Source organism: Sminthopsis crassicaudata, chromosome 2 (assembly GCF_048593235.1).
Source record: "Sminthopsis crassicaudata isolate SCR6 chromosome 2, ASM4859323v1, whole genome shotgun sequence".
NCBI classification, from domain to species: domain Eukaryota; kingdom Metazoa; phylum Chordata; class Mammalia; order Dasyuromorphia; family Dasyuridae; genus Sminthopsis; species Sminthopsis crassicaudata.
The window spans coordinates 193191584-193479941 of NC_133618.1; the positions used below are offsets into that span (position 1 = coordinate 193191584).

General features: G+C 33.6%; 1 protein-coding gene across 1 annotated transcript; it reads left to right on the forward strand.

The window, feature by feature from the left end:
- The first annotated feature begins 1928 nt into the window (after nt 1-1928).
- Nucleotides 1929-236795, forward strand: TPO (thyroid peroxidase). Its single transcript, XM_074284732.1, has 16 exons — nt 1929-2025; nt 42464-42548; nt 79919-80088; nt 84078-84210; nt 115848-115977; nt 118593-118799; nt 128942-129457; nt 147898-148156; nt 150037-150207; nt 156461-156698; nt 161919-162127; nt 163711-163881; nt 168468-168599; nt 194782-194881; nt 235126-235258; nt 235820-236795. Exons 1-16 carry the CDS (start codon nt 1929-1931, stop codon nt 235856-235858), a joined length of 2790 nt encoding a protein of 929 aa, XP_074140833.1. The 3' UTR covers nt 235859-236795.
- Nucleotides 236796-288358: the final 51563 nt, after the last annotated feature.

Genomic DNA, 288358 nt, shown 5'->3' on the forward strand with positions numbered 1-288358 from the left:
ACTCTACTTACCTCATAGGGCAATGATTAAAGGGAAATTGCTATGGAGAAAATATTAAGACTAATATGTACTTTGAATTTTTAGGTTCAAATCAGTTACAAAGATGTATTTAATATAACATTCATCTAATATCAAAACATTGGACTTAAATAGAAATATCAAAAAAGAGAGCCTTCCAGACCTTTTGACAAGTCTCTGCCCCAAGATGATTTAAATAACATTTATAGGAAAAGATACCTTAAAATATAGTTTGGGTTAAGATGCAAGAATAATTGAGTAACCAAAGTTACATGAACTATCAGTTTTCTGGAACAAACCAAGACACTATTGCTTCCACGGATATTTTATTCCTTTTTCAAGTTGGATAAAGTTAGGTCCTAGCACTAATAATTCAGGTAGATAAGGAAGCAATGAAGTAAAGAAAAGTCACTCTTTTTAAAAGATTACGTGACTCTCTTAATATATTTAATACATTATACTCCCACCCCACTCCCCCAAAAAAAGCCTTTTTGTCTTCCCTTAAAAACATAGGATTATAAATTAAGAACCTAAAGAAACATTAGAGGTCATTAGATCCAATCCTATTATTTTACAACTAAGAAAATTGAGGCTGAGAAAAGTTGAAGTGAGTTCCTGATCATTCAATTAATAAGTAACTCTGCTAGAATTATTTCCATCGTGTTACTACATTGCTTACTATGAGATATTATTATTCTAGATCTTCTTTGGGGGGTTAAATCTGTGATTTTATTTGTGAGGAAATTTCTCTTTCTAATTCAGCTGAGGAACTGTGAATAAGTGAATGGGTAAACTCAAGGAATGAGCTATTTATTTATCATCACATGTATTTACATATTATCTATATTAATGTAAACAGCAAAGCACTTTTCTGACTATGAGAATTTTAGTGAGGAAACTTTTTATTCTTTTTTATTGAAAATTTCATTAAATTTGAGATTTTGCATCACTGTATGTTTTTAGTTTGTCACAAATAAGAAAACAGTTTTTGAACGTGAACAGGTGAGTCAACTTGCTTCCAAGCTATATTTTGTGTCTTTAAATTTGATACATTCAGAACAATCCCTTCATCTCACAAAAGTCTGCTTTGGTGCACAACAGTACAATAATTCTTCACTGCAATGACTTTTATAAGTTCTTATTCTGCTGGCTTGGCTTTTCATTCCACCAATGCACTCACAGAAAGTCCTCTAGGGGACACAAGACTGTCATGAACTCTAATAACCCTTCTGGTTTAAATCCGGTGTCCCTGTGTAGACAGAATACTTGTTAAGAAGTTTTGAGGGACGGTCTTTTTTGTTTCTATGACCATGAGGGAACTTCTGAACCTCAGTGGCCTTATCTATAAAACAGGGATAATAATACTTATTAGGCTTTTACTCATAGGATTTTTGGGAAGCAAGAACCATATATATGTATTTTATTATTTATTATAAAAAATCTGGATAAATTATACTTTAAAATCATATTTTGACATAGTTAATTGCTAAAATGCAACTTTAACAAGAAGCCCAAGATCCCAACTCAACTAAAAACAAGAATCATCAACTTACATCTATTAATATATATATAAAAATAATTGAAAAAAAATTGAACAGACATTTATAATTATTTAATAATGAGAACTCCTTGAGGGACAAGACCATGATTTTTGCCTTTGCATAAGTACCAATTAACACAGTATGTGGTACACAGTAGGTATTTAATAAATGCTTGTTGATTAATTGGTAACAGCTGGTAAGCTCACAGACTTTTTAGAATTGGGCTGGCTATATATGCATTTTTTGCCCTTTAAATGTCCCGGATTAAAATGTGAGCTCCCTGAGGATAGTCTCTGCTGCTCTGGATCCCTGTGGGTCCGGGGCTGAAGCAGAGGACATCCCGAGAAGACCCTCACCCTCTGACAGGCGATGAAGGCTCTGCCCTTCCCAGTGCGCTGTGGCCCGTGGGTACCCTACATTTTTGCCGTGCCGTGGAAGTTCCCAGGACGGGTGCGCCGATGGCATGGTATTTGTGGGGAGCAGTGTTACAGGTTTGTGGGATGGCATGTTTTCTTGCTATTTTTCTGAGTGTTTCATTAAATGCCTTTGATTTGAATTGGAGCTGATGCAGACCCTCAGAGTACCTGACTGGAGATTGTCTGCTTTGAGGAGTTGGGTGTATGAACTTCCCTATCCCATAACTCCCTGTGACTTACAGACTTAGAGTTAGAAATGTATTATTACATGTGGTCAATTTGTATGTTGTGAAAGAAGGAAGTTCTTTTTTCTAATTAAAAATTTAAGGAATACTTTAAACCAGGGAAAATTTGGGCATTTAATAAGATTAATTCCCAATCAGATAAAGATTCACTAGGGATATGTCTCTACAAGACTTTGATTTTTTTTTTTTTTTTTTTTTTTGCTGAGGCAATTGGGGTTAAGTGACTTGCCCAGAGTCACATAGCTGGGAAGTATTAAAGGCTTTGATTTTTAAATGGTATTGTATAGTTTTTTAAGTGCCTGCTGTCATAACTAAATATGAAATCTTGGGCAAGTCATTCATTCTCTTTTAACAATTCTTACATTTAAGTAAAGAGCCTAAACTAAATGATCCCTGAGCTCCATTTCTGTTCTAAATCTAGGGATCATAGGATCATAATAGAGCTGAAAGTGATTTTAGAGATCACTTGCAGCCTCTTCATTTCATTAATAAGAAAACTGAGACAACTGGGTTGAAGCAACTTGTCCAAATTCAAACATAATAATCCTTTGAGGTAGAACTTGAACCCAGGTTCCTTGACTTTAAAGCCAGTGTTTTTGCCACTATACCAATTTGCCAAGAAAAACCACTGTGCTTCCTCCCAGCTCTAAAGTTCTGTAATTTATATTATGATCTTCTACCAAGTTTCTCCTCTAATGGATAATGGTAGCATGGAGATGACCCTGGGCCCCTGAGAGTGCATAAAATCTAATGGGTTTTACATAGCTAGAACCCTTCAAGGACACTCTCAGTAATAGAACTTTGTGCGCCAAATATCTAAGTGCTGGCCTAGCTACATCCAGCTCCAGCAAAGCTCATAAGCTAAAAAAAAACTGGCCGTTGAGTGATGAATTGTTTTGGCTACAGTAATTCATGAAACCATCTGTTTGCTGAGGATAGGCTGTGATTAGTGTTGGTGGAGGGAGCCACAACTCTCCTGAAGTAATGAAGCACCAATTTTGATGTTCCTTTGTATCTTCCCACAAATTACTTCTCTTTTTCTTCCCATTAGTGATTATTCCCAACAATTTGCATTATGGAAGCACTTTAAGGTTATACTCTTTGCTCTTGAACAAAAAAGAATGTATTCTCATTATGATGATTTGTATGTTTTAGAGAGTTCTCTTGGTTTATACACAAAACATTTTAACCTCCAAACACAGTCAGGCGGTACTATTTAAAATTAAGATGAATGCTTCCAAATTATTTTCTTATTTATACATGTACACAAAAAGTCATGTAGAAGTTTCTGAAAAGTTATTCAAATCTCCAAAATAAAAGAAAAATGCCACGGCTAGGAAGTATATGGTGTAGTCTAAGGAAAGGCTTTTCCAGAGCCAGAACTATGTTCTTGCTACCTCTCTATGCCCAACACCTTAACTGAATCCCTTGCAGAGAATATTTTAAGAATATATTAATGATATCTATTACTTGATCAATGAACATTTATTAAATGCCTATACAATGTTCTAAATATGATGAAAAGGTATTAGGAATGCAAGAATAATGATGAAAGAGCCCCTTTCCCAAAGAAGCTTATAAAGTCAAGAAATATATTATAGTGAGCAAAGGTATATACACACACAATACCTACACACACACATCTTCTTTTATCTTTTTCTATATATTTATATAAAGAGATTATATAATATATATAAAAATAAAATTTAAGTATAATTAACTTTCTTTGTAATTCTATTTTATTTTATGTACTTGAAAACACTATCTGGAGACAGCTAGGTAATGCAGTAAATAGAGTAATAGAGCACTGGCCCTAGAATCAGGAGGACCTGAGTTCAAATCTATCTTCAGATACTTGACACTTACTGGCTGTGTGACCCTGGGTAAGTCATTTAACCCCAATTGTCTTAGCAAAACAAAGAAAGGTTGTTTAATCTACAAAAATATGTTTTACAAGATAACATATGGATAAACTAGATCAAACTGCCTATCATCTTCTTTGGAAGAGAAAAAACTTTGGAATTCAAAATCTTATAAAAATGAATGCTTAAAGTTTTTTTTTGTTATGTATCTAAGAGAAAAATAAAATACTGTTATATACATGTATGTATGTGAATGTGTGTACATATAATGTATGTATAGGTGTGTATATACGTATATAAATATAAAGAAAGAAAAATGTATAGATCTATATATGTCTACATAGATTCAGATATAGATAAAATAAACAATAAAAAGGTACTGGGATAACACTACTCTGAGAAAAAGCACATGATTTTTACCAGACTACCAGAATACTTAATCTATTGGACTAAAGTGGTTTCAGAATCAGGAAGCCCAAATTCATCTCCAAGCTCTGATACATCTTAGCTCTGTGATCCCTAGCTATTCACTTAATCCCTCTTTACCCCAGTAGCAAAGCAGTTTCTCTGGTGAGTTTTCTGAACACCAAAAAACAAACAAATAACCAAACCTCCTTATGGAGAGAAGAGTCACTGGGTAGAAATTGAAGAACCAAATAGAAATGTGGAAATATAGAATCTAAAAGTTAAAAAGGTTGATAGAAGATATAGAGGATTGAATGAATGAAAAGCTTGATGTCAGATAGTGAAGAAATATTTGTTAAATGCTCACAATATATTGGATGCTGTCCCAAGTTCTGGGGATATAAACAAGCCAAAGTCCCTATTCTTAAGGAACTCATAATCTCATAGGGGAGATAGCTTACAAACAACCATGTAAAACATGTTATATACCAAAGAAATGGGAAATAATCAATAAAGTGAAGGGACTAGATTTAAGACAGATTAAGAAAGCTTTTATATGGAAAGTGAAATTTTATCTGGAACTTGAAGGAAGTCAGGGAAATCAGGAGGAGAGAGGAGAAGAGGGAGCATGCCAGGTGTGGGGACAACCAGAGTTGACCCAAACTGAAAGATGGAGTTTCTTCTTTGAGCAATAGAAGAAGAACAACATCTTTATTAAAGATGGCAGTAAGTGTAAGATGACTGGAAAGGAAGCTAGAGCAGGTTATGAAGGACTTTCAACTCCAACCTTAGGATGTTATATTTACTCCTTGATAGGGAGCCACTGGATTTTATTGAGTAAGGCTAGATTGCTAGAGAGAGCTCCTGTTAGGAAGCTCACTTCCACATCTGAGTGGAGAATAGAAAAGAATAGAAAGAGACTTGTGGCAGGGAGATCAACCCACCAATTATTACAATAGTCCAGGTGTGAGGTGACAAGAGCCTTCAGCAGGGTGGCAATTCAATGTCTAAGATTCTATGAACACCTCTTAGCTACTACTTTTATAAAAGCCCACAATCTGTGCCAAGGTGGAGAGAGTGACTGTGAAATAAGATTCCAGATGTCTTTGAATTGCTGCAGAAAATTAGGCCAATTACTGAATCATCCTATGCCTTCCTTTCACCAAGTAGAATAAATTCTGGTTGCTTCTCATAAATTCTAATTTGTCTAAAATCTAAGCAACCAGAAAGCACAAACAGCTGATATTTGTTTTGTACTGTTCAGCTACTGCTTTTTATGATAAGTAAACAAGATAATGAAATAGTATTAGCAGTTCAAATTTGTCATCTACAAAATGTTTTCTTCATAATTCTGGCAGGCAAGCAATACAGATTCATTACCCAAATTTTGGGAAATTTGATGTGACATTATTGATGTTAGGAGTCCCTCTTAAAAAAACTCTACCAATGCAGCTAAATATCTGCTCTGTAAGTTAAAGTCTTAGAGAGGTATAATGAGTCCTGGAAGAATAAGTAATATTCTTATGATGATTTAGCCAGTATGTATCAGAGGTGGGACCCTATAACAACTCATAACTGCAAAAATCAGCTTTCTATTCACTACATTGCACTACTTATGCCCATTTAATAGCTAAACAAACAGAGAAAGAGATATAACTTATTCTCCAGTCAAGATCTCAAATCCAACTTGAATGCTCTTTCTAATGTAATCACAAATTTATGTAACTGTTAGGAAAGGAAACTCTGGTGTTCTTTTTTTACTCTCATTCTGTTTTTGTTTTAATTGATTAATTTTATTTTATTTGTAATTCAAAATAAAGTGTTTTAATTCTATATTTTATTTTTACTATATTTTTGCTTTTACATTTTTATTATTTTTATTCTGTACATAGCATCCAAAAGAAATAGTTCTATATATAAAACAGTAAGGAACAAATTGTTTATCAAATTACAGATCTTTTCTTTTCATGAGAAAAACTTTCATGAAACTTTCAAAGTTAGTTTTCTTCTAATTTTCCTTATATTCTAGATGTTTAAGAATGCTTTGTTGATCCTTTTTTCTTTATATCTTATGTTTTTTGAAAAGGCAACCCTATTTCTAACCCTGCTCTTCCTCTTATCTCCAACCACTAAAACTAAAACAAATAAAGCCTTTGTAATAAATACCCTTAATGAAATTCCCCTATTGAAAATAACAAAAAATATTGTTTTATCTACTCTGAGTGAGATGGGTAACATGATATCACTGATCCTCTAGAATTGCTAATTCTTAAAGCATTTAAAAGCTTTAGGCTTTCCAAGTTGTTTCTTGACTATATATTGATATCATTGCATAATTTTTAAAAAAATTCTGCCTATTTCATTTGGTATCAGTTCATTCAAGTCTTTCTAAGATTCTCTGAAACTGTCCCTTTGATCTTTTCTTACTAAATACTGTTATTTTTTTCTTCTACATAAAAAGAATTAGTATAAAAAAGGTTGTGGTTAATTGTTCTTTTCCTTTTTAAATTGTTCTGACATAGAGTGATCACAACAGAGGCATAGGAGCATATTTCCAAATTGTCTCTCAGAAGGTTTGGAATAATTCAAAGCTACATGGTGACAATAAAGCAACACCAAAAGAATTTTTTTAAAAAATAAGGAAAATGTGAAATGTCTCATTATAAAACAACTGACCTGGAAAATAGATCCAGGAGAGATCATTTAAAAAATAATTAGTCTACCTGAAAGTATGATCAATAAAAGAGCCTAGGCATCATCTTTCAAGAAATTATCAAGGAAAACTATTTTGATATTCTAGAACCAAAAGGTAAATTAGAAATTGAAAGAATCTATCTATCACCTCTTTCAGGAGATCCCAAAATGAAAATTCCCAGGAATATTATAGCCAAATTCTGGAACTCCAGCTCAAGGAGAAAATATTATAAACATCCAGGAAGAAGCAATTCAAATACAGTGGTGCCACAGTCAGGATAACACAAGATTTAGCAGTTTCTATATTAAAGGACCAGAGAGTTTGGAATATGATATTCCAGAGAGCAATAGAGCTGGAATTACTACCAAGAATAACCCAGGAAAACTGAATATAATCCTTCAGGGGAAAAAGGTTCACATTCAATGAAATAGAGGATTTTCAAGCATTTGCTATGAAAAGATCAGAGCAGAAAAGAAATTTTGATTTTCAAATACAAGACTCAGGAGAAGTATAAGGACTTAATCAGGAAAATGATATTATAAAGGGTTTAGTATATATTTATATACCTACGTAGGAGAATGATACTACCTCATTAGAATTTTACGTTATTATGGCAGTTTGAAGGAGTATATATAGACAGAGGGTATAAGTGTGAGTTGAATATGAAGGGATAATATCTTAAAACATGATGAAATTAAGGGTCAGAGAAGAATTTACTGGAAGAAAGGGAAAGGGAGAAGTGGAATGGTATAAATTATCTGCCATAAAAAAGAGGCAAGAAAAAGCTTTTACAATTAATGAGAAGAGGGGAAGGAGAGAAAGAATGAATGAACTCTACTCTCATAAGAATTGGCTTAAAGAAGAAATAACTTGTACACTCAATATGGGTATAGAAATCTATCTTCCCTGCAGGAAAATAGGAGGGAAATGACATATGGGAAGAGGGGAGATTATAAAAAAAAAAAAAAGTCATATTAAGGGAGGCAGTGATCAGTAGCAAAACACTTTTTTTTTTAATTCATTTTTCCAAATTATCCCCTCCCTCCCTTCACTCCCTCCCCCCGATGGCAGGTAATCCCATACATTTTACATGTGTTACAATATAACCTAGATACAATATATGTGTGTAAATACCATTTTCTTGTTGCACATTAATTATTAGCTTCCGAAGGTATCAGTAACCTGGGTAGATAGACAGTAGTGCTAACAATTTACATTAGCTTCCCAGTGTTCCTTCTCTGGGTATAGTTATTTCTGTCCATCATTGATCAACTGGAAGTGAGTTGGATCTTCTTTATGTTGAAGATTTCCACTTCCATCAGAATACATCCTCATACAGTATTGTTGTTGAAGTGTATAGTGATCTTCTGGTTCAGTAGCAAAACACTTTTGAGGATGAACAGGGTAAAAGAAGAGAGAGAATAAATGGGTGAAAATACAATTAGAAATAGTAATTGTAAAAAAGAATTTTGAAGCATGTTTCTCTGATAAGGCCTTATTAGTCAAATTTATAAAAAAAAAATAAAAGCTATGTTCTAATTGATAATTGATAATCAAAACATATGACCTAAAGGGCTATAAATTCATGCATATCTTTTGACCTGACAATACCATTAGTGGACATGAATGTCCAGAGATTTAAAAAAAATAAAGAAAAAGATTTATATGTACAAAACTATTTGTAGCAGGTCTTTTCTCAGGACAAAAAATTGGAAATTGAGGGAATGCCCATCAATTGGGGAATGGATGAATAAATTGTGGTATGTAATTATAATGGAATGTTATTATTCTATGGGAAATGATGAATAGGATGCTCTCAGGAAAAAAAAGAACTTGGAAAGTCCTCTATGAATTCAAGCAAAGTGAAATGTACTGTGTACAAAGTAATAGTAACATTCTGGGATGACCAGCTGTAAAATGGCTTTGCTATTCTCAGAAATACAATGATCCATGACTATGAGAAACTTAGGATGAAAAATCCTATCCATACCCAGAGAGAAACTGATTGTGTCTGAATACAGATTTAACCGTTCTCCCTCTCTCTCTCTCTCTCTCTCTCTCTCTCTCTCTCTCTCTCTCTCTCTCTCTCTCTCTCTCTCTCTCTCTTTCTCTCTCTCTCTCTCTCTTTCTCTCTCTCTCCTCCTCTCCCTCTCTCTGTCTCTCCCTCTCTTTCTGTCTGTCTGTCTCTCTGTCTATCTGTCTCTCTCTGTCTCTGTCTCTATCTCTGTCTTCTCTCTGTCTCTGTCTCTGTCTCTTTCTCTCTCTCTCTCCCCTTCCCTTCCCCCCCTCTTTATGTCTTTCTCTTTCTTTAGAGTTTTTAAAAATAAGGATGGGAAATCTATGTTTTCTTTCACAACATGACTTTTATGGTCATGCATAACCTTACATGTGGTTTCTTAATCAGAAGTTTTTAAAACAATTGTAAAAAAAATGTTTTAAATGTACCTGAGGGGAAATATTAAATAAACAAAGATTCTGAAACAAACAAAAAAGAATGTCTTCTTGTTGGGGTTTGCTTCCCCTTCCCCTTTAAACCCATCCCCCTAATTATAATGTACCTATATAGGTATAGAAAATTTTTATATCTTTTAGTTCTGTTGAATAAAATTTCTCCAACTCTATTTACTAAGTTTTGTTGGTAATATGTAGAATTCCTCAATTTTGAGTGTTTATTTTACATCTTACTTATTTGTATATTATTAATTATTTCAATTAAATTTTAGTTAATTCTCAAGGTTTCTCTAAACAGGCTGTCAAATCATCTGCAAATATGGTAATTTTGTTTCCTTTATGCCTTTGCTTATTCTTTCAATTTTTTTGCTTGAGGTAGCATTTTAAGAACTATATTAAATATTAATAGTGATAAGAGGTATCTTTGTTTTAGAAGCAATCTTACTGTAATGACTTCCACGTCCATTATATATAGTATTGACTCTCTTATTTAGATTCTATTAATATATTAGGTAAATGTCTAGTTATTCTTATGCATTTAGTGGTTTTAACACCCCTAGATATTATATTTTGTCCTTAAAGAGCATTTGCTACATCCTTTGATATAATCTTGTTTTTTATTGTTTCTGGCTTTGTAGCATGACATATTATACTTATAGTTTTTTTTAAATATCAAAAAAGCTTTGAAATATTGATATAGAGGAAACCTGATCATAGTTTATGATGTTTTTTTTATAATATATTCTAGTTTCTTTTATATTTTATTTTAAAATTCTTGGTCAATATTCAGTAGAGATATTGATTTATAAGTTTTTTCTCTTATCTCTCACTAATTTATATATGTATGTATGTATAAACTATTTGAATTATAGAAGAATTTTTAAGATCCCTTCTCTTTCAATTGTTGGACACTTTATACAATACTAAAATGATTTATTATTTGAATGTTAGATAATATTTAATAGTGAACTCATCTGATTTTTTTCTTTGCAATCTTATTTGTGGCTTGTTCAATTTTTCTGCTATTGGTTTATTTAAATTCTACATTTCTAGTTCTCTTAATCTTGGTACTTTCTTGTAAAATATCTTCTATTTTATTTAAATTGTTTAATAGGGCAAAATAATTATTTTTTATCATTTCCTTTATATTTTATTTGTTGTAATTTTATAGATATTTTTATATATGTTTTATTTACTTTTATTTTCACATCAAATAAGCTAAAGGATTTTTTATTTCATTTCTTCTTCTTCTTCTTTTTTTTTTTTTTCTGAGGCTGGGGTTAAGTGATTCGCCCAGGGTCACACAGCTAGGAAGTGTTAAGTGTCTGAGACCAGATTTGAACTCAGGTCCTCTTGAATTCAAGGCTGGTGCTCTATCCACTGCACCATCTATTTCATTTCTTCTAAAAACTTGCTTATAGTTTTACTATTTATTAATTATTTACTACTAATAATTAATTTATTAATGTTAATTATTTACTGATTAGCTTTTGGTTTCATTTTATTAATCTCTTCTTTGAATTTTAAAAATAATTTCTGTGTGACATTTAGTTGAATGTTTTTTTAATTGTTGGTTTCCTAGATTTTTTTGTTTCAAGTTCAATTCAATTGATTTGTTCTTTTTATCTCTTGTTAAAAGAAATGCTCGTAGATTTAAATTTTGTACTCCAGAATGATTTATTTACATCCCAAAGTTTTGGTATGTTGCTTCATTGTTTTCATTTTCTTTAATGATTTTTTTTTGTGTGTGTGAGTGCCTGCTCTTCAATCCATCAATTATTTAGGATTATTATTATTTTTTTAGGATTACTATTTTGTAATAGTTTTATTGCTTTGGGGGATCAGTAAGGGGCACATTTGATATTTCTGTACTTTTTCATTTGTTTCTTAGGATTTTATGCTATAATCCATGTGTAATTTTTGATAATTCTATGTGTATATATATATACATATATATATATATATATATACACACATACATCTGTAGGCATGCCAAGAATAAAAGTAAAAAACAAAACAAAACAAAACAAACTGTGTGAACACACATACACACTTAAGACTAACACAAATTCAGTTAAATTGTTGATATTGTTTGCATTGCAGCACTTACCTATTAATAATGTTTGAAATGATAATATGAAGGGAAACTTGAGAGTATCAGTTAAATATATCACTATATTCCCCGTATCCTTTCCTATATCATACATATATCATCTTTATATGCATATATATTCATATCAAGGCATCACGCTATCACTGCTCTCCAACTCTGTTCCATTCTCTTTATTGCCTCTGACTCCTTTTTGCTTCTAAAGCCAAACATAACTTAATTTGTCAATGTTTCAAAGTTCGACCGTCTTGTCAATATTACTATATATTGTTCTTTCTGCTCTCTGTGATCCATCCACAGTGGTCTTCTCTCTATTCATTCCTCTCCATCTCTGCATGGGATATTTTCCATACTTGTGATACACTCTCTCCTCACTTCTACTTCAGAAATCCTAATTTCTTTCATGATACAGCTCAAATACTATCTTGTACATCATTTCCTTTCTTGACTACCTTACATTTAAATACCTTAAATTTGTTTTTTATGTATTCTAAGCATGAAGGAGAGCTTCTGTCAAGAAATAGAGACAAAAGAAGGTATACAATGTGTGAAGAAAGGCAAATAGTTCTAGTTGGCAGAAATTTAAAGTTATTAAAGAGAGTATTGTGTTGTAAATACAGCACCTCTTTGTTGTAGTGTCTGGGAGTAATCATGTAATTCATCAAAGATTTAAGCAAGCATGTATTCATTAAGGGCCTAGTATGTACCATGTACCCTTGGACTAAGTCATTGTCTGATATGTTATTTTTTTTTAATTAAATCTTTTCATTTTCAGAACATATGCTTGGTTAATTTTCAACATTTATCCTTGCAAAACCTTGTATTCCAAATTCTATCCATATTCTCTCCCTCCCTTCCATTAACCCTCCCCTCAATAACAAGTAATCCAATGTTAAACATGTGCAGTTCTTCTATACATATTTCTACAAATATGCTGCACAAGATAAAAAAGAAAAATATGAAAAGGAAAACAAAATGCAATCAAAAACAACAAAAAGTGATCTACATCATGTTCCACATTTTTGATCTATGTTGTTGTGAAACACATTTAGTTCCCACAGTCCTCTTTCTGGTTGCAGATGGATTTCTTCATCACTGAACAATTGGAACTGACCTGAATCATCTCATTGTTGAAGTGAGCCATGTCCATCAGAACTGATCATTGTATAGTCTTCTTGTTAACATGTATAATGATATCCTGGTTCTGCTCATTTCACTCAGCACTAATTCATGTAAGTCTCTCCAGGCCTCTCTGAAATCATCCTCTGATCATTTCTTATAGAAAAATAATATTCCATAACATTCAGATACCATAACTTATTCAGCATTTCTCCAACTAATGGGCATCCATTCAATTTCCAGTTTTTTGTCACTACAAAAAGGGCTACCACAAACATTTTTGGACATGTAGGTTCCTTTCTTTTTTTATGATTTCTGTGGAATACAGGCCCCAGTAGAAAAACTGCTGGATCAAAGGATATGCACAATTTGATACCCTTTTGGAAATAGTTCCAAAATTGCTCTCCAGAATGTGAATCAGTTCACAACTCCATCAGCAATGTAGTAGGGTCCCAAGTTTCCCAACATCCATCATTATCTTTTCCTGTCATCTTAGCCAATCTTAGAAGTGTATAGTGGTATCTCAGAGTTGTCTTAATTTGCATTTCTCTAATGATTTAGAGAACTTTTTCATATGGTAGAAATGGTTTTAATTTCTTGATCTGAAAATTGTTCATATTCTTTGATATGTATGAGTCAGTTCTCTAAATATTTTAGTAATGAGGCCTTTATCAGAACCCTTGAATATAAATTTCCCCCTGAGTTTATTGCTTTCCTTATAATCTTGTCTGCATTGGTTTTGTTTATACAAAAAATTTTGAACTTAATATAGTCAAAATTATCTATTTTGTATTCAATAATGTACTCCAGTTCTTCTTTGGCCACAAATTCCTTCCTTCTCCATAGATCTGAGAGGTAAACTATACTTTGATGATACATTATTTTATTGCTAGATAATCCTAAGGACAAAGAAATCCAAAAATATTCAATAAATAATAAAACAATAAATAACAAAGATTATCTTTTGTGTCCATATGAACTATCAGTGCTAGTCTTCTATTTTGATGAGTTTTTGAGTATTGCCATGTCTTAAATGCATTAGTTTATTCTGTCTGGCATATATTTATTATTTAATAAATGCTTGTTAACTGTTCAGCTATTTGATTGACTGGCATGGCCTTAGAAGACAAAAAAGTTCCCTGTTATTATTAGTCGTTTGGCAAATAAATGTTTTACCCTTAGGCATGTTGAAAAACTGAAGTTTTTGTTTTTTAAGCCATCTCCAAGTAGTTAGTTGAGTGAATGGAAACTGAACTGAGGAGACATAAAAGTTAATAAAAGAACAAGAGAAGCATAATGATTTTGGTCAGACAAGGGAGAAGTTAAGAGAAATATGAGTAAATTGAAATGAAAAATTACAGAAATTCATTCTGAAGTGTATTTAGGAGATATTGAAAGTTTTTGAATGAAATCATAAATAGATTAGATTAGAGGAACATGGGATAGTCTACCTCTCAGACTTGTGGAGGAGGAAGGAATTTGTGACCAAAAGAGAACTAGAGATCATTATTGATCACAAAATTGAAAATTTTGATTACACAAATCAAACAAATTGTACAAACAAAACAAATGCAAACAAGATTAGAAGGGAAGTAACAAATTGGGAAAATATTTTTACAGTTAAATGTTCTGATAAAGGCCTCATTTCCAAAATATATAGAGAACTGACTCTAATTTATAAGAAATCAAACCATTCTCCAATTGATAAATGGTCAAAGGATATGAACAGACAATTTTCAGATAATGAAATTGAAACTATTTACACTCATATGAAAGAGTGTTCCAAATCACTATTGATCAGAGAAATGCAAATTAAGACAACTCTGAGATATACCAGTCAGATTAGCTAAGATGACAGGAAAAAATAATGATGACTGTTGGAGGGGATTGTTGGTGGAGTTGTGAAAGAATACAACCATTCTGGAGAGCAATCTGGAATTATGCCCAAAAAGTTATCCAACTGTGCATACCCTTTGATCCAGCAGTGCTACTAATGGGCTTATATCCCAAAGAAATACTAAAGAAGGAAAGGGACCTGTATGTGCCAAAATGTTTGTGGCAGCCCTTTTTTGTAGTGGCTAGAAATTGGAAAAATGAATGGATGCCCATCAATTGGAGAATGGTTGGGTAAATTATGGTATATTAATGTTATGGAATACTATTGCTCCATAAGAAATGACCAGCAGGAAGAATACAGAGAGGCTTGGAGAGACTTACATGAACTGATGCTGAGTGAAATGAGCAGAACCAGGAGATCATTATACACTTCAACAACGATACTGTATGAAGATGTATTCTGATTGAAGTGAATATCTTCAGCATAGAGAAGATCTAATTCAGCTCCAGTTGATCAATGATGGACAGAATCAGCTACACTCAGAAAAGGAAAACTGGGAATTGAGTGTAAATTGTTTGCACTATTGTCTTTCTACTCAGGTTACTTTTACCTTCTGAATCCAATTCTTACTGTGCAACAAGAAATTCAGTTTTACACACATATATTGTATCTAGGATATACTGTAATACATTTAACATGTATGGGATTGCCTGTCATCTAGGGGAGGGGGTAGAGAGAGGGAAAGGAAAATTTGGAAAAGTGAGTACAAGGGATAATGTTGTAAAAAAAAAAAAAAAACTACCCATGCCTATGTACTGTCAAAAATTATTATAATTACAAAATTGAAAAAATAAATTTTTAAAAAAAAATTTTTGAATATGGGTCTGGTGGTTATAGAGAAGATTTGTCTTTTTCTGATTTTTTTTTGCCTTTCTTTAAAAAAATTATGTAAAACTATGTAAAATAAGAAAAATGAAATAGAAAAGGCAGAAAAGAAAAAAATTGTCATGTGTACAGCAGAACATAAGGGAGGATTCAAAATATGTTATAATAAATTTGCATTTCAAGAAAGCATATATAATAAGAGAAAATATTGCATTTTTAATTTTTGATCTTTACTTCCTTGAAAATTTTCTTTTGTTCTCTACTGTGCACTTTTTTCTCCTTTCTTCCCCTGCACCTCCCCCAAGCAGGCTAAATTAAGCATGAACACATTTATATACACATCTATACCTATATATAAACTTATACACATATACATATATATCTATGTACATATACATATATTCATCTCTGCCCCAATCTATCTTTTGGGCTGCCCAAATACTATTGACAATCTTAAGTATATGGTTTACATTTCCATATATAAAGCATAAACAATTTTGCCTTTATTGAGTTTCTTGAAATTACTCTTTGATATTAACTTTACATGTTAAATTTTCTGTTGAGTTCAGGTTTGTTTGAGATAAAATCCTGAAAGTCTGAGAGCCTCAATCTCTTCATTTTTTTTTTCATTTAATATTATACTTAATTCTTCTGGATATAATATTTTTACCACAACATTAGTTCTTTTCATTGTCAGTATTTTGTGTTCCAGGATTTAAGGTCTGTTGTTGTAGCCATTGATAAATATGGTGTAATTCTACATGTAGCTTCACTATATTTAAACCATTTTGTTGTTTGTTGTTGTTGTTGCTTGTAAAATTTTATCTTGGATATGGAGGTTTTGAAATTTAGCAATGATATTACTGCATGTTTTCCTTGTGGGATCTCTTTGAGATAGTGATGGGTGTTTATATATATATTTTTTCTATTTCTACATTCTTTTCTTATTCTATAACTAAAACAATTTTCTTAAATTATTTCTTGCATTATTCTGTCAAAGTTCTTTTTTTTAAATCATATCTTTAGGTATAATAATTATTACCATATCTTCTTTTTTTGGTCTCTTCTTCAGATCTTTGTGTTTCATATGTAATTGGTTTTGGGGGGGTTTTTTTGTTTGTTTTTTTTTTTTTTGGCTTATTTTTTGGTCTTAAAACATTATTTGTTTTCCCTTGCCCAATTCTAATTTTCAAAGACCCATTTTCTTTTTTTTAAGATTCAGTATACCCTTTTCTAGTTGGTCAATTTTCTTCTCATAATTTTGTTTTCCTTGTTTGTTTTTTATTTTCAGTGTTTGGTGGTTTTTTCCCCTTCAATATCTCTTATTTGATTTTTAATCTTTTCTGAATTCTTCTATAAATTCTTTTTGGATAAGATAATCATTTAATATCATTTCTTTAATATCATTTCTTGGGGTAGGAGAAGGTTTTTGTTTTTTGTTTTTAATTTTTATTTCACTATCTTCTTTTGAAGATGAATCCCCAGTCTTCCCTATTTCCATAATAACTTGCTACAGTTGGATTATTTCTTTTCTTTGCTTGCTCATTTTTTAAAAATAAGGACTTGTTAAAGTAATCACCTCTATTCCTGGGATGAGGGTGGTGCTTCTGGCTTCACTTCAGTTTTCCCCTCTAGCCTGGAACCCACAACTAAGAACTTCATCCTCCTATTGGTGTGCAGTCAGCAGCCTCCCTGCCTCAGTGCTTCCAAATTCATCCAATTTATGCTGGTTCCTTCTCTCCCAGGTCTGTATCTCAGAGGCACTAGGCTTTAAACTTCCCAGACTAAAACAGAATACTTTCCAAGGGAGATGAGAGTACCTGTGGTTGGGACTCCATTTGAATCCAGCTAGTCTTAAGGTTTTCATGCTGACAGTTTCAGCAGTTCTAGGCCTGGAGATGTTTATATATTATACCAGCCATATCTTTCTTTAGGCCTTCTCTGATTGTCCCAGGATGACTTTTGTCCTGCCCCTAATTAATTGTATTTGTTTTTCACCAGACTACATTTGTCCTGAGGCACAATTTTGTTTTATTTGTGGGATAAATCTTGAGAACTTGGAGTTTTCTGACCTATTGCTCCATCTTTCCAGAATCTTCCTCAGAAAATTTATCTTCTAAAGATTCAAATGAAAGATTAGAAAGAAGATAAAGTCATTCAAAGATTAACTGGTTCCCCTTCCTCTGAAGCTAGCTTTTTGAACTTTTGTATTATAGAAGAAAAAACATTAGGTATGGAGTCAGGGAATATAAATTCAAATCATGCTTTTGGTACCTACCATGGGCAAGACTGTTCAAGTCACACAAACTATGTAGGCCTTAGTTTTCTCTTCTATAAATGAAGTTATTTTATTAGATGGTTTGAGGGCCATTCCACTTATATATTTGATCTTATAATCCAGTGACTCTGAGCTTCCTTTCAGTTCCAAAATTTGTAATCTAGATCAGAGCTTCTTAAAAATGTTCTATCCGTGAACCCTTTTTGCCAGAGAAATTTTTCTACAGTCCCTTCTCAAATCTGAGTTAAGCTGTTTTTGGAGGCATTTGTGTAAGAACAAATAAAGTTCTCATGCTGTGTGTTTGGAACCAAGATTACAATGAAGTCAGGTGATGCAAAATGGGTAAGCCATACCAAAAACACTTCTGATTCATTACACATTTAATTTTGAATTAATTTTTGGTCATTTCCTTCAGAAACCTTTTACTATTGTCCCATTTTTCATGATGCCCCCCCCACACACATTCAATTACATAACCTACAGTTTAAGAAGGTTTAATCTAGATAGTCATTTTCAAGTACTATTTTAATTATTGTACATCTTAAATCTTTACAGCTATAATAAAACAGGTTTTGTACAACCATGATATTCCTGAATATCCATTGAATACAAAACAAAACAAAACACTTTTCCAAAGATTCTACATTTCTACTACTTAGTGGAAAGAAAAGGAGTTGGATATTGCATAATTGTGTCACTATCTTTGGAAATAATGATGTTCATTAAGTACAGGAGTTTTCCTTGCTTAAAAAAAGGGAGAGTGAGGGTGGCATTAAGTTGAAACAGAAAACCTTTGGATAACGATGAATGGAAGGAGGAGAAGGCCATTTGTTTATATTTCTTCATTTTGGAATCCCTGTTGTTTGGGTAGCCAGAGCAGTTGGGGGCCAAACACAGGGAGCAACTTACCCTCTTATATGCTGTGTAGCCTCTATGAGGAGCTCAGTCATCCATCAGAGGAACGGCAAGGGGCAACTGCTACTCAGGTCACAGCCCTTCATGCCTACTTTGTTTTTAATTTTAAAAATCTCATTTGGTCTGTGCCTCAGTAAGTTTGGAGGGTTATCTCCTTGCTTAAGAAGGAAAAAAAAGATGGAAATTCAGCTGAGTAAACCAGTTGGAGACCATAATAATGAAATACTTTTTTAAAAAGTTTATACAACAAGTAAACAGCAGAGTCATCTGTGAGCTGTCTTCAGTATATTTTAGGGGAAAATAGAGTCTCCTAGTGCTAAGTAAATGCATTTGCTTTGGTTCAACAAACACTTATTAAGCACCTACTGTGTTCAGGATGGGTTTCAAGATTGAGCTAAAATATCACATATAAAACTTTAAAAATACAAACATAGACAATTAGAATAATAATATATGAGCATTCAAGAGGTAGCCTTCCTGAGGAAGGTAGTATTTGAGTTAGCATTGAAAGGATGAATGTGAATTCATAAAATGAAAAGAAGGAAGGGTAACTTTCTAACTAGGTATAAAGTACAGTGAAAAAAAAGTATCTAAACTAAAATTTATTAGCTACAATTTGCCATAAACACCTATTGATATACAATTAACCAAATACATATATATATGCATAACATACATATGTAACATATTTAATAGTTATATATGCAATATTTGTGTAGTTCATTTGAATATATATTCAAATAAATTATAAATTATTCTTATTTTTTCACCAAAACAGACCAAAGTCTACTGGTAGTATTTTTTAGACTTAGGATTTTCTTTTTTACCTAGTGAAAGTATATTTTAAAAATATTTATAATTGACATTTTTTCTTTATAAATATATACTTGGTTCCTCAACTGTGTTAATTATATTGTTTCCTTCTATCATTTTCTTCCTTCCTTTAAAAAAGTGTTATTTTTTTTAAAGTAGTCTAAAATATTGTTGTCATTTGGCTTTAATGAACTACAAATAGATTGGGTAGGAGTAAATATTTTGTGGCTTTCTGAAGTCCTTCACACACACTCTGCTCTTATATCTCTTCTGAAATGGAAATGACCTTGGATTCTTGAAGACTAAATTAAAAGATCTCAAGCTAGTAAGGATTCAACTATAGTCCTCAAGAAAATGCATCTTCTGACTAAGGACCAATCTATATAAGTATAGAGAAACTCATTCCCAGGACCCACTAGTTCAAGAATAATTTGACCATGGAAGTCCATAAAATGAAAAAAAAAAAGCAAAATAGTTTTTATGTTGATGCTTTTCACTTCTTCAGTGGTGGGGGCACTGGTAGAAAAGGAGGCATAGTTGGCTGAGAATTTAAATACTTTTAGACTACAAACATTAACTTCATACTCTAAATATAAATTATTATTCAATGAGTCAATATGTTGCCAGAGGAACTGAATCATATAAATATTGATATTCTGGACATAAATGAAATCAGAAACAAGAGAAAATTAATATTAAATGGAATGAGCACTCACAGGTTCTCCTTGAAAAGACAAATAAAGAAGTTGGTTGAATTGATTTTATGACATATACAACAGCAATAGGAAGTGTAATTTCATAGAATATTTGGCGATCTTGCTTGCATGAGCTTCTGATGAGTATCGGCAAATGTTTAGTATGAAGATAACTCTCTCTACATGCCAACAGCTATTCCAGAAGACAAGATCATGAAATCCAAACAAAAATACACATTCATGTTAGTGTTTTCAGTATAGTGTTAGATATGGGGGGAAAGATAAAAAATATACATTAGACAAACTAGTTCAAGTCTAAAATGTAAAAAGTGACAGAGGTGTGTAGGCTGTTATATATAATGAAAACTTCCTCAACAAGAGAATTAGGAGAATTAGAAGACCTTGGACTTGGGTAACACCCAACAAAATTATATAAAATGATAATAAGTATATCTTAACATGCAGTAAATTACTAGTTACTGATGTTGGAGCAATTTCCAAATAGTCCATTGACTTGTGAGAATAAAAATAAAAATCAATACTAAATTAGATGAAAGATTGAAATTAATAATAAGTATTCTAATAGCTAATATTTACATAATGCTTATTATATGTCAAGCACTGTGCTAAGCAAAATAGCTTACTACTACTATTATTTTATTTCATCTTCACAACAACCCTGAAAAGTAGGTTCTATTGTTGTTGCTAGATTATAAATGGGGAAATGGAAGCAAACAGAGATTATGTGAGTTGTCTAGAGTCACAAAATTTTACATTGAGTGCAAGTTACAATATCATTTAGTCAAATACATTGTTGATGCTAAAAAAGAGAAATAGAACCAATAAAAGATGTTGATAGGATTTCTCAATATTTCCTAAGGAGATTTAGTTTCTATAAATCAATTTTCTTAATGATATGCTGAAAACCCCAGAAACTGTTGCAATTCACAAAAACTTAATATCCTTAACAAGTAAAAACTCATAGTGTCTAAAAGACAACTATATTTTAGAATATAAATACATTTGGAAAATGTACATTGTGAAATAAAAATGGAAATTACAGATTATATTTTGTAACAAAACAGAAAAAAGTCAGGAAGAAAAACAAATCATCAAAAATTTTAGTGTGAGGCTTAACCAAGACAGATGATTAAACAGTAGCTATAGATGAATCTGGAAAGGAAAAAAAAAGCCATCATTTTCTCAATATTACTATAGAAATGTCTTTTCTTCATTGTTGACAAAAGATCTACCACATTCAGATGCTAATATTTTGGGCATGAATATTTTTAATCTGAATACTTCCTATACTTATTTTTCAATGTTGTTATTGAAGATGCCATGTTAGTAGAAAATCATTTGCAAAAGTCAGATTATCGATAATTATATCTTTGACACTTGTGAAGGTCATTCTTATAAAGATTTTCTAGGTGTAAAAGTAAACATATCAATTGAGAGTTAATTATTTCCTCTTAACAGTATTGTTTTATAATGCAACCTGTGCTTTTAAATTTTTTTTTTTTGATCTTGAAAGCCTATATGCCAATTCTTTCAAAATTCTGTGACTCCCAGCAGATTCCCTTGATGTGTATGTATTTGGTCTAAGCAAGCTGCTTTTTCTGCTTTCATCTACTTTAATGAAATTTCAACTTCTTCATATACATCATATACATCATACTGATCTCATAGAATTATTAATTTGTCTAGAAAAAAACCATTTTAAACCACGTAATTTAAACCTCTCATTTTTAAAAATGAGGAAACAGAAGCTCTGAGAGTTTAAGGACTTGCCCATGGTCACACAGTTACTATTGTCAGAGGCAGGATTTATATCCAGGTTAACACAACTACCAACTAATAGATAGCAAGCTGTCTACTGGACTTTCTCTCACATGATAAACTGAAATAATTTAAACAAGATACTATCCCACTATCATTGTTTCATGCCATAACATGAATTTATGAATCAATACTAGTTTATCATCAATAAACAAATATTGACTCCATAAAGTAGGCAAGACATAGCATAGGAAAGTAAACAAGCAAAAGAGTTTTTAAAATGAATTCTATCTTCAAATAATTTGCAATATGGTTACAGAAGTAAAACTAACAGATATAAAATATTTGAAGATAATAAAGACAAACGACTGGTTCCAAGGTCAGTGCTTACTCCAAGAACTCAGTGAACAGTAGACTGAGAAAACTTGACAAAGGTGAAACTTAAAGTGAGCCTTTCAGGAGTGTAAAACTTATATAGATGAAAAGAAAGCTAACAAGGATCCAAGAATGGGAACTATCACCAAGACATAGTGATAGAAATAAGCTTGGCATTCACATGGGCCTTTAAGTTAGACACTATGTGGAAATTAGATATTGGGAAATTTTTGGAAATATGAGAATTATATATATATATGCATATATATAATATATACATATGTGTATACATATATTATATATAATATTATAACGATAGAATCAAGGAACTACTGAGCTGGAAAAGGTTTTGGAGACTATCTGGTTCAATATCAAACTATAATATGAATCCCATCAGTATTGCTAATTCATCCCAAATAAGAGCAAAGCACTCCAATTAAAGGGAACTTCAGTTAACTACTTATATTTTGGACAACTCCTGATAAAGGTATTTTTTATTATTGAGTATAAATCTGCTTCTATATGACTTTGACCCATTATGTTTAGTTCTGTGCTTTGTAGTCAATGAAAATGAATCAAATTCTTTTTGGTAACTCTTTAAATATTTTAAGACACTGATAATATTTCCCAGTATCACTCTAGTAAGTCTTCTCTTTTCTGGAATATACATCAGAAATTTTCTTCTTTGAAATGGTGAAATTTCTCATAATCTTGTTCATTCTTCTCTGAAACTACTTCAATTTGTCAATGTCATTTCTAAAATGGATCATCTTAAATTAAGAAAGATGCTCATGGGACTATGTCCTTTCTTGTTCTGGTTTCTATTAATTTAGATTTATTTCTATTTCTATTAATTTCTATTAGATTTCTATTAATGTGTGATCATGGTAAAGTCATTTAAATTCCCAGTGCACCAAATACTGTCTATGACTATAAATTATAAACAAGTGGAAGGAGTTTCTTTCTACTGCTGGAGTTTCTACTTAGGCAAAAAAAAAAGTTTGAAAAAAACAAAGCAAACAGAAATGTACAATTTTACCCACTATTCTAGTCTTTTGGGATTCACGAGTTTTCAACAAAATTGATTATGAATTTTGAGTAAAAATAGCCTCCGAGATAATTTCATCCAAATTTCTCATATGGCAGATGAGAGAAACTGAGGCCTGTAAGATTAAAATTACTTGTTCAAGGGTATACCAATAGCAAGCAAAAGAACTAAAACTGAAGTTATATCTTCTGACTGTAAATCCAACAATTTTCTATTATTCTACTTTCTCTATCAGATTGAGGCATTTTGAATCCAAATCAGATTATGAGAACAAAGGAGGTGAATTTAGCCTTCATCCTATAGGCAAATGGGAGACATTTTAGGTTCTTGATATAAGATATGTCTAGAGAATTGTTACATAAATCAGGATCAGCTAATTTAAAATATAAAAAATTATATAGTGCTTTGTGTAGATTTTCTTTTCTCTTAAAATGTGATAGAATTATAAGGAGAAAAAAATTTTAAACTTTTAGCCTTGAATTTTGATTGACTAAACTTGTTTATAATATTAAGTTAAAGAATGGATTAGAAAGTAAAGTATAATTTATTTTTTCTGCACAAAACTAATACTTCAAACAATAGAAATATCTAAAAAATTAAAATGAGGGGTTGGGAGAAAACTATTTTTCAAAATAATTGTCAAAAATCAGGATTTAACCATAGCTTCATAAACAGTAAAAATAGATACTGTCAAGAGAGACAGTAAAAGAAATTGTGGTACATCATGTTTATCACTCCTCTTACTCATTGTGATCCAACCAAACTGGACTTCTCTCTGTTCCTCATTAATTGACCGTTCAATTTATTGCCCATTTGCCTTTAAAGATCTCATAAAGTTAAAAATATAAAACATGGCCTTTCTATATTTTATGCAAAAATAATCATCAATGAAGAAAATATAAACAACATACAGAGTTAAGTGGAAACTAAATCAATGCTATAAAAATTGAGTCAAAATATAAATCACAAAACAATACAAACTTATTAAAGAGATTAAAAATAAAACAATAGAAGAAAATATGCTATAGTCCACAGGATCAAGACTCTCTCTTCCTTCTCTCCTCCTCCATATTTCATCAGTGATAATTCTGTCCTTTTTATCTTAACATCTCTCAAATATGTATTCTTTCCTCCTCTGATACTACCACCATTCTGTTGTGGATTCTTACCACTTCACACCTGGAATATTGCAACATCTTGGTCTCCCTGCCTCAAGACCCTCTTCACTCCAGTCATTCCTCAACTCAACTTAAAATCAGTAGATTTAGCATTTAATTTATCATTCAGTCATATTAGTAAGTACTCACTGTGTGTCAAATAATGTGTTAAGTACTGGGTATACATAAAGATGCTCTTTGCTCTCAAAAATCTCATCCTGCAATGTCAAAATGATATCTCTATGAATTATTTAAAGCTTTATGGAAAATGTATATGAATGGAATAAAAGTGAGGTATATTGTTTTATCCTTTGACCCAATAACATTGCTACTTTTTTTGAAGGACCCAAACGATAGTCAAAAGAAGGATATATGCATGTATTTGTATATATGTATGTATGTAGATGTATGTGTGTTATATGTATGTATACCTCTATATACATCTACATGTATATATATATATACATACATACATCTACATACATACACACTATATCTAGCTACCAATCTAAAGATATATATGTATATATATATAGGTAGATAGATATTTATATCTATCTATCTATCTATCTATCTATCTATCTATCTATATCAAAACCTAGAGACCAATGGTATTCACTGGAAATGGCTAGACAAATTGTGATAATTGACTATAAGAGAATGTTATTGCACTATGAAAAGTGATAAACGTAAAGAATTTTAAGGAACATGGAGTTATGTATGAGTGGCAAAAAGTAAAGAAAGCAGAACAAAAAGAAAACTATAATTAAAAGACAATAAAACTCAGGTCAAATATAATGGACAGTTTTGGTTCAAGTGAAGCACATATCTTTATTTTTTCTGTTAGCAACAATAAATTACCCAAGTGGAAAATGATTTATAATATTCATCATAATTCTTCTAGATATTCTGATAGCCAGAAATGCTTGACAGTTTTCAAGGAATATATATACTTTGTAGATGGATGTTTGGCTAATTGAGGAGGATAAGACTGACCCATCATATTAGTGAAATGGATATTTAGCTGATCACTAGTGTCAAACTGGGCTAAGAAGTAAAAAAAAATAGGAGCATGAAAATAGCTTACCTTGTTTATTAAGGAAGGCTATCATGGGTAACTTTAGAAGTTTAGAACTGTTAAAAGATTGCAGAAGATTAAGAAAGGGAGTTATAACAGCCATAGATGTAACTGGGTTTTGTTTTTTGTTGTTGTTGTTGTTCAATTATTCTGTCATGTCCAACTTTTCATGACCCCATGAATAATGAATAATGAATGCTTTTCTAAGTAAATTGTTATATTATTATTATTTTTGCCTATATATTTTCTCTTCATTTCTTATTCTTGTCTTTATTGCTGTTCAATTGTTCAGTCATTTCTGATTCTTCTTGACCCTGTAGTCATGTTTGCTTCTATTATTTCAAGATTAATCTCTTTAACATGTCTTGGCTTGATTACTGAAATAGTTATTGATTTCCTTCTCAATGTAATTCATTATCTGACTGAAAAATAAACAGGTATATATATATATATATATATATAATGGCCAGAAGTATTATTAGGAGCAAGCAAAAGACTTGTTATTATTTGCTTCTTTGCTTTTTTAAAGATCAAGACACTTGAGTATATCTGAAAGAAGAAATTTAAACAAAATAAAATAAAGCAAAAGATATTAACTTTGATAGACTCAGCTATTCTTTAATAGGGAAAAATAGATACAATAATGAGTAATTTTTGAGGTTTTTTTTCAGTTAGTATATTTCTATAATTATATATATCTATGACTAAGACAAAGAAAATTTAGGGAATTTCCTGTGACACACAGAAGTTAAATGAACTGCCTAGGTCCTCATAGCTAACTGTCATCAGAGGTGGAATTTGAGCTTAGGTCTTTGCAACACTAAGGCCATCACTTTTTACACTATGCCATATAGACTCCAATGGAAAAGAAAAATAGAAAACACACTTGATGATGACATTTTAACTTCAACATAATATTAATGGTCTTAGAGGGACAAGAAATAAGGGGAATTCACTGAGACTCTAGTAGGTGCTAAGCATTTTATACATATTATCTCAATTGATCCTCATAACAACTCTGAAGTTATTAACCCCATTTTATAGTTGAGGAAACTGTGAGGGAAAAAAAAAAGTTAAGTGACTTGTCCAGAATCACACAGGAAGTAAGTGCCTGAAGTCACACTTGAACTCACTTGTTACTAACTCCAGTCCAGTGATTTATTCATTATGCCACCAAGCTGCCTCTACCTACATGTACTTGGATATAATTTTTTCAAATTGTTTACTAAATATTAATATCCAAAATGGCACATAAAGTACACAAATGGAACCAAAAATGCACTTCAAAGCTATAGTCTGTACAGGATAACTAGTGTTTACTATTAAAACATGATTCAGCTTCTTTCTGTTGCCTAGGAGACCTATTTATTTGTTTATTTCTTATTCATCATTTTTATGAATCTGTTCTGTGTCTGTTCTAAATAGGATTCAATTGCCTAGGATAGTCTAAAGGCTATCTAAGTGCTTTTCACATTCTGAACAATAAGCATTCTTCATCCACTTGGTTGTTCCCATCTTGATGGTTAATATGAATTTTATTATTTGTAGATTTGATTTTCTAAGTTGCAGATTGAGTGCTCCACTGCATTGGTTGAAAAGGATTCCTTATTGGGAATTACCTATAGCAAAGAAATTGTTTGATTGTGTCCCATTCTCATGTTCTGCAATGTTTCAGGATTAATATAAACAACATATCCATTAACAAACAGGAGCATATGAAGGACTTCATCATTTAAAAGGTATCTGTCTTCAATTTGAACTTGGAACTGGAAATCCATGATTTGGCACAATTTTTGACAAGTTCCTATCTCCTTGTTTTATGTCTTGCTTTATATAAATTATCATAGAGTAATTAAACAAAGTTATATATTTTTTTACATCTTTCATAGGAATCTGTAGAATTTTGGCATAAATGCTAAAGTACCTTATTGGAAATCATAAAGGTGGTATTTTTCTTTACACAATGAAATATTTTTTATAGTCAACAAATAACAAGAACCTGTAAGATTTTAAATTATTTATACTAGTGGTCAAACTCAAATATAACAGGGATCACTAAATTGTTTATAAGGACCTTTGCAGGCTACATATTACCTTAGAAAACCACACATGTTTATATATATCTTAAACATCAGCACATTAAAATCAGATTGGAACTACATTTTAATCTTGTCTAAGTCACACTCAGGACTATTGTGGGCAGCATGTTTGATGCTTCTGCTCTGCAATTTTTTAGTCAATGGAGTTTAAAATGCAGAACTTCTTTTTCTTACCTTCATCAAGAATGTATTAAAGGTATGAAGTTTATTTCATATAAATTTTATAACAGTAGAAAAATAAGCATATAGATTAATAGTTATTAATATTTGCTTAGTAATCTTTGGGTGCATAAAAAGTATGTGATCATATCTAATCTTTCACTATCCTTCATAGGCTCTTTCTAACTGTTTAAGAATTTATCCTGCAATATCTTTAAAATTGTATCTTTTTAGCTTTAACTGGACATGATTTCATTGGCCAATCAGGAAGACTTTATCTCCTAAAGAGAACCATTACCTTCTTAATAACTTATAAAAGAATTGGCAAGGTCACATAGCCAGTATGGTCTATCTTCATGACTGGCCAATTGAATGTGAAGTCAATGGGAACAAATAGGTGAGGTTTGCCCAGTCTGCAGGATCCTAAGTTGTTTATAGTGAGGCAGCTTTTTCAAATTTAGTGCTTTGAGATAATATTATAAACTCTTGTTGGTCCCTTGAGGCTCTCTGTGGTAGTGAAAGGAGGGCACTATGGCACTGCCCCCAGCTTAAAAAGAGATGTAGATTCTTCTTTCTATCTCTATCTCTTCCTTTATCTTTTTCTTCAACTATTCTCAATACATGTTTTAGAGCTCCTTCCCTCCAGGACTCCCATAAGGAGTCAAAGGAGTCTTTAAGTGAGAGTTAATTTAGTCCTGTTATCTATAAGATACAATGCAAACTTCTTTACCTAAAAGTTAATGGCTTCCACAGATTGGCTCAAAATTTCTTTTTTACAGTATATTCGTTCACATACTTCAGAGTCCTGATAAATTGGACTTCATACTTCCTCAACTTGCTATGCCAACCTTAGCTTCTATGCTTTCATGGAGGTAATCCTGCCTATCTACAGATATATTTCTTCCCCATCTCTAAATTTCAAAGTCTCTTGCTTCAAGTCTCAATTCAACTGTTGCTTCCTCTATATATTGCTCCTATTGCTCCTAAATGGAAGTGTCCTCTTAGCCCTCAAATTTTCCTAGAGCAATATCTTGGTCTCTGCTTTTCCTCTAGCATACCCTAGCTTTTATTATATCATTTAACTGTATTCACTTTTCTATTTCTCTGCAGCAGAATATAGGTCCTTGAGGAATTGAGACTATTATTTTTTTAAATCTTTATTTTTCCAATATCTGGGGAGGAGATGATTCTATAAAGAACTCAGAAAGAAAGAGCATTTAGAATAGATACCAAGGGGATTAGAAAAGAGAATCCCTCAAGAAGAGTAAAAGGTTCAGTGCTTGGACAACAAGATGTGTATTTGTGTCTGTTACTAAGTTTACACTTAAAGTTTTTTCTATCTTGGCAAACTCAGGAGTTCACAATCTATTGGACCAATTTTTTAAAGATCTAGAGTCATTATTTTGCCATGTTGTAAGCCATGTAACTATGAGCAAGTCTCTCCTTTTCTGGATTGACTTTTTTCATCTATAAATAGGGGCAATGCTTCAGGTAGCTATAAAACCTAAATTTATATGTATACACACATACACACACATATTAGAAGAAAAAAGGCTTTATGGAGCAACCTTAATGAATAAGTGCTAAAAAAAATTCACATACATATTTAATGATGAACACAATCTTATCAAAATCTTACTAATAGGATTTATAGAACACTTTCCAAAGTTTCTCATTCAGTCCTCATGACAATTAATAATAGTTAGCATGTATCCTAGTATTTATATATAAAGCATTTACATATGGATTTAAAGTTTACAAAGAACTTTATACATATCATCTCGTTCTATCCTTATATAACCCTGGGAAGTAGATCCTAATATTATACCCATTTCACAGATAGGGAAACTGAGGCAAACAGTAGTTGGATGATTTGTTCAGGATCACATAACTAGTAAATTTCTGTACTTGAGGTCAAATCTTCCTGACTCCAGACCCAAAGCTTGGTCTACTACAACACCTGGTTTCCTTTAATTAATGAAAATGGAAATTATTAGCCCAATTTGCAGAATAGAAAGATAAGCCAATAAGTTTACATACTGCCCAAAGTTACACAACTCTTCATTTTTAGTTTTGTAACTTCAATCCCTAATGCCTGACACATCATAGGCAACGAATAGGTTCTTAACTGGTGGTTCAATTGATTGGTAGCTTTTCCCAAAGTGGGAAAAGTCTGACAGAATCAGTATTTGCACCCAAATCTTCTGACTCTGGGGGAAAAAAAGCCTATTCATTCTAGCTATATAGTTAGTAAGAATTTTACTAAAATATGCTCAAGATTTTGCACTGGGGCTACATATTTATCATGAACCTCTTTATTTAAAAAAAAGAGTGAGAAAGATTCAATATAATGAAGTTAACTCAAGAATTAATTTATTTTCATGGACTCTTATGGTCAAAGAAAATGAATGTGTTAGCCTTCTCTACCAAAAAAAACAAAGATAAGCAAATAAAATCCTGTTGGGGAAGTACTCATTGAGCTAAATGTGAAAGCTTTGATTTTCCCCTGAGAGTAAAAATAGTAGTCCTCTTTTAAACTAATAAATAAATAAAGCCCACTAATTCAGAGGTTTAAAGTTTCCCATGCTAATAAATATCTGACCTCAAAACAGCTTGTCAGTATGATTTCACTGTTTATCTTGAAAGAAAGGCTAGAAAGTATTTGATATTTGTCCTATTTACATTCTGGGAGCTTCATCTTTGGCCTCAATAACCAATTCCTGTTTGTTAAGCTCTTCCAAAATCACAGAAGCTAATGGTCTTTTTCTGCTGTGCATTCTATCTTCTTAACTATGTTGGTGATGGGAAAATAAATGAATATGTGATCATGAAATAAAAATTTTAGAATGTGCTCCTGTTCTCTGCATGTATCTGGTGCCAGGAGCAAAGTTTCTGTTGACTTGCTTTTTTAATTTGTGAAAGTAACAGGTGTAAGGAACTTTCATCATCACCTAGACTGGGCCCTCAGCTCCAAAGTTGGAACCAAGAAGCTTTAAGAAGTGACCTGCCCAGTGTAATTACTGGCAGAGGCAGGATTCAAAATGACCTCTGAGTCTGGTCCAAGTATCTTTCCAATAGACCACATTATTTCGGCTTATTGCACACATTTGTAAAATAAAAGCATCAAAAATAGGAAATTAACCCATCAGTGAGAAACACTATTCTGAAACTCCCTCCTAAAAACAGTAATTGGGAGAAACTGAGTTCTTCAGAGAAAACATATAATAATGGCAAGTTTTAACTCAAATGAATTCTCTATTGGTCTCCAAAGTGGGGGTGTTCTAAACCTAAAGATGTATCATTAACCAGTCACAGGATGAGAAGATGATCCATGGTATACAAATTATGTGTCTTGCCTCTAACACAATTATACCTAGTTTCATTTCTTATTGTTCAGTCATATCAGAATGTTCATGACTTCATTTATGGTCTTCGTGGCAAAAATAATAAATGCAATTTGCCATTTCTTTTTCTAGTTTATTTTGCAAATGATGAAACTAAAGCAAACTGGGTTAAATTACAAGATTTGAACTCAGAAAGACTTATCTTCAAAAGTCCAAGCCTAGAACTCTATTAAAATTCCTAGCTGCTCCTCCAGTTGGTCTCCTTACCTCAAATCTCTCTTCTTTCTAATCCTTTCTCTCAATAATTACTAAAGTGATTTTCCTGTCAATCCTCTATTTAATAAACTCTAGTGGCTCCCTGTTGACTCTAGAATCAAATATCACTTCACCTTTAGCTTATCTTTTAAAGTCCTATTTTTGGGTAAGTTTTATAATATGAATATAATTTTAGTATAGTTGAGATAGGTATAAGCTTGAATTGATGATATATAAGGAATTATAAAACTCCCTCTCTCAATGCAAGTGGGTTCCTTTTCTGCAACTTCTGATCTTAGAAGAGTTCCCAGAATACTGAGAGGTTAAGGAATTTGGCTTGCATATACAATATGGGTCAATCTTCATCTCAGGGTTTCCCTCCTTCAAAAGCAGCTTTCCATCTACTATACCACATTGCCTCTTAACTATTCTACATGGTTTATTTATTGAGTAGATAAAGACATATTGACATAATTGACACTCAAAAATTTTTACTGATAGGCTTCACAATCAAAAGCAAGTTAGAAAATTACTGTTCTAATCCAAATCCCCTCATTTTACAGAAGACAATGCAGCCTTAAAGAAGGAAAACATCTGATCCAAGGTCCCACATATAACAAAAGCTAAAGGTAAGTGCATCCATTAGTCTGTGGTCCAAAAGAAGTTCATGTCTGAATGTCAGATAAATAGAAAATCAGGGAGAAATCTCAGGGATTTTAGTGAAGGTGTTTCAAGGAAAGTCAAGACAGAAACAGAAAAAAAAATGGAATAGTCTCTAAATTGGGATAGGCAGATGCTGGAATAGGAACTGGGCTATAAGGTAGTTTTGATAGGGGCAATGAATATAAGCATAGTAGCTTAGCATAAAATGTGTTAGACTTGAAGGCAGATCACCAAGATTAGGTTCCAATCCTGGCTCTAACATTCACTACTTATGTGATCCTTAGCAAATCAGTTCCCTTCCCTATCTATATCTTAAGTTGTTTTTGTTTTTGACCATAAATTGTCATGAAAATATGAGTTTTACCCTCCCTATTTTTCAGAGCTGGCTGAGAAAATATAAAATTATTTGCTTAAGGACACTCAGCTAATGAACAGTTGGAACTGAATCTTACACCAGGACTTCTGATCCTCCAGCCCAGGGATCTTTTAACCACCTTCAACTCCTTTTTGCTTGTGAGTACCTTGGTTGTAACTAATAAGAAAATTGACACAAATACTAAAATATCACCCAAGTAGCTTTTGTCAAGGATCCCCAAACCATCCAATTTCCCAACAGCTTGAGTGGGCATTAGAGCAGAGCACTGGTTTATATGGTCAGTAGTTCAGTCCCAGGGAAGCACTTGAAGTTTACATTCAGGAGAGTTACAGCCAAGAATAAAGTATAGAACGTGTGAGGTCGTTGCCTCTGCTGGGAAGAGGAAAAAAGGTCAGACTGTAAGATTTTTTTTGCTTTTCATTTTGTAAGAGAAATTTTTCATTGAAACTCATGAAGTTGGTCTTAGAAGAGCCATAATTTGGGATGGCTAATGAATGTTAATCTTTTGTCTCAGTAAAGCTGGTTTGATCATTTTCCTGTTTAAAAAGGTAAAAGACCAAAATATGAATAGTTTTATTAACTCAATTTTTTTGTAGATCCATGGTGGGTGGGGGATATTGAAATGAATTCTCATCAGAATGGATTAATTAAGCCTAATGCATTTTAAGATTGGTGAGAAAAGGAAATCAGTCAGGTAATGAATTATTGATTAAATTAATTGTGCCTCATTCTTATAGGTACAACTCCTAGGAAATTATATATGATACAAAAAAAAAAAAAAAAAAAAAAAAAAAAAACTTGGCTAGGAAACAAGTGACTTGGGTTCTAATGCTAACTCTGACATTATATAATAATAGTGAAGTAATTTATGCCCTCTATATATAAAATAAGAGGGTTGGAATAGATAATCTCTAAAGTTTCTTCCAGTTTCATAGTATATATCCTATCTATGCTAATTTAACTTACTTATAATGATGTTTGTTTGTTTTTTTTTAATAATGTGATTTTCCAAAGAATCGAAATTGTGATCTAAAGTTCAATGGAAAATTGAAAGATAGGTGTCAATTAGTAGTAGGATATTTTCAATAGTGATGTATATGGAAAAAGGGAAATATTCCATCACAGCAAATAATGAATAAAATAGGAAGTTGTCTGGTCATGTATTGAGATCAATGAATAACAGAAGGATAGGCCAAGTGCTATATTCATGTCAATGATATGCTAAAAGACATAAACAAAGACCTTATATCTTGGGTGGAGCCCTCTACAAAATAACTTTGGGAGAATATAAGCAAGAAATATTATATGTGAGAAGGCATGATATTTGAATCCATGTAGATGAGATCAACTGCAGCATTGTCAGAAGATAAGGTGAGTCAGAGCTTAAAAGGACTTTAGAGTCCATTTAATCCACTCCCTTCATTTTACAGATGAGGAAACTGAGGCCCAGAGAGGTCAAGGAAATGGTATAAGATCTTATAGGTAGTAAGTTATGGGGTAAGGATTTGTATCCAACAACTTTTACCCTAAAGTCAAGTATTTTACTAGAATGCTTAGAAAAGCTATTCCATAGAAGTGAAAGAGCTCTAAATTGGAATTACCACAAGCTAAGAATGGTTGCCAAAAGCTACAACAAGGTAAAACAGAATGAATATTGTAGGAAAAAAGGGGGCAGGCAGCTCCTGGATTTAGTAATCAGGAGATAGCAGAATCAGTAAAGCAGTGGGAACATTAGTCTGATTTCCATGGGTTGAGGATAATGGAAAGTGAGGAAGTAGAGGTATCTGAGGTATTTAAGTCTTTCAATAAGTTTAATAATAAAGTGAAAAAAAAAAGAGGAAATAATTCTTGATTAGAATAAAATAATCAACAGATTTTTTAAAATTTTTTTAAAGGATTGGGGAAACCTGAATCTATTTTGAGATAGATAGGAAGGAGCCATGTGAAAAATGAGAATTTAAAGATATATGAATGAGAAGGAATGTTTATTATCTAGAAAAAGATCCTGGGATAGAAAGTAGGGAATGAGAACAAGAGCAAAAAGCAAGGGATGTACCTTCATGATAGACAGTATGGCTATCTCTTTTTCTATGATCTCAGAAAGGGAGTGTGGGTGATGATGAAACAGAAAAAGTGGGTCTGAATTCCAGCACTTTCACCAATTAGCATGCAATTTACTTTATGCCTTAATTTTTTCATCTGTAAAATGAAAAAAAATTGGATTAGAGGATAGTTAAGATTCCATTGAGCTCCATTAATCTATGAAATTATACCTCTCAACCCTATCACTTACTAGCTATGTGACTTTTGTAATTCTATAAATGTGCTAGAACAAATTATGATACAATACTCACTTTAAAATAGAAAAAGTTAATCACTTCAATAACTGTTATTTCTGAATTTCATTTGTCATATATATATATAACCAATAGTATGTTGTATGGCATAGGCACAGAATGGGATATTATCAAGATCCAAAACAATTACTCTTTGTGAAATATTTTGAAAGAAGTATAATATGGCTCATGACAGTGAAAGAGTGAGCAACTTGAAGACCCAGTTTTCAAATCCTACCTCTGACTCTCAGCCAGTATATGACTTGGGTGAATAAAATGACCTATAAGCTTTAGGCTGCCACTTTTTACTTGTATGCTAAGTTCCAGATAGATTGCATTCTTTATGAACGAAAAGATTTCCCATAACTACACTATTGACAAACACTTCCCACTAAACATTACCAAGCTTCATTTGATTGTGCATTTTAGAACCAGTAGGGATGCAGCACAGGACAGGAGGAAAAGAGCTTGCTTTGAAATCAAATAATCTAGGATAAAATTCAATTTCTACCACTTCTTATTTATGAAATCATATTTATGTTTTCATTTACATCTCTAGGTCTCATTTTCCTCATTGGTAAAATGAGAGTGAACTGGATAACTTCTGAAGATCCTTCTTACTATTGTTTGGGACAGTATTGATCACAAAAAAGAGACTCATAGTAAGAAAAAACAAAAAGGGAATTATTATAATCTCTAGAGAAAGGAAGATTCCCATTTGACAAGGTGTTTGTCAGTAAAAGGAGTTCAAAGTAAAAACTGACCAAGTGAAAACACAATATTAAATAGCCTGACTGTAGAATCCCCTAGTCTCCAGCCTGGCCTTTAGTTCTCTCATTGTCTGGAGGAGTTCAGGTTTATATTCTATTCAAGGAAATCTAACACAGAAACAAAAGGATAAATTGCCTTTAAAAGAGGTACTTAAATGCTAATTAAGAGGTGGTGGGAAACAGAAGGGGACAAACACAGGAAACTTTTTTATCTAAAACTCTACTTGTTATTATAAAGTCTCAAGTCACAATTTAAGGTATAATTTAAGGTTATATTCCTATGAGAGTGTTTTCATTCAATTAATTCCACACACTACAGATTTACAATTCTATTCATGATCTATTTTCAAACTCTTATTTTACAGAGAAGGAAACTTGAAGCCTAGAAGTTAGTAGCAACATGGGGGGAAGAAGGGTTGAAATACATACCTTCTAAATCTAGTTTCACATATTTTTTTATGTCAACCTGATCTTTCTTTTATTCTTGGAGACATCTTTGTTCTGTAGATTCATGGGAATGACAGCTAAATCACATAGATTTCTGGTGATTCAGTGAGTGCTGATTGATGCCTCTAATAGAGGAATTGTTTTGGTTTATCTTGCTTTTTTTTCCTCTTTCTTTCTTGGATGTTTTCATCTCTTTAGAATGAAAATATATGCTGTGTTGGGGATATCATTGGTAGTAGCCTGCACTGAAGTTCTCTTCTCTTTCATCCAAAAAAGTACCAGCTTCTTTTGGGGTAAGTAGTAAATAAAGAATGATCTTCCTTTTTTTTTTTTTTTTATTTTCAGCATTTTCATTGGTATAAAAATGGAAAACTATACTATTGGTGCTTGACAGAAAAATTGAGAAGTCTTTAACATATATATAGCATATAAATGAAAATCATTTATTGCCATTGGAGGCAGCCAAGTGACATGGTGAACAGAGAATGCTGAGCCCAGAGTCAGGAAAACCTAACTTTTAATTCCAATCACTGACACCTAATTAGTTGTAGGATCTGGACAAATCACTTAACCTGTTTGTCTCAATTTCCTAAATTGTAAAAAAAAAAAAAAAAAAAAAAAAAAAAAAAAAAAAAAAAAAAAAAAGAAAAAGAAAAGAATAATAGCACCTACATCAAAAGGTGTTATGAGAATCAATAAGATAGTATTTGTAAAGTGTTTAACATAGTGTCTGGCATACAGTAGGTGCTAAATAAATGTTTATTCTTTTCTTTCTTTCTCCCTCCCCCTTCTTAAGTACTGATCATTTCCTAAGAAAGCATTGAAAACTGCCATTAAAAAAACAACAAAAACAAAAATAAAAACCTCCCTCTAGCTAATATCTACTTCTTAATTTTGATGGTATGTAGAGAGAATCACAGATTGCTAAAACTAGAAAAAAAATCTCAGAGATTATTATATATAATCTCTCTGGGCTTAAAATGAAGGTATTAAGCTAGATGGCCTCTGGGTCCCTTGTGGCTCTAAATTAGATTTTATTCTAATCATTTTATAATAGAGGAGAGAAAACTGAGGCCAGTTGAGGGGAAGTGACTTAAATTCCCAAAGTTTATTAATTACAAGTTAGTTTTTCCATCTGTAACATGGAAATAATAACTGAACCAACCTTTTAGGGTTGTTGTGAAGATCAAATGAGATAATATTTGTGTAAATTCAATACAGTGCCTGGCAATATATAAAAGTTAGCCAGTACTGATGAGATTAGATTCAGGGTAGTCTCCCCTCAATTCCCTATCAGGGAACCAAATGAGGAAATTAGATTCAGGGAACCAAAATGATGAGATTAAGGTTCCTGGTGGTCAGGGAATTAAATGATGAAGTTTGGCTCTCCTAAATCCCCTTTAGGATTCACACAAGGTAGAGAGTTGTGGGAACCCCCTTTCTAGAGGCACAGAGGTCCTTTGTAAAAGAATTTATGAACACAAAAAGCTAGATTGATAAAAATAAATTTATTATTGGCATTGGGAAGTTAGCCTTTGCTATGCATGAATAGAAAGACTGAATTCCTTAGTGGCAAGGTCTGACAGAGAAGTAAAGTTTAACAGAGAAATCCTGTCAGAGAGATAGAGAATTTCTAGCAGAGAAATCCTGACAGGTATAAAAAGACAGAGAGGCAAAAAAAAAATAAAATAAAATAAAATAATTAAGGAAATAAGTGAGGGAGATAAAGAGAGGGTAACGCTGAAAGTGAATATCATATTAGCGGGCAGAGTTTTGCTGCTATGCCAAAGATGGCCTATTAGGTCCTCTGCAAGGAGTGAGTTTAAAAATCACCATTTTTATAAGGAAATTTAAGACAGAAGTTTCAATTGAATGAGATCCCCTCAATGCTGCCATTGGTCCCAGGACTAGATGAGACTACTTGCTAAGAGTGTTTTTGAGCCAACAACAGGGGTAGAAAATCTTGGAATTGAATATTTCAACTAGTCCCATCAAGATAAACCACTTTATCTTGGTTCCTTGGGGTGGGTCTCAGAGGCAGGATTCAAGGAGACTTTCTCCTTGAAAGAGTTTTAGAGAGTCTCCAGGCTCCCTTGTCAATACTATAATGAGTAATTGAGTTAGAACTGAACCCAGATCTTATGACTCAGAGTACAAGATTTGATAAAATCCATGGCTTTACAATGAACATGTTTTTGTTTCTCTCTCTTTTCCTATGAGATTTACGCTAGGAAATCAGGCTGCCTGAAATTTTGTCACTGCTCCATTTTTTTTTTAAATGAAATGAAATTTTAAAGAGATGTTAAGGGAAAAAAATAAATAAGAGGACCCCTGATTAAATGTTTTGTCTTTTTTTTTCAAAACATGAGATTGTTGTGCAGATATTACCCTAAGTACTCTTACAAGCATGATACCCTGGAATTAAGGAGTATCCTTGGTTCAGAGGTCCATTGTTAGATGTGACCAAAAAAAATTTAGGTCTCTGTTATGTTTCAGGCTTCCATGAATTGGCAGATTTGGCCAAAATGTCTGGAATGAATTTGCCATAACCTCACCCAACTCATGCCACAGGGGAAAAAAAAAATCTCTCTGACATGTATCATAAAATTGCTAAATTATTTTGAGAGCCTGCCTGCCTCAAAAAGAGTTCTGGATGAAAAGTTAAACAATTCAATCTAATGAAGTAATTTGTTATGAAATAACTAAAGAAAAGTGATAGATGTCTACAATTTATGGGCCACAGTCAGTTTTGAAACTCTTTTGCTTTAACAAAAGTTAATAGGCACAAAAATATGTTAAATTCTAACTTCTTATTGGATCATACACAGATGCCAATAAGACAGCAGGATTTCATTCTTTAATTTCATTTGGCAAAGACATTAGAGTGATTTGCTCTATTCTTTTTCAATGAACTAAGGCAGATGTTAAGTGAGTTGTCCAGTGTCATACAGCTGGTGAGTGTCTGAGGACAAATTTGAACTCTGTTCTTTCTGGCTCCAAAGTCAGCATTCTATTTACTGAACCATCTAGCTGCCTAGACAAAAGCAGCCATATATCATCTTGTCTATTTTTACTTGAAATTTACTTTAAATGTCCTTGTTTCTGTATTTGCATGAGTTTGTTAGAAATGGAATTCATTTAATTTTGTCAAATATGAGTCATTTATGTTGACAAAAGAGAATTTAGTAGCCAGGAAAAAAGCACATTTGTTTCAATTTTCTTTTCTATAAAAAGAAAGTTTAGCCCATACATTGTCCATTAGTCATTATCCTTCATTCTCTTTGTTTGACTGAGCATTTTTTCCCTGTCACATTTCTCCATTAGCCTTCTTTAGAGATTTCTGTACAATCCCCTCTTATAATTTGTAGAGGCTTATAATATGCAGTGGCCTTTTTTTGCTCAGCATGGGTCTCTCCATTACTCTATGGGTAATCTTTTATTTCAGTTTCTCACAGATTATAGTATTCTGTCACAGCTGAATGGAATCAATCAATCAATCAATCAATAAACATTTAATAAGCATCTGCTATATGTAAATCACTTGACTAAGCCTATAGATAAAAGGACACAAATGAAATGGACCTTACTCTTGAGGATCTTACCTTCTATTGGGTGAAACAATATATATATATGTCAGCATATAAAATATAAACAAATGGGATAATAATCAAAAGTTAGATGATGCATAGATAGAAAGATAAACACAGATAGATAGATTGCTAGATATGTAGATTAAATGTATAGATAGATAGATAGATAAAATGTAAAGATAGATAATGGATAGCTAGATAAATGTAAAGAAAGAAAGAAAGATTGATGGATAATAGACACATAAATAGGTAGATTTTTCCCTGTCACATTTCTCCATAAACTTTCTTTAGAGATTTCTGTATAATCTCCTCTTATAATTTGTAGTGGCTTATAATGTGCAGTGGCCTTCTTTTGCTCAGCATGTGTCTCTCCATTTCTCTATGAGTAATCTTTTATTTCAGTTCCTCACAGATTATAGTATTCTATCACAACTGAGTGGAATCAATCAATTAACAAACATTTAATAAGTAACTACTATGTGCAAGCCTGCTATGTAGGCTTGTAAATAAGATAACACAAATGAAATGGACCTTACCCTTGAGGATCTTATCTTCCATTGGGTGAGACAATATGCATACATATCAGCATGTAAAATATAAACAAATGGGGTAATGATCAAAAGGTAGATAATGCATAGATAGAAAGATAGGTAGACACAGATAGATGGATTAATAGGTAGATAGATTAGATTAGGTAGATAGATAAAATGTAAAGATAGAAAGATAGATGAGTGGACAATAGATGTAAAGAAAGGAAGAAAGAAAGTAAAAAGAAAGAAAAAGAGAAAAGAAAGAAAGAAAAAGAAATTAAGAAAGAAAGATGGATTGGATAATAGATAAATGTAAAGAAAGATATAAAGATGGATGGATGGATAATAGATAGATAGATAGATAGATAGATAGATAGATAGATAGATAGATAGATGGATAGAGCTAAAGGATTTAACTATATACCAGATACTATGTTAAGTGCTTGGGATGCACATAGAGGGAAAAAGCTAGTAGCTTGTATTCAAATGAGGAAAAAGGGGTGAGAGTTGGAAAGACACCCAAACTGGGGAAAAGACAACAGATTATGAGATGAAGAAGTAGCCAAAATAAGTTGAGCCTAGAGTGAAATGAGCATGATTAGGGCCCCTCATGAAGTTTTCATTCAGACTAGGGAAACAACAATTAGAAGAGTAAGCCTCCTAATAAATAAATCATTGTAGGGGAGAAGGGAGGAACAGGTAACTGAAAAGATTAGGAAAGGCTTCATGTAGAATCTGGTTTGATTTGAAGTTTGGATGAATAGGAAAAAAATGAGTGCAAAAGTACATATGAAGTACTTATTATATGCTACATATTGTATTAGTTTGTACAAACAAGAAAGATAGTGCTTGTTTCTAAGGAATTTATATATATATATACACATTCCAGGCACATGTACTATACAAAGGATGAGATGATAAATATTGAGTGTGAGAAATTTTAAGAAGGCCAGTTGTGACTGGACTAAAGTATTTGTGAATGAAAATAATGTGTCTTCAGAGTAGAAAGGTATATTAGCGTTAGTTTTGAAGAATTTTATGAATCAAATAAGGTGTGTTTGTTCCTAGAGAGTATGAGGAACCCAGTGGTCTTTATTGAATATCCTTAGAGATTATTTCCAATTTAACCTATTTAGAATTTGTTTCTATATATCTTGTTTTCATGTTGTCTCACCCATATAGATTAGAAGCTCCTTGAATACAAGGACTGTTTTTTTGTCTCTCTTTGTAACTCCAGTCTTTAGAACAGTATCTGAAACATAGTGCTTCTTAACTTGAACAAGGAAGTTTGCATTTTAGAGATATTACTTTGGTAGTTTTGTGGGTAAAATATTGGAGAAGGAAAATAACTTGATACCTACTTTCCAATTAGGAGGAAAATGAAAAAAGTTCAAGTGAAAGGTGATGAGGGTTTGAGCTATAATTATAATCAGGTGACTGGAGAGAAGAGAAAAGATGTGGGAAATTTAGTTGTCAACAAGAAGGGCCTTTGTTCAGAGGACAAGTTTTGTATTCTTAAAAGAGTTCTGTGATTTCATAAAGACCATGTAGCCTTTTTTTCTGTTTGATTTTGTTTCTCTGACAATATATCAAAACTGACAATATATCAAAATGTAAATAGAAAGTCAACTCTGATAAACTATGAAAAGGTAGTTTTAATGAAGTAGCTAGCTTGAAATGGCCATCTTATCAGGATATATATATATATATATATATATATATATATATATATATATATTTAATTTCCTAAGAAATCTTATATAAATTCTGAGGTGATTTTAAAAATATATGTATGTATGTGGGGGGGGGGCATAAGCTGAAATAGGCATATTGGATTCCTAAGACATTCAGTGACAATGAAACATAGGTACTAGGTACCTTGACTAAAACTAAAAATGATTATTTATTGCATTATCATATGCAGAAAATGGCAGAGGGTTTGAATTCAGATAACTAAATTCAAATTCTGATTTGCCAATTAATATTAGTATGATTATTGGTGGAGTTATTTCTTCATTTTGCCCTCACTTTCCTTTCTATAAATTAAATGGTAAGGAGGAAAAGGTTACAAGAGTTATAAGACCTCTTTTAGTTCTATACTCTATATATCTATTATTATTATTAAACTAAGAATTTCATCCATTTTGTTTGTTTTAATTTTTTCCCTTGTAGGAGGAACTGAAAAATCTCAGATTACCAGCATTGTGGAAGAAAGTATGCAGATGATAGATAATGCACTATATAATACAATGAAGAGGTAAGTTAGCTAACATGTTATAGTAAATTTGAGGGATTAGATAGACCATGATTCTTGTTCAGAAATATGTTGTTATTTTCAAATGTCTCCATGAACTTTTTGTAGTAAAGAAGAAAAGAACAAGGTCATTAAAATTATTATAGATTTTTATTTACAAGATATATGCATAGGTAATTTTTCAGCATTGACAATTGCAAAACCTTTTGTTGCAATTTTTCCCCTTCTTCCCCCCATCCCCTCCCCCAGATGGCAAGTTGACCAATACATGTTAAATATGTTAAAGTATATGTTAAATACAATATATGTATACATGTCTATATAGAATTGGACTTTGAAATAGTGCACAATTAACCTGTGAAGGAAATAAAAAATGCAAGCAGACAAAAATAGAGGGATTGGGAATTCTATGTAGTAGTTCATATTCATTTCCCAGAGTTCTTTCGCTGGGCATAGCTGGTTCAATTCACTACTGCTCTATTGGAACTGATTTGGTTCATCTCATTGTTGAAGAGGGCCATGTCCATCAGAATTGATCATTATATAGTATTGTTGTTGAAGTATCTAATGATCTCCTGGTCCTGCTCATTTCACTCAGCATCAGTTCATGTAAGTCTCTCCAGGACTCTTCAAAATCATCTTGCTGACCATTATTCAGCCATTCTCCAATTGATGGTCATCCACTCAGTTTCCAGTTTCTGGCCACTACAAAGAGAGCTGCCACAAACATTTTTGCACATGTGGATCCCTTTCCTTTCTTTAAGATCTCTTTGGGATATAAGCCCAGTAGTAACACTACTGGATCAAAGGGTATGCACAATTTGATAACTTTTTGAGCATAGTTCCAAATAAGAACAAGGTCATTTTAAGATATTTTGAATTTGAAGTACCAATGGAACATCTAGATGAAAACTGCCAATAGACAGTTGCATTTTGGTAAAGTAGTAATTGTTGGAGATAGAAATAAGAATATCCATTTTTAAGATATGATAGTTGAAATAAGGGGAATGGATCAGATGCTCAAATTTAGTGATTTAGCAAATAGAGAAATAATAGTGATAGAGTAGATAGAGAAATGAAGACCAGATTTGGAACTTTAAGAACATCCAAACCCAAAAAATCAAAATGAGGAGAAAGTATATCAAAAGTAGCAGAAAGGGAGCAGCTAGGTGGTGCAGCGGATAGAGCACCAGCCTTGAATTCAGGAGGACCCGAGTTCAAATCTGGTCTCAGACACTTAACACTTCCTAGCTGTGTGACTCTGGGCAAGTCATTTAACCCCAGCCTCAGGGGAAAAAAAGTAGCAGAAAATAAGTGGCAAAAAGGAGAAGAGCCAAAAGAATGTAATATATATCATTTAATGTCCAGAAGATAAATGTAGTCAATGAAAATATAGTAGTGATAATAATTTATGCATATAATAATACTTTAAGGCTTACACAGTATTTTCCTCATAAACTTATGGAGTAAGTATTGCAAGCATGCTTATAACCATTTTAGAGATGAAAACACTTAGGTCCAGAGAAGTTCAGAGAATCAGAAATTACAACTTTAGAGCTTTAGGAGACCTTAAAAATAATATAATTCAATTCCCACATTTTACAAGTATGAAAACAGAGTTCCAAAAAGATTAATTCAATAACAAATAGGTTATACAAGTAATAAATAGCAGAGCTGGAATCTAAACCCAAATTCTCTGACATAAAGTCAGTGCAGTAGTGCTTGTCAGATTTGGAATTCAAACTCAATTTACTTCTAATATCAAGTCTAGTGTTCTATTCACTTGAGATGAAAAGTAGCATGTTAAGGTTGATAATAAAGTCAATGGAAAGTAATAAAAAACCTAGATGACAGCTTCTTCAAAAAGCTGATAGAGAAAGACAGAGATAAAAACTTTATGAGTTAAAAGGCTTAAGGGAATCTTATTTATTTTATTTTATTGCAGAGACCTGAATATATTTATAGGAACACACACACACACACACACACACACACACACACACACACACACACACAAAAATCAGGGGAAGAGAATTGAAAGTTTGATAATACGTTAGTGGTTGGCTCTTAGGTTCTGGATATAAGTGTGGTTTATGGCAAATGACTACAATATATTGTCCCCAAAATTCCACATGGAATTATGAAGGATATGATATGACTAAAAGTATCTAACAACAAAGGGTTTAATCCATATTTTTAGTAGATGTTTTGACAGAAACTTTCACGCAGTAATTCTGGACAAGGTGCAGAGCAGTGAACTAAAGACAATAGTCAAGTTATGTGGATTTGAAAGTAATTGATTATTTAGACCCAAATTGTAGTTATTAATAGTTTATAGAGTTGAAAAGTGATCTGTGTTTTACTTCAAGCTGTGTAAAATTTTTATCAATGATATGGTCAAAGGTATACCTACATATACAAAAATATTATAAAATTTGTAGATGATAGAAAACTAGAAAGAACAGTTTACATATTGGATGACAGAGAAAGAATCCAAAGAGACTGAAAGTCTGGAACATTATGTAAAATTGAAAAAAAAAAAGAAAAAAATTAATAAGGATAACTACAGAGTGTTCTGAAACTAGCTTTTACCACCCCAAGAGAGGCAATTGTTAAATTTTCAGTGTGAATATTTACACTTTGGAAATCAGCATATAAGGAAATGATGGAGAAAATGTTAATAACACAGATTAAATTGGGTGGCCTGCCTCTTCAGAGAGGTTGTGAAATATTTGCCATTATATATATGTATAACAGTATGTTGTTTTTTTTAAATACAAGATAGGAAAGACATGACTGGACTGAAATATGTCTAATGGATTGTATGTTCAATATCACTCAACAGTATATTTTGGATATTTGGAAAGAGGAGAAAATCTAGGTTTGCTATGTTGTTAGTATAGGTATTCTGCCCAGTGATACTGATAACCAACTCATCAATAATTTATAGATTTAGATAATTGTCTAGCAGCACTTAGAGATGATTAAGTGACTTACTGGTGAAAAATGATTCAATCTTAGCATCTATTATGAGAAGTTTGCTATCCATGATTAGAGAAGAGGTAATTCCTCTGGATTCAAACAGCATATAAAGTATACTAGATAATCATGATTGTTAAGAAGTGTCCACATTGACAAAAATGGAAACAGAAAATTATGAGAGGGGAAATATTTTGATGGTAAAGGGTCTTAAGATCATGTCATATGATTATTGGGGAAGGAACAGAATATGTTTTGCATGGAAGGGAACGTGCAAGAAGGCAAATGTATTTTTCAAGTATTTGATGGGCTATCACCTCAAAGAAGGATCAGCCTTTTTATCTTCAACCAAAATAAATTTTAAAAAGTAAACAATGGAAGTTTCTGAGAGGTGAATAGGCTTGATACAAGGAAAGATTTTTTTTTAATTATAGCAATATTCTATTGGATATACCTCATAAATCCCTCATTGGATGTTTTAAAATTAGCTAGATGACCATTTGACTTGTCAAGTATTTTTGTAAAGGGAATTCCTAAACAGGCATGAGTTCATCTAATCTAACTCTAAAAATCCCCACAACTCTGAATCCCTAATTTTGTGAGGCAAGAAGAGATGGAATGAAAAGCCCATGTAAAGAGCTAAGTCTCAAGAAAAATGAAAGACACTCTCATATCAATTTATGATTCAAAAAGTACTTGATTCACAATAGCACTATGAAGTGGGTAATACAAATATTAATATTCTGATTTCATGGATGAAATAAAATAATGCTCAATTAAATAGACTTTTTCTAGAAAGACACAACTATTAGCTGGTCAACATAGGACTTTCTCCAAATTTAGGGCCTTTTCTGCTATACCATGGAAACCCACTTTTTACATAGAAAGGGATTGAAAACATAATGGATGCTCAATAAATATCTGTTAGTTGGGAGGGAGAGGCACAAACAGTTTTGTAATATTTATATGCCAGGCACTGTGCTAAGCACTTTCTGAATATTTTTTCATTTGATTCTCACAATCTATGGAAGATGGGTGCTATTATCATCCACATTTTATAATTAAGGAAACTGAAGTAATCAGAGGAAAACCTGAAATCAAAACTAGCCTCAGACACTTATTAATTATGTATCCCTGGACAAGTCACTTAATTTCTTATTATCTTAATGTACTCAATTGTAAAATGGAGATGATAACAGCACCTTTCCCCCAGAATTACTGATAGATCAAAGGAGCTAAGATTTGTTTAAAAAAAAAAAAAATTTGCATAATGCCTAACTCAAGGTAGGTTCTATATAAATTAGTTGTTGTTATTTTGGTGATAATAAAATTGCAAAAAAATTAAATTTATTTTATTAACATGGCGACTTCCTAGCCATATCCTATGAATCTTAGAGTAATGTACATTTTTTTAAGAGTAGCAAGAAACTGAATTTAAGAAAAAGATAAAACTATTAAGATAATTAGTCTTAAATGACTGGAAGTCAAAACAAATCTATAAAAGTAGAACTTAAAAGTTCAGATTAGTTCATTATATGCTGATGAATTCATGAGGTAATCCATATGGGTGTATCCTCCATAGGTGTGCTCCTGACTCATTTATGTGACTTTTGTTTATATCTTTCCTAAATCAGCCTCAGAGGAACTTTCTAATATGCTTGAGACTTTCTTTTATGGCTTTTAAATATTACATGGATACCAATGCAATATTCAAGCTATTCATCTGCTACTTTACTTTCATTCCATGAAAACAAGTCTGTCAACTTTTTATTTACTTCTCTGAGGATATTCTAGGAACCATCCTTCCATTTAGCTTAAATTGTTTTTGATCTTTTGATGTCATTTTTTGATAAGAATATCTATATGGAAGTAATTCAGGTCATTCAATGGTGTATTGACCAAAGATCTCACATTTAGAGTAGCAAGAATTAAATTAATGTTTGTGAATGTTTCTGTATGATTCATAATACACTTCGTCTCCTTTTTAGCTCCTCTACCATCACTGCAGAAATGGAAGAGGCCCTTCCCTTCCCTGAGAATCATTTCTCTTTTTTTCTGTTATACATATTATTATGGCCAAACAATCCCCTGTCTAGTAGTGATAAGTCTCTTGTACTTAAGTAAACTGACATACAGTCTATTTATGGGATTATATTTGAAGACTACAATTTGAAATACATTTTAAGGACTAACTATTCACAAACAAAATCTTTAAGAGGTTCAGATTTTACTTTTTGCTAATTTATTATGCTTGTGTATTTAATTGTATTAGGGTTTCATTAATTATTTTGGGAATTTTTTGATATATCTTAAATTTCTATGTAAATGTGAGCTTTCAATATTATGGAGTGCATACAGTGACATGTCTGAATCTTCCTCAGTGGTGAACAATCCACTGACTAAGTAGTAAAGATTAGTTCTGTGAAAATGATAAATGATAACATCATACTAAAAAGATGCCAAAAGAACAGGTAAACTTGATCATTGTCATCAAACTGGTGATTACAATTCAGAATCACAACATATTCCCGTGGAAAGAGTTCAGAACTTGTCAGGAGAATTGGGTTTAAATACTAAATGGAATGTTCAATGTGTATGTGATTTTGGGTAACTTAGATTCTATGAGAATCTGTTTTATCATCTGTAAAATTAGAGTGATTAATGATCTCTATCCCTACCTTCTATGATTTTCTCTTAGCCCCTTCTATGATTCTCTTCCACATTAAAAACTGCTTATTTCAATTGGTCTCAAGACTTGGGTTACATAGTTGTTCATGTTGACTCAAAGTAAATTCAATTCTGAATTTCTCAATTCTACTATTGAAAAAGTTAAGGATACACAGTATGGTTAAGAACAGATTTAGATTCAGAGGACCTGAGATTGAAGTCTAGTTCTACGGCTTTGTACCTATGTAGTTATGGGTAAATAGTTCATCTTTGTTGGTTCTCCATTTCCTAATCTGTAAAATGAGAAGATTGAAATAAATAATCTCCAAGTTCTCTTCTGGTCTATGATCTATGACCACTAGACTTAAATTACATTGAGAGCTTATCAGTAAAATGATGTTCTACTTAACTAACTAATCTTACAAAGAGGCAATAAAATTACATTACTGATACTCGTATCTTATAAAATTCTTGCTAATTTGAACAGTATCATGAAATGATACTTAGTTGATTGATTATTTAAGTGGTTGGTAGGAAATGAGACATATATTGCCTAATCCTTTTTTGTTAAATAGTAAAATGAGGTGGGAAGAAGAGACTTGAATTATACAGGGTTATTGGTCAAGATGACAATGAAGATGGTGATCTTTTCAGGAGCTTCTTAAGAATTCAATGCCTGAGATGATAAACAAAATAGATTTAGTAATAGAAATTCAGGAATCTTTCTGTCCTCCTGCTAATTTATACCAATGTTTTGCAATTAATGCTAATTGGATATTAAGTCATTCATTTTCTATTTGCTTTGGAAAGCATGCAATTAGCCACTGAGCTTCTTAGTAAAGGAATTATTTAGTAATTGACAGACTCTTCAAGTAATTACCAACTCATTAAACAATTTAGGAAGTAAAGGAAATACAAAGTAAGACTTTTTAAGATGATGGTTTTACTAAGGAAATGGCTTAAAGTAGCTTGTACCCAACTCCCGATCCTGCTTCCCATAAATCTCATGAATTTAGTCATTTTCATAAATAGTAGTTTTTTCTGATGAATCCATACTTGTTGTTAACAGTTAAATTAACCAGTTTGGCCGTATTGTGTAATGGTTCAATTAAACTTCTACTATACTAGAGGTTAGAATCAGGAGTATTATATGGAGCTGATAAGAAGTAAATTTAGACTCTATGTTTGGGGGGGGGGGATTTCTTGACAATTAGAAATGTTAAAAAAAATACAATCAATTCCTTTTAGTGAAACTCTTCAAGCAATAGTTTTATTATCCTTTCTCATGTATTTTGCAGGATAATATTTTGAATATAATTTCAATAAAATGGCTTAAGTCTCTTCCAACTCTGAAATTGTAGAATTCAGCATGACCTTAGGAAAGTTACTTTGTTTTTCTATGCCTCAGTTCACTCATTTATAAAATGAAGGGTTGTACTAGATCTTTAAATTTCATCCTAGTTTTAAATCTATAATCCCACTTCTAATAGACAGTGTGTTTCAGTATCTCTTGGTGTCTGGAGACATGGATGCCCAGTGCGAAATGATGAGATTAATGAGTACTTGGGGTGACTTGGGATGAATGACAAAATATTGTTATCAATTATAAAAATAGGCAGAAACAATCAGGTTAGTGATACCACAGCTGCAGAACTATCTGCACATTATTGTCCAGTTATTTTAGGCATATCTGACTCTTTGTGACCCAATTTGGGGTTTTCTTGGTAAAGATGCTGGAGTAGTTTACCATTTCTTCCTCATTTTATAGATGAGGAAATTGAGGCAAACAGGGCCTAATGTCTGAGGCCAGATTTGAATTCATGTCTCCCTGAATCCAGGCTCAGCACTCTATCTAATGAATCATCTAATTGCTCTCTTACTCAGAGAGTTAGCCCATAAATATCCTGGAAAGCAGTTTGACCTAATAGAAAGAAGATTGGATATAGAGTAAAAAACCTGATCCTGAGTCCCAGTTCTTGCTGTCTAGGTGACCTTGTACAAAACACTTCCTATTTTTCTCCTCAATAGAGAAAAATCATATTTGTACTACTGTTGTGCCACAGTTTCCTTTGATTTTTTAATTATTCCCCAATTGTTCTACCTCAATTTCCCTGAATTGTTCTGCCTGGTTGCAACATTCCCCCTCCTAATCATCATAATCCAGATAAGGAGAAAGACCTTCTATTTTAGCCATCATGACCCCAGACCTTCCCTACTTATCAGAATATCTGGTGCCTCCCCCAACCCTGTCAGAACCAGATTGATAGTCCCTTCCTGATCTCAGTGCTCTGACTTCTCCCCTGCCTTAGTCTTCGCCCTGGTAGCTTGGAGCCACGTGCATATATATGTCACTGAGAACTCACATTGGCTACTGGATGCTTTGGACATCAGCCCTGGGGGCAATGTGCACTCAGCACAATCTCTCCCTTTCAAATAAATTATTAAAAACTCTCTAATCTCTATCTTGCCTCAGTTTCTCTGGCATTAAGCTACCACAGGGGACTGATTTTAAGGAAAACAAATTGTGTATCTTAAATAGTTTTAAGAATATGAGAAATAATCATTACTTAAGGTTTTTTTTTAAATTAAATTTTTCTATAAAGTAATAGTATCCATATGGTCTTTATCATGGTACCCTGTTAATGTGGAACAATGTTGTATAAACACTTTCATTCCTTTAGAGAAGTTTAAAGGCAGACACACCTGATTTCAAATTCTTTGCTCTTTAGGAAATAATAGGATCAAAGATGTAATGGAGGGACTCTTAATCTAGGGTCTGTTAACTTTAAAACAATATTTGATAACTCTATTTCATTTATGCATTTCAAAATAGTATTCTAAGGAAAATTCTAAAGACTTTTCCAGATTGACAAAAGTATCTATGGGGTAAATATTTAAGAATCCCTGAATTCTAGAGTTTAACAAGACCTCATAAAATAACTAGCTCAATCCCTCATTTTTTAATAGAATTTTAAAAATTCTGAATTTAATTAGCAACAGAAAAGACTTCCTTATCCAAAAAAGAACAAAGAATATGATTTATGTGAAATCAAATTTTTAAGTATTTTTAGTATTATATTTAGTATTTTCTAGAGTATTTTAATTCAATTTATATTTAATTTCCAAATTGCTCCTTCCCATGTTCTCTTCCTATTGAAAGAGCACAAAAACAAAACCCATTAAAAATGTGTAGTTAGCAAAAGAAATTTCTACCTTACTGGGGAGTGCATGTCTGTGTCTTTGTGCACGTGTGTGTGTGTGTGTGTGTGTGTGTGTGTGTGTGTGTGTGATGCTTTCATTAGTACTGTGAATCCATCATCTTTCTATTAAGAAATGGGTAGTGTGATTCATCGTGAGTCTCCTAGAATCATGATTGGTCATCATATTGATTAGAGTTTCTAAATCTTTCAAAATTATTTGTATTTACTATACTGCTGTCATTGTATAAATTGTTCTTCTGGTTTTGCTCATTTCACCTTACATTAAATCATGCAAGTGTTCCCAGCATTATCCAAAACCATCCTTCCAATTTTTGTAGAAAAATAATATTCTATCACATTCATATTCCACAACTTTTTAAACTATTTCAAATGATGAAAACCTGTTCAGTTTCCAATCTTTTCCATTGCAGTAATAAAAGCTGCTATAAATATTTTTATACATAAGGATACTTTTCCAAACTCTTTGGGTTATAGATATAGTCACTATGATGCTGGGTGAAAGAGTATGCCTAGATTAATAGCTTTTGGGGCCTGGTTTCAATTTGCTTTTCAAAATGGCTGAACCAATTCATTATTCTAACAAGATTTTATTAAAGAATTTCTTCTTCCTTACAATTCTTCCAACATTTGTAAATTTTGTTTATTTTTTTTGGGGGGGGAGAGAAGAGCAACTTTGTCATTCTAATGGAACAGGATTATAATTTGGAGTGTTTCAATTTGCCTTTCTCTAATAATGATTTGGAGCATTTTTGAATAGCTATAAAAAGCTTTTGGGCAACTAGGTAGAGAAGTAGATAGAATGTTGGGCCTAGAGTCAGAAAGACCTGAGTTCAAATTTGACTTCAAATACTACTAGTTGTGTGGTCCAGGGCAACCATTTAAGCCTGTTTCCCTCAGTTTCCTTAACAATAAAATCAGCTAGAGGAAAAAAAAAAAACTATTTTAGTATCTTTGCCAAGAAAAACCCAAATCTTGTCACAAAGAGTAGGATTCAACTGAAAGGACTGAGCAACAATAATAGCTCAGATTTCTTCCTTTGAAAAATGCCTATTTGTATCACTTGACTATTACTCAACTAGGCAATATTTGTTATTCTTTATACTTTGAATCAAATTTATATATTTTTCAGAAATGAGACCTTTATCAGAAAAATGTTTTCTGGGAAGATTTCTCTCCTTCCATTTCCTGTTTCTTTTCTGATTTTAGCTATATTGGTTTTATTTGTATAATAACACCTTAATTTATTATAATCAAAATTGTTTATTTTACCTTCCGTGAACTTCTTTATTTTTTATTTTGATCATAAACTCTTTCCTTTTCCATAAGTCTGACAGGTATTTTACTTTAATTTTTAAAAATATTTCTAAATCATGTATACATTTTTGGTTAATTTAGTTTTTGTATATAAGATGAGATGGTGTTCTATACCTAGTTTTTGCCAGATTGCTTTCCAGTTTTCCCAATCATTTTTGTCTAATAGTAAGTTTTTGCCTCCGTAGCTGATGTCTTTGGGTTTATCAAACACTAGACGTTTTTTTGCATTTTGGTTTTGAAAAATATATGACAAATTCATTGCTACTTTCAAAACTCTTATACTTTCTTATGAATTTATTTTAGTTCTGTCCTGTGAATTTAAAAAAAGTTTCAATAAATCTCTTACTTTTCTTTTGTTCGTTGGTGACCTTGTAACCCAAAGGTGTCAAACTCATTGAACATTTGGGGGTCCTGCAAAATCTAGAGTGCAGTTGAAGTAGATTTCAATGTAATTGAGAAATGTTTAACCAAAAAAATTGAAATACAACAGATAATATTAATTTCTGGTTTTCTAAATGAATATGGGGCCAGATTTTCTGTTAGAATTTGACACCACTCCTATAGCTAATAGCCCTCTCCCTCTCAATCTTTCACACCTCCATAAAGAAAAAGACAATCTTTGAGACAAAGATATAAACAATCAAGCAAAACAATATATAGAATTAACTATATATCATTTTGTACAAAGAAAATAGATAGATTTGAGTCCAGTGCTCCTTTGTCAAAAAATAGGTAAAATGCTTTCTCGTTGGATCTCTTGAGTCATGATTGGTCATTGCATTGATCATAGTTCTTAATTGACCCCACCATTTTGCAAAAAATTGATAACCAAGGAGGGTAAGGGATTTGCCCACATAAGCACTGTAGCTTGCCAGTGTAATCAGGTCTTCTGATTTCAGAGTTAGGGCTTTTTTTTTTTTTTTTCATTATGCCTCATACTGGCGACTTGCTTTCATAGAAGAGTTCATTTTAATGGTATTTGTGTGACTGTGGCCACTAGGGACTTGAGGCAAAAAAATCACAAAGTAATTCTAGCTCATATTTGACTCCCCGTGCCCCACTCATGCCCTTTCTAGCCTCTTTTTCTTTTTTTTTCCAACTCTGCAGAAACTAGAGGTCTTTGAGATGGCTTATAACTCTTCAAACTTCCAATGCAGTATTCAGAGTAGGTCAGCCTTGCTCTAAGTGCATGATATATCAAAATTATGGTTCTTTTCCTCTTCACTCCTAACTCCAGAATAAAAACAAAACACACAAACAAAACTCCTTTTCCCTCCCTGGAGTGATCTCAGCTAGGAGAAAAATCTAATTAAAGGCATTCATTTACTAATTATTTTAAAGAAAGGAACCATCATGAAAGTTAAGTGTTATGATAGGCTTCATGAAGCAGACTTGAACTAGACCTTGAAGGGTGGGTAGGAATAAACTAAATTAGGAAGAGGACAATTCAGAAGAAGGTAATGATAAAAGAAAGAGTACTTTCTTTTTTGCATTATGATGATTATGATGGCATATAATAATCTTAGTATTATGAGACTCCAGATTCACTCTATCAGAGTGAAAAAGATTATGTTACTCTCTCAGAATTACTCCTGAAGGGTCAAGTTGATCTTAATCTAATAGTTATTGCTTAATCATTACACATACACACACATATGCACATATGTTTATATAATGAATGTATATATGTATTTGTAAATTCACACAAATATATGTGTATATGCATGTATCTTCAGCATTCTTAATAATGTATTTCCCTCAATTTTAAATTTCCAGTGATTAGCATTCAGCTTGATTTACCAATTAACTTCAATTAGCTTTTATAGAAAAAGATATTTACTGCAATCATATAGTAAGAACATAAGCATTAACACATACTTCCAAGAAAAATATAGGGGCACATTCTTCCTCAGGATCTGGGGAGAATGAGCTCAAACTTAACACAGTGGCTACATTCTCCGCGCCCCCCCCCCCCAAGCTCCTTTCCAAACAGTGCCTTGATTAAATACATCCTTAATAGTTACCTAGGTCAATTATGTTTTTTTGAGACTTCACTTCTTACAAGATGGCTTCTAGTAAATTCTACTAGGAAACACTAGCTCCTAGATTACCTTTAGCTTAATCAGAAAAGAACAAATGTAAAAGGGCAAAGAACAGAGACCTATATTCATGATTTGTACTTTACCCTTGAGACCTAAGGCTCTCCCCTTACACTACTATCTCTTTTATCAGAATGATGCTATCAAGCAGGGAAAAAAAATCATCTTCAGCAAGTCAGGATCCGGTTGACCAATTCAAGTTAAAATATATCCCAGTTCTATCTACACAGACAATTAACAATCTATAACCTCACCACATGATTATTATGCCAGATTGAGGAACATTTATCATTACATGGTGTCATGGTGTCTTGAGAAGCAAACTCTCAATCTCTTCCATGGAGGGGATTGAAAAAGTTTTCCTGAAGCTTCCACCCTCATTATAATGACCTCTTCTCTTTCCAGGTATCTATTCTACCATAGAATTCTATTTTCTATAATTTTACTTCCTGCCTTGCCTTTTAGTTATGGTATTGCTCTTTCCATCCAAAGTTATTATTCTTTAAGCATATGAATCATATCTGAAGTCATTGAATACAGATTTTATTATAATGCCAGAGAAACTGAGACAAGATAGAGATTAAAGAGTTTTTAATATTTTCTTTAGAGGTAGAGATTGGGCTGGGGGCAAAATAGAATCCATGTTACCCCCAAGCTGAATGGGACTAATGTCTCAAAGCATCCAGACACAAGCGAGTAATTCCAGAGACTTTTATAGAGCTGCAGAGATTAGGGGAACAAAAGCAAGGATAGGAGTGAACGCGGGTAAGAGGGAACTTCCAGGAATGGACCATAAATTCAATTCTGATAGGTTGGGAGTAAGGAAGGATCATAAATTCTGATAAATTGGGAGGACTGGGAGCCACTGAGTCTGAGATAGGAGATATGCCCCCATCTGCATTTTATGACTCTTTGGAATGCTAGAATATCCAGGACTCTCAGCCCTAATTATCTCAGTTCTAATAGTCAAGGAAGGTTGTCATCAAGAAGATTGAGGCAAAACAATTCAGGGAAACTGAAGGAGAACTGAAGGGAAACTGAGGCAGAACAATTTAGGGAAACCGAGGCAGAACAATTAAAGGAAATTATGACATAATATTATCAGCCTTTAGTATTGCCTATAGGGAAGCCATACCAGGATAGTTTTGTATTTGACATTTAAAAACAACATGTTATTAAATTATAAATATCCTTTCCAAACTTTCCCATAGTCATGCCATCATTTGGCACTCATAATAATCTTATAAAGTAAGCAAGGGAGTGAGTATTATTACTCTCATTTTATAAATATGGCTCAGAGAAAGTAGATGACTTATTTAATATCACTCAGCCAGTATATAATATTGTAGAAGCAAGACTAAAATCTTGATCCTCTGATTCTTAATTTACTATTTTCTATACCACACTATAGCTGCTATATGACTGAGAAACTGTTAAAAAGCTGTTCCAGTGGAACTCTTTAGTTTACCGTGAGGAGTTTCACCTATCTCAACAGAAAAAAATTTAGAGCTGAGCCCTTCTAGACCATGATGATATCTTCTCAAAGAGCTGGATTAAAGTGTGCTTTTTCTTCTGCCCTGATATTCCCCTCCTTTCCCTTCTTCCTTCACTAAAGCCTAAAACTTGCTTAAGGCTCTTTTATTTGGTCAGCCACATCTTACCAAGATAAGCTTGCTTTTAGCCTATGGGCAAAATTGTGATTCTCAGGGCTGCATGAATTCCTTTCTTTGCTCTTAAGAATGTAGGTTATTAATAAATCATCAAAATACAACTTTTGAATCTCCTAAGCCAAAATGAAAATTCTGGCTTTTGGACAGAATACAGCTTCTTCAGTGCTAATAATAATTTTGTGCATTCAGCCACTGCCATATCTCCATTATTACCCTCTTTAAGCAATTAAAGACCAAATACACACATATACATATGTTTAACATTACCTTTATTTAAAACAAGAAAGCTTTAAAATATTATCAGTCTAATTGTGGAAATACAAATAGAAGAATGGCACGTGTTTAACATATAGTGGATTATTTGTAGTTTAGGGGAGAGGTTGAGGGGGAAGGAGGGAGAAAATAATTTAGAACACCAGGTTGTGCAAGAGTGAATGTTGAAAATCATCTATACATATGTTTTGAAAATAAAAAGCTTTAATTAAAAGAAAATGCTATTGATCAATAATCATTTAAATGTCTAGTACTTACCAGGCCCTGTGCCAAGTGCTGAGGATCTCAACAAAATGAATGAATGAAACAATCACAACTCACAAAAAGTTTATATTCTAATTTGGGATAAAACAAGAATATATGTATATTGCACATGCTTGTATAGATACTGAATAAATATAGGAAGAATAAATATAAAGTACTTTGCAAGATAACTTGGAAATCAGGCAGTAGAATTTGGGGCTATTGAGAAAAGGTTTATTATAGAAGATGGTTCCTGAGCTATGCCTTAAAGAGAGAGTGTATTACAGGCAAAGGCATGGAAATGGCAGCTGGAATGAAGCAGAAAGGATAGTTTGGCTGACAAGTTGGAAAACATTGAAATTAACAAATATATACTTCAAAGTGTTAGGAACAATAATAAAATGCCTGTTACCACATATTGCTACAATGAAAAAAAAATGTGGAGGAATATAAGGTCTTTCTTCATTTCTCTATATATCTTAAAGGGGCCAGCACTTTGGAGGTCCCATCTGACCATAAAGCAGATATTGCCCTAAGTTTAGCCTTCCATGTTTGTCATAGACACTGCAAGAGGCTCCCAGAGACCTGAACACCATACATATTCCACAGTTTCCTTTGGTTTTGTTTTTTTGTTTTTTTTTGTTTTTTCTGACATAGCCTAAATCTTATCAGGCTCAGACTTCTTTCTCCTCACTCTCTCTTTCAAGGTAATTCAAAAAACCCCACTGTTTGAGAAACTGTCCTCAAACTCAGTGTAGTAGGTCATTGTCTTCCTGCTGAGAATATTAATACCTTTTTCCTAAGGGAGGATCCCGATCTTTATTCTGATAGCCCATCACCTAGTAGGAGGCCTGTCTAAATGGACTGATATACTGGGAAGGGACAAAAGAAGGTGTGTATACATAGTGTATCCTTGATAAGTACATGTAGACTGGTTCCATCTGTAACTCAAGCAGGAGTGATCCTTAGTCATCCTTATTGTTTCAAGAAATTAATAGCAAAACTTATAATGAAACAGTAAAAGCACCATAGTATCACTACTTTTTTTTTTTTTAATAAAAGAAGTGTTATAAATTATCTGTGACTGAAGCAAATTACTAGGGAGTGAGGGAGGAGTAAAAATTTAAAAAGGGAAGTTAAAACTTAAGAAAAGAAAACTAAGATTGGTAGTCAATGCTTTGAGATACATAGTTTTTGGGAGGTTATAGTTTCACTATTACTTGGCTCTCATCAGACCTCATATGAAATATTGTGTTCATTTGTGGGCACCATGATTTTAAGAAAAACAATAATAAGGTTGAGGAAGGCAATCAGAAGTAAATAATCTCTATTCCCTATCATATGACATCAATTGAAGGAGCTAGGTATGTTTGATTTGGAGAAAGATGACACAGAGAGGACTAGAAGACTATCTTCAAGGATTTGAAAGTTTGTCATCCAGAAAAATTAGTCATTATGTTTGGCACCAGACAGCAGGACCAGGCACATTGGGTGAATTAAAGTTAATTGGAAAAATGGTCTCAATAACAATGACTTCCTAACAATGAGAGCTGTCAGGAAGCAGGATGAGCTGCCTCAAAAGGTAATGAATTTTCCCTCTTTGGAGGTGTTTAAATATAGGTTATATGACCAGTAGTCAGATATGTTGTTGTAGAGGAATTCCTTTAGGTATTGGTTTAATAAGATGCTATTTAGGTCCTTTCCAAAACTCAAATATTTTAATATTGTCTTCTGTTGCTGTTGCTGGGAAGTGAACTTTTTTGTCCTTGGAATTTGGAATTCAATGGTAACAAGTCTGAAATCCAGGCAGCAAAAAATAGGAAAAAGTAAAGGAAAAGATGACAATTCAAGACTGAAAACAGAAAAGAGAAGCATTAATTTCCTCATCCACCTCAAAAAAACTAATGTGGTGCAGTCATTGTCAGGAATAATGTGAATTCTAACCAACTCCATGCTGTTCCTATTGACAACTTTATCACATACACAAAGGGAAGCCACATTCCAGGGACTATTATCTTGTCTGCATGAACAAGGCTTACTCAACCCAAAGGATCTTGTAGATAAAGGACTCTTCCTTCTACTGAGTGGGTGCTAGAGATATTCTTGCACTATATATAACCTTCATAACAAAAGCACACTCATTATCCAGTATTAACATATTCCAGTTCCTGATGTCCCATCATGCAGTTGCTGATGTAGGCATATGCAAATTTATTCTCAATTAGTACCTTTTTTTTTTTTTTTTTTTTTTTTAGGCTATGGTTAAGTGACTTGCCCAGGGTCACACAGCTAGGAAGTGTTAAGTGTCTGAGACCACATTTGAACTCAGGTCCTCCTGAATTCAAGGCTGGTGCTCTATCCACTTCACCACCTAGCTGCCCCCAAGTAGTACCCTTCTTAACATCTCCCTAATTTTCTAGTCCTTAGCCTTAATTCCCTTCTTCCACTCTCTTCAGATGTGTAAATGGCATCCCTTCACTCACAGTACACTGCTAGATTATCTTGATTATCCCCTTTTTCTCTTTTTTATGACAATAAAGGAATTCCTTCTGGCTATGAGAAGCCTTTGTGAGTTTTTCACTTTCTCAACTGTTCTCCCAGAATCTACTTCATTATAAATGAAAACATTATGGGAAAACCACTGGATATCAGTGCTTAAATTTTATATCAGAATCAATTTTACATAGGAAAATGAGAAACTTAAAAAGGAATTAATTTGCTAAATTATATGACTCTTCAGTGGCAAAAATAGATTAGTGATAGGATTAAGAACTTCTTGCTATATTGAATTTCCCCAATTGGTATTCAGCACTGTGGCTTTGTTTAAATTTTTGTCTACATTCATAATCTGATTGCATTACTATTCCTTTCCCTCTCTCTTCATTCCATTTCATTGCCTTCCATCCTTTTCCTTTCTCTTTCCTTTTCTTCCTTTTCCTTCCATTCTGAAATCAAAAGTCAAATCAGTTGAACCATTACCCTTTGTTTTGTTTTGTTTTGTTTTAGTTGACAAACTTGGAGTCTTCTTTATTAGTTGTTTAATTGTTGCTGGGTTTTTTTCCACTATAAAGCAAAATAATCAAATTTATTTGATTAGGCATGTATGTGACAAACATTTATTAAATATTTAGAGACCATTGCTTTGGGCACTAGGGAAAGTATAGAATTTAGTGAAGAGATGTTCTCTGTTCTCATTGGTGATAAAACATTTAGAGAAATTGCTATGACAGTATAAAAGATGATTTTGGCTTGTGATTATTAGTATAGAGACTTCTTGGTATAGGAATTCTCTCCAATGATGAAGATGTACAATATCTCTGTAGTTTATACTTTTTGCCTTTGGCAAAATTAGCTTTTATCAATGATGTTTAATATATATGTATTACTTACACATTTAGCATATATCAGAGGCCACATTTGAAGCCAGGTCTTACACAATGCTGGGAGATATAAAAAATTTAGCTAAAATACAGTAACTTTCTTTTGGGAGCATAAAATCCAATAAAAGGATAAGATACAATCTAGATAACATTAATATGTGATATTGACACAACCTAAGTATATGACCTAAGTATTGCCACTCTCTCTTTTTTTTCCCTCCCTTCAATAAATCTCTTTTTAAAATTAATTTTATAATTATAACATTTTTTGACAGTACATATGCATAGGTAATTTTTTTTTACAACATTATTCCTTGTACTCTTTTCTTTTCTGAATTTTTCCTTTCCTTCCCTCCTACCTCCTCCCCTAGATGGCAGGCATTCCCATACATATTAAATATCTTATAGTATATCCTAGGTACAATATATATGTGCAGAACTGAATTTTGTTGTTGTTGTTGTTATTGTTGCAAAGGAAGAATTAGATTTGGAAGGTAAAAATAACCTGGGAAGAAAAACAAAAAATGCTAACAGTTTACACTCATTCCCCAGTGTTCCTTTTCTGGGTGTAGCTGATTCTGTCCATCATTGATCAATTGGAATTGGATTAGCTCTTCTCTATGTTGAAGATATCCACTTCCATTAGAATACATCCTCATATAATATTGTTGTTGAAGTGTACAGTGATCTCCTAGTTCTGTTCATTTACTCAGCATCAGTTGATATAAGTCTCTCCAAGCCTCTCTGTATTCATTCTGTTGATCATTTCTTACAGAACAATAATATTCCATAACATTCATATACCATAATTTACCCAACCATTCTTCAATTGATGAGCATCCATTCATTTTCCAGTTTCCGGCCACTATGAAAAGAGCTGCCACAAACATTTTGGCACATAAAGGTCCCTTTCCTTTCTTTAGTATTTCCTTGGGATATAAGCCCAGTAGTAGCACTGCTGGATCAAAGGGTATGCACAGTTTGATAACTTTTTGGGCATAATTCCAGATTGCTCTCCAGAATGGTTGGGATTCTTTCACAACTCCACCAACAATGCATCAATGTCCCAGTTTCCCCACAGCCCCTCCAACATTCATCATTATTAGTTCCTGTCATCTTAGCCAATCTGACAGGTGTGTAATGGTATCTCAGAGTTGTCTTAATTTACATTTCTCTGATCAATAGTGATTTGGAACACTCTTTAATATGAGTGGAAATAGTTTCAATTTCATCATCTGAAAATTGTCTGTTCATATCCTTTGACCATTTATCAATTGGAGAATGGCTTAATTTCTTGTAAATTAGAGTCAATTCTCTGTATATTTTGGAGATGAGGCCTTTATCAGAACCTTTAACTGTAAAAATGTTTTCCCAATTTGTTACTTCCCTTCTAATCTTGTTTGCATTAGTTTTGTTAGTACAAAAGCTTTTTAATTTGATGTAATCAAAATTTTCTATTTTGTGATCAATAATGATCTCTAGTTCTCCTTTGGTCACAAATTCCTTCCTCCTTCACAAGTCTGAGAGGTAAACTATCCTATGTTCCTCTAATTTATTTATGATCTCTTTCTTTTTGCCTAAATCATGGACCCATTTTGATCTTATCTTAGTATGTGGTGTTAAGTGTGGGTCCATGTCTAGTTTCTGCCATACTAATTTCCAGTTTTCCCAGCAGTTTTTGTCAAATAATGAATTCTTATCCCAGAAGTTGGGATCTTTGGGTTTGTCAAATACTAGATTGCTATTTTTATTCACTATCTTGCCCTATGAACCTAACCTATTCCACTGATCAACTAGTCTATTTCTTAGCCAATACCAAATGGTTTTGGTGACTGCTGCTTTATAATATAGTTCTAGATCAGGTACAGCTAGGCCACCTTCATTTGATGTTTTTTTCATTACTTCCCTTGGAATTCTCGACCTTTTGTTCTTCCATATGAATTTTGTTGTTATTTTTTCTAGGTCATTAAAATAGTTTCTTAGGAGTCTGATTGGTATAGCACTAAATAAATAGATTAGTTTAGGGAGTATTGTCATCTTAATTATATTTGCTCTGCCTATCCAAGAGCACTGAATGTCTTTCCAATTATTTAAATCTGACTTAATTTTTGTGGTAAGTGTTTTGTAATTTTGCTCATATAATTCCTGACTTTCCTTTGGTAGATATATTCCCAAATATTTTATACTATTGACACTTATTTTGAATGGAATTTCTCTTTGTATCTCTTGCTGTTGGATTGTGTTGGTAATGTATAAAAAGCTGAGGATTTATGTGGATTTATTTTGTATCCTGCAACTTTGCTAAAGTTCTGAATTATTTCTAATAGCTTTTTAGCAGAGTCTTTGGGGTTCTCTAAGTATACCATCAAATCATCAATAAATCTTAATATGAAAAGAAAAAGCTCGAATTAAGAAGGTCACAAGTATGGAGAAAGTACCAAATGTTCTTATTCTCCTAAGTGTTTAAAATCTCCTGGGGCTCCCATCTTTTCAATCGTAAATCTACTCCTTCCTAAGTGTTCAGTAAGAATTTCCAGGGCACTGTGATTTACTGTGTGTCCCATAATTTATTCAGACTTGAATATTTGTGCTTAGATTTGTGACATCATTTGTGGATGTTTACTCTTAGTTTTAAAGTGCTCTAGTGATCTGTACAAGTGGTACATAGCAATTCAAAAATAGCATTATTATTTAATGAAAATGATGCTGTGGAACAGTTTGCCATTACTGAAAGATCCAAGGAATTAATATGGGCATGAATTTCATGTGTGTCCCTCTCCACAAGGTCTTCCCATTCAGATCTCTGTGCCAATTGTGATTAAAGGTCCATAATTTGATTTTCAGAATCAGGATAGTTTTCCTCTCCATCAGAGCCCATGTTAGTTTTATTTGAATACCATGCCTGTGCTTCTTCTTAGAAAGATCTTCAAATGGTTGTAAAGTGCAGTCCTGGGGGGCCAGAAAAGAATCAAAGTTCAGAATATGGACATGATGTTTCTAGATATTTAAAGTTTAGATTCTCAAGTCCTTCTCAGGATTGTTATTATAGCAACTCAGGATTGTCATGCTGTGAACAAAATGATTCATTTTAGATTTGTTTAGAAAATAACACTACCACTGACAAAACATTTTTGGGAAAAATAATGTTCAATGTACTTTTCAGAAGCCCATTTTCCCATATATAATTAATATAATAGCTACTTACTAATGAGGCACCATAACTTGATGATCAGAAACTACTCCTAAAGTCAGGAAGACCATAGTTCAATCTTGCCTCTGACATGGGCTGGGTATGACTCTGAACAAGTCACTTAAATTGGGAGTCACAGGTAATTTTCTAAGTTGCTGAGCAGATACTGATTGTGCACCTTTTCCCAGAGTTCAGTTATAAAAAGGCAATTAAGTTGTATCCATGAGTTAATTTTTCCTAAGAAAGCAGAAATGCATAAGAGCATAGTTAGAAGTGATCTCAGGGCATAGGTAGCAGGTGTTATAAGACAACCCCCCACACACACACACAATTTAGGAGGTAGGCATGGTGGGGGGAGGAGAAGAGGAGGGAGGTAATCATCAGATTCAGCCATTATTGCCTGGGCTGGACTGTTTCTTAGGAAACATATTGTGGCTTTACCAAGTCTGTTCTCTGGTTTGCCATGACATAACCTTTTAAAGAAATAATGAGTTTGCTTCTTGCTTGACCGATTCTGACTTCCAGATAAGTATGACTTCTTTGGTATAGTAGGGGAGACAGAAGAAATGGGTAGAAGAGATGTCCTTACCAGATGTTCTATATATAAATTAAACCACAGGTGTAATCCAAAATATTAATAATAATAATAATAATAGCAAGTACTCAAGTAATAGAATAACACAGCTCCAAAAGAGAGAGAAAGAGAAAGAGAAAGAGAGAGAGAGAGAGAGGGAGATAAAAAAGAAAACATTCCCACTACACTATTTTGCAGGTGTATATTGCATATATTTTCAGGCTTTTTATGTATTGATTAGTTACCTAGATTTTTTCCTCTTGTTCTTTTTATTTTTTAAAATAACATTTGTTAAATAAATAGGATGTCTATTCTTTATAAGTTTGCCACATTCTTTTTGGGGTTTTTTGTGGTTATTTTTATTGTAATAATACGTGTTTTTTTGGCTCTGCTTACTTTACTTTGCATCAGTTTGTGTAAATCTTTCCAAGCTTCTCTTTATTCATTTTTATGGCACATTAATATTTCTTTATAATATTATGCCATTATTTGTTTATCTATGTCTTAATAAACATCAATTTTGTTTCTAGTTCTTTGCTATCACAAGAAAAAATGCTGCTGTAAATATTTTGGAATGTTAATCATAACTTGCAAGCCTGAGTGAGTTGGAGAATGATGTTATCTTCTACAGTAATAGGAAACTTCATATGGAAACATTCTTCTTATCAATGGCTTCCATGGCATATAAACCTAGTAGTGGAATCTCTGGTTCAAAAGGCATGGATATTTTAGTCACTTTATTATTTAATAGTGCATATATTTTTACCATTTTAATGGAGAATGGCTTTTTATCATTTGGATATATGTGTGTTTATATGCTCGTACATATACACAAACACATACACACATAGGTATACGTGTGTGTATACATACATATATATATATATATGTGTGTATATGTATAGTTATGGTTGTTGATGTCATTTTGGTCCTCTTTGAGTAGAAGGACAACAACCATAAATCTCTGATAAAAGTTTGGTATCCAAGATAGATAAACTCTAACTAGATATAGACAGAGAAATTTGCTTGTATGCCATATATATGTGTGTGTGTGTGTGTGTGTGTGTATGTATGTATATGTATATATATGTATATGTATATGTATGTATATATTTTATCTTCAGCATAAGTTTCTTCTACATATTGAGTCAAAGGATAAATAAATGGAAAACTTTCAGAAGTAACTTTACAAATCTACTCCAAGACAATATATTTCTTGATACTCATTGATCTTATTGCAACAAGTAAGGTAGAGGATGACCAAAAAATGATGTTTTTTTTAATGGGTATCTATTAGATACTGATGGCATTCAAGTTATAGTACTAGAATAGTTATTGGGAGAAATATACAGCTTAAATAAAACTTTGTTATCATGAAAATTTCAGTCTTGTAGAAAATATGTTAGAGAACATATTCAATCTTTGGAGAGGGTAAAAGTCCTTCAAAAAAACAGCTTTATTTACTGAGCTGGTAACAGGTGCTGCATAAAGTTTAATCTCCTTAGCCATTCCCTTTGCATCAAATTCATGAATATGGGAACTAGTGGTAGACACAGTTCCAACTATATTAGCTTCACTAGGACAGGTGGCAACATTGCATTATGATCAGTCATATTGCCAGGCAAAAATTTATCCATTCCAATTTCACTAACAACAGGACTCATAGCAAAAAGTGTTATGTCCTATCTCTTTTGCAATTAAAAGACTATTTAAATCCAAAACTACATTTACATGGTATATGATTTCATAAGAATGCCTCCAGTCATCTTTTCCCCATTGTTTGCCTCTCCATTTGACTGAATGGACATTTGATTTGAATGGGCATGTTTAGGACCATGAAACAAAAGGGACTGTAAAGACAAGTAGACTGCTTACATGTGAATATCAAGTATTGGAAGACACCAGGTGTAATGAGAATTATACTATTCCACTCCACTCCTAAGATCAATCAATAAATATTTATTACATGCCTAGTGTATCCCAGATACAGGGTTACAATATCTTAGAAGTTAGGAAATAATTCATTACTGATGGAGCTGTATTTATGGACAGTCAGCCTCTTGGCTGACTATGATAAATATCAAGCTAATGCTTAAAATTTAGGGGGGATGTTAGAGCTGACTGTGCACTCAGTCTCATGTACTTTCAGGGGAACTGCACAATCAGCCCCTAACAGGTGAATAAGAAGATTGGGGAGAGGTAAGAAGATATCACATACAATTTAAATGTATCCTGTTTAAATAATTCTTAACTATAAAAAATTGGAAATGGATATAAATAACATTGACTCTGATTACCTCCCTTTCTTAGAGAAATTTAAGCAATACTAACAAGTTACTGTTGGCCAATGAATGATATTTTGTTCAAGAAACAAATATAGGGGGGGGGCGCAGTTAGGTGGCGCAGTGGATAGAGCACCAGCCTTGAATTCAAGAGGACCAGAGTTCAAATCTGGTCTCAGACACTTAACACTTCCTAGTTGTGAGACTCTGGGCAAGTCACTTAACCCCAGCCTCATGGGCGGGGGGAAGAGAGAGAGAAAGAAAGAAAAAAATATTGTAGCTATAGTGAATACCACTTTAGAAAGTAAAGCCCCATGTAGGAGGATGAAGGATTATATGCAACATTGCCTCAAAAAAATATTAAAAAAAAACCACCAAAATATGGTTTGAAGAACTATCCAGCTAAGCCAGGTGATCCTGAGCACTTTCCAGTGAAGCTGGAAAGAAGAAAAGAGACACAAAATGGACATTTTAGAAAAGATAGTCTCATTAACTATGATAATAAAACTATTGTTTTGGGATGCTACCATTTCAGTAAAATAAGTGAAGAAAGTAAATTTAAGAAGAGGACTAGGATTCAATCCTCTGCTTTCTACTTTTATAACTTTTAACTCATCACTTCACTCCTATAAACTTCACTCTGTTCATTTAAAAAAATAAAGGGTCAGATTCTATTATTCTCAAGATATTTGAAAAAGGAGGAGATAACAAAAGAATGGAGAAGATCAAATACTATATATCCACACAAAAATAACTTACAAGACATCAGCCACCATGGACCTATATGTCTGTTCTGTCATCTCTAGAATATCTTTATGTGAATAGTTTAGGTGCATATTGAGAATATACTGGTTGAGATCAGAAAATAGATTCACAGTCATGTGATTAATTTGGGCATTGAGAACAAAAATCCTGGCTATTATTCAATTTTTTAAAAATATCTAAACATCAAAAAAAAATAATTTTCTTCCTGAAAAGTTTCAATGCCATAAAAATATTTTTTCTCCAAAATAAAATATTTTTTATACAATAGTGTACTGTGGCAGAAATTGCTGCTGGATTTGGACTTAGGAGACCTAGTTCCAAATCTTGTCTGCAACACTTACTAGTTGTTAATAAAATAATGGACAATCACTTCTTTGAACTTTCCATTCCTCATTTGTAAAACAGGAAAGTGTTCATTGTACTAGGGCAGTTAGGTAGTATAGTGAATGGAGCACTGGGTTTTGAATCAGGAAAACCTGAGATCAAATCAATTCCAGACAGTTACTATATGCATGATATTGAACAAGTCAGTTAACTCTATTTACCTCAATTTCCTCTTTTATAAAATGAGCTAGAGAAGGGAAATGGCTAAGTATTCCAATATCTTTGCTAAGAAAATTCCAGGGTTCATGGAGAGTCCAATATGATTCAAACCACTGAATAACAATGTAATATATGACATTCCACTTTTGTGGGGAAAGTACTTTGTAAAATTTAAGGCAATATAGAAATGTTATTATATTGACTTTTCATTGATTATAATTCTTTTTACAGGGCTGAAGTCTTTTTTTATTAAAGCATCCTTTGACCTTCCTTGGCTCCATCTAAGTTTTTATTTAGTATTTATTATTCTATTATTATATATTATTGCTATAACTCGAAAATGGAATGTAGAAATCTTTGTCATTATGTGTCATATCAATGAATAAGCACTTATTAAGCATTTACTGTACTTAGCCATCAAGGTGCTTCATTGCTTTTTTGGGGCCATAGATGTTGCCTTAGTTTCAAAATCCTGTCTAGAACCTGATTCTCAGATTCCCATGGTTCCCTATTCTGATTTCTTGAAGAATTCTCTCACCAAATGTAGAAAGCTATAGTCAGCTAGCTTCCTGCCAAACTAATGAAGGACAGAAAGCTATTAGCTGAAAATGGTTATTTTGAAAACTTTACAGCCAATCAAAGCCTCATCTTTAACATATTGTTAACCAACTGGAATCAGTTACAAAAGTCTGCTCAGATTCCATGGTATCTTCATGGTACATCATCATGATTCTTCCTTAAAGGAGCTCCTCAATGACCTCCATGTGAAGAAAAGGCATCTAAGAAATTCTATGCACATGTCATTTAATCATTACAAAATAATTATAATTATTTGAGAAGCTAATACACAAATCTAAATGAGACACTTGCTATTTTACATTTCACTAGCACTGAGAAAAGCCTGAACAACACCAAGTGAACTCCTTTCTTTCTGGTAGTTTTTCTTTCTTTGCATGACTCTAACCCTCTCAGCTGGTCTGCTACTACCTTTGATGCTTGCTGCTAGCATGGCTGTTACCTCAACTTTTTGGATAGCCAATATTCTTCTATTTGAGTATCTAAAGAAAACCAGATGCCTTTCAAAATAGTGTAGCCTTAAAATTCCAACTCAGCATCCAATTAAAAGCAACTTCAAGGCAGATAAGAAGAGTCTATTTCTAACCTGTTCTGAATGAGAAGGGGAGGACTCCTTCTCTTATGCATCCCCAAGGAATACTACACTCTTTCTCTTGGTTAAAACATTTACTGCCCTTGTTAAATCCCTGGGGTGCATTTAGCCTCTTTATTGTCTATACTTCCAATTCAGAATAGTTCTCTAAGGTCCCTCGGAGGTTTAGCAAGGTTCTTTTCTAATGCTTTATAACAAAAAGTCCTAGAACAGCCCTGTGGCACAATTGTTATACCACTCTACATTTACAAGCAGAAATCACAATTTCCACCAAATACAGTTTTGCAAGTTCATCAAACAAATGACATTTTGGACATCATATCTGGTTTTAACTAAATTTAACTAAATATTAACCATAACCAATTCAAACAAAGAAATTGGAAAATAAAATGGAAATCAAGAAAAGAATATAGAGAAAATAAAAAGCTGATGAATTGTAATCTGAACCTAGTTTCCAATAAGCATTGAATTTTCTCCAAAAGGAAATGTGATAAGGGATCAACTGGAAGTCACCTTCTCACCCTCGGATGAAAAACTAAACTTTCCTGAATGAAAACTTTCTCATCATTCTCTCAGCTTCTAGGGTAATCCAAAAAGCTTTGGGATCAAAATCTCTATGGATGTTTTTCTATAAAAGGCACATTGAATTTTCTCAAGAAGTCTCTATATTTTAGTCATTCCTTTATTTATTCAGACAATAGGTGCATATACTAAATTATTAAATATTAAATATCCCTCAGTGTCTCTCTGCTGCAACAAGGGCATTCCTAAAAAAAAGCAGACAGTATAAAATGAAGAAAATAAGTAAGTAAAAGAAACAAAAAAAAAGCAATTCAAACATGTTAAAGCTGCAATTAGAATAAAAAACCACAGGTTCTGAAATCAGATATACCAGCAATCAAAAGAGCTAATTTTGAGGCCCAAAATATCATATTCAGTAAAATTATCCATAATCAATTTTAAAACGGACTTTTAACAAACCTGCAAATTTTCAGGACTTGCTATAAACCAAACCAGAATTTAGTAGAAAATTTAGCATATAAGAGCCAATATCTAAGATAAATTTTAAGGAACTTAATGTGGACAAATTATTTGTTTTCTACATGGAAATTTATAAGATATGTTTTCGATTGACAAGAGTTGCAGAGGAAGAAAAGACACAGAGATATTAGAGGGGGGAAAGGGCTCATAGTTCTGAAATGAGTTAAATAGGCAACATTACATATATACTGTGAAATATGTAGCATCCTCCAAAATCTATAAAGAAATGATGGGGGGAGGGAAGATAAAGAGGGGATGTAAAGGAGGGAAAGAAAATAATGGAAGGATCCACAGATAGGGGAAGGTTAAGTAATAATAAGGCAAGGTAAGGAGCAGAATTAAATAGAAGACAGCAGCAGAGATAAGAAAGAAGAGATATGCATAAACACTATGACAGATAAGGAATCAAATTTCTTAGGGAAAAAAATTATATGGTTAATATTCATTGATCTTAGATACAGTCAAGGTTGAAGATTCAATCACAAGGAAATTCATTATATGTATATATATATACATATTTATTATATATATTCATATTTATTATATGTATAAATAGTCATATTAATATAATTTTAGATGCACATTTACCTATAGGTAAATACTTGTATATATGTGTGTGTTTGTGTATATTTAAATATGTTTGCAGGTTGCTCTATATATGTTTGTATAAAGATATATGCATATGTATGTGGGTCTCTGGATAGATGTGAACGTGTGTGTGTGTGTGTGTGTGTGTGTGTGTGTGTGTGTATCTATTAAATATATCTGTGCTTCACAATAGCCTGCTTAAAAGAGGTGAGAGGAATGAAAGAGGAAAAAAAGAAGAAAGTAAAAATTGTGCCTAGCAGAGAACAAAAGAACAACTTACAAGGAAATAAAGAAAAGATGGACTCTCATGAATATAATTTCTTTACTATTTTTTATTTGTTGAACTGGAAATTCATTATTATATTTTGATCCTCCATGACATTTTGCTGCATACATGACAATATTCTGCTTTGTTTTGTTTTGTTTTATTTTTCTTTTCTTTCTATTTTCTATTAAATTGAAAAATATTCTTTTAAAAATTTGCCATAGGTGCTAGTTAAATGGAAAGAACACCAGTTTTGGAGTTGGAAGATGTGCATGTTAATCTTACCTCTGTTGTTATCAGCACAACATTAGGCAAATCCCTTAACCTCTCTGGGTCTAAAGTTTCTCTTCTGAAAAAATAAAGAAGTTAGATTGAATGGTCTCTAAGTTTTCTTCAAACTCTAACTCTGATCTCTGGTTAAAAAACAATAATAATCTTTTAAAACCTTCAAATTTTATAGCATTTTACTTTCCTCACATCAGTCCTATGAAATAAATTATACAAATCTTGTTCTTACTTAACAGATGAAGAATTGAAGTTCAAGAGAGTTTAAATGATTTGCCCATTTTCTCAGGACTGGGAAGCAGCAGAATGAATTCTTCCAGCTTCCAACTCCAAGTTGACTATTATTTCTAATATACCATACTGTTTTTAGTCAAAACTTTGAGAAAAGGTTATGCATGATCTGTACTGGAATAAAAGGACTATTTTGAGGATTTCTAACTTGGGACCACACTCACATTGAGTCATGGGAAGATTTCAGGGAATCTGTTTACTTGGACAGGCAAATCAATTACATTTAAATTTTCTCTAATCTCTAATTGAATCTTAGGAATTTCTTTTTAAAAAGTAAATAAAACGGGTCAAGTAATTACTAAGTGTGGAACTCACAAAAAGGATTAGTTATTCAGGTCATGGAACAAGCTCTTCCAAATGGAAGAGTTCTTCAGTTTTTATTAGAATCAGTTCTTCAGAGACCCAGCAGTGTTACTACTGGGCTTATATCCCAAAGAGATCTTAAAGAAGGGAAAGGGACCTGTATGTGCAAGAATGTTTGTGGCAGCCTTCTTTGTGGTGGGCAGAAACTGGAAACTGCATGAATGTCCATCAATTGGAGATTGGCTGAATAAATTATGGTATATGAATATTATGGAGTATTATTGTTTTGTAAGAAATGACCAACAGGATGATTTCAGAAAGGCCTGGAGAGACTTACATGAACTGATACTGAGTGAAATGAGCAGGACCAGGAGATTGTTGCATACTTCAACAACAATACTACATGATGATCAATTCTGATGGATGTGGCCATTTTCAACAATGAGATGAACCAAATCAGTTCCAATAGAGCAGTAATGAACTGAACCAGCTACACCCAGCAGAGGAACTCTAGGAGATGATGATGATTATGAAGCACTACATAGAATTCCCAATCCCTCTAATTTTGTCTGCCTGCATTTTGGATTTCCTTCACAGGTTAATTATACACTATTTCAAAGTTCAATTCTTTTTGTACAGAAAAACAACTGTTTGGACATGTTTACATATATTGTATTTAATTTATACTTTAACATATTTAACATGTATTGGTCAACCTGCCATCTTGGGGGGAGGAGAGGAAAAATTAGAACAAAAGTTTTGGCAATTGTCAATGTTGTAAAATTACCCATGCATATATCTGGTTAATAAAAACTATTAAAATAAAAAAAAAAGAATCAGTTCCTTAGAAATGACAGTTGGTATCATACATCTAATGGTGTTATAGAGCTCTTCTGCTCCAACTCACACTCAAACTAGCATATAGTTTTAGGGTTAGCACTGACAGTTGTGGGAATCAGATGAGGGAATCAGTTAACACTGTCAAACCCTACTTGATTTTTCTTCCCTCACATATCAATTACCAATTAATATTTATCTAATGTTATATAACAATTGATTAGAATCCAGTATGATTTTGACCAATTGATATTTTTATATCACTGATAACTAATTAACATCAATTAGCTTTTACAAAGAAATTTTTACTAAGAAGATGTAGCAAGAACTAAAGTACAATATCACCCATGTACTGGAGCTTATTTTCCCCTCTATACTTTGGTCCCTAGGGAGAATAAGTTTAAATTTAAGTTTTGAATGTGTTATAGCTAATGCTTTTCCTGTGAAGAACTGTCTCAACTGCTGGAATCATTCATTTCTGGTCTGGATCAATCATGTTGCTTTTCAAAGCTGTCTTGATTTATCAGGCTTAGCAGCTATGGTCATTTATAGCCTCTACTATGGTCTGTAGCTGCTAGATCTTGAGTAGTTCCTCCAACTTTTTAAAGTTCAAAAAGTCACCAAGTGGTTCATGCTGTCTCTAATATTTTATTCACCTAATTATGAAAGAACAGACACAAAAAGCAAAGAATCCAAATCCAATTTGTTCATGGTCATGTGAATATGGCTGATTCACATAGAGTCATCTGCCTGAGATGCAACCTCTACCCCAGGTCCTATATGACCCTTCCTACTCTTTACTGGCAAACATTGAAGTAAAAGCAGTCAAGTTCCTCCAATTTTGTGTGCTTATTCTCTTCTAGACAAGAAACCAATTAAAAAGTTTTTCATCAATACAAAATTAGCTGACAGAAAACAATCACAAAGTACTTATGCATACTCTGAAGTGATGGGAAGGGCCATTGATTATTCCTTATTAAACATTTCCAGGGACAGGTTCTTCAAGCCTCCTTCTGGATGGGTACCAGCAAAAATAGTGTATGCAGAAATGACTGGTCCTCCTTGCCTCCAAACACTGTATCCTTGTATTGCATTATGCTGCTTCTGCCATGACTAGCATACCTTTCAGGAAACCAGCATCAGAGTAGGATTTAAATGATTAAATGTCTTAAACTCAAAGGTATAAATTTGAGATATTAGTTCCTTACCAACCCAGCTCAACTACCTGGCAACCTCTCTATATTAAACACAGCCAAGAAATAGGAAAAAAAGATTTTAATGAATTGTCATTCTATCAAAAATTGACAAAGTAAGGTACGTCTTAAAAAGATATCCACCCAAAATCCAGTAAAAAATGTATACTTTGGTGTTTAAAAAAGGAGTAAATTTTTATCTACTATTGGAAATTGACAATTGTATAGGGAAAAAATAAACATTTATTCCATGATGAACTATTCCCAGAGAGCTTTGGTTTTTTCAAACTAGTATTTCTTGGTTGAACAGGCTTCTAGTCTCATTGGATTTAGAACTGGTAGAGAACCTTAGGAAATCATCTAGTCTAACTATTTTACACATAAGGAAACTGAGACCCAAAGGGGAGAGGAAAACACCCAAGCTAACACAGCTGGTTTCTGGCAGAGTTGAAGTAAGAACAGTTGTCTTCATGCACATTATGCCAAACATTGAATAATTTCTCCCAATCAGTTATTAAATTCAGTCAACCAGACAATAATCCTTGGATTCATGGTGCCAAATAGCCAGGCAGCCCGAATTTTGTTTTTTTCACCAAATAGACCAAATGCTTTAGAATCACATAAACAGACTAATTCTCCAACTACAAAATAAGAAAAAATAAACAAAATTATTTTAAACAAATCAGAGGTGTGTATACATACAAGAAGACCATAATGTGCTCTTTTAAAACATATGGTCAATTTAATGATATCTCTACTACACAATAGGTTTCTGACTACCTTTTGGCATGAATAATATTTTTCTATTTAAAAATGAAATAAATAAATGTGTTCCAAGAGACAAAAAAAAAAAAAAAAAAAAAAAAAAAAAAAGTCTTCTTATATCTTATATCTTGGCAATCTAATCCAGAAAAAGTTATTTTTCTTCTGTTTTCCTTAGTTTTTTCATATGTAAAATGAGTAATAATAATTCAAAGTCATTCTAATGTCAGTCTATATCAGGTGCTGTTAACTCAAGATTCTTTTCAGTTCTTGGATAAGTTTTAACAAGCAGGTACTCCATGTATTTTTGTTGGTTTGGGCTTTCTCACAGAAAATTTGTTATTTCTCTTTTCTGTAACCCATATTTTTGGGATTTCTTTAAAAGTTTATAGCCTTAGGGCCTTGTATCATATTCAAGCATTAGGACAAAGAGGTACCAGCTGGATATCCTGGGATGTGGAAAATTGATTTCAGCGATGCCAAGAAGAGTACAACTGCTCAAAAGGTCACTAAACATTGTTAGTTACTCTGTCCCACTGGAATTTGAGAAACAAAAACATTTTTTTAAAAAAAGCCAAAGCAATGAACAGTATAGAAATTAATATTTTTCATCATTGCTCTGAGTTCTGGCCTAAAAGATATGAGTTACATGTTCATGTGGATGCATTGAGATTTTTCTGTAAGAAATTTGCTTTTAAATGCCCCAAAATATTATTTAAAAATAAATACTTGTATAATATGTTAGATTTGCAAAACACTGTCCTCCTATTATCTCATTTGGTCCTGAGTACTGAGTACTTTGGAAGCTAGGTAGTGCAATGGATAGAGGTCAGGGTCTGAAGTCAAGAAGATAGCTTCCTGAGTTCAAATCCAGCATGAGACACTAGTGATGTGACCTTGGGCAAGCAATTTAGCCCTGTTTGCTTCAGTTTCCTCATCTATAAAAGAGGAAAGAAATAGATCACTCCAGTATCTTTGCCAAGAGAATCTTAAATGGTGCCATAAAAAACCAGACATGACTGCAATATACCACTTCAGTAACCTCTTCTATTAGACTACCCCTGCCATGATATACTTTATTACTCCATTCATATCTTTCAACCAGCCACTTAGGTTCTGTTGGCATAAACTTTACATTACTCCCCCTACAACCCCAATCCATTTCCAGTCCTAGAACCAGAATCAAATCTCTACTTCCACCATTACTGTCAATCTATTCAAATCAACAAACCCTTGCGTCTCCTTTGACTACACTCACCTATTTTCAGTAATTTTCAAACTCCTCATGAGTGTTGTCTCCCCTCACAAGAATTGTAAGTTCCTTGGAGACAAGGACTGTCTTTTCTTTCATTCCCCAGGCCATAGCACAGAATTTGGCAATGATTTTCATTAGATGTCTTCATTTATTTGTTTCTTTAACCACCCAATTAAAGTACAGATAAATAAAGGAAAGCTCTATGAAGGTTGCTAAGATTTTGGAATGGTATGTATTTTATAGAACACAGTCCTGTTTTCCTTATGATGCACATGTTTAATTTGAGTTTTCTGACATATGTGCTCAGGTTATCTTGTATTTTGTATATGTGAGAGAGAATTAATTAAGGGAATGAATTAAAAATAGAATGAGGGGCTCATGCAAATAACAATTGCAGGATAAAATCAACACAATTTACAAATAGTAACATGGCAATTCAATGACTGATTTAGAAAACATTGGTGATTTGCAGATATTTTCTAATTAAATTGTTCAAAGGGCCTGTTTAATAAGTCAGAAAAGTGGAAGAGAAAAGACTTGTCTTATCATTTCCAATTAATAGTTGACTATAAGCTCTTTGATGGCAGGAGTTTGTTTTTGTCTTTGTATTATTAGGTCCTCACCCAGTGCTTCTCACATAGTAAGCAAAAAATGTTTTTGAGTTAAATAAAATTATAATTCATGTCTCTGGGACTCAGTTTTCTCATATGGTAATAATTGTCATATACCTAAATTTTCAAAGTTGTTGTCACAATCAAATGAGATGATGGATGTGAAAGTATTTTATAAGTATAAAGGATCAGATAAATATGAATTACTACTTATAACTGAGATTACTCAATATTATTGCTTATTGTTCCTATTTTGAAAAAAAATTAATAAAGAAATTAAATGATTAGAGGTGAAGGGTAGTTCTAGAAATATAGCTTAGATTGCTTCTATACATGTTCATTGAGTTATAACTTTTTTATTTTAGTTTTCCCATAATTACATGTAAAAACAAATTTCAACATTCATATTTAAAATTTTCAGTTTCAAATTCTCTTCTGCTTTTCCCCAGTCCCTTCACTGAGATGGCAAGCAATTTGATACAAGTTTCATATATATATGTATATATATATATATTCAATCAAGCAAAATATATTTTTCCATATAAGTCATGTTGTAAAAGAAAACAGAGCTTAAAATTTAAAAAACAAGAAAAATAAAGTAAAAAAAAAAAAAAAGATGCTTTGATGTTTATTCAGACTCCACCAGTTTGTTCTCTGGGAATGGATAGCATTTTTCATCATAAGTCTTTCAGAATTGTTGTAGATCACTGTATTACCGAGAATAGCTAAAATTTTCACAGATGATCATCTTACCTATATTACTGTTACTATGTACAGTTTTTTTTTTCTGGTTCTACTCATTTTACTTTGTATTAGTTCATGTAAGTCTATTCAAGTTTTTCTGAAAGCATCTAGCTCATTGTTTCATATGTATTTTAACATGCACAATAATTTTAAACATATTTCCATATTAGTCATATTGTAAAATGAAAATTAGGACAAAAGAGGAAAACCAGAAGAAAGGGGAAAAAAACAAAAAAGTGAAAATAGTATATTTCAATCCACATTCACTTTCTATAGTTCTTTCTGTGAATACAGATGGTATTTCCATCCTAGGTCTTTGAACATAATTCCCAATTTTCTACATAATGGTTGAATGAGTTTATAACTCCAACAACAATGCATTAGTATCTCAATTGTCCCACATTCCCTCCAACATTTGTCATTTTCCTTTTCTATCCTATTACCCAATCTGATTACATACCACAGAATTGTTTTAATTTGCATTTTCCAATTGATATTTAGAGAATTTTTTTAATGGCTATAGATATTTTTGATTTCTTCCTCTGAAAACTTAATATTTATTATTTATTAATTGAGGAATTAAAATACATTCCAAAAATCAGTTTGACTCACTTTTCCATATATTTGAGGGATAATGATGCAGGTTGTAGTCCCTTTAAGACTAGTCCTTTCAGATTGATTTATTCCTTTCTGATTCCCAGCCCCTTCTAGCTGATCAATTGGAGAAGCTAGGACCTTTGATTCACAAATCCTGGTCAAAAGCACCCTTTTGAATTCCAATAGGAGATATCCGGGCTCTCACAACCTCCATGAAATCTGAGCCAATTTGGGTTGTCCCAGCCCCCATTCAAATAATCTGCTCAGGTTTCCCAACCCCCACCTAGGGGGTTCTAGCCCTTGATGAAACCCAGCAAGGAACCAACTTGGGACTCCATCCATAGGCCCCTTTAGTTAAATCTCTCATAATAAAAGAGCCAGACTGGAGCTCTCTCTTTGCAGAGGTTCCTAACATGGTAGCCTTATTCCTGGCATTCCAAAGGATCTCTGCCCACTGGAATACTGGTTCCAGTGCCCTCTTCTCTTAACTTAACACCTTTTATAACTAGACTTTAATCTTACTTCCAAACCCCATAATAAACCTCTTTTATCAATCTAAGTTTTCAGGTCTGAAAATTCTTTTACAGGGGACTCTTGCACTGCCACTAGACCTCATTTAACTTTGTATCCTTGTGCCGAATCCAAAGGGGTTTCAGGGGAGCTCTATTTGACTCCCTGTACCCAGAATCTGCCACTAAACCTCAATTAAACCCTAATTTCATTTAGATACCCCAATTCTAGACCTCATCAATGAGACCTTCCTTTATCAGGGAAACTTGCTTCAATTTTTTTCACAGTTATGATTGCTAATTTCATTTTTTCCCATCTGATTTCTTTCCTGTTCATTCTATTCTCTCTTTCATGCAGTTACTTCTCAAAAGTGTTTTGCTTCAGACTACTGCCTCCCCCAATCCACACTCTTTTCTGTAAGCATATTCCAAGACTGATGAAAGTCCCTGCTCCACTTTAGGCCACAAGCTCTGGCATACTAGTTCTCTTTTTTCCTGGGACTGCCACCCAGGATTGAGACATGGATGTGAATGGAATAAAGGAGGGAAGAAAAAAAGGAAACAAGGAAGGAAGGAGAATAAGAGGGTAGAGAGAAAGAAGGGAGGGAGGAAGGGAGGCAGGAACAAAGGAAGGAATGAATTTGATAAGCAATTCTTTTAAAACAAGTTTCTTGATAGATTTGTTTTTACATCACTTTCATTTCTAGATATTTGTACGATAGTGTTTTTTTTAGCCATTCCCCAATTAACAACCACCTATTTTATTTCAGTTCTTTGCTACTTAAAATAAGTATTTTTCTAAATATCTTGTTAAATAGGGTACTTTTCTTTTGACAAAGCATGAAAATTTGTTGTTTACAATTTAGGATACAAGGTAGTAAAATATCTTATTCTGAACTTTTGTTACTTGCAAAGAGAAGTGTCAGTTGCATAAATAGAAATATAACAATACGGTACAAATAGGCTTTTGAATATGAGACTCTTCCCATGGGTATTACAATACCTAGAAAACACAGTAATATTGGCTTCTCAAGTTGTCAGACAATGTCCTTGGGAGCAGTTTTTAATGTTTCATGGAATAAGAGACACAGACTTCCTAATTTGCTAGTCTGTCATTGATCTCAGCAGAAAAAAAAAAACAAAGCAAAACCCTAGGGTTGACCTTGCCCAAGAATTAAGATAAAAAATTAAAAATTAAAAAAAGCATTGGGCTTGTATGTGCTGAATACTGCTTATCCTGGGACTACTGAAATAGAGGTTTATTCTAAAATTCCATTACTTATGTCAAGAAAGAGAAAATAAAGTCTCATCCCCTACTTTGCCATCATACTTTTTCCATTTTACTTTTGGGGGTTGACACCTACCAGCAAGATATCTGAGTCAAATGTTATGAATATTTGAAAACTTTCTCAGTACAATTCCAAATTGCTTTTGAGAATGTTTGGAAGAATTCACACCTTCACAAGGCTATATTTGTGTGCCTGACTTCCCACAGCTCCTCCAACATTAACTATTTCTCTTTTGTCATTTTTGTCAATTTGTTAGATGCAAAGAGAAACCACAGGATTCTTTTAATTTTGCATTTCTATTTATGCTTTAATTTATGATCTTTATTTTGTGATCAGGTCATACCTTAGACCAGAATGTTCTGCATCAGTTGACTTCTAAGCATTTAATATTACTGAAAAAGCTAATTATTTTTATCTTTCTTCTTTGTTATGCAGGAACCTCAAAAAGAGGGAACTAAATTCTCCAGCTCAACTCTTCTCCTTCTCTAAACTGCCAGAAAGAACAAGTCGAGATGTTTCCCGAGCAGCAGAAATAATGGAGATTTCAATTCGATCAGTGAAAGAAAAAGTTTTTCTGCAGCACAAGAAATCTTGGTATCCAACTGGTAAATGTGACTCCTCTTTTTCATCTCTTCCCTCAGTCCCTGCCACCTCCAAACCCCATGACTTTTCAGCAATGAATAGGGTGAAGCTGCAGGGTCACCTTTCAAATAAAAGCTGTGTTGGTTTCATCTGGCAGGGTGTTTCCTTATTTGGCTCCAGGCAAAAATACAGTTCATCCCTGACTATTCAGTCAATAGAAAATGTCACTTCTTAGAAAATACTTATAAAACAGCCACTATTTTTTTTTTTTTTTTGGTTTGGCCAGGAAGAGAACCTTCTGCAATTTCAGTTATACTCTGAGCTAGTGCTTGACAATGTGAATAGCCTATCTTGTTGAATCAAAAGCAATCACAAACATGAGGAACAAACAAAATTGCTGGTGTGCCAACTAGCCATTAACATCTCAATATGAAAAAAAAAGGTTCAGATCTCATAGATACAATTCACTTTCAGGGAATGAGGCTTTGTGACTTACAGGGCTGAGAGGTTTAGAGGAAGATTGTGATTGCATATGTCTCCCCACAAAACTCCAAGTTTACAAAAAAGCTAGATAGGATCATATAGTTTTTCATAGTCATTTGTGAAATCAAATGAAAACTAATTTATTTCCAAAAAACCTTTAGCCTTTGAGGAACAGGTTGTTGGGGAAAAAAGGGAGAAAATCCCTCAGAAAAAAAGAATTCCTTGTTTAAGAAAAAGTTATGGCTGTGATTTTTCAAGTTAGCCAAAGTTTAATCTAAAACTTTTTTTTATTATCCTCATTGAAAAATATTTCTTACATGTATTTCATGAATGAATTAATGAAAAAATATTTATTTATATATTTAATCAAACTTTTTATTACCAGATACTATGCTAGGCTCTGAGGGTACAATTACAAAAATAAGAACTGCTCAAAGAGTTTTTCTAATAAGTAAAATCACACATATAAAAAAATTAGTAAACAGGGGGGGCAGTACTTTGGACAGTCATAGGGATTGTGAATGCAATAATGCTTTTTTCATTGACAATGCTAGTAATAATTAATTTACTATTTTCTAAGTGAGTTGGAAAGTGAGGAGGGAGTATTCCCTTTTACAAATGGTTCAGATGGCAAAATCTTCAATTAAACTTAGGCTTACAATGAGAAGATGGAATTCCCAGTTAAATATGAAGTATGGTCTGGGGTCAGTTAGATTTAGTGGGTTAAGTAAGTTTTCACTTACTAGTCAATCCGGGCAGATCATTCCTAAAGTGAGGTCCTATAGCTGAACTGATCAATTAAGAAGGGGAGAAAGCAATTGTTTCTAAAGGTCAAAATATTAATCAATTTTCCTCTCTAAGTTAATTAAATCATTGAAAACTTTGATTAAAGGTATTGGAAATTAGGTGATAATTTTATGAGTGGCTTTAAGGAAAAGAAAAACCTTTTTACTGTGCTAAAGATTTTGGGATAACCTATACCACCTCCTTCCCATACCACCTACCTAACCCCTTAGTCAGAGATTTGTTGTTATTCAGTCATTTTTTTCAGTTGTGTCTCACTCTTCTTGACCCCATTTGAGGGTATTTTTGGCAAAGATACTGGAGTAATTTGTCTTTTCTTTCTTCAGTTCACTTTACAGATTGAGGAACTCTCAAACAGGGTTAATTGACTTGCCTAGGACCATGCAACTTATAAGTGTAGGATTTGAACTACAAAAGATGAATCCTCCTGACTCTAGGTCCAGCACTCTATCCACTTCCTCACTTAGTTGCTCTAGTCAGAGATTAATTTCCTTTTATTTGACTTCAGCTCACACTTTGTATCTACTTTGAACTTTTATATGATATTCTAACTTGTACTATAGCTGTTTCAAAATGCTACATGTCTGTTTCTGTTACATTCTTCCACTACATTATAAACTTCAAGAAGGTAAGAAATTTGTCTCATATCTAAGCTTTGGATATCCCTGCAGAGTCTACATGACTATACATTCAGGACAATTTTATAGTTATTGAGACAAACTGGCACATGGTGCATTTCCTATTTTCATGGTTAATTGTGGGATTGATCAAAGACTCTTCCTCTTTTACTGTAAATTTCTTTTTGGGGGGCAATTTTCACTGCTTGTCTAGCTTCTCGAGGACTAGCTTTACCTTTCTTTGTACCCCCAGTGCTTAACACAGCGTCTAGACCTAAAAAGCACTTAATAAGTGTTTGTTAACTGACAGGTTCTTCTTCAGGAAGTAAACACAGACATCAGTGAAGTTCACTCAAGGTTGCAAGAAATGTCACTTTATAGAACACTTGGTCATTTCACTTTACAGGCTCATGAAGAAAGTAACCAAACAAATCACCATGAAGATAATTGTAATTTATGATTCAATTCTCTTTGCAGAGGGTGAAAAAGCAGAGAAAAAATTATAACAAATATGACAAGATCTTCTAAAATAAATCAATGTATATTTTCTTATCAGTTTTAATGCAAAGGTTGTTGTGGGGGTGGAATATAACAATAACCACAAAAAATGCTAAAAGATAATTTGCTACTGAGGAATGAAAGAAGTCAGAAGGTCTATGACTACTAAGAATCATCATAACTGTATGTCACAGATAGCTTCTTCAATAAGAGAGTAGAAGTCTCTAAATTCGATAAACAGCAAGAGATGCCACTAAAACGAACTTGACTTGATCCTAATGCAACAGAAATGACTGCTTACTAACATTCCATTATCAGAATTCCTTGTGCAAATCAGATCTCAATGACCAATTAAATTCAAGGTCAAAGTCAACACCAAATTAGAAGTCACTAAGTGCAATTATAATAGCTCCTAACAAACTAATAAAAATAAGTTGTTGACTCTAAAAGCTAGGAAATGGTTAGAAATAAAGACTTCCCCTGGACATCATCATTTCCTCCATGATATAGATGCCAAAGAGCTATAAACTGTTACAACTAGTAAATGCTTGATCCCCATGCTAAATGGAAAAATACTGGAGCCAAGGGCAACACTGATTTAAAATACAGAATCATTTGCAAAATACAGCAAAGGAGGAAGAAGAAAGATAATTTTAAAATATTAATTACAGATGACTAGATATAGAATACTGCTCCATTTGAATTTTCATAGGTACAAATGGATTTCATTTTGTACCTTGAAAGTCAAATATATCAACAAATTAACTTAACAAAAGTACTTTGTTATTGTTGTATTCAGACAAATGCCTGTGCTACAATCAACAGTTGTAAGAAAGGATAGTTCAGCTACAGATTGGTATTGAGCCCCTGCTCTTGTTATGCATTGAGTATGGTGGCAAGCAGATGCTGTATTACTGAGTTTATTTAAGAAAAAGACTAGGTTATTCAGGTCAAATACATTTATTTAGGCAAACCTAATTATGTGCCCTGGAGATAATTGGTTTATTCACAAAGTGAGATAAATCACTAGTGAGCCTCCAAGAATGGGGAAAAGTACCAATATATTATTTCAAATTTCTAAGAAATTTCCTGGAAACAAAGGAAATAGCCAAGGGCAGAGTATATATATCTACCAGGCACTACTCCAGTATCTAGTATTTTGTGACAGTGTTTGTTCCTATCTGTATAAAGAGGAGGGGCAATGTAATAGTATGTCTGTGAATCTGTGATGAAAAGGCTTTTCAAAAACAATCATAGTTGTATTTCTGATATAGAGCAATCGTTTTGAAATTCTGCCTCATCACCTAAGATTGTATATCTAGAAACTATTAAATGTTAGAAGACTACAAGGTCAGCTCAGAAGATAGATCTATCTAGGTAATCATTTGCACAAATTGCTTCTTCATAGAACACCAATTGTTAGAGCTACAATTATATAATTGGACAACTTTGTCCTTGTAGAAAAAAATCATGATCAAATTTCTCAGGTGATAAATGTGTCAGCTCTTGATGGGATATTGTGAATATTTGTAAATTAAAATATTTATGACACACTTCAAAGTATTTACCACAAACATCAGATATAATATGTAAAACAATTTATTTAACAGATGTTCTGTCAGTTGATTTATTGAACACGATTGCCAAAGTTTCTGGATGCCTACCTAATATGTTGCCACCCAAATGTCCAAATACTTGTTTAGCAAACAAGTACAGACTTATCACAGGAGCCTGCAACAACAAGTAAGTCATATTTATTTACATTTTTATTTTTCTTAACTTTTAATTTTATTTTTAGAATTGCCATGTGCAATTCAGATACTATAATATACAAAACAGGTAAAGATGCAACTACTAAGAGTGTATAGATCTGTTCCACTGAAAGTATAAAAAAGCCACTCTTCTGCTTAAAAAAAAAAAAAAGAAAGAAAGAAAGAAAAAAAAATTCAATGGTTCTTTGTTATCTATAGGACAAAATATAAACTACATACCCCAGGATTCAGGGCACTTTGTAATCCGATTTAAACCTATTTTACTTTCTATAATTAACTACACTATATGGTTCTACTTTCATGTTTTTTGCTTATATCATTCCCTCTGCCTAAATGCTTGCTTCTTTCCATCACTTTGTATTGGAAAACTGCCAGTTCCTCAAGAGCCAGATAATATCTTCCATGAAACTTTCTTTCATTACCATGACCAAAATTCATAGAACATACAGTAAGGAGAAGAAATATAATGATTATGGAATTCATTGCTCTTCTCCATTGTATAGATGGGCAAACTGAGGCCAAGAAAAGTAAACTGATTTTACTAATTATGTGTGTGGCTTTTTAAATTACAAATACTTCTATGCTATATAATTTGTTATTTTTAAATTGCTATTCATTTTGATAGAATTACAAGTTTTAAATTATATCTTAGCAACCAAGTAAGGTTCTATGTCTAGCAACTATCTATCATTTCCTTTCAGAATGTTGCTCCTGAGTGACTCATTGTGGTGTGAAGGTGACCTTTGAAGGCAATTCAATTTGATTACCACTTTTGCCAGTTGAACCTAGGCTAGAAAGTTTTTGACTACTGTCCTGGCAACATACTGATTTTTTTTCCTGAGGACTAGTCTGGCAAAGAACAAAGAAACATCATTAATAAGCTGACCACTTGCTGATGATTTTTTTTTTTTGGCCCACAGTAACCTATTAAAATATTGGCTTAATTCCCCACTCATATGGCTACTATCCTAGTTTATTGTCCTAGTAATTACCTCTCACCTGGTTTGCTATAATAGCCTACAAACCAGTCTGCTTCTAGTCTAACTTCTTATTTAAGTCATCCTCCACACAGCTGATAAAAATTATTTTTCTAAGGCACAGATATGATGTTAGACTGTGATAGTCTCACAGATAAAATATGTTCAGGATAGTAGGACTATTACTGGAAGTGCAATGGCTGATGACTGGTACCACTCCCTATCCTATATTTAGTCATTGTAGTTTGCCTAGGTTCAATTTTAGAAGAAGAACACCACAAATTACAAATATTAGGCTCTCTTTTCTCAGGAACTCTTACTTGATATCAAAGCCCAAACTTGGTATCCCTGTTATGAGGCTAATTATACCCTGAGTTACAGCTTATGTCTAGGTTTCCATAAAGGAAAAAATTAAATAGCTAACCAGTGTATAATATGAGTCAGTTTGGGGACTGGTTGTTTATTTCACCACAGAAAGGAATAGTAAACATAGAAGAATCATTAACAGAATGATTTTTAAAAGATTAAGGAAATAATGGGCACCCAGGAAGGCAAAATGACTGAATAATCATCCAAAGAAGCACAATTGAGATCAAAAAACCATGAGACAAATGACAATGAGGAAATCCAAGCAGAGGGAGTGGGGGTGGGGAACCTGCTGTATAACAAGGAAAGAGGAGGGTCTAAACCCCAGGGCTATGAACTCATGTAGAATGAAGGAACAAGAACCAATTAACACTTGTCATGAATTTCCCAGTTACAAGTCATGAATCCATGGCTGACTAAAGAGGAGACATGCCTATGAAGAGGAGTAGATGACGGTCCTAGATTTTGTACATAGCAAAGTTAAATTTTATTGCAGCTGTCTTGATTGAGAACTCAAATTGTATGAGCTCTTTGATCTCAGGGGTGAAATGAATTAGGTGAGAGACTCAGAGTATAAAAAGAGCTCCAGACTTTATTATGCAACCTTGTTGATATACATTTTTGTAAGCATGATCAGCATGAACAGTAGGCAATCCCCAATCACTGTTCAGAGAAGCAGATCATGGGCTTTATGCATGCATGATATCTACCAATGGGAGGAGAGCCAATCCAGCCATTCTAGCAACCCACTCACAGGTGAGAGGCCCTGTCAAGGCATCTCTGCTCAAGAGCAACTGTGCTGTGACTCTTAGGCTGATCCCTTTCCCATGCCATGCATCACTGCTCCTTGCTCAACAAAGACATTTCTGCAACATGGCAGAAAACATATTGTGCCCCAAGGGTCAAGGTGATCTCTGTCCTCCCTCTTGGCTGGGTCCCATACCCTAGCAAAATTTTATAAGCAAACAATAGCTATGGGGCTTTGATCTCCAGGAGCAGAACAGGATGTCATTTCCAGATTCCAACCTAGTCTGAAGCTTGTAATAACTAAGGCATCAAACACAAACAAAAGGAGAGCTTGCAAAAACTTACAGAGCTTGTTATAGTGATCAAGTGTAGTAGCAGTCTGCTGGAACTCTACCTGGAGTAAGTTCAAAATATTAATTAACTCCAAATGGAGATCAGGTCTTGACAGAGCTAAGATTGAATAGGCAGTGATCAGATTTGTCCTGGATCAGAAAACTTGGGTATTTATGAAAGCTTAGAAGTCTTCACCTTCACCTTCCTCTGAGATCCTGGGATGACACAATAGCAGAAGAGGAACTAAAAAAATAAGCTTAGACATATTCTCCAAAAATACACAAATTCTGAGTCTAATGTAAATTAAGAAGTCAGGAAATAGACTGAGACAATGAGAAAGGAAATATTAGAAAAGATTATCATCTAAAGACCTTTTATATTCATATGAACACTCAAGACACAACCGCAAAAGAAGAAAATAACTCCAAGATATTAAAAAAAAATGAAACTGCAGAGAAAAGTACAGGCTGGGCATACGTTTAAATAGAATTTCTAATAGAAATGAAGCAAGAATTATTTTTTGTTGTTATTGAGGTTATTGGGGTTAAATGACTTGCCCAGGGTTACACAGCTAAGCAGTGTTAAGTGTCTGAGACCAGACTTGAAGAACATTTTTTAAAAGAGTTAAAATATTTTTTCAAATTAAATGATTTGAGGAACAGGTAGAAGATCAAGAGTCAATTAAATCTCACTTTCATCTGTATTGATCAAATGATTACTATTGAATCACTTTTAATCAATCATTTTTACCTTAACCCTGCCAAGCTTTCTTTTGAGCTATCCTATTGATGTGAATCTTATAAATTTGAATCAGTTCTCTATATATTTTAGAAATGAGGCCTTTATCAGTATCCTTAAATGTTTAGGATGGTTTAGAAATACATTTCATTGAGTAAGGATAGTAAATTAAGCCAGGAACTCACTTGGATTCTCCCAAATTCCTCTCCAAAGAACTTTAAAATAATGCCTCAAAAAGAATGCTGGAGTGGCAAAACTAGCAAAAAGCCAAATTTTAATAGAAAATTTGATATTCAACTATAAGACTCATGTATGAAAAAGTAAACAAGAATCATGAGATACTTTCTAAGATTAAACTATTTATATTTTTATATGGGAAGTTGATATAAACTTCCTAGGAACTTTATTTAAAGGAATTTACATTAACAGAGAGCATGTATATGAGTTAACTATGTTGGAATGATCTCCAAAAGAAAATTAAGGGTATGATAAAGAAAGATCCATTGGGAGAACAAGGAAGGGAGAGATAGAATTGTGAATTTTCTTGCAGAATAAAGGCACATAAAGAAAAGTTTTTATAATGGAGGTGAAAATGGAGATGGGGTGTGGTTAGTGATGAGCAATGCTTGAAATTCACTCTCATCAGAATTGATTCAAAGAGAACATCTTACCCATTCAGTTGGGTATGGAAATATAACTTGCCTGATAGGAAAATAGGAGGGGAAGGGGGTAAGAGAAAGAAAGGATGATAAAAAGAGATGGTGGATTAAGGGAGGCAATGGTTAGAAATCAAATAGTCTTTAAAAAGAAATTTTATTTGAAAAAAAAAAAGAGTAAGACAGAAAAACAAAAGGAATACAAAACTAAAAGAAAATATTGTCATGTGTCCAGCAGAATATCAAGAAGGATTCTAAATATATAACAAATTATCAGATCAATAAAGTGTGTGTTTTATATATATATATATGAAATTAGATTCATGACTGTCCATTTTTTTTCTTTATTTCCTTTTAAATTATTCTTTGGTTCTCTGCTAGGCACTTTATTTACTTTATACTTTTCCCCCCTTTCATCCCTCCCACCACCCCCAGTTAAGAAAAGATATATTTATGTATATGTACACCCACACACTCACACATACACAATCCCCCCCACATACACACACATTTTTCCTATCCCTGCTGACTCTTTAATTAAATTCTGCTCCATAACTTGCTTTGTTATTATTTAACCTCCCCTCACCCAAGAATCACTCCTATGTCCCTTTGCTTGCCCATATGCCCATCCCTGCCCCTTATTTCTTTATAGATTTTGGAGGATACTACATCCTTCATAGTATATGTGTAATGCTGCCTTTGAACCCATTCCTGATGTGAGTAGGTTTTCACAACTACAAGTCCTCCTTCCCCTTCAATGCTTCTATGTCTATTCTTCCTCTGCACCTCATTTATATAATATGATTACTATTTTTACCTTAACCCTGCCAAGCTTTCTTTTGAGCTATCCTATTGATGTGAATCTTATAAATTTGAGTCAATTCTCTATATATTTTAGAAATGAGGCCTTTATCAGTATCCTTAAATGTTTTCCCAAATTTATTCCTTCCCGGTAGAAACTTTTCTTACTAAAGTGTCTTCTTCTTAAGATGAACCCAGGTTTTCTCTGTTCCAATAATATGTTTCAATAGAGGGGTTCTTCCTTGCCAGCTAGTTTTTTTTTTTTTTTTTATAAGAGGTATTAGTGTAAGCAAGTCCAATTGTTGGTTGGTGGGATGGTGCCTCAACCATCCCTTCAGCTCTTCACTCAGACCAGGAACCCCAAACCAAAAGGTCCACTCTCCTGCAAGTGTCCACTGCCAGCAATGTCTACTTCACTCACTGGGTTCCTTCTCACCCAAGGCCATGTCTCAGCAGCCTAGCTGGGCCTGGTATTCCTAATCAGTCAAGGTTCACTTCATCTTCACAGATTCAAACTCTTAATGGCTAAACAGTTCAGGAGGTGAAAGTGTCTGTGCTTCTTGCCCAGGGTCCAGACACATCTAGCTAGCCCAAGGAGTCCCCACTTGATGTTTCTACAGAGCTACCCCGCAGGTGTTTGCATTTCAAACAGGTTAATCTCCAGCTCAGGGTATTTCTTCAGATATTCAGGAGAATCCCTGTTCAGTCCTAATTCTTCTTGATTTTTCACCAGGCTGTATTTGCCCTGAAATACACATTTGTTCTATTTGTGGGCTAAATGAGGAGAGCTCGAAATTTACCAACTTACTCTGCCATCTTTCACTAAATAGATTTTTGAATAGAGACAGGTTAAAAAAGTGAGAGAGAAAATTATAGTTAGTAATTATAACTGGGAATGGGAATGGGATGTTCACTCACAAAACAGAAGCAGATACAGAATGGATTAAAAAAATAATATCCAACAACATGTTGTTTATAAGAGATACACTTTAAAAAGAAAGGCACATACAGAGAGTTAAAATGAAAGGATATAAATAGGCAGTTTTCAGAAAAAGAAATCAAAATTATCTAGTCATGTGGGAAAAATATTCTAAATAACTATTGATTAGAGAAAGACAAATTCAAATAACTCTGAGATCCTACTTGATGTCTATCAGAAATGACAAATGCTGGAGGGGATGAAGAGAGATAGTCATGAACTAATCCATCCATTCTGGAAAACAATTTGCAAATATGTCCAAAAAACTATAAAAATTATGCATGTCTTTTGACCCAATAAGATCATGTCTAGGTTTATAGTTCAAACAAATAAAAAAAGGGAAAAGGGCCATTTATGTACAAAAATATTTATATCAGCTCTTTCAAAGAATTGGACATCAAGTGGATGCTCATCAATTGATGAATGGCTGAAGAAATTGTGGTATATGATTATGAAGGAATACTATTGTGTTTAAAGGAATAATGAGATGGGGTTACTTCAGGAAAAAAATGACAAAAACTATATGAACTGATGCAAAGTTAAGCAAGAAGAACCTGGAGATCATTATGCCCAGGAACAGCCTATATGCCTTCAAAATTAGAACTTATGAACTCCAAATGCAAAGTGAAGAAAAATTGTTTTGTTATATTTTTCATCTTTTTTTTTCCTTGAACATAGCCAATATAGGAATATGTATTGCATAATTCACATTTATACTTAAAAGCATATTGCTTGTTTTCTCACAGAGTGTAGGAAGGAACAGGAAGGTGAAAGAAAATTTGGAATTAATTTTTTCTAAAAAGAATGTTAAAATAAATTAATTCTGTATTAAAGAGTAAAAAGAAAAAGAAAACCAAAAACAAAATTGGTAGTAACAAAGATAAAAAAGTAAACTAAAAGAAATTATTAGGAATTATTTTGTCTAAACATACCAATAAAACTGATAATCTAAAAGAATGGAATATTTTCTAAAAATAAAAATTCACAGCAGAAGAAAAATAGAATTACCAAAGGAGAAAAAAAAGGACCAATTGAATTTACACATTAATTCTATCAAATATTGAAAGAAAAAATGTATTATGCTTCAGCTGAAGTTAAAAAAAAAAGCAGGGGGTAGCACTCCTGATTTCAGATCAAGCAAAAGTAAAAATATGTATAATTAAAAGAGCTGAGAGAAAAAAAAAACTTCATCTTGCTAAAGAGTACCATAGATAATGAAGTAATATAAAAACTAAACATATATGTATCAGGTGGCATAGCATCCAAATTCCTAGAGAGAAATCAAGATGGTTGCAAGAAGGAATAGAAAGCAAAAGTAAACTAGTGGGGGATCTCAACCTGGCTTTCTCAGAACTAGATAAAGAAGATAAGGAAGAAAATGAAATTTAAAAAACTTAGATATGATAAACCTTTGGAAAAAAATTGAATGGGAACAGAAAGAAATATATTATTTTCTCAATGGTACATGGAACTTACACAAAAATTGACCATTTATTATGGTATAAGATCTCAAAATCAAATGCAGGAAGGCAGAAATAATAAATGTATCTTCTTTCAGATCATGATGCAATAAAAATTACATCTAAAGGGTCAAAGGGAAATAGATCAAAACATGAAATGGAAACAAAATCATCTAATCCTAAAGAGTGGGTGGGTGAAACAACAAATCAAAGACACAATCAATAATTTCAGCTAAGAGAATGACCAATAATAAGGTAACAGATCAAAATTTATGGCATGCAGCCAAAGTAGTTCTTAAGTGAAATTTTATGTCTCTAGATGGTTACTTGAATATAATAGAGAAACAGAAGATCAATGAATTGGCATTCAACTAGAAAGCTAGAAAAATTTTAAAATAATTAAAATTAAAAACAAATTAAAAATTAAAAAAAACACCAATACCAAATGTGAAATTCTGAAAAATAAAAGGGGGGATTTATAAACCTGAAAGTAAGAAAATTACTGAACTAATAAACAAAAATAAGAATTGGTTTTGTGAAAAAAAATGCAAAATAAATAAACTTTTAGCTAATTTGATTAGAAAAAGGAAAGAAGAAACTTAAATTGCCAATATCAAAATAGAAAAGGGTGAATTTACCACCAATGAAGAGAAAATTAAAGCAGTAATTAGAGTTATTTTGTCCAACTGTATGCCAATAAATCTGATAATCTAAGTGAAATGGAAGAATACTTAGAAAAATAGAGATTGCCCAGGTTAAGGAAGAGAAAATAAATGACTAAATAGTCCCATTAAAAAAATAATAAATTGAATAAGCTATTAATCAATTCACTAAGAAAAATCTCCAGTGCCAGATGGATTCACAAGTGAATTCTACCAAACATTTAAAGAACAATTAAATACTATGCAAACTATTTGGAAAAATAGATAAAGAAGAAATCCTACCAAATTCCTTGTATGACACACATATAGTGCTGATACCTAATTCAGATAGGGTCAAAACAAAGAAAGAAAATTATAGACCAATTTTCCTAATGAATATTGATGCAAAAATCTTAAATAAAATATTAACATGGACATTATAACAACTTATCACCAGAATAATACACAATGACCAAGTAAGATTTATTTATATCAGGAATGAAGGGCTGGTTCTATAATAATAAAACTGTTAACATAATTGACTATATCAATAACCAAGTGAACAAAAATCATGATTATCAAAATAAATGCAAAAAAAAAAACATTTGACAAAATGTAATACTCATTCCTTTTAAAAACTCTAGAGAGCATAGGAATAAAAGGAGTTTTCCTTAAAATGATCAATAGCATCTATCTAAAACCATCAGCAAGCATCATGTATAATAGGGATGAACTAGAAACCATTTCCAGTAAGATCAGGTGTGAAACAAGGTTGCCCACTCAGTATTGTGTTAGAAATGTTAGCTTTAACAATGAGAAGAAAAAATAGATTAAAGGAATTAGGGTAGGTGATAAGGAAACCAAATTATCACTCTTTGCAGATGACATGATGGTATACTTAGAAAATCCTAAAGGAGCAACAAAAAAACTACTAAAAGACAATTAACAACTTTAGCAAAGTTGCAGGATACAAAATAAATCCACATAGATCATCAACATTTCTATATGTTATCAACGAAGTTCAGTTGCAAAAGATACAAAGAGAAATTCCATTGTAAATAATTGTATATAATATAAAATATTTGGGAGTCTATCTGCCAAGACAAAGCCAGGAACTATGTGAACACAATTACAAAACACTTTCCACACAAATAAAAATTAGATCTAAACAATTGGAAGAATATCAAGTGCTCATGGGTAGGCTAAGCTAATATAATAAAAATGACAATTCTACCTAAATTAATCTATTTATTCAGTGCCATACCAATCCAACTATCAAGAAATTACTTTCAGAGCTAGAAAAAATAATAACAAAATTCATCTGGAACAAAAAAGGTCAAGAATTTCAAGAGAATTAATGAAAAAAATAGAAAAGATGGTGGCTTAGTTGTGCCAGATTTAAAACTATATTATAAATCAGTGGCCATTAAAACCATTTGATACTGGCTAAGAAACAGAGTAGTTGATCAGTGGAATAAGTTATGTTTATAAGACACAACAGTCAATGACTATAATAACGTAATGTTTGATAAAACCAAAGACTCCATTTTCTGGGATAATAACTCACTAACTGACAAAAATTTCTGGGAAAAGTAGCAAATGGTATGGCAAAAATCTCACCATTAATCTACACATGACACCATATACCAAGGTAAGGTCAAAATGGATTCCGAATTTAGACATAAAGGGTGATATAAGCAAATAGGATGACAATGGATGGTCTACTTCTCATATCTATGGAGAAGTAAGGAATTTATGGGCAAAAAAGAACTAGAGAACATTATGAAATGCAAAATGGATAATTTTGATTATATAAAATCAAAAAAGGTTTCTTAAAAACAAAATCAATGCAGCCAAGATTAGAAGGGAAGCAAAAAAGAGGGGAGATTTACATGCAAAGTTTCTGATAAAGGCCTCATTTCAAAAAAAAAAAAATAGAAAGGACTCAAATTTATAAGAATACAAGCCATTCTCCAATTGATAAAGGGTCAAAGAATATTTGAATTTATATTATACAAAATATATTGCATATTTTTTTCTTTCTGTGGAACAATATTAATGATAAGTAACATTCATTCATGTTTTAAGGTTTGCAAAGTATTTTACAAACATTTCATTTGAGTCTCACAAAAAAAAAAAAAAAAAAAAAAAAAAAACCTTTGGATAGAGTGTCAGGCTTGGAGTCATAAAGACATCTTCCTAACTTCAAAATTGGCTTTCAGATCCTTACTGTGTGACTATGGACAAGTCACTTAATCCTGTTTGCCTCATCTGTAACAAAAGTAGAGAAAGAAATGGCAAACCAGTACTTTTCCAAAAAAACTTCAAATGGGATCATGAAAAATCAAACATGACTCTGAGTATGTGTGTGTGTGTGTGTGTGTGTGTGTGTGTGTGTGTCTTTGTGTAAAATAACTCAGTTCCATTCAAAAGATAGTTATTTCATGGTGAAGAAGCAATATAATATTGGAGACTGGACTCTTGCACCAACTCCAACATACACTGACCATGTTACACCAGACAAGTCACTTGAACTCTCAGCGCCCTAAGCATTTCTAAGAGTACAAGTTGCAGAGGAGTTGCTGATCTGCCTTGGTAGAGAAATTTTCCACACCTGGGAGTTTTCTAAACCAGGGAAATCATACATTCAGGCCTTATTCCTATCCTTCCTTTTATATGCTAGTCACCATTACACACTACAGAAGTCTCCAAGGAGTTAAGACATCATCTCTCTACAGCATGTCTACAGATATATACAAAATTCACATTAAGTAAATATAAAAAATTGTAGGGGCAGGGAAGCAATAAGATTCATAGACATTAGCTAAGATGTATTATATGAAGAGATCTTTAAGGATTGCTAAGGTTTTTAAGAGTTGGAGATGAGGAGGGAGATGTACATTCATGCACGCACTTATACACATTTTTTAGTTCATTAGTACTTTTTTTTTGCTATTCTATGACTCATAGTGAGATTTAGGCCACAGGATTCTAAAGATTTATACTATTAAGGAAAAAAGAACTTTGATTTTGTTCCCTAGAATAAAGGGAACTTCCCCCATAAGTCCAGGTTAATTTTCAAGGATTGTTGGATAGTTGTCTGTAAGTGAACTCACAAACCATTGTTATCTAACATGATAAGTTAACTGTCATTTTAGTTCAGCAGGATTGGATTGTTATATTTCCCAAGATTGAATCTTATGACCACAGTCTCTGTGAGACACTGACTTAAGATGCAATCATTTCAGAAACCTGAGCTATTCAAAGAGATGTTTAAAACACAGGTTTCTACACTGCTAAATTCTGAGCCAAATCTAACTTAAAAATGAACTTTCCTTTCTTGTCAAATTTTTATTTATGGCTTCTCTCTTACCTGAAGGCTATATTAATGAGAATTTGGGACTTTATTGATGAAGCTATTAGAAAAATCATGACCGTGATTAACTTGTGGCTTTAACAATCGACATTCCATCCCTCTACCTTTCAGTCTCTTATTTGGAAATGTTGACATTTAGTAGCAGTGTCCAACATTACCACAATGTCAGGTTGGAACTCAGGAACAAAAGTAGAGATTATCAAAGAGATACTGTATGTAAGTTGGTTACAAGGTCACCAAAAAAAAAAAAATAATAGAACCACAAGGGCCCTTTCAGACAATATAAACTATTATTCTACAGAGAAATAATGCAGAGAGGTTTACCAGATCTCTCTGCTTCCAATCATCCAACTTTCCAAAATCCATTTTCCACACAGCTACCAATATTCTCAAATCATTACATTGTCTTTTCTCAGAATTATTAGTAGCAACCTACTATGTCTTCAAGAAAAAAATTGTAACTCATAGGACCTTAGGTATGTGAAAGCAGTACAGAGGCCTCTTATTTTTCAGATAAATGTATACAATTATTCTAAACATATTTCCATATTCATACTGTGAAAAAAAGAATCAGATAAAAAGAAAAAGTAATAAAACAAACAAGCAATAAAACAACAAAATGGTAAAAAAAAAAATACTATACTTTGATTTATACTCTACATAGTTTTCTCTCTGGATAAGGATGACTTTCTCCATTACAAGTTTATTGAATTGCTTTCAATTATTTTTCAGTTATTGTTGTTGAAAAGAGTCAAATCCATCACAGCTGATCATCACATAATCTTTCTGTAATTGTGTACACTGTTCTCTTGGTTCTGCTCGTTTTACTTAGCATCAGTTCATGTAAATCTCTCCAGGCCTTTCTGAAATCAGCTTGCTCTTTATTTCTTATAGAACTATAATATTCCATTAAATTCATTCACATACCATAACTTATTCAGCTATTCTCCAATTCCTCCATTCAATTTCAAGTTCCTTGACACTACAAAAAGAAGCCCCTTATTTTTATAGTTGAGGAAGTCAGAGAGATTACTTATCTAAGAGTGCAAGGAAATATGTTGCTAAACTAATTTTAACTTCAGATTCAAGGTCCTTTGAATTATACCCACTGCTTCTTATATTTGGCATTTACAGGCATTTACAATTCTCTATCTCATTGAGGCCAAAAGCTAGGTCTGACCCTTTCTTTCATTTCATCTAGTTTTCTCTGATGACTACCAAAATAAGAGAATATTTTTATGGTTGCAATTTCAACTTGACTTTAAAGATCTTCATAATAATATTAAAAAAAAAAAACATTTTATAAGTGCCATGTTCCAAGAACTATTATAAGTGCTATTGATACAAAGACAAAAGTGAAACAGTCCTTGTTCTCAATGAGCTTACAATGAACAGAATATATATGTTTTTAAAATATATATTCAAGATACACAAAAAGTAGGTACAAAGTAATTAAAGTTACTTAGAAATACTTTTTTGACTTACTATTGATAAAATAGATTGAATTCATCTAACATTGATTGAGTGATAGATCAGTGATACAGATTTTTCTCCAAAGAGTTTACAATCCTACATTAGCATTAGCACAGAAAGAAAAAGACTCAGTTCTCTGCTGTAGGTAGTGGATCATAGATCACAGGAGGATAGATCATAGATCTATCTAGCCTGATTTCTTTATTTCGCAGATAAAAAAAAAATGAGGCAGAGAAAAGCTTTGCTGTATATCATGCCCTCACTAAATGATGTTCTAATTACTTAAGTTGTTTTTTAAACTTTTTGTGGAATGATACAAATCCCTTGGTGGTGAGAAATCACCTAATGCCTTTGAGACCTTTGTAGAAGTTACTCCTAAAGAACTCTCTTAACCCCAGAAAGGTTTCTAGTCCCAAAATTTATTCCTATTCCCCTTTTTCTTTCTTTAGATCCTTAATTTCAACAGGATTGGATACTTCCTTTGTCAAAACCCCTAAATCAGAGATCATGCCTACCATTTGCAATATATTGGGTCTGTCCATAAAAGCATTGCTCTTTTAACTTATGTTATTTCTGGAAAAATAAACTACTCCTTTTTAAAAATACAATCTTTAAAAAACAAAATCACAATAATATCTTCCTCTAATTAAGGATTGGAAATCATATTTCATATTCACTGATGATCCAGTTTTTCTAAAGACATTAGCAAAACCATGGAATAGTCACTCATGAAATATATTCTCTTTGTCAAATTCTTGTAAGTATCCATCAGGTTATTGTACATGGTCAATGCCCCACTTGTAATTAAGAAATACCCTAATGTATAGGACCATCCAAAAACCTGAGACTTCCTTTTATTTTTAATTATCTTTCCCTAAACTGAACATAAGAATAACATGTTTCTTCTAAGTTAATCCTTTTGACCAAGGTCAAATATTTTCAATAGGCCAGGAATAGTTCAGACTAGCTCAGTAAAACAACATGAAGATTGAGAATTATTTAAACAACTGTGGACAATATAATTTAATAAATAATTTGTAACAGGGAATTGTAAAATTTCAGTGACTAGTTGAAATAGAAACTGATCACCTGCACAGGCATGATATTATAATTAGCAGCAATGCTGAGTAAGAAAAATGTTCCACACAGGAGTGGAATTTAGCTACTCTTGGCACTCCAGCTCTCCATAGAATTGAATTTTTATTCCTCAGGAGGTAAAAAAGTAAAATCCATCATTCAAGCCCTCATTCCCTGAGCCAGCCAAATCCAGAAGATAATCTTCCTGTTACCTTAAAATGAACTTATTCTTTTTTTATAACTCAGATGCCTCTCCTATCAAATAAAATTTTAAAAAGCTATACTTTATTCAATAGGCAAGCTAAGCCAATGACTGAGACATAGTCAGAACTCTATGAATGGCTATTAGGCAATCAGTTGGGCAATAAGAAGTTACTAATCATTTCTGAGGGGTGGAGAGATCCATGCTTTAAGGCCATGATTCATTTGTCTGTGGTTCATAAAATTAGATACAGAAGGCAGGAAGACCTTTTAAGTTGGTATTCTCAGAATTCCCATAAGAAGTAAGGAGTATATGAAATAGTATGATGGATAAGAGAATGGAAAAGATAAGACTGATATCCCATATATAGAATCACTATCCTTAAATACTACCTGATATTCCTTTTCCACAGAGTCCATATTATGAGTTATTACTTCTCCAAAAACACCCAAATCAAATGAAAATATGTGGATGTGAAGGAGGTAACACTTTAAGTCACCAGAGTTTACTCTCACAACATCCTAGATTAGTTGACCAAGTGGACTAATAGCAAAAGAAAATTACATTGGAAAATGAAAAAAACTTTTTTTTATGAGAACAAAGGAAATGTGAGTCTAGATAATTTGTTCCTATTGAGGAGGTCTAAAATTGGGGGAAAAACACCTAGTAGCAGATTTGGAAATAGGATGGAATGTCTAAGTTGTTGCTCCAAGGTCAGATGCCTTTTGAAGCATAGAAACAACTCAACTTAGAATATAACTAGCAAGAATATTAATCAAAAAAGAAGGTACATTAATTCACATAAAAATCTGCCCTGCCCTGATCTTTCCCTGAAGTAATGGCTAGAGTGCTGATCCTGTAGTCAGAAAGACTGATCTCCCTGAGTTCAAATCTAACCTCACTATCTGGGTGACTTTGGGAAAGTTATTTAATGGTATTTGTCTCAGTTTCTTCATCTGTAAAGTGAGCTGGAAAGGGAAATAGCAAGCCATTTCAGTATTTTTGCCAAGAAAATCCCAAATGGAACACAAAGAGTCAGACACAATTGAACAAAGTGTTTTCAAACTGTGTAATGAATTCTGTCAAGCAATATCATTCCATATACTTTCTTTTTTTCTTTTTGCTGAGACAATTGAAGTTAAGTGAGTTGCCCAGGGTCATACAGCTAGGAAATGTTAAGTGTCTGAGGCCAGATTTGAACTCTGGTCTTCCTGACTTCAGGACTGGTACTCTAACCACTGCACCATCTAGCTGCCCCCATTTCATATATTTTCAACTGAGTTACTGCAGTCATAAAAAAGTTTTAGTTGCAGTTATGACTAGATCCCCTGGGAAGAAAAAAAAAGAAAAAAAACCTATATAAAAAGGGAAAAGTACATTGGGGGGTATGTTGATAAAGACACATTGTTTTCTCTCTTTTGTACCAATGATGGGTCCTACCTAGGCCTGTTCCTAGGTAAAAATTTAACAGCCAGCTCTCTGGGGGGAAATCTGTATGCAAGTCATACTGTTAAGTTTAATCAGTATTACTAATATTTTTCCATTACTTTCTAAAGTCTACATGATCTACAAAATAATAAATAAAGCCTTGATTTGGTGCAAGTAATATTTTCTCAAAAATACACTGAAAAAAAAAAGTCATTGGAGAAGCAGTCCAAGCTGATGCCTAGTCTTACCTACAAATCCTTAGTTTTATCTACAAAATTACCAATTTAAATCTTAATTATCACTCCTCAGTTTCAACTATAAATTATTGTAAAAGTATTTTATTGTATGATTCTATTATTTTCTTTTGAGAACTGCAACAAATCACTTTTGCTGAGAGATTGATTTTAGATATGATTGAATTTTTAAATATTCCTCCTTTTAATATCTCTGGCAAAGTAAAAAGTTATGGATTATAATCAATCCCATCTCTCCTGTTTTCTTATATCTTCATTTGACAGATATAGAAAATAACCATTTAGACCCTAATACAGACATATCTCATTATACATTATATCCCATATATAGTTTTCTAATAACTAAACTTGCTAAATACAAATCCAATATAGAAATGGAGATAAAATTGAACCAATGCTGCAAATTCTAAGCAATAAATCCAAAATGCTAGTATCTTTCTGGATTATCATCTCTATAACAGTTTATCTGAGAAGAAAGTGGGGATGAATAGGTGAGTACACAGCTCATAATTTATAAAGCCTTCTATATAAAAAGTAATTACAAATCCAAAACTGAAATGTAAAATATGAGTTTAAATGTTATCCCTGTAATTCCATATCTAGTTGGGTTATGAAATTCAGTTTAATTCAACAAATACATTACTAATGATCTCTTAATTACTTCATTTAGTGGTCTTTTCCCCATCCTCTTTCTTCTTGATCTCTCTGCTGCCTCTCACTGTCAATCATTGTTTTCTTTTTGATATCTCTTCTCTCTAGGTTTTTTCTAAAGCTTTTCTCTCCTGGTTGACTTTCTACTCATCTGCATATTTCTCTGTCTCCTTTATCAGATCTTCATCTGTGTCATGCTTACTAATAGGGGAGAATCAGAGGGCTCTGTTCTGGGCCCATTTCTCTTTGTGCTTTATATTATTTTACTTGATGGTCTTATACATTTCCATGGATTTAATTATCATTCCTGAGCAGATGATTCTCTAATATACATATCCAGTTCTAACCTCTAGACTCGTCTCCAGATTCACATTCCCAATTGCCACTTAAATGTGTCAAACTAGATGGCCAATGGCATTTTAAATTCAATATGCCCAGAACTAAACTTTACAAAATTAAATCTATATATCCAAACCCTCAGCTTTTTCTAATTTTACAATTTCAAATTTCACAATTGCTGTTGAAATGACCACCACTAGCAGTCAACCAGTGTCTCAAATTAAATGTCATTTCTCAATTCCCTACCTTTTCATTCTTTGTATCCAATTAGTGAAGTCCTATCATTTTTATCTTTGGAAAATCTGTTCTATATGACTTCTTCTCTCCTCTGACACTTACACCTAGTATTCATTACTTTGTATTTGGACTATTGCACTAGTTAATTGGTTGATCTTTCTGTTTGAAGTCTTTCCCTAACTCCAATATATTCTTTACTCAGTTATCACATTGATCTTCCTAAAATGCAGAGCTAAATATATCATCCTAGTCTCTTCAATCAACTGGAATAGCTCCCTATTCATCAATTGCTGTTGTAGTTATTCTGTGGTTTTTATTTGACCTCTCATAACCTCATTTAAGTTTGTATTGACAATGATACTGGAATGATTTCTATGTCCTTCTCCAGCTCATTTTACAGATGAGTAACTGAGGCAATCAGGATTAAATGACTTGCATAGGGTCACACAGCTAGCAAGTTTTTGAAGCTAGATTTGAACTTGAGAAGATGAGTCTTCTTTATCCGGGGCCTGGCATTCTATTCACTGCTTCTATCCATCAAATGAGGTATTTATAAAGTGCCTAGGACAGTGCCTAGCACACAGTAGATTCTTAATAATACTTGATTCTACATACACCCCTCCGCATTATATCCATGATCAAATATAACATTTTCTCTTTGGCTTGCTTTATAATCTGCCATTATCCAATCATCCAGTCTCTTATACCTTGTTTCCCTGTACATATTCTGCAAGTTTCTGGCCTTTTTGCTGTTCCTAGCATATGTCATTCCACCTTCCAACACCAGGCATTTCCCCTGGCTGTCCGCCAAGCCTAAAATGCTTTCCTTCTTCATCCTTGCCTCCTGATGTCCCTGATTTACTTTAAGTTACAATCCTAATCTTACCTTATATAAAAAGCCTTTCCCTGTCTTCCTTTTTCTTAGTGCCTTTCTCTAAGATTATCCCCAATTCATTCCATATATCTTGTTTGTATCTGGCTATATGCAGATTATTTCCCCCATTAAGTTGTGAGCTCCTGTTTATTTGGATGTTGGAAACACATTCTTTGTATCCCCATAATTATCTTGGGTCTGGTTGACTGACTGATTGACATTATCCAATAAACATTTGTGATGTGTAAGAACTATATTAAGTATTCAGAAGATAAAAATGAAAGAGTTTTAGCATTATGAGAGCTTTCATTCTAATGAAGGAAGAGAACATAACATGCACAAAAATAAGCATAATACAAGATAAGAACAAAAGAAGGAATAGAAATAAAACACTTTAGGAATCTTTGAGGAAGGGGGAAAACACTGTCAGCTGAATGGATCAGGAAAAGTTAAAGGAGATCAATTGAGGCTCTGAGACTAACCTTGATAGACTAGGAATTTTAAAGGAAAAAGGCAGAGGTGGAGCCAAGATGGCACAATAAAAAGCTCTCAGTCAACCTTCCACAAATCACCTTCCAAATTACTCTAAAATTGCACCTCAAGTAGAATTTTAGAGTAGCAATACCAAGGAAAAATAAGGTAAAACAATTTTTCAGCCCAAGATAACTTTAGGAGGTGTTCAGAAAGATCTGTCCACAGGTGGATGGATCTATATTGAATCAGAGTCTGAGCAGCACAAAGCTACAATATGAGGCCAAAACCAGGACATGGAGGTAATTGCATTGGCAACAGCAATTTTAGGAACTCTCAGTCCATGGACAGTGGGGCAGGTAGCAGGGATTGTCTAACAGCTGCACAGAAGAAGATTGGAGCACACCTTTGCTGCTGCTGAATTCAGGACTCTGTTGCATTGCCCATAAACAGTTAGAAGTCACACTCCAAGGGACAAAGAAGCAGTTGTGTTCCAGAGGGAAGAAATGGCCTTGGTGAAGAATTTCAAAGCAGAAAGGAGTTCTTGTGGTAGCTCAGCAAGAAGTAGGGTCTCTTTTATCAATTCTACACTAGTAATTGCAGTTACTGGAGAGCAGTGAACCTGGTCACGGTTCCAGGCCAAGATGAGTGCTGGTGCTGATATCAACAGAGGAACAAGTTTTCTTCCTGGGTAAAAATCATAACACAGGCTAAGACAGCAATGACCCACCTCTCCCTAAATTATATTACCTTGGAAGTACCAAAAACCTACAAAGCCCTAGAGCTTGCATTGAAAACAGCAATAAGAAAGACATAAAGCTAGGAACTATTTCCTCTACCCTGAGAGTAGAGTCCAACTTTAACATAAAATTTAAAAATCAATAATTAGACAGGAAAAATGAGAAAGCAAAAGAAAAAGAATCCAAACATAGTAAGTTATTATTGTGACCAAAAAAAAAAATATAAAGACAAAAAACTCAGAAGGTGACAATAAAATTAAAACAACTACATGCAAAACCTCAAAGAAAAATGTGAATTGGTCACAGACCCAAAAGAAATTCCTGGAAGATCTCAAAAAAGAATTTTAAAAATAAAATAAGAGAGGTAGAGGAAAAATTGGAGAAAAAATAAAAGTATACAAGCAGGTTAGTTTTAGAAAAACCTGGAAATACATATAAAATGATATGAAGTGAAATGAGAAGAACCAAGAAAACATTGTACACAGTAAAGTATTGTATAATGATCTATGAATGACTTAGCCATTCTCAGCAATTTCATGATCCAATTCAATTCCAAAGGCCTTATAATGAAAAATGTTATCCACCTCCAGGTAATGAACTGGTTGTGTATGCATGAATATTGAAGTGCTTTTAAAACTTTCTTATTCTTTTCTTTGGAGGGGGGTGGTTTCTGCATTTTCTTTTACAGCATGGCTAATGTGGAAACGTTTTGCATAACTGCTTATGTATAATTTATATCAAATTGTTTGTCTTCTAAAGGAGGGGAGAGAGGAGAAAGAGAAGAAAATGTAAAACAAACTTTTTAAAAAATGAATGTTAATTTTTCACATGTAATCTAAAAAATAAAATTAAAATTAAATGGAAAAAATAAAACAAAGGTAGACAAGAAAAATTTATTAAGACATTATATACTGGGGCAGATAGATGGTGCAGTGGATAGAGCACCAGCCCTGAAATCAGGAGGACCTGAGTTCAAATGTGACTTCAGTCACTTAACCCCAATTGTCTCATCAAAAAAAAAATAAATAAATAAACAAACAAACAAACAAATAAATAAATATTTTTTAAACAAGATTATATACTAAGTACAAAGAACCAAATTATAAATCAAAAGATGGATAATCTCTATCCTCAAGGAGTTTATCTTCTAATGGGAAGGAAAGAAATTGAAACTGGGCAGATAAAGTAAGAAATGACAATATGACTAACTTGGTCAACCTCCTTCAATGACAAACCTAGAAGGAGCCATCCAAACATAGGATGAAGCTACAAGGAACAGGGTATGAATTGCACAGCTGAAAAGATTTTCTAGAATGAAATGTTTTCTGAGTTGTGATAGACAAATCTGGATTGTAATTTGGTGAGGAATGAAGAAATGAAGAAGGAGTGCATACTTAGTATAGGGGATTGTTTTCAATAAAGAAATGGGCGATGACATGCCATGTTGGATTTAAGAAACTGTTAGTAATTTAGTTTATCTGAAATATAGAGCGGCTGTTTGTAGGCATGGGAATGTTGTGAGGGGTAAGGGAGTAAAGGTCATGTGAAGTAAAGCTAAAAAGAATAGATTAGTCAAATGATATGGGATCTTTACTAATAAACTGAGGAGTTTTGTGTTTTAACCCAGAAGCAATAAAAAGTTCATGAAAGGGTTTGAGCAGAAGTTTGACATAGACAGACCTTTGCCTTAAGATTATTTTGGTTGGAATACTAAATGATGATCAATTCTGATGGATGTGGCCATTTTCAACAATGAGATGAACCAAATCAGTTCCAATAGAGCAGTAATGAATTGAACAAGTTATACCCAGCAAAAGAACTCTGAGAGATGACTATGAACCACTACATAGTCTTCCCAATCCCTCTGTTTTTGTCTGCTTGTGTTTTAGATTTCCTTCACAAGCTAATTGTATACTATTTCAAAGTCTGATTCTTTTTGTACAGCAAAACAACTGTTTGGACATGTATACATATATTGTATTTAATTTATACTTTAACATATTTAACATGTAATGGTCAACCTGCCATCTGGGGAAGGAGGGGAAAAATTAGAACAAAAGGTTTGGCAATTGTCAATGTTGTAAAATTACCCATGCACATATCTGGTAAATAAAAACTATTAAAAAAAAAAAAGATCATTTTGGTTGGGCATGATCCCTGCTCATAAAGAGGCTGATGTTGGTAGGTAACTTGAGTTTGGTAGATTACTTGAGTTCAAGAGTCCTCAGTTATAGTAGGACTAAAGCCCAATCAAATGTCCACACTAAATCCTGAACCAATATTGTGAGCTTCTGGTAGAGGCTTCCAATTCAATACAGGTCAAGAAAAATGAGCCAATTAAAACTTCTATATAAGGATTGAATCTATAAGTGGCCATGAGGCCTCTAGCCAGTCAGGGTGAAATAGGGAGACTTCAATGCCAAAATGTTAAATTAATAACAAAAATTATTATTTTACCAGCTGTATGAAAAATGGATTGCAGTTGGGAAGGGTAAAAACAGAGAAACAGGATGTTTATGTTGTATGGATAAAAATTAAATCATTATACACATGCTTTCAGCTATCTAGTATTATATAGACCAAATATATAGTGTTATGTATGCATAGCCTTAAATGTTAGCTTGTTTTTTATTTTTTACCTTTTCATTAGTGTAGACCTGCTTCAAATATTCTGCTCATTTATTTCCATCTAGACTAAGTGCAAATAACTTGTGGGCAACCTTTATGTATTTTAAAGTAAATGACTTAGATAGAGAAGGATTTACAGAGCCCTATGGATGTGATTGGGTGTGAAATAAATGGTACTCGGAAATCAGAAGGAAACATCAGGACAATAATTCAACAAAACTGAACTAGTATTAGGGCAGAGTATTTAGACAGTTGGGGGTATTTGTTGGCATACTGAAGTGGCCTGAAGGAAAATGATTTGGCTTTTCTCTTATCCATTTCATACATAAAATATATGGATAGTCATGATGCTCTATAAATAAGAATTTCAAAGCCTTCTGAAAATATTGTGTATTAGATAAAATGTATGTCAATATTTGATAAGATCTCTCCTTTTTCAAAGAGACTCTAAAACATTCCAACATATTCATGACTATGGATGAAATAACTTCTCTTAACAATCTTGTAATTCTGTTTTTTAATTCTAGTGGGTATGACTGGAGACCAATTATTAGTGAGTCCTGAATTTACACAGCAAAATCATTATGGCCAAGTGTTACTGCTTTCTTGAAAACTGAATTAATCCTTTCAAATTCTTTAGGTTTTAATCAAGAAAGATATAATGATGTGGAGTGGAGATGGCACTAGATTTGGAGACATAAAGACCTCAATTTGAATCCTATATTTGACACCTTTGACCACTTGTAGTTCTTTGACCATGAACTATTCACTTAAGCTCTCAATTTCAGTTTTTCTTCTAAAATAGTCAACTAAAGGTTTTCTCCTTGTCTTAAGTCTTTTGATCCATATTCCATTCAGTTGTCAAAATGACTTTCTTAAAGGTCTGACCATGTCACTCTTCTGCCCAACAATATCCAATTTTTTAGTTATTATTATCTTTTACCTTCTGGGACTATTTGGTCTAAATCTTCTGATCTTTCCAGTCTTTTTAAGCTTTAGGATCCTCCATATATTCTACAACACAGTTACAATGATCTATTTCTTATTCATGTGTCCTGTGTCTCAAGTCTTTTCTTTTCAAGTATCCTCCTCCTATATTCATTGGCTTCCTTCAAGATTCATATCCAAGTGCATATTCTATAGTAGTCCATGCTTTCTCAATTGTCTCCTCAGCCCAGTGATCTGTCCCTGTCCAGCCTATGGATCCCTTGCCTCCAGGCACAGTAGGCTTGACCATTTCACCTTCTGAGAGTACTTACAAAACAGTGTCCATCCATACACTGATTTGAGAAACTGGGGAACGTGTAGCTAATATCCCAGTCACTAATACAGGTAGACAATGTGTTATCTATCACCCAGGAGTAGTAGGATCAGGTTTACTAATACACACTCCTGATAGGCAATTTGGTGATATTTATGCAGATTTTGACTCCCAACAACAGAATCCAGGAATATTCTGGACTTCAGTTGTTATAGCTAACCATCCTATGCTCACTATTTTTGTAAATGGCATACTATTGAAATATTGGTAGACACAGGTGCAGATTGTAGTCATTAGAGGTGCCAATTGACCCAGTCATTGGCCAAAGATTACAGCAGACACCCATATGTCTGGCAGAGGAGTCTCAATAGCAGCTAAAATTAATGCTACCCCTTTGAGATGGATATTTAAAGGTGAAACAGGAGTTTTTGCTCCTTTTGTAGTAAATAAAATTCCCATCAATCTGTGGGGAAGAGACATCTTACCAGTTAGAATTACTTTGGCTTTTTAGGCAGGGCTCCTGTTGAAGGACTGCCTGCACTTTCACCTGTTCCTATTCAATGGAAAACTGATACACCAGTGTGGGTAGAAGAGTGGCTCTTAACAAGTGATAAAATTCAGGCCTTATTAGATATAATACTAGACCAGAGCAACTTGACCAATGACACTTACAACCTTCTCTAAGTCCTTGAAATTTCTGTATAATTGTTGTAAAAAAAAAGAAATCTGGAAAATGGAGGATGTTGACTGATTAGAGAAAAGCAAATGAACAGATGAAAACTATGGGAACTCTTCAGCATGGTCTTCCATCTCCTACTCAATTGCCTAGAGAATGGCCTCTTTGGGTTATAGACATTAAGGATTGTTTAGCTTCTATCCCTCTGGATAAGGAGAATGTGAAAAGGTTTGCCTTTTCAATGCCCAGCGTTATTTATATGAGCCTTATAAAAGATATGAATGGATAGTTTTGAAACATTGAATGAAAAATAGCCCTATTATGTGTCAAATGTATGTTGCTACTGCTCTTACTCCAGTAAGAAAACCATTTCCAAAAGTTATGTTTTTACAGTACATGGATGATATCTTAGGGTTTGCACTTGAGGAGCAAATGTTAGAAGCATGTCTACAAAAGACCATAGAAGCACTAAGGAACTACAAATTGCATATAGCTCCAGAAAAAATTCAAAGACATGCTCCTTTTCAATATTTAAGATGTGAAGTATACCATAAGATGCTTACAGTACAAAAGCTTTCTTTAAGAACAGAGAAGTTGAACACCTTAAATGACTTTCTGAAATTGATAGGAGCTATCCAATGGATACATCCAGTGTTAGGCTTAACTACCTATCATTTGCAACCATTATATGACATTTTAAGGGGAGACACTGCTTTAAACTCACCACGCCAGCTTATAAAAAAGCTCAAGAGGCTTTGAGAAAAGTTGAACTGGCTTTATCCAATGTGGTTGAAAGAGTTACTCAAAAACCCTTGGAAATATCAGTTTTTGCTACAAAAAAGGCACCCACAGAAGTTCTTCATCAAGGAGACAGTGTGATAGAGTGGGTGACCCACCCAGCACAACCAGACCAGTGGTTGTGGCTAGAATTTTATTAAAAGCCATTAAGAGAATAGTATAATTATCTAGGATAAGACCTGACAAGATATACACCTTTTATAACAACACACGAATAAATGTGTGCTGTGAAACCATCCCAGAGTGGCAAATTTTATTGGCCACAGCTCCAAATTTTACACACAGGTCTTCCATTAAAGATAACCCAGCTATTACATAATTGACAATGGATTTTTGAAGCAAAGGTTTCTGAGGTACCACTTAAAGGACCAACTATTTTTACAGAGTCATTTAAACATAACATTTGTGCTGTATATTCTCATGACAACTATAAAGAGGATAGTCAGAACTCCTTTTCAGTCCACTCAGCAAAATGAATTGTATGCAATCATGCTACCTCTTGTTATCCAGGAGATGTAAATATAATATTTGATTCAGCTTAAGGTGTGGTACAAAGAATTGACACAGCCCAAATAAAATTTGTAGCTTCTAATATATATCAGCTCTTTAAAGAACTTCAAAAGCAAGTAAGAAAGCTTCAAGGCAAGATTTATATCTTGCATGTCCACTCTCATAGTGGACTTCCAGGTCCTATTTTTTATGAAAATTCAAAGGCAGATAGCTTTCTAACCATGTTAGCCAATACTCCTTTATTTCAGGCAGCCCAAGAATCTCATTCTAAATATCATAAAGCTGCTGGAGCTTTACATTTGCAATTTGGGATAACAAAAGAGGAAGCTAGGAGCATAATAAAAGCCTGTCCAGCTTGCCTTACTTTCCATGCTTCTACACTCCCTCCAGAGAAAAATCTTTGTGGTTTGAGACCCACTGAAATTTTGCAGATAGATGTGACCCACTATAAATCTTTTGGTCATCTATCTTTTATCCATGTTGTAGTAGAGGCTTTTTCAGGATTTACTTTTGCAATACAAGCAGCAAAAGAGACAGCCCGAGTGGTCACTGATTTCCTTTTTTTTTTTTTAATTTATATCACCAACCTATAGGCAATAGACAACCTGTTTACAGTTACAGGGATGGGAGCAAACATTTACAATAGTGGCTCCTGGTCACTGTGCTGGGAACTTCAAAAGCATCTCATTAGATCTTTGTAACAACCCTGTAAGATAGAAGTTGTAATTATCTGCATTTTGCAGTTAAGGAAGGGAAGCTAGGTGGTCCAGTGGATAAAGTGCCCAATCTGAAGTCAGGAACGTTGATCTTTCTGAGTTCAAATCTGGCTTTAGACACTTACTAGCCATGTGTCCCTGGAAAAGTCACAATCCTGCTTGGCCTCAATTTCCTCATTTGTAAAATGAGTTGGAGAAATAAATGGCTAATCATTCCAGTACTTTGCCAAGAAAATCTTAAATGAGGCCACAAAGAGTAGGACATGACTGAAAAATGACTAAACAAGAAAGAAAATGAGGGGAAATAATCCTAAAAGAGAATAAGGGAATTGCTTACAGTCTCGTGGCTAGTATTTGAGGCCACATTTGAGCTCGCCTCTTCCTGATTCCAAATCCAATACTATCTTGACGTCACCACCTAACTATCTCTTACATACAGAAGGATTTAACAAATGCTTCTTGGATTCTTCTTTCTAGTCTATACTACATTATTGTGACCAATGGTTCAAATACATTTTAATTAAGGGGATGTGCATGTCCGTTTACCATTTATAATTTTCAGTGAGTCTTTCTCAATATTTCTTAATTCTAGTGCCTTCTTTCTTTTAATTATTTTCTTTTTGTCCTATTATTTAATATATAAGTATGTATATAAATACACATACAGATATATTCTACTTTGTATATATGTATTTGTATGGTGTTTCCCTCCCCCCCACTAGATTGACATCTTTTTGAAGAGGACTGTCTTTTGACTCTTTTTAATCTTAGGGCTTATCAGTGACTGGCATATATAGTAGGCATTTAATGCATATTTACTGAATGAATAATTGAAAAAGCTCACAGACTTGCCAAGAGGCATGACAGCCAATATTAGAAGTAAGATTTGAACCTCAAGTTAGACTTTTTTTAAGACCAGTTTACTATGTTCTGTACTGTATTACTACTAATAAATTTTATTTTAGAAATGTGTTATAATTATAAGTTATATATTATAAAATTCATAATAATTTTTGTTGTTCAGTCATTCAGTCATGTCTAACTCTTCATGACACCATGTACCATAGCATGCTTCTATCCTTCACTATGTCTTGAAGTCTGTCCAACTTCATATTCATTGCTTCCATGACAATCTATCCATCTCATCCTCTTCCATTCTCTTTTCTTTTTGCTTTAACGCTTTCCTAACATTGCTTTTCCAATGATTCTCATCTTCTCATTTTGTGGGCAACGTATTTAAGTTTCATCTTCAGTATTTGACCTTCCAGTGAATATCCTGAATTAATTTCTGTAAACATTGACTGATATGTTTTCATCACTGTCCAAGGAGAACATACTTATATAGCTAGACAAATTCCCTCTGGATATGAGCTGCAACTATCTTCTTTCAATTTAATTGGATTTAGGAAAAATCAATCTGGGTTGCTTTTTGATTACAGGGTAAAGTATTTATTTGTGGGAAATGTAATCTGAGGTGAGATTAATATTAATAATAGATCACATTTTATAGTGCCTTTAAGTTTATGAAGGGCTTTATATACATCATACTATTTGAAAGATCTGAGTCTGTCAGGTGGTGAAGTTGACAGGGTTCTAGACTAGAAGTCAGGAAGATTAAGTTATGTGATCCTGATCAAATCATTTAATCTCTGCTGACCGAGTTTCCTCATCTGTAAAATGGGGATAATAATGGCACCTATTGTGAAGAAAAAAAATGAAATATTATTTGTAAAGTGTTTTGTAAGCCATAAAAACTACATAAGCATTATTTAATATTATTCTCAATTATCCTCGCAATAATATTGGAAAATAAAAAATACAGTATTATTATTCCCATTTTATAGATGAATAAGCTGAGTCTCAAAGAGTTTAAGTAACTTCTCATGATCTTATAATTAGTATCTGAGGGAAAAGTTGAACCCTTGTCTCTTGACTTTATCTGTTTCTCTACCATGGAGTTTAACTTGCTAATATGTTTATTATGAAAATTAGGTATAACAAAGAATATTAGCTTACATCCAAAAAGTGCTTTTTATAGTTTTTATAATGTTATAATTATAGTATATAAGTATATAAGTATAGTATTGTCTTATCTGATTCTTACAACTATTCTGGGAAGTTGACAAAATTACTATCCCCATTTCATAGATGAAAAAACTAAAGTTGAAAGACTAAAGTATCATACAGAGAGAAAGTGTCAGAGGCAGACCATGGTCAGAAACCTGAGGCCACTAGGTGGCACAGCACTGGAATGCTAGAGTTAGGAAGTCCTGAGTTCAAATCCAGCCTCAGATATTTACTAGTAGTGTAAACCTAATTAAGTCTCTTAACTTATGCTGTCAATTTCCTGAATATAAAATAGGATAATAGCAGCTACTTCCCAGGATTGTTGTGAGATAACATTTGTAAAGAATTAGGCAAAAAACACATACAAATACTAGCAATTATCAATTATAACTCAATATCTTATGTTATTTCACCCATACTTCTTTTAGAGTTAGCAGGCTCTTAGTGAATTGCTAAAATATAAAAACCAACCAGGAGGGATTAAAAAAAATTGACTAAGCACTCAAATTAACATTTCATTATTTTTAATTGAGTGAAATAGTGCCTTTCCCATGAGCAGTACTTTATGCAATTCCAATAAAGGCAAATCAACTGTAACAGCTTTGAATGCTTTATTAAGGCGGCTCCAACCTTCAAGCACAGATCTAGTGCTGTTAATTAACTATATTACTGTCCCATCTAGTTTTGCAAATTGAGCCACTGTGGTGCACTGAAGATCAATGAAGTAATAATAATATAATTATTCCCAGTTTTGTGTCTCCCCAGATACATGCCATTGTAGACATAAAGCATCATTTTCCAACCCTGAAACTATTCAAGTACAATAGACATGAAGATATGAGTGCTGAGATGAATTGAGATCCTTTTCTCTTAGAGTTAAAGTACCTAGTGAGATCATTCATAAATTTGGGAATGAAAGAAATCCACACTTATTCTATCCTCAGAAGGGTTTCAAATGATTTTTTCTTGTAATTTTTAGATTACTAAACATTTTTTTAGTAATTGTTTAGATTGTTAGATGCTATTCTTCCTTCCACAAAGATTTTCCTAATTCCTGACAGTTTATAACAATCTTGTCTTTTGAATCTTTTATAGCACATTATTTTAATGGAATTATGGAATATTGGGGTTTTGGAAAAACTTCAGAAAATACCTATTATAACCAAAATGTTGAGGGGGAAGGGTGTTGGATTCCTAACTCATGCAATATTTAAGACAAGAAAAAATTCAGACTCTGGTTGAAGTTTTCCATTGAAGGAGTCAGTCAGTCAATAAACATTTATTAGGTGCCTACTATGTACCAAGCTGATACTAAGAAACTGGAATGCAAAGAAAAGTAAATGACAGTTACTGCTATTAAGGAGTTCACTATCGAATGTTATTTACCTTCCCCAGAACCAGAACCAGAAGTCATCTCATCTTTCCCTTGAATTTTTGCCATCATTGTAACTTTACAATTGAGCTTGAAATCATCTGGAAATATTGAGTATACTACAAATTGATGTTACACAATCTTAAAGGGATTGTCACTAAGTCAATAAAATTCTTTTACATTTCCCTAACCAATTCACTAGTCATTCACCATGACAACTTGTCCAAAACTTTTTATTTCTCTTCAAATTTCCCATGCATCCTGCCAAGATCATATCAGCTAAGAACCTTGCTTTCTGTGTTAAAACAAAAAAACAAAAAACAAAAAACAAAAAACAAAAACAAAAACAAACAAACAAAAAAAAAAAAAAACAGACCACTCATTGAGAGCTTACTCTTCTCTCTTCCTTTTATTTCAAATCACTCAAATATCTTCTGTGAGTATTTTTCTTTCACCCATCTCCTTGTCAAGGCAAATTCCAGTTCATCTTCTCCAACAGATTAACATTCTATTAACCCACTCCCCAATGTTTTCTATCTCTTCTTATCCACTTGTTGCTTGCCTACTTTCTACAACATTCCCATGACTCCACATCTTCAAAAAAATCCTTATTTGATATGCCCACTAGATATTGTTCTATCTCTCATGGCTTTGTGTGTGTATATTGTGTATATGCTAAATTCCTTGAGAAAATCATCTATAATTGATGCTTCCACTTTCTTTCCTTTAACCATTTTGTTAACACTGCATTCTTGGCTTCTGATCTCATTCTTCAGGTGAAATTTTTTCTCTTCAAATTTACCAATGATCTTCCTTAACTGATAAATAGTCAAAGAATATGAATAAGTTTTCAGAGTAAGAGTTCCAAGATTTCGATAGTTGTATGAGAAAATGCTCTAAATCACTTATAGAAAACAACTCTGAGCTAATATCTCATAACCATCAGATTGACCAAGTTGGCAAAAAAAATTACAAAACCTAGAGAAACTGTGGAAAAAAACAGTTACTTTCATGCACTGTTAGTGGAGCTATTCTGGAAAAGATTATAGTGGAACAATACCCCAAAAGCTATTAAACTGTATACTCTTTGCCCCAGCAAGACTTTGCTCCAGATCAAAGAAAAAGAAAAATGATCATCTGTACAAAAATGTTTATAGTAGTTTTTTAAATATTATTTTTGGGAACTTAGAGGGTGCCTTAAAATGGAGAATTTTCAAAAAAGGTTATAGTATATGAATGTCATGAGATACTATTGTGTTTTAAGGAATGACGCATGGAAATGGTATCAGAAAAACTTAGTAAGAATTTTATAAACTACTTCAAAGTAAATTGAGCAGAATGCTGAAAAAATTTTATCCAATAACATTTTTAAAATAATAAAAGAATATCTCCAACCAACTACAATTCCAAAGAACTCATGGTGAAATATGCTATCCATTTCCAGATGAAGGAATGATAGATGACATACAAACTCCTTTCTATCTTTCTTTATTCCTTCCTTTCCTATTTTTCCTCGCTGTCTCCATGCCTCTCTCAACTCAGGAATTTGTTTTCTTTAACTATACATATTTATAATGGGTTTTGTTTTGCTTACCTTCTCAATAGATGAGGGAGAGGAAGAATTGGGAGACAATTAGAAACTAAAAATGCAAAAAAAAAAAAAATTAATGTTAAATAAAACCAAAGCTACCCAATACTCTTAACCATCAAATCTAGTGGTCTTTTCTCAATCCTCATCCCTCTTGACTTGTCTGCAGCATTTGTCACTTTGGTCTTTCTTCTTGATACTCTTCTCTCTAAATACTGTTATCTCCTGGTTATCCTCCTACCTGAATGACTACTTATTCTCATTCTCTTTTACTGGATCTTTATCCAAATTATGCAAGTGAGTGGTCACTAAGTCTCTGTCCTTGGCCTGCTTCTTTTTTGCCTTTATGATCTATCATCAACAATTTCCTCAGTTCTCATGTCACCTATTCTCTCTATGCAAATGATTCTCAAATTTATTCATCCAGTCTTAACCTCTTTCCTGATCTCCAGTTTTGCATCTTGAATTGGACATTTTCAATTGAAATTGGACATTTCAAACTGGATGACAAGTATGTCTACAACAACTCATTATATTTTCCTCAAAATTTTCCCCACTTCCTAAATTCACTGTAACTGATGAAGCTACCCTCACCCTACCAATGACTCAAGGGTCACTTGTAGTGTCATTCTATGACTCATTATTCTTTCACTCCTCCCCATATCCAATAAATTGCCAAAGACTATCATTTCTATTTTTATAACATATCTCAAATATGCTCCTTTCTCTTCTCTAACACTGTCACTTCACTTGTACTTGCCTTCATCAAATCACTATTGGATTATCCCAATAGCCTACTATACAAATCCCTTTGCAAGTCATGTACAAAGTAATCCTCATTATAATCTGCTCAAAAAGTGGCCATTCAGTCTTTGCATAAAGACCTTTAAGGAAGAGGAACCTCCTTGACAAGAAGTCAACATCCAGAGGGCTTTTACAATGTTTTGAGAATGGAAAACAGATGAATATTTGTATTTCATATATTGAGGTTAATTACATTTTAATTGCTAGGAGCTACCTTGTAAGTTGTCATAGGCAAAGTAGCTATCTGTAGCAAAAGATCTGAATTCCTGCACCAAAGTAATAGTTCTGTACAAAGCATTATTTTAATCTTCTCTTAGATTTTGCTTTCACTTCTCAAAAACTTTCCAGTTTTTCTTTCTTTTCTGCAGAGACCATCCCAGATGGGGAGCAGCTAACACAGCCCTGGCTCGATGGCTCTCACCAGTCTATGAAGATGGAATTAGCCAGCCAAGAGGCTGGAATCCCAACTTCCTTTACAATGAATTCCCACTGCCATTGGTTTGTATATCACAATGCCATGAAAATCAAGCTGGCATATACTTTTCCATTTCCATAGTACTTAGAGAGTTCTAGTGTCCTTCAAAAACAGAGCAATGTCATAAACTTCCTTGATGCTTAGTGGATATGACAAAGTACAAGCATGGGCATTCATGCAGTCATTTGGGCCACAGATGAATAAACTGCCAGGACACTAAAGGACATCTAGGGAGTATCTGGCCTACCATCCTCATTTCCAAAGAATAAATGATCTCAAGAAAGGTAGAAAGGACTAGCCCAAAGCCATATATTGAATCTTCTGAAGAGTCGTGATTAATTTTGGGGTCTTTGGACTCTTTCTTGAATGACCTTTCTTTCCTAATGCTCAAAACAGTGATGTTTCATATTTAAACCAAACCAAACACTTTGTATAATTGGAGGCAAGGGTGGAAAGAAGGACTTACATTGAAAAAGAAAAGTGTTTATTTTCTGGGGATAAACATTACACAGTTGACAGGGTTAATTTGATTAAACAGCTGATCCTTTTATAATTATGAATTTTTCCTTGAGGTAAGAGGGTACCAAAACCAAGGATTTATTTTTAAAAATTCATTAGAAATATTACATTGAAAAAAATTACACTGAAATCAATACAAACAACAAAGTTACTAGGTAATTACTTATTTTTAATGTCATTCCATGAAGTATCATAACATTTTTTCAGTCATTTTAATTTCCCATCCATCAGAATTTTTTACCCAGTCAAATTAACTCTTACTCATTTTACTGGGGAAAATATATGTATGTGTGTGTAGACATATGTATATATACATATATACAAATGCATATTCACATGCATATTTATATATATATACATTTATTATACACATGTGTATATCTATGTTTATGTGTGTACATACATATATAAAGATGTATATCAATTGAATATATAACAATTGAAGGAAATACTAATGTTTAGCAGGACAAAGGACCATAGAGGATGAAAAAAATTAGGGCTTGGGAATTTTTGTTTGCAATAGTTGCAAAAGTACCCATGAAAGGGAAATCAGGGATACAGTAAATATTGAATTATTACACAATGAGAGAGAATGCAGCATGACATGATAAACAGGGAATTGTTCTTACAATCAGGAATCCCATGTTAAAGTCCTATCTCAAACACATATTTCCTATGTGAGCTAGGGAAAGTCACTTAACCTCTCAATGCTTTCTAGGCAACTTTCTAAAACTATAAATTCCGGAGAAATTTATTCAGAGGGAAGGAAGGAGGGAGGAAGGAAAAGAGGGAGGGAGGAAGGAAGGAAAAAAAGAAGGAAGGAAAGAAGGAAAGGAAGGAAGGAAGGAAGGAAGGAAGGAAGGAAGGAAGGAAGGAAGGAAGGAAGGAAGGAAGGAAGGAAGGCAGGAAGGAAGGAAGGAAGGAAGGAAGGAAGGAAGGAAGGAAGGAAGGAAGGAAGGAAGGAAGGAAGGAAGGAAGGAAGGAAGGAAGGAAAGAAGGAAGGAAGGCAGGAAGGAAGGAAGGAAGGAAGGAAGGAAGGAAGGAAGGAAGGAAGGAAGGAAGGAAGGAAGGAAGGAAGGAAGGAAGGAAGGAAGGAAGGGAACAGAGGGAGGAAGGTGAGGGAGGGAAGGGAGGGAGGGAGGGAGGAAAAAAAGAAAAAGAAAAAAAGTTATACTAGATGTAATGAGAAATCAAACTGAATTTAAGATCTTATATGGAAGTTAAAACATTGTTGCTTATCTCCAAGGAAGTTTCAATTTCATTGTAAACTTTGAAGAAGGGATCGTGTCATTTTCTATCTTTAAATCCCAGAACCTAGCATCATTTCTTTCCCATTACACTGCATTTCATATTTGTTAAATTAAATTTGAATGTACAATACTCACTTCACTTGTAGAGCCACGTATTAATCTTCATCAAATGTTTGGGTTTAGCCTTAAGATTGAAATTCACAATGCACTAAGCAATATGTGACTTTTGTTTTTGTCAAACTCTGCTGATGCATACATACCTGAATGTATAAGAATATTAATCATAAAAATACCTATTCTGTGTGATTGTAAGATGCTTGATAACTTCTTCAGGTTCTTTCTAGCTTTAAAGTCAATGCTTCTCTACATTCAGTAAAATGTAAAGTACTTGAGTGAAAATCCTATTTTCATTTTTTTGCCTTTGATTCCCCAAGGCCTAACACAATCCCTGGTACAAAGTTGGTCTTTAATAAAGACATTTAATTGAATTCCACAAATTCAGACATATTTTGAATTATAAGCCTAAACAAGAAAAGCATAGCTCAAGTATTTTTGAATGTGAGTTATAATCCTTGTACTTAGTGTTAAATGATAACTAAAATATCTTCTATAATGTTCAAAAGAAAGAAGTATGCCTCCAGGTAGTCTTCCACCTATGCAGAAATTGGTGAGGTATAAGCAGAAAAAGAAACATCCCCAGAGAAAAATTCCTAATCTAGCACCTTATCATTATAACTACATACACCACGAAAAATCTTGTCCAAAAATGACAGATTTTTTCTGTCTGCTGTCTTTCCTTCTTAACAACTGAGCATTTTGTGAAAAGCTAAGAAGAGTTGACATTACTAGCAAACTAACTTTCCGCTCAGGTTCGTGAAGTAACAAGAAAAATCATTCATGCATCAAATGAGGCTGTGACAGAGGATGACCAGTATACTGATCTCCTGATGGTCTGGGGGCAATACATTGATCATGACATTGCATTCACACCCCAGAGCTCCAGCAGAGCCACCTTTTGGGGAGGAACTGACTGTCAGAGGACATGTGAAAGCCAAAATCCCTGCTACCCCATACAGGTAAGTTTTTATCAAGTGCTTCTGAAAGTTCCTCTTCAAACAAATACAGAGCTAGTGGTAAAGCAATACTCTTCTGACTGGCATTCTTGAAAATTAAATACTTTTATGTTTTATGGACTGTCAAAATTCTATTGGTTCATGAAATAAGTTAGAAATTTAAAGAACTATTTCTACTAATTGACTTAGGTGTCTGGCACTATCTCACCATTTATTCATATTTTGACCACAGAGTATACCAGAAGAAAATTATTTTTTAAATCACTTTAGTACACTTGAGAAGAGAAACAAAGTATAGCAAGGTAAAAAAAAAAAAAAGTATTGAATTAGAATCAAGAGGCTAATTGTTATGGGCCAGAACTTGAAACAAGGTGCTAAGTCAGTAGAATTGATAGAGACAATGGTTATTTTAGCATGATGCTTAACAGTTCTCTAATTCAGTACAAGGATTTAGTACTTACTATAGTTCTACAAGATTCACTCCTTTGATAAGAGAACATATTAGCTCAGACAAGCTCAGCCAGAATCAGAATGAGGAAAGACAGAGAAATGGCAGCAGGCTGTCCTCCTTTGCTTCTCCACTGAAACCAAGCTCCAGAAGGCTCCAGAAAGCTGCCCAGCCCTAGGAAGGAGATAATAAAGGATCCAGATGATAAGAAAGCTAACTGGGCTCCAGGAAAGGAGAAAAGACTTTGAAAGAAACAATAAAGGATTTGGACTTTAACACTTGGCTGCATTTGGAGTGATTACTGAACTGAAAGGAAGGCTGCCTCCAGAGACCCCAAGAAAACCCCAAAAAGAGAATATTACATTTTAGAGAGAATATTACAGCCTATATTCAAACTTTATTTCTGTCTCACCTCAGGAAAATCAGGAACGAAAATTACCTTCCACATCTAGAAACTTCTAGATCCAGACACCCACATCTAGTAATTTCTAGATACAAAAATACACATCTAGGAACCTGTGGGTCCTGACACCACTTCTAGAACCTTCTGGAGTGAGACCTCTCCTCTAGTTCCCTCTTCTAGAGTGGGACTCCCCCCACTCCACTTCTAGAGCCTACTGGAACAAGACCTCTATTTCTAGAGCCTTCTGGAGTGGGACCCCCACTTCTGGATTTGGGATTCCACTTTTAGAGACTCCTGAAGTTAGCTCTCACTTCTAAAGTCTTCCATATCTGAGCACTCATTTCTAAAAAAAAAACTTCTAGGGAAGATTCTGAGAAAATGGGGCAGTAGGCAAAAAAAAAAAAAAAAAAAAAGGTCTCCAGAGCAACCTGAGAAGACATGAAGAGGCCAGGACTAAATTTAATGGTTGTGAAGTATAAACATAACCAGGCAGCAAACAGGGAGTCCTGGAAGTAGCCTCATTCAAAAGCATGAGAACTTTCATCTTCAGAATAGTAAAGAGCTGCCAGGCCCAATTGTGCAGCAGAGATACTACCCTAGGCAAGAAGAAACCAGAATACCAGTGAGTATAGAAGCAGTGGGGTAGGGACACTGCTAACTTTCAGGAAGATGGAACTGTTGGTTTGGAGGAGCTGAAGTGAAGCTAGAGATGAAGTGAAACTAGAGCTGAAGTGAAGGTAAAGCACCATGCCCATCCCAACCCAGAATTAAAGGTGTTTACACTAACAGCTCTCATTTAAAAAAAAAAAGGAAATACAAGAAGCTTACTATGAGAATAATAATATTTAGGGCTCATTTTCAGAGGAGAGTGCATTTAAAAAAAGTTTTTAAAAAGCCTTTTATACCTGAAAGAGTAGCATTAATTGATTATCCACTCAGAAAGAAATTGTGGAAGTACTCAAAAAAGACTTCAAAAATCAAATGAGAGAAATTGAAAAAAAAAAAAAACATAAAAGTAAAACATCAAAAAAAAAAAAAAAAAAAAAAAAAAACAAGAATGGGGGTGGGAAGTTAACCAACAAGAAAAGGAGATCTTAAAGAAGGAAACAATTCTTTGAAAATTCGAACTAGTCAAAGGGAAGCCAAAATATAAAAAATGAAAAAAATAGAAGAGAATGTGAAATATAAGAAAAGCAACACATTTGAAGAACAAATCAAGAAGAAAAAAAACAAAAGAATAATTGGACCACCCAAAAGTTGTGACAAAAAAAAAGAACCTTGACAAAATAATGCAGGAAAAAAAAATTTAATGTCCTGGAATAATAGAACATGAAGGGAAAGTAAAAATAAAAAGTAGAAATAGACCTAAAAGAGATCCTACATGGAAAACATATAGGAATGTTATTGCCAGATTTCTTTTTTTTATTTTTTTATTATAAGTTATTATTTACAAGATATATGAATTGGTAATTTTTCAGCACTGACCTTGCATAATCCTCTGATCCAACTTTTCTCCTCCTTCCCTTTCCCCTCTCCCCTAGGTGGTAGGTAGACCAATACATGTTAAATATGTTAAAGTATATATTAAACACAATATATGTATACATATCCATACAGTTATTTTGCTGCACAAGAAAAATTGGATTTAGAAATAAGGTAAAAATAACCTGAGAAGGAAATAAAAAATGCAAGCAGACAAAAACAGAAAGAGTTGAAATGCTATATTGTGGTTCACACTCATTTCCCATAGTTCTTTCACTGGATGTAGCTGGTTCTCTTCATTATTGAACAAATGGAACTGATTTGGTTCATCCCATTGTTGAAGAGAGCCACAACCATCAGAATTGATCATTACATATAGTATTGTTGAAGTGTATAATTGATCTCCTGGCTCTACTCATTTCACTCAGCATCAGTTCATGTAAGTCTCTACAGGCCTTTCTGAAATCATCATGTTCATCATTTCTTATAGAACAATAATATTTCATAACATTCATATACCACAACTTATTCAGCCATTCTCCAATTGATGGACATCCATTTAATGTCCAGTTTCTAGCCACTACAAAAAGGGCCGCCACAAACATTTTGGCACATATAGGTCCCTTTCCCTTCTTTAAAATCTCTTTGGGATATAAGCCCAGTAGTAAAACTGCTGGATCAAAAATATGCACAGTTTGATAACTTTTTGAGCATAGTTCCAAATTGCTCTCCAGAATTGTTAGATGCATTCACAATTCCAGCAACAATGTTATCAGTGTCCCAGTTTTCCCATATCTCCTCCAACATTCTGCATTATTTTTTTCCTGTCATCTTAGTCAGTCTGAGAGGTGTATAGTGGTATCTCAGAGTTGTCTTAATTTGCATTTCTCTGATTAATAATTATTTGGAGCATCTTTTCATATGGCTAGAAGTAGTTTCTATTTCTTCATCCAAAAATTGTCTGTCCTTTGACCATTTATCAATTGGAGGATGCCTTGATTTCTTATAAATTAGAAAATTCTATATATTTTGGAAATGAAGCCTTTATCAGAACCTTTCACTGCAAAGATATTTTCCCAGTTTATTGCTTCCCTTCTAATCTTGTATGCATTAGCTTTGTTTGTACAAAACCTTTTTAATTTAAAATAATCAAAATTTTCTATTTTGAGATCAACAATGAACTCTAGTTCTTTTTGGTCACAAATTCCTTCCTCCTCCACAAGTCTGAGAGGTAAACTATTCTATATTCTTCTAATTTATTTATAATCTCATTCTTTATGCTTAGATCATGAACCCATTTTTACCTTATCTTGGTGTATGGTATTAAGTGTGGGTCAATGCCTAGTTTTTCTGCATCTACTATTTCTGCCTTTCTGCATTTAATTTAATGTCAGGAAATCCAATGATCCCCACAAGTTTTTGAAGTCCTGCAACAGTCTTTTTATGTTAGGGAATCCAATGATTCCTACAGGTTTTGAAGTCCTGCAACAGTCTTATCATTTCTCAGAAAACCCATTGATTCCTGAGGGTTTTCAAGTCCTACAAGTCTTACTTCTCAGAAAATCCTATGATTCCTAAGGGTTTTCAAGTCCTATAACAATCTTATCATGTCTCAGAGGATCCAAGATTCTTGATGGTTTTGAAGTCCAACAATTTTTGATGTCCATGAGTCAAACACCATAACTGCCATGCTCTTTCAGTGGTGGGCAAAGCCATCAACGGAACCACTCAATATTTCTTGGGTCTTCTCCTTTGTTTCAAGGGTCTGCTCCATCTCTCTCTGACTTTTTAATGAGGTGAGAGAAATTCCTCTGTAAACCAAATATGTCTAATATTTTCTCTTTGAGCCAAATCTGATATATATTCACACAATATTCCTCCCCCTCCCTTAATTCTCTCAGATATGATAGGTTTCCTTTGCCTTTTCGTGAGATGTAATTTCCCTCTTTTTATCTCTCCTTTTCCCTTTTAATGATACTATCCCCTTTCTACTTCTAATTCCCTTTTTTATATTATAACAGTAAAATCAAATTATACATGTACTCTCTATGTATACCCATAACAGAAATACAGTTTTCAAGAATTCTTTTTACCTTTTTATGCTTCTCTTTAGTCCTACATTTGGATGTTATTTTTTTTTTTTTGTTTAACTCTTGTATTTTCATCAGAAATAAATGGAATTCACCTGTTTCATTGACTGTCCATGTTCTTCCCCAGAAGAAAATGCTCAGCTTAGCTGGGTAGTTTATTCTTGGCTACATTCCAAGTTCTTTTGCCTTTCAGAATATCAGATTCCAGGCCCTTTGATCCTTTAATGTGGAAGCTGCTAGATCCTGAGTGATCCTTATTGTGGCTCCTTGGTATTTGAATTTTTTTTCTGTCTCTTGTAATATTTTTTTCTTAGTCTGATAGTTCTGAAATTTAGCTGCAATATTCCTTGGAGTTTTTATTTTGGGGTCTCTTTCAGAAGGTGTTCAATGAATTCTTTCAATGCCTATTTTACCTTCTGATTCTATTACATCTGGGCAGTTCTCTTTGATGATTTCCTGAAAAATAGTGTCTAAGCTCTTTTTTTCATCATAGTTTTCAAGGAGCCCAATAATCCTTAGATTATCTCTCCTAAATCTATTTTCCAGGTCTGTTGTTTTTCCATGTAGATATTTAACATTTTTTCTATTTTTGGTTTTGCTTGACTGATTCTTGATGTCTCAATGAATCATTCATTTCCATTTGTTCATTTCTGATTTTAAATGAGTTATTTTCTTCATTAACTTTTTTTTTACTTCTTTTTTGTATGTGTCCAATTGTGTTTTTAAATGAGTTCTTTTGGTCCATGGAATTTTTTTCCATTTCATTATTTTTTTTGATGAGTTATTTTCTTTTTTCAATTCACAAATTCTGTTTCCCTGGGAGTTCTTTACCTTTTCCAATTCACATTTCAGGAAGTTGTTTTCTTTTTCCACTTTATCAAATCTTCCTTTTAATGAACTATATACCTTTTCCATACTCTCTTGCAGAGTTTCTCTTTCCTTTCCTTTCTTCATTTTTCTTCTAGCTCTCCTTCAAGATCTTTTATAATTTCTTCTAGGAGAGCATTCTGTGATGGGAACAGGTTATATCCTCCTTTTGGATTTTGTCTAGAGACTGTCCGCTATTAGTCTCCTCAGGGTTGGAAATCTGCTCTCTGTGTAAAAGCTATCTATAGTTGGAGCTCGCTTTGCATTTTTACTAAATTTTTTAAAGGGCCTTAAGGTCTGCCTTCAGAGCAAGGAGGTTCCCAGCTTCCTCTATAGAACAGGAACAGATGGACAGGAGCTGTCCTGCCAATGAGCTGCAAAGAGTGGCCTGCTGTAGAAGTGTGACTGCCCTGGGCAGAGTCCCACACTGCTGCTGTGGAGCTGCACTGTGGTTGTGCTGAGTCACTCCCAGTGCTGAGTGGGTGTGGCCAGGTCCTGTGAAACTGTGGTGTTTTGGGGTGCACTCTAGCTCAGTGATCCTCAAATTTTTTAAATAGGGGGCCTTTTCACTGTCTTTCAGACTGTAGGAATGCCAGACTATAATAAAAACAAAAATTCACACTCTGTTTCCGTCCCTCAGCCCATTTGTCATAACCTGGCGGGTTGTATAAATGTCCTCAGCCCAGAGCATCTGGCCCGTGGGCTGTAGTTTCAGAACCCCTGCTCTAGTTCCATAAATTCCTCAGGTAATTACATTGTTCATTACCAATATTGCAAAGTATTTGGCAATATGGTAACAAAGAAGGCTGTGCTGGAATTAGACCTGCAGTTTGAGTATTGCTTTCCCTTTAAGAAGTTATGTATTTGTTGATAAATGTGTGACCCTACTAAACCAAAATGCCTATAACAATTTAATTTAAAAGAAGGAAAGTATTTTGTAAACTAATGGTTTTGTGGAATTCTGAAATAAAAGGAGAAAGAGTATGAAAAGTGCCAATAGTATTCAAGAAAGGGACATGGTAATAGCAACCCTCCTGACAATCTTGCTCATGCTTTTCCAAGGATTGTTCAGTGACCCTACTGCCATATACTTTGAAAATGCAGTCACGACTGAAAAAAAGCTGAACTAATAACTTCAGATTTCATGATATGAAAAGAATTATTTTTGCATATGAGCTGTTAGTGAATTTTTTTTAATATGAGGATGAAGCCCCATTATTTAGCTGTTGCTTGCTTTTTATTGTTGTTAGGAGTTTAGGATTGTTGTTGGGAGTTTTATCCCACTTTTAAATTTTGAATTGCAGTCAAGGACAACTTACAAAACAACCCATAAATAATTCTATTTCCAAGCTGTCACTCAGGGCAAAAATTTTTGTTCTCTGGGCCAACAAAGATTTTTTTTTTCTCCATCAGTTAATTGAAGCTTTAAAACTAAAGTTTTTTATTGGTTCTTTCCCATGTCTGAAAATGCTGCATTTTGTGATGCTGATATCTGCAGTCAAAGATACTTTGTTGGAAGAAATGGAATAAAGGTCCTGGGGAAGTAAGATTCCAATGAATCTGCACTAATAATACTAACTCATATTAAATAGCATTTTAAGATTAGCAAAGCATTTTAAGAATGTTATCTCATTTGATTATTGTACCAACCTTGTAAGGTTAAATGCTATTATTATATTTTATTTGTTTTACAGAGAAGAAAACTGAAACTTGGACACTTTCAAAGATCACATAGGGAGTAAGGGAAGGAAGAGGAAAATAAAAAGTATTTAATAAGCTCCTACTATGTTCCAGGCACTATGCTGAGTGCTTTACAAACATTATGTTATTTGATTCTTACATCCACCTAGAAAGGAAGATGCTATTAAGTATCTAAGGCAGGATTTGAACTTTTAGGTCTTCCTTACTCACAATAAGCACAATATTGTGTCACCTATCTGCTTCTGGGGTAATATTTGTATCCAGTTCTTCCTGACTCTGTTTCCATTACCCTACACTTCCCCTCCAGAGAAGATCCCCAATTAGAATTGGATTTTACCAATAGGTTCTATGGATCATTCTTCTTTTTGGGTATGAGAGTTGGCTCATACCACAGTATTTTTGTGGTAAACATTTAATTCTTGATGGGAAAAGAGCTCAGAAAATTAATTAATGATAGGGTCTTATTTCTGAATTTCTGAATTCTCAACACATACTAGTCGTCCTTGGCCACTTTTCTTCATGTAACTTGCCAGTTACAGTGTCTAAAAATCTTTTTCTAGTTGATTCACATATAAGATGCCTTAAAGATACCTTAAATAGGATTTTTGTTTTGCTTTTTTTAATTAGTAGAACTACTACTTTTCAAGAGAAGGTATGAGTTGAAGTTTAAATTTAAAATTCTAAACACAATTCAATCATGGGTTCAGGAAATAGTCCTCTTTTATGTTCCCCCAGATAGAATATAAGAGTTAAGAATATTTTTCAGATTCTAAAGACAATTATCCTATACATTCTTTATGATGGCCTCAAATACCATGTCTACCATGAAGTCTTTCCTATTTATCCCTAGTAGAAGAAAAATACTATGATTAGTGGAGAGTAACAACCAATGAGAGCTAAAGTTTATTCTGATATACTCAGGAAGATGCTAAAGGGGTAATGTGATGTAAAGGAACAAAGCACTAAAAAAATCTGAATTCAAGTCCTTAATGTATAATTTACTAGCTATATAGTCATGAGTAAATGACTTAATTTTTTCTGTGCCTTAGTTTATTCATCCATAAAATGAGGATGCTAATACCATTTTTACTATTCTTCTCACTGGGCTTTGGGTAGAGAAGATTTTTAATTTGACATCATTAAGGGACAATATTAATATCTCTCATTATGAGAATCTCTCCAACAATTTGGGGGGCATCAAGTGACTCATTTTTCTAAGACTTAGTTTCTTCAACTATAAAATGAGGAGGTTGTGTCTCTTCCAATTTTAAATCTATGATTTTATCCCGAAGAGATGTACTGTCACACTTAGAAAGGAAATCTCTGCTGAGTTTTTAACATTTATATTTTTATCTTTTTTTCCTTCACTGGTTAGGGGAAAAAACTGCCTTTCCCCAGCTTTCCCCTAATAAAATAGAGATACTGAAAACTAACTTTACTGAGTTATATGTGGCCTGAAATGTGTTACCTTTGTAGGACTGCTATTCACCCACTTAACACAAGATCACTAGGTTAAATCATCCTTTCCCAGACATCGAAAATGATCCCTTGGAACTCAAAGCCATTTCCCTCCTTATGTTCTTGCCAGCAATATCTCTCTGAAGCACATAGCTATGGCATATCACTGAGGTGACTCACCATGCCTCATTACATGGGTACATGGTGATACATTGCAGGAGTTCAGAAATAATGGAGTTTCAGAAAACCACTGCTGATATGCAGCTCCCCATTAAATAAGGACCATTGGTGTTAGAAGCAGAGAACATCATGGGTAAAGAGAAATGTTTTTGTTATATTATGAGTAATAGGAGAAATTGTTATTACCTTTTAAAGAAAATTTCAGCTTCCTGATGCTCATTAGCAGAGCACACTGTGGCCCTTCTTACTAAATATGTTTTAAATTAATTCACATCATTTCAATAAATAATTGTTGTTCAGTGAATTCAACAAATCTTTGTATAGGTATGCAATATAATATAAAATATGATACACATATTTTATAAATAGTAATAATAATAAATAGAGAAGAAAATGGCAAATCCCTCTAGTGTCTTTCCTAAGAAAATCCCAAATGAAGGCACAAAGTGTTAGACACAACTGAAATTACTGAATAACAACAAAATCATATATGTACATAAATACAATTGATACCTTTATATAAACAATAAATAACATATGACACAATAAACATAATAAATATTTCTTAAGGCTAATCATACACATTTAGAATTGGAAAAGACCTTAGAGTCACAGCAATCACTTCCCCCATTTACAGATAAGGAAACAAATCCAGAGAAATTACATCATTTCACAAATCACTTTGCTCATTGATGGGTCAACAAGGATGAAAACTGACAGTCTCTCACCTCAAGAACTTGGTGTGTTAAGATGAGAGGAATAAGCAATGTACATCAATAAATGAGGGCATACTACTTGGAGTAGAAATACCTGCATTCAAATCCTGCCTCAAATTATCTATGTAATCTTAGGATTTGTAAAGGGAAACTCTATTGCTTCTAAGGTAAATCTCTCATCTTATAGTTCTAGGAGCAAAAGAAAGACCTAGACAAGTGTTCTAAAAGGGAAAACTCACTTTTTTTAACTGGGTCTGAGGAAAGTGAGAAGGGAATTTAGGCTTTATTTAAGAAAGCTATTGAAGAAAAACATGAATTTCAACAGAAGATGAAAGATGGTAGCCTACAGAGAGGGGAAAATAAGAGCAAGGAAGGAAATTGGGGGAAATTTTAATAATCTGGTAGAATATATGGGGAAAGATTGGAATGAAATAAGGCTGGAAATAATACTAACGATGATGGCAATACTAGAATAAGTGCAAGTCAAGGAAATGAATGAGGACAGATACCAACAATGAGGATAGGTGATAGAAAGGAACCCCTATAAAAGATGGTGAATAGTATTGCAGGATAAGATCTAAAAGGGAAGTAAGAAATTCTCTAGAGCTATCTTCATTTTCTGAACAAAGAAACCAAGCTCCACTTGTTTGTGGCTTACCCAAAGTCTCACAGAATAGATAGGGTGCCTTAACTCCAGACTATATTCTTTCTTTCCTCTACACTACACGTCTTTTATCTTCCTTCAAATCAGATGCACTCAGAAAATATAAATACAATTGCATATCCATTCTTTCATGCAGCTTCCTGTCAATGAAACATCATTAATGGGAATGGAATGTCTGCCTTTCTATCGTTCATCTCCAGCCTGTGGCAGTGGAGTTCAAGGAAGTCTTTTTGGAAATCTATCCAAATCAAACCCAAGGCAACAAATGAATAGCTTAACATCCTTTCTTGATGCTTCCACAGTTTATAGCAGCACTCCTGCTATCGAAAAGAAGTTGCGGAATTTGACCAGCAAGGAAGGACTGCTTCAAGTCAATACACTTTATGAAGATGGAGGCAGAGAGTACTTGCCTTTTGTGACTCAAGTCCCTTCACCCTGTGCACAAGCTCCAAACACAGAAGAAAATGAAAGAATCGAATGCTTTTTGGCTGGGGACAGCAGGGCTAGTGAGGTGATTTCCCTGGCTGCCATTCACACCCTTTGGCTGAGAGAACACAATCGCCTTGCCAAAAATCTAAAGATGTTGAATGCTCACTGGAGTTCTGAAACCATTTACCAAGAGGCCCGAAAGATTGTGGGGGCTCTACATCAGGTATGTCCCTCATCCTATTGAGTTTATAATTCTATCTATGACTTTTTTCTTTCTTTCTTTCTTTCTTTCTTTCTTTCTTTCTTTCTTTCTTTCTTTCTTTCTTTCTTTCTTTCTTTCTTTCTTTTTAAAGAGTGGTTTATTTATTTATTTTAAATACAAATTGCTTTATGAATCATGTTGGGAGAGAAAAATCAGAGCAAAAGGGAAAAACCACGGGAGAGATTAAAAAAAAAAAAAAGATAAAAAAAGAAAAAAAGAAATGAACATAGCATGTGCTGATTTACAGTTAGTCTCCTTAGTTCTTTTTCTAGATGTAAATGGCATTTTCTGTCTAAAGTCTATTGGGACTACTTTGGATCACTGAACTACTGAAAAGAACCAAGCCTTTCATAGCTGATCATCTCACATATTGCTGTTTTTGTGCACAATGTATTCCTGGTTCTGCTTGTTTTGATCAGCATCAGTTCATGCAAATCTTTCCAGGCCTTCCTATAATAGCTTGTTCATCATTTTTTATATAACAATAATATTCTATTACTTTCATGTATCACAATTTGTTCAGCCACTCCCCAATTGATGGCCATCCACTCCTTTTTTAATTCTTTGCTGCCACAAAAAAAAAAGAACAAAAAACAAACAAACAAACAAACAAACAAACAAAAAAGCTGTTACAAACATTTTTGCACATATGGGTCCTTTTCCCATCTTTATGATTTCCCAGTAATGGCTCTACTGTATCAAAGGGTATGCACAGTTTTATAACATAGTGCCACATTGTTCTCTAGAATGGTTGGATCATTTCACAGTTACATCAACAATGCATTAGTGTCCCAGTTTTCCCACATCTTCTTTAACATTTATTATTATCTTTTCCTGTCATTTTAGTCAAAATGAGAGGCATGAGGTGGTACCTCAGAGTTGTTTAAATTTGCATTTCACTAATCAATAGTGATGTAGAGCATTTTTTCATATAACTAAAAATGTCTTTAATTATCTGAAAATTGTCTCTTCATATCCTTTGACAATTTGTAAATTGGGGAATGATTTGTACTCTTACAGATTTGAGACTATTTTTTATATATTTTAGAAATGAGATTTTCACCAGAAAAACTGGTTGTAAGGATTTTCCCCCAACTTTGTACTTCCCTTTTAATCTTGTTTCTTTTGGTTTTATTTGTGCAAAAACTTTTTTTTTAATTCAATGCAATCAAAGTTGTACATTTTGCCTTTCATAATATTCTCTAGTTCTTCTTTGATCATAAATTTCTCTCTTCTCTAAAGATCTCATAGGTAAATTATCCCTTGTTCTCCTAATTTGTTTAGGTATCATCTTTATGCTCAAATCATGTATCCATTTTGACCTTATTTTATATGTTATATGAGACGTAGATCTATGCCAAGTTTCTGACATATTATTTTCTAGTTTTCCTAGCAATTTTTGTCAAATAGTTAGTTCTTAATCCAGAAGCTGAGGTTTGGGAGTTTATCAAATACTAGATTGCTATAGGTCTTGATTATTGTGTTGTGTGTATCTAATCTATTCCACTGATCCACCATTCTATTTCTTAGCCAGTACCAAATGGTTTTGGTTACTGCTGCTTTAGAATATAGTTTTAGGTCTAGTACTGCTAAGCCTCCAACCCTGGTAATTTTTTTTTTTATTAATTCCCTTGATACTCTTGACCTTTTGTTCTTCAGATTAATTTTGTTATTATTTTTTTTTAGTTCTATAAAATAATGTTTTGGCAGTTTGATTGGTATGGCGCTGAACAAATACACCAATTTAGGCAGAATTCTCATTTTTATTATATTAACTCAGCCTAACCAAAAACAATTGATATTTTTTCCATTTATTAAATCTGTTTTTATTTGTATGAGAAGTGTTTTGTGAGTGTTTATATAGTTCTTGGGTTTGTCTTGGTAGGTAAACTCCCAAATATTTTATTTTATCTTCAATAATTTTAAATGGAATTTTTCTCTCTCTTTATAATAAACTTGCTAATGCAAACTATAGAAATGCTAATAATTTCTGTGAGTTTATTTTATATCCTGCAATGCAGCTTTAAGCTGTGAATTACAGTAGATTTTTGGATGATTTTCTAGGATTCTCTAAGTATATCATATCATCTGTAAAGAATTGCCTTTTCTATTGCCTATTCTAATTCTTTTAATTTCTTTTTCATTTCTTATTGCTAAAACCAACATTTCTAGTACAATGTTGAATAATAGTGGAGATAATGAGCATCCTTGTTTCACCCTTGATCTTAATGGGAATGCGTCCAACTTTTTACCATTACAAATAATGCTTGCTGCAGGTTTTAGATAGATACTGTTTATTATTTTAAGGAAAGTTCCCTTTATCCCTATGCTCTTTAGTATTTTTAATAGGAATGGGTGCTATATTTTGTCAAAAACTTTTTCTTCATCTTTAGAGAATATCATATAATATCTGTTGGTTTTATTATTGATAGGGTTGATTATGGTAATAGTTTTTTTATATTGAACCAGCCCCACATTCCTGGTATAAATCTCACTTGTTCATATGATAAATTGCTGTAATCTCATTGCTAATATTTTATTTAAATTTTTGCATCAATATTCATTAGGGAGATCGGTCTGTAATTTTCTTTCTCTGTTTTGAGCCTTCCTAATTTAGATATCAGTGCCATATTTGTGTCATAGAAGGAATTTGGAAATACTCCTTTATCTATTTTTCCAAATAGTTTACATAATATTTAAATTAAATGTTCTTTAAATGTTTGGTAGAATTCAACTGTGAATTATTCTGGCTTGGAGATTTTTTTTTTCTTAGGGAGTTAATTAATGGATTTGTTGAATTTCTTTTTATAAAATGGTGCTATTTAAATATTTTGTTTCCTCTTTTGTCAACCTGGTGTAAATATTCATCCATTTCAATTAGATTATAAGACTTGGTGCCACAGAATTGGGCAAAATAGCTGCTAATTATTGCTTTAATTTCTTTTTCATTGATGGTAATTTCACCCCTTTCAGTTTTGATACTACTGGTTTTTTTCTTTCCTTTTTCTGATCAAATTAGCCAAAGATTTATCTACTTTGTTACTTTTTTTTCATAAAACTAACCCTTAGTTTTGTTTGTTAGTTCAATAGTTTTCTTAGTTTCTATTTTATTAATCTCTCCTTTGAATTTTAAATTGTCTAATTTGGTACTTAATTGGGAGGGTTTAATTTGTTCTTTTTTATGCTTTTTTAGTTGCATGCCTAATTCATTAATCTCATAATTCTCTATTTTATTTATGTAACTATTTAGAGATATAAAATTTCCCCTAAGAACTCTCATTATTGTCATTTTCTTGGATGAAACTATAAATTGTTTCTGTGATTTGTTGTTTGACCCACTCATTCTTTAGAATTAGATTATTTAATTTCCAATTGGTTTTTAGTCTATCTTTCCCTGACCCTTTATTGAAAATAATTTTTATTGTATTGTGGTCTGAAAAGGAAGTGTTTCTTATTTCTGCCTTTTTTTTTTGCATTTCACTATGAGATTTTTATGCCCTAATACATGGACAATTTTTGTATAGGTATTATGTACTGCTGAGAAAATTGTGTATTCCTTTCTGTATCTCTTCAATTTTCTCCAGAGTTCTATCATATGTAGGTTTTCTAGGTTCCTATTAACTTCCCTATTTTCTTTCTTGTTTATTTTGTGGTTAGATTTGTCTGATTTTGAGAGGGGAAGGTTGAGATATCCCACTAGAATAATTTTGCAGTCTATTTATTCCTGTAATTGGCTTAAAATCTTCTCTAGGAATTTGTCTGCTCTACCTCTTAATACAAACGCATTTAGTGTCATTACTACTTCATTATTTATGGTACCCTTTATCAAGATGTACTTTCCCTCCTTATCTTTTTTAACAAGATCTATTTTGACTTTTGCTTTATCTGATATCAGAATTCCCTCCCCCCCTCTTTTTTTTTACTTCAGCTGAAGCCTTATAAATTCTGCTTCAGCTTTTTACCTTTGCTCTGTATGTGTCTCTCTGTGTCAAATGTGTTTCTTGTAAACAACATAGTGTAGGATTCTGTTTTTTAATCCACTCTGGTATTTACTTCCATTTTATGGGTAAGTTCATTCCATTCACATTAACAGTTAAGATTTGTATTTCCCAGCTCTGTATTTCCCTCCACCCTATTTTCTTCCCTGTATATATTTTTGTGTTCTCTTTCCACCCTGTCCTTAGTTCTGTGTTTTTTTCATCCACCTCATCCCACTACTTTATCTCCTATTATCCCTTCCTTCTTCATTTAGTAGTATTTTTACCTATTACCTTATCTATCAACTCTTCCCTTCCATCTCTTACCTTGTTCCCTAGTGTTCCTGCCCTCTCTATTTATGCCTTTATTTTGTTACCACTTTGGAGTTACTGTCTTTATTTTAAAAGCTTTGGATTCATTATGGAAAGGGAGAAGGGAGAGAAGTTATAGCATTTAATATCTGTTTCTGCTACTAAATAATGTCAAGTGGTGAGATCTTAGACAAGAATTCAGTATATAACCCTGGAATAAATTACTTTCATAAATTAAAGGAACAGACTGAATGATTTCTAAGGTCTCTTATGTCTCTAAATTCATGATACTGTGTCATTTACATTCTCTGAGATCCAGTTCTCTCATCCATAAAATGAGAAGACATCAAAGGTTCCAAAGTTCTAGTCCTAATGTTGTTCTATGATTTAAGCAGCCTCATTTTCTTTTCTTTTTTTTTTTTACATGTAATTGGAAAAAATATAATATGAAAATGAAAAAATCCAAGATTTACTTACTAATGTATCAAAATGGAAAATTAAGAGCATATTAAAATATCAGAAGAATTTACAGATGTAAAATATAATTTTTTTTTATTCATTTTTCCAAATTATCCCCTCCCTCCCTCCACTCCCTCCCCCCGATGGCAGGTAATCCCATACATTTTACATGTGTTACAATATAACCTAGATACAATATATGTGTGTAAATACCATTTTCTTGTTGCACATTAATTATTAGCTTCTGAAGGTATAAGTAACCTGGGTAGATAGACAGTAGTGCTAACAATTTACATTCGCTTTCCAGTGTTCCTTCTCTGGGTATAGTTATTTCTGTCCATCATTGATCAACTGGAAGTGAGTTGGATCTTCTTTATGTTGAAGATTTCCACTTCCATCAGAATATATCCTCATACAGTATTGTTGTTGAAGTGTATAGTGATCTTCTGGTTCTGCTCATTTCACTCAGCAACAGTTGATTTAAGTCTCTCCAAGCCTCTCTGTATTCCTCCTGCTGGTCATTTCTTACAGAGCAATAATATTCCATAACCTTCATATACCACAATTTACCCAACCATTCTCCAATTGATGGACATCCATTCAACTTCCAGTTTCTAGCTACAACAAAAAGAGCTTAAGCAGCCTCATTTAAAAAAAATATATATTTCATGCGATAAGTGTTAACATCAAATTGAAGTCATAACAATAAATGAGGGGCTATTTATGTCCTGAAAATAACAATTCCTTAATTATCTGTGTATATCTATCATCTACCAGTCTTTCTCATTTTTCCTATTTGAACTCCAGAACTGCCACTCAGATCAGAGGGCAATTTTTGATTGCATTTTTTGGCAATATAGTTATCTTTTCCTTGGTAGGTCCTCTTATATGCTAAGTAATTCCAACCTTTCCCCTTCTAAGTGTCAATTTGAAAGGATGATTCTGCTTTCCTTTTCATTCTTAATAATGAACTTTTCACACCAAGTTTTCTAAATCTGACCAGATATGTTATCTCTTGTTAGTGACCTGAGGTTCCTAAGAATAGACTGTCTACCTCTACCCTCAGTGTAATAGGCTAGAGGTTAATTGTTTCAGAAGAAGCAACATATTTCCTCAGTTAGCTCTAATAGGTATAATGTATTCATCTAGACATTTAAATAAATTGGCATTATATCTTTTGAAATAATCAAATCATTCACTCAATATAGGTGATGACCTTTTGGAAAGAGGCTCACAGAATTTAGCCTTGGTTGAATATGGTTTTTTTTGTAAAAAGGATTATGAGCCTTCTGCTGACACTTAGGGTAATTGGGTTGAATCAGTCAGTGATACACTATTTTATCGGGGAAAAAAAATTACCATTGACTTTGAAGCCTTCCTTGGGATTCCTAGATTTACCATGAGCAATTAACCTCTATTTCTTCACCTGTAAAAAGATTCCTCACTTATAAAATCAAGATAATATTTGTTATACTATTTATTTCAAAGAGATCTTATGGGAATCCAACAAGGATTATAGATGGAAGTCTCTACTAAACCTAAAATCTAGAATTAATTTTATGTCTGATTTGTTGTATGTATAACATTGCCTGGAGTAACTAAATTAGTAAATGTAGAACACTAGATTTGGATATAGAAGGAACGTTAAAGGTCATTTAGTTCAACTGTCACATTTTAAAAATGAGGAAGCTGAGTCTTAGAGAGGTTTAGTAATTTTTTCGAAGTCACATCTAACTAATAGTAGAACCTCAGATATGAAACCACTAAAGAAACTTGGGAAAGAGTAATATATATTTTAAATATTTAAACATGACATGCAAATTCAGGTTTGAGATTGTTATTTTCAAAATTAGATGATCCCTAAGAACCCTATAGAACAGTTTATGACACCAATATAAACACATGCAAATAGTAGAACAATATTTCATATTTACAAATATGAAGAAAACATAATTTTTGTTGCTTCCCTCTCACATATAAAAAAGCTTGCTGTAATCAACATTTGAGGCCTTTTATTTTTTTAACTATTTTTATACATATTCTGTTTATATTCTATACCTCTTGATTTATCATTTTAGAATCACATTTCCTCTTGGCAAATGTTGTAATTAATTGTAACTGTAATGTAGCAATGTGATCAATTCTAATACTTTACCATTATGTTTAAATCTTTTGGAATAAAGTGATATCTGAACTCATCTTTCTCTAACCCTCTCCTTTTTCTAATTTCCCTATTTCTGACAAGGACAACTCCATTCTTTTGATCATCTAAATTTATAGCATTATTCTCAAATCCTCAAGTCCTCACTCTACATATCTAATCAATTATCATATGACAGCCTCCACTCTACTGATACACCAATCACTTAGATACAGGTCCCTATCACCTCTTACATTATTGCAGGTCTCTTAATTGCTCTCCCTTCCTTAGGTCTTTCCTTACTTTAGTCCATCCTACGTATATGGAATGCACACCTCCCTTATCTCAGCCTCATGGAGTCTCTCTCTTTCTTTAAAACAAAGCTCAGGCACTGTCTTCAAGAATGAAGCCTTTCCTGAGTCCCCCCAATAACATTTATTAGCTACCTACTATGTGCCAGGCATTGTGCTAAGCACTAGGGATATTAAGAAGATCAAAAAATAGTTACTGTTCTGAAGTAGCTCATAATCCACTGTGAAATTCAATATGAAAGCAAATATGTATATACAAAATATAAAAAGACTAAATTGGAAAATATAATTTACAACAAAGTCACCAACATCAAAAAGGATCAGAAAAGCCTTTTTGAAGAAGGTGGGATTATAACTGGGACTCAAAGAAGAATAGGGAAGTCAGGAGCCAAAGAACAAGCCAGTGAAAAGTGCCTGGAATCTAGAGTTGAAATGTCTTGTGGGAGGAACAGAAAAGAAGTCAATGTTACTAAATCACAGAATATAGAGTTTGGGATGTAGAGTAAGGTAAAAAGACTGTAAAAGTAGGAGGGGAACAAGTTATAAAGGGCTATGAATTACCGAATAGACAATTTTATATTTGATCCTGAAAGTAAAAGAGAGCCACTGGATTTAAATGAATTTGAAATAACATATATCACATATGACATTATTATGAACTGATTGTAGGCTTAAGGTTGGAAGAGAATGTACGGACTACCTTGTAAAGGGCGGGAACTCTGCCAAGGTCAAGATGTGATCGAGATATAAAATGTACTTATTTAAAAGAGCATTAGTTGGCTATTTATAACTGAGTGAATTTGGGAATTAGTGGTGCTATGTCAATCTTTAATACCAAATTCACTCTGACTTTCCTTTGTCACAATGTGCTGTTTGTCCTCCTCTGGGGTAGAAAGTTAAATCCCTGGTAGACTAGATATGGAAGAGTTGTCACAAACCCAGTTTATACTTGATCTCAACATTGGATTATTGTACTAAATGTAAATGGGTTATCTGTTCCCTTTCCAGATGAAACCAATAAATATCAAATGAGTATATTAAAAATCAAAATGTTGCTGCTCTTGCTATGAATGTAAAAATCCACATTAACATTATTTGGAGATTAAGGGGTAGCTCAACACATTTGTCATTGTAAATTGTATTCCATTATTGTGTGAAGCAGCATCTGCATTACAAAGTCAAACATTATCTTAGGTGGCTACTCAAACACCAACCACCTAAATACAGGTCCCTGTATTTGAGACACTAGATTTATGAGGTGAGGTGGAAGGGAAAAAGGAGTTAGACATCTGGATATCTGCACATATCCAAGTTTGGTTGGGTTGTGCTAAACAAAATAGAGTCAATGTCACAATCTAAAATTTTCTGTGATATAAATCAATAAATAAGTATTTCTTAGTTACCTACCATATATGTGCCAGATACTGTGATAGGCCTTGTGGCTACAAATACAATAATGAAATAATTCCTGCTTGCAAAGAATTTCTGGAGATTGTATGTTATAGGGGATTTAGAATAAAGGTAAGAGTGTTTGTTTTATTTAGATCAGGCAACTTAATTTCATTAGTAAAAATTCCTGATGAGAACTCTACCAATGCAAATTTGTGCCCATTGTGCAAATTAATAAATCTTGGAAAGTTTCTTGAGAGTCTGAAAGTTAAATACCTAGGGTAAAATAGTCATTGTGCTTCAGATGTGGGTTTTGAACTCAGGTGTTCCTGATTCTCAGATTCTCTTTTACTATACCACATTGCCTTTCATTTATTTTTTTTAAATGTCAAAGTCATGAAGTTTTAATTAATAGTTAATCAAAATTATCAAAATAGTTTTAATTCTATTTTTCCAGTTTAGAATGATTGACTTTATGCTTCAGTGAAAGTGTGTCACAGAGGATTTGAGATATATCTCTGGATCTGTTTCCTAGTCTCAGATTTAGAGCTGAAAGGGAACATAGAGGTCATGGAATCTAAGCCTTTCAGGAGTTTCAGAGACAGGCAGCAACTTTCCCATTGTTACACACTTAGTAAGTTTCTAATAGGGCTATTAGGTAGAGTCAAAAAGATCTGAGTTCAAACCCATTCTCAGATATTTAGTAGCTGTGTAATACCGAGCTAGTCATTTAATCTCTATTTACCCTAATCCACTGGAGAAGAAATTCCAGTACCTTTTTTCAAGAAAACCTTGAAGATAGCCACACAGAGTCAGACACAAGTGAAATGATAGAATAACAATAAAGTATGATTGAAACTTAGGTTTTACTTACTCCAAGTCTCCAAGTATAGCATTGTATCCACTACAACATGCAACCACTTTAATGGAGAGTTTTCACACTGATATGAGTATGCTGGGGAGGAGGGGGGAAGAGAAGAGAGGTGGTGGGAAAGAGAGAGAGATAAATAGATAGAGAAAAGATGGACAGAGACAGAGACAGAGACAGAGAGGGAGAGAGTTATTTTCCAATGGCACCAATAAAATGAAGTACCAAGATAGCATAGTAGGTAGATGTCCTAGTTTCAGGAACAATATGCTATGTTCAAATCCAGACTCATATATTTACTAGCTATATGTTCTTGGGCAAATGATTTAATGTCTATCTCAGTTTGTTCATCTATAAAATGATGATAATAATAATTCTGGGAGTATAGCAAGGATCAAATGAGATAATATTTTAAAGCGGTAGCAGTGCTTAAATAAAGATTTGTTTCCCTTACCCATAGATTTTTTGATTTATTTATTTCTTAGCTATATATGCAGCAAATTGCTTGTCCTGGGATCAGAATAAGAAAAAAAAACTGTCATATAGGTACTTGAACAAAGAATGCATGACTACATCCATGATTTCAATGAAAAATTTTCAACCAATAGTCAATACAATCTATCTGCATATCTCATCCATCCTATATGATTCTTATACAAGTCCTTCTAAAGTGTTCCAATAGAAAACTTACCCACTATGCTAAAGATTCCTCTAAAGCATTTAAGTATTCATGGATATCAGGCCTATCTATAGACAGACATTTAGGTAGACATTTTCCATTTGATTATTGTCTTAAGACTGTTGCTAGATCACTGACCCCACTTTTTTCCTTGGTAATACACATCATTGATGGTTTCTTTTATGCCATTTTTACATGTAATTCATCATAATAATATGCCATATTATAGCTTAATTATACTCAGCATATATCTTTCCATTGCTCTTCACTTTCTCTGTTATCATGATTCTTCTACAAGTACTATGTATTTCTTAAGTTTTTCTATATTTAGCAACACCTCAAGAAAAGTCATGTTAAAAAATAAAGAAATTTGTTGTTTGTTTTTTGCAAAAAGCTTCCTGGGATCATAGTAACAACTATACTTTCCTAAATTAGACCTCTCCTATTATTTTCTACCTGTTAAATTCTATACCCAGTTCATTATTTATCTGTTATATACACTTAAGCTCAACGAATTAATAGGCTGCTTATCCACCTGTGTCATAATTTGGGCAATATTTAGTCTTCAATCCCTTGTTCTTTTCTTGAAGGATTATCAAATCTCATTTCTCTTGAGTTGTCTTTGATCTCAAAGAGGAAAACTCAGAATATTTCAGAATTTGATGCACTTAACAAAATCGGTATCATCCATAAACCAGAACCTTTGGAAAACATCTGTCCTCCATCTGGAATTTGTCCAGGATATTCTCAAAGATAATGGTTAAACGTTAAATATATAAATGCATACATTACTCCTAATTCCCACATACTATGGTCCATTGAAACTAGCCTTTGTTCTATTCTTCACACATAACACTCCTTTGCACTGATGATTCCCAATGTCTGTAATGTATGAGACACACACCCTGCCTGGAATTCACTGTCTTCTAAATTCCTATTCTTAGAATCCAAAACTTCAAGACTCTGTGCTATTATGATATTCACTATGATTTTCCAGATACCTCAACTGCTAGTATCTTTTCCCCCTAACTACATTATAATTAAATGCCTTGGATTTACATTATGTTTATTGTATATGTATCTATGTGTCTGTTTGTGTGTGTGTGTATATATATATATATATATATATATATACATGTACATGTATGCCTAATAAAAGCATTTCGATTTACTATATATAACTATGCACACACATATATATATATATGTATTTATATATGTAACACACACACATATATATGTATATATATATATATATATATATATATATATATATATATATATTCTTGCTCCAACTTCATTTATTTCATGATAATTGATACACAGAGAATCACTGAACAAGTTTTCAGGATGAATTTGTTTATGGAGGAATTTTATATTATTTAATTATATTCATGGGAGGTACCTTATTAGAGGAGAAATTTTAAATTTTATTCTACTGAGTCAAATGTGTTTTTATGATTTATAAGCAATAAATATGGTGGAGTCTTATGTGAGTTATGCAGCAAATTAAATATAAAGATTTATTCTAGTATAGAGAATTATCTATAAAAGTTTGCCTATTGTTTTTTCATATTCTGATGAACCATTTTCTTAATATATGCATAGATTATAAGATTTATGGAGATAAGAAATTTGGCACATTGTAGTTGCCGATTTTTTTATCAACTTAAAAATTAAACTATTTTTAAAAAGTACTATATATAACCACTCTTTTTGGAATTGTCTTTGCATTGCTTAAAAACCAATCCCCAAGTGGCTTTGGGTGTCTTTAGTTTTGTATATATTCATGCAACATAAATTTGAGGCCAAATCTTATTAATATCCTCATTAAATGATCATTCCTACATCTTCTAGCTACTGATAATTTTTATGCATTTCTATCCTAGATTTAAAAGAAATCAAGAGATACATTCTGTTATTTTCACATTAATTACTAAAGTTGCAAACATTTCTCTCATTATTGAATCAATTAATTTCAAGTCATCACCACAATTTATTGAATATTATTTATTAAGTAATCAGGAAAAGGAACTCTTTTTTTCCAATTAGCTTTCAGTTATTTCTTTAAATATATCAAATCCTGTAATCACCTAAACTTTAAAAATGTTAAGGTTACTCTGGGATATGTAACTTATTAACTGTAACAAACAATAAAACAAAAATATAATTATTTACAATATAGTAGTTGTGAGAAAGCTCACAGCCAAAATCACGCTTATTCATCATTTCAAAAACTAATTTCTCTTTGGTTCTAGACATACATTCCTACTGTTCAGCTTTCTCAGGATAATATCTAGCCTTTCAAGAATTTCTTTAACATATTTTTGTAAAATAAAAATTTAAACAGTATACTCAGAAGTTCCTCTTTCTCTTTCCTACTCCTCAGTCTTCCTTCATATACAACAGGTGAATCTCTCAAAAAATTTGAGTGTCCATAGTATCTGTGAAAGAGGTTATTGAAGCTGGTGTTAAACTTACATAAGTACAGGTTTTTCTCCTTTTAGCTTCGGGATAATTTCATATTTTCTTCGTATCCTCAGTACAGTGCCTTGTATAAAACAGGCACTTACTTAATGTTTATTGATTGTGTACTTTCTTGGTAAGTAAGATTTAGTTGCTTTTTTAAATTCCATCTTCTGATCTCTAAGCATAGACTTCATTAGGCTTTTCCTCTTCTTGAAAGTATTCAGTATGCAGTAGTGAGGGAGAGAAAACTGGATAGCAAAGCTTGGCAGAGACCTAGAACTGTCACATTCTGAAAGAAGAGGCTCAGAGAGGCCAGGTCTGGGACCTGCCTTGATGAGGATCAGTTTTTTCTTCCTCTTTGGCAGTTGATACTGATAACACCCTTCCAGCTCTATTTCAACCTTGAGCACTTCCAGATATGGATATTAATTACCAATTTCTTATTTTCTGGATTATTTTTAAATTTTTTTTGTTTTTATTTAATATGATTTTCTAATACCATTATTGCCAAATGCTAGAAAAAATCTCTCTGAGGTCTAACAGCAGACTTTGAATTTATTTTCCTTTGTGGGGAATTTAATGATTAAATTTCAGTAACTAGAAAGAACTCAAGAGAAATTGGTGAAACCATCCTCCCTTCTCCCCATGCTCTTCAGCCAACCTACAAATACATAAGCTTCACCTAGCTAACTACCCCATTTGCAAAGAGCATGCATCTCTAACCCACATTTTTGGGGTCCATTTCTAGCCTGGAGAGTAATGAATGAGTTGCTTCTCTATGGTGATGAGAGGTCAGGGAACCTTCATTCACAAATGTTTGGATAGCAATATCGGCTAGAAGATTGCAATATTGAGTCTTTAATTTCATTCTGCTTGTAGTCTGGTCCTGTGTTGACCAGGTTCACAGGCATCACAAGCTGAATATTTTATTTCTTCAATTCTTTCACCCTTTGTTTTATTCAAGGAATTGCAGTTGGACACATTTCTCTTGGAAGATGTATTTTCTAATAAACAAATGGGAGTACAAATTCTAAAAATACCTCCTATTAAGAAGGCATTTTTTTGATACATGGTTACCTTGGGAAGGAAATATTCCAATGAAATATTACCTGGGACACTTTGACTCTGTTTCAAAAGTGTGAACACACTTGAAGACTTTATAGTTTTATTTGTTTTTATTCGGAGACACTTTATGTACTGCTTAATCAAGGAAACCTATCCAGCAGTTTGCCTATACTTCTTCACTTGACCATTATTTACAATAGTACTAAAAGTATAATCTGTTGGAGCAAATGACAACACAAAAGCCAATTCTATAAAAAGTACATGGTTCCTTGTAAGATAAATAGTAAGGCAGAATTTTTTCTTATGTTCTTTGATAGAAGATACTTGAAATTTTCAGAGGAGACAAAATAAAACCAAATTCATTATCTCACTGGGAAAAAAAGAAAGTTTTCTCTTTCTATCTCTATGATGGAAAATACAAACCCATTAGCTTGATTTTCAAGACCTTTTGTGATTTGTTATCCCCTTCCTTTTGTAAATCAATCTCATACTATTCCCTTCCATGGATATTAACACCATTCTGTGCTCTACTCAAATCATAATATTCTCTATCTATGGAATACACAGTTCATTTTTCCATCTTTGTGGCTTTGCTCATACTATTCTTCTGGCCATTAATGTCCTCCCTCCCCCTCTTACCCATGTTAGATTACTATTCATCTTTTAAGCCTGCATTCAAATGCCATTTCCCTGCTAAAAACTTCCTTTACACCTTCCCAATCCATAATGATTTTTTTATTCTTTGAATTTTTATAGAACTTCATTCTATACTTTTTTGGTTTCCTATATCATTGCATATTATATGCAATTATGCTGTATTCTCTATTAGGTTTGGAGTTCCATCAATGTAAACTTTGGATCCTATGTGAAGTAAGGATGAAATAAATGTTTGCAAAATTGTATAGGAAATTTAGAGAAAGATCAGTGTCTATAAATGAACAAGTGATTTTGTTGATTTTTCCCCATTGAATTTCCTATGATCCTCTAATAAGACCAGAATGAGCCAATGATTCGATCCTCTCAGTGGAAAAAAAAATCAATCAGTGTGCTAAAGACATTTTTAAAAAACTCAGTCTATTGCTGGAGCATCACCTTCTGCTGATACATCATTGACTAATTGTTATAAATGGCATCAGGAGTAATTTTTTTTAATTGAGTGGGCTTAAAAATGCTTAGAGTTCTCTTATGTAAATTGTACAATAGATTGTCTAAAAACATTAGCAAGTTGTTTATTGCAAAGAATAGCTTTACTCTGAAAGAATTCATTCTTTTGTAGAAAAGGGGCCACCTCAGTTGTCTAATTTGAATATTTTTCAGTGACATTACTGTCATCCCCTCTTCACTTTCCTATATAGAGGGATGATCTGCTGTCGTTCTATTCTTAGCAGAACTTAGCCTCATGTACTGTCAGGGCAGTTGGGAACTGAAAGCAACAGGAAAGGGGTGGCTCCTTTCCTTGTATTCAGAAAAGAACTTAGATCTGGCTTATCAACAGACCTTTTAAGACAATGTGTATGATTGTTAAAGGTGGGAAAAAACCTCTCCAGTTATGGAGCCTGAGCCCCACATTTAAGAAACAACTGTGTTAAAGCAAACATAAAGCAATCTGATATTTGGCACAAATAATGTTTCCTATTTAAAAGTAAATAGAATGTGATTCTTTTTTATTTACATTTTCTGGAGGTAAACTATTTGACATGAGAAGTATAAGATTTTTGCAATTTGCATTTTCTTTTGAAAGGGTTACTCTAAAATTAGATTAAGAACAAAATTCTATTTGCACACAGTTGCATGTCATGAAAAAATACAGGCCACCTGCATTGATTTATTTTAGTATACACATGTAGAGGCCACAGATAGTGGGGGAACTCCAGGTAAGGTATAAAACCCTTCAGCCCAGAGGGAACCTGCTGACAATGTCTGGTTTGGCTCTCCACCTTCCTTTGGTGCTCTCAACCTTCCTGAGAAGTCAAAGAGGGTGTGACCATCTGTATTCTACTTGAAGTAAGGGATACTTACAGTAAAGAGAGGAATTTACATATCAGTAGCAGAGTGCTTATAGTTAGCACTTGCACAGTGTGCTGTGGTAAGGTAATGCTACTATAGTTAGCACTTGATCAATGTGATGTAATGATTCTCCAGTTGGCACACATTTAGTGTGCTATAATGATGTAATCTATACCAAGGTATTTAAGGGCTTGAGAGAACTTGAAATAGGGACACTCCATCTTTGACTATCCTCGTATGTCTTCTGCCTCCTTCACTCCTCCACAAAGACCAAGGACTTGGGCTGGTCTTGAGATCCTCCAGTGAGCTAGTCCGGATGGTATATTTTGGCACCTAAGCATGGGAACTCTAGAAAGCACACTACATACACATGATTTTTTTTTCCTTTTAATTAATCTGACAACTCTCCTTATTATTTTGCCTGTGAGGTAAGATATTAGTATTGAGGAGGTGGGGGTTATAAATCTGTTATTTCATTGATGTTCATTACTTTCCTCATTGGAAATCATAGCTTATTAGAATTAATTTCTTTCATGTCAATACTTTTTGGCTTGATTTCAAATTTGAGCCAGACTAACTTTTTTTTTTTTTTGGATCTATGCTGATTAATGTAGGGAACTTCTAGACAAAGAAATTCCCTTTATAAATGTAAGTTGTAACTTGTCAGGAAGTCTGAAAACACATGCTCACAAGGCATTAGAGACCTTTTGAAAATTCTAAACACAACTGAGTGTGGGATAGCAGATAATTAAGCCTCCTAAGAGTCATGAACATCTGGGTTAAAATCTTGCTTCTGACACATATGTGGGCAGGTCATTTCTCTTGCTGACCCAGGCCACTGCATCTAAAACTATCAGGAACTGCAGAAGAGTTTTTCACAGGGAGAGTTCTCCAAAAAGGTGTAGGCCTCTTCCCCTAATCCAAAAAACAAAAGATTAAGTGAAGAATTATATGTGCACTGAGTGCTGAGATCTTTTTCCCCTTACTAAGTGTCCACATGAAGTATGCTTATCAGAGAGGACTGGGAGAAACATCCTCTCTATGTTACATTAGGTGGGATTAAAAACTATCAGAATCTGTTGACAAATTTCCATGGTGGGGGTGCTAAGACAAAGAACTTAAAAATAAATGACTCTTTGTGTCAAGTCTCTGATACAAAGATGACATTTTATGCCATAATCACTACCAAGATAACAAAATCTCAAAATTTCTCCAGGTCTTTAGGGAAACTAGTCACTTAACCTCCATCAAATTGAATTGTATCCATAAAATGAGGATGACAAAAGTAAGAGCACTCTAATATTTGAAGATTTACATTGCACTCTATTTGCAACCGAATGTCAAGCCTAGAGTCAGGAATACTCAAATTCTTAAGTTTAAATCTGATCTCAGACATTTACTATACTGACCCTGGACAAGTCACTTCATCCTGTTTGCCTCAGTTCCTCATCTGTAAAATGAGCTGAAGAAGGAAATGGCAAATCACTCTGCTATTCTTGTCAAGAAAAATCCAAATATGTTGCACAGATTTGGATCCAACTGAAAAAATGACTCAATAACATTAACTATTCCCAATAATTATGTAAGGATGATAGCAAGTTTTCTTATCTCCATTTTCCATATAAAACTGAGGTACAGAGAGATCATTTCATTCTGGGGTCAAACATGTAATAAGTGTCAGGGACAGGAATCAAACACCTAAGTCCTAATTCATTCCTAACATTAAGCAGTTTATACTATTTACAAAGCACTTTTCTCACTACAAACTTCTAAAATGGGTAATACATTTTATTATCATCCTCATACTCTGTTACTTTTTCAATGTTCTATAGTTTGGAAGAGTCTTTCTAAGTTTATTTTCTACTGATCAATTTTCAGACTCAATGAAGCTAACCAAGAGAAATTTAGTGGAAAGATTTTTGGGGAATTATCCATAAATTAGTCTTTACTTTTAGGCTGTTAGCTTCATGGGGTGATTGAATTTAGAGTTGAAAAAGACATCTGAAATGATTTAAATTACTACTTCTATTATATAGAGGAGAAAACTAAGGCCCAGGAAAAGAAAACTATTTGCCAAATGTTTACATATATTATCTATCAATCAATCTATTTATCTAGTACTTATTAACCATCTACTATGAGCCAGAGCTTATGCATAGTGTTGGACATACAAAGACATAAATTAAGCAATTTCTGCATTGAGAGTTTACCTCATATCACAGGAAAAACTAAGAATATACTAAGTAAATGTCATGCAATTTTGACTAAGAGGGGGCCTTGGCATCTGGAGGCATCAGAAAAGTACTTGTGTAAGAAGTGTTATTTGATCTGAGTTTAGAATGAAATTAGAGATTTAGAACCAAAATTTAAACAAAATTCCTTATTACAAATCCAGTGCTATTTCTAGTTCAAACCAATTTGACTCAACAAGCATTTGCTGATCCCCTAATTATATGTCAAGCACTTTGTTACTTTATACAAACACTTATATATACAGTGGAAAGCACTGACTTTCATGATGTTTTGTTTTGTTTTTTTAATTCAGTACCTAATCATTTGTGCTTATTGCATTGACATCCAGATGAAATGTTTTCTAAGTGAGGTATAACATGCAATATTTGTCTAAGCCTCATTTTGGGGGTCTTTAATTGTATAACATAACAGGGTACCCATTCTTTTCATATCAGATTGAGTAGCCTATTCATCCCATTCCCTTTTTCTTTAGGTAATTACCCTCCGTGATTATATTCCCAAGATCCTGGGACCCGTGGCTTTTAAGCAATATATTGGCCCATACAATGGCTATGATCCTACTGTGAATCCCACAATATCCAATATATTTTCAACAGCAGCTTTCCGCTTTGGCCATGCAACTATCCACCCAGTGGTAAGAAGGCTTGATGCAGGATTTCAAGATCACCCAGATCTTCCCAAATTATATTTGCATGAGGTTTTTTTTAGTCCATGGAGGCTTATTAAAGAAGGTGGGTTGCTTTTTTGCCTTTGCTTCGTGATTTCATTCTTCTGATGTTTCATTTCATTATAAGAATGTATAAGTGCATTAGTTAAATTTTTTTTTCTAATTTAGGTGACTGGACATTTTACAAAGAATTATTGTTTTATGAAAGAAAATTATAATTATTCCATAGCTTTGTGGAAACATCTGCTTTTCATTAGAACCAACTTGCCACTCAATTTTTGTCTTTTTGAATAAATAGGATACACAATTCTAAATGCAGGTTAATTCTAAATATGCAACTCATCTTCATTTTGATAGTCTTCAGATAAAAATCTCTACTTAATTTTAGCACACCATAATGTCATTTTTTCCATTACCATTTTTTAACTCAGTAGTTATATCTACCACCATATGGCATTTGCTAAATGGGTAGATTATAATTTTGAATGAATTTTTAAAAATGCTTTATATGTCAATTGCAAGTATATATTAATTGCTTAATTTCTGTGGTCGCTTTTAATGTTCTACTCATGAAAAGACATCTCTTAGACTGTGAAAATTTAAACATAAGTTTGTGTGTGTGTGTGTGTGTGTGTGTATGTGTGTGTGTTTAATGGACTACAGGAAATAACGGAAAGTGTTTTGTTGTTTGGGTTTTTGTTTGGAGGGTTTTTGAGGGGATGATTGGTTTGTTTGTTTACTTGTTTGTTTTAACCTCAGCTATTTATGAAGACAAGGGTTCTTTCTGCCTGGTTAAGCAATTATTCACACTAATAAAACCACAGAACCTTAAAATAGTAAAATTAATAAAACTTCCTTTTTTTTCCTACTTTAATTTTGTGTGGTGGGGGAGAGGGGATGAATTCTTCCCAGCTCTATGCTACTTCCAATATTTGTTTCTTTATTATGTTTTTTTTTTGGGGGGGGGAGGAGGAGGGGTTGTACTGCCAGACAAACTGAATAAGCGTTAAGTTCTAAATGGATGAAAGGGGAACCAGGTACTGTCTTATAATATAAAAATATATGTGTGTTTATATATAAATATATATGTATGTATACTGTTTATAATGTTCTGAATTGTACTATCTAGTAGTAGTATCTACAACAGCAGTAGGACAAGTAGTATGTGTGTGTGTGTGTGTGTGTACCTCCCTATTTTTAATTTCTTTAATTTTCAGTAACAAATTGTACCATACAATCTTCTACTTTTTAGAAAAATTGGACATAATAGGTTCAGGGATTTAGAGCTGAAAGGTAACATAGGTATTCATATGCCCTGGTATCTGTGCTATTAACTAGAGCCAACAGCATAGTTCCTATCCTCAAGCATTTTCTTATCTAAGGTAAGAGACTTGTACTAAATAAAGATGAAGTATGGGTGGAATGTAATTAGAGCAAATTAAGAATGCAGATAAAATACTGGAAGAAATATGAAAAAGAAGCAATCACTTTTAGTTTGGTGTATCAAGGAAAATTTGTTATATTTAAGCTGGGTCTAGTAAGTTCATAAGTGTTTTCCACATTGGATGAAGCCATAATCATTTATTATTAAAATGATTTTTAATTTTCTAATTTTTTAATTTTTAAATTTCTAATTTTTAGAAAATTTGTACATAATAGGTTCAGAGATTTAAATCTAAAAGATATCTTAGTTCATCGATAACTAGTCCAACTCCTTCATTTTAGAGAAGAAACTGAGGCTCACAGAAATAAATTCATTTGAGTAAAGTTACCAAAAACATGTACTAATGAATGAATTCCATTAAATAAGCATCTTTGGGGTGTATTCATATCCTACCAGATATATATCTGTCAGCAATAATTAGCCTAGGGTTTGAAATATTATTTTGTCTTGAAATTTCAAATGAAATAATTTCTTTCCCTCTCCATCCCCAATATTTCAAGGTGGCTTGGATCCTGTGATAAGAGGCCTTCTGGCAAACCCAGCAAAATTGCAGACTCAGGAACAAATGATGAATGAAGAACTGACTGAAAAGCTTTTTGTGTTATCTAATAATGGCACTTTGGATTTAGCATCACTCAATCTGCAGAGGGGGAGAGATCATGGCCTCCCAGGTCTTTGATTAGTTTCTGAATTTTATTTTGCAAGTGAAACATATGGATATGCTTTCTAATTTGGTAAAAAAAAATATATTTGTTTTCTTAGAGTTATTGATCCAAACTAAATATGTGTAAAAACATATGACAAAATTTTCCTTATTTCACTTTCCTTGAACTATACTATTCAGTTTGTCCAAAAAAGGTCCTTATATCCAGTCACAAGAAATTTTGGTACCTGGAACAAGAAGAGTAAAACATTCTGTCAAATTGACTTCAAAATTCATAATATAAAAATAATACAAGTGGTAATTAAGATCACTTTAGTAAAGCAGGAATAGGGATTGCTTACATAGAAGCTCAGAGATGGTTGTCATTATTAATATTCTCAATTGTGCTCCATTCTAATGGCTACCTATTTTAATTATTCTTACCTAGTAAATGCCAAGGTCTTTGGTAATAACTAGAATCCAGGCAGTACAGTTGATAGGGACCTGGAGTCAGAAAGTCCTGAGTTCAAATGTGATATCAGATAGTACCTGTGTGATGCTGGGCAAGTCTCTATTTTCCTCAGTTTCCTCATCTGTAAAGTTAGTTGGAAAAGGAAATGGCAAACCATTCTGTTGTGATACGGGAGCCACCTGCCAGTGGCTGCTGGAGGTCTAACTCAGACCTGTAGAATAGATCTCTTCATTTGAGAGGATGATGATGATGATGATACAAAGAAACTGAGATGAAGTTGCCTTCTCTGACCTCTCACTGAGAGCAGTTGTGTTGTCTGACCTCCCTCCTCTTCCCTCTTGCCTCCAATTTATTTCATTCCCAGTCTATAAAGAACATCTTCCAAGGCTGCTTTGCCACTCCTTCAAGTTTATGATTCACAGCTGTTGAGGTTCTTGGAGAATTGACCTGCCCCTTCACCTAGGCATGGTACTTAACACAATTCAAGTATCTTTGCCAAGAAGATGGGAGGCACAAAGAATTGAATACAACTGAACAAAAAACTATGTTTTGATTATGATTATATTATGCTAAGTTTTTGCCCTATCATTTCTGGTTTCCTGCCAATTACACATCTATTTCCAGCTTGTTGGCTCATATATTTAAAGCTGGAAAGAATCTTAAAAATCATCCAATCCAAACTTCCTCCATTTTTACAAATGAAGCAGGACTCCTAGAGATGAAGTGACTTTCCTATTGTCACAGGTAGCAAGTAGAAGAGCCAGGATTTAAAGCCAGGTTCCCTCATTCTAAATGAATTGCTTTTCCCTATTATATTACACTGCTTCTGTCCTATAGGAAAGTTACTATCAAGACCCAATTTATCTTATTGACATGCATTTTTGAGGGACATTGACAGACTTGGATATTCAGACAAGTGCAAAATTTGGAAACTATGTTCATTGTTAGAGGATGGCTTGAAAGAAAAACTTAGAGGTATACAATCATAGTTTTCACATACTTCATAGCAAATAAATTTGAAAGAAAGATTCTTCTTTGGCTAGTTGATCCACACAAATCTTCACATCATCTATCCTCCCTGGACATCATCTTAGGATATTTTGACATCTGTTCTGCAATGACATACATATTATCCTTCCTGTAGTCACTTTCACTCCCACTTTTCATTACTTATTTTAGGAAAAGTAAACAAATCTAAACTATCATTGCTTCTAAAGAGAGCGTGTCATATAAGTGTTCAAAAATAGAATGGCCTATGGGAGGCAATGGGGTCTCCATCACTAGAGATTTTGGATGACCAATCAATCAAAACATATACATGAAGTGCCTACTATGGGCCATATAGTAAGCTAAATACTAGACCACTTTTATCAGGTCCATGCCAAGTTCTAGAACTAACCCTTTGGGGTTTATCATAGATGCAATTCCTACACTGGTTCTATAAGGTTTATTCTAAATCTGAATTTCTATGATTGTGTGTCTTTTTTAAAAACCTGTGTGATATGGGTTAGAAATGTCATTTGAGAGTAAAGTACATAGCAGAGAAGAGAAGTTATTTTCACACATACAGAATATGTTAAATTTAAGTTCTGCAATTTTAATATCATTCTGTCCTTTTTACTTTTCTGTGGTATTTAGTATATTATTGTTAGAAATCATAACCCATACTTTTAAGAGTGATTGTGTCACAAAAGCTTTTGCAAACTCCATGATACACAGATGGAAAAAAAGAAAGGGCTTATGTCCATCTGCATAGGGCAGTCTACAATGTGTCTTCTGCTCTATTACTTCCAAGACTTTCTTCACAACATTTCTCCTCTCCTGATTTTTGTTCCCTTTCTATTCCTGTTACTGAAACTAAATATATACTTTAAGGTCCAGCTCAAACAAAACAATGTATATGAAATATGCCTCAATTATCCTAGATCACCATGGTTTTTGCCTCCTCTTAACATCTCGCATAATATCTATATGTGTCCTTGGAATAATATATACAATTCTTTCTATTAATAGTTGTCTATGTATGTTGATATGTTTTTTTTAATTTACTGCTTCCTTGTTACCTTTTTAAAAGTTTCTCTTTCTTCAAAATCCAAATCAGATGCTATCCTCTTTCATAAAAGTATATCCCAATTCCTCCAATATCTTTTTTCAAAGCTGTAGTATATTTAGCTGATATATTACATTCCCTCCTATTATAATGTAAGCACCTTGATGGCAGAGATAGTTTCTTTTTTGTCTTTTGAATTCTGAGTACCTAGCATAGTACTTTATATTGCAGTTGTTCAGTCATATCAAACTCTCCATGATACTATTTGGAATTTTCTTGGCAAAGGTACTAGAATGGTTTACCAATTCCTTCTCTAGTTCCTTTTGCAGATGAGAAACTAAGGCAGTATTAAATAACTTGCCCAGGATCACAAAGATAGTATCTGAGGCTAGATTTGAACTCAAAAAGGTGAGTCTTCCTGATTCCAGGTCTGGCATTCTACCTCTGTGCCACATAGCTTTCCATATCTAAGAATGTACTTTATAAAGTAAAGAATGCAAAGAATGAAGGAAGGAAGGAAAGAAAGAAGGGAGGGAGGGAAGGAGGGAGAGAAGGAAGGAGGGAAAGAAAAGAAAGGAAAGAAGAAAGGAGCCAGAAAGGGAAGGAAGGAAATTGATTATAAGCTCCCTTTAAGGACAGTGGTTGTTTTTCTTCTTTCTCCCCTTACAAAGTGTAATCTTTGTACATATTTGATGCTCAATAAAAGTTTATTGTTTGCTTAATTTAAGAAATAGATCAAGGGTATATATTTGATTTTGCCATTCCTCTTCTAGGTTTAGTCCCCTGATTTGAAGTTTAGTGTCATTCTCTGTGCTGCCCCCTCACAGTATCACTGGAAGGATATGTGAACATTGGAAGTGTCTACAGTCAGAAGCTTTTTTAGAAATGAATTTGATGGGTGAGGAAGCAGAATAGAACTGACCCACTTAAGCTCAGAGGACTACATGTTTTCTAGCAGACGGTAGAATCAAGGAACAGAAGAGCTAGGATATGAAATGCTTGTTATAAGTACATAGTGGGAAGCTTCCTTGCAAAATGAATTCTCTTTTATTTTTAGTTTGAAAATATTTACAATAAAACTATATGCCTGTCCATAATTTTAAACTTTCCACCCCATGCCAACTGAGAAATATCTCCCCCACCCCCCCAAAAAAAAGACAAAACGATAGAGTTTTAGGAGAACTGGATTTGGCATGGGAAGAGTTGAGATGTAGTATTAACTCATCTAGTTACTAGCTGTATGATCATAGGCAAAAAGCTTCACCTCTCTGAAATTCAATTTTCTCTCAAATGAAGATAGATGATATCTCTACTTCCATCCAGCTCAAAATCATATGACAATAAGTCTAAAATTGTATATTTTTTAAAAAATAAGGATGAGAATTCTTTATCTTCCACCACTGTTCTTTGTATTTAATATTCTCACCATGGAAAATAAAATGGAATTGTCATTGTTCCTATTCAAAGCAGGAAAAGAAAAGAAATTAAATTGAGAATGTATTTCACAAAGTATTTAAAGCATAATCAAACAGTGACATGAAAATGATATCTCCTTAATCACTTTGCTGTCAGTTTTACCTAAGAAACTTTTTTCTTCCATGTGATATCTAAAAACTTTAGTCTACTAAAGATATTTTTATGCACATACTTCCATCTTTCAATAGATAAGTCTTCTCATTTATGTAAGTACTTCCACAATGCAAATCTTAGTCAATATTGTTTATCATCTATATAATTCATGTTCAGGCCCTCTTTGAAAGCTTGAATACTATGTCCATCTATTGTGCTGTAGCTTTTCCCCCTGGCTCTTTCAGCATCACCTGGAAACTATAGCAGGCAACTATAGCCAAACTAACTATTTATTATAGTTTTTTAGTGACCATATCACCTTCTTTTTGAATTACATTTCTGGAAATGTAGTTATGTTATCCTTTGAGTGCCAATCATTATTCATAACATATTGTAACCATTAATTCCCTCCACATTTCTCTCTACTGTTCCTTCATATACAGATTTCAGTTTCAATTTGAAATTTCAGAAATTGTTTGGTTTCATAATCTGCATCTATATAACATCACTAGAACAATGTTACTATTAATAAATTATATTTTGTTATCATTTATTTGTTTGTTAAAGAGATCAGTTTGGAATTGAAAGCACTAGAGTTTCCCAAACACAAGCCAAAACTCTCTCTGCCTCTTTATGTGTTTGTGTATGTGTATAGTTACATAAATAGTCTTTATTGCTTATTTTTTTAGAAAGCAGTGTGTATTCTTTTACCATGTATGGTCTTTGAAGTATGTATTTTAAATCTGTTTTTGTTTCTGCTTTCAGAAATATGAATATGAAGATAATAAAAAAAACTTAAGACCATCAGATCTTAAGTTAGGTTATAGAACAACTAGGAATTTTGGATGATTACATTTTACAACTGAAGATATGTAATTCAAAGCATAGGTTTTGAATGTTTTCTATATTGTATATTCTTCATTTTGTCTAGATCCCATTTTATTCCTTTAAGTGGAAAGTCTTTACATTTTTCCCCATGCTTTGAATGCTTTTTTATCAACAAGATTTTTATTCTCCAACATTCAAGCAATTCCCAAAATCTTATTTCCCCTTGCCATACCAAACTGAAAGGGAATACAATTATTTTTCCCAGCATATGCCTGTATAAATATTAAATTTCTGTTAACAGCAACCTGCTAACTCGCGATCCTCAAAACACTATGGTTTTAGTTTGAATAGACTATAAATATTAATGTTCAATATGCATCCTAGTATGCGTCAAAAGTGAGACTTGAATTCTGGTTAGATCCTACTGCTTTTAAGGGAACTCTGTATCCAACAATACACATTGTACAATTTTGGAAAAGTCAGTCTCACAATGTTTTATGACACTCTCTAATACTCTAAACTTCAGAGGAATTATCTATCTGCACTGGTAGAGTTTCCTCACCTGGGGATTCAATATTCTAAGAAAATCATAGCTAGTTTATGCACATATGCACTATTGGTACCATAATAAAAAATAAATAAATAAACTTGGCCTCTAAAAACCGCACACAATGAATGATACAATATATACAAAATTATAAAGAAGGTGTAAGCAACAGTGTTAAGAAATTATTGAAATTAAAAGAAATGTGTTTAAAAGGTTCATAATGAACTTTGTGATAATTGTTTTTGGTGTATACCTATATTTCTTAAATTTTCAAAAAGATGAAATTTTGGAGGTCAGCCTCTATTTAGGGGCTATTACATTCAGACTAATATATTAACTTTTTCTTCTTTCTGAATTTTTTCACATTATTCACTTGTCTCTATATCTCTTTGATGTCTCTAATTTTTTTATCACAAACCTCCAGAAAGAAACAATTATTTAAAATTTCCTTTATAAAAAAATATAAACAAAAAAAAAAAAGCACTAAATAAATTATTTGCTAGTAAGGACATAAATCCAGCCAAACCTTTTGATCTATAATTGTGGGACTCAGACTTAGGAGCCCTTTTACATAATTCTTATGGCTGTTTAGATCATTAACTTCTGTATTATGATTATATTACACTTCTGTATTATGATTATATTACACTATTAAACTCTCCAGGGCATGCAGTAGTCATAAAGCTATTTTACTTGATAATAACTGTTATGTCTATTAGAATATGTATTGAAAGTATTATTTTGATAAAATTGCTTCAGCATTACTAGACAAAAAAAGTAAAATAAAATCCTTAAATGTCTTTTCATATCTATAGGTTATAATGACTGGAGAGAATTCTGTGGCTTACAGAGACTGGAAAATCAAAGTGAACTATACACTGCTATAACCAACAGGAGTATAGTTGAAAAGATCATGGAATTATACAAACATCCTAATAATATTGATGTGTGGCTAGGTGGCTTAGCTGAAGACTTTCTTCCAAAAGCCAGAACTGGTCCACTATTTGCATGCATCATAGGAAGACAAATGAAGGCACTGAGGGAAGGTGATTGGTATGTGTTCTGTATGTTATTATGATTACTTATGAGCCATGTTATCTACTTGTTTTCCAAAAGTTCCATCATAGAAAGAACAAACTATATTTTACCCAGACAACACTAAATTCAGGAAATCATAGTCTGTTTTTAGGAGTTCAAATATCATTTTAGGTGATTCTGAGATAATTGAAATATTTGATGAAGTTTTGATAGTGGAATCAATTTCATGTTCCATATTTACTGCCTATCTATATGCCTATGAGCTGTATCACTATCCTATTCCTTTTTAGTACAGGAAAGTGTCTTTCTAATTAATTCTCTGTGTCTTCCATCTCTTTCTCAAAGTTTTCCTGCCCCCAGAGGGAATATAGGTATCATAAAAGTAAGACATCAATGCTCTCCTTTTTGTTTCTTCTCCTGTTCCCCTCCTATAAGCACTAACCCCTCATTTTCTTCTTGAAGTCATTAATTTCAAACTTGAAGTTTAGTTTATTCAGTGGGAGTTGGGGAACTCAAAAATCTCTTTGTTTCAGTTTTCTAAACTGTAATCTCCATCTTTCAAACAAAAGTGATAAAAATAATGAATCAATGATTCAATAAGCACAAAGAAGAAAACAATAGCAAGTGCTTTTGATTGTTTTTAAAGAAGCTCTTTGAGTTAGCCCTCAATATGCCTGCAATGGATTCATGCAAGCAGGCGTATGTTCTCACAATAGAAAATTCCAAAAAAATACATAAATAAACCCCAACAGTAAATTAACTAAGTGACTATCATTTTCTTGTTATTGAGCAATTATACCTTAAATTTTGCAGGCTCAGCTTTCCTTATAGTCCAGCTCTCATAATCCTACATTGCTAATAGAAAAAAACATAGCTTTTACTATATGAATCTCTGTCAGCAAGTAAATCAATCCAGTTTTTAATATGCTGTTCCGTTAACTCCCAGCTGCTTACCTCAGCGGGGGCTCAACTGGTTTCTTACTTTCCCCAGGTCTTCGGATGTCTCCGGCTCTGATTATCTCAATCAGAGAGCTACCTCTTTAGAGGTTCCCCCACAGAACACCCGAGTCACTTAAGTATACAGCAACAGGTCTTTATTCTAACTCTACATAGTGTTCCCTAACATTCCCTCTAGCTTTCCCTTCGGAGTTCTTCCTTCCCTTCTGGAATTCCCCCTTCTGGAGTTCCCTAGAGTTCCCTCAAGTTCCCTCTGGAGTTCCTCTGGAGTTCCCCCTCCCACCTTCTGCAACCCCCTTTTTATAGTCCCCAGGTCACATAACTGAGAGTGCAAGAGTTTGAGCATGATCAGCAAGAGCAAGGAGGCTTTTCCTCGATAATGAGGCTTACTTAATATCTTCAATGCCCTGTCATCAGTCTCAGGCAGAATAAGCCTCCGAGTGCCTCTTATACTCTGCCCTTAAGATCTGCCCCTGACTCTAACACTGTTCATATTGCCGTATATTTCTTTCTAAGGAACAAACATCCTTTAACTTCATGGCTACATTCATTGTCTACAGTGATCTTTGAGCCCAAGAACATGAAAAGCTGACACTGTTTCCATTTCTTCTCCATCTATTTGCCAGGAAGAGATGAGACCATTGCTAAGATCTTAGGGTTGTGTTTGGGGAGGTGGCAATCATGTTAAATTTCAAGCCATCTTTTACTCTCCTTTTTCGTTCTCTTCAAGAGGGTTCTCAGTTCTTCATTTTCTTCCATAAGAGTAGCATCATCTACACATATAAAACTGCTGATATTTCTCCTGACAATCTTAATGCCAGCTTTTGATTCATCCAGGGTAGCATTTCATATGATGTTTACAGGCTTGTCATACTCATTTTTCAAACTTAAACTAATCAGTTGTTTCATGTTCAGTTCCAACTGTTGCTACTGTTGCTACTTGATCTACAAACAGGTTCTTTGAGAGACAAGTAAGATGATCTGGTACATACCTTGTTGATAACTTATCTTTTAGGTTCTACATAAAATCTATAGTGCAGTCAATGAAATAGAAGTAAATTTTTCCCTTTTTTTCCCCATAATCCAGAGAATGCTGGCAATTTGATCTCTAGCTCCTTTAGAAAAAGAATTGCTTTATATATGATTACATACTTTATCATGCATTGTGTTTTCTAGTTACTGCATATTGTTTAATTATTTATTCTCTTGCTAAAAGTAAAAATGTTGTGTACAATACTCTTACATGTGTTTTAGTTTCTTTAGAAAAGCAACTCCATTATGTCAAGATTATCTGATTAGAGCATAAGGAAGACTAAGGTCAAAGGGAGATAGGGCTAGCCAGTGGATGGGCTCTCAGAGCTGATTTTGATTGAGTAAATCTATAAATTATTTTATCCCTAAGGAATCAGCAATACTTCCTCTAATGAGGGAGTTACTAATGAGGTATATAAGATATCTGATTGCCTGGTAAAGATAAACTACTGTTTATTTGTATATGTGTAACCCTCCAGAGTGAGTAGGGTACTTTCTTACAAGCAAAAATTACTGCCATCTGGTAGTTGAAGGAGGCATCCACAGAATACTTGAACCCAAAACAACACTTGAAAAGACTCATAGAGTCTGAGAGTCACCCAAACTAAAGTTTCAAGAATATCAATATTGTTCTAACAAATATACAAATGTGGACACATACCTGTTTAGAATTAGAAGATCTGGGATCAAATCCTATCCTCTCCACTATTTAGTTATATTATCTTAGACCCATCACTCAACTTTTCTGGGTTTTTCTATTTCAAAATTAAGGGATTAGATAGTTCTAAATTCTATGATTCTAAGACTGCCTTTAATCCCTAATCCCTACCTCAACCCCTGCCAACTGTTTTTACAAATTATTTAAATTATAAAAGTCTAGATGTTTCAAATTATATATCTGTGTGTTTGGCATATAATCACAATGACTGAAACTCTCTCATTCAGAATTAGGAATTGTGTTTCAATTCTGCATTTGTGTTTGCATGGCAGAAGGAGACATTAATTAAAAAACAAAACAAAACAAAACAAAAACAGCAGCATCCTATCACTTGGGTTTTATCATGCATACGCTGCATTGCCTTTTTTATATGCTTATCTTTTGTCCAGCAAGCAAAGAAGGGCAAGGGAATACTGGAATGGCTTCAGAAATTTCTCATTCATAGTATTTATAATTGAGTTCTGCCACATATTAACAACACATGAGCTTGATCAGAGTCTTCATATTATTTTTTTCTCAGCTTGAATTTTCAATCCTGCATTGTAGATATCTCTGTCCAGCTGAGAAAGAAGAAAAAGACAATCATATCGAATTTTAATAAGTGAAAACCATTCACAGACAATATTTATTTCCAGAATTATCTGGGAAATCTAAAGCATCTTAATATTTTAAAGAAGAAAATTGGATTGTTTTAAATGCATCATTCAACATTCAGCAAATATTTATCAATTACCTACTATATTCAAACACTGAACTAGGTCCTAAAAAAGAGGCAAAAGTAAATAAGTCAGGATCCTTGTCTAGGATAGTTAGTGGTACAGTGGATAGAGTGTACAGCCTGAAGTCAGGAAAATGCATCTTCAAATAGTACACTAGTTGCATAGTTCAAATCCAGCCTTAGTTACTTATTAGCTATGTGACCTTAGACAAGTCACTTAACCTTGTTTGTCTCAGTTTCCCTCATGTTAAAAATGAGCTGGAAAATGAAATGATAAACCATTTCAGTATCTTTGCAAAAAAAACCCAAAAGGGGGTCAAAAAGAGTCAGACATGACTGAAACAGCTTAACAACAACTCAACCTCATAGAGATTTATGGAAGCAAAGTTAAGATACAAGTGTACTAAAAACAGTAAAGCAAAGAGAATGAATACAATTTCAGAAAAGAGGCAAAAAGTGCTTTTAGAAATATTTTATTTATTGGAGGGATGAGCAGGGAGTGGGGGAAATGGAGTATTTTAAAATAGTGTAACCATTTTATTTCAATACTAGCAGAAAAAGTTGAATTATATTCCTAAATTCCTGAAGTCTATTTTTATTTTAAGAAAATAAATAAAGCATTGGGGCAGCTAGTTGGTGTAGTAAATAGAGCACCAGACCTGAAGTCAAAAATAGAGAGATAAAAAAGGCAAGGTCTTGTGGCATAGTGGATAGCATGCTGGACCTGAAATCAGGAAGCCCTGCTGTTCAAACCTGACCTCAGGTACTTTACTATGTGACCCAGGCAAGTCACTTAACCTCTGTGTTTCATTTTCTTCATCTATAAAATGGAATACTAATAGCACTTATCTCCCAAGGTTGTTTTGAGGCCCAAATGAGATAATTATTAAACTTACCACAATATTTGGCACAAAGTAAGCACTATATTACTATTATATATTTGCTATTACTGTTGTAGCCAGGTTTTTCCAAGGAGTCTGAACAAGAAGAGCATAAATATGTAGAATAATAGCTATCAGAGATTCCACAGAAAAAGAATATTCAGTGGACCTTTCTATTGAGAGTATATGAGAAGATACAAACAAGATTTAGATGGGAAGAGTAGAAATGGATGACATAACTTGAATAATTAGAGGGATGACCCACATTAAAGAGGCCATAAATTCATAAGAATATTTGAGAATATAGAAAAACTTTCTATATAAAAGTAAAATCAGGCAGCGAGGTGGTACAATGAATAGAGCAACAGGTCTGGAGTCAGGAAGATTTGCCTTCCTGAATTCAAATCCAGCCTCAGACTTTTACTTATCTGTGTGGCACTGGACAAATCATTTAATCCTGTCTGCCTCAATTTCCTTCTCTGTAAAATGGGCTAGAGAAGGAAATGGAAAACAATACCAGTATCTTTGCTAAGAAAACCTCAAATGGGATCATAAAGGGTCAGACATGACTGAATAACAAAATAACAAAATTAGAATAATTAGTCTTTAGAGATAGGAGGGTTCCCCTGTTTGACCGTTCATTGGGTATGTTTTATGTGGAGGGGATAATTGTACAGGTAGAGGTTGAATTAGATTGTTTGCTTCTTTAGACAGCACTTCTTAAATTAAAAGGCTATGCATTGGAGCCTCTAACTATTCATTTCTTTCCTCCATCCCAGATATCGACTAACTTCAACCATAATAAATGACATGAATAACTCACTTTAAAGAACCACACAGTTCTCTAGACACTGAACAAAAAGAAAAACCACACAGAGAACATAAATACTCAAGCATTTAATCTAAAATTGCCTTCTCGATCTTTTTAGGTTTTGGTGGGAAAACAAGCATGTATTTACTGAAGCTCAGAGGCGTGAACTGGAGAAACATTCTTTATCCAGGCTAATCTGTGATAACACAGGCCTTACTGAAGTGCCAGCCGATGTCTTTCAGCTTGGGAGGTTTCCTTCAGACTTTAAGTCATGTGAAGATACACCAGGCATCAATTTAGAGGCATGGAAGGAAACTTTTCATCAAGGTATATTTATGCCTTTCTTCTATTGGGTTACAGGAACTAGTATTAATCTTCTGAAGTATAACTTCTTTAAAGAAATAGATAATAAAGTCGAGTTTGTGGAAAGAACATTAATGATTTGTCTTTTATCCTCCAGAGCCCAGCACAGTACACTTTTAATGAATGCTAGTTGATTTACTGATTGGCTAATTCAAACAAATTTTGCTTCATGAATATTTTTCATGTGCTTACTATGTTTCCAGCATATTACTAGGTACTTTCGGAGAATATGCTGGTTTATTTTAAAGGAGATCCCGGATTTCTTTAGTATATGGAACTCTCTTTACACATGTCCATCTTTAATTGTTGTGGTTGGTCAGTTGTAGCATTGACAAATTTGTTGAGATACTGAGAGGTTACATTGCTTTGCCCACTAGAGTGGGTTATAACACATTTTAATTTATAAGGATTTAAACATGGCCATCAACTCAAGCAGTACTCCAGGGCCTTACCTCAACATGCAAATTACCCTGGGTTTTCTAAGATTGTGAGAGTGCGAAAAGGGAGCACCAGCACAGGCTGTGAACTAGTTTTAACCTGGGCCTAAACCCTAGCTCTGATGGTCATTTACCCTCTTTAGACAGTAATCTTGTAACCTCTAAAATGAGGAGATTAAATTAGATTATCTCTAAAACTCTCCAGTTCCAATCTGATTCTCTGTAAAAATGGGAAGGTTCTTTGTACAAATTCCTTCTATGTTTACTGAGCATCTTAGCTTCAACAAATTTAGAAAAATCCAGATATTTGATATGAGGTCACAGACTTTTCATACCTTTATCAGTCATAGAGACTATACAGATGTATAGCACAGTGTCAAGTCTCCTACAGGAGAGGAGATATCCACAGCACTGACCTTATAAATATTGATGTATTGAATAAATCACAGAGTAAATCTTAATTTCTGAAAGCCTATTATAACATAATTCAGTATTTTATTTATTCCAGGGTTATTTCAGGTTTCTAACTTCTTCATTCTATATTTCTGGCAACTAATTGTTACAGTAAATAAGACTGCTTAGCCAAGAGTCAAGGACATCTGAGTTCAAACCAGCCTCATAGATTTCTAGCTATGTGACCTTGAACAAGTCCCTTTACTTATGTCTGCCTCCAATTCCTCAACTGTAAAATGGAGATAATTGTAGCACCTATCTCATGGGGTTGTTGTAAAGATAGAGATCATATCTATAAAGTGCTTAGCACAATGTCTGACATTATTTTTGAGTCATTTCAGTCATGTCTGATTCTAATGACTATACATTGGAGTTTTCTTGGAGTGATTTGCCATTTCATTCTCCAACTCATTTTATAGATGAGAAAACTGAAGCACACATGATTAAATGACTTGCTCAGGGTCACACAGCTATTAAGTGTGTAGACCAGTTTTTATTATGAAAATGACCTTCTGATTCCAAGTCCACTCCATCCACTGTGCCATCTAGCTGCCCAACTGGCACACAGTAGGTGCTTCATAAAAAATTGGTTGTCTTTCCCCTTGAACAAATCCCCCTCCCTTTTTTTAACCTCTGTGACTTTTTAATTAATTATAGTGAGAACATGCAGCTTGCCACATGAGGTGGATGATGGTGATTTCGTGTCTTGTACTGAATCTGGGAAACATGTTGTAGTCTACTCTTGCCATCATGGCTATCAACTTCAAGGACAAGAACAACTCACCTGCACAGAAAGAGGATGGGACTCCCCACCACCAGTTTGCAAAGGTAAATCTTCCAGATGTAATCCCTTCAATTCATATCTTAAAAAATTAAAAATATGGAGTTCATTATAGATATGTTTGTAGGAATAAATATAATGAATCTTTCTCAGTTTAGTTTAATTCAACAACCATTTATTTAAGTGTCTACTGTGTTCTAGTCACTATGAAGACAAAGTAAAATGGCCCCTACTTTCAGAGAACTTCTATTGTTTTTGTTTTAGGGGAAAGGGGAAATATTTTATACATACATGTAAACAAATAAAAAGAGACAAAATAATTTCTTAAAGAGGTTTAATGTGAAAAGCAAATTATTAGCAATAGATCAGAAGTACCAGGGGATAAAGATAGAGAAGAATTGGATAGAGACTGACATATCTCAGGATGCTGGTCTGGGGAAAGAACTTTAGCCTGGACCTCAGAGTCCAGAATTGTTAGTAGCTTAGACAATAGTTTGCCATAGCCTTTTGCAGATGAAGAGGATGCCAATTCAAATTAATGACAATTTGATTATTCTTGAAAAATATAAAAGAATATTGAGGTAGGAAGAAGGTAGTCATTCAGCACAAGTCAGAGACATGATTTGAACTCAGCTCTGTAGGCCTTTGAGGTCAACTTTCTATTCACTACACTATGTTTCCTCTAACCCTAGTTTAACTATTTAAAAACATTCATCCTCCTACTTGGATAAGACTGATTTAAACACAGAAGCTTCAAACTATATGTTTAAATTTGGCCAAACATGGCTGATAGTAAGAATAAAACAATGAATATTTATTAAGCAGTTAGTTTGTGCAAGAGGCCTATATTACAAGTTAGGAGAAAAATAAAATTTAGCTATATATAGTTTCTGTCCTCATGCAAATTTACAGTCTAGAAGAAGAATAGTAGTGAACAAATATTTTGTTGAACAACATAAACTTGAGATGTTTGTCATATTTTGCTTATTTCTTGTGCATATAAATGAACAGTAGAAGAGAGGGCTCTCTTTTAAAAACAAATTATTTGCTTCTTCCAGAAAGTCATTAGAGCAAAGTGGAGAGATCAATACCAGATAAGCCTATCAACAGAAACTGCTGAAGCCCAGATACTCCTTGTTAAAAACAAAGACAAAACTAAACTAAAACAAATTTGTCAAGGACTTAGTTAAATGTACCTGCTAGCTTTCTCCCATTCATGACTGTCTTTCTCCTCCAATTATTGGTATAAGTACTCCCATGTCTGCAGTACAGTATATCTTCCCACCTTTTCCTCCCAGTACCTTTTTTTCAAAGTACACTTCCCAAACTGTCTCCCAACATTAGGATTTTCTTGATCCTTCCCCTCCTCACATTAGACTAACACTTTTCTCTCCAATTAGTAGTACTCTTTTTCACTTTAAATTATTTTGTATTAGTTTGCATAAACTTCTTTCTGTATTTATTGCTCATCCCACTCAAATTTCCAATTGAATGGGGAAGTTGTAGAGAAGCAAATTTAGACTTGATATCCTAGATAACTTCCTATCAGAGCTATCTCAGAGTAGAATGGGTTGCTTCAGAAGCTAGTAATCCTCAAATCAAGGCAATATGGTGCTTTTTTTTTTTTTTTTTTTTTTTTTTTTTGAATGCTAACATGATGATTTTCAGCTATAAGAAGATTGAACTGGCTGGTCCCTGAGATCTCTTCCAATTCTGAGATTTTTATGATCTGTGATTACCTATTCTGCCCATTTCATAGGGTTGTTAATAGGATTAAATGAGATAATGAATACCAAAGTTCTTTGAAAAGTATCATCTGCATTTTGATCCTAGAAAGTCTGCTCGGAAGCATGTATATATTCTATGTAGTCATCTACATGCTTTGATAGATTCTTTGAAATTCTGAAGGATTTTAATGTCATTATTAAAAGGAAAAATAATAAACTCTTGGAAAGACCAACTTGGAAACACTTTATGATTACAGTAAATTACTTTGAACCCATAGTGATAAAGCAGATTGTCAGTGAAGCTAGCTTATCAGTAATTCTATAACAGCAGAATAGAAAAGCTACTGGCTTAATTGAGTATTTGATTCAGAAAAATCAACTGAAATTTGCTGTTCTCTTCTTTTTTCAAATCCTATTCATGCATTCAAACCCACCCACATACAAATCTGGTGATGGTAGAAAAAAATCTAGTAAATGAACTGTAATAAGTATTTTCAAAAACTTTAAGATTGTGAATGCAAAATGAATCAAAACTCATCAACTGGGCAATGCTGTGCAGTACTCTGAATGTAAATAAATGGTTCTTAAGAAAAGGTTATTAAGGAAAATAAATCTTTCAAACAACAATCTTTTTTTATTAAGTGCCTATTGTGTGCTAGCATAAAGAGCCATTAGATAAATAGGTAACAAAGCCACTAGAAAAATAGTTTTTAACTAGAAGTTCTGTTTTGTTTTATAATGGTAGTTTTCTATATTATGTGGCACTCCTTTAAAATTATACATTGTTCTTCCTATAATTAGATGAGGAGCAAAGTCAGGAGGAGCTGAGTTCAAATCTGATCTCAGACACTTAACACTTCCTAGAGCGGTGTGACCCTGGGCAAGTCACTTAACCCCAATTGCCTCAGGAAAAAAAATTGTGATTCTAGAGAAAAATATTCTCACAATTGAAATTGTAGATCTTTGAAACTGATTAAGTAGATAGAATTTAAATCTTCAGGCAAAATGGCACTTGAGTTTTGGGAGAAAGCCTTTTAACATTTCTCCTTTCCTTTTGTATATTTAATGCACCAATTCTTGCAGTTGGGTACATAAATTAGAATTTTCTTGTTTTGTCATTGTTGAGTCATTTCAGTCATGCCTATCTCTTTGTGACCCTTTTTGGGGTTTTTTGTGGCAAAGGTACTAGCATAGCTTTGACATATTCTTCTCCAGTCCATTTTACAAATGAGAAATTGAGGCAAAGAGGGTAAAATGATTTGCCTAGGATTACACAGATAGTTAAGTGTCAGGCAGGATTTGAATTCATGAAAATTAGTCCTCCTGATTCCAAGCCTGTTGTTCTATCCACTGCACCACTTAGCTATCCAGAGATAGATAGAAACATGATCAAAATTATATGTAACTAAAAATGGATATGACTGATTGCCCTGAATAATGTAGACATGAATGTATATTTGATAGAATCACAGATTTAGGCTTATATATTTTAGACCTGGTGAATCTGAGAGGCCTGCAGAATAAATTGGAGATATGCAAGAAGCAGTTGGCAATATAGGACTGGAGTTTAGGAATGCAACTATGGTTAGGAATATAAATATGAGAGTCATCAGCATGGGCATGACAATTAAATCCATATAACCTGATTAGTTCACCAAGAGATAATGTTCATAGAGAAAGATGTGAAGAACTGGCTGAACTTTGGGATATTCAAATTTAGAGTATATTATATGACCCTAGTAAAGAAGACTGAGGAATTGATTAACAAAAGCAAAATAAATGATATATGAAAATGATCAAAGAGATGTGTGTGTATTTGTGAAAATAATGGCATAATTATCCCTGAAAGTAATTCAAATTGAGAGAAAGAGATAGGTCTTGGGAGCTGAATAGCATGGAGAACTGGGAGTTTAGAGTGTTTGGGGGAACATTCATTTGTTTCGCTAGTGTCATCTATTATTGGTCAGGAATTCTATTTATTTATTTATTTATTTATTTTTTGCCAAAGGAATATTGTAAATCAGGTTAGTTGGTTAGTGGATTATTGTCCTTATGTGAAGGGGACCAAAATGACATTTCTATGTTAGAATGTACTTACAACATGTCTTATTATAGCTGATCAGACCAATATGAGCTCAAAAGGCTGTATCATAGGTTGAAGTACAAATAGTCTATATTAACATTTAGAGAAGAGATGTCTCTAAATTTGTGCATTTCACATTTCTTTTGAACTATTGTAATTCTGCTTTGCTCAGAGTATAGCATCTTCTTAATGCAGGCACACTATACAATGACACTGTGTCATTGTCTCTCATGTTCCACAATCAATTCCAAAGTTCTTCAGGAGAGTTTGAAAGTGTCTTTATATTACTTCTGACCTCCATGTGATTGCTTGCCTTGTGTGAGTTCTCTGTAAAATAGTCTTTTAGGCAAACATACATTGACATTTGAACAATATGGCCAACCCATCATAGCCTTTTTATCAAAAAATACCTATTTTCCTTTTACTACTGTGGGGGCAGTCTGGCTACCCTCAGCTTCACTGAGTGGTTACTAGTCCTGGTTGAACTCATCTTTTGCTCAGTTACTAGAGATAGACTGGCCATTCTGGTCCTTCATTAATTAAGCAGGCCAACTGAACCCAGACTCTCTTGTGTCTACTTGATGTTACATTGATGCTCTGGCTTGCTGGGCCTGTTCTGAATGGTCAAGCAATTCGATTGCATATGATGACCTCCCCTTGGTTTCCCCCGTAAAACTGTAAATTACAAGGGAGTTGCCTATCTGCCATGGTGAATGTAATTCCCAATATTGATGCAATCTTAGATCTAGACTTTAAAAATAGACAATGTAAAACCAAGTCTTTTCCTTAATGACTTCCAGTAGTCACTATGTCATTTTCACAGACATTAATGAATGTGAAGATCAAATGAACCCTGCCTGCCATGCCTCTGCTAAGTGCAAAAACATCAAAGGCAGCTACCAATGTGTCTGCACAGACCCATATGAATTAGGAGAAGATGAAAGAACCTGTATAGGTAAGACTCTTTTAATGAATATGGGTTTGCCCTGAGTCTTTTGAATTTCTGTCACTGCTAGTGGTTTCTCCCTGGAATGACCTCACAGTACTTTATACTCCTCTTGTGAAATTATCACTGAATTATAGTCTTTAGAGATAGAAGAAACCTTAGCAGCATTTAATGCAACTCCTTCATTTTACAGATGGTGCTGCTGAAGGCCAGACTGTAATGCTCACTCTGCTGGAGTCAGAGTATATCTGTATTTAAAACTAGGTCTTCTAACTCAAATTCAATACTTTTTTTTAATATCACACAACTTAGCCTATGCTATAATAGTTTCATTTCTCTTATACTTATCTTCTCTTATGTTTCTCTCCTAGACCTTATGTTCCTTGAGGGCATAGATCACATATTATTTATCTTTCTATTAACCTCAACACGTAGTACCAAGCATTGCTTATAGGAGGCTCTTAATAAATGTTTGTTAAATGAATAAGTAAATTAATTTCTCAATATTCAGATCACAATTATCAATGTTGTTTATATGCCTAAATCCATGCTAATAGACACAATGGAAAAGAGTTTTTTAAAAGTCCAAATAAGTTAAAAGACTTTTCTATTTGCTTTAGACAAAATCCTGTTTTTGTAGCTGTTTTGCCATCCTAATTCTATTGTGTTCAGGCTAATTAGTTTGCATTCCCTGGGTGTGTTTTATACCCCTTTTTAAATCTCCAGAGCTTAGTACAATGCTTGGAATTTAGTAGGTCCTTAAAAATGTATATTGACTGATTATGTGGGAGTAGCTAGAAGAAGCTGGAAATGGTAAGAAAGCAGTCCAGGATTAAACCTAAGCTACAAAGAAGTCACAAAAGAAACTGTTCTCATACTTAGTATTCAGTATTTACTATGTATAAAAATATAAAAGTTTTTGTAAAATTCAACTTAAAAACAAAAGTTTTAATTGCCATTTTGGGAGGTTTTATATCACAATAACTTCCAAATCTTCCTAGCACAGAGAACATTGTAATAAAGAAAAAAAGTATTGTTTAACCAAATGCAACATTCTGTACCTATAGATCACCATGTCTCTATCTGTCTTCTGAAATAACAGTTGGTCCTTGTATTAAATGTATTCAAGTGCTTTTTTTTTTTAGCATTGTGTTCCCTTAAATTATTAGAGTATTATAAATATTGTTTCCATGGTTCTGTTTTCCTCATCCTGTACCATTTATTACAAGTACCTCAAAGCTTCTCTAAAATTCGAATATTGTTGGGGGTTTTTTTAATGGTAGAACAATATTCTATTCCATTTGTAAAGAACTTAGCCTCTGAAAGCTCAGAATTTAATCAAAGACAGTAATAAGGTATAAAACAACCTGAAAAACAAAATATAACCAGGTCCAGTGTTCCCTTAATTTAATACAAAAAGTTCCTTGACTGAATTGAAAGGTAGCCAGGCCACTGAAGCAAGTCTCAGAGACATCTAAGTAATGAAGTAGATAATGGTGGATTTGGAGTCAAGAAAACATGAGTTCAAATTTGACCTAAGATATTTACTAGCTATATCACTTAACCTCTATCTTTCTCAATTTCCTCAATAAAATGGAAATAATAATAGTAACCACCTTCCAGGGAAGAATAACAATACTTACCTCCCAGAATTATTGTAAGAATCAAATGAATTAATATGAGTAAAGCACTTACCAAAGTAACTGGCATAGTAGGTATTTAATAAATGCTTCTTTTAGTAATTAACTATATTCCTAGTCAATCCTTCAAATAGAAAGTGTTCAAGAGGTTTCAATGTTCCAGGTGTTCCAGGTATTCCAGGCCTACATATTTATAAAATATGACCCATACACATAGAAGAAAGCACAAAATTCTCAGAGATCTTCTCTCATTACTCATTCATTAACTGTAGCACTTAGTAAAAGAACTCTTTCCTCAGTAGAAGTAATTCAATGCAAGAATGTTCAAGACACGGTTGAGGAAGTGTAGGTGAAATCAGAAAATGGCAATGATCCCAGAGGAAACGGTTTCAAGGAATATGACCTCTGGTGGCAGAGAAGAGAACAAGTTATAGATTTGAGAGAATTAACCATATTGAATGAAAAGCCATATATGTTTTCTAAACATTTGCCTTAACACCAAGGATAATGAGGGCAAATATTTTATAGCTATGATTTTTAACTACGTAATTTTAGTAAATTTCGTTGTTTTAAGCTAATTATGTCTATTTGGTTTACTGTTAATGTAAAGTAGACTGATGGGAGCTAGATTATTCCTCCAGCTTGGCACTCATAAGATGGATACTGATATGGGTAACTTCTACTCCCAAAGAATCTTTGGGTCTGTATACTGAACATGATAGTTCATGAGGCCCACCAATGTACTTTCCATTAACAGTCACCAACTATAGTTATAAACACTTCTCCCATAATCCTGGGGCACACTATTCCACAAATACACATAGCCTTCATGGAAAACTGGGCCCAGAATTGGAATATACTAGTGGTGAGCTTCATGTGTAGAGAGCACATATGGTCAAAGAAACTCATGCCTCTGGTAGCATGGGGCCTCAATATCCTTCCTGATCTCATAGAGTTTTCATTCAGCTTCCCTCTGGGTTCAGCATCTTTGTTTCATGAGTAAACCTTTTAGCTTGCACAAAATTACCAATATGGGAGATGAACTTTCTCATATGAGGAACACTAAATAGACCAATTTTGTCTACAACATGAAGTGTGTGAAAGAGTAATGTATGATAATCTTTGAGAAAGTAGGCTAGAGCCAGGTCTTTGAATGAGAAAACAACAACAACAACAACAACAACAACAACAACAACAATATTATTTTGCCCAGAAAGGAATCAGGAGCCAGGGGAACTTTGTGAGTAGGAAAATGTCATGGTCAGACCTATGCTTTAAGAATGTCAGTTTGATACCTCTGTGAAAGATAGATTAGAGAGCTAAGATGCAACAGAAACATAAGTTAGGAAAACCAATACTGAGACAGATAAAACAAGCAGGATTTTAGATTTGGGCATCCTATAGCCAGTAAATAGGATAAAAAAGATAATTGCTTCAAAATAATCAGGCCAAAGAAGCTTTGGCCTACAGAGACAAAGACATCAGTGTGTTAATTAATATTATTTTCTATTAACCTTGAAAAAGTTATGACTTCATTAAGTTTGAATTAATGAATTAAAGTACAGATTTACAGAATGTCATTTTGTGATGGAGAAGACTTGCTACTAAATGCTCCCCAACTGAAATGATCCAAATGGGGGGTGATGAGGGCTGTACTAAGGAGGTGGCATGGTAAGTAGAGAAAACAGGATGAATTCTATAGCTGTTGAGGTACAATTAATAAAACTTGGAAAATTATTTGAGCATTTCAAATATTGGTCACTAAAAGGATGTTTGTGCCCTCAACAGAAGCATAGAACTGAGAAATAGGAGTGGATTTAAAGGGGAAAATAACGAGTTCTGTTATGGACATGTTGGCTCTAAGGTATTTGTGGGAAATAGAAAAGGTGATGAGGAACTGAAGCTCAGGAGGACATAGGAATTTAGAAGTCATATGCAGATAGATGATTACTAAATCCAGTTAACACTGAGAGTTAATGAGACCATGAAGAGTAAGCATGTAGAGAAAGAAAATGGCCCCAGACTTAGCAGACTTCTACATGGTGCTTCATCATCAGATAAATAAACCTGCTCATATATCCTTCATTTTTGGTTGCTACGTAATTTAATGCAGTCTAAGAACCGGGCACAGGAAAGTACATTAAATATGTCCCAATTTTTCCAATTAAATTCTGATTTAAAATATCCTAGTTTTAATATCAATGTTTCAGGAATGGAGTGCTTTAAGTCAATGAGTACATTAAAAGTATAGATATCACAAAAGATTGATAGCCATAACTGAAGGAGAATTATAGCATGAGAAACGCAGCAATTATTCATGAAAATGTGCAGACAGGTTTATATCACATACTATCTCAGTCAAGGATTTCATACATATGTATTTAATGGGAGCAGTATGGTAGCAGCAATGAATAAATGAAAATGACTGATTTCAAATCAGGAAGAACTCAAACACTAAGGTAGTTGTGCTATGTTTTTTTTTAAGCCCACAGTATTACAGCAGCAAAGCAAAGGTGATCAAATATGATAGGACATGATGAGGAGAGATGTTTCCAAATATTACTTTCTGTGGTCACTTTGCCTATAATACAACGTCATTTAAAATGTATTCAAACGTAGTCATAAATTCTTATTTTAAAAAATCAAGGGAGAACAACTATATGTGATGAGTTGAGGTTTGTGAAGCTTTATTTTTGTAAATACTATGACTTTAAGTTGAATAACCTTTTCCCTTTCTGTCTATCAATCTTTGTTCATTGCTTCCTTCAAAACCTATCTCAAAATTCATTTTTTCCACTTTTTCTGTGCTTGGTATAATTTTATAGTCTATGATGTACTGTGTTATATGAATTTGAAGCTGTTTGAATAGTCCTAGAATAACATAGTTTCCTAAAAGAAAACACCTGTCTCCATCAAATCAGAATTGAAAGTGACCCCCAGGTCAGTGGATAGATCAACATAAGCAGGCTGCAATACATTCCCATAATAATTTGTTTGCTATATCATTGTGGGCATGCTAGATAGAGTGTTAGATTTGGAATCAGAAACACCTAGATTGAAATCCTGTATCTATAACCTCCTATTTATATGTCAATTCACTTAAACTCGATGAGAGGCAACTTTCTATAACTAAAAGTTACAGGCAGGTTCTGATTTGTGTCACAGATACTACAAATAAACTTGACATAACTGATGTAAGAAATGATATAAAAGAGTTACATTTGAGAGAATTTGAGAGAGAACATGAATAGCTTGAATGTTGCAAAGACACTAATAGAATACTAAGAGACTTAAACACTATGTAGAATGCATCCTCTATGGGAAGATTCATGGTCAGATGTAGATGCTAACAGCACAAGATGGAAAACCACAAATAAGTGATTTGCATTAGTGGGAGTACCCACATCAAAAAAAAGACAAATAGTTTTGTATTAATCGGCTACTTAATTATAAACTAGTTGATGTCAAAGACTGTATCTTTTTCAACTTTTGAATTTTCACTCCCTCAGAATCAAGAATAACTCTATACACACTATGGGTGGCCAATAAGTGCTTTTTGATTGACTACTAGTAATAATGGAATGACAGAGAGCACAAACATACTGTGAGTGAAATGTAGAATGTAATGTAACATAATCAGGTATAATTAGACACCAGTCATGCAAGTCGAGATTAATTTTTAAAAAAAAGGGAGGCTTGAGTATATGAATGCAGTAATAACAATTCTGATTTAATCAGGCAATAGTAAAGTCCATTGTCTATTACTTATGGATTATTTCATCTGGAATAAAGCCATATAATTAGATAAGCTACTTGGATTTAGTCAGATTTGAAGTTGTTAGGTACATGAGATTTAGATATTTCATTTCATTTCAGTATCCAATTTCATTTCAGAGTATGCATATTTGTGTACACCTATCTCTGTTAGTCAGGTTCAAGATATCAATGAACAGGAGCATAATCTCATCTATTTTAAATGAATGAATCAATCAATATTTATTGTGCCTACTGTGACCTTGAACTTCATGAATTTGCACTTGTTTGATATTTCCCTGAAATTACTTCAGTGGGGTATTTGTTGACTTATCAATAGGTTATAAACATCTTGAGAGTAAAACTTTTCTATTTCTCTCCTCTCATATCTTCAACCATCCTCTTGCTTCCCTCCACAAATATCAGTACTTAGTCAACAGTCAATAAATAGTGGTAGAAGTGAAAATGTTAAAGGCAGGCAGCAGTTTGTCTTTGAGTTAATGATATTTTTAACATTAGAGACATTTTTCCAAAGACTGCTGAAAAAGAAATTCATTTGCTGGAATATTGGAGAAAGTCCTGTGTTATTCTATCCACTCTTCATTGCTGAGTTTAATGAATCTGGCTAACCACTGAATACAGGATGAAATAAAAGCTTTTCTGACTCACATTCAAAGCTCTTCATAATGTGTACCTTTCTGTCCTTTTCAGTCTTCCTATACTTTGTTTCACTTCCTCCACTATGTTTTCCAACTACAATGGGACCATTTGTTCCTTGCACATGACAAAATAAACTGTTAGTTCCTTCCAAGATACTGTTCACAAACCCAGGCATCTTAACTAAAAGCCTCAACATCTCCATTGCTTGCAAGGTGGGAAGTTTTATGCACTGTCCTAGTGCATAACAGTACATAAAATTGAGTCCTCGTGTAATACTTTCCAGCCCATCTAGGAAAGGAAGAAATTCTGTTAGGCTGATATAGGCTAGAAATTGGTCCTGTGTTTTGGAGTTCTAGGGAAGAGCTTCTTCCTTCATTCTGTGAAAATACAGGTCAAGAAGGATCCTTTTCCCAATTCAAGGAAATTCTCTAGCTAAAAATTTCCATGATTACAAAAAATAGAAGCTATTTAGTCCCCTAAAACAAAAGTATCACACTAAAAGTAGGCCCATTCCCCAAACTAGAACCAGATTAAGATCTAATTGAAAAATGTTTAACAAAATAAATTAAAAATACAGCATAGATAATGTTAACTCATAGTTTTCTAAGTCAAGTTATGGCCTTCAATAATCAGTTTCCATTTGAGTTTGACACCATTGCCCTAAAATATTTTGCTTCTCTACTATTAGCCTGGTCTAATAGTATCTCCAGAATGTGCTGCAACTTACAGAAGTCGATGCTTTGTCATATAAATAGGTGTACTTTAATCATGACTTGAGCCTCTACTATAATGGAAAACTAAGGACTACTTACTTCAACTTGTATGGAAATAGGTATTACAAAACTATTAAAAACAAACTAAGCAAACCATAGGGTATTCAATAAGAACAACTAATTAGAACAGAAAAGGAAATTAAATAAATGTTAGAAAAAAAACCTCAGTAGCTAATTTACATATTTGGGAGTAAGTTCCACTTAGTTCAGACATAGCTTGTGTAGATGGACAGTCTGAAAGAGGGTGTGTCCAAAAAGTCATTACATGATAAAGGTGAGTAGCCTGAGCTCTTTGTGGTCAGACTTCAGAAACTAATTTGCTCCTAATATCCAGAAATACTGCCTTGTTAAAGTCTGGTAAAATAAGGAGCACAGCCTAATAATTTCATTGGCTCAAATATAAGCTGCCCCCTAAAATGAGAACTGTAGAATCTTAGCTAACCCAGAGAGAAAGTGATCTCACTCAAGTCCTTCATTGTATAGACAAGGAAATTGAAACCCTGACTTGTCTAACTTCATACAGCTAAGAAGTGTCAGAGTCTGGGCTAGAATCCTGGTGCTTTTGATTCTAAGTTTCTTCTCATTTCCACTGTCTTTGAAAGAAGAGAAACGCATAGTCAAACAATGAACAATGATTATACAAAATTATTAAAAAATTTATAGGTTTCTGGAAAAGAAAATATTATCAATAAAAAGCAATAAATAAATAAATTTATAGGTTTGCCAATAGGTGAAGCTTTTTTTTTTCTTAAAAGTAACTCAAAAAACAGATACTTGAGGTACAGAGAAGTTAGGATTAGCATTAATGGAAAAAGTGTGGACTGATGAGATCTTTTGAAGAAATTTCAAAAAAAAATTTCTGTCATTTCAAATAAAGAAATTTTCTTATTTTATATTATAAAAGACTCGACTCAAATTCTACATCCTATAGGAACCCTATCCTACCCTCTCCACCCTCATCCCCAGCTGAGAGAATCTCATTCTGCTTTGAAATAATCTTCCATCTACTCAGAATTTATCTTGTATGCACTTAGTTATATGCACCTTGTCTCTTCCATCAGTATGTGAATGAGCTCCTGAATGAGAAGACCTTTTTTTGTCTTTCATTTTATTCCCAGTATTCAGAACAGCTCCTGGCACAAAATTAGTATTTAATAAATGCTTTTTGACCAAGTGACTTCAGTTGTCAAGTTTGCCTCTGCATTGTCTAGAGAAAAAAAAAATATTTTCTTTTAACTAAGGATAAGTATGATTCTTTCTGTCTCAGTATGCCACCTGAAGCTCAGAATTAGTATGACTGTCATGTGAGGGGAGGCAACATAATACAGTGGAAATTGATCTTGATGTCATAAGATCTGACTGAAACCTGCCTCCCCTACTTACACTTATATGACTTTGGAAATGTATTTAGCCCTCAATTTCTTCATCTATAAAAAATGGAGTTGGATTAAATGGTTTAGAGTCTATTAGCTTCAAACCCAAAATTCTTTGAAGTAGCTAACAAACAAAAACCCACAAAGTTCCATTTTTCCTCCATTTATTCCTCCAAAGATGCCAGTAATTCCTATTTAAAGTATATAATAATGTATAAAAATATTTTAAATGTATTAATTATATATGAAAAGTTCCAAAAAGAATTTTACATTTTATTGGATTAAAGTCCTTCCAAGGACTTCATTATTAGAAATGAGAAAAGTGAGAGTCAGAAAGGAGATATCATTTGCCCAGTGTCACACAATTTGTAAATAGCAGTGCCAGAATCTTCTGGTATCAAACATTAATTCTTTCAATAAACGTTAAAAGAGCTCCAACTATAAACCTAATGCTGCACTAATCACTAAGATAGCACCTCTAGTAAATTCATAGAAAAGGCCTTTGGTGTAAGCATAGACAAGCCAAAATCAGAACCATATTTCTCATATTTTATATTCATCTATAAGAACCTTTGTTTTAATCCTACTGTTTTCAGACCATAAGATTCTAAAAACATCTGCTCAGTAGATTGGTAATGGATACCTAAAAATCATAACCTGCATTTATATAGAAAAAATTTACAAGATTAGATCACACCCCTAAAAATCCCATGAGGTAGCTGGTACTATTATTATCATTTTATAGATCAAAGCTTCTTTATCTGTGTCACAACCCCATATGGGGTAACATAACTGAATATGGGAGTAACAAAATTATAATTTATTATCAGTAAACTTTTGATTTGTATACCTGTTTTATATACCTATATACAGATAGGTCATGTAAAAGTTTCCCAGATGAAAAAGGATTGAGAATGGAAAAAGTTTAAGAAGTCCTACTACAGATGAAGAAATTTATGCTCTGAGAGATTGTCACCTACTCTATATTACACAACTAGCAAAAGTCTGAGATAAGATTCATACCTTAATCTTTCAGATATTTTTCCAAGACACTTGCACATTTTATTCTTCACAATATCAAGGATGGATTTTGAATGAACAAAAGAATAACCTAAACAGAAGGATCCTCTTTTACTCAATAACTATGGATATCATATGCCTTTCTAGGCCTTAGTTTCCTCATTTATAAAATGAGAGATTTGAATTAGTGTTCTCTAAGGTCCCTTTTCCTTTGCATGAACTAAAAACCTGTCTGTACAGCTATGAACCTCTCTGCCCTCTGCTTACTTTCTTTTACTGCTGATCTTTCCTTTCTCACTCTATTTTTCTCCTATTCAATTCATTTCTTTAGATTTCTGGCTTTTCAGGTTAGCAATTTCTTTTTCCCTTCCTTTTTATTTTGGGTCTGCTTACTCACCATTTTCATATACTATTTATTTTCCAGCTATTCCCTGAGTAGTTCTCAGTTTTCTCCCCTTCCATTCCAGTTTTATGTTTTCTTAACCTTAGATTTTAGTCATATTTCCAATCCATTTGAAATATTTTTTCGCTCTCTTCACTCAAAATCAGACTATCAATCTACATTATTGACAACAATATGTCTGTCTCCTTCTCCTCCATCTCACCAACCTCACTCCAATAAATCCTCATATGGAAAAATCTATAGAAAACTACAGCTCTTTAGATCAAGTAAAAATTCTGCATGTTTTCTAAAGTAACTATTTGAGAGGGGCCAACTGGAACCAGTGTTTTACACTATTATAAATTGACATTCCATGGATCTGTTCTTTTGATTTTTTACTTCAAATCTAATAAAATCAGAATCTTTCTAAGGTGCATTGAAATGAGTGTTAGTCAACATTCTTATGCCTTTATCACTATTGACCAGGAAAGCTTTGAACAGATTATTTTGAGCAATAGCTTTTCAGTTCATTAACTAACTGTAGGAAGCCTTGAACTATAAAATTATAATGCTTTTTTCCCAAATACCATTAAATATTGATGGGTTGAGAGCTACCAGGAATCTTAAAAATCATCTAGTTCAACTTTTTTCTTTTACAGATGAAGAAACAATTATAGAGAGGTTGTTACTCACCCAAAGTCAAACTGTAATAACTCACACTTACATAGTATTTTAAAGTTTGTCAAGTGTTTTTTTTTTCTCCTCACAATCATCCTGAGAAGGAAGTATTGTTTACTATTGAGTCAATCAGACAAAAAAGTATTTATTCATTGCTTACTATGTGCAAATGTCATCATATCCATTGTACAGATGAGAAAATTGAGTCAGAGTTCAGTGACTTGACCAAAGGTCCATGTAGAAAACAGAAGAAGCAAAGAAAGGCAAAGCCTCTCTGCCCTTCAGAAGTTTATGTCCAAAAGAGGATATAATATATAAATAAAATTAGGTATATGTAAATTGTAATTTATTTGGTAAGGTTAGGGGAAGGCACTAGTATCTTGGAGAAATGAGAAATGGTCTCCTAAAAAAGGTGCTATTTGAGGTACCTTGAAAAAAAAACAGGAGAGTTAAGAGAAGATAAAAGTTTGGTAAATTCCAGATATGGGGGAGAGTCTGTGCAGAGGATCAGAAATAGGAATGGAGTGCAGTGTGCAATGTGTAGAAAATGGGCCAAGTTCTTAAGAGTATGTAGACAGAAGAAAAGTGTAGGAAGACTGGAACAGTAAGAAAGAGTTATACAATGAAGAGTATTAAGTAATAAGCAGAAGATTTTTAAATTTCAACCTATATGCAGTAGAGAGCTACAGGAACTCACATATCAGGGGAGGTGACATGGTTAAATATACACTTTAGAAAAATCAACTTGCCAACTGAATGGGGAAAGTAGATTGGAATCAGGAGAGACTTGTAGTAGAAAGACCAATTAAAAGGTTATCATATAATCCAGGAAAGGTAATGGGGCCCTAGCTACCATTCGAGTAGAGAGCAAAAGATTTAGAGATGAAATGCTAGGAAGGTAGAATTAAGATTTGGCAAGATTTAATGTAGGTTGAATATGTGGGAGAAGTGAAAGATGGCACAGCAGTTATGGACCTGAGACCAGAGGATAATAGTCCCCTTGGTTCAAAAGAGGGAAAGATTTGGTGTGATAGTAAATTCTATTTGGGACATATTGTATTTAAGATGCTTAAAACTCAAATATTATTATGCCCATTGTATAGATGAGAAAACTGAATCAGAGTTTGGTGATTTGACGAATGTCAAATAGTAAAACAGAGTCCCTTTTTATAAGTATCTGTGAAATAAATGTTGCAAGTATTAGTATCCTCCTTTTACAAATAAAGATGAGGCATAAAGAAGCCAAATGGTTTATCCAAGGTTCACAATTACTGTGTTAGTCAGGGTTTAAAAATTGATGTCTTTCTGATTCCAAGTGCATCCCCTTGTAAACTGATCTTGTTGTTCACTCATATCTAACTTTCATGATCTCATTTGTTTTCTTGGCACAGACACTGTAGTGTTTTGCAATTTTCTTCTCCAGCTCATTTTACAGATGTGGGAACTGAGGCAAACAGGCTTAGAGTAATTTGCCCAGGATCACACAATTAATAAGTGTCTGAGGTCAGATTTGAACTGAGGAAAAAGAGTATTCTTGACTCCAAGCTCAGCATGCTGTGCCACCTGGCTGCAAACTGGTCTTCCCCAATAGGTTCCTTTTAAAGTATGTATCAGAATAATGATTCGAACCGAGACTAACCAGAGTCTCATTGAGTAGGTACTTTTTTCATTAAACTACTGTTGCTTCAGTATTCATTGCCATTCTTTATATTTTATTTTTTATCTTTAACTAAACACTGATCCCTTGTGGGTATTTCGTAATCAAGTATGGAATCATTGCTTCAGCCCCCAAAAATGTCACATTTCACCCACTCAACAAACATTTCCCTGACAGTGTTGGTGGGAGCTGCTGAAGCCTTCTGTTGAAGGAAGTGACTTTATCAGTTACCAGCCTGCTCTTTACCAGTGTGCTTCATATTTCAGGTTATTTTAAGCTAGTTTAAGGATTCACTGAATCATCCCCACCCTAGTGGGAGGAATACCATTGACTATCTTGAGAGAAGAAATTATATATATTCTAAGCTGCCTTTGGGCTTAGAATGATTAATGTTTTTTTGCTACTATATCCTTTTTCTCAGTTACTCTAACTTATTGGGGACAAGGACTTAAATATATTCAAATCGATAAAAGAAAAATGTATTCAGTTTTTTACAGCTATGTTCAAGGAATTAAGTAGGCCTGCCCACAAAGAGCTTAGAGTCTCCTGAGATTATGTAAGGGGGAAAAGATATCATATGTGGATAAATAAAGAAATGCAAAGTAATTTTAAGGGAGAAAGGGTGCAAATAAACTTGTATATAAAAAATGGTTTCCTATGGGATCTAATATTTAAGCTGTATTTCCTTTTGTAGGCAGGAAAATAAAGGGAGTTGATATATTCTGTACCCAAAATAATGTTATCTCTATCTAGCTATTTCTTCCCCAAAATAAGTTGTTACATTTATTGCATATATTTTCATTAATTTTATATTTATACTTTGTTTTTATATATTCTGATATATAGACATGTTTTCTCTTAAAATAAAAAGTAAACTCCTTGAGAAAAGAGAATTTTTTAGGTTCCCTTAGTAGCAGTTTTTGTTTGTTTTAATATTTTTTTTTTTTACTATACATCATATTGGGAGAGAAAAATGAGAACAAAAGGGAAAAAAGTCATGGGACAGTAAAAAAAAAAAATAAGTGAGCATAAGCATGTGTTATTTATATTTAGTCTCCATAGTTCTTTTTTTCTGGATGCAGATGGCATTTTCTATCCAAAGTCCATTAGGATTGCCTTGGATCTCTGAACCACTGAGAACTAAGTCTTTAAAATTTATCATCACATATTCTTGCTGTTGCTATGTAAAATGTTCTCTTGGTCCTACTCACTTCATTTAGCATCAGTTCATGTAAGTTTCTCTAGGCCTTTCTGAAATCATCCTGCTGATTGTTTCTTATATAATATTCCATAACATTCATATACCATAACTCAGTGGTCCTCAAACTTTTTAAATAGGGGGCCAGTTCTCTGTCCCTCAGACTGTTGGAGGGCTGGACTATAGTAAAAACAAAAACTATGAACAAACTCCTATGCACGCTGCATATATCTTATTTTGAAGTGAAGAAACAATACGAGAACAAATACAATATTTAAAATGAAGTAAAGTTAAATATACAAGCTTATCAATATTTCAATGGGAACTGTGGGCCTGCTTTTGACTAATGTGATGGTCAATGTCTGATTCCATATTTGTCACTGCTAGTCGTAAGTGATGCAAGCTTAAGATAATACTCATCCCCCTCCTTTTTCCCTCTTTTGTAATAGATCTTTTGTGACTCTTCATGTGATCTAATTTGTCCCATTATGCCTCCCCTTTCTTCTTCACCCAGTACAGTGATTTTCAACCTTCAGTGTTATTTTCTTTGATATTATCACATCATACCATTAACAAGTATATTCTCAGTTCATGGGGTGCTCCTTCTAACTGCCCCAATAACAGATATAGTTCTCAAGAGTTACAGATATCATTTTCTCAACGAGGGATGTAAACAATTTAACCTTTAAATAATACATATACATTTTCCCCTGTTTATCTTTCTATGCTTCTCTTGAGTTCTGTGTTTGAAGAATAAATTGTCTGGTTAGTTATGGTTTTTTCAATAAAAGTGATTGAAAGTCTCTTACTTCATTGAAAATCCACAGCCTGCTCTGAAATATGATGCTCAGTCTTGCTGAGTAGTTAACTCTTGGTTACAACTCCTCCTTTGTCTTCCAGAATATGGTATTCCAGGCCCTCCAATTTTTTATTGTAGAAACTGCCAGATTCTGGGTAATTGCTTCTCCTTCATGCTTGGATTGCTTTTGTCTGACAGTGCACACTATTTTTTCTTTGAAATTTTAGAGTTTTACAACAATGTTCCTTGGGGTTTTCCTTATGGGATCTCTTTCCAAAGGTGATCAGGTGATCAGTGATTTCTTTCAATGACTATTTCCCCCTCTGTTTCTAGAATATCAAGGAAGTTTTTCTTGATAATCTCTTGAAGAATGCTATCCAGATTTTGGGGGTTTTTTTGATCATGGCCTTCAGATAAACCAATGATTTTTAAATCATCTCTTCTGGATCTATTTTCTAGGTTGGCTGTTTTTTTCCAATGCGCTATTTTACATTTTCTTCCATTATTTACTATTCTTTTCAGTTTGCTTGACTGATTCTTCATGTCTCATTAAGTCATTAGCTTCCATTTGCCCTGTTCTAGTTTTTTAATGTGTGATTTTCTTCAGTTAGTTTTTATATCTCTTTTTCCATTTGATTAATTCTACTTGTAAAGATGTTGTTTTCTTCAGTGGATTTTTTTTTGTAGTTGATGAATTGTATTTTTAAAGGAATTGCCTTCCTTTTCCAAGCTGTTGACTCTCTCTTGCATACCTTACATTTTTTCTTTTACCTCTCTTATTTGCCTTTTAAAGTATCTTATGAGCACTTCCAATTCTTTTGGGATTGAAACCAATTCATATCACTCTTAGAGATTTCCTTTGTCAACATTTTGTCCTCATCCAAGTTAATGTTTTAGTATTCCCTGTTACCATAGTAGCTTTCTATTGGCAAGAGTCTTTTCTATTTCTTGTTCATTTTCTTTCCTTTTCTTTGATATTTACTCTATTTTTTTTACTTCTTCTGGTTATTTCAGCTCTTGGGGCAAAAGAGGATGCCATTCCAAGCTTTCTGTACAGTTTTAATCTTTGACTTTGAGCACAGGTGTTTACAAGAGTAGTTTTATCTGCTCATTCTAGAAATTTGCCTTCAGAGCTGGGATTAAAGGCTGTCCCACTGCTCTGCTACTTTATTGAGCCAGAATTAAGGATCTTAGTTGCTGATCTGCTATGATTAAAATCTTCTCACTGGTTTTCCCAAATTCCATCTGATCTGGAATGAATATCCCTTTGACTACAATGAGACTATCTTTTTTTTAAAAGTTTTTCCAATCTATCTTGAGGTAGAGAGTGGTTTCTTTCCATTAAACTATATTCAGAAGCTTGGTTTCAAGTGGTTTTCTTGACTTCACTCCACCATCTTGGCTCCACCTCCAGATATCTGAAAAGGGACAATTTTTATATTTATCTTTGTATTTCCAGGATCTAGAATGATGTGAAGCTCATTATTAAATCCAATCCCAAATTCAAACTAAAGAGAGAAGCCTTTTTATAGAGTATGGGGCCTGCAATCAGGAAGACCTGAGTTCAATTTTAGTCTTAGACATTTGCTATGTTTGTGACCCTGAGAGAATCACTTAACTCTGTTTTTGCCTCAATTTCTTCATCTGTAAAATCTGCTAGAAAAGAAAATAGCAAATCATTTTAGTACCTTTGCCAAAAAAAATGATAGCATGGTAGGCTATGATTGAAAGAATTGTACAACAACTAATTATTTCCCATTTGTCCTGAATATAACTTGCTTTGTATGTATTTGTTTGCATTCCCCCCCCCCCCCCGCCATTATATTGTTCTTCTTGAAGACTGGAGTGTTGTTTTTTCTCTTTTTGTATTCCCAGAATTTAGTACAGTGCCTAATACTTAGTAGGTGGTTAATAGAGATTTATTTGATTGAATTGAATTGTTCAGAATGCCACCCCTTAAATTGAACAATTCTAACCTCAAAATGGATCCAATTATAAAATGATGATATTATGAACCCAAATAATATTCTAAGATAACATTTTCCTGCCAAATTGAGGATTTGTATCGAAGGGGGAAGTTTTCACACCAGAAGTTCTCTCAATCACAAAGAAATCACAGGTACAAACAAACAAATAAATCATCCAGATCAACATTTTTTTAATACATGTAAAAACTAGAGAATCTAACTGAAATTTAATCATATCATTAAAGTTCAAAGGGACTTTAATATACTATCTAGCATAACTATCTCATTTTACAGATTAAAAAAGCCTCAGAGCAATAAAGGGACCTATCTAATGTCTCATAGGTCTTAAGTGGTAGTACCAAAATCCTCTGAATTCAAGTCCAATGAAAAGGAGTACCCTTAATGCTCTACTAGAAACATACTGCTTCTACCCCTAGGGTCACTTCTCTGAATGATGATAATCATCCTGCTCTCCTGTCCATTTATAGGAATACATTATAGGTTTTTTCTGAGATATGGTTCATGTTCTGCTTCCTGACTTCACAGCTCTATGAATCAGTTTGGGAGTCATTTTATCTGATTAACTCGGTAAGTTACAGGCCACATATTTTTCCTTGAACATCCATTCTGCAATTTAATTCAGCTTACCTAGTAATCTGAAAGCAGGTTCATGAATGTTTTCTAAAAAATAATGACACAGCTACATGCTAGTTAAGATAAAGCCACTTCATTCACTTCATTAAATCTTTTATATAAAACCCCAAATATTTTGTTTTATTTTCAAATTCAGATCCAACAAACCAACAAATTCTATGACCTTAGACAAGTCCCCTTTCAATTCTCTTTTCAGTTCCTCTTTTCTGTAAAATTAAGGTTTTATACTAGATTAAGCATCTCACAACTCAGAAGATAATCTATAGTGTGTGTGTGCGTGTGTCTGTGTGTGTTTATTTGATATTTGTGGAAGAGATTACTTGTAGGAAATAAGACTTCAAGGTGCTGTTCTGATCCATCTAATTCACTACATAATATAGTCAACAAACAATAAGTGCAATGTGAACTCTTTGTACTTTCAGACAATATGTGACCATAAAGATGTGAGTTATTGCAGAATGTCATTTACAAAGGGCTGCCTATTTTCTTCTCATACTTTTTTCAAGAAAACCCTTGATATTTGTAAGGGTTATGCTAATAAACATTTTGTGAAGATAGAGAAGTAGTCATATAGGTTGGTAGCTATTGAAATTTTTGTATTTGTCTTTTTTAATAGTAATTTATTCATTATTTTCTTTTACTTATCTCAGTGTAGACAAAAGGTTAGAGTAAAAAAAGCACTGGCTCTGAAGTCAAAGGTTCAAATCTTATTTTTTTATCAATGTACAATGATGTTCATTAACATCAGGTTTTTTTTTCCAACTGTAAAATGAAATAGCTATACTGAACAGTATCCAAGGTTCCTTATATTTCCTGACCTATAATCTCATTTTTGTTATACCTATATAATTAAGTAGTTATTTACTAGAATATTATTGATTATTTTTATGTGTGATGTTATTCATTTGTTTACCAGATCTAACTCTTTCTAATCTTTCCATGAAAAAACTATTCATGACTTATAGAAACAAGGAGTCTTTCTAATCTATGTACCTTTGGACTCACTTATTTTTTAGGTTTTTTTTTTCAACTTCTTTATGTTTTTATGTATGATCTTTTCCTTGAATGAGCTGAATATTAAAATATATGTGGATTTAATTTGAGTTTATCAAGTTCTTCAGAGAGTTACTTTACCTCCTCATCCTCTGCAACAGATATTAGTTCAATTATCATTACCATCATGTCAGACTTTTTGCAAATGCTTTTCAGGAGCCCTGAAATAGGAAAGGGCTGTGTCCCATGAAATGATATTTATTGTTGCCTATGGACACATTATAAAAACCAATTCCATCAACTCATTTATTTGACTCTCCAAGGAAAATCTTTGAGGCAGCCTTCCATGTGGCTGTAATTTCCATTTATATTTTAGTTTTATTGATAATTAGAATGTAAAAGTGGATGTGATTCAGTGCCTCTAACAGTAGACAAAGAGCTCACATTTAGAAGGTTAAAAATTAAATTAATGTTTATAGATGGTTTAAAACCTATGTGATTCTGTGTGTACAAGTAGGTAACTGCTATAAAGTTATATAGGCAACTTAAATTAGAGATCACTAGATTAAATCCTTTTTGACATCACTTCCAGCCAGGAAGTTCAATAATTCTATGACAGCAAATTCTCCAGTCCAAAGGCCATCTTTTCTGTTCCAATGGGATGTACTGCTGAGGGCATGTTTTGTCACTCTGAAAACTTAATCATTTAGATCTTTATAATTTGTTTCATCACAAATATTGATTATCCCTAAGATGTGCCTTTTCTCTAATATTACATCATGATGGATTCTAACTTAATCCTTAAAAACTATATTATTCTGAGAGTTTTTACAGTCACATTTATAACTAATTGCCTTATTCTGTTGGGCAAGAGGAAGGTTGTATGTTTTAATTGAAATGGTATAGAATAAGCCTCATACTGAATTTATCTAAGTTTATCTTTGGCATCCTCTAACTTTCCCACTGGGATAGCTAGGTGATGCTAGATGTGGATAGAGGCCTTGAGTCAGGAAGACTTGACCTCAAGTATAAGTTGTGAGACCTTGGACAAGTTCTCAGGGTCAGTTCCTTATCTGTAAAATCAATTGGAGAAAGAAATAACAAACAGCTCTGATATATTTGCTAAGAAAGCTCCAAATGGGATCATAAAGAATCAGACAAAACTAAAGTGACCAAAAAAACCCCCCAAAACTTCCCCAACAAGGGCAAGACTTTTGTTTTGTTCTCTGACCCTTCCCCCAACTTTGATCACTTCTACTAAGATATAAGTTGATCCAATAATTCTGCAAGGCAATTTGGAGCCATGCAAGCAATTTTTTTATAAGTTTTGAATGACAGATCCCATCACTGCAAATATACTACAAAGAGATAAAAGATATATAAAACAAAACATCTACAGTGGTAAATTTTATGTTTGCAGGAGACCTTAGAAAATATTAGGTGCCCATTATTTTGGGAGTACCAGGACAAAGAAGGTATATTAATGTCATAGAACATTATTTTGCTCTAATAAAAACACATTCAGATTCAGAAAATTCAGAGAAACATGGAGAAACCTGTATGAACTGATACAAAATATTAGTAGAACTAAGAAAGTAATATGCCCAATTATTAAATTATATTTTAAAATATTAAAATAAAAGTTAATATTATATTCTGTTAATATTTACCCTAGAGAGTAAATAAGAAAACACATCTCTCACTTTTCTATGGAGGGAGGGAACATACTATTGGAATACACAAAAATGTATTTTCATTATGTTGCCAGTTAATTTTGCTCATGTTTGTTATTGTTATAAGAAAAGTCTCATTGGGTATATCCAGAAAGGATCATGATAGTAAGCTGCTTGAGCAGAGCCTGTCTTTTGCCTCTTTTTATATCCCCAACATTCATTACAGTACTTGGCACATAGTACATGCCTAAAAATGTTTATTGATTAATTCATCTTAATGAAAATGTATGGATAAAACTTTGATTTTTAAAAAATAAATTCGAAATGAATGACTGAGGACTATTTCAATCCCAGAAAAGCAAGTTAGTCTTCCAACTATGTGTTAAGAATTCTCTCTTTCCCCTCACCCCTCACCCCAAACCAAAACAAAGTTAGTTCATAGAAACAAACATACAGTGTAACAGCCTCATAGAGATAGCCTCACAATTTCATACAATTCATTTGGTAGATAGCTGCAACTAAATGGCAAAAGAGTATGTGAGTTTAGGACCCAGAAAACTGAAGGATAATGGGAAAGAATTGGGCTCATTGACTCTTATCCAGAAATGTTTTCCCCAATTTCAATAATTCACAGCTCTAATTTATATCCTGAAAGAGTTGCTACTTAGCATTCCTGTCTTAAGGCTATTGCACTCAGGGAGCTTTAGTAATAGTAAGCAGTGTTGTTGTGACTTTTTATTACACACTGTGGGCACTCACAGTAAGTTTGCTAATGAGTCTGTGAACCATAGTGAGAATGCAGCTTGACTTCTTCTCAAACCCACATGTTTATCCTTTAAAAAAAAAAAAATGAACAGCTGGAACTTTAAAATGATTGAGATTTTGGATCCGTGCTGCTCACAGTGATTTTTGAATTATTAGAATATTTTGAAAACTTGCAAGGATTTCAATCTTGTAACTGAAGTGTTCTTAAAATTTTGAAGATCTCCAGTTCACTATAATTCCACTCCTTGTTCTTAAGATCCAAGGCTTTTATTTTACAAAAGAAGAAGGTGGGTCCTGGAGAAGTCAAGTGATTTGCTCAAAATCACACAGGTAATAGTTAAAAGAGTCATAACCTATTATCTTAACTCAAAATCTAGACCTTTTTCTACTACACCATCCTGTATATTGAGGATATAGAAGTATAGAAACCTGGGTATAGAAGCCAAAAGACTGGACTTCAAGTTCCCATTCTGCATTTTGAAGTCAATATGACTACGAACAACTCACTTTTATTATTTAAATTCAGTTTCCTCATTGGTAAAATAAAGTAGTTAACATTTGTATTATCTGCACCAGAAGATGATATGAGGAATAAATATATAAATCTTAAAGTATAATCTAAATACAAGCTACATGCACCAGGAATAGAAAAACAAAGTCTCACTGTATCTCTGAGTCTCTCTGTTATACTTTTTTAAATCTGAAATTTTCACATGAACCAAGCTCATGTCATATACTTATTTTTTCTTAGCCTCTACTGTATCTTGTACGTGATAGTATTTGATAAGTAAAATGCTTTCCAGCTGCGTGAACTTGAGCAATTTTTAAAGGTATTAATGGGTAATTAGAAATATGGATTTGTAAAGAATGAAAATCAATATTTTTGCTCCCCCCAAAAAGGTAACCAAAAATACCAGTAACTACAGACCTATGTCTTTATGCTTTTTTACCTTAAAAAGATAATTTCTTATATTATAAAATCTTTTATAGAATTATTTAAGCATGTGTTGATATTTTTTTAAAAAATAGGAAGACTTTTGCAAATAATTTTCAATAGCTAGTGAGTCATCTTTAGAGAGATACAATTGACAAAAAGATATAGAGAAATAATCTCTGCTATTGTCTATTATTTTTTGATTAGAAAAAAAGCATTCAATGGCTCCCTATTACCTCTAATATTAAATATAATGTCCTCTATTTTTAAGCTCTTTACAATCTAGTCCCTTCCTACATTTCCCATTTTCTTAATAATAATAGATATTATTTATATAGAACTTTAAATCTGCAAAACAATGAAAAATTTTATCTTTATCCTCATAACAACCCTGGGAAGTAGGTGCTACAATTATCTCCATTTTATAGCTGAAGAACTGAGGCAGATAGAGTGTAAGTGACTAGTCCAGAAACTTAGCTAGTGTATGTCTGTATCCAAACTCAAGTCCAGGCCTAGAAGATACTCTTTATTCATCTCAAACTTTTGGTATCCTTGCTTTCCTTCAAGACACATTTCCATGTCATCTTTGACAGAAGGTCTCTGCCATTTCTCTCAGTTAAAGAGTTTTCTCCTCTAAGATTAGTTTCCATCTACTTTGTATATATCTTTCATGTACCCATTGATTAACTGTCACTGTCACAAATCTGGATTTTTTGGAGAGAAGTGACTAGTTTTTGCCTTTCTCTAGGTTCTTGGTGTTTAACTCGGTGCTTAATTCATAATAAATGTTTAATAAATACCTTTTGACTAATTGACTAATAGAGAAAATTTAAACTTTAGAGCTTTTCCTCAATCATAAAGTTTCTCATACATTCATTAAGATAATAAAACACCCTTTGATGATTAAAAAAAGTAGCACTATATCTCTACTTTGCCCTTATTAGCATTAATTGAATCAAAAAAAGAGTTAAATATTTATTCTTCCAGAGGTATTTGCCATTGTGATATAGGATGTCTTGAAAAGATCCAAATAGCAGGATTGCTTATATTGAAATCTTTCAATCATTAGTGTTTGTGAATGATATATTTGCTTCATGCCCCCAGCACATTTCAGAACTTTCTCAAGAAGATGCATTAATTATTCAAACTAAAACAGCCAACAGTTCATATAGAAAAATCTAAATGGATAAAAATAAATATCTATTTTCCAGATTATGACTCAATAGAATGACAGTCTATTGGATGAGTTTATTAGTATATTTATTTAGGACAGGCACTAAAATAGATAATGAGTTGAGCATAGAATTAAATAAGAGGAAGAAGAGGGCTAAATTGCCTTTGGAAAATTGCATTGTATTTTTGATGATCTCAAGAGGCTCCGTAGTGAAAGAACTCTACTTTTTTAATATAAAAGTTCTCCTAGAAAAAAAATTTATTATTGAAAATACTGACTCACAATATCACCCAAACTCAAAATTGTGATTGACTCTTTAGGCAAAGGAGAATTGCTTATTGGATATAGGTTGATTCTAGCCTATTGCCAGTAATGTCCTGTACACAAGAAATGGGGAAGAAGATATCAAAGAAGGAACAGTTAGAAAATGTAGACAACATGATATTGTTGAAATAGATTTGTACTTATAGTCATGAGAATAAATTTAGAAATGAGAAAGATCTTAGAGGCTATCTAGTCTAATCATCTCATTTTACAAATGGGGAAACTAAGGCCCAAAGGTTCACTATTTTATCTAATATCACACAGGTTGTAAATGAGAGATGTGGGATTTGAACACAGGATAGCTGACTGGTTATCCATTGTTTTTTTCTGCCAAACAACTCTGCCTCTCTCAGTGACTCATATTCAAAGCTTGACTTTGCTATTTTACTATAACCTTGTCAAGTTCCTTGATCTCTGAGCTTCACTTTTCTCCTCTATAAAATGAGCAGTTTGAACTAGACAACCTCTGAGGTACCTCTAGCTCTAGATCATTAACCCTTATTGAAAGGGATGCACAGTGCAAATCAGAACTATATAGTTCATGTGCAACACTAGTAACTCCCCACAGATAAAAAGCTTAGAGGAAAATCTTCTGCATGTCAGGTAGCTCCTCCTCAGAAGGTCTCTGGGAGAAGATATTCAAGAATTTTGCAAGAAAAAGAGGTAGGGATAGGATAAAATATACAATAGAAGGAAAATACCCTTTGATGAGATCATAATTCCAGCTGATCATTGGCCTATTAAATACAACACAGAGAGCTAGAAACCTTAACATGAGGACTCATATTTTTTAATGAGATCTGATGGGGACAGTATCTAGAACTATTTAGCAATGTAGCATAATACATAAAAGGCTGGTAAAATAACTATATATTTTAAAAATATTATTCTATAAAATAAATTCGTGAAGGGAAATGGAAAGTATAGTATGGAATATTTAGGAAAGAATTTTTTGGGATCCACCTGGAGAAAAATACAGAAGTAACTTTTTATTTAATTGACTTTTTTTTTCTTTATTAGAAGAAAATTGTGCCTAACAAGGCCTTTGCATGAGGCTAACTAGTAATCATTCTGTTAGCATTTCAGACCTTAGCTCTATTTCCTCATTTTCCTTTTCATTGCTCCTTATCATTTTTGATAAAAAAAATTGTTTCATGAATCATTGAGTATCTCCTAGGTGCCCAGGACAGTGTTGATTCTGTGTGCTCAGGTTATTTCTCTTAATTTCTGCTTAGATACTTCAAGGACCCATGATTTCACTAGTATGGGTAATATTTCTATTAACACAGACCACAACAAAGAAGCTGGCTTCATGAATTGCCTAGTCCTAAACATTCACTTTTGCAGCTATTCTAGTTAAAAATTAGCCAACCTAGTCCTGAGACAACAAACATTATCCAAAACCTGGCATCACCCTCATTCCACAATGAACAATTAAAGAGTTTTATTGGAGAAAAAAAATTAAAATAGCTCAGTGCTTAAGTTTAGAATTATCTTTAAAAAGTTGGGACCAGAACTAAGATCTGGACTGAAACACACAGCACCAATTAGTCAGCTCACTGACTAGCACCTATGATATGTAAGGTCTTAGAAACATTGGGCTTTAAGTAGTAACAAAATAAAATATCACTGGCCAGTTAAATGTTGATTTTTTTAACTTAAATTGAGGTTCTATATCTCAGTTCTTTTCTGTAATAAAATTATTATCACTTATCCTGTATCTTGGAGAACTGCTTCAACGTTATCTTAATGGCTTCCACTATGGGGCTCCTTTATTATGGCAAAGATTCCTAGTAAAGTTATAAAATATTCTTCAAAAATATTTAATTTTCAGGTTGCTTCTGTGGAAAAGAAAATCTGACAGCAATTTCACTTATATAATCCTTTTGCCTTATATTTAAGATTTGCTTTTTATTTATTTTTCTTCTCTCTACATAAGTCCAGATTCAATATTCTGTATCAAGCATACTCAGCACAGTTTCCAGTGATGTGATAAGATTGCAACACACAGAAGGAAACTGACCTTGCTCCAATACATGTCATCAAATTGTTTACAATGCTGCTAAAGCACTCTAATATGGGCTTAGAACAAACACTGACAAAATAATACCCATCTAGTCTACACTGTAACTTTATCAAAAGGAAGGGCACAGGCAGCAGTAATACTCAGAAGTTCCCAAACTTTCTAAACAGAACTGACGCCAGTTATAGATAAGAGACAAACATATCCTGACTTCATCACAAAGGATAAGAAAGTCAAAATTGTCTATTTCAATGTACCAAAAAGTTGAATCGAACAAAATCAATAGCATGTCAGGACTTCAAAGAACCTAGAATCCCTCATAAATATCCTAATTAACGTTTTTGAATGTACCAGAAAAAAGTAATCCTCCCCCCAATCCAGGAGGACTAAGGAAACTCTGAAGATGAAAGAAAACAAAGCACATAAACAGCATGATCCAGAGCTAGAGACAGGGTTAGATCATGGCTCATCATGGGTGCCGACACCTAATGAAAGACAGTAGCAATAGCAAACAGGAAATACCATACTTAGGTAAGCCCACTTGAACCATGGAAGAAAGAGGACCAGAAGAGATCTTGGACCACCACTCAGCAGTCAGGGACCTGGCAGAGGAATCATAATAGGAGAAAAGGCTAGCACAAACAACATCTAGTTGGGACTTAAAAGGCTCACAAGAAGGAATGAAGCCAACACTGGCTCCATTGAGACAACACAAGAAGGAGATGTGGAAGAGGTCAAGGCCAGAACTTAAGAAAAGTCACCAGAATGAGCTGAAATCCAGAAAATCTTGTAGAATTCTTATAGAATCTACTCTTAGCCAAGTAATGCCTGCCAGTCATTCAAATATATTAGACTGACCCAAGTACAACGTCCCAATCCAGAAATTCAGGCTTCAAGATACATGCTACAGAAGAAAATGTTGAATTAGAGAGGCTCACTCCTTTCAAACAAAACTACCTGCTATGCCTAGACCTTATCCTTTGCTACCCTTTGCTAACATAACTTCCTCTTATCTGGAGTGGTCTCCTTACTCTATCTCTAAACGTCCAAACCCAATTTCCAATCTCTATCCATTCTTCAAAACCAAATTCAAAGGTTGGATTTCTCAGAATGTTTTCCATGATTTTCCCAGTCAGAAATAATCTTTATTCTAAAATTTCATAATTATTTATATCATTTTTATTATTATTTCTAGTTCCCTTCAGCTTTAAATTTATGATTTTACTTTCATATCTAAATTGTATTATAACATTGTGCTTGAATACTAGGCAGAATACAAAGGCAGTATGACAAAATGACTAGCATGCTAAACTTGGAATAAGGAAGACCCAAGTTCAAATTCCATGTTTACCACTTGTTAGCCATATGAGTATAAGTAAGTCATGTAATCTCTCTGAGCTTCCATAACTCATTTGTAAAACAGAGATAATAATATGTGTGCTTTTTGCCTCTTAGGGTTACTGTGAGATTCTAATAAAATGTATTTGTTAAATATTTTGTAAACTTTATAGTGTTGTATAACTGTCAACTATTACTAAACTATAAGTCCCATAAGTGTAAAAAAGTTGCCCTTTTTATTGTTTATTTCTCTCTGCCCTGAGCTTTTCTCCCTGAACAAAAGAGATATCCAATAAAAATAAATTAAATGAGTAAATAGATTCTCAAGATGGTTGCTGTTGATAGCTCTGAAACAGGAATATTAAGAGACTCCCTCCTTCACCATAGCCCTCTGCTTTGTTCTCACAATTTAGATTCTGGAAGACTCCCCAGAGGATCACTAGTATCCATCATTTTGGGTGCCATAATGATCACCGGCTTGATGATGCTCACCTGGATGGTGATTTGCAGGTGGTAAATATCCTCTTTCTTCCATTGTTTGTCTGAATAGGAGGCAATTTCTCTCTCCTTTGGAATATGTCATTAATTAAGTCTCTTTGTTTCTCTGCAGCCAGTAGATTACAGGGACGATAGATTCATTTTTGTGCCAAGCTATTTTGTACAACTTATTAGATATTCATTTTCTTCATCAGAAAATAAAGTGTGAGTTATCATTAGCATATCTTCAGTGGATTCAGAGAACTAGGTTATTGAAATGTTCTCTTGTTGAAATAAAAATGATGGACAAAGGTCCCCAGAAAAGAAAGATCTTATTTATTAAAAGTACAAATTAAAAGTTAAGGGATGTTGACTCTGTGAGAAGGTGAAATAAGATTAAGAAGACTGGAAAGGCAAAGAGGAGCTAGGTTGTGAAGGGCCTTCAGAGCCAAACAGATTTCAAATATGATCTTGGGGGTAATGATACTAATAAAATTTGTCAATCAAGGGTATGATATATTATTCACACTTGTGCTTTAGGAAACTCAATTTGATTGCTGAGTGAAAGATATGTTGAAGTCAGGAGAGAACAATCACAAGGCTACTGCAGTAAACCATGTATGAGATAACAAAGGTTTGTGCAGAGTAGTTGCAATATCAGAGGAGGAAAGGAGATATATACAACAAATGTTATAAAAACAGAAACAAGAAAAATTAACAACTGACTAGATATGAAAGAAATGAGAAAGAATGAAGAGGTAAGGATGACACCTAGGTTCCAAGCCTGTCTGATGGCTTGGTAGAAGGGAGTAGCAGTAAGGGGAGGAGAACAGCACAGAAATTAGAAAGTAGGAAGAGATTGGCAAGGGTCAAGATATGTTAGGTTTAAATGTCTATGGGACACCCTAGTTCAAGATGTCTAACAGATCTTTGGAAATGTGAGATTGGATGTCAGGAAAGCGTTTAGGGCTGAATAAATATAGTAGAGGATCATGTTAATAGAGATGAATATTGAAACCATGGAAGCTAAAAAAGTCATCAAGTAAAATAGTAAGGAGGAAAATGAGGGCCCAAGACAGAGTCTTTGGAGATCCCTACAATGAGAAAATGTTGTGTGGATGTATATCCATCAAAGGAGATAGAGGAGAAGTCAAATAGGTAAAAGGAAAACTAGGAGAGAGAGCAGTCATTATTTTAGGTGAGAATTGATGAAGTTCTGTTCTAGGGGTGGTGACTGTGTGGGTCACACAGTTTTTTGGTAATGGGTTGGATTTTACAGGATATTGCACTTGGTTGGGAGATGGAAAAGAGTAGAGAGTAAGGCTTTTAGGAAGAAAGATAAATCAAAGACAAATTCAAGATTATAAAACTAGATACCTAGGAATATGGTAATATCCCCAGTGGAATTAGAAAAGTTTGGAGAAGGGACAAGAGTAGTAAAGAAAATAAAGAGTTCTCTTTTGGACATGATGAGTTTGAGATACCAATGGGATATCCAGATAGGGCAATACAAGGCTGTTATAAATTAAGGACTAGATTACATGATAAAAAAATTGGACTGGATATATACATTTGGGTTATATGTATGTGTACATGTATACATGCATGTATACGCATACATATTCACAAATATGCATATTTTGGAGTCATAAAGATAATCTTCATAGGTAACCAAATCTACCTTACCATGTGAAATCACATCTTTAAGCTTCAATTTCCTCTTTCATGTGCATGGCTACTCTAGCTACAAAGAGCTTTCTTGTCATTTAATTCCTAAAGTACTTTTGGTTTATGCACATTACATAATACTTGATCATAAATCATATTGAATTTATTTTATTGTATTTGGCATGTAGCTTTCATCTCTCCAATTCAATTCCAAACTTCTGGGAGCAAAAAGTATTTCTTATTTCAGTATACTTTAGGTGCTTGTTAAGTAATATTTATTAAACTTTTATTAAGTATTTATTATGTGCAAGGAATTGTACTGGGTTCTTGATATCCAAAGATGAAAGACAGCATAATCTCTGCCCTCTGAGAATTTGTCATATATATAGGAGCAATCAGATATTATACAAGTAAATTATGAAACAAAGTGAAATACGTCAAGTGTGAAAAGGTAAGATTGAAACAAAGTGGTATACATTTTTAAAGTAGGGAGAGAAATCCCATGAAGAGTTTCAGATGAGAAGGAGAGACTTACTCTTCCTTCATTTTCACCTCCATTTCTTTATATTCTCATAGTACTTGTCACATTGTAATGTTTAATAGATTATTTTTAATGTGACCTGAAATGGGCATGTTAGAGCACTTTGAATGATTGCATATTTTGAAGAAAAATACCTGAAGATTTTAAAGTTCATAACTTCTTTTAAAAATAATTAGTAGAAAATCTATGGGTGCTTAATTTTTGATGAAAAAAAAATCCCAACTATTGAAAAAGAGCAGAAATATATTTGTAAATACAAAGATAATAATATTTAGAGTTACAAAGTACTTTTATTTTATTAAATGCAACCCACTCACTTCTACTAATGAGTAAACTAAGATAAAAAAAAAAAGGCAAGGTGAGTTGTAGAAATCACAGAGGTAATAAGTGGCAAGGCTAGAATTTGAACTCAGATCCTTTGATACCAGAACCCATATTTTGATTACCATTTTGATACCAGAACCTACTGCACCAAAATTAACTTCCCTTTGGCATTGTTCCAAACTAGTAAATATAGTAAATAATTTATAAAGCAATATATGAAAAGAATATAAATTTAAGAGTTTTAAAGACATTAGAAAATCATAGTTCAATTCTCTTGTTTTACAAATTAGGAAAAGTACACAAATAGAAAATGATTTATTCAAAGTATAATTATAATAATGATGATAATTCAGATTCAAATGCTGATCATTACAAAACTAAGCGTCTTTCCTCTACAGTAATTTGTCAGATTCTTCTTTGTCTTATTCATGCTTGGGTATATCTATAAAAATGTTCTAAGCATCATTAGCTAGAGAAGAGTAAGAACTATTTTTCATTTGGAATAGAGTTTCCTTGTCTGTCATCATGTGTTTTCCATATTGATCAAGACCTAATCCTTTCAGGACTACATATTGGTCTGCAATAATACCGATCAATGAAGGCAAACATTTTTTCCAGAATTATCAGACACTTGGTATAACTCAGTTGAGAATGATGAGAAATTCAGTGAAAGATGATAAGCTTCAAACATGAGCTTCAGAGAGGTCTTGTGACTAAGTAGAACTGGATGGTATATAGATATTCTATCACTACTATTAGATTTAGTGTAGGTTTTTCCCAAATTAAATATCTCTTGTATTAGGTATTCAGGAAAACATTTTGTTTATTTTAAGACATATTTAATATTCAAAATTTGCCAACTTCAAAGAATCAGTAGAATCTAGTAAAACTTAAATGCTTTGAGATTGTTTCACTATTATTTTTGTACCTCCAGTTGATACATAGTAATCTTTTTGATAGCATGTTTGAATGACCCTTGACCAGCCATAAAATACATAAAGCAATATACATATATGCATATATGAATATATATTACAAAATAGACCCTAAGTAAACAAAAATTTAAATATCATACAATTTTTAAATTCATACTCACTAAGTGGAGTCATGAAAGGTAGATCTTATCCCAATTAATAATTGATAGTTCTTTGTTCAATGAGCTTTTTCTAATCTAGAAAATACAAAAAGTAATGAGATTTTTCCAGAGCTCCCCATTAAGTTAAGATCAATGAAAAAGGTTAGTGAAGGTTGTAGCTGTAAAGTAGATGAAGAAGTTGCAATGTTAGCAAATCTCAGTTACGCTTGTTCTCCATAGATTGGACTTTTTATATCCCTCATCTTCTGGATCAATAAAATCCCAAGGATGATACCTTTTCCATATGAAGGGAAATCATTTCAGTCTATGTAAAATAAATGCTGCTTCCACTATATCCGGTGTGTGAATGTAATAGATTATAATTGTATGGTAAATATGAATACTTCAGAGAAATATGAGAAGACTTGTATGCACTGACATATATTGAAAATATCATAATCAAAAGACCAATATACACAATACTATAACAATGTCAGTAAAGACTACATTTAAAGTGGAAAAGATCAGATTCAACACAACATTGTTGGTATCACCCAACCAAAGTTAAATACACTTTCTGTTAGTGATCATAAACTACAAATGTGACATTAATCACAATCTTACAGCTAGGTGGTTTGCTTAAGTACTTTCAGAGAACGTACTTTCTACAGAAGGCTTTGGGGAAGTATTTATTGAAAAGTGTTTATTGCAAAAAATAAAATCTATCAATAAATTCCAGGGGGGAAATGTGCCTTCCTTGCATATTCTATCTGTGGTATTTTCTTAGTTATTTATGTTTACCAAGAAGCGCTAACTTTTTTTCTGCTTTCCAAAGAATCATTCCTAGGCACCTCTGGAACTGAGTTCTAAAAAAGCAAAGAAAGCTTTAGTCAAGTAATTTCTCATTTCCAGGCCTCAGTTTTCTATTTTACAAAATGAGCAAATTGGACCAGATAATCTCAAAATTCCCATTCCATTCCAAATCCTATGCAATAGATTTACTCAGTTGCTCTCTTCCCTTCCACAGACACATAATGCTATTTGGCCAGGAGAAGGACGAAACATACTCCTTTGCCAGCTCTTGGCTGTGAAAGCTATTTTGATTTCCCAGGTTAATCCAACCATGCTAATTCAACCACAAACTGCAATAATGTGGACATGTTCCTTGAGCATTGGATCTCAGCAGGTGATGCTGTTTCAAGGTCCCTGGTTTGGAATCCTGCCCTCACTATTCATATATTCAAGTTCCTTATTGAGGATCCATCTGGTATAATAGCCACCCACCCACCTATTTCAAGGAGGAGTAGGTATCACATCAGGGTCAGAGTATGTATTATCTTTAGGCATCTTTTTTGGAACTATAAAGATGGATAACTCAAACTGAATGTTTTGTTCAAGAAGAAAAGAATAATTATTTGAACTGAAAGAAAATATAATCATTTTAGTCCAATACCCTCATTCATAAAAGGAGAGAAAAATGAGACTCAGTGGAAGGAATTGTTCAAGGTCACATATCTAGAAAATAGCATAACACAGACTTGAAACAGGCACTATAGTTACAAAAGCAAAAAGAAACAAACTCTGCCTTCAAGGATTTTGTATTCAACTGAGAAAATTTCATTAATACATTGCATTAGAGAAGTAAATATTAAACACATACTAAATAAACAAAATAATTTTGAGAAGACATATCTAAAGGAATCAAAACAGGCCTCCTATAGGAGTTGACTCTTGAGTTGATATTAGAAGGAACCTCCAAGAGGTGGAGAAGCAGCATTCTATGAGGGACATCCTAAATCAAAGCCCAAAGGCAAGAGATGGAATGCTATAAAGAGAAGAGAGATGGAATGCTATAAAGATAAAGACTAATTTGGCTTGAAGATACAATGCTTGAGGGAAGTAATGTAACATGAAGAAATGCCAAAAATAATCCCTCTTCACAAGCAACTCACTGTCAAATGGAGTGGTAGCATAAAAACAAATGTAAAAGCAAGATAGAGTCAGGATAAATTTTGAGTAATCTTAGCCTCAAAGATTAGAAGCCAAAATGTAAAAGGATTTAGATATCAAATAATGGAGTCTGCATTTTATTCTAGAGGCAGTGAATAGTCACTGTGGCTCATTAATTGATATAGTTAGACCGATATTTTAGACAATTTATCAGAAGTATAATGTGTCAGTTGTGTGATGGCTTTGAGGAAGTAAGTCAGAGTGTGTCTGCCATTCCATTCCATTCCATATCCTATGAACTATCTGATGAGCTTTGGAAATAAGAATACCTCAGTTGAGACTTGTACTTCTACTACAGTATAAAACTGAGTACTACTAACATAGACCTGAGTTGAAATACTTAGTTATTACTAAACTAGCAGCAACTAAGTAAACCATAGGCTTTCTTAATATGACTTTAATTTGAAATTAAAGGAAATTAAATAAATATTAAAAACATTCTCAGCAATTATATCCCCAAATGCTGCAGAATCAGTCATTCAGTTAGTTGAGTAGCATTGTTAAGCATGCATTATGCACCAGGTGCTGTGCTAAGTACTAAGGACATGAAGAAATGCAAAAAAAGTAATCCCTGCTCACAATTTAATCATAATCTAATAAAGGGATGACATGTAAACAACTATGTATAAACAAAATATATTCAGGATAAATTGGGGTAATCTCAGATGGAAGGTAGTAATCATTAAGATTAAGGAGGCTCAGGGAAGGCTTTGGGGGAAAAGTGGGATGTATATATTAGCTAGAAGATAGAGAGGAGGCAGGGTTTTCCAGACAGAGTGAAAAACCAGTGAAAATTTTTGGAGTTGGGAGATGGAGTGCCATTTGCAAGCAACAGTAAGGAAGCCAGTGACACTGATTTGCAAAGTATAAAGACGGAAGTTTGGTGTAAGAAAACTAGTAAAAATAAGAACAATCCAGCCTATTAAAGGCTTTGCAAGTTAAATGGAGGATTTTATATTTGATTCTAGGGAAGGAACTCTCTTTTATTCAACTTGTAACCATTTTTCTTCTCATATACCCCGATTATGAGAAACAACAAGTTTCTTCCCCTTTTCTCTTTCCTCATTATTATATTTTTCTTTAATCCCCTCCCTTTCTCTTCTTCCTCTTACATTCTTCAGAACAGTGACCATACATTAATAAGGATTTAGCTCTTATCCTTTCACCAAGAATGCTTGAAAATCCTATTCTGTTAAAGTCCTTCTTCCCCTCTGTGCAATTATATTCAACTTTACAGGCTAAGTTATTCTATATCTTTTGCCTTTTTGAAATTTTATTCAATCTCTCCTCTGGCTTTTATTAAAAGTTTCCAATTCTTGATTCTTGTTTGTTATTTGTTCGTTTGTTTCTTTGTTTTGACACTGGAGCTGTGGATTTTGGCTATGACATTCCTGGGACTTCCTATCAAAAGATGATTAGTGGAATCTTTCTATCTTTGTTTTGCTCTATGATATTAATATGTCTAGACAGGATTTTTAAAACTGATTTCTTGAACTACATTGGCTAAGAATTGACATTTTTTGTAATTCTTATATTTTGCATTTTTATCCTGATTTTTAGCAAGTCCATTGATTTTTAAAATTTAAAAACTGACCCATTTTTCAGTTCAGCTCCTTTTTATACCAGGTAGCTTATATTTCCTATGTTTCCAAACCTTTGTCTTTTGGTGTTTTTTTTTTTTTTAATATTCCTTGATATCTCATGAAGTCATTACCTTCTTTTTGATCTATTCCCATTTTAGAGATTCCATTTCTTGGGTAAGATTTACTAGTTCTCTTCTTATCTTTTTACTCTCATTCAAATTCCCCATTTAAAAGTTTTTATCTCATCTTAAAAATCTTTCATAACATGTCTTCTAAGTAATGATATAGTCCTTGTGGGAAATCTTTTTTTTTTTTTTTTTTTTGCTTTCAGTTTTGGATTGAAGTTTGGTATTGAATGCAGTTGCTTTTGGTTTGTTCATCTCTCTAGCTTTGTTTTTAATTTGGGCTTTGGACCAGAAGCAGGTTCTGCTCCCCATTAATACTTTTGTGAGTGGTGAATTCTCCCTATTCTCATTTGATCTCTTTGGTTCACCTCTAGGGATCAATCCCTCTCACATCTTTAAGACTCATGGAGATACACAGGGTTCTCTCTGACATCTCAGTCTCAAGTGTTAGGGATCTCAAAACAGTTATTGCATCCTATTGATGTTTCCAAGATTCAAGGGATTTTTCAATATCCCACTCTGAGTTTTTCTTTGATGATGATGATGATGATGATGATCTTATTATTTATTTGGTTTTGTATTTTTTTTTAATTTTGGGTTATAAAATCTCTTCCCCCCTCCAATCCTTCCCCCATTCACTGAGAGGGTAAGCAATATGATATCAATTATACATGAGAAATCATTCAGAGCGTACTTCCATATTTTTCCATATCAGAAAAAGGCAAGAAAATAAGTAAAAAATCATAAAATTTAAATTCAGAAGTCATCAGTTCTCTCTCTAGAGATAGATATTTTCATCATTTTTTATCACTGTATTGATCATAGTAGTTTAGTCTTTCACAGTTGAACATGAATATAACATTGCTATTACTGTATAAAATGTTCTTCTGGTTCTGCTCATTTCACTTTACATCAATTTGTGTTAGGTTCTTACTAAGTGCTAATGAGATAATGAGATATTAGGTTCTTACTAAGTGCTAAGTCGTACTTAACAATTCTCTAGTTCTGGTCTTTACTAGGAATTTAACCCCTTTGAACTCCTGGGGAGGAGCTTGCATGCTTAGGAGGAGCAAGTTCATTGGTTGAAGTAATTTTTCCCAGAAGCCCTTGCATTATCCCATGCCCATTCTCTGGGAGGATAAAAGAGGGCGGCACTCGAGAGATTGAGAGTCTTGTCTGGCCAGACTTGAGGCGGCTCTCTGGGGGAAAGAAGAGTCTCTACACGAGGTCAGAGTTGGCGGCAACTGTCTGGAGACAAGGGCTCTCTACAGGAAGAAGAATCTGTCTGAGAGATTTGAGTTGACACAGCAGATCTCTTCCCAGAGAGCAATTGGCAGTTTCTGGAGACAACAGCACGTTACAAATTTGTATAGATTTTACTGATTTTTCTGAAACTGCCTCCTTCATTATTTCTTGTAGCACAATATATATTCTTATATTATATGTTATATATGTTTTATAATATATAATTATATAACATAACTTGTTGGCATTCTGGAGTTTTTAATTACCTTGGGATTTTTTATTTCGGGGAAACTTTAGCTATTGTTGTCTCTAAACATAGAATGACTCAGGCTTCAGGAAACTCTAATTGTTTCTGGTCCTGCTGGGAGGCAACTCTGTTCAAGCACTGGCTTTACTGAGAAGGGATAGGAAGATTGATTAATATTTTTGTGAAGTTCAGAAGACACACAAAGTAGATACCCATTGAGTTTTTTATCATTATTGTATCTAGTGTAAACTTCAGTGTTTCAGGAGTAGATAAGAATGATTTGGGCATACTTCCTATTCATGCAGCCAATTTAGCAGGAAGGCCTCTTCCCACTATTTTACAGATATGACAACAGAGATGTTGTTATTTACCCAGTCATATAGTTTGTAGGCATTAAAGGAGCCTTTGCATGGCTCAGTGAATAGTGTGCCAAGATTAAAGTCAGGAAGACCAGTTTTTCTAAGTTCAAATATGGCCTTAGACACCAGTTGTGTGACCCTAGGCAAGTCATGTAATCCTGTTTGCCTCAATTCTTCATCTGTAAAATGAACTAGAGAAAGAACTAAAAATGCTTTTTAAATATTTACCAAGAAAACCTCAAAATATCACAGAGTCTGACAAAACTAAAAACAACTGAACAATAAAATCTCTGATTCCAAATGTAATGTGCTCTTTCTATGGTACACCTTAATTGAAATGTTTTCATACAATATTACTAGCAATAGTTAAAAATTTCATAGCAACTAATTTGAAGTATGCCGGCATAATTATCAATTATTCTTCTGACTTGTCAGGAAACAAATTATAAAGCACTTGTCATCTGAATTTGATACTTCAACCAGCAAGAGTAGAGCATCACTAGTGAATTTATAAGCTGAAACTTCAAGACTTAGTAGTGCAAACATTTTTCAAATTCAATCAAAGGCATCGTTGTTATCCTGCATAGGTAACAAAACAGAAAAACAGATACACAATCATGATGATTGCAGTACAGACCATTCACATTTATTTGATCAGTCTAAATCAGATTGTGGCTCTCTCTGCCCCATGACTTCAATGACACTTCCCTGTTCAATTTTCTTTTCGTTTCTCTGATACATAAGCAGTTATTTTTTTTCTCCATCTTCAAACCATGTACTTGCCTCAGAACTATAAAAAAAATTGATTTTTATTTTGACATAGATAAAATGTCAGCAGAAGCATTCATTTTAGGGACAGACTAAGAAACCAAAATTTTTTTTTTTTTTACCATCCTATGCCACACAGACATCATTGCAGTTGTCAAATAGCAGGAGCCTTTAATACAGTTTCAGCTGCTTTTGGAATATTTTGTATTATCTAACTAATATATCAGTTGATAGACTGAGAAGTCAACAACCTAAAGGGGAATAAAGCACAAAAGCAGGACTCGAGAATAAAGTTGATGATGAGCTGGCAGACTGGCCACTGAGGATACTTCTGATACTAAAAGGTTCACTATATGAATAAGTACATTAAAGTCATTCAGTACGGTAATCAACTTTGGAAGAAGAGTGGGTTCAAATTCTGTCTCTGATACTTACTGGCTGTGACCCTTGGTAAGTCACTTAGCCTCACAGTGTTCCAAAAAAAGTTTCTAAAGCAATAAGTTGGAAAACCATCAACCAATAAGCCTTTACTAAGCACTTTTAAGCACTCTTCTAAGTGCCAATCTGCCTTGGTAGAGTGGGGTTTTCTATCCCAATGAAATCATAGCTTTGAACTACCTTCTAAAAAGTGCTTTACTGAGTTACAAAACAAAGTACATACTGAGGTCTTTGTAAGGCTATTACTTCCTAATAGATAAGGAAAGATTTAATGGTGAAGGGAACATCTGAGTTGGGCTTTAAAAGATAGATAAGAATTTGACAGATAAAAGAAGGGATGGAAGATATTGCAGGAATAAGGAAGAGCTAGACAAAAGCACAGAAACATGAGAGCAAAGGATACATTAGGAAAGTATGACCACAGTAGAGAAATAGATGTTGTTATAAACATGATGACAAGAAGATGCTGGTATCCTCAACAAGAAGAGAGAAGTTTGGAGAAGAAAGGAAATTAGAGGGAAGATGACTTCTACTTAGGAAATGTTTGGGTTTTACTTGCCAATGGAGAATACAAGTGAAGGATTAAGATTAAGATATAAATTTTAGAATCATCTTCAGAGAAATGATAATTGAACCCTTGGAAGTTAACCAATAAGATAACCAATGGGGAAAGTGTATAAAAAGAAGAGGATCAAGGACAAAGTCTTGGAGGACATCCAAGCTTAGATTAGGAGATAAGACATTTCAAAGAAAACTAAAAAATGTAAGACTCATCCAGGTAGAGTGAAGATCAGAGAAAGGCAGTATCGTGGAAAACATTGTGACAAAGGCTATTTAGAAGGTATTACTGAATGGTATCAAAATTTTTCATTAGATTTAAGCTGATGAGAACTGAGAGAAGTCATCATATGTAAATGTTGAGATATTTGAAATGAGTAGTTTCAATAGAGAAGTAAATTCTAAAATAAGATTTAAAGGGGTTACAAAGTAAAGGAAGCAAGCAAAAGGAATGAGACTAATTCTAAGAATTTGTGAATGAAATGGAGGAGAAATCAAAGAAAATAACTTGAGGATAGGTAGAGTCTATTAATTTGTTTTTAAGGATGGGGGATGTTTTAGGACTAAGGATACCTACATACATTTCTAGACACAAAAGAAGAAGACAGGCAAGAGGGAATTATTGACTTGATAGGATGGGGTGGCTGCGAAAGCAAGATCCTAAAAGTGACAAAGAGGAATGGATTCAGGAATGCAAGTAATTGTTAGGATTCTTACAAGGTCCTAAGTCACTGGAATGGATAAAGACAATAATTATCTAATTTAGCATGGTTGATCTGATCCTACAAGTTATGAGCCAGAATTTGAAATAAGGTACTGAGTGGAATTGAGGAGACAATGGTTAAATCTAATTTAGCATTGATTTAATCCTACAACAAATAATGGTTTCCCAGTGATGAAATGATTGTGTGTCAGTGGGCAGCATATAAGCAAGAAGCTCTTCGGGCCAAGAGGACTTCGGGAGGGCTTTGGGAGATTCAAAGTCAAAATTCATTCCAACTTCCACCTTTGTGCTGGCTGGAGACATTGGAAGGACGAGAGGCTGAAGCTGGCTGGAGAGATTCAGAAGGAGCTTCTTGGAACTTAGGAGAGAGATAGGCCTCTGTTAAAGCTAACCGGGCCCAGGAAAAGATTCAGGACTTTGAAAGACACAATAAAAGATTTGGACTTTAACTCCTGGCTGCATTTGGGATTATTGAACTGAATTGAAACTAAGGCAGCCTCCAGAAGCTCCCCAAGAAACCTGATCCAAGATAACCATTATAATTTAAAGAAGAAAACATTACAGGTAATATGATAGTATGTCATCTACTGTAATTGGAAGGGAGATCATACAAGTAATGAGGAAAGGAAGAGAGGGGGAAAAAAGGGAATAATGGCTACATATAATAATATAAATAATAGGTAATAGTAAAATAGAATTTGTCAAAAGGCAGTAAGAACCCACCTAAAACTATGAACCAAGAATTTTTAGTGAAAAAAATCACTTAATACATTTTTGAATTCTTTAAGATTCCTTTCAATCTCTAAATTTATAGTCCTATAAATATCTGCTACCATTCTTCCTATTCCAGTTTCCTGGTTATAAATCTGATTGGCACATTTTGAGGCCATCTGTTTTAAGCTAACTTATTTGTCTTACTTAATACCTTCCATACCTTCACTTCTCCTTTGCTTTTGATTATGAGAAAGAGATCATCCATCTTGAGAAAACTTATTCCTCTATTTTTATCCTATTCTTTCAACCATTCCCTCTAAAACTTTTACCCACCTTTTAATCTTTTTCTTTTTTCATCTTCAATCACACACCCATTTACTAGATTATTTCCTAATGTCTGAGACTAGAGGAGATGCTAAATTTTCTTGAAAAATTGAAGAGAGAGCCTAAGGGACTTTTCTTTAAATAGTACCAATATTTTCAGTTAAGAATGTCACATTCTAAGTGTGATGATAAACTCTATAGTTTTAATAGGTAAAAGATGGACTTGTAAATCAGGAAGACGTGGCTTTAAGGTCTACATTTGACACATTCCAGTTGTGTGACCCTGGGCAAGTCACTTAACTTCTGAGGATTCTAAATCAATTCTTCAAAATCTAAAATACCAATTAAGAGCTAATTTGCATTGGCGGAATGCATTTTTCATGAGTTTTGAAAACAATGAAATCACAGATCCCATCTTTCCCTCACATCTAAAAAACAAGGAAACCAGGCCATCCTGTGTAATTATATAGGGATAGAATTAGGGTTGAATATGATGGGAAAGAAGAAAAACATTGGAATAGTGGCAATGCAGAATCAATATGTATTAGTAGGAAGAATATCAAGGAGGAATGAGAGTCCAAATGAAATTATCTTGAGTTCATGGTAGGTAAAATTATGCAGCCTCCATTTACTCCTTTACTCCAAATTCTTCACCTTTCAAATACTGACTCATCTACTTCCCAAAGTCTCTCATCTTTTTCTTTCTTTTTTTTTAATAGTTTTTATTTACCAGATATTTGCATGGGTAGTTTTACAACATTGACAATTGCCAAACCATTTGTTCCAATTTTTTCCCTCCTTCCCCCCCACCCTGCCCCAGATGGCAGGTCGACCAATACATGTTAAATATGTTAGAGTATAAATTAAATACAATATATGTATACATGACCAAACAGTTGTTTTGCTGAACAAAAAGAATCAGACTTTGAAATAGTGTACCTTTAGCCTGTGAAGGAAATCCAAAATGCAGGCGGACAAAATTAGAGGGATTGCCTCTAAAAAAAAATATTTTTTTATTCCAGAAACTGGAAACTAAATGGATGCCCATCAATTGGAGAATGGATGAGTAAATTGTGGTATATGAATATTATGGAATATTATTGTTCTGTAAGAAATGACCAACAGATGATTTCAGAAAGGCTTGGAGAGATTTACATGACCTGATGCTGAGTGAAATGAGCAGGACCAGGAGATTGTTGTATACTTCAACAACAATACTATATGATGATCAATTCTGATGGATATGACCATCTTCAACAATGAGATGAACCAAATCAGTTCCAATAGAGCAGTAATGAACGGAACCAGCTACACTTAATGAAAGAATTCTGGGAGATGACTATGAACCACTACATAGAATTCCCAATCCCTCTATTTTTGTCTGCCGGCATTTTTTATTTCCTTCACAAGCTAATTGCACACTATTTAAAAGTCCTATTCTTTTTGTACAGCAAAACATCTGTTTGGACATATATACATATATTGTATTTAATTTATACTTTAATATATTTAACATGTATTGGTCAACCTGCCACCTGGTGGAGGGGGGAAAGGAGGGGAAAAATTTGAGCAAAAGTTTTGTCAATTGTCAATGTTGTAAAATTACCCATGCATATATCTGGCAAATAAAAACTATTAATAAAAAATACAGAGAAAAGAGAGAAAAAATATATTTATTTGTAGACAGTCTACTAAAAACAGTTATGATACTTACCATAACAATTCTGTGGATAGTAGGCAGAATACATACAATAGTGGAAAACCTATACTCAGATGCTCTTAGGTTGGCCAAGTTTCCAACCAGGAAGACCACTTTTTCATTCACTAAGACAAGATTTAAAACACAAAAAGCATCTGATGATGCTAAGTGAATGAACTAGTATCAGAGGTGATATAATTTTCTCAAAGTAAGCAATAATAACCAAAAAAAAAAAAAACCCACAAATGAGACTCTTTCCTTCAGGAAATAGAAGACTGGAAAAAGCACTGAAAGAGAAAGACCCTTGGAAACAAAGCAAGAAGGGATCTAAAGAATTTTGTGTCAAATATGTGAAGATTTCTCTATTCTCAGACATCTTTAAGACATATTCCATAGAAAAAAAGTAGAGCATATTCTACACAGTAAGAAAGCATATCTGAAACAGATCTAATTCTGAAAGGACTGTTCTATTTAAATCTTTCAACAAGAGCAAGATGCTAAACAGTGATTATGGCATACCATATACATATGAAGAATTTGACTTACACTTCATTATCTAAGTGGCCTTATAGTTTTTGACAGTTCACAAAGTTTTCTGGGCACCAATCTTGAAAGTCCTGTCCCAGAGAGTAAGAGGAGCCCTAGAATAAAAGTACTGACAAGTCCTCTTCCTCAGAAGCTCAATAAAAGAATATATGGCCTTTTCATTATTACTTTCTGCCCTCATCATTTTCAGACAACATCAGCATCAACATCACCAACAACTTATGGAAAATCCAGATGTCTGAGAGCCTTTATAATGAGGATAAATCTGTTCGCCTCCAGCAGTCCTTGACCAAAAAACTGGGTCACTGTAGTTATTGTCAGCGCCAATGGAGGTGACATTGGGTAATTGTGATGAAAATATATGGATAAAAATGTCCCTGTCTTCCCTTAAAAAAAAATGTCAGCTTCATGGTAGTCACTTGTTTTCCTGGAGTCCTTCATTCTAGGTTATTTCTGACATATTCCTCTGATTACTCAATCCAGCAAAAACCTTGTGCAAAAATGGCTTTCTCATTTGCAAATTCTAAAATTGTTCCCTTTATGATGTTTGAAAATGTTGATGAATAACAAAGTCTCTATTCAGTTCTATTAAACTCTCAAAAGCCTTTATTCAGCACCCACTATATGTAAGAAACTGCTGATTGCTGGAGATACAAAGACAAAAGAGTCTCTCTCTATCCTGAAGGTTACCTTTTCCTGAAGAAAGATTGCATATGCTTAAATACCCAGTCTATGTAAAACAAGTCACATTTCCAAAGGGAAAGAATATTAACTAAGAAAACAAGGAAAAATCCCACAATATGGACTCATGTGTGGACACACCTGATCTATGCATTGAACGAAGTTCAAGTTTCTGAGGCAGAGGTAAACAAGTACATTTCATATATAAGAACTCCCCCTGTGCATTCCATCAGAAGATGAAATGTTATGAATAGACAATACCTAGTAAGCCAGCCTGACTGAACAAGAAGATGAGAAAGCTAGTAATAAACCAGGCTATGAAATGCCTTAAATACCAAACTCAGAGTTTTGTATTTTATCTTAAAAGTGAGACATTGAAAATATTTGAGTAGGGAAGTAACATGGATAGACTTGCTTCTTAGAATTTTGCAGTTATAGGGAGGAGAATAGGTCAGAGAAGGAACCAAGCACTACACACACACACACACACACACACACACACATGCATGATACACATATGTGCATTCATGTGTGCGTATGTGAAAGACAGAGAGAAACAGAGAAAGAAAGAGTTGTTAGTCTACCCAAAACCCTAATATCCTTTGTGATCACTACTTCCTTTGCTAATAATTATCTTTTTGACAATACATCTTGAATTGTATCAGGAGTCAAACTCATCACTCTATAGTTCCTAGATTCTATTACTGCTAATTTCTTACCTCCATCATTACTTTTTAAAATAGCATACAAGACCATTTTTTGCTTTATTTCTTATCTACCTTAAATCACTGAATGAGTATTGCTTCAGACAAACTGAGACCTGGGATCTTACAATGAATATAAATTTCTTTAAATAGAGTTATAGAAAACATGGCATTGATAAAGCTGTTGGGATTCAAATGGAGGTATTTGACTCTACCATAAACCCAAATCACTCTGGCTCTCACTGATTGGCCATAATGATGCCCAACCTAAGTCTCATTTGGTCATTATTTAGGTTTTGTTTGCTGTGAGTGAGTGTAAATGGCAACTGTTCCCACAGTACTTAGAAACCCTGAGATCTCCTCCTTCTAAAAGGTGAAAAAGAACATTTTCCCCCCAATTTCTTACCTGTCTTTAATCACAAAGTTGATGTTGTCATAGGCAACCTGAGACCTGGGAAGACCTTCACTTTAAAAGATCAAGGTTTACAGGTATCTGAATGCCATCTCCAGCAGTCCTGATCTATGTTTTGCCACCAAGCCTAGATGGTTCTAAAAGAAAGAGTAAAGCTATTGACTTTATCCAGCCCTGCCTCACTTTAATCCAGTTCATTTGCAAATCAAGACATCACCTTCCTGATATCATTGTCTTGTTTGAGAACTAAGAACAAACAACCAATACTACAACCACCATTACCTTCCATTTACACTATATCTATCTTGTTCATACTTAGTAAGCTGTGATAAAATGTGAGTTCCTTGAGAAGATGTTTTTGCCTTTCTTTGTATCCCTAGTGCTTAGCATTGTAGCAAGTACACGGTAATCTAGTAATAAATGCTTTTTGATTAAGAGATTTTTCTTTCTTTGAAAACCATGACATGTTGTCTTTCTCTACATTCATGTTATCTTCTAATAATCACTTAAATACTGCAGAAAACTCAGCAATCACATCCATCAATATGCAAAGTTATAGTTCATTTGGCTCAGATCACCTGAGCTCATCCAGTATGACTAAGTGCTCTTCCCATCTCCTTAAGTATTGTCAATATTAACTCCCTAGTCCCATTTTTGTTCTGTCTTTTTAAGTCCAAGTCATACTTCTTGGCAAAAAAGACAGAAGGAAAATAAAAATTCAGAAGCTCTGCCTTCTTGCTATTGCCAGTAATTTTTGTTCCATATAAAATGAGCAGTGTTCCTATTTTTCTTTGATCATTCTCTTTTCCCTAACATAAACTTATTTTTTAAAAAATATTATTGTCCTTAACTTTTCTCACCAGCCTCAACTTATTTTGAATTTTAGCATTCTTGACATTTTTCTTACAAATTTATATCTTGCATTTTTATTCATTGTTTGTCATTCTTCAATCTTCTGTATGGATCTTTATAAAATCTAAATATTAAATCCCATCTTGTCGGAATACATGGGAGAGCTGCTGAAATACATGGGAGCCACCTGACAATGGCTGTTTGGAGATCCAACCTAGAATGGACCTCCTCTTTTGAGAGGATGATGCAGGGAGACTGAGAGGCAGTTGATGTTCTCTGACCTCTCTCCTCTTCCCTCTGCTTCCAATTTATCTCGTTCCCAGTCTGCAACATCTGTGTCAGCAAAGGCTGCCTTGCAACCCCTTCAGATGTTATAATCCACAGCTGTGGAGGCTCTCGGAGAATATTGACCTGTCTCTTAACACCATCTCTAAAATTCTTTTCCAAGCTTATGTTACAAGGGATTCAAAAGTTTTTAAAAGAATATGAACTTCACCTTCATGGAGCTTCCAGTCCAGTAGGGAGATAAGACTTGTACACACATATTTAGCTTTACCTATTCTTTATATTTAAGGCTTGGACCATGATGATTTTGGGTAGTTTTTCTAATAAGAAAAAGGAAGGAAGGGAGGGAAGGGGAAGGAAGAGAGGGGAGAGAGGGAAGGAGAAGGAAGGGAGGGAGGAGGGAAGTGATAAAAAGCATTTATTGAGCACATATTCAAAGGTTTGTTATTCCTAAGTAAATCTTCTTTTGAGCAAGGCTTTTGGGCACTGAAAACTTGTAATTAACTGTTTTTTGGAAAATTATGTAAATTGGATTTTACTAATGTTGGATAAAACTTTTGAGTTCCATCATTTCAGGTCAATCCACAAACATTTATTAAGACTTTTCTATGGTACTACCTATCAAATTAGGCACTGAGGATATAAGGATGCCACAGGCTGGTTAATTTGGTTCTCATCATAATTCAAAATATAATGAGGCTCATAACCCCACCAAGAAACATTAGAAGATGGCTCTTGTATTTCCCTAAAAGGGACCTCAGCTTCCATGCGAGTATCCAGTCAACAACAGATATAGAGCAAGTTTCCTTTACCCCCCCAATAGAAAAATAACTTAAAGAACTCATTCCCAAGTCCATAAATAAGCAAGATTACTCTTCCACATTCTGTAGCAATCAAACAACCTATTTTTTCCTTTTTGACTCCACTTTCCTTTCGATATTTGTACAGTCCAGATGACTCACAGAATTCATAGAAAGATCCAAAGTAGTCCTATGTGTACTGTTTCTTATTTTATTGATCTATCATCTTCTTGGGAGTTGTGCTTATGGTATGTCCTACAATCATCTCTATCTCCTTTCATCTTTCACCAGGTTCCTCAAATCCTCTTTATTCTGTGTATCCTATCCATCTGGTATTCAGTTGTTAATAATTGTGACTTCCTGGAGAGATTGGATGTCTGCCTAAACTTTTTTTCCAGCATAAGTCTTCGTCTGCAATGTCCCCCATATGGACTTGATGTTCCCTTTCATAACATTACAGTGGGTCAGGAGAGAGCACCCACAGGAAGAGAGGGCTATGAGGGGGTTGGGCATAGCTGGGTTTAGTAACCCCTCCTCTCTCCCACCTATCCCAGATCAAAGGTCTGCCTCTCCCCTTAACTGGATATTATTCACACTCTTCCTCCAGTTTTCCTGTCTCTATCCCAAACTAAGAAAATATACATGCACATACAAATCCCAAGTATTCTTGCCCCAATCCTCAAGCCTAGGAGGTATTGAGTGGGCTTCCTGGCTTCAGAAGATGATATAAAAGCCTTTCCTTTACTTTGAGTAAATGCCAGTCTGGGGATCCTTTTTTTCTCATCAAAATTTTCTGCAGGCACAAACTAGCAGGACTCCTCCCCCAATTCAAGAGCCGAACAAGCTATTACTAGTTCACAATAGGATCCCAATGTCAGCTTCAAGCAGAATGTAGGTAAAAATGTGGTAACTTTCCTAAGCCCTCTGAGAATTGTTGACATCATTTTGGAACATGATAGGAAAAAAAGCAAGTTGATTCCATCCTTCTCTCAACCCAACAATGATAAGAATAGTCCTTAGCCAAGAAATTCATTTTTCATCCAGACCCAAGCAAACATCCACAGTTCTGAAATGGTCATGGAGGTCCGCTCTGAGTAAGTGTAGAAATTGTGGAGCCTTCCATGCAGCTAGTCAAGAACTCATTATCTCAAGAACAATGTCACTTGTCTTTGAAAGAAATGGATCCTTCCACCGATGAACTTTAGTCAAGAAAATGCCTGAATTAGATGGTCTAAACTCTATGGACCATTCTCTAGAGGGGGGTGGGGCATACAAGGCTCAGAGAAGATATTTTATATATACACTTTCTACCAGTATCAGATCAAATCCCTCTCTCAGATGATATCCATAGGTTTCTCTGATGAGAATGGTTGTTTCAAAAGAGTCCTGCAGACCAAGATCTACTAGTATGCCAAATCTCTACCTCACCCATAAGAGATTTCTGCCCCTCTTAAAACTTTTTCTCACATTTCACATACTTTCTGTCCTGTAACCACACTGACTAAAGTTATCAGTCTCAGCTTCTCTGGAAGTTAAATTCATCTTTGTGAATTCATCTTGGTGTTCAGTCATATTAAAATACATATCAGTTCACTTTTTGGTTAGGCCATTGTGAACACCAGAACACATACCTCTGGACATTATTCCAAGGTGGAGAGGCAGGAGGCAAAAGATTATGAAACTAGCTAATCTCTGACATCCTTTCACTGCTTAGTGCAGAAGCGATTTTGCAATTAGTGTAATGCCAGAGAAACTGAATCAAGATAGAGATTAGAGACTTTTAATATTTTATTTATTGGAGAACTTAATTGATTGGCTGGACAGGACTCTCATCTCAAAGTATCCAACGGTGAATGTGAGACTCCCAGGCTTTTTTTTATAGGACTCTAGTAAGAAGAGAAAGAAAGACAGGAGGCAAAGAGCAGGAATGGACCATAAATTTGGTTCTAGCTGGATGAGGATGAAAACTATGAATTCTCAGTACCTGAGAGGCCAGGATGTCTGAACAAACAGAAGTAAAATGTCAATTAGGTATCTGAGATAATCTTAGCTTTTGGAATGTTTAGAGTGGGTAGTACAGCCCTAATGGACATGAAAAAAGGTGGGGGGTGCATACTAACTCAGGGCAATGGAAATATAATTCAGGAAAACTAATGCAGGGAAACTGAAGTAGGACAGTTCAAGGAGACTGGCATAACATTAGGAGGGGAACAAGGAAAAATAAAGGGTGAGTTTTTCTAGTGTTTTTTTTTCTCCTTGTTCCCTTAGTTGTGGTGTAAGAAAACTATACTGATTTATGTCAATTTTCTTAAAAGTAAGTGTTATTACTTTTTCACCTCTGCAACTATTCAGCAGTAAAACTTGTGAAGCACTAATGTTGTTTTCTTTTAGCAGAAACAAAATTGTCAAATCCAACACCATTCTTTCAATAAACATTTACTCAGCCTTTAAAAAATTTTTATAAAGAGAAAGAATCATAACATTACAGACTAAGAACAGTAGGAACCTTAGACATAATCCAATTTCTTCATTTGATAAGGGATTATGGACATCAGATATATCAAGGACATTCAGAACCTGAACCATTGCCAGGACAAAAGCCTGGACAAAACAGTGGGAAAAGGAGCATACAAGACAAGAAGATTTCACACCTTGTCCAGGGGATTCATACTTTGTTATTCATGGACACATTGATGAGAAGGGACATGTCCTCTATCCATGTTAAATGCTTTGTAGTTGAAAAGTGACACACAAATGGGTTTTTGATATTATTATAGGTTAGATGGAGAAAATGTCATTTTGACTCAGCAACTTCATTTCCCAAATAAATTAGTTTAATTGTTTTCTTTGTAGTTCTTTCAGTTAAAAGCTTACTGTTAAATATTTTTTTTAGTGCCAGTGATAACAGGAGGACATTCTGAAAGTGAATGTTAGATTTTACCTTTTAAAATCCAGACAGTGCTCTCTGATGGCAATAGGCACTGTTCCTATTTATAGCCTTTTTTTTTTTTTTTCAAATTGCCCCTTTCTTTGTAGTTCACATAAAAATAAAACTCATTAACATGGGCTATTTAGCATGGAATGAGTTCTAATCCTTTGTGATGGTAACTCACTGGGTGGAATCTATCCCCCAGCATGGGGGCCTGGAGAAGAAGGGAAATGACTGGTGGTCATTAGAGAACTTGGAGCCCTTTTTGGAAATGATGGGGTGTGAGATTCTAGCATGCAGGCCAAATTTCAACTCTGCTAATTACATCCTCTTACTATTTAAATTCCCCTTGTGATTTTAGTTGGCTAAGTTATCCAGTTTCCTTCTCATAAAAACATGTAATATTGCTCACTCCAAATAGCTGTGACATGCATCTTAAAAGAAGTTGAATTTGAGTGACATGGCACATACATGCTGAGAATGTTTGTAGACTCCTTAGGGTAAAAGGTTATATGAAAATAGATTAAGAGCACCCCTTAATTTTAACACATTGATTAGTGTTTAAATAGAAGATATGAGAGTGAGTGAAGGATGATTCTAATCTTATAATATTGATGACTAAAAAGATAATGTCACCTTTAACAGAAATTGAGAAGTTTTAGAAAGCATTTTGTTTGAGGAGGCAAGTAAGACTCAGAAACAATCACACATGGTATTATAACATTTATTAAACCTAGGCCACCAATTATTGGAGTAAAAACTCTATTCAATAAAAACTAATGGGAAAACTTGGAAGTAATCGGGTAGAAATACAGTTTACATCTTATATACCATGATAAACCCCAAACATATTACCTAAATATAAAATGACATATAATTTTAAAATTAAGAACAAAAAAAGGAGATAGCTTTTACAACTATAACTAGAGGAATAATTCTTAATAAAATAAATGGCATTGTGATCATATAAGACAAAATAAGTAATTCTGTTATATAAAATTGGAAAGATTTTACGTAAATAAAATAAATACAATTAGAAGCTAAGTTGCCCATTATTTTTACTCTCTCCCCATAAAATCTTAGTCTCTATCCAAGAATCTATACTACTCTTTGATTCTGGTACATGCCTCCTTCCTCTTAGCAGACAAGTAATGGACTAAAAGTATAGAAAGAAACATATAGTCTCAGACATAGTCAATATGTTGGTTTATTTTACTCAACTATACTTGTTTATTATAGACAAAATGTATTTCTATGGGAGAAATTAAAGTATAAACTTATTAGAAATGGAAAAAAGACCATAAATAAAACATTTTAAGGAAAAAAATGAGTTCTGCTTTGTATATGTTTCATTAGGGCATATATAGTTGGAAATATGCAATAGGCAATTGGCAATATCAAACTGGAATTCAGTTTAAAAACCAGACAAACAAAAAGACAGGACAGGATATAGGAATCATCTGCATGGAGATGAAAATTTAACCCATGGGAGTAGATGAAATCGCTGAGATTAAATGATATAGAAAAGAAGGAAGGAAGGGGAAAGGGAGGGAAGGAGAGAAGGAAGAAAAAGAAAAAAAAGAAAGAAGGAAGGAAGGAAGGAAGGAAGGAAGGAAGGAAGGAAGGAAGGAAGGAAGGAAGGAAGGAAGGAAGGAAGGAAGGAAGGAAGGAAGGAAGGAAGGAAGGATTCTAAAAAAATTTAATTGGTACATCAAAGAAATCTCTTGGGATCTACTGTTCCCTACCTCAAGTCACCCACCTCAACAATGAGAGGAAGATGTATTCTCATGAATCTTCTTCAGGGCCAAATATGGTCATTATAATTGCATAGCATTCAGGTTTTATTTTCAGGTTCCATTTATATTGTTAGGGTCATTGTATATATATTGTCTACTTGATTCTTGGTTACTTCACTTTGTTTCAATTTATATATCTTCCTTTGCATCCTTGTGGTCTTCAAATTCATTAAAAATTTTAGTTCAATAATATTTCATTACTGACACAATTTGTTTAACCATTTTCTTAGCTGCTGAACATATACTTTCCTTCCAAAGGAACAATTTTAGTTTAACTGAGTGCTTTTAAAAATAGATAAAGTTCAATTCCTCCCCTTCAATACTTTCTAAATGAGGAAACAACCAAAAAAGTCAGATATTTTATGATAAAACTGTTGTCTGAAATTGAGAGCAAACCACATTAATCAGATATAATTTTAGTAAGAATGCTGAATGGGTCATGTCTGGCACAAAAGAAATTAGCTTGTTTTCCCCCATTTCTATGCTGTCATATGTCCTTGACCAGTGAATGTTATGCAGCATCAGAAAAGATGCAGGCAAAGAAAAAAAAGTTTTATGTACAAAAATGGAGGAGAAAAAAATCCATTTCAGAGGTTCCTGCATCATTAACCTTTTTTCCTTGATCAAATGGCATGTGCCAGGAGTAGAGAGTCAGTGAAGCAAACCTATTCAGGGAAAGGATGCTTGAGAAGAGACTGAACAGTGACAACTGGATGTCAATTTCCTAAATGAATATGGTAACTTCCCATGTCATCTGTCAAGAACTTGGCCCAGCCTTCAGTATTTAGCTCTTCTTCAGAGTTATGGTTGTTGTGGATAAGAGAAGCATTTAATGGGTGCTGTCTACACTGCTCCAAGCAACCAGATCTGGCAAACTGAAAAGAGAGATTAATTGGAATATTTCTTGGGCCACTGGGGGAAAAAAAAAAAAGTAACTTTGCTCTAAGATAGAGATGCTAAAAGTCAGAAAGAACCTGAAAAAATATGTAGGCCATCTGGTTATCCATATAAAGTAGATGATTTACATGGAATCCCATTAATTCAATTGTTCTAATTCTATTGAAATTATCTTTCTGTTTAGTTTTCTGTCTTTTGAATAGTAACAAAATTGTCTAAGCTGTGCTTTATTCATATTAAAATGGGAGGAAATGAGAAATATTGTCTAAATTGTTCCAAACATGAAAAGTTGAAGGTATTAAGTTATAGTATTGAGTTCGAATGGCTTATTCTAATAAATAGCCTTCTAATAAATGCTGAAAAGATATCTTGTACAGATAAGAAGTAAAATATAAAAATGTATGTGACTATGTGGTAAAACCACGTGTTGGGTAAGCAATAGAGCCTTGTCAAGAATTTACCTGCTCTAAGATTTCTACTGACCAAGAACCTTACCCTTGAATGAGAGGTTTATCTATACAGCTAAAACTAAGTCTCTGAAAAATCTCAGAATTTTTCTTTAGAATTCCTTGTTACATATATTTCAGAATTTCGATATGGGAAATATGATATATATAAGATAATTAGTTTTGCAAATCATGGCCTATGCCCCAACAAAAGTAAAACTCTACATTTATAGATGAGATTAACCACAAATTTAATATCAAACACTTTTGTTTAATTGAAAAATAAAAACAATGTGAATTTTTAAAAGGAATTAAATATTAAAACCTCTGCCCCTACATATAGAGTTATGTCACTTCTATATTTCCATTGCAATGTAATCTTTTCATCCCCCTGGGGCAAAGGGAGAATCTGAATTCATTGATAAGGGGAATCCTGGAACAAATTTCCCTCCTTGAGACCACCTTGCCTCTTCTTAATCCCTACTAATTCCCTAATGTAGCAGGAGGAAAAAAAAATTTCAAGTGAATGTTTAAGGTTCAATGTATTCTATCTCAAAGTTTTACAAAACTCTCTCAAGGCAGGCAAGAATATGTTTAATCTCTCTGCTTAGTTATTAGGTTATAGAAATCTTGTTTGGAGTCTTGGGTTTTGGGACTTCATGGCCCTGCCACTCTATATAACATTCCTCTAACTTCTTCACTCTGACTGTGACTGCAATTTGCTGTCACTGCTGACTACAACTTCATAGAATCACAAAATTTTAGCATTGAGAAGTGTAATATTCTTCTCTAAAATGTAATGTTCTCTGGGAGCAAGTTTCTTGGAGGGTTTCTGGGAGCAGCCTTCCTTTCAGTTCAGTAATCACCACAAGTGCAGCCAGAGATTAAAGTCCAAATCCTTCATTGTCTCTTTCCAAATCTTGTTTCCTTTCCTGTAGCCTGGTTAGCTTTCTTAGAGGCCTTCTTAGTCTTGGTTCTGAGAGCTTGAGCTCCCACCTGCCTTCTCTGGCTTCTGACTCTCCCCTACTGAATCTTGGTTAAGGCTCCTAGCTTATATATGCTCTTTTAAAGGTGTGAATCTTGTGGAATTATAATAAGTACTAAGTACATGTACTGAACTAGAGAGCTGTTAAGCACCATGCTAAATTATCAATTCCACTGACTTAGCACCTTGTTTCAAGTTCTGGCCCATGTTAGAGAAGGACCTGAGAAATTAGTCTGATTCATATCTGAAAAAGTTTCACATTAACAACATACTGAACAAGTAATCTTCCAGTCTTTGCTTGAAAACATGTAGTGAAGCCTTTGAAAGAGTTCTAATTATTAGGAAGTTTTTCCTAATATCAAACCTAAATTGGCTTTTTTTTTTACAACTTCCACCCAAAATCCCCAGTTCTGCCCTTTGAGGCCTAATTCCCCCCTCCTACATGACATCTTTTTAAATTCTTGAAAATAGTTATATTACTCACTGAAGCTTGTCTGTTTCAGACTAGACATCACCACTTCCTCAATCAATCCTCATATGTCATTGACTCAAAGTTCTTATTTTTAAGGTTGTCCTCTGAGTGTTTTCCACCTAATTAATATTCTTTCTAAAATGTGTGTAGGACTAAATATAATACTCCAGATACTGGAGGCTAGTTGATACAGTGAATAGAGAACCTAAAATCAAAAAGACCTGATTTAAAGTCCTGCCTCAGACATTTACTAACTATGTGATGCTGGGCAAAGAAAATAAAAGAAACATAAAAAAATAACAGCTATGTCTTCAGATGATAATTATCATTATCCCCTCCATCCCAAATATGTACTGAACTCTGATAGGTGAGCTTTTTTCTTGCATAAAACAAAAATCCCCAAGCCACTTCCCATCTATATCCAAACTAGGCCATGGGGGAAGTAATCCTCCTCCATTTTTTACTACTTTCTTTTTATGTAGAGTTTTACCCTATTAGAATGTAACCTCTTTGGGAACAGGTGACTGATGTCTTATTTTTTTATTTGTTTTTTTTCCCCTATTACCAGCCTCACTACTGTATGACCTAACATGTAGTAAGCACTTAAAAAGGTTTTTTTCTCTCTTTCCTTCTGCTCCCCTTTTTTTTCTCCTTTCCTTTCCTCTTTTTCTCCTCCTTTACTTGATCTTCCTTTTTCCCACAATTTTCCTCTCCATCCTTAAATAATTCCATGGTTAATCCTCTTGGAATTATCCCGATTCTTCCAGAATTGTATCTTGCTTTTGAATTCCTTCTCTGTTACCTTTTCTTACTTCCAACTTATGTACATAATTTTATAAATCCAATTATTTGTTGCCTTTCCTATAAATTCATTTAATATCTTCAGACAATTCCAGTTATTCCTTAAAAGAACTACTTTTCTTTTACATAACAAGCATTTCATTCCTGAGGATTTCTCATCCTTCCTGGGATGGTTTTCATTGTAGAATTTTAGTCCATGGGACTACTTTCCCCTAGATCTGATGAGACCAATCATTCCAAAATGTAAAGTGGTAGGTAATCTATGTCTGATTTTCCTCTTCTTATTTGCCACAAATATAAATAGTATTCATTTTCTTCCAAAGATCCCATGATTTCTTACCCTGAAACCATATCTCACTTATCAGTGAGAACCCTATGGAATAGTTTTTCCTCTTGTTGGATGCTCTGCTTTTTGAAAATAAAATCATCATTAAGACAAGTCAAGAAATTATTTGCTCTTTATTTGTATTGGAGAAGGACCTCCAACTGATATTCTGATAATTAACCATCTCTTTCCATCTCCATCACTACTATATCATGCCTCTATGCCAAGGTTGTGATATTTCTTGAGCTCCTCACCTATCTTTTTCCTGGCCAGTTCTTCTCTAGTATATGTCAATGGAATAAGCTTCTATTTCTTCCTCCATTGATCCTCATTTAATGCTTTTTACCATGCTTCTTTCATCTAGTTCTTTAATTTCTTCATATGACTATAACTTTTTAAATACATAATACTATACCACTCCACAATCCCTTTTACCTATTTCATACTTTATCAATGTAGCATACTAATATAGACTCACATTTAAGTCCCAGTTATCATGCACCTACATTCAATGACACATAGGCAGTCAAATGTATCTATTTAGTATAGGACTTCTAATTGCTCCATTTCTTAAAAACTGCCTTTAAGAACACTAATCAGAATATTCACCCTACTACTTTTCTGATACTAAATGTACAGCATTCTCAGTAAGATATTCCATGAAATTTCTCTCAATGATTGATGCTTTCTAGATGCTAAGCACTGTAGGAAATGAAGTCTTAAGAAGTTTCTCTTCAGTCATAACCTTTATAGTTTAAAAAAAAACTTAGGAATTAAACAATTAAAAGCAAAGGTTAAAAATGTTATAAGAAATTTAAGAAGAAAGATATTTGGGGCAGGGAGATCAGGGAAAGTTTCATGAGAGAGGTGATACCTTTTTCCTTGTCCTTCTTGTACCACAGAACTCTGAGAATTATAGAATTATAAATTTAAGTTTAGAATGGATCTTAGAGGTTATTAATTCCAATCTTTTCATTTTATATCTAACCGGGGTATAAAAAGATTAATGACTCCCAAGAGCTTACAGGTATTAAGTGGTAGAGCTGATATTTGAAGCCTGATCTTCCAAATCCAAATACAATATTTTCCATTGTATTACTTTGTCAAAGTAAACATTATTTTTATTAGATGCTTTGAATTTTGTATTGTGTTTTTCATACAGTCAGCATGTTCAGTTATAGATACCAAATATGAGGAAGATCTAACATCTTATATTTCTCAGTTGACACAGATATCACATCTGATACATATACAACATTTCATGCTGTACTTCTCCACTTTACTACATAGAGATTTTCATTGTTGTGTTTTTTGGGACTGAGATTGAATACTGTATTTCATCAGAATATGAATGCTTTTATGTGCTATTTTCAAAAATTATTTATTAGATATAAATGTAGACATATTGGTTTGTTGATTTTTCTGGTTATATTTATCAATTCATATGACTCTTCCTATATTTTTTCTGAATTCCTCATAATTGTGATATTTTATGGAATATGAGTAAAAATATATATCTAATATTTCTCCAATTACATGTTAAAACAATTTTTAGCAATTTTAAAAAAGTTTTTGTTACAAATTCTATCCCTCCCTCTTTTATTCTCTATTCTCTCCCTAAAATAAGCAACCCAATATAAATTATGCATGTGCAATCATGTTAAACATTTCCATATTAGTCACTTTCTATGGGTAGATTTGAATTTTTTTTAATGAAAGAAATAAAATGAAAAATAGTATGCTTCAGTTTACAATTTAGACAGCCTCAATTATTTCTCTGGAGGTGGATAGCAGGCTTCATTATGAGATTGTCTGGATCATTGTGTTGCTGAGAATCATTAAGTCATTCACAATTCTTCATTGCACAATATTGCTGTTAGTTTGTATGAAGTTCTTCTGGTTCTGCTCATTTCATTTTATATTAGTTCATATAAATCTTTCCAGGTATTTTTTCTAAACTCATCCTTCTTGTCATTTCTTATAATACAATGATATCCCTTCACAATCATATATCATAGGTTACTTAGCCATTCCCCAACTGATGGATATTCTCTTAATTTCCAATTCTTAACCACCACAGAAAGAACCATTACAAATAGTTTCATACAAATAAATCTTTTCTCCCCTCTTTTTTATGTTTTTAGGATATAGTCCTAGCAGTGGTATTATTGGATCAAAGGATATGCAATTTTATAGCCCTTAAGGCTATTCTGCTCTCCAGAAAAGTTGGATCAGTTCACAACTCCACCAACAATGCTTTAGTATCCCAGTTTTCCCACCCCCTCCAAGATTTATAATTTTTTTTGTCATATTAGCCTATCAGATAGGTGAGAGGTTAAAAATAACTTTATACATTTATCTATCACAAATTTCTTTTTGCCATTCCTTAATTCATGAACCTTTTATTATTGTTTGTTAGAATTACAAAGTGAGAACTCAAGTTGTCTGGACAATTACAAGATATGGAGACAAGGTTGTCTCCAGAAACTACTGATCGCTCTCTGGGAGGAGATCTGCTGTCCCAACTCCATCTCTCGGCCAGATTCTTCTTCCTCCAGAGAGCTGCCAACTCTGGTCCAGAGTAGACTTCTCTCAGACCCAATGTTGTGCTTCTCTTATCCTCCCAGAAAGTAAGCATGTGAGAACTCAATGGGGCGTGGGGAAATATTTCCACCAATGAACTTGCTCCTCTTAGAATTCCTAAGGTGTAAACTCCCTTTAAAGGCCCAAACCAAAGGTCTGAGCCAGAGAACTGTCAAGTCAACCTTGTCACTGTGCAGATAACCTGAGTTCTCACCTTGTAATCCTAACAGTTGTTTTTGTCTATGAATATGTTTTATATATAGAAACTTTCTGGTTTCGATCTGGGGATATGTCCAACTAATGATTTTATTACATAATTAAAAATTGTTTCCCAAAACAATTGGACCCATCCATAATTCTGCCCTCATCATTTTAATGTGTCTCCTTTGATCCCTCTAACATTATTATAACATTAACTATTTTTGTCTTTTATTACCTTTGCCATATTGATGGAGAAGCAGTGGAAAGTTGTAGTTGAAGGGCCTTGTCATAATTCTGGTTTTGCAACTACTACCTATATAACCTTGGGCAAGTCAATTAAATTCTCTGGACTTTAGTTTCTCACTGGTACTATGAGGGAGCTTCCCTAAGTGGTCCCTCCCAGCTCTGTGTCCTTGACTCTATAAGTAGTCTAAGACAAAAGTTTAAAATTGTTTTAATTTGTATTTCATATGAAAAGTGATTTGAAGAATGTTTTGTGTGATTATTGATATCTTGAAATTTTTCTTTTGAAAGCTTTCTGTCTCTATTTTTACCTCCCCTTTCCACCTCTTCACCATAGGATGTTCTGTGACTTCTTTAAGATGACGAAATAAAATGTTGATGTAAGGGGATTGGGTAAGAGAAAAGCTGGATGATAGCTGTCTACTCATATGGAAAAAAATACATTGCTGGGATAACCAGGACTACCACTTGGAATGGAGTATCATGTTTTCTCTCCCTATTTCATATATAAACACTGAAGCCTGACAGAGACTCATTGCATTATTCCACCTGTCAAGTGATATATAATAGTGATAAATCACTGTGGTGTACATCCTTCAGACAGTCCCAGAGTAGCACAAACCAGGGTGCTGCTTGGAGCATCCTTCACATTCTTAGAGGAAGGATAGCACTATACCTGCTTTAAAGCTTATTTGCATGGTTGACCCATTTACACCACCCACACATCAATACATAATCCTGAAGCAGTCGTATTAAAATGTCAATGAAATCCTGGGGCTTTCACAGGGCTTTTTGATTTCCTTGTTGTGGTTTCTTACCTTTATGAAACATTAATCTGTAGTACCATTTTCATTTTCTTTTTAGCACTGACTTGATCAGTTATGTCCTACTGAAGAAATCTTGTGTTTTTATATTTCTGTGATGGATCATTAGTAGCAACCATTTAAAAGGACTTAAAAGAAAACCAAACTAGAAAAATCCATACTCTCTTCAAATTTGTATGCAGGTTCTTCACCTTTTTAAAAACTGCATTACCTAAGGTTTTTTCTAGTTTAGTTTTATCATAAGTTCTTTTAAAATTTTAATTATATCAACCACCACCACATCCATTTATGAGGCTTTACCAAGCACATTCCTCAGAACAAGTTCATGACTATCATTGAAATGATTCTAGAGACGAAAACTGAAGCTAAGTGAATATGCCCTATGACTTTAAGGGAGAACCAAGATTCCAATCTAGGTGATCTCTTAACAATCTCGATGCTTCTTCTACTATACCACATTGCTTTTCATTCTTAGTCAGCTCAGATATTTCCTATAAATTGTCAAGTTAGTTGTTTTACTTGTAATTGATTTCAAATTCATTCATATACTATCACTAATCACTAATGGTAACTAATAACATAAGAATCTTCATAAATTCTGATTTTACATGAAATCAGTTTTGAGTCACATGAACCTAATCTTTTTGATAATCATTTATTGAGTTTATTTCATTTTCCAAGACATATAATTTCATAATAAAATCAAGATTCATAGACAGTGGTTTTGAAGATCAATTACTACACAAGAAAGACAGGCTTCAATAGTAATAAAAACAAACTGATATTTCTATATCACTTTAAAACTTGCAAAAGACCTTAAAAACTCATAGGAAAGCTAGAAGCATTTATATACAATGCTAGATATGATTGTCCCCATTTTACAGATAATGAAATGGAGGCTTAGAAACACTGGGATGAGGTACACAGGAAATAGCACTAGATCTCATTTCAGGAACTTGGTGGAAAATCTTACCTCTGACACTTCAGTCAACAAGAATCCAGAAGCATTAATAAGTAATCACAATGTGGCTGGCATTATTAGGCACTTAGGAGAGAAAGACAAAATGAGAAAATTTTTGCTCTTTAAGAATTAGGGATTCTATCAGGAGAGACAACATATATCTACATAAACACATCAGAATAAATACAAAAATAATTAGCAAGATAGGACATTAGTAGTTGGGAAAATCAGGAAAGTATTCTTGTATAAGGTGATGCTTGAGCTATATCATGATGTAAATGAAAGATTTTTAAATGTGTAGCCAAGGAGGGAATGTGTTCTAAAAAGAGTGGAAGGAGGATTGTAAGATAAAGAGATATAGGTGATATAAAAATAATTCAGAAATGGGAAATGGAGTAAGGTATATGAGGAACAAAGAGAAGGCCAGTTTAACTCAACCATAAAATTCAGGAATGTGAACAATCAATATATGATGAAAGTAGAAAGATGGGAAAGGTCTTTAGTTTAAAAAAAAAAAAAAAGAAAGGGCTTTAAAAAGTCAAAACAAAGGGATTGTATTTTATTGTAGAGATAACAAGGAACAACTAGAATTTATTGAGTTAAGGAATGATAGATCAAATTTTCACTTAAGAAAAATCACTGTGGTAGCTATGTTGAAGATAGATTAGGATGGGAAGAGACTGGTGGCAGAAAGACCAATTAGAAGGCCATTCCTTTGTTCAGGAGAGAGGTAATGAGGGCCTGAACTAAAATAGTGACTGTGAATAAAAAGAAGTGATCACATCTAAAACATTCTAAGAAGATTAAAATAGCAATATTTGGCTATTGTATGGCTATGTAGATTTGGGGAGAGTAAAAGGTGTAAAAACTGGTGCATAGGTTATACAACCCAGCAAGACATAGGGCAATTCATTTAGTCTGTCTCAGTCTCAGCTGTAAAATGAGGTTAAACTAGATGGCCTTTAAAGTCTCTTCCAGATTTAAGCCAAACCTAAGTCTCCCTAAATCTGAGTCTAGTGTTCTATACATTTCTCCATTCCAGAAAAGAACATACCAGTAGTCAGGAGAAATGGGTAATAGATCTGGCTTTGCCACTGACTTGCTATAGCAAGAAAATCAATCTAATTAGCTAATCAAGTAAGTTTCAATACTTAATAATTAGTCAATTAAATGTTAACTTCTTTACTCTGGGCATCCCTATAAAATTAAAGGATTGAAGTGGATCATTTCTGAGGTCCTTTCTAACTCAAACAATCTATGTCAAAATTGATCATATGTTGAGGAAAAGGAATAAAATAAGTACTTATTAAGTTATTACTATATGTCAGGCACTATGCTAAGAATTTTATAAATATTATTTCTTTTGATCCTTATAATAATCTTGAGAGGTAAATGCTGGTATTATCCCCATTTTACAGATGAGGAAACTGAGAGAAACAGAAGTTAAGCGATTTGCCAGGTATATATGGGGTAGGAGATTTGAACACAAGACTTCCTGACTACACATCTATATTATTATTCATATTATTATTCACTGTGTCACCTAGCTGCCTTCAGCAATTCTGAGGAAGTTATAAATATCACATAATTTTCTAATTATGTGATAGTTCATGAAATAACTACATAATTACCAAAATGTTTTCTTTGTAATTCAACTCTTTTTTTCACATGAAGTAAATTTGTTTTGGGTTTCTTTGTTTTTTTTTTTTTTTTTTTTTTTTGCTTTGTTCACATCTCTGTCTTTCAGACTCTATGTCTCTGTCTCTGTCTCTATCTCTGTGTGTCTGTTTCTGTCTATGACTCTCTTTCCTTTAGATTAAAAAGCTAATGAAATAGAGGTGAAAATGCTTAAATTAAAATTTGCTAACTCAGAAAATTATATTACAAATAATTAGTTTTCAATTTCTCTTTTGTAGATGTTTATAACTCAGCCTAAATTCTGTACTATTGTGAGTACTCTCACTGATGGGCCTTTAAAAAAGTTAAACCAGGTTCAAGATAGTGAATCCAAATTTTATTCAAGACTATAATCTCACAAGCACCAACCTATGTGGTTTTTATATTAAGCCTTTCAGAACTCCCATTTTAAGGACAAGACCAGGACAATCATGTTACATTCCTTCCCTGGCTTAATTTAGCTACCATGACCCTCAACACACACACACACACACACACACACACACACACACACACACACACACACACTCATTTTCCAGATCTATGTATGAGAATATAAAGAAGTTAACTCCTTCTCACTCTTGTCTTTTTGTTTGTATTTGAATCTCTAGTGTTTAGCACAGAACTTAGAACACAGTGTTTTATTATTTCTTTTCTACTACCTACTATAGCAACCAGAAAAGACATAATAGTTCCAAACAAAATCAAATCAAATAGTGTAAACTAAAAACTAATAAATAGTGTAAACAAAAACTAATCAAATAGTGTAGAAAATTAAGTGACAAGAAAATACCTTAAGAAAAAGATTTTCCCATAAGTTACTAAAACATCAATGATAAAGGGTAAAAACACTGAGAACACACATGACCACATACAGAGAACTATAGCCAAGAAACATATGAAGAGACAACATAAAAGAAATACACGATCTACTATCATGTCTATTTAGAGTAGCTTGAACCTCTGGTCACTTGTCCAATGATGAGTTAATGAGGCAGGGGAGGGGGAAGGAAGGTCCTTGTATTTCTACTTGATGCTGAATGTTGACTGTCTAATGCTGAGTGTCATATTTCCACTGAGTACTGAATCTCCTCTCTGTGATCTTCTCAGTGATGGTCATTAAGTATAATTGGCTGAGCTGCTCTCTGTTACCATCTGCTGAAGCATGAGTGCTGATGAGCTGCTCCTCTGCAAGAGGAGATTATTTATTTTACTGTAGTATTCCTGCCAATCCCAAAGCATAAGAACAGTACAATAACCATTATATCCACCTCTGTAGCTGATAAGAAACCCTCCGGTTAGGATGTCTCTTATTATGTTTTATACTTAAAACCTATCTTGCTAAATTCTCTAAGAACTAGTATCCCTTGACCCAAAGCTCTTCCTTTAGCCAGCTCTGCTAATCCCTAGCTGCAGATCATTTGGTTTCCCTAAATGGAACTTTTCTTCTACCCCTCCCAAGTGGTTGGTCCAGCCATCTATGATTTTAAATTAGAAAATACTTTTCCATTCCTATCAAATCCCTAATTGTCAAGCTGTTGGTATCCTCAAACCATTTCCAAGACTGCACAAAGTTATAAAGGAGTTTTATGGGAAAGGGACACCCTAGTAGTTAGAACTTATTTGCACTTTCAGGTTTTTAAATCATTAAATCATGCATATGTTACTTCATTTGATACTTACCAGTCTGTAAAATATTATCTATCCCTATATTTCAGATGAGAAAACTAAGGCCAAAGAAGGTTAAGTGACTTGTTAAGGTTTACACAGCTAAAATGTATTTAAGAATTTGAAAATTGTCTTCTTAATGCCAAGTGAAGTGCTCTAACCACTTTTAGCTACTCTATGTATAATTCCTGGCTTCTATACAAATCTGAGAGAAAAAATAAAAAGACTAGGAAAAGACAGTAAGACTATAGAGTCCTGAAGAGGAGCATTTATTTCAAATTTCTGACAGCTTATGCATTCTTGCCAACAACATAGTCACTAGTCTTTATTTATAACAACTTCCATCTACAGTCACCCAAGAATTCTTTCTATTCCAATATTCAGTAAAACTCATCTTCTTGTTCCTTGAACAAGAACTTCACCTACCTGTACATTTTTATAGGCTCTCCCCCTGTCTGAAATACAAAGAAGATAACATTTGTAAAAAACTTAGAACAGTGTCTCCAGCACAGTAAGCATTAATAAATGTTTCCTTCTTTCCTTCCTTTTTTTCTTCATTTTTCCTTCCCTATGTACTTTTTTTTCCTTCATTCATTCCTTCCTTCTCTCCATCTAACTCTGCCTCCTGACTTCCTGGTTTCCTTCATATCCTAGATAAAATCTGACTTTCTACAGGAAGCCATTTCCAATCCCCCTGAATTCTGGTATCTTCTATTGATTTTTTTTTTCAGTTGACCTTGTACATAGTCTTTTTGTCCATAATTATTTACATGTTGTCTCTCCTATTAGACTGTTGGCTACTTGGGAGTAAAGAGTGTTTTTTTGTTTTCTTTGTACCCCAAATGCTTAGCACAGAAAAAGGATCATATAGGCACTTCATGAGTGCTTGTTGGCTTTATAGACTTTGAATTATTTTTCAGTTGTGTCAGACTGTCACACAATTTGGAATATATTGGCTATTTACTTTTCCAGCTCCTTTTTATAGTTGGGGAATTGAGGCAAAGAAGTTAATAAATGTCTGAGATCAGCTTTGAACTCAGGAAGAGGAGTCTTAGGTACTCTATCTACCTAATGTACCATCTCACAACCCGCTTGTGTCCATAGCACTATCGAGTGGAAATATATAGTGGAATATATATGTAGTGGAAATAATATTGGAAAGAGTCACTGGAATTTGATGCCTTAGACAACTTGCCTTAGCAGCTTTGTATCCCTGAGAAAGGTTTCTACTTCTCTCAGCCAATTTTTTCTCATTTGGAAAAAGAAGAAAATAAGTGCCTTTCCCTCAGCATTGTTGTGAAGGTCAAATGAGGTTATATATGTAAAGTGCTTTGCAAACCATAAAGCACTATGTAAATGTTCACTATTATGATAGTGTCTAACACTGCTCCTTTTGCAGGAGAAACCATTTAGTAAATATAAGACAATTTTGATTTGATTTAAGGAGGCTAATAGAGTAGGGTAAAAGCAACAGCCTAGTTAGGTGGTACAATATATCTTTATTTTCAAGATAGAGTAGGGATTTTTCCCCTTCAATATATAAAGACAGGTCTGCCTATTTCCACCTCCACATATGAATTATACCAATTTTCATCAGAACTGTTTGGCCCCCATTGTAAATTGCTCCTGCACACACCTGCCTACCTGATAGGCAAATCATGCAAAAATCACTGTGGAAGCTTCTAAAACCCTGATTAATAGAAATTACATGCACATGGGAGAAAAATAGGCTTCTGAAGATGGAGATAGAATCTTCCCCCTGGTCTGTTGTGACTTACCCTCTGCCTTTTTCTAGCTACAAGAAAATTAACTCAAAGGCAATTCCTCAAATTAGGAGTGAAAAAGCAGGCTTGAAATATCCCTGCTTCTGTTTCTTTGGTTCTGACCCAAGGCAATTTAATTTCATATTGGGAAGTCTGTCTAGCTCTGCTTTCCCCTTCCTAATGCAAATATGTAAGCATGATAGTTTTTTCTCAAAACCCAGTTTGCCTAAATAAAGCAAAATAAACTCTCAAGAGGAAAAAAATCTTAGCTTAGGGTTTCTTGTAGTCTCTTCCTTCTCCTGCTCACTCCCTCAAGGAACCCATGCTAGATGTGTCACTTAATGGGAATGGGGCAGTTGATCCAAGACAGTAATAGTATCTACAAGTTCTAACTATAATTGGCTACAGCTTCCTCACAGCCAAACAATGATACCTGTTGGAAATATCTTTCATGGCCAATAGATTTTGGAAAGAATATTTGGTATGAAAAAGCAGGACAAAAGTGTGCAAGTATTCCCTGCATGATATGTGATTATCTTTCTTCTGAGGTATTCAATATCCATCTGACCCTTTAAAAATAAAATCCACCCCACAGGCAAACCACAAAGAAGAAATTGGACATTGTGTAGTAATCATATAGAAAAAAGAAAATTAGTCCTCAGACTTAGATATTTTACAGGTGATTCTCTCCCTGAGGGAGCTTTAGTCATTATTTGCATGAGGAGAAAAAAATCCCATTAAATGTGAGGCTTAGAAAGCCTGAGCAATAGATATTTTTAAAAAATCTTTCCTTGGTTATTAGAATGGGCAGGTTTGTAGCCTTTTAAAAATTCAATCATCCCAGCAAAATTTATCAAGTGTGGTGGAAAGAATACTAGAAGAGCTTGGTTAGGGTCCCAATTGTGAACTAAGAGCGTCATTTTGTCCTAGTCTCATACTCTCTGAGTCTAACTTCCTCATTTCAATTCAAATCAATATACGTTTTATATATATATATACATATATATATATATGTGTGTGTGTGTGTGTGTGTGTGTGTGTGTGTGTGTATTTATATAAAACTCAATATGAACAAGATATGTGCTAAGTACAAGGGATAAAAAGAAAAATTTAAAAACAGTACCCACTTTTAATATGCTTTCAATCCATTGTGAGTATCCCTTATACTAAGAGGAATAATCATATTCACAGTACCTACTTCAAAAATCTGCTTCAGGTTCAAATGAGAAGCTATTTTTAAAGCCTCAGATGCTTGGGAATTATCACTATTTGTAGATTTTATTGGTGTCATCTATTCATACCTCCACTAAAGTTCTACTCAGCCCTACTCATGCATTGTAGAATAAAATTAATACTATGAAGTATTAATATAAATAAGACATGACTTAAATCAATCTCACACACATATCAGATAGGCAAAGTTTACCAAAATTAACAAAGGAGGTGCTACAAGAAATTGGAACATTGATGTACTGTTGATGCATCTATGAACTGATCTAATCATTTTGGAAAAAAAAATTCAAAATATACCCCATAAGTTACTAAGCTTTGCATACTCTTTGCCCCAGAAATATAAATATTACACCTATATCCCAAAGAGATTTTTTAAAAGAGAGGAAAAAAGACCCATATGTACAAAAGAAAAAAATTTATAAAAGCTTTTTGTCAGGGCAAAGAAAGTTATCTACCAACTGACAAAGATAATAGACTCATGTGTAAAGAAATGCATTTATAAATATTATCAACATGGTGATTTGTTTTGACTATATATATTTTACAAAGGTTTTGTTGTTTTTTTCTAGTTCAGTGTAGTGGAAAATATATGCTTGTTAATTTTTTTTAATTGTAAATAAATTGGAATTAAAACATTACAATACGACGAAAAGTAGCTGGATTTATCATTAGACCAAAATTCAGGTCTTTCTTCTGATACCAGATGTTTGATTAAACTAATTATTTAATCTCTCTGAATCTTACTTTCCTTACCTATAAAACCAGGAGTTTGGATTAAATCACTTTGAAGAATCTTTTCAGTTCTAGACACATAATTCTATTCCTGAATAGTAACCATCCATAATAATATCCATGGTAACCATCCATAATTTAGATATGAGATAAAACATATTTAGTTACCATTCATGATCTCAAAATCAATTCCACATCAATTCCATTCTACAAAACAATAACTTGACATAATAGAATTGTGGAACTTTAGATTTGAAAGATACATTAAAAAACTCTGTAATTCAATCTCTATGATTTTATAAATAGAGGAATGAAAGTAAATGTTTACTCATTAAAGAAATGATAAAATTCAAATGAGAACATTCCTTGATATCTAATCCTTTGATCTAGTCATTGTCTTGTTATTGAATGTTTTTAGAACATTATTTTCTTTTGTTTGTTTGTTTTTTATTAAAGATTTTATTTTCAAAACATATGGATGGATAATTTTTGAACACTGACCCTTGCATAGCCCTCCTTACCCTCCAACCCCTCCCTAGATGGTAAGCAATCCTATATATGTTATACATGTAAAATATGTTAAATCCAATATTTGTAAACATATTTATACAATTATCTTGCTACATAAAAAAATCAGATCAGAAAGGAAAGAAAATGATTAAGAAAACAACATGTAACCAAACAACAAAAAGAGTGACCATGTTATGTTGTGATCCACACTTGGTTCCCGTAGTACTTTTTCTGGGTATAGATGGCTCTCTTTATCACAAGATCATTGGGACTGGCTTCAATCCTCTCATTGTTGGAAAGAGTCATTCATGTCCATCAGAACTGATCATCATATAATATTGCTAGAATAATATTATTTTCAAATTAAATCTTTTTTTAATTAAAAAAAATCCATATACACAAAAATGTACAAGTTAGAGGAGACAACACTCATGAAACTTAAATATTTCATTTCTATCTTACAACATTTTTAAAAGACAAATTTGGTATGCACACTTAGGCAAACACTTTGTATTTTCTGATCATAATAATCAAGCACATGGTTATCAACAGGACATATTCTGATATAGAAACAACTCAGACAAATGTGGAAAAAAATGGGAAGACAGCTGGCAAAATGGAATGCAAAAAATGTCATGAAATGAAGATTTCACAACCCAAAGCCATAGCTCAACCAGTTGATAAGGTAGGATAAATAACTGCCTTCATTAAAAGACTTCATGAAATGTCAATTATTTTTACTATCATACAACCCATTCTAAGACTTCAGTTGTCAGTTAAATGGCTTAAGAATATATTTCTGTTTAAATTTGTTTCACATTCATTTATATTCTTTCCTCTCAGATGTCCAGCTCATATACAGTTTTCACAAATGTCAAGTTGGGAAAGGGGGGTGATGAGGAAGGTATTTTCTCTGAATGTTAAAATTCAAGGGAAAATTTTCCCAAGAAATTGATTTAACTTAGATAAATTACTAATCCAATTCCATCCTTCTGCAAAATGTAATCTTGATTTCTGCTTTCTTTTGAACTTTTTATTTTCCAAGATTCCTGAATTTAATCAGATAGGAAAGTCCCTCTGTTTGTGTAAGTCAAATAAGTAGCTGTCCTTGGTTCACCATGTCAAGGCCTACATTCATATCCAAGTTCAGCATAGAACTATTCTAGTGGGAAACCAGTAAATATAAGGAATTATTTGTCATGACCATGCCTACAAGTTCCAACTGAATGTTAATTCTTTCCTTTAGGATCCTGCCAGTGACCCTCAAATCTTACTCAGCATGTGAGACAGCATGAAAGATGGGCAACTCTGCACTTTTCACTTACTCTGAACCTATTGCAAAGCCAAGGAAACTATGTTTCTCTCTTCAGAAATCTTAAAATCAATACTTAAAATTTTGAGAATCAATGAACATAAGGACTTTGATCTGACCACATGGACTGTCCTTTAGAAAAATAGTTTCTATTTCTGACTTGTTTGGCATTCTGTAAATTGTGCTGTTGCTGGAATATTTAAGAACCTTGCTGTTAACATTTGTTGAGAAGTCTTTGTAGGAGAATGACCATATTGACTAACAGTACTCTTAGCATTGCCAGATGGCATAAATAGGCCAGATATACATGGAAAATAAATGTTTCCAAATGGTTTCATGCTTCAAAAAAATCAAAGGTCCTCATCATAAATGAAAACACAATACTATGTTTACTTAATGCAAAACAAGTGAATAAATAATCTCTGTTTTTATATATTAGTAATGCTTCAAAACTCTCATATCCCTTACATTATTTGATCCTCATGTATTTTACTATACTTTGATAGGTCTAAGTTCTTACTGATATTGGTTTTTACTCATCTATATCTTCTCATGAAAAGGAGGGAAGGGCTAAAAGAATGGAATGTTCTTATTTCCTCCCCAATCCTATAAGTGTCTATCACATAGAGGGGGTGGGAATCAGCTAAGTATACTTGCCCCTGGCTTCCTTTTCTCCTTTGCTGACTAGATAACTAGACTCTGTTCTTGAGGTAGAGTTGTTCAAGCATGGAGGCAACCATTTGATTTTGAGCAATGTGAATGTCTTGGGTCAAATAATTGGTTAAGGCAGCAGCATGAAAAAGGCTGATGGCAAGAAAAATTTCTGTATCTTAGGGGAGTGTCCCAAAATTGAGCATTTTAAAAGCAGATATGAAAAGGGAATGTTTGTATTTAATATGTATGGGAATGCCTGCCATCTAGGGGAGGGGGTGGAGGGAAGGAGGGGAAAATGTGGAACAGAAGGGAGTACAAGGGATAATGTTGTAAAAAAAAAAAAATTACCTATGCATATGTCATGCAAAAATGTTATAATTATAAAATTAATTTAAATTTTTTTTTTTAAAAAAGGGAATGTTTGAGTCAATACTCTGCTTTCTGCAGAAGTCTAAAATATCCTATTGGTTGTCTTACATACTGTTTTATATTTGAAAGAGGTTTGATTATTAGCTTCCCTTCAGCTTATAACAATAGTGATTAGTTAAGTTGTTGAATCCTATTCTGTCAATGTTCACTATGTTGAAAATTTTATATGTGTGTAGGAATACACTGTATACCTGTCTCTTACCTGGTTCAATATTTCACATTGAGTAGCTTTTTAGCATTTTTTTTTAACTTGTCCCTTTTTGGAAGGGATCTAAGTGTAATCCAGTGAGGCAAAATAAGCATAATAAGCTTAGCTTTTGTTTCTTTTTCCTTTTTTCTATAGAGTGCTTTACCCATCTATTTGGATCAGTCTGTCTCCTGAGTCTTTCAGGGAGACAGTGTTACTTACAGTGGAAAGAGCCTTGAAATGAGAGCCAAATGATCAGCATTCCGCTGGCTCTACAGCTGCTTACATATGATTAGGACAAAATCATATTTCTAAGAATATTTCTTCATCTATAAAATTAGGATCCTAATACTTGTCCAGCCCACCTCATACAAATACAGTGGTCAAACAAGACAATGTATTAAAAGTGTGTTGTAAACTATGAAGTTCTATATCTTTATATTTCTAGCAGTACCTAGCATTGGACTTTATGCTTAGTAGGTGATTAATAAATGTTTATTGAATTACAATGTGTCCAATTCATTCTTTCTTTCCATAAGTATCTGTTAATTATCTATCATATTAGAGACAGTGCCAAATTGTTGTTTGTCCTTCATTTTCAAGGAGGACCAATGACATCATGAGTAATATCTTAACTCATGGGTGAATTGAATTAAAGTGAGACAGAGTTGCACAAAGTTGTCAGCCTCACTTTCTTTCCCTGCATCACAGAAATCCAATGACAATATAAAAATAGAGTTGACTGGAGACGGTTTGGGATGCAGTGGATGACTTCCGCATCATAAATGCCTGACTAATAAGCTCAATGTACTCCATAGAACCTGCTTCAACCGCCTTCATGGCCATTGAAAGAAATTGTTCTAGTCCACACATTGTTCTGAGGGAAATCTTCTTAGAAAAAAACATCCCCCTAACTCACCAGCAGGTTTGAGACCTTTTGAATACCCTCAACCTGGTTTAGCTCATCTATCTTAATCAGCTTGCCAGACTTGGTCATTATACATGCTACAGTTTCTTAGAGCCACAGGTGAGGCAGACACCCAAGGTGGATGAGAAGCCCTAATAAGGGCTTAACAGGCATTCATAACAAAGATGCTAGTCCTCCTGAATACTCAATACCTCCACTGTGCTGCATACTAAGCATACAAATAGAAACAAAACACTTCCTGGACTTGAGATTGTATGAATATAAGGTTCTGCTGTCTCATAAAGTTTTTATGCCCCGCATCATGTGTCTTTGGTCTTCTCTTCACTTTTTATTGGGATCACTTTAGAACAATGATTCTAAATCTATTTTGGGTCATGTACCCCTTGACAGTGTGAAGAAACCTGTGGATCCCTTCTCAGAATAAAATTTCTTAAATGTATAAAATAAAATACACATCATTACATAAAAAATCAATTTATGTGGAAATACTATTGATATCAAAACATGCTTAAAAATAAGTTCATAGATTTCCCCAAAACTCTTGTTTTAAAGGTTCAAATGAAATTATATTTGTAAACCTTAAATCTCTCCAAATATGAGTCACTATCAACTATTATATTGTTTTAACAGACTTCATAAAGCTTGAACAGAATAGGATCCATTTTAACATTTCCATTTGCAAGATGAAAAAAATACAGATTCAAAGAACAGTTCATCACACTCAAATATAATTTTTTATGTGTTTGCATGAACAATTCAATTTTAAAAGATATTTTCTATTTTTCCATAATTTTACATTATCCACATTTTTTTCCATTATCTAATAGTTTTTATTTACCAGATATTTGCATGGGTAATTTTAAAACAATGACAATTGCCAAACCATTTGTTCCAATTTTTCCCCTCCTTCCCACCCCCCCAGATGGCAGGTTGACCAATACATGTTAAATATGTTAGAGTATAAATTAAATACAATATATGTATACATGACCAAACAGTTGTTTTGCTGAACAAAAAGAACTGGACTTTGAAACAGTATACATTTAGCCTGTGAAGGAAATCCAAAATGCAGGCGGATTGGAAATTCTATGTAGTGGTTCATAGTCATCTCCCAGAGTTCTTTCATTGCGTGTAGCTGGTTCAGTCCATTACTGTTCTATTGGAACTGATTTGGTTCATCTCATTGTTGGAGAGGGCCAAGTCCATCAGAATTGATCATCATATAGTATTGTTATTGAAGTATATAATCTCCTGGCCCTGCTCATTTCACTCAGCAGCAGTTCATGTAAGTCTCTCCAGGCCTTTCTGAAATCATCCTGTTGGCCATTTCTTACAGAACAATAATATTCCATATTATTCATATACCACAATTTATTCAGCCAATCTCCCATCGGCATCCACATACTTTCCAGTTTCTGGCTATCACAAAGAGGGCTGCCACAAACATTCTTGCACATACAGGTCCCTTTCCCTTCTTTAAGATCTCTTTGGGATACAAAACCAGTAGCAACATTGCTGGATCAAAGGGTATGCACAGTTTGATAACTTTTTGAGCATAGTTCCAAATTGCTCTCCAGAATGGCTGGATGTAGTCGCAGTTCCACCAACAATATATCAGTGTCCCTGTTTTCCCACCTCCCCTCCAACATTCTGCACTACCTTTCCCTATTATTCTACCCAATCTGACAGGTATATAGTGGTATCTCAGAGTTGTCTTAATTTGCATTTCTTTGATTATTAATGATTTGGAGCATCTTTTCATATGACTAGAAATAGTTTCAATTTCTTTATCCAAGAATTGTCTGTTCATATCCTTTGACCATTTATCAATTGAAGAATGGCCTGATTTCTTATATATTAGAGTCAATTCTCTAATATTTTGGAAATGAGGCCTTTATCTGAACCTTTGACTGTAAAAATGTTTTCCCAGTTTATTGTATCCCTTCTAATCTTATCTGCATTGGTTTTGTTTGTACAAAAACTTTTCATATTGATATAATCAAAGCTTTCTATTTTGTGATCAATAATGATCTCTAGTTCTTCTTTGGTCATGAATTCATTCCTCTTCCACAGGTCTGAGAGGCAAACTATCCTATGTTCCTCTAATTTATTTATAATCTATTCTTTATTCCTAGGTCATGAACCTATTTTGACCTGACCTTGGTGTATGGTGTTAAGTGTGGATCAATGCCTAGTTTCTGCCATATTAATTTCCAATTTTCGCAGCAATTTTTGTCAAATATTGAGTTTTTATCCCAAAGGCTGGGATCCTTGGATTTGTCAAACACTAGTTTGTTAGGGTTGTTAATTATTTTGTCCTTTGGACTTAACCTATTCCACTGATCAACTAGTCTATTTCTTAGCCAATACCAAATGGTTTTGGTAACTGCTGCTTTATAATATAATTTTGATCTGGTACAGCTAGGCCACCTTCATTTGATTTTTTTTTTCATTAATTCCCTTGAAATTCTTGACCTTTTGTTTTTCCATATGAACTTTGTTGTTATTTTTTCTAGGTCATTAAAATAGTTTTTTGGGAGTCTGATTGGTATAGCCCTAAATAAATAGATTAGTTTAGATAGTATTGTCATCTTTATTATATTTGCTCACCCTATCCAAGAGCATTTAATATTTTTCCAATTGGTTAGATCGGACTTAATTTGTGTGGAAAGTGTTTTGTAGTTTTGCTCATATTATTTCTTATTTTCCTTTGGCAGCATTATCCACATTTTTAAATGAGGTAGCTAAGTGGCTGGTTAAAAAGAAAGGTAGGCTTGGAGTCAGAAAGTTTTAAGTTCAAATTTGACCACAGATACTTATTAGCTGGGTGACCCTAAGCAAATGATTTAATATCTATTTACCTTAATCCTGGAGATAGAAATGACAAACTACTCCAGAATCTTTGCTAAAAATAAATTAATTAATTAAAAAAAAATAAAACAAAACATAATGGGGGAAAGAGATGGTTAGAGGGTGATAGAGTGTCACAAAGAGTCAGGCATGACTCAATAATAACAAAAAACAATAACAACAACAAATAGAAAAAATAATAATAAATATACAGCCTTTTGAAGCTTGCTAAATGCTTTATTACATTTGAACCTTCTAATAATATTGTGAAGTAGGTGCTATCATCATCTCTACTTTAAATGACAAATAGAGGCTGGGAGACTTTAGGTGACTTGCCCAATATAATATAACTAACAAGCATCTATGGTAGGAATTGAACTCAGGTCTTCCTGACATCAAGTCCAACATGTCTCACTATGCCATCTAGCTGCCTCTATATTAATAATTATTTTTATGTAATCCATACATGTGAAAATTAAAGTCATTTATATAAAATTTAGTAAATATTAATTAAAAGAAGCCTAATGGCAATCAAATATTTTAAGGACAAGGACATGCAAATGGAAATAGTAGTCTTGTTAGGTTCATCCCCAGAAGGAATTAGAATTAGAAGAAATGATAGGAATTACCAAAATGCACATATGGTCTGAATATAAAATAAAGGCAGACATACTAACAATCAGAACTATTTCCAAAATAGAATGAGCTGATTCAGAAAGTTGGGAGCTCCCCATTACTGAATTGCCTTCTAATAAAAGCTAGATGACCATTTTCAGGGGCATGTCATGGGTCCCAGCTCAGGTATTAATTAGATTAAATGATTAATGAAATCCTTTCTATATCCGAAATTCTGTGCAAATTCAAGCAGGGATATCATAAGAGAATTTCTTTGATCTCGGAAATACCTCCCCTCTTTACATAAGATTATTAAGTATTTCTTTATGCCTTGATATCATGAAGGGGCAGAGGGAAATAGCCCTAATAGTTCACTAACTCTAGGATTTGAAAATGACAAGAAACAAAAAGACTAACACTGTGCAAACAATTTTTGGTGGTTTACATTAATAGAGGAAAATAATGGCAATAATAATTCACTCATCATTTAGCTTTGCATTTCATGAGATGCATGTTATACAAACCATATAAAGAAATGCCTTATTTCTCATAGAACAGAAATACAATTTTTTACCACTGACATCATAAACAGGAAAATATTGTCTACATTACATAATCTAAAGATGATGTTAATAAAGTGAAATTTTATAAAAACAGAACTTAGTCACTGAAAGGTCATTTCATGATTTGGAGTAAGGATAAAGGAGTTCAGTAGATTGCTGTCATCATCTCTCAAAAAGAAATTGATGATGATGCAGATTAAAAAAAATTAAATGATCTAACCACAAAGCAGTTAGAAAAAGCCATTTAAAAGCTCATCTTTGGCCAGCTATGTGAAATGAAGTAAATCAGGTTCTGATTCACTGGGGATAATGACAAAATTAGAGAATCTTAGAGCTATAAGAAAGGAAGGAAGAAAGTTACCTGCAATGTGCAAAGCACTGTGTGAAGTACTTCATTGATCCTCATAACAACACTGGAAGCTAAATGGTATTGTTATTCCCATTTTTATAGTTAGAAAACTGAGCCATATGAACAGAACTATAAGTAGGAATTCAAGAACTTTAGAAATACAAAGATTGAGGAAGGTGATCTAAGGCAGACATTGTTAAATACAAACCTCACAACACTACAGAGACAGGAATCAAATTAAAATGTTATTAGAAAATATTTAACATGACAAACAAAAATACAATAAATCATAGATAATATTGCATTTTTTAAAGTAAGTGAATATGTGGCCCATAGGGATCCTTCGGTAGAGATTGGTGGCCTGTTTCCATTTGAGTTTGACGAAATTGGTCTCACGTAGGAATATCCCTATGCTTAGTTGTGCAATTCCGTGCAGAAGAGATCATGTATCATAGATTTATAGCTAGAAGGAACCTCAAAGAACACTTACTCCAACCTCCTTAATTTAACAGATAAGAGACTAAGGCCTAGAGATATTAAATGATCCAAGATCATACAGATGACCTTCAAAGGTAGGATTTAAATAAAGGTCTCTGACTGAACAATAAGCATTCTTTCCATGTACTATAATGATTTATGGGGAATTTGGAGGCATGATGTTTGTACAAGGAAGGGGAGTGAGTGGAGGAGAGTGTGAGTCAAGTGTTTTAATTATTAGAGTGGAGAAAGAATGACCTAGAAGTCCAGAGAAAACAGCAGAAAGATCTGGCAAGATGGAATTAACTTTAAAGGAGATATGGTTACTGAATTCCTCCTGATGTCCATGGTTTGGGTTTGGGGAAAGAAACAGCCAGTCTTGGAAAGAGTGCCAAAAGATGTGATATTTTCAGGAGAAAAATAGGCTGTGATAAGCACTAAAAGTGTGTGTCTGGGGGAAAGATATTGTTAAAAAAGAAATTTTAAAAAGCAAAAGAGTAGAGCAACTAGGTGGTCAGGTAGGTAGAGCAACTGGTCTTAGAGTCAAAAGGACCTAAATTCAAATCTGATTTTAGACACTTACTAGCTATGTGACCCTTGGCAAGTCACTTAATCCTGATTGTCTGAAAACAGTAAGTAAATAAATAAAGAACTGTGCCAGAAAGCACAGTGGGAAGGGAGAGCTGAGGAGATTTGGATCTAGAGAGGGCTAGGACTATGAACACTCATTCTGTCCTATCCAGTGGCCATCAGCAAGGGCCTAAAAGAACACCTTATCCAATAGTACATGAACAAGAATCCTCTCTACAACATCCCTAACAAATATATAAGAATCTTTTCCTCCCAACATCCTGCTAGATGCCATTTATAATAGGTTATGATTCAGTCTCTGCACACAAATACTCCTGGGAGGGGAAACTCACTAACTCCTGAGCCAGTTCATTCCATCCTTGGACTACTCTAATTATTAGGAATTTTTTTTTCAGAGGTAACCTTACCTGGTCTCTCTGCAATTTTCAGTCAGAGTTACTCATTCTTCTCTCAGGGGACCAAGCAGGACAACTGTGAAGGGAAAAGCTTCTACAATCTCTGATTGTCAAATAGTTTAAGCCTACTAAACCTCTAACAAACCACTGACAGGCTTAGCAAAATTGATTGGCTCAATTGAACTCCTTGTACTTTCACTGCCCTCAAGAGGTGATGCTTAGGAACAATTAGACAAAAGGCAGGAAATTAGGGTTAGATAAAAGACCTATATAATGAGTCCCTAAATAATTGACTACTAACAATCTCAACCTTGATCCAGCCTCCCCTTAAAACCAATTGGCTCTGCCTCAGAACATAACCAGCACCTGCTAATTTGCACAACAATTCCTTTACTATCTGGAATTAATTTGATTATCTTCTATTATATCTTCAAAGTATCTGTCAGCTGGTAGAATAATGCTGGGTGATCATTTGAATGCCAGGACTGGCAACAATTCTGCCAAATCTTCATCTACAAGAAATCTGGACTAGAAAGACAATTTCCATATGGCCTGTCTCTCTGGGGAGGAAAATAACTTTTCTTTCTGATAATTCCATAATTTGCAAACCTCTCTCCTGCTAAAGTTGCTGCTTGTGTGACATTCCTAACATTTATTTAAACTTCTTCACAGAAGAATGGCCAAATATTAAATGATAGTCATCAAACCTTACCAAATGGCCAGATTAAAATCAGAGAATGTTAGAGCTGGAACATGACAGAATTTATCCAGTCCAACCCTACTTCCCCTCATTTTATAGCACAGTTATCTATCCCCTCTATTCAGATTGTACTGAGGCACTTTCTTTATCTGGATCACTTCTTTATCTTATTTTATCCTTTATCATACTTATTGTGTGAATGTGTATCCTCCCCATTAGTCTGTAATTTTATTGAGAGAGGAATTGCATTAGGAGCAGGAACTATACTCCTGTACTTTTACAATCTCAATGACTAGCACTGGATTTTGTTGTTATTATTGTTGTTGTTGCTGCTGCTGTTGTTGTGGTATGGAGACAGAATATGGTCTAAATCTGTAAGTCAATTGGCATATGAACCTTTCAATGAGTATATTTTCTCTATCCAAGTAGATTGGCACTTGTTCTTCAAATCACAGGTTTGAAAAGTTATGTAGAGCAATGAAAGCTTAAGTAACTTTACCAAGTTCATAGAATCACTTTGTCTTAAATTCAAGATTTAAATTTGCTAGCTCATGTCCTCCAAAAAAGGGGAAATTTAGCTTAATGGACAAACTTTACATTTTTTCCATTGATAAAGAGCACCACCTCCTGGACAAACTGAGAAATGACCCTATTTTAGCCAAAATTCATAACCTCTACTCTCTGCTGAATGTTTGTTTTTTTGTTAAGAAGCTCAATCAATTTGACCAGGAGAACTAAAAGTTCTGTATGACTCCAAACTGGATAAATATGCCATGAAAAGCTTATTTTATGTTGCTTCTTATTTTTCTAAAAGTTAAATAATCTGACCAAAGTACCATTGACTGTGGAGGTAGAAAGCTGTTTCCCATGTTTCATTAGTTGTAGAAGATAAATTGTCAACAATAAATATCAAATCAATTCACAAGTTATGGTTTTAAGAAATTTTGCTAAAGGATTTCAAATTTTTTCCTTTTCTTCCAACTTTTAATGGCATAGTAGACAACTGAATTTGTAATCACAAAATCACTGAATTTCAGAATTGTATGAGATGTCTGAACTTATTAGCCCATTTGAACAGAATATCCATCAATATCCCCAAGTAGTCACACAGTTTATATGTAAAGATGTCCAGTGAATAAAGACCTAATATTAATGGAAAGATTACAAAATGACCTGTATTCTAACTCTAATTCTGCTACTTATTACATGTGTATTCTTGAGCAAGTCATTTACTCCTTAAGATTTAGTCTCCTAAAATGTACCAACAACAACATTTATTAAGCACCAATTATGTTCCAAGCCCTGTGCTGAGCATTCAGAATACAAAGAATAGCAAAAGATAGCCCTTGCTCCTAAGGGATTAATATCATTAATTTAAAAAAGGAATTAGACAAGGTAACCAATAAGGTCACTTCCATATCTAAATTTCTACATTTACAATAACTCTAAAATAACACTAATGTTGTTTTATTTTGTTTAAATTTTGTTTCACTTTTCCATGCACTAACCATAAAACTCAGCAACTTCCAACTATTGGGCTCATTTCTTTCCTCTGGGTTCAACCATAGGATTATATATTTAGAGTTGGAAGAAACCCAGAGGTTATAATATTAAACCTCCTCATTTTACATTGCAGAATGAGACCATGAGAAATTAAGTTCAAAGGTGACACTGGTAGTAAGTAGCAATGCTAGTTAGATAATATCACTGATCTTTTCATTGAATCACATATAATTCTAATATCTCTTTTACAAGACAGTCCTTTGAAAACTTGAAATTAACCATTACATCCCATTCTGTCCTTCCCCTATTCAAATTCTTCTCAATCATAAACAATTTCGGGACCTTCAATTGATCTTCCTTAGTGTTATTCCCAACCCCATTATTGCCATACTAAATGTTACACATATTACATGTGTAGGCTTAAGGCTCTTTGCCTTAAAAAAGGGTCTAATTTTATCCTAGACAAGACCCCACATATAACAATTCCCTACAGACCAGAAAGATTAGATTGTAATACTCTTCCAGAGTTCTCCAGTACCCTAAGGGAAATAGAATATGTCTACACTCTCTGCAAAATGCTCCATTCCCCATTGATTGTGCTACTGCAAATATAAAGAGGTCATCTCTAACCCAGTTCCATTAGTCATAAGTCTTGATTCACAGAAAAATCTATGTGCCAGACTGTGCTAAGTGCTTTATGATTATTATTATCACATTTGTTCTTAACAACAACCCTAGGATGTATGCACTAATATTATCCCCATTGTACAAATGAGCAAACTGAAAGAAACAGATGTTCAAGTGACCAAGGTCACATTGCTAGTAAATGTCTGAGACCAGATCTGAACTCAAATCTTCCTGAATCCAGACCCAGAACTCTACATTGTACCAGCTAGCTGTCCCAAAAAGAACTGTAATTCATTTTATTTGTTACTCAAACTTTGTACATGTCTTTATAAAAATCAAAGGCCAGGAGTTTATAGTATCATAGGGTAACAAGTTGAAAAGACCTTAATGGCCATCTCACCTAAACCTCTCATTTTAGACACATTAAAAAAAAAAGAAAAAGAAAAAAAGAAAGCCTAATCTGCCCAAAGTTGCAAAGCTAGTAAATGGCAATCAGGATTTTAGCCCAGATGTTCTTACAGATTAATACTGGTTTAGGGTTTTTTTTTGTTTGTTTGTTTGTTTGTTTATTTTGCTGGCTGTCTTACTGTATACTGTGTCCCATTAATTACTCATTCTCTTTATGAATATTTGCTTTCTCAGGCTACATTTGCTACTGTCTGAATGATTAAGCTTACCAGATAGAAGTGGACAATACTCCTTCTCCATTTTTAATTCAAAGCTCTGGATTAGATTGAAAAGATTCTAGACAAATATATTTTTATTAGTCCTTGCTATATTCCATCCCTTTTTAATCTGTCATTTTTTTTTTTATTTTAAGACATGGTCCAAATATCCAAATTCTATCCTCAAATAATATCTTTTTAACCAATTACTCATTAATCCTATCAACTTTTCTTATCCTAAAACTCCTACTTTCATTCAAGAACAATGTTAACATTTTCAGCTTTGTAACATTATTTTATTTTTTAAATTAATATTTCCCTTCTATACCCATTTTTCCACATCAAAAAAACAAAAGAAAAGAAAAATCCTTGAAATGATAAGCATAGTCAAGTAGAATATATCCCCATATTGTCCATGTCCAAAAGTGTGTCTCATTCTATATATTGTCATTATTTCTTTCTCATAATGTATGTGGAATTCCCTATCATCAATGAATTCATAATCTCTTAAAAGAACCTTCTTAGTTCTTTCAAGTGATCACATTTGACCTAATATGAATCATGAGAAGTGGATAATGGATAATTTTTCAGAAGTCTTAGGAAACTTTCTAATATCTGTTTGGTACATGCCATGAGAAAATAGAAGATTTCTGAACACTCTCCAACATATCAAGGCCCTTCCTAAACCAGGGTATCCAGAACTGAATGCATATCAGGCAGATGTATATCAGGTAGTTCAGGCAATAACTTTCAATAATCACCAGTTACTACTACTTACTACTGTCTTTCTTAATCAGTCTTAGATTTCCTTTCCTGGCAGAATAATCTCTCCCACATTATCATTCCTTGGAGCATATAAGGTTTTTCCTCCTGATCCTTTCTTCATAGGAATAATTTTATCCCAATATTACCAATGTGGGAATATTTCCAATGGTAATCATATAATATTATTGGTGATAATTATAATAATAATAACTCTCATTTACATAGTGTGGTTTGTAAAGCATTTTAACAATATTCTCATTTGCTTCTGATAATAGCCCTTTAAGTTTGGATTATCTTATTCCCATTTTGCAAATAAGAAAAAAGGCAAATTAAATGCCTTATCCAGGGTCATATAGCTAGTAAGTTTCTAAAGTAGAATTTGAACTTGCTTCTTCCTGACTTTGTGTGCAACACTTTATTCATTGCACTATCTAGCTGTTTATATTTAGTGTTCCTACTTCTCTTCCTTCTCTGAGTCACATTCTTCTACTCTTCAAATAAGTTTAAAATCCCTTCCCCCCCTTCAGATATTTTTCTTGTCTTACCTCCCAAAGTATTTCAATTTTTTTCCAGGACTTCATTTTTCTCCTAGATAAAGCATTTCTCCAGCACTACCTGCCTGAAGACTTTTCTCAGTGAGATTGATATTTGTGCATATATCACTGTTACTTACCAGTGGCAGAAACTCAAATACAGTGTATTATCTGCAAATTACAAAATAATTTCTCTTATCATTGATACTTGCTGGAGATTAGGTTTTCAGGCATTTTCTTCTTTTGAAAAACTTCCAATTTGAAGGTCTATTAGCTAGGATTTTGAGTCATTTGCCAGGGGTTTCTAAGAAAGACTTTCTTTACAGCAGGGCTTTGTTGCATGATAAGACACTAGCCTTATTCAGCTACTTTTGCAGTTGTCTAGACAAGTAAAGTGACCTATTGGTATTATATCATAATTTTTTGCCAACCTTATAATCTATTTCCCAAGATCCTCATCTGCTTACTTTCTATCTAATTGACCTATATAGTATACACTCTAATGACAAAATCACTTCTATTGCTCCCTCCATTGATCTTTTACTAAATACTTTCTACCATGTTTATCTCTTCTACTTCCTAGATTTCCTTGAATGATTTTATTTCATTGTATATTAGGAACTTCCTTCTTTCTATACAATATATTATACAAACCCTACATTTTTACTATCTTGTTTCTTTTGAAAAAACATGCAAGCCAGAGGCATATTCTACTCATGGGTATCATACTACCAAAATCTCAGTGAAAATTGTACCCTTGCAGTAAGATCTCTAGTTCCTCATACTTGTTGGCTAAACTTTGAATATCAAAACTTAATTCTAATATAACTTCTAGGAAAGAAACTCCTTGAGGAAATTCAAAGAAGTTCAGCAGATCTGACTTAAAAGTGAAATGTACTAATATCCCTTTGTACTCAATCTAGAAAGCTAAACTCAATTAAAAAAAAAAAATTCACATGGTTGTAAAGCAAATTAAGGCTGAACCATTGTTTATCTAATAAACTTTTGAAACACAGGGAAGAAGTAGGTATCAGTCTTATAAGAGAGCAGCTATCCTTGTGTTAAGGGACAGGCCAATTCTCTGAGAGCCTCTATTAGCTGTGAATCATAACATCTGAAGGGGTTGCAAGGCAGCCTTTGCAGACACAGGTGTTGCAGACTGGGAATAAGATAAATTGAAGGCAGAGGGAAGAGTAGAGAGGTCAGACAATGGAACAGCCTCTCAGTCAGAGAGGTCAGAGAACAGCAACTGCTTCTCAGTCTCCTTGTATCATCGTCTCACACGAGGAGATCTATTCTGCAGGTCTGCGTTGGATCTCCAGCAGCCACTGTGGCTCCCGGTAGCACAACATCCTTGTGCTGTTAATTCATAAGTGTCAGAAAGTATAACTTGTCCAAAAAATAATCCTCCCCAGTGGAGTGGACCTTAAAGATCATGCAGTCCAAGTCCTTAATTTTACAAAGGAGAAAATAGAGGACCCAAGAGGAAAAGTCACTCATCTATTATTGGATTCACAACTAAATGGATGAATGCTTTTGAAAGCATGGACTTTTCCTTGTATCCTCAGTATCAATTTGTATCAGTGTAGCCTTTGAGTTTGAGATGCAACAAAGTATGCATACATTCTCTGCTGTTTGTGCTAATATTGATCTAATGATTAACATCAGGAAAACAGATTCTCTAACAGTCAGCACTACATCACCCATACATGGAACTATTACTTACAGCAAACGGAGTAGTTTTGAATGCTGTGGATAAGTTCACTTACCTTGGCAGTCTTTTCCAGAAATGTATACATAGATGACAAAATTGATGCATGTGTTTCCAGAGCTAGCTCAGTGTTTGAGAAATTTTGAAAGCAAGTGTATCCAAATGAAGGTTTACAGCCATTGTGGATTTTTCTGAAGATTGATCTGGCAAGATAAGGTATCAGACACTGAGGTCCTTTTTCAAGCTGAATTGCCAAGCATTCAAACTCAACTACAGAATTCACAACTCCAATGGAATGATCATGTTGTCAAATGACAAAAGTACATTTCCCTAAAAGTTTGTTTGCTTTGTGTGTGAGTTCTCTATAAAATAATCATATGGAGGTAAGAAGAAGCAATACAAAGATACTTTCAAGGTATCACTGAAGAATTTTGGAATCAGTTATGAGACTTTAGTGACACAAGCACAGGACTATTTAGCATGGTGTTCCTGCAAAGGTGCTTTACCTATGAACAAAGTAGAATTGCAGTAACTCAAAAGAAACTTGAGATACACAGATTTAGTGACATCTCTACTCCAGATGTTCATATGAACTATTTGCACCCAAGCTTTGGTAGAACCATCCAAGTTCAGATTGGTCTGATCAGCCAGTCAGACACATTGTGACTTGACCCCAACGTAGTGATGTCATTTTGGTCCTCTTCAAGAACAAAGGACAACAATACAGCCTTGTACATAATATATACCTGCTAATTGCTTGAGGAATTGAATCTCTTGTTGTTGAATCTAGCATAATTCTCTCATTTTCCATGAGGACAATGAAGCTCAAAGATGGCTTGCTCAAAAGTCATATTCCAGATATATTCTAGAATTGTAATTGAAGCCTAGGTTCTCTGACTAAAAGATTATCGTTTGGCTGAATATACCCCAACATTCTGACTGCTGCCTAAAAATTCCATAATTGAAGTTTAAATCTTTGGTTTTTAACTAAATATATATTTTCCCCCTGATAGTTTCTAGTGAGATAAATTGAGTCTCAACAGTTATTTATACCTTAGTTACCTGCGTAACTCTACCTAACTAGAGTTACCCAGGACAAAAAGATGGAATACTTGGCTAGAAATTAATTTAAGTCTCTTATACTTACAAATTGTGTGATTCTGAGCAAGTCACTCCATGGCTATGTGTCTTAGGCAATTATCTATGATTTATATGTTAAATCATAGATAGATTGTAACTTCTATTGGCTGAAGGAAACCTCACAATAACAGTTCTCCATATGGACAAAGTTAGAGACACTTAATGTTTTCATGAGTGGTTTTCTGAGGACAGATTTTGATACTATGTAAAACAATGTACAAGAGAGTCTCAGGGTCCTCATAAAAGGAGAAAGGACACAGAAATAGGAAATTTGGGAACAGAAGACAAATCTTTTCCATTTTCCAATTTTGCCTCAAAGAAACACCAATCCTGTTTATCTTTCCCAGTAAACAGGGAGTTCAGTTTGTTTTTCTCTGGTCTTATAATGAACTGCTTAGTACTATGTTTTTTATATCCTTAAATAATACAGCTCCATCCATCCATCTATCCATCCATCCAGGAACATAATCAAAAACTAAATGGGGGAAAGATAATGATGCCATTGCTAAGAGTTAATCAAGTATAAAACATTTAATTGTTATTGTTGGGTTGTTGTTTTTTTTTAACTCTGTAAGGACACATTTTTTAAAATGATTAAATCATAGGATTTTAGAATTTAGACCTTAGAATTCAGTTGAGACATCTTGTAAGAGAATTTCAAGATGACAGATATTTAATTGATCATCTATTCCAACCCTCTTTTTGCAGATGAAGAGAAAGGGAGTAAGAAAGCAACTTCTCTGAAATTTGTAATAAGTTAGCAGAGAAGGAATTTGAAACCCAGTTCCTTAAACTCCAAGTCTTGTGCTCTTATTTCTATGCTATGGTGTATTCTATCCCTTGGAAATTACTAAAGACAGATCAGGTCTCAAAGCACTTACAATCATATATTTAGACCTAGAAGAGACCTTAGAGCTCACCTACTCTAACCCCCCTCATTTTTTTTACAAATGAGGAAACTGAGGTAAAGAGAGGTTAGGTAGATTGCCGGGTCACACAAGTTGCAAATAACAGATGTAGATGTAGTCCCTTGATCCTGAATATGTCACTTTGTATTATACATGCTAGATTCTTTTTTTTTTTTGTCCTCAGAATTTTGCAAACCAACTCTATAGGAAGTTATTCTATCAAGTCCAATGTTAAGAACATCTGTCAAATATGTCAAATATTGACGGTTGACCCAAGTGATTCATAATATCCCTTCCAGCTCTGAGACTCTAAGATTTTGACATGAGATAGCATTGTTTCAGAAAGAGCACTAGGAATAATGTTTCCAGTCTCTTGGTTTACCTTTCTATCACTGGATCAGTCCCCTAGCTCTTATGGTACTTGTGTGGGTCTTTTGTAGTGCATCCAGGCTTTTTTCTGACCAGGGTTATAAATAATACAAAATATGTCATGTTGACAGAATTTCACAATTGTTATAAGAGATTAATTAAACTTAAAATCTGGCAAGCTTTAAAGAATGTGGGGGTTTAGGGTTCTGGATGAATGTATATTAGAACGTATATGAAAAAGGAAGGGAAAAAAAGGATTCCCTTAAAGAGATGTTCATATAAACTTAAGAGAACTTAAGATATTTTTAAAAGAATGAATTATAATGAAGGGATTTCTTCTCTCAAAACTCCCTAAGACCATGCTCTTTGTGTCTTTAAATAATTCAGCTCCATCCATTCATCCATCCATCCCAAACACATGTATAAAGGTAACATGGAACTTTGATAAAACTAAACTGAGGGTAAGTTTTTATCCCTGAATTATTCATAGGATACTCCATCATACTCCTTATCTTTTTCTATTTATAGTGGATTGGTCCTATTTATAAGATAAATGTCAGGACCTTTTCCTCTCTCTCCAGAATGGTTAGAGATTTTAACACTTCATCTTTATGACAAAAAAAAAAATGAATTTTTTGTTTAATTCTATTTAATCTAATAAACATTTCTAGAGCACTTACTATTATTGTGCAAATGCTGGGGACTTTAGATTTTTTTTTTAAATAAAAAGGTTTCCTTTCACAGATCTTATAATTTGGGATCTAGTTGGGGTTTGGGCCAATGGTTTATCAGGACATTGAGCACTAAATGTCGAAATGTCATCCCTTTACACAAATAGGAAACTTCACCTGTAACTTATAATCTCAATAAATTTCCTTAAACACTAAAAAAAAAAAAAAAAATTCCTTAAACACTAAGAGATTAAATGATATGGTCCTATATTGGTGTCCAAGGTAGGAATTGAACTTGTCTTCCTAACTTCAATACTTGGTACCTCTCAAAACTCAGTTGAGTTAGGAAATAAGAACAAATACTATAGTAAAAAATACTACTGTAAATTAAAATGGTGTAAATGTGCTACAGAAAGCCAGAGCTATTACCACCAACAACAAAGATGAGAAAAGTAGGTACTTGAAGTGAGTTTTCAGAGATGGTTAAGAATCCAACAATGAGGAAAAATGAGAGCATTTGTAGCATGAAGAACAGAGTTAATAAGTGATCAAGTGGAAAAAGCAAATAATCTAATTTGATTATAATATAGATTAGAGAGTGGGTACAAATAGTGCTAAGCAAGGGAAGAGAAAATACTTTGTCAAGTAACTTCAGGGGAGAAGAGAGATTTAAGTGATGAGAAATTTGACATCTTTCCGTCTAGGCTCTTAATACACATAATCATATGAAACACCTGTAAAAGGAATAAAAAAGAAATATGTAATAAAATATGCATTTTCACAACAACTCATGAAATATTTAAGTGGTAAGAAGAGACAAAATTCCTTCTGAGATTACAAAGGAGAGGAATGAAGAAAAGTTTTCCTTGAAGAGTTTTTTGCATGAGAAGAATCAAAAGTTCTAGTGTGCTTAAATATATTGTTTACTTGCTTCTAATGTATTATAAATATTCTAAAAGAATATTCATTTTAATAGAATTGAGACAAAGAGAGAGACTAAGAAAAAAATGGTTATCAGTGAAGAGAGACTCATTCCCTGCTTCTCATACTTATCATTTATGGGCCAATGGACAATCCATTTACATTTCCTCATCTGTAAAAGAGATCTGTGATCTCTTTCAGTTCTTCAACTATGATGGGGACATGGGTACAGCTGCATTGTAACAAAAGGAATCTTAGCTTCTATGATAATTTTTCTGTATGTTCTGACAATGCATAGTGCATATAGTCCCAGTAGACAATTATAGTGTATTTCTTTCCTTCTCCCAAGAATCCTCTATACCATGTCCTCTTCCCCCATAGTAGAGGTTCCTGCATATGATGCAGGATGAGATGGACTCTGAAGTCTCTTCTTGCTCCACATTTATGATCCTAGGATGAGATAATTCAGAAATAGATTGGGCTCATATGTGACGTGGCAATTTTTCTTTGACTTTACTATTGCTCTGAGTCACACTTGAGAACATCAGACTAAGTGAATGAATATTTAACAGAAGAGTATCTGGGTCTTACTGTGTCCTTAATAATTCCATTATAGAGATAATCAGTTACCTGTTCTATTTTTGCTAAGATCAGCCTTGCCTGCATCGCAAAACCTCTTGGAAGTTCAAAATTTAGAAGAACTGCCATATTAACATTTTAATGAGAACCTTGGAAACAAGTAAATTTTATTACTTATTAATTAACCAAATTCTTTTTTTTTCCTTTTTAAAATTTTTTAATTTAATTTTTTAAAAATAGCTTTTTATTTACAAGATATATGCATGGATAATTTTTCAGTATTGAAAGTTGCAAACCTTTTGTTCCAATTTTTCCCCTCCTTCCTCCCACCTTCTCCCCCTGACCAATACATGTTAAATATGTAATTAATCAAATTCTACCTGTTCATATTCTTTCTGCCTTCTCATTAACATACCCTTTGCCATCTACTTCCCCTAAACCCTAATACACCTTTTCTAAGTTAGCTACAAACATTTCTTTTTTGCTACTTCAATGCTACCCTCATCTTTAGCCAGCTCACACCTAGTTTTCACCAGACTTCCTCACTCCTGTTTACCTTTCTACTAGCCCCTTAAAATGTTTTCAATTGTGAAAAAACCTACCTCATACTAAAGTTTTACTTGACAATTCTTTCTATTTTATCATCCTGAATGAAACCTACATTTTCCTAGAGAAAAGATAACATGTCCTTTTATTCCCTTTCTAAGGCACATTCAAAACCAGAATTAGAATTTCAAAGCTGGAAAGAAGTAGAGACTATCTAGTAATAGCATCATTTATCTAGACCCAGAAAAGACCTCAGAAGCTATCTCCAGAACCCTCATTTTACAGATGACAAAACTCACAGAACAAATAGGTTTAAGTGAGTCACCCACCATCATAAATGAAGTGACATCAAAGGTAGGTTTTAAAAATAGATCCTATAAATGCAGGAACAATGATGTTTCTGTCAAACTGCTGCTTCCTCATTTTACAGATAAAGACATTGAGATTCTGGGAGATTGAATGAAAGAATATTGAGGCCTTGAGGAATTGAGTAAAATAAAGTGGGTCTTTACAGAGAGCATTTTAGATATAAAGTCAGGAAGACTCAACTTGATATCGCACCTCTAGAGCTTAATCCTATATTCAAGAGAAAGTAAATTAATCTAATTCTTAGTTTTTTTATCTTTAAAATGGAGGTAATACCAGTAGTACCTATCTTGCAGTATCATTGAAAGATTCAAATGGGAGTTTATATAAATTGTTTTACAAACTTCAAAGTAGTAAGTAAATATTAATTATGATTAAATGACTAATAGAATTTATAGATTAATAGAATTAATTAATAATTAATTAATAGAAGGCAAGCTGCTTATTTTCCCATGTTTCTTCTTCCAAACAAAGTTTACCTTACACACTAAAAAGTGTCTTAATATTTATCTTAAATCATGTATTTCACAAGTGATTTTCCATTTAAATGATTAAAAATTTGGTCTGTCAGAATCCATTAATAGCCTCTCTTCTTTTAAAGTTCAATATCATCCAATGTGTTCCATAATCTTCGAAGATAACTTTTCTAATTTCCTGTGACAACTGACTTATAGTTTAACTTTTTATCCTTTTACCTAATAGCATCATCTTAGACTTTAATATGCATATTGAAAATTTTTCCAAAAACTTGGTCTCACAGTTCTTCAATTCTGATTACCTCTGCATTACTTCAGCCACTTACCAGTGGAACAGACCAACCATCTTCAAATACTTTTCAACCCATCTCCTCCAAGAGATTTTTTTCCCAGTTATTTATTCTTTGTTATCTTCAATCTATCTCTGTCTATTGGCTCCTTCCCTATTGCCTACAAACATACCTATGGCTCTTTAGCCTGAAGAAATGGGGGAAAGAAGGTAGAAACAAACCCCCATTTGATTCTTCCATCCCTGTTTACTATTGCCTTATATCTCTTCTGCCTTTTGAGGCTAAATTCTTTGAGAAGATCATCTGCAATAGGTATCTCCATTTCCTCTCCTCTTTTTTCTTAAGCCCCTAAAATCTGACTTCTAACTTCATTATTCCTTTGAAAAGCGTTCTGTCCAAAGTTATTAATTATCTCTTATTTTCCATATCCAGTATTGTTTTCTCAATCTTAATTCTTAACTTTTCTGTAATCTTTGACATTGTTGACTACCTTCTTCTCCTTAATGCTCTCTTCTCTCTATGTTTTTATGACAATACTCTCTCCTAGTCCTCTTCTTGCCTTTCTGACTATTCTCAAACTTTTCAAAATGCTTTTTAATTACAGATGTTTGATAAGACTCTGTTCTGGGCCTTCTTCCCTTCTTCCTCTGCAATAGAACTTCATAAACTTTTTTCTATTTTCCATCCCTTTTTGCTCAAGAAATGTTTACATGACTCAGGTACATAGATATATAAAATAGGTATACAAATAAAAAAATTTTCTAATGATAAATCATAATTTTACAATCCCTCCATTCATTTACAAAACCCCATATGATGGTGAGAACAGTTTAAGAAGCTGGGCTCTTCACTTGGTGATGTCATCAACTAGATTTAATTTGGATTTAATTACCATTTCTATGCTAATAAATCTCATTATATATACTCTATCCTAACTTTTCTACTGATCTACAGTCTCACATTGCCAACTTCCTTTCAGATTTCTTGAATTGGATGTCCAATAGACGTTTTAAACTCAATATTTCCAAAATTCATTAACTTTTCCCCTAAACCTTCCCTACCATCAAATTTCCACATCTCTTTACCTACTATCTTCCCATCCCTCAGGCTCACAATTCCATTCTTGACTCACTCACACCCTCCCTCTTCCTCTCTTTCCTCCTCTCTCCTCTTCTCTTCTCTAACTCCTCTCTCTCTCTCTCTCTCTCTCTCTCTCTCTCTCTCTCTCTCTCTCTCTCTCTCTCTCTCCTCTCTTTCTCTCTCTCTCTCTCTTTCTCTCTCTCTCTCTCTCTCTCTCTCTCTCTCTCTCTTCTCACATACACACACACACACACACACACACACACACACACACACACACACATGCACACACACATACACACACATACCATATTCCAAGGCCTTTGCAACAATACTTGAATATTCCCCCTTCTCTCCAGCTGATACTGGAACCACTGTAAATAACTAACTAAATAAATCCTCATTACTGCATGAATGAACTATTTTAAGTCAGCTGCTGGGTCTGCCTGCCCTAAATCTCTCTCAAATACAATTTATCATCAATTCAGCCACCAAAGTGATTTTCCTAAACTATAGGTACCAAGTTACTCCCTCCTCAACTTAATAAACTCCAAGAATTATCACCACTAGGATCAGATATGAAATCCTGGTTGGCTTTTCCTTGCACCTTACTCCCCACTAAGGACACTGCCATCCAGGTGAACTAAAGTCCATTTTTTAGTTCCAGGCAATTTCTTTGACATTCCCCCATGTATGGAATTCTTTCTTTCCTCGTCTCTGCTTTTTGCCATTCCTATTTCCTTCAAATCTCAACTAAACTCTTTTCCTCTACAGGAAGTCTTTCCCAATCTCTCTTAATTCTACTCCCTTCTGTTTTCAATTTATTTTCTATTTATCATGTTTATATTACTTGTAAATAACTGTTTAATATTACACTCATTAGATTGTTAATGTCTTGATGGCAGAGACTTGTCTTTTTGTATCCTTAGCACTTAGCACAATGTCTGGTAAATCATAGGCATGAATTAATTTAAAAAGTAATTAATAATAAATAATTAATAATAATAAATTAATAATAAAGAATTAATAAAAAAACATTTATTGACTGATTGAATTTAATCATTTAAATATATATTACCTTTAAGAGTTTCACACTTTTAAAATCTCTCTCTAACCACAACTTCTATTCTCCACTTCTTTGTGTCTTTAGTGCCTAGTATATATTTCTTCACCTTTCTTCACAACATAAACTGGAGGAATGATCAATGGATTTTATTACAAAAGCTTAGAGCGTGACGTCATCAACAGTCTGTGTAGCTTTGAACAAGTAACATCCCCTCCTTTGCCCCTGAGTTTCTGCACTATAAATTGAGTGTGTTGAGCTAAATAACCACTAAAGTATCCCTTCCAGCTCCCAAAAGCTATGATCCCTAGAGCTCCTCCCTGCTTACCTCTCCATCTCTCCTCTTAAAAAAAAAAAAAAAAAAATCACTTCCCTCCCTAAGAGGATTAGTTCCCTCCTCTCTCTCTCTCTCTCTTTTTTTTAATCACTACCTCCCTAAATGCCTCCCTAAAAGAATTAATCATTTCAATAATGTCATATCTACCATCCTAAATCTCCTTACTCCTTGGACCTCTGCCATTCCTACTTACCCAACTCTCAGCCCTGGGTGATCTCACTAACCTCTTTCCTCTGGCCAAATTGTTGTAGAAAGAAATAGTGCTGTGCTGATTAAGGTCATTATGAACTCGTGATTTTTAAACTCTCTGCTTTTAGGTGGCTTGCTAATCCTTTTATTCAGTTCTTGGTGGTTCCTGACTACTTTTCATCTATCTGGTAATGCACCAATTATATTGCAACACTAAGTTCTACCTCTTGACTGATTGAGAAATATCCAAATACTCTTCTTTCCATTATACAACTCTGAATCTTTTCCCTCCCTCTCATCTCAGAAAAGGATGTTTCTCTTCCTTTCCATTACAGACTCCTCTGACTTATGCTCTTCTTTCCATCTTCTCTTGCCTGCTTTGAAAAATTATTCAGTCAATTATGCCCTCTTTTAATTTGTGTATTTCACCTTCTCCAAAACCATTGATTCCTTTTAATGAGGTTTGGATCCCCTGGATTCCTGGTGGTGATGAGGTTAGTGGCAATAAGAGAGTTGTTAAAATCCCCTTTTGGTCATCCTCAGATTAAAAGTAAAAGAATTCACTTATCCCGAATATTAATTGCAAAAGTGAAAGTTTATTGTTGGATAGAAACCATTTTGCCAAGAGACTGATTTCTAAAGCAGTGGGCAAAGGGTTCTAGCAAATTGCTTGGGCCTCTGCAAGGAGTAAGTCTGGAGACTGCCCTTTAAAAGAAGTCTTGAGACTCCTGAAGTCTCAAGACTCAGATTCCCAGGTTTAGATGCTTATCAGTATCCAGCCCAGATCTCCTATTATAATTAACAACACTTCAAGGGAGTGCTTTTTGACCAGGATTTCTAATTGAATCAAAGACTCTGGCATCCTGGAAAGATAACTTATCTGGGGGGGGGGGGGGAGGGAGATATGCCTTCCCCAGGAGGGGCTGAGACTCCAAAAGGGATCACAGAACCAAAAAAAATGCAGTTTCAGAGTGATGATCTTAAAAGGAACACAGGTTCAGTAAAGGGAACAGTTTCCCTCCCCCTTCACTTTGATGACAGATATCTTCTGTTCACACTATTCAAAAGCACACTTCCCATCAATCCTGCTACCTTCTCAAATTATTGCCATTACGTTCTTTATTTGTCACTTCACCATCAACTTCTTGAAAATTAATAGTCTATATTCACTGATTTGATTTTTATCACTACCAACTCTTTATTTGTTGCCTCTAATATAGTGCTCATCCTTCCCCCATCACATGACTATACAGTCACACACTCTTCTAAAAGTTCTCTGAAAAAACAATCAAGAATTAATCATTTTCAAATCAATGTCCATTTCTCAGTTCACACTCTCCTTAATTTCTTTTTAGCATCTGACAATATTGACTAGATCCCTATTCTTACCATTCCTTTGCTTTGTATTTCCTGCATTTAGTGCTTTGTATACAATAAGTGCTTAATACACATTTTTCATTAATTCATTTATCCTTCCTTGGTTTCTATGACATTGTGTTATTGTACTGCTCTTACCTTTCTGACCACTGCAGTTTCATTTGCTGACTTCTGCTTCTGTGGCTTCCTGAAGTTAGATACTATGCTCTCTACAACTCCCATAGCTTGATTTTTTCACCTCCATGATACATAAATGTCTCTCAAATTTATACTTCCTAAATATACCCCCAAATCCCCCCCATATTCATGTATCCTATTCTCCTCCTATCTCCAAATTATAGGTATTTTAATTGCTATGTGAAGGATGGACTAGAGAAGAAAGTGATACTATTGATGATTCCCTCTGTCTGGAAAGTCTCTTCTCTTTTTGTTTTTGTCTTTTTATTCTCCTTTTGGTCTCCTTCAGTGGATGAATGAAGAGTTTGACTTGATTTAGAATCACCAATCTTAACTTTTAAGGGATTTGAGCAACGACCTAATATTTAAATCCCTCATCTTACAGATAAGGAAATTGAGGTCCACATGGGTGACATGTCACATCTAAGGTGATAGAGTTAGTGTCTTTTCTTTCCCTCTGAGCATTCTTAAGACAAATCCTCAAATGAATCTGAACTAGTTGTTTTAATGCCTCTTGTAATCTCGCTGGCTTCGTCTTAAAATGGAGTATTACAAGATAATTATTTCTTTCTAGATATGATTCCCAAAAGTTTACCTTTGACAAAAGATACTATTGTCTCTGGCCTATGTCATACCCTCAGGGAGACTAATGGAAACCCTGATGAAGATACTTCTAACCTCAATTTCCATTTTAGGTAGAGAGACTTAAAGTTTATTAGATTAGACCATTGAAGATACTTTCCTTATTACTCATTAGAAAAATGATGTAATGAAACTAACACAAAATCTCCCCTTCCACCTCATACAGCAAAAATCAGAGAGCTAGTAAAAATTGTCAATGACACAAGTTTTTTCCATCACTATCCATTCACTTTCCTGTGTGTGCTAATGGATCTATCTTTTCAGTAGCACTGAACTTCAGGTAGATAACACTTCACTATTAGCTGCCTCTCATCACTTGGGAATGGAATCCAATTGTGACTTCAATTCCATCTCAAACGCCTTCTAGGAAGAGATGACTGATATATTGATCATAGAATGACTTAAGTATTCTGAAATATTAATGTTTTGTTGACCTGTAGCAATTTTCATTGAGAATACTGAAAATAATGTAATATCACACTAAAAAGCTACAGACTCTAAATCAGTACCAGGAAAGAATCTGGCATCATTTTCCAAACTCAGGCAGGAGAAGAATAATAACAGGAATAATAACTTAGATTTATATTGAACTTTTCTTTTTGTAAAGTGCCTATGTATACATTAATTCATTTGATGCATAAACCAAAACCATAATATAATATAGATAGAATAGTCATTATTCCATATTTTAGATTTAAAAAAAAATTGAAGATGAGAGAAGTTAGCTTGATTGAGGGACCCACACATTGTAAATGAACAAACATTCTCTAAAACCTAAATCTTCTGAGGACATCTAGGGCCCTTTGAACCTTCCTATTATTCTGCCTTTGTATTAGATTACAAGCACATCTCTTTGTGAATTAGATTGTAAACTCCCTGAAGACAGGAACTGTTTTTGTATTCTCAGTATTTATTCCCAGTGCCTGGCACATAGTAGGTCTAATGGATGAATGAGCTCCAGCAAAAGACTATGTCCCTGGTACCAACCTACTTATCAGAGTGGGCTCCAGTGTTCTCTTTTACTACAGCCCTTAGAAGTTTTTTCTTTCTAGCTTCATTTTAAATCTTTCAAGGTAATAAAATTGAGCTCACAACACAAACATGACATAGACAATCTGCAAATACAAAGACATGAACACAGACAAAAGGATAAGACAAAACAAATAAGAAATCATGCAATCATGATTCTCATGAGGTGGGGATGGGGACTATTCCATCTTTGCCATGAGCCATTAAAGACGGGAGGGGGGGGGTGGGGGAGAGAACTAGAGCTCCTGTACTCAATAGCTTCTGCCTGTGCTCTAGAGAACAGATATTCCAAGAGAAGGCTTCCCCTCTTGAAAGGAAATTCTGCAAGAGCCCATAATGGGCTCAGTTCCCAAACCAACAAGCCTTCCTATGTCCTTGAAGGGATAATCCAACTACAAGGAGAAGAGAAGAAGATGAAAAGCTTACCTTGACTGGGAGAGGGTAAGAGCCATCACAAGGTCCTCACATGGGGCACCAAAAATGATGAGGTCCAACAAATCACAGAGGTGAGGAGTTATCTGGAGTGGATTCACAGCCTCAAACAATCTCCCTGTAAAGTGGCAAAGTTTATTATAATGGTATAAGGCAGGCAAAATACCTAATGAACTCAAAATTAATGGAAAGGTGGGACCTTTTATGGCATATATATATATATATATATATATATATATATATATATATATATGAAAGGTGACAACAATGGGCTCTGACTTAGATTTTGGGTCGGTACCAGGGACATGGTTTTTGCTGGAGACCATTTACTTCAATGTAAATTATTGATTGATTCCTGGAAAAGTAGACTGAAAGAGCATAACCTTAACTTATATTCCCCAAACATATAATGTAGAAAAGACTTTTTGTCTTTCCAGGCCATATCCTTCATCCAAGCATGTGCTGATAAAATGTTTAACAACCAGCCTTCTGAAAAACAATGTTGTATATAATCTTCTTCTAATTTTAATCTACATTATTAACATTTTCTTCATCATTTTCTTAATTGTTAAAGACAAACTAAAACTGAGGCTAAGAATGCATACTGAGACTTTGAAAACAACATTGTTTTTAATGTTTGATCTTTTTTTCAGTCATGTACAACTATTCATGACCCCATCTGAGATTTTCTTGGTAATGATATTGGGATGGCTTGCCATTTCCAGGCCATTTTATACATGACAAAACTGAGGCAAACAGGGTTGCATGACTTGCCTGGGGTTATACAGATAATAAGTATCTGAGGCCAGGCATTAACATATTAACGCATTTGCATCCCCTTGCTTTTCATTTTATTTTGATAAACATTTCTCAATTATATTTTGACCTGCTGCAAGCTGCACTCAAAGTATTCAGGGCAACAATGCTAAATGTTTCATACCTCTGGACTAGTTAGCAAAACAATAAATCAAGTTCTGATTTATAGCCATAAATACATTAAAATTTTAATCTGAATCTATAAACTGTTTCCAATTCACTACTGCCTTTATTCAAAATTGATAATAATCATCACTTACTTTTTTGCCTAAAATAATTAAGTATATATACCATTATCATAAAGAAGGGAAGTGATTTGTTCTCAATCATATTGCAACAGAATTCTATCTCTAAATCTAGTGCCCTTTCTCATCATCAGTTTTATCAGCCATTCTACTCACACATTCCTATTGCTCTACCCTAGTTTTTTAAATGTAGTCATATTTCCCCTGAATTAGGAAGCCTAAGATTATGTATGTCATGTTCTACATTGGATAGATACTGTGTAGAATGATATAAGACTTAGAACTGGAAGGGATGTTAGAGGTCATTGAATCACAGTTCTAGAGTTGGAAACATTCTTGAAGACCATCTAATACAACTCAGAGGAAACTGAGGTTCAGAGAAGTTAAAAGCTTTTCCCAAAGTCACAGGTCATTTGTCAGATTGGGTAATTCAACCAAATCCCATGACTCCATTCAAGACCAGTATTCCCTCCATTCCAGCACACTTTCATAGTTATAGAATTAGAAGTTCCCTTAGAGTTCTGTGTGAAGGGGGTTTTAATGACTATATGAAGAAAAATGATTCAATCCATAGCTCCTGTATAATAATGTATGTCATCAGGGTGGGAGATTAGGCAAAAAGGAGGTCTCTCAGTAACCCAGGACACATGGTTAATTGATAGTAGTGTAAGGGTATAAACAGTTCTGTCTCCAAGGTGGATCTCCCAGAACTCCGCAGGGATTTTAGAGAGCACTAAAAAGTTTAGGGGAGTTCCCAGGTTTAAAGCTAAATTATCCTTAGAACAATATTATCACCATGTGATGTTGACTTCTCCCCAATCTCAGAGAGCTCCATTGAAGCCAGTCTCCCCACCTGCATCTCCACACCTAGTTTTCCAGTCTTATTCTATTACTTCCTAAGTCAAGATATAGAAATATAGATCTCAAATTTGGTGGCCAATCTTTGACCTCCACTACCCCAAGATCTTAGATGTCATGCTAGTAGCTACTTTCTCTTTTTAAACTTTGATTTATTATTATCTTTTGGTTTAACATAGCTGATTCTTAAGAAGCACTCTTCTAGACAATGAAAAGTATTTGGAACTAGGTTGCTTTAGAAGACCTGAAGGGTCAGCAAAAAAAAAAAAAAAAGTTGCTTTGGAAAGGGTAAATGATTCCCCTCATTATCTGAACCCAGTAGCAAAAGATGGTTGCAGCAGCAGGACTAATGCATATGTTGCAAAAAACTGAAGAGATGTGTTAGGATTACAAGGTGATAACTCAGGTTGTCTGGGCAATTCTCTAGCTCAGAATTCACCTTGTTGCCTTGGAACATTTATTGTAGTGGTTTTGTGATAAAAAGTGTTTCCAAACTGTGTTAAAATGATGCTGGTAATAGTCCAGCAATGAATGGCTGCTCATTCTTGCTGATTTTGACCTTCCCCCCACAGCAGGTTAGCACTGAAAGTGGTATTGAAAAGCTTGCATGGGTATTCCATTTTTTGGTTTTTCTCTTTCCCTCTTTTCCTTCTCCCCTTTACTCCATGTTTTCTTTCACCTGTTCTACCTTTCACTCAGTATATGTAACTTGAAGATAATTTTTACTATTGGAACTATTGGATATCTGATTGGAGCCACAAATGTAGAATCTGTCCTGTTCTTACTAAAACACAGCATGGAATTAACATTAAGCTTAAATAAAACAAACCTAAATTTAAAATGCCAAAAAGAAAAAAAAAAGGTACCAGGCTTTCTATTGGTTAGGAATGGAGTGAAATTTGAAAGAATCTTATGGTTTACATCTATTCATATTTTTAAATAAACTCCTCAAAAGACAAAATTTAAGCAGATTTTATTTTTTTATTCCTTAGCCATAGGCAAGAGTAGAGCCGGAACTATTTTTTTTTTGCTCTCCAGAACAAGGTTGGGCTGCCAGGACCTGTGACCTTATTCATTCCTTCTCCCTGTACTCCATGTACACTTAGAGAAAGTTCTTAGCAGAGATGGAGTTTAGAACTATTCTCATTAGGTAATAATATTTGCCTGATATTTGAAAAGAAGGTTTGGATTGGATTGCCAGAAATAATCATATTCTAAAGGCCAAGGTCAGAAAAGAGTATTTTTCTCCCTTTTTCCTCAAGTCCATACTCAGATAGACACATTTAACTACTCTTCTATCACCTATGGTTTCCATTATATTCTTTTCTATCCCCAACCATTCCTAATAAAAAGAATTTTAAAAGAGTGGGGAATTTTCAGTAAAACAAACCAACACATCAAACCAGTCTAACATTATCTAACATTATCTAACATTAGCCTTCTGCATCCAGAATTCTACACTCTGCAAAGAAGAAAGGGAAATACCACAGAAATCCTTTTGATGTTTTATTATATCATCGAGGAAAGTAAACCAGTATATCAGACTTGTTAGTTTTCAGGAAAAAGGCAAGGTGGTCTACAAGTGGGAAAACAATGTGGGGTAAAACAGACCTCATCTCAATATATTAGGCCTAATCTAACTTGGTTTTCAGTTTAGAGACCTGAGATATTTGATCATTGAAGTATTCTATTCACAGCTTACATGGATCTATAAGTAATACCTTTAACTCTAATTTGTGATAACAAATCCTTCCATTATACCTGAAGGAAACTGGATGCAAGATCCCTGGAGAATGAGGTTTGCCAGTACCCTGAATGAAATGAGGGTGATACTGGACACAGGGTAGATCGATATTCTTCTGGATCTGAGTTGTAGGGTCAAGTAGATCCTAGAATTGTCAGTGCTTTTCAATCCAAGTGTCCTTAGGAGCATAAAATATAGCAAGGAAAGGAAAAAGGGGAAAAATCAATAGGACCTCAGCAGTAGTCAGCCCATCATGAGGAATGTAGTCAAGCAGTGGGGAGAAGCAAAAGGAGAAAGTCAGAAAATAATGGGAACAAGGAGCACTTTTAAAAACTGTCAGAACCTTTTCCTAGGAATTCAGGAAGAAAAAAATAGGTCCCTCATTGAAGTCTGTGATATATTCTCCCCTCCTATGAACTCAAAGAAGAAATTGGTGAAGAAGAAGAGAGGAAAGGAGATATCATTAGGAACTTGGTATACCTTGAAAATAAGCAAAGGGAAGGAAGAAAACAGGTAATAAGTATACCCCATGGAAATGTCCAAAGACACAGGTCCTTGTAGTTCCCCACAACTATTTTTAAAATCAGAAAGTTGCCTCCGGACTATTGGAGGTCAGTCATGTTTGAGGAATCAGAGTTGGGATTTCATCGGAGAGCTAGTAATGAGTGAGGAAGAGTGTTGTAGCTCTATATAGCTTATAAGTAAAATAGGCCTGTATTTAGGAGTCAGTTAGGTGTGAAGGGGGTTTTAGTAGTTATATATGGAAGATTAAACAAGTCATTCAGTTTTAGAATTCAGATCTTAAAATATCAAAGCATAAACTTATCATGAATTTGAGAATATGCTATAGTCAGAGAAACACTGAACTGAATTCAAATTATCATCCTATGACATCATGTAGTCTCACATTCAGGAGACGGCAATTGAACATTTGGGAACAAAACCATCAACTGTTGTCAATAGCCCTAAGAAGGGCACCATCTTCTCTTTCTTCCCCTTCTAAGTCTCTATTTTATGTTCTCCTATATTGTGTGTATTCCCTGTCAAAATCCTGTACATTTGAACTAACATGCACGCTACTAAAAGCCATAGCCATGAGTACCTAGCAACTAGTCACAAAATCAGTGGTAGATTAATATGTCTGTAATTTCTGAGCCTTTCACTATTCTTTTTGGTGTGACTGTCAGATCATGGAACCCTGGATGTCACTGGCAATGGGGTTCTGATACCATAATATGCATCTTTGGGAAAGTTAGCTTCTTTCTACTTTTATCATCTCTGAAAAATATGACATCTCACTTCCACCCTGAAATGTTTGAGATTCATGGTTGATAGTTAATTTGAAAGAATTCAAAAAGATTCTCTTATAGTCACAAAAGACTTTATTATGCCATAACTGATGGATTAATCTCTAAGAGAGTGTAGTAGAATATAGGAAAATTGGGAGCGTTTATACAGTAGAATTTTACATTTTCAATTAAGGGAGGAGCCAGGATGTCTTTTTATTCAAATAAAGTGGCAGCATATCTTTTTAAAAAGCAAGATATTGTTATTTAGGGAAGGAGACTAGTAAGACAAATAAGAAGTCAGTATGGGGCTTTTATAGCAGACAAATAAGGAGTAACAGTTAAGAAATTTTCTTGCTCCATATTCCTTAGCTAGATATAATGTTTTGAGTAGATCCCTGGCTCTGACTCATTAATCCCAATTTGAGACTCAAGTGAAAAAATGGATATGAAAGTACTTTGGAAGTACTGAACTGCCATACAAATGGCAGATTCATCAGTGGCATCTGTTTCAAATATGGATCAGGTGACCATTTTCAGGGAATATATTTATAGACTTATCAGACTCTCTGACCAACAAATATCTCCCCTCACTTGCAAATTTATAAAATACTATCAATTAAAACCTTCCAGTTATATTAAAAAAAATTAAAATTGGAATACTTCAAAACAGGGAACTCATAGACTAAATTCATTATACTTAAAATCAAAAACAACTCATATGATATGCTGTTAAACTTTTCCCCAAATCTCAATGTCTGTCTGTCTATCTCTGTCTCTCTGTCTCTGTCTCTGTCTCTGTCTCTGTCTCTCTCTCTCTCTCTGTCTCTGTTTCTCTGTCTCTCTGTCTATCTGTCTGTCTCTCTCTCTCTCTTTCTCTGTCTCTGTGTGTATCTCTCTCCTCCTTCTCCTCCCCCATCTCTTTCTCCTTCCCTCTTTCTCCCTCATTCCTCTTTTCTTCTCTCCCCACTCCCTCATTTTTCCTTTCAAGAAGAAAAGAACTATTTTGTCTTCCTGACAGGAAAGTTGTTCATATTAAAAAGCAAAGTATTTGTGGTGCAGGATAGAATACTGGCTCTGGAGACAGGAGGTCCAAAATTTAAATGTGACCTGAGATATTTGTGTGACCCTGGTCAAGTCACAATTGCTCCCCACCCACGCAAAGAAGGTGTTTTGATGCTTAATGAAGAGATTTCTATTTTATTGCCATGAAAACAACACATTAAGTCAGGAAGTTTGTTTGCTTGTTGATATTGCATTTAAATGTAGTTCCATTAGCTTCCTCCATTAAACGAAGAGTTAATTGGCCACAATTCCAACTTCTCAGATGCTGCTATCAAGGTGCTTTAGACCCATTTCTTCTATCTCATTTTGGAGACCATATGGATGGTAATTAAGGAGATGAGACTTGTCAATGAACTCTTAACTAGTTCCTTTTGAACACGAAGGATGTAATAATAGTTTTTTGGCAGAGACCCTGAGTTTTCAGTTCTTACCAATACATTCTATTGAAAAAAAAGTGATGCTTCTATGATTATCTCCAAAACTTGGCTCATTCATCCTCTCCCAGTTTTTCACATACTTTCTTGCCATGAATTTGCCTCACCCATAGGAATTCCTGCCTTTGAATACTAACTGGAAGGAAATAAGTTACAAAAATGTTTAATGCAATATATCTAAGTCTTAGTAAAGTTTTAGGCTGAAGTTTCCTTCCAGTTCTAACATTCAATAACCTCAAATACAATGGAAATGTGAGTAATTATTTTCCTTTATAAAGGAGGAGATGGCCAGATAAATTTCAGAAGTAAATATGTGAAGTTGGTCTTTAAGCTAAAACTGAAAACTGAAAGAAAGAAAGAAAAAAAAAACTTTTGTTACCCATTATATTTTAAAACATAGAACATTAACACAGAGACTTTGAAAGTTAATTATGAATTGTAGGGCCAGAAAGACTGAAACAGAAGGGATAGACTGGAAAGGTAAAGTGGCTTCTTTAAGGTTACATATAACTAGGATTCAAATTCCTAAGTAAAAACTACAATACAGATCAGGAGAGCAGTGACCTTAATTAATGTTGGTTTTCAATCATTCTGTCATATATACCTCTTTATGACTCCATTTAGGGTTTTCTTGGCAAAAATACTAGAGAACTTTGTCATTTCTTTGTCCAATTCATTTTATAAATGAGGAAACTGAGGCAAACAGGATTAAGTAACTTCAGATATAGAATAAAAATCATATTATTTGCCTTCTTAAGGTATGGGGAAAGGGTGAGAGGAGAGACTCTGTAATTAAAAAAATTTTTTTTAAATATGTTAAAAAATTTTACATATAATTGGGAAATATCTGAACAATTTTCAGATGATGAAATTAAATCCTTTTATAGTCATATGAAAAAATGCTCCAAATCACTATTTAGAGAAATGCAAATTAAAACAACTCTGAGGTACCACCTCACACTTCAGATTGGCTAGATGACAGGAAAAGATAATGATAAATGTTCCAGGGGATATGGGAAAATTGGAACACTGATACATTGTTGGTGGAGTTGTGAAATGATCCAGTCATTAAGGAGAGCAATTCAGAATTATGCCCAAAGAGCTATAAAAACTATGCATATTCTTTGATCCAGCAATGCCACTATTGAGTCTGCATCCCAAAAAAATTATAAAGGAGGGAAAAGGACTCACATGTGCAAAAATGTTTGTAGTAGCTCTTTTTGTGGCCAAAGAATTGGAAAATGATTATTCCCCAATATGGTTATGGTATATGAAAGTAATCTATTAAAAATGATGAACAAGCTGATTTAAAAAGGCCTGGAAAGATTTACACAAAGTGGTACTGAGCAAAACAAACAGAACCAGGAATACATTGTATATAGTAAAATAACACTATGAAATGATCAGTTATGAAAGACTTGGTTCTTCTCAGCAGTTCAGTGACACAAGGCAATGTTAAAAAACTTTGGACAGAAAACGCCATCTGCATCCAGAGAAAGAACTATGGAGAACAAATGTAAATCAGCACATGCTATGCTAACTTTTTTTCTTTTTCTTCTGTTTTTTTTTTTTTCCTCGTGTTTTTCCCCTTTTGTTATGATTGTTCTCTCCCAACATGATTCATAAAGAAATGTGTATTTTTTTTAAAAAGGGAACCAAAACAGAAAAAGAAAGTTATAGACTAATTTTCTTAATGAATATTGATGCAATTTTTGAATAAAATGTTAGCAAAAAAAATTGAAAAAATAAAAGAAAAGAAAAAATATTTTAAAAAGAAAGAACAAACTAAAAATAAACTGATACAATTTCTCAAACTTCAACAAACATATACTACCATCAAAGAGAACGAGAAATTATCCAAGGCAGTTGGAATTACATCATTCCAAAGTGCCAAATTCTTCATTGTTGAACCAGAACACATCACAGGAAGTTGACTAGGTTTATCCACATATAATAAAATTGCATACAGCCCACTCACAAACTCCTCCCTGATCCTAATCTCCCTTCAGATATTAGCACCTTGACAGTAACAGTTATAGAAATGGACTTCCAGCCTAAAGCCTTCAAATAATACAGCTTCGGAAACCTGCCTTTGTCCTGGTTTATTAAGGCACAATATAGAATCCCTTTTTATGGAGAGCTTTAAACCAGAAACCCACCTAATTACACTGAGCAAGGGGCTAAGGATAGTAAAAAAAAAAAAAAAAAGTAGAAAACATCATAAGTCTTTTGAGTTGGCTTCAGATAAGGAAAAGATTAGGCAAATCTCCTCCACCTCATAGATTCTCTAATTTGAACTCTGACCCAAGCAAGACTGTAAACAAAATTATGTTGTACAGACTGTGCTTTCTAGAAATTCTTATTCCTTTGTTATAATTACTTAATTTCCTCAGCTGTGAAATGAAGCATTTGGACTAGAACACCTTGAAGGAAGGGTCAACATTCATCCTGAAAAATCTTATTTTGGGAAAAAGATTTGCTAACCTTCATTCAAAGTTTAGCAAGACTATAAATTACTACACATCTCCTTGGGTAATTTCATCCTAACATATATTGAAAATGGAATAGAAAGTTTTGGCCCATCTTAAGCATTTTAGTCTTCAAAGAAGGGGGAAGGGTCTTGGGGTGGGATAAAGGAAGGTAATTCCTGAACACCAGTTCAAACCTTACTTTTATCCCTGAAAAGTCAGAAAAGGTCAAAGGAGAAAGTTTTTTTCTGATTCCACTATCTAAACTTCCACAATAAGAGAAGATTAAGGAACTTCCTAAGTTAAGAACATTTCTGATAAGAGACTTTAAGATTATGGGATTATAGATTTAGATCTTCTTGAAGTTATAATTGTAGAAACTTCTATCTGACTTCTGGCTTCAATCTGCATCAGTTTATAGATGTCTTTGAAATTTACTTTGAAATCATCTTTTAAATTCCTTATGTTATTATTATTATTAATAATAATATGACATTCCATTCATATACCACAATTTCCTTATCCATTCGCAAACTAGGATGTGGCCCCTTAACTGCCATGAAAAGATCTACTATAAATACTTTTGTAGAGTTTAATTGTAGGCTTTTTAGTATATAGAGAGATTTAGATCTGGAAGGAAACTTTAAGGTCATTTAGTTCAATGATCTTATTTTAGAGATAAGGAAACTGAGTCCTAAAGAAATTAAATAGTTTGGTCAAGGTCACACAGGAAATGATAGAAAAAGGATTTGAATTTAAGAGAGTTTGCCTACAAATCTAGCACTTTTTCTACTATACCATGCATCTTCAAGAGAGAACAGGCTCTTATTACTTTGTCATAAACACTTATCCTTCTGAGTCAAAGATTCCTTTACTGTAAAAGAAATTATTTAATTGGATGTTAAGATCCCTTCCAGTTCTGAAGCGATCTGTGTTCCTATGAACACTTTCAACACTTTCTCATGAAAAATGATCAAAGTGGCGGTTTTTATTTTCCACCACAAGATGGTGCTGTTATTATATGTTACAATATCTGACTCACCAATAGTTGTGTGGTTGCAATTTTATTACCCAAAGAAGGCCAGAAAATTATCCAGTTCACAAATGGAATTAATGAATGTAATGGAATTCAGGTTAGTACTTCTTTAGCTATTAAAAATTTCAGAAAGTTATTTTGGCAGAGCAACAATGAATTTCAGAAGTCATCTGCATTAGCAACCAGAATATTCAATTGACTGATAAAGGAAAATATTAAATACCTATTTTCACTGATGGTGAGTGGCCAGGGAAGAAAGTGGTTATCCTTTCACATGAACTACTCCAGTGACACTAATAGTCCTTTCAATTATTCCTTTCATCAAGCACAGTACGTGGCATATAGTAAGTGCTATATAAATTTTAATCACCGTCACCATTATTAAATAACAGAACATTGACATTAGTTATCTTATTACCAACATTTGTTTATTAGAGAATTTTATTTTCTTATTTTTTAATTTATTTTTTAAAAGCCTTTTATTTTCAAAACATATGCACAGATAATTTTTCAACATTTACCCTTGCATAGCTTTGTATTTCAGATTTTCCCCTCCTTCCCCCCACACCTTCCCCAAATGGTAAGCAATCCGATATATGTTAAACATGTTAAAATTTATGTTAAATCCAATATGTGTAAACATATTTATACAATTCTCTTTCTGTACAAGAAAAATCAGATCAAAAAGGAAAGAGAGTAAGAAAGAAAAATGCAAGCAAACAACAACAAAAGGAGTGAGAATGTTATGTTGTGATTCACATTCAGTTCCTACAGTCCTCTCTCTGGGTGTAGATAGTTCCAATGATCTGGCATCAATCATCTCATTGTTGGAAAGAGTCAGGTCCATCATAATTGATCATCCTATAATATTGATGCTGCTGTGTACAGTGATCTCCTGGTTCTGCTCATTTCATTTCTTATCACTTCATGTCTCTCCAGAACTCTCTAAAATTATCCTCCTGATTGTTTCTTATAGAACAATAATATTCCATAACATTCATGTACATAACTTATTCAGCCATTCTCCAACTGATGGGCATCCATTTACTTTCCACTTTCTTACCACTACAAAAAGGGGTTCCACAAACATTTTTGTACATGTGGATCCCTTTTCTTCCTTTAAGATCTCTTTGGGATATAGGCCCAATAGAAACATTGCTGGGTCAAAGGGTATGCACAGTTTGATAAATTTTTGAGCATTGTTCCAAATTGCTGGATCTATTCATAGTTCCACCAACAATGTATCAGTGTCACAGTTTTCCCACATCCCCTTCAACATTTGTCATTATCTTTTCCTGTCATCTTAGTCAATCTGAAAGGTTTGTTGTGGTATCTCAAAGTTGTCTTAATTTGCATTTCTCTGATCAATCATTTGATTAGAGATGGTTTTAATTTCTTCATTTGAAAACTGTCTTTGACCATTTATCAATTGGAGAATGGCTTAAATTCTCATAAACTTGAGTCAGTTCTATATATTTTAGAAATGAGGCTGTTATCAGAATCTTTAAATGTAAAAATGTTTTCCCAATTTATTGCTTCCCTTCTAATCTTGTCTGCTTTAGTTTTATTTGTATAAAAACTTTCTAACTTAATATTATCAAAATGATCTATTTGGATAATAGTTTTTCTTTGGACACAAATTTCTTCCTTCATAGATCTGAGAAGTAAACTATTCTATGTTCTTCCAATTTGCTTATAATATCACTTTTTATGATCAAATCATGAACCCATTTTAACTTTATCTTGGTATGTGGTGTTAGGTGTGGATCAATGCCTAATTTCTTCCATACTAGTTTCCAATTTTCCAAGCAGTTTTTGTCAAATATTGAGTTCTTAATCCCAAAAGCTGGGGTCTTTGGTTTGTCAAACACTAGATTGCTATACTTATTGACTATTTTGTCCTGTGATCCTAACCTATTCCATTGATCAACTACTCTCTTTCATAGCCAGTACCAAATGATTTTGATAACTTCTGTTTTATAATATAGTTTTAGATCTGGCATAGCTAGGCCAACTTCATTGGCAGTTTTTTTTCTTTAATTTCCTTGAAATCTTGACCTTTTGTTCTTCCAGATGAACTTTGTTTTTCTAAGTCTATAAAATAATTTCTTGAGAGTTTGATTGGTATGGCACTAAATAAATAGATTAATTTTGTATTGTCATTTTTATTATATTCACTTGGCCTACTGATGAGCACTTGACATTTTTCTAACTGATTAGATCTGACTTTATTTATGTGGAAAATGTTTTGTTGTTGTGTTCATATAGCTCCTGACTTTCCCTTAACAGATAGATTCCCAAATATTTTATACTATCAACAATTATTTTGGATGGAATTTCTTTTTGTATCTCTTGCTGCTGGACTTTGTTAAGTAACATATAAAAATGCTGATGGTTTATATGGATTTATTTTGTATCCTGCAACTTTGCTAAAGTTGTGAATTGTTTCTAATAGCTTTTTAGTAGAATCTCTAGAGTTCTCTAAGTACATCATCATATCACCTGCAAAGAGTAATAATATGGTTTACTCATTACCTACTCTAAATCCTTTCATCTCTTTTTCTTCTCTTATTGCCAAAATTTACATTTCTAATAAAATATTGAATAGTAATGATGATAGTGGGCAACCTTGTTTCACTCCTGATTTTATTGGAAATGATTCCAGTTTGTCCCCTTTACATATAATACTTGCTGATGGTTTTAAGTAAATGCTACTGATCATTTTAAGGAAAAGTCAATTTATTCCTACACTCTCTACTGTTTTTAATAGGAATGGGTGTTGGATTTTAGTAAGTGCTTTTTTTCTGCATCTATTGAGATAATCATATGATCTTGGTTAGTTTGATTATTGATATAGTCAATTATGCTAATAGTTTTCATAATATTGAACTAGCCCTGCATTCCTGATATAAATCCTACTAGGTTATAGTGTATTATGCTGGAGATGACTTTCTGTACTCTCATTGCTAATATTTTATTTAATATTTTTGCATCAATATTCATTAGGGAAATTGATCTATATTTTACTTTCTCTGTTTTCACCCTACCTTTTTAGCTATCAGTACCATATCTATGTCATAAAAAGAATTTGGTAGGACTCTTTCTTTCCCTATTCTTTCAAATAGTTTATGTAGTATTAGAATTAATTGTTCTTTAAATGTTTGGTAGAATTCACATATAAATTCAACTGGACCTGGAGATTTTTTTCTTTATTAATAGCTTGTTCTATTTCTTTTTCTAAAATGGGACTATTAAAATAATTTATTTCATCTTCTGTTAATCTAGGCAATCCACATTTTGATAGATTTTCCTCAATTTCACTTAGATTGTCAAATTTGTTGGCATATAATTGGGCAAAATAACTCCTAATTATCACTCTAATTTCCTCTTCATAGGTGGAAAGTTCTCCCTTTGCATTTTTGAGACTAACAATTTGATTTTCCTCTTTCCTTTTTTTCTAATCAAATTAAACTAAAGGTTTATCTATTTTGTTGCATTTTCACAAAACCAACTCTTGGTTTTATTTACTAATTCAATAGTTTTCTTATTTTCAATTTTATTCATCTTTCTTATTATTTTTCAGAATTTTAAATTTGGAATTTAATTGAGGGTTTTTAATTTGTTCTTTTTTTTAGCTTTTTTAGTTATAAATCCAATTCATTGATCTTCTTTTTATTTTATGCAAGTAAGCATCTAGAGATTATCCCTAATAATCACTTTGGCTGCATCCTATAAATTTTGGTATGTTGTCTCAATAAATTTTTGGCCTATTTTCTTCTGGCCTAATATTGCATTTGATTTTTATTGCATCATTATCTGATAAAAATGCATTTACTATTTCTGCCTTTCTGCAATTAATTTTGAGGTTTTTGTGCCCTAATACATGGTCAATTTTTGTATAAGTTCCATGAATCACCAAGAAAAAAAGTAAAGTCCTTTCTGTCTCCATTCAATTTTCCCTAATGATCTATCATACCTAAATTTTCTAACATTCTGTTTTTTTCTTAACTTCTTTCTTATTTATTTTGTGGTTCAATTTTTCTAGTTCTGAAAAAGAAAGCTAGGTTGAGATCCTCCACTAGTATAGTTTTGCTATCTATTTCTTCTTTCATCGCTCTTAACTTTTCTAGGAATTTCCATGCTATACCACTTGGTTCATATATGTTTAGTATTGATATTGTTCCATTACCTATGGTATCCTTTAGTAAAATATAGTTTCCTTCCTTATCTCTTTTAATTAGATCTAAAAAAGCCCCAGCTTTTTGCCCCTGTCTCCCTGTGCTGCAGTCTGGGCCCAGCAGACTGTCCCCCTGCCCATTTGAAACAGACCTGTTCTGAAGTTCTTCCAAAGTATCTTATTCCAGAAATATTTGTGGGTTCTTTGACTTTAAAACCAGTTTAGAGGCTTAATCAACTGTTGGTTTGAGAGGTCAGAAGAGGTCACAAAAAGTTGTGTCTGCTCTCTGCCATCTTGGTTCCATCCCTTATTAGAGAATTTTCAAAAGAAACCAAAAAAATTTCCAAAACATGTTTCAATATTAGGGTATCAAAAATATTTGATGGTGACTATCTTATTCCTGAAGCATTATGCAGTGAATGTGTTTACATCTTTTGCTTGTATATGCAAATATCTTGAACATTATTATTAAGTGACTTTATAACAAATAAAGAAAATAAGAGAAATTACCATTCAGTCATCTCTAGACTTCCTGAGACATACTCCCTGACCACATCAGAATTCATCACAGTATGTAGCACATAGTAGGCATTTAATAAATGTTTATTGATTGATTAATGTATTGACACCAGTTACAATACAAAAATTGTTGACAAATATATTTTTTATTTCATGTCAAAGCCTGTTGCTAAGATGGAGTTTTGCTTATGGCAGATAAAAAGATCTTCCAGTAGAAACACTTTGTTTTACAAATGAGGATATTGAGGCCCAAAGTGATAAAGTAGCTTATGGCCATGGATGAAGAAAATGGTCAAGGCAGAATTCAAACCCAGATGCTAAGTTTAAATCTAGACTGTTTCCATTGTTATTCAATGTTCGTTTTTTTCATAACAGTTCAAAAGGTCTACTGTACTCCAAAAGGAAAATGATCAGTGTTGATGGAGAATGAGTTCAAGTACATTCTGAAGTAATGAAGTATCTAGGGCAGCTAGGTGATACAGTGGATAAAGTATTGCATTTGGAGTCAGGAAAACTCATTTTCCTGAGTTCAAATCTGACCAAGAAAATCGCAAAGGGGATCCCAAAGAATCAGATGACCACTGAAAATGACTGAACAGCAAAATCAATATGAAGTATCTGCCTGCTATTGAATAGCATGAAAATTAAAAGAAAAAATAAAACATAATTCCTCTTCTTCATAACATTTAGACATTTGAGAAAACAATGAATATACATGAATCAATTAGAGACTTGCATGCTTCTGATTAAATGTGTAAATGGAGCAATGAAGATGAGGACAATCAATATAGGATCAAGTAGTCCAAAAAGTCTTCATAGATGTTTTAGTATTTTTCCTGGGCATGGAAATATATTCAACGTTGATGACTAGAGATGAAGAAAGAAGATGTACCAACAAGAAGAAAGGGCAATAACTCAAAACTCTTATAAGCAAACTGTGCTAAGACATTCAGATGAGTTTGTCATATGAGGATTAAGTGAAAGGAATGGGCATGTTTAACCTTCATAACACAAAACTCATAGGGAGAGAGGTCTGAAGACTGGTCATGTGGAGGAACAGGAATTAGACTTGGTTTTTGATCATTGAGGGCAAAACCAAAAATAATGAATGAATATTTCAAAGAAATGTTCAATAATTCTCCAAACTTAACCAACAAATAAGAATAATATAACAAGTCATTCCCAGAAAAAGAAGGGAATAAGCATTTATATAGCACCTAATATGTGCCAGGAACTATGTTAAGCCCTTTTATAAATATTAACTCATTTGAACCTCACAACATCTGTGCAAGTTAACTGGTATTATTACTCCCATTTTATAGTTAAAGAAACTGAAGCAAAAAGAGATTGTGACTTGCCCAGATTCATATACCCAACAAGCATCTATTCTGGGTTTGAATTTAGGTTTCTTGACTTCAGGCCCATCTTTCTATCCATTGTGCTAGCAGCTGCCTCTGGTAAGAGTCAGTAAGAGTGGCTAGATACATCTTGCCCACAGATTGTGGGAATTCCCTTGAAAAGAGGAGGGTGTTTTTTCTAATATTATTAACATAGGTCCATATTTTGGTGCATTGCCCACCAATATCAATTGTCATCTTTTACTTTCCTAATAACATTTGCCAATTATTATCTCCTTAATATCATCAATATACAGTTAAAATTAATTAGCTTTTAGAAAGGGATATTTACTGATATAATCACTTAGAGGTGCTCACGCTGGGACCTACTTCTATGTTGGCTGGCCACAGGTGGGTCTTTTCCCACCTTTGATTACATTGGCTGCATTATTAAACTATAAGAGTTTCTTTCTGTCACTCTGTCTGTTTCTCCCTCCCACTCTCTCTTCCTCTCTCCTTTCTAGTGGTGTCCAAGAATGAAGGTTTTGTTCTTCCACAGCAGGAATACCATGCAGTAAGCTAAGTAGGGGAAGAACTATCCTTCCCATTAGTGGAGCTTTCATGGCTCTGAGAAATAGGCATGGGACTTTTGGCCTTGTTTGTTGTCTTTTGGCCTGCATTGTTTTGTTTGTACTTTTTAGATCTAAACTCAGGAAGTGGCATTCCAGGCCTAGGAGCTCACGCCTTTATAACCTTGGAGCCCAGAATTCCAGGCTTTATGCTATATCCAATCCAAAGGAGAGAACCCAAGAAACCAGGGTCCTGGGATGCAATCCAGCCTGATGTTTTGAACTTAGAATTTGGCAGGATTTGAACTTTACAGTAGTTGAGTTAAACTGTGTAATGAATCCCTTTCCCCTCCCCAGAGATAAAGGTATCTTTTGGGTGAGTATATGTCTTCAGGTCTTGGAAGAAATATTGGTATGTTTTTGCTATATCTTTGCAGTAAATAGTTCTTTGTAAAAGTTAAGCTGATTTTAAAGGGGTTAATGTAGCTGAACTTACTTGGGGGAACATAAGTGGTGAGGATTTGAATCCAGGGCAGCAATAACCAACCTCCCTAAGAGTACCAGAGAACTCAGGGGAGGATGAAATGTTACACACCTGACTCTCCAGCAATGGGAGCTAGAGAGTGATAATTATACTAAGAATATATAATAAAAATTATAAATGTGTACAAATATATCACCTAACAACTCTTCCCTCTCAACACCACTTTTCCAATTTCCAACTCTCTTACTTCCTTCTGGACTCAACTCATTGTGTGGTGGTGTTTGTTGAAGATATTTACTAATGTATGAGTTCTATAGGCTATCCAACTAACTGCATATTATATATAGTCTGAAAAATAGATATTGCTCTTCACTTGAGTTTTCTATTATGGATGGTTGGGCTAAACTCATTTGAGTGGTTATGAATCCTACTCATCTGGCTTTGCAGTATTTCCTGAGTTGAAAAAACTAACATGCCAGGAACACCTAGAGAACTTCACTATCTATAAGGAATTCCTTTTCAAATTTCACTTTGCACTCCATCTCATTGAATAATTTTCTATGTGACAATGTAGATAACTGTGTTGAGTATATATCTCTTTGTTTACTACCTTGTCTGATTCTGTGGATCATCAAACAAGGATATTTCAATTTTTATAATTTCAAAGAATCTTATATCATATTGATATATCCCTAGGGAATACTCTATAATAGATGAATGATTGAATTAATTGATTAATTAAAAATAACCACAGTGGGATTTTGTATTTTTCATATATTTCAGTCAATTGTGTATTGACAAAGATGAGATCTACTGCAGTATATTAACAGCAAATATATATATATATATATATATGTGTGTGTGTGTGTATGTGTGTGTGTATATATATATATGTATATATATATATATATATATATATTCTTAATGTACATGTAGATTATTCTGCCAAAGAATTTATAAGAATGGGAAAAACAGATATAGGTCAATTATTCTTATTCTTTTCATTGTCTTTTTGGCCTAAGTAAAACTGTAGATGTGTTTTTCCCCCATCACTTTGATATTCATTTCTTTTAGATACCATGAAAAGTATCATAATAGTGTCACCTCCAGCACAGTCTGTTTCTATAGATACTTGGTAGAGTTCAGATGCTTTCTTTAACCTTGTTTTCTTTAGGCTGTTTTTGCCTCTCAAATAAACACATCTGGTACTCTGATGTTGGATTTTCAAAAGTAGATGCAGAATCCTCACTACATATGTAAATTGTATGGCAAGGAGAAAAATGATCACCTGGTAAATAGACTCAAGTGCTCACAGATGGCTTTTCTAAACATTTCTCAACAGAGGAGGTCAAAGCAAACTATAATTCTTTCTTATAAAAGATAGCAGTACTTTTAGTAGGTCTGTGATTTGGCTAAGAGAACTAGAAACTCTGAAAATACAGAACATTTTCATTTTCAGGCAGATGTGAAGGTTATCTTGTCTAATTGATAATGAGTCATCATTCAGTCCAAAAATAGAGACCCATATCCAAAGTAACTTTGATCAAGTATAGTGGGTTGTGTCTGAGACCCTCTTCCCCAACGAGCCCTTGAAAAATGTAGTCCAGATTCTAAGTACTTTGTAGGTAAACTTTTTTTCATATCAGAGCTCATGAGCCTATAGCAGTGAGTGCTAGACTTTAAATCATGAATACCAGAGTTCATAAATGAACTCATACAGTGAGTGATCATAGACAAGTCCTTTTATAATAATTGCCTAAGTTTCCTCATTTATTAAATAGGTATATATGTTTTACTTTCTTCATAGGTTATTATAAATATAAATCAAACTTATGTAAAGTATTTTATATATCTTAAAGAGCTACATAAACAAAAGCTAATAATACTATTATTTGTCTGTTCTAAATCTGAATAGTAGTTGAGAAACTGAGGAAATTGTATAGTAATTTCAATAATCCAAAACTGTTTGATGCTTCAAAAATCCTGTATTATTAATGCCAATATTCTTCTAGAAATGTGATGCCACCTGATTTCATATCAAGACATCACCTCTCATAGTCCTCTGAAAACAAAGGGTAAATAACAAAAAGATAGATTTCTAAGAGAAATCTGTTAAGTTTCACATTCTTTCCACCAAAATAGATTACAGCCCTTGAATGGCTTAAGTGCTATTTCTGTGAATTGCTGTAAACAAATATTCTATAATTTGAGATCTAGATCTCTGGATTTTTCCAAATTAACCTAGTCTTTGAATGGCACACAGTCTATCACTAGGGTGATACACAAAGCCTTCCAGTTTGCTTTGTATTAGCTTAGCCTCTGAGTCCAGGGGCACTCACTTCACACCAAACTGAGGCATGAAAGTAGGACTCTTGTAGAAGATTTGGATCATTATTCTCAAATTCACAATTCATATTCTATTATTTTAGTGGGGACTACTTTTTTTTTTTTTTTTTTTCCTGAGGCTGGGCTTAAGGGACTTGTCCAGGGTCACACAGCTAGGAAGTATTAAGTGTCTGACACAGATTTGAACTCGGGTCCTCCTGAATTCAGAGCTGGTGCTCTATCCACTGCGCCACCTACCTGCCCCAAGTGGGGACTACTTAGGGTCTGTAAGAAGGTCATTTGGAAAGAAAATGTGTGGTATTTTTGACCTATATTTGCTTGACTTCCTATAATTCAGCAAAAAAAAAAAAAATAAAATAAAAATCCCAATATTTCATTAGAAAAATTAGATTGCTACTCTATAATAAAATGACATCTGCCTTGCCTGCTTTTCAAAAACAGGAATTCATCAGAATCAGATGTCTTTATCAGGGAACAATGAATAAAAGGTCATACTCAGAGGTTTTAAAAGCCTGCGGATGTCATCTCTTAGATTTACTGCCAGCTTGTCAATGTCCCCAAAGTCTGACATGTATTGTTTTTAATCAGCCGCAATGAAACTGTTCACAGTGAATCATCAACACAGCCGGCTTTTTGTCTGTGATAGTAAAGAGGAGGGAGGAGGGAAGGAAAGAGAGAAGAGCATGAATGAGTGGATTTTGCTGACACAAATCACAGCAACCTAACCACAGGGCCTGATGAAGCTACTGAAAGCATTATTTTCCCATCCTGCTCTCAACAGCCTAAGAGCTTTGTTCTCAAATAAGGGGATATTTTACTGCTCATCAATTACAGAAGTGTATAGGAGGAGGGAGAGTAGATTCTGTCAAAAGAGGTGATTACACCTTTTAGGGTGATTTTGTTTCCCCTTATACACCCCCACCATCTATGGCACAAATGAAGTTTCAGGTTTTGCAGCCTCTCTTTGCAAATGTAAATTAAAATGATAATCCATCTGTCAACACTAAACTGTTCAAGACAATAACCCCTGACTTCATGCATCTGTAGATACCAACAGGTACTACAGATGGTTTGGGCACTGCCAGCAAGATTATTGGGAAATACCAAAAGGAGAAGGCTAATAGCCAGCATCACTATCTGTAGGATAAAATATGTAACACATAACTCAAGTTACTCCTTAATTTATTTAACAACCATTTATTAGGCATCTAACATATGCAGTGAACTAGGCAAGGTACAGATATAAGCACAGATCATGCAAGGCACTGTCTGAGTTCTTAAATATAAAGAGAAAGATGGCATAGATCTTGCCCTCAATGAGGTTATAATCTACTAAAGAGGCTATGTCTTAAAACAAATAATTATAATGCTAAATAAATATGATATAAAGGACACATGTAACGAATATCCCAACCTGCTAAATGAAGATGCTCCCAACCCCAGAGAAAACTAGGAATGATAAATATTAACTTCCCACCAAGTCCCTAGAAATCTGCCTCCACATTTAACTCCCCAGGAAAAATTAGCACAAGAACCAAAAATATGACCTGTGTTCTAGATTCCAGCTAAATCAAATTTAAAATTTTTAATTAAATTTAATTTAAATTTTAAATTGCAACCACTTATGGGATCTCATAACTGAATATGGGAATTGCAACATTATGATTTATTATCATTAAATGTTTGATTTGTATACCTATTTTATACCTGTTTACCTGGTTCACATAAGTATTTTTTAAGCAAAAAGGTTTTGAGCAGAAAAGTTTAAGAAGCCCCCGCTCTAGATCAGATCTCCCTATTTTTTCCCTGCCCCCAATGTCTGGGTCCTGTTTGACCCAGAAAACACTATGAAAACCCAGCCTGCTTCACATATGTTGAGTATCTAACTCCATTTAAGATCTCATCAGAAATGCTATGTCCATCACTCTACAATGTATGAGTATCTCAATCAATAAAGACTGCTTCCTAAAACTTCCCTCTATCCTCTCTAATGCTGCATTTATCTTTCAGACATTCCAGATGTCTTTAGAAATATCAGTTGTAACTCTCCCCTATCCCTTTCTCCTTGATTCCAGGGCTGTAACTAGGGGCCCTGCCCAAAATTTGAGCTTTTTTCCTTGGCAATATAATTAGCAGATATGGCTACCTTTCTTAGTATTCAAAACTTTCCTAAGTCTGCATTAAGACAGGACAAAAGAGAGAGAGCCAGGCTAAGTGCTTTGAGGAAATTTGAGGTAGACTCAAAGCAGAGAGGTGGTAAATTGAATTTTTGAAATGCGTCATTAGTTCTCATTCATGGCTAATTTGCACATTTGTTTTGATTCACTATATATATTTGTTATGAGAGCATCCTATTAGAAAAAGAAATCAATGGGAGGTGATCCATTTTTTTTAAAGAACAGATTTTAGAATATAACAATTGAGGAAGGAAAGCTAGGAAAAAAGGAGAAAAAAGGAGATTGCACAGAGGAGTTCAAACCTAAACTAAACCACAGAGGAAAAGAAAGATTTCCTTTTGTTCAAGGAATGAAAAATATATGTATGCACAGAAGAAGAAAATAGGATAAACTTAAAGCAGTAATTTAATTTGAATAGGATAGATAAATATATTGTATATTAAAGGTAGTAATTTGTACAAAAGGAAGACTAATTGAGCCAATCTTGATGATTAAACAAAATTATAATATAAGAAATAAAATAATTTAATTGCTATAAAAGTTCAATACTCCATCCACCCCATCTTGATGTTGCTCCTGGGTTGATTTTCATGGCAAAAAAAGGAACATTTAGGAGTGTTGGAAAAGCTCTCCCCCTTCTAAATCCACTTTGGTGCTTTTACACTTTTCATAAGTGGCATCCCAGGAATCCCAGAAACATCGCTCTCTCTAACATTACCAGTGATTGCAAAATAACTAAATCTGATGATCTATCTTTGAAATATTTGATATTGTTGACAACTCTCTCCTCTTTGACACTCTAGGTTCAAGACCCTGATGTCTCCAGGTTCTCATCCTACCTGACTGACCATTACTTAATCTCCTTTTCTGTTTCATCATTCATACCCAACTTCCTTACCTTAGGAGCCCCCAAAACTATTGTGAGCTCTTTACTTTCTTTGTAGATCTTATCAATTCCCAAGGGTTCAGTCATCTCTTAAAAGAACTTTTCCAAATAGTATCTGCAACCACATAGTCAAGGAGTTTATGTGCTAAATAGAGCACTCTATATTTTATTCTAGAGATAGGAGGGCAGTAAAACGTCTTTAACCACAGACTAAGTGATACTGTCAGATATGTGCTCTAAGAAAATCACTTTGGCATCTGTATGCAAAATAAATTAAAGAAGGGAAAGACAATGCAAGAAAACAAATTTACAGACCAACAATAGTGCAGTGAAGAGGTCATAAAAACCTAAACTGGGGTGGTGATTGTGTGAATGGAGAGAAGGGGACAGATGAAATAGATGTTATGGATGTAGAATGGATAAGACTTCAAATATCATTCAATTTGTGGGATAAGAGAAAGCAAAGAATCAAGGATGACTCTGAAGTTATGAACCAGGGTGACTAAAAACATGATAGTCCTCTTAACAAAAAAAAAAAAAAAAAAAAAAAAAAAAAGGAAGATGAGAAGAGATGAAAGTTTCAGAGAAAGACAATGATTTCTACTTTGGACAGTTTGAATTTAATATTTCTCTGAAACATCTAGCAGGCAGAAAGTTAGCAGACAGTTAATAATATGGTACTTGAGCTAAAGAAAAAAGATAAGAGCTAAATATGCAAATAGATTTACATAGGTATTAATGATATAAAGAAAGAAAAGATAAAGAGAATGTCGCCTACTAAATCCACCTTTCTTAGAGAGTCGGATGTGAATAGCAATCCTTCCTCCAATACTGAAAAGGAGCTATCAGTCAGATGAGAGAAAAATCAGGAAAGAGAAATATTAAGGAAACAAAGAGAGTGTGTCCAAAAGGAATGAGTAACCATTACACAGTCAAATGCACAGAGGCAAGAATAAGGAGGACTGCATAATAAAAAGTATACTTTTTAAGGCAATTTAACCATTACTTTTGCTAACTCAGTGCAATGGAAATACTCATTAATTTTTCAGTGCATGCAATCAAAAATTAATTAATCAGAAAATTCCAACAATAGCCTCTTCCAAGAACAAACTTCTGATCTGATAATAGATATTCTTACAACCTCTTTTTACAGGCCACTTAACAGGATCCCCTCTTTTCTTGGCCAGAAACCCTGTTTTCTGTCACTCAGAATTACTTTTAAGTCAACAAAGGTTGTATGACTGAAGAGTGGAGAACCTGAAGAAGCCATTACTCATATTGACTAAGAACAGATTGATGGGTCCAGTTTCAGGTGAATTGTTTTGTTTTTTTTTTAACATTAAAAAAAATATTTTTAGCTATAGTGGTTCTTAATATGCCTACTACATAATGTGATTAGTAGTAAACTACATAAATTATAGAAATTTGTTTAAAATATCTTTTTTATTGATGTTCTGTCTTATTAGGGAATCCACACATTTATCAATTGTTTAAGAACATGCATATGTCTACTCTGTCATACCACATAAATGCTTATTGTATTATTAATTACTCAAAAGAACTCAGTCACAAAATGAAGGCTTAAACTAAAATGGAGTTAGTTATCCAAATCTGGGAAACCTATTATTTTATTAAGGTATAACTCTTATTGTCACAGTAGATTGAGAAGATGGCTATTGTATTTAGTAATTTAATATAGCACCTGGGGACAACCATGACTTTCAAGGCAAGTCAATATATTTCTATTTCTGTTTCAAATAACTGTGTAAGTCTACATTTTAAAAAATTATTTGAAAAAGTCTACCAATGGGTTTACTATTAATAGTCAGAGGACACAATGAGTATAGATGGTTATTTCAAGGCATTTGTCTATGAACAGGAGATAAAATATAATATTGTAAAATGATTATTTTTATAAACCCCAGTTTCCTAATCTGAAAATATGGGAGTTTGAGTAGATGTCTTTTAAGATTCCAAATAGCTTGAATATTCTATGTTTCTATTATTTTATAATCCTCCCCCACCATTTACCCTGCCCTGAATTCATACAGATATGAAGATTACAGTTTATTTGTATCTTTTAGCCTGTTTATCCAATCGTCACGGATGTGAATTGACTGTTTTCCTCTGTCAAGAAGAAGCCATCTGGCAATTATCAGATATAACAACGTCCCAGACTATCCTTCTGGTATAGAGTGATTGTGAGGATGGAACTCTTTTGTTTATCCTTTAAATCTCTGTGCATCTTTCTTTAGGCAACTTTTGAGATATTAATTAGCATGTCTTTAGTTATGTTTGAGACCTGGTCTGCCAGATGCATTCTATCTAGCTCTTTGACCTTCCCTCTTGAGTTTGTGCCTTTACTCGTTGAGAAACCCCCAAAGCTATATTTCCCTTATAAAATATCTGCTTCTGATGAAGATCTTTGCTAAATTCTCTTCAGGACTAAGCCCACTATGAAGTTACTTTCTCTCTCTCTCCTCATGGTGCCTTTTCCTTGATAGTCTGCCACACTCCTCTATGAATCTAACCTCCCAGTCAATGGCTTACTCTCACCTCATGGTTTCTTCTTTATTAATTGTGAGTTCCCCTGGGAAATTTGCCTTTTTCCTTGCTAACTATACTCTCCCAATTCTATTTTATATTTGCTAGTCCCAGTGCCTATTTTATCTTTTATTTTGTCTGTAAACTCTTATCTTAAATAAATCTTCCTTTTGGAATAGAGAATGGCCACTATGAATTTGTCACACGTTTATTTCAGTCTGTTATTGCTACCCTGACCTCATCAATCACCTCATAGCAAAGCTAGCCTAAATGAAAATTTTCCTAAAAATTGGCTCCATTGGTCTAATTGTAACATGAGCTGAAAGAGTGTATTTTTCTTAGGAGGGA

Excerpts from the sequence above, each read along its gene's own strand:
- TPO (XM_074284732.1), top strand. The coding sequence starts at position 1,929 with ATGAAGGCTCTGCCCTTCCCAGTGCGCTGTGGCCCGTGGGTACCCTAC. Across the intron at positions 168,600-194,781 it reads AGATGAAAGAACCTGTATAG|ATTCTGGAAGACTCCCCAGA; the intron begins GTAAGACTCTTT and ends CTCACAATTTAG. Across the intron at positions 194,882-235,125 it reads TGGATGGTGATTTGCAGGTG|GACATATTCTGATATAGAAA; the intron begins GTAAATATCCTC and ends GGTTATCAACAG.